The following is a 288358-nucleotide window of genomic DNA, read 5'->3' as shown; positions in this document are numbered from 1 at the left end:
ACCAGGAAAGTATAGTAAAAGTACACACACAGTCACAGGTTTCCTTTTCTGTTTTATTTTGGTATGGGTTAGGTTTTTGTTTTTGTTTTTTGTTTTTGTTTTATCCTTTACTAGCTAAAGATCACTCAGAACAATGAACTGTAGTAAAGTATACACTTTACAAGTGAGTCAAAGTAGCAGAACCGATAATCTGCCAAAACCAGAGGTTGTTTTCATAGAATATTTTATTCTTTTTGGCTTCTTTGTTTTATTATTCCATGACTGAAGTTTAATGCTACCTGGAAAACTTCAACAATGAAAGGCCCAGCAACTGAAGTTTTCCTCTCCCTCTCACATACATGGAAATAAATGTAAGGCAATTGCAGCTCTTGTCAATTTGGGGGGAAGTAAGGATAAATCAATAGCCTTGGCCCACCTAGTTCTTCGAGATCCTTCTCTTTGTATAGGTAGAGGAGGCACCCGGCAATTAACTCAGTGTCAGCTATAATAAAGCTACTAAGGGAGACAAGCTGGATGGCAGTGAGGTGCCCAGGCTGCCAGCTAAATAGCTGTGTCACTTCATTGCCTTTCGTATAGTTTCCATCTTAAGCTACGAAGAGCTGGGACATATTTGTCTGTCTCTATGAAATGCATGCTTTCAGATCTTCAACTAAGCTGGTTCTGATTGACACCTGTACTCACTGCAGGCTCCTTAGAAATGAACCTTGCTAAAGTTGGTCAAACCTCAACATTCATAATCACACAGAATTCCCAAACATTTGTTTTGAGATTCCATCACAAACTAAGGACTAAGTGCATGCTTGTCACTATGGTTCAGGCACGTAGCCCTAACATCTATCGTGTCTGATGCTCAGTTTTGAGTAGTAGGAATTCATAAGAAAACTTGAGCTTGAACTTAGAGGACCAGCCACGTGAGATGAGGCAGTTATAGAATTCTCTAGATTTCAAGAGGAAAACCATTAATCACCGTAAAGAAGCTTCCAAAAGACAAGGAGTCTCTGCTGGTCACTGGCAATGAGCATCTGCTAGTTGCTTTGAAGACTCTTTTTTTTTTCCAATCATCTAGTCCCTCTGTAGCCTTCCCTAAGAAAAGATAGATATAATATAAACCAGATTGGATGAATCTCCTTTTGTTATATTTTCTAGACCTTTGCTGAGACAACTTTTCTCCCTCTAGTATATCTTATACCCTCACCAATGCCAAGATCCAATTTTACAGTTTCTTTACGCATGGAATCTTTCCTGGCCCCGTCAGTTGGAAATGATTTCTCTTATATGTGAGTTTCTAGAATTCTATGGAGTCTCCTTCTCTCCTCAAGATGTGTGTATTAATTACTTTCCTCACTGCTTTGACCAAATATCTGACAAGAATATTTTAGGCAGAAAAGCTGTATTTTGGATAACAAATCAAGAGGTATAGTTCACTGTGGCCGGTGAGGACATGTTGGCAGGACCAGGCGGCGTCTTGTCATCCTACATTCACAGGTAGGGAACAGAGAATAAGCAGAAAGTGAGAGTGGCCTATAAAACCACAAAGCCTGTCTCCTGCCGTGACCTGCTTGCTAAAGGTTCCACAACCCTTTCAAACAGTTTCACCAGATCAGGACCAAATCTTCAAACACATACGCCCAACAGGAGAGTTCCACATTTAAGTTGCAAGAGATTGGCTTTTTCACTAGACCCTACTATGCGTAAGGACAGAAATAAGACCTCCTTCCATCACTCCATTGCGAGAAGATAATAGAGCAGTGGTTCTCAACCTTCCTGATGTGGCATCCCTTTAATACAGTTCCTCCTGTTGTGGTGACTCGCCCCTCAACCATAACGTTAGTTTTGTTGTTACTTCACAAATGTAATGTTGCTACTGTTACGAGTTTTAATCTTAATGTCTGATACACAGGGCATCTGATATGTGTTCCAAAGGATTTGAAACCCACAGGATTGTAACCACTGTGATGGATCCACTGGACAGCTCATTCTCCACAGTTGTGTGGGGGAGCAAGGGACTTCCTCTGACATGAACTCTGGTGCCCGCAATTTGATCACTTTCCCTTGGTGGGAAGCAAGGGGATGCAGGATATCTGGATGAGACCTGATAGGCTGTGGTCAGTCAGTGTGGGAGGAGGCTCCTCCCATCACAGGTTTATGGGAGGAGCATAGGGCAGAAGAGGGAGGGAGGGAGGGAGGGAGGGAGGGAGGGAAGGTGGGAACAAGAAGATGCAAGCAAGGGGATAACAATCGGCATGTAATCTGGATAAATTATTGTTTAAAAAGAAGTCAAAAGAATGTATTAATGGATGTTCATTGTATGCAAACATAAAGTGACAAGGAGGATGTACGCATAGCCTGTGTGTCCCACAGCAGAAGAGAACAGAGAAAGAATGTTCAAAGAGGAAAGATTTGTGGAGCCTACATTGTTCCTACTTACTGTCTAATTAATGCTAAAATTGCCCTTCCCAGAAGGGCAAGTGTCTCATTGTTTTCATTCACTGTACTGCCAGCCCAGTTAACAGACGGTGTTTGCTGAGTGAACAATATCGCTTCGATCATCAAAAGCTTTTTTCCCCCCCCTACAAACCACTGGGATAAAGAGAAAATTGTTTGAGCCATCAGAAGGAAAAGATATGGACTATATGTAAGTAAGGCCAAACTTAAAGCGCCGTAAAGTAAACCACTTACAACGGTTTTCTTTGCAGGTAGTCCCTTTCGTTGTCTGAGCCTCTGAGATTTCAGCTGTCCTTTTGTCCAGTGTCAAGCCACTGAGGCAGTCACAAGAAATAATCTAGGTAAACTGATAAGAGTTTCTCATTAGCTCCAAGCAGATTGGACAAACTGATATTAGCCCTTGAGAGAGTTCTTCGCTGGGCATGCTCTCATTTCCAAAGTCCTTCCCGGCCTTGATAAGATTCAAATATTTAGAGAAGAAGCCAACATCAGACACAAAGCTGAATTCTAATCACATTAAAGCAAGATAACATGTTATGTGAGAGAAAATTTATCCCCACTTCTAAGCTGTGTTTATTTGTGCAATCTGACACACAGGGATTCCCTTAACTACTTGTTGGGTCGTTTTCATTCTTTAGGCTTTATTGCCTTGACATCTAATTGCCTTTTATTTATGATAATTCAAATGGTTGTTGATTAAGAAAGCTAAAACTTTTATTATTATTTCATGCTTTACTTCATGCATAAAAGAAGTAATTCAATAACACCCCCCTCAAAAAAGAGCGTGTTAGTGTCACATTTCCAACTAGAATTTAAGCTTTATAACATTAGGGACTCAAAACTGATGACACAACAAATTAATTTAGTTCTGTAATCACAGTTTAATGTTTGCCAGATGAAATATACAGAATTGCACAATGACCTGCCATTCACAAAGGAATGGAGAAAAACTGATGTGCATTTTAATTAACTTAATAAAACAAGTAATCTCTTGTTTAACATTTCTCACATTTCCAGACAGTTCTTATGACTTTATGACATCATATCCTATTTTAAAATACACAGAAACTTCATTTATAAAAGTAGCTATTCATTCCACTTTACAAAGAATTTTAAATGTGGTGTTTATTAATATGATTTCATTAAAAGAAGAATATGAAGCTTATCTTCATCTCAGATGTTTTATCTAGCTGGTTAAAGGAGATGAATATTAAGACAAAATTATAAAGAAATAAATGTAAGCTATTTTAATATTTCAAGACATTTTAACAATTTAATGAGCATTATTCATATATTGATTACATGGCCAAGAAATATTTCTCAGTTGGTCAGATGAATGAGGTGAACCCAACCAGAATACCTATAAAGATTATATTCAAATTATTTTTAATAAATTACTGGTGATTTTTTTGACTTTTATATAGAAAGCATTTATTTTTATTTTTTTCAAATTAAAATACAATTGCATTATTTCCCCATATCTCTTTCCTGTTTACAACACCTTCCATGTATATTTCCTTGTTACCTCTCAAATTCTTTAATTATTATTGTATCTTATTTTCTAATTCAGAACTCTATAACAGTGACTGTAAATATTTTTTACTTTTATTGAATATCTATGATTTACACACCATGCACCAAGATCCCTCTCCTCCCTACAGTAAAATAAAACAAACAGAAGACATACAAAAAGTCTTGTCACAGAAGCTGTAGTGTATCACGCAGTATAGCCTTTTGTCCATATATGTTTACTTTGAAATGTTCTATGTTATGGGTCATGGGTCTGGTTTGAGGCCTACACTGTCGTTACTGGATCCTCACTGGGACTGCTGTCGGATATCCCGTTGTTGCTGTGTGTCAAAAAGATTCGTAATTTTTGAATCTGCAGGTCTGGCCCCTTCGTGTGTTCCAGCAGGTCATATATGGGATAGAAGTTGGGGTGAGGTCCACTCAGAGCCCTGGGTCAGGGCCCACTTCCTTGTCCAAAGGGCAGGACCTGCTCTCCTGCTCCCGTGTCCTCAGGGCAGGGCCAGCTCTCAGTCTTCCATGTCCCCAGGGCTAGTTCACCTGCTCCCGTGTCCTCAGGGCCAGATCTCCTGTTAGTGTGGCCTCAGAGCCAGCTCTCCTGCTCCCATTCAATTTTCCAGATTGTTGCTGGCCATCAAGGCCTGGATGGCCTCCTACTCCTGTGGGTACTGGATCTTGTGGGCCATCAAGCAGGTGCCAAGTGGAGGCCTCTCAAAGTCTTTTCTTTGAGTAGCTTGCAGAAACCATTGATGTTGGCCCAGCTCAGCTTCTTGTCCCTGGGAACTTGTGGCTCTGTTGATTTGCACCTCCCGAGTCTCTGGTTCCATTGGGTGCTCCATCTGCCATGGGCCCCCACCTCAGTGCTGCTCCTACTATCCGCTTCTGCACGATCCAGCTCTCAGCACTGAGCATGGCCTCGGCCCATGAGAGGAAGTCCATGAGGCCTGTGGTGTGGGCGGTGCAGTCCTCACTCAGGCTGGACTCCCTCCTCCTTGAACACCATCTTCTTGGTCTGCATTACACCAGGCAACAACCCAAAAAGCAGCAGCTGCTACAGCTGCACCTGCGGCTGCCTGGGGTCCCTGGGATCTCACTGTAGCCTTGTTCCATGGTCCTACCACAGCATAGACGATCCACATGAGAGGATTTCCTTTCTTTCTGGAAAACACCAGCACTGTGTTTTGGAGCTCTCAGTATGGTCCTTTGGTGTCTGTGTAGTCACTACTGTTCTACAGATCAGATACTGTATGAGAGCAACGCCATCTTGGATGATCTCGGCTTGGGTACTTCTAATACCTTGAGCTAAGTGTTTCCTCCCAGTCAGGCCACTCTTGGGGGCGAACATTTTTGTGTATCTCTGGAACACAATCATACTCCTTGGAATGCATTAAGGACCTCATCTTTTGAACCCCTGGGCCTGTGCCCGCCATGCGCTATTGTATCATTTTTATGCTTAAACACATAAATACAATTGATCAATTTGTTTATTGTTCCATGTAATGTGATTTCAGAGGGTATCAGATAAACAATTAGGAGGCTGATCTCTAGGGAATAATATTTTTCCCATTCCATTTTTAGTTGCATATAGCTTCTTTTCTTTTCCCTATCTTTCGTTCTTTTTCTTTCTTTTTTTATGTGATGGGACCCATGTGACATTTTCTTTCTCTTACAGTTTCTCATATCTGTTGTTAAGCTCTTTTTAGGGAGCCATATTGCTGAGGTATCAAGATTAATAGGAGACACAATCTCACAGTAGCTTTCCTTCTCCTACAGACCTATGCAGTCTTTACACACCCTTTTCCATGAAGTTCCATGAATCTTAGGTGTAGGAGTTGTATTATCGATGTACTAGCTGGGGCTAGATGCCCCGTAATAGTTGTTCTCTGCATTATGAGTAACTGTGGTTTTCTGTAAAGTCTCCACCTGTGATGAGACGTGGGCACTGCACTTACCCTGAGTATAAGGATAAGTAGCTGGAATGTAATTAGGAATTATGATGCTTTAGAAAAGTGTGAGCATCCCCTGGATGGGGAGGCCTGGTGGCACTCAGAGGAAGGATAGCAGGCTACCAAGGAGAGACTTGATACCCTATGAGCATATGCAAGGGGAGGAGGTCCCTCTCAGTCACAGTCATAGGGGAGGGGAGTAAGGGGAAAATGGGAGGGAGGGAGGAATGGGAGGATACAAGGGATGGGATAACCAATGAAATGTAATATGAATAAAATAATAAAATAAAAAAAGTAAAAAATAAAAACTGAAAGAAAAAAAAAGAAAGAAAAGTGTGAGTAGTAAGCTCTCCTCTATGATCCATGACCTCACTGGCCCTGGGTAGATGGTTAGGTTTCAAGGACCAGACATAATTTCCTACTGTTACAGAGCCTAGGTTTAATTAAAGAACTGTTGAGTATTGTCAGGATACATGTGCCACTACTGTACTCTTAGGAATGTTGGTCATAGCTGTGGTTCATAAATCTTACAGCTGGCAGGAGTATTGGTTTTTTCCCTCCCTTAGAAGCTTTGTAGTACACTTCCACATTGTAAGAGCTGGTCCTCAGGGAGAAGGCTAAAGAAAGCATCTCTAAAATGCCTCTTTATTTATCTGTCTTGCTACTGTTAACAATAGTGATTATAATAGCAGCCAATTTTCTATAAATTGTTTAAAAGCATAATGATATCACATTTTCCCCTTAAATGACAATATTATAACATCAAAGACCAAGACAGTTAAGCTGCTTATTTACTGAAAAAATATTAAGTAATATAGTATTTTATGTGCAGTATGAATTTTAGCTAATGACTCATGATCAATTTTAATCTCTGAGCTAAAATTAGAGGCATAATTTCATTTTTGAGTTTGACTAGTATAGTTAAACAGCTTCAGACTTTTGGAAAAAAGAAAAAAGACTTTGCTCTATGTTTTTCGTTCTGAAATTTTCATTTGAACACTAAAACGTGTAGGAAGAAAAACTTCCAATCTCTTTTTATAAGGCCAGTATTATACTGATTTCAAATCCAGCCCCCCCAAAAAAAATAAAAGAGAGAAAATAATAAATCAACTTCCTGGATGAACACAGATGAAGCTATTCTAAATCAGATACTTGCAAACTGAATTCAAGAATATATTAGAAGATAACTCACCATTATGAAGTTGGATTTATGGTACTCATAAAATGATGTACATGCATAAATCAAAAGACAAAATTTCTCATATAAATGGCAGAAATTGAATAACCATCTTGATAGTTACAGAGAATACCTTTAAAAAATCCAATATCCCTCAAGATATAATTTCTGGAAAGACTAAGGATGGAAGAAACATATTTTAACTTAATAAGGTCTATATGTGACAAACTTAAAGCCAGCATAATGCTAAATGAAGAAAAAGCACAAAGTATTACCATTAAGGTGAGAAACAAGATGAGGGGGCTCAAAGCCACCATCCCATATAATATAGTACTTGATACCCTGGCCATAACAATAAAAAAAAGATAAATAATCATGCTCACAGTTATCTCAAAAGTTATGTTGGACTAAATCTAACTAAGAAAATTAAAGACCTCTGCAATAAAAAACCTGCAAACACTGAAGAAGACACCAGAAGGATGAAAAGGATTCCTATTCTCATCATTTGGTAAGATCAACTTAGAAAAGAAAAATGGCCATTCTACAAAAATAAATCTCTAACCTCAATGCAATTCCAATAAAAAGATGTCAAATCATTTCTTCAGAGAACTAGAAAACAATCACCTTAAAGATCATGTAAGTACTGACTGGACGCTTCATCCCTGCTGGACAGCTTTCATAGTCTTAGAAAGTACTATTTACCTCACTAGAAGAGAGGAGTTATCAGTCTGACCCAGCTGTGAACCCTGTGTTCTACAGTAACAACCTGCCTGGTATAACAGTGGTATAATGTTAATGGAGCAACCAACCCTCTCTTGGTAGATTTAAAGCCAGCTCCGAGAAAAAGGTGGAATCTATATCTGTCACTGTTAATGCTATATATACCCCTCTACTAGTATAAGTCAACCTTTATCAGAGAAGTTGATTCTTGGAAGTAGATGTCAATTAACAAAGAGACCCAAACTACTCAATGCAGAGAGAGTAAGAGACTTCTGAGCGTCCATTCCTAAACGGGACCCCAATATTATACTCTTTTTCCCAAGGCTCAAGGATCATCCTAGAAAAAGTGATGGAAAAATTGGAAGAACCGGAGATGGTGAATGACTTCAAGGAAACAATGCTCTCAGTGCATAACAGGGTGGTTGCACATATAAACATATAATGATTGTGTGAGCAAGTGCAAAGAATTGTGCAAACTCAAGCCAGGCAAAAATCTCAGCATGGAGATGTGGAGGTGGACATGGAATCTCTCTCATTCTTAGTTGAAGAGCTATTGGTATTTGGTAGCAGATTGAAGAGAGACAGTCCATTTTCATTAATAAAACCTCACTCCGGGGCATGCCTCATACTAAGAGAGGTTGATCATCACAAACTGCATGGGATGGATTTGAAAAGGAAAGAGACAAAGAGAAGCAGAGAGGCACAGAGAGAAAAAAACAGATGGGTGAGTTGGGGGTTGGTGGTAGATCTGGAAGCTGTTGGTGGTGGGTGTGAATAGTATTCAAATACATTGTGTAAAATTCTAAAAAAAATAAATAAAAATATTTTTAATTGCATAGAAACCCAAAACACCTAAGATAACAAAGTGACGGTGAACATTACAAACACTGCTGGAAGTATCAAAATATTTGTTTTCAAGTAACAATACAGAGTTACTTGTCTGAGAACAGCATGATACTGGCACAAAAGTAAATACATACATCAACTGAATAGACTAAAAGAACCAGATATAAGTTCACACACTTTCAGCCACTTTTGGCTTTTTGTTTGTTTGTTTTCTACAAAGAATAAAAAATGCACATTGGAGAAACACAATGCTGAGAAAATGGAATATCTCCATGTAAAAAAAAAATACTAAATCTTTATCTTTCACTCTGTAAAAAACTCAACTCCAACTGAAACTACTAGTGGTTAATTATAAGAATCATAGGGGACTTTCATGGCTGAAAGTCTTCACTTATCAGGAAAGTGGGACAGAGAGGAGGACATCTTATTGGGACTTCAGGTGAGAGAAGCATGGGAGAATGGGGAAATAGAAGGATCCAAAGCGTCCTAGAAACCTACAAGAAGAACATTATGACAAGTGGTTCTGGGCCCAGAGGTCTGTTCAAACTGTGGCACCAGCCAAGGACTATACATGCAGTAAACATTGAACCCTGACCCAGATCTAGCCAACAGACAGGACATTCTCCACAGTTGAGTGGAGAGTGGGGACTTACTTTCACACAAACTCTGGTGTCCTATATTTGACTACATCCCCTTGAGGGGGACCTGGTGGCACTCAAAGGAAGGATAGCAGGCTACCAAGAAGAGACTTGATACTCTATGAGCATATACATGGGGAGGATGACCCCCTCAGTCACAGTCATAGGGGAGGGGAGTAGAGGGAAAGCAGGAGGGAGGGAAGAATGGGAGTATACAAGGGATGGGTTAACACTGAGATGTAATGTGAATGAATTAATAAAAAAATAAAATACACTCAGGAGGAAAAAAAAAAGAATCATAGCGGGGAAAAAAAGAATCAGTGGAAGAGGAGATATGTAGCAGATAGATATGTGTCTTCTGGGCATGACACAACCATCACACTCACGAGCTCCCTGTAGTTGTGGTTATATGTGCAAGATTGTCACAAGAGTGGGCCCATTGCTATTTCCTTGTGAATGAGGTAAGGGTCTCTGAGTCTCAGTTCTTCTCTGACTGACAATTGATAATGAATAGTTGTTGGGGTGTGTCATTTCCTCAGTGATGTAGCCATTGACGAGTTGCCCTTACTCAAGTAAATAGTGCTCCACCAACATTAGGGTATGGAAATAATTAAAGTTTATGGGTTCATTACAGAAAGACATAAAAGTAGACAGGACTTGTTGAGAAGACAGGTTCTAGTGGGAGGAAAAAAACATGAGTGGAAAATGGGGCACTTTAAAATGACTAAAAATCATTATACAAATGTAGAAAATTATGAAATATTTTTTAAAGTTTAAAAAGAAGTCCACAGTAACACTGGCAAACTCGGTTAATCTCAGCAGGTGACAAAGCAAAAGGATCAGTCATAAATGTGAGAGGTTTGTGTCAGTAGGGCTGATGTGTGGGGCCTTAATGAGGTAGTGGGTGAGATTGCACACATGTTAGTTAACTTGTCTTAAATTATAACTAATAAATTTTTAAGTAAGAAGTGTTTCAGTGATAGGTTTGTTTATAATCAAATTTTCAAATGAGCCATATTAGTCAGTAAATGACACACACACACACACACACACACACACACACACACACACACACACACGTTTCAGCCAGGCATGGTAGTGCACGCTTGTAATCCTCGCACTCAAGGAGGCATTGGCAGGTGGATCTCTGTGAGTTCAAGGCTAGCTTGGTCTATAAAGCAAATTCAGGACAACCAAGGCTACACAGAGAAACCATGTCTCAACAAAAAAACATTGAAACAAAAAAACAACAAACAAGCCAATAACAGAATTTCTTCTTTACCCTCATTCATAGAAACGCTATGACCAGGAAAATACTATGCTACATCTCTTATTTTGGACAATCAAAAGAAAACAATGGGCTAAACAGATATTCTTTCTCCACTTAACAGGTGAGAAGTGTGACTAACACAGAGTCTGAATAAGTTCCTTAGCATTGCTGGTAGTAAACAAAGACCAAAAACCTAGGCTGTAGGGGAGGAGAGTAACTGTCAGCCAAACTTAAGAAAATGTTGGTCAAGTAGAGTCACTTAGTAGAGCTTCTCTTCTTATAGGAGCCCACTTTGCACATATTTTCATTTTATTCCAGTGATCTTTCTGTTTTCCATTGTCCTTGGGTACAAGTTTTGTTATCTGTCCTTTATTGTCAATAAAGTGTCTCACGATTTTTTTTCTTAGTCAGTACAACCTAACAGAAAGCAGCCAATCAGAAATAATACCTATCTAAATATAAACAAAAAAATTCCTGAAAAAAATTTGCTTTGCACATATTCCTTCAACAAACAGTTCCCATGTGTCTCATGGTGACTCAGAAAGTCACTATCTATCAGGAAAAATATGCAGTAAATGAACTGATACCCATGTACAATATCTGTGTATATATACCTGTGAACAATAGCATTTGATGAAAGTGACAAAGGAAGTGACATGGGCAGGGGTGGGTAGTTAGTAGACAAGGTTTCTAGTAAAAGGGATGATTTAGAGCCATCAAATGATGAAAACAAACTGCAAATACTCAAGGCAAAGAAGAACAGTAGGGGTGAATAAGAGAGCTCCCAGGTAGGTGTGGCCCTTTTGAGGTTCTGGCTTATATGAAATGATGGTAAATCCAAATTACTTGCCACAATAAAAACCTGAACTTGACTTTGAGGTAATTGAGAGCCATTAAAGGGTTTTAGGTAGAGGTACAGTTAGGTTTGCCTTTTCAAAAGAGTTTTCTATAGGCAGAAAATAGTGTCAAGGAAGACTATAGCATATATGAAAACCATTACATGACCTCATTGTGAAAACATGGTGCCTTCTCCTTATGTGGTTACAGTGGCAAAGACGATGAGTCAGACACAATGTATATTTGATCTTTGGCCTGACTGTGAGTGAAGCCTACAAGATTAGCAGATGGGGAGAAGTGTCTAGAGGGAAGGAGGGAATGCAGGAGGAATGGAGGAAAGTAGGGAAAGAGAGAGAGAGAGAGAGAGAGAGAGAGAGAGAGAGAGAGAGAGAGAGAGAGAGAGAGGCAGAAAGAGACAGGGAGAGACTGAAACAGAGACAGACAGACACGGAGACATGCAGAGAGAGAGGCAGACACACACACACACACAGGCAGAGAGAGAGAGAGAGAGAGAGAGAGAGAGAGAGAGAGAGAGAGAGAGAGAGAGAGAGAAGCAGAGAAAGAGAGAATGGGAAGCCAACTTAAAAGACTAGATGTTGAGTATGTAATATCTACCACAATTTCCACTACATGATCAAGTTAGTTAAACTAAGATTGTTTCTCCAAGTCACTTTTGTGTCTACATCTTGTTGTTGCTATTGTTGTTTTTGACACTCCAGTTGGAACCCAAAGCCTCCTCCTTCACGGTAAGCAAACAGTAACCCCCGAGCTGTTCCCTTAGCTGAAACTTTTTTTTTTAAGGAAAAGGTAAGTTTTCAGAAGCCTCAAAAGTAGAAAACACTTGACATACAAGGGGCTATGGGATGCTCTGAGTCTGTGCTGCCACTCTCTGTGCCCTTTATCTCTAGACTATTAGTAGACACCACAGAAAGACTCTAGTACTATCCACCAGATTAGGATCCCAATTTTGTAAGCAAAGAGCCCACCCCCAGGCTTTTAATTGCCTGTTTATCTAAGCACCCAAGTTAAAGCCTCTTTGCTCTCTTCTCTTATTATAAATAAAATGAGTCATCAGACCACCAAGTAAAGGACCCCAGGTCAGTCATTCGGCAGCCAAGGAGAGGGGAAAAGGATGAAGAAGGGCTCCTGTGTTCTCATATTTCAAAGGTTTTGTTCATGCTTGCTTAATGGGAAGCAATTTTCGAATGTTTTGGATTTATTGAGATATCATGAGGTTCACACACTTGATATTCAGTATACTCTGAAAATAAAATTGGCTCTCCTTTCTAAAGAAAACAAGACAAGTGACAGCCCTTAGAAACCAACAGTTCGTCTCCTGAACACAAAGACTTCTTTGCTAGGTCTAAGTCATGTGCCAACAAGAGGGGTGTTTATTGTTTTACCATGTGCCATGTGACTCAACCGCATCATCTATAATAGTTTTCTGGAGTGAACCAGGCACTCAGAACCCTCTGTCCCACACAAATTCTGAGGAGAGGTCAAATGGCAGTGGCTGTGTGTTGCAATTTGAACGTCTCATCCCATGGGGAGCGAAGGGAGGTGACATAACCCAGAAGAGGCTGAGAAGTGAGAGTGTTTGTAGGGGTGGCTGACCTGTGTGACCTTTCAGGGGTTGCCCTCCAATGCAGAGTCCCTGGGGTCAATGACTGTGCTTCAAACACACCAGGGCCTCAGGAAAAGCTTCTTGGGAGGTTTCTTTGAAATGGGAAAAAAATATGCTGTTCTTCAAGTAGGTGGGTATAATGACCAGGTTTTCTTTCTATCGTGTTCCACAGAAAAGTATTTTTGATAGTTAAAGTTTGGCTAACCATTAGTTTCTATCATAAGAAAAGAATACATTTGTCTTGAAAGAGAATGGTTGAGCCGGAGCTACAGGCAAGTATCAGACTGAGCCTAGTGTAGGGCTTGAACTCAACTGATCTTAAGTACAGTTTGAAATTAGCTTCATGCACTTCCTTCTTACCATTGCTAAAAGAAGAAAGGAGAAGAAAGAGAGGAGGAAGGAAAGAGACAAGGAGATCACTATAAGGGTTCTGAAATACTACATAGGAAAAGTAGATTTAATTTTCATCCTAACATGTCAAGCAGCAAATTTTTACCTTGAGTCAGTTCTTTTTATGTAGAGAGCTCAGTTAACATTAGACTGCCTACTATATTTCAATTCTAAGTGTGGTTTTCATAATACTCCAGGAAGCAAAGCACTGTATAAAATTTCCAAGGCATAACTTAACATTGTCTAAATATTCAAGGTAGGTTTTTTTTAGTTTATTATTAACATTCTTCAAGAAAACTTATCCACACAAGCATTTGTTTGGACCAAGATTTTTTATATATTTGTACTTCAATAATCATTTAACAGTAGTGTATATAATAATAAATACTTTGTAAATAGTTGGTTTTTTAAATCAATAAGGTTAAGTTAACTATTAAAGCCAATATTTATGAAAAGATTCTGACAGGATTAAGAAAGTATTTAGACTATCTTTGTCAAAGCACTTAAGGGCATTGTATATGTAGGCTTAGATGTTATGGTAAAGAGCCTTGTACTGTAACTTAGACCTTACTGTGAACTCTAAATTTATGTTCCAAGTGAAATATAGGTTCAATTTCAACTCTAAAGGAAATAGAAGTTACTAGCTCTTATCCATTTGTTATATATTGGACCAATACATCAGCCACTGTGAGAGCTGCCTTGAAGTTTAATGAACCAGAGATTTTTCCCCCACGGAATATCTCCATGTCTACATGGCAATTCTCATCCATTCATGTCAAGAGGCTCTGTTCATAGTCTGTGATGTGCCACACAGCTTCTGGTGATTTCAGACCACAGATGGACAGTGCATGGGGAAGTCCTAGTCATTTTCCTAGTCCACAGCCATAAACTGAAGGTCTGGTTCTTCCTTTCTCCTGCCTCCTGTGATCACTGCATTTAAAACTTCTTCTCAAGCACAAGGCAACAGCTGAGTACAATCATTTTTTGAGATTAAGCTTGGAACTCTCCTCATGTCTTAGTCTAGTGCTCATTTCCAAACTAGCACTGAGCTCCTTACTTCTTGTGTGTTGAGCTCAGAAATGGAACCTTTCTCTGAAGTTCTTTCTGACGGTTTGTCTTTGCACGAGGAGAGAAACAAGACATGAACCCATTGCCTCCATCCATGTCATCTTGAAGAGTTTCTGGGTCTTAACGGCCGAGATAATTCAACCACAGCAATCCTCTTTTTGCTTCTGCTGGTCCCTGGTCTGCCTTTGTTGTTGAGTCCTGGATCCTGATATATTTTTATTCTCTCGTTCTCAGTTTAGCCACTTGCTTCTCATGCTAGGTTTAAATAGAATTTAAAGAAAGATGGCTTGTAGTTTAATGTTTAACTTAAGGAAGTCCAGACATTTGAATATCTTATCTTCCTTGTCTTATTCTTATATTCAGCTAATCCACTAACTTGTGAGAGACTGCAGACATGCAACCTAACTTTTCATAGTGCGTGATAGAAATGATATTCATATATTTTATATGTATTGGAATCTTTATTATTGAAAAATACTTCTGCATACAATTTTGTATCTGATTCTAGCAGATGTTGAGACACATTTCACTCTAGTATAAAGGATGGCTTTCTATAAATTGGCCTATTTAAAAGAAACAGTAACTTAAAGAAGTGAATCTAGGCTCTGGAAATGCTTAAGGGGACTGAAGTTGGAGTCTCTGAAATTTTTGTCAGAAGATTCATGATATTAATAAAACTTTATAATAATGGCGCTGTGGTAAGTGGGCTGGTCATACTAATTCAAATATATTATCTAAAAAAATGAATAATTGAGAGCTCAGGCTTCATGTTATAACTTTTGTTTAGTAAGCCTATGGTGTTGAACTCCCATATGCAAGCTTACCATAGGACTTTAAGCATGTAATTGAGCAGTTTATATTCTTTTTTAGATTTTTTTCCCCAAAGATTCAACAAAAGTCTAAAGAGGTATTGGCCTAAATCATGGACTATGGACCATACTAAAGGGTTAGAGTTTATACTTCCTCAGACCAAGCCAGACAAAAAGTGAGTGAGAATATTTGAAAGGTTAAGTTCAAGACATGAAGGCTGAAGGCTGCCCTAAGCATAGAAATAACAGCAGGAACGTAGAGAGAAGAGGGCTGCAGAAAATGCTGGGGTAGCCAGCGGAGAGAAAGATGCTGCCCAGTGAACAGGGGCCGAGATCCAATGAGGTCACTGCCTACTGAGTTAGAAGCAGAAGAATGAAACCGTACACCACAACTGTTTTGCATTAGTGTGTCCACACTCGGAAAGAATGCCTCTTTCACTCTTCTGAGCTCCACTGTGGAGGAACTTCTGAGCCAAATCCTTGCTTGGCTTTAGTCTAGTTTTGTCTTAAGCAATATTAACCACTTTCTTTTACAAAAGTCTTTATTAATGACTTTGTGACACTGAGGCAGGAGAGGAGCCTCAGAAAGGACTTGCGTACTTTTATACTTAACTAACAGAAAAACAAGGTTAAGAGAAGACTTAGTTTTGCTAATGGGTACATTTTTTTTATTTGCCTGGGTGGCTGGTGACAAAAAATAACAAGGCACCATTGCTAGAAATTTCAGATACTCTCCTTTCCTTAAATCACATGTAAGTCTGTCATGGGGAAGATGTTTGAGATAGTATATATTGCCCAGTCTCCCAGGGAATTTATAAGGAGTCATAAATGAATAAATAGTGGCCAAACTGTGGTTTTACATAACACACACACACACACACTTCATCAATAAATGAAATAAAAAAGAACCTAGCATTTTCGATTCTCAGTTCAGGTCAGGAATCATAAAAAAATGAACCTGTAACATCTTGCAATTCCAAAAAATAAAGGATTTCTCAAGAATAAATCAAAAAGTGTCTGAAGAGCTTCAGTGACAAAGACATGGCAAAGAGAAAACAAGCAAACTTCAAGTTCAATGGCCAATAGGGAATTATAATCTAAAGCATAAAATAAATAGGAATGAGCCTAAACATACACAAATAATATTGCTTGATAAAAAGTAATGGACCCTACTGCTGAATACAATACCTATATAGGTCATTGAACACTGAGAAATCATGCTGGTACTTATTTGGAGCCTTCACCCTTAATGACTAGTGTTCATGGTACTAAAATGTACTCACTACACTACCAGAGGAGAAAAGTAAGCACCAATCCTTCTGAAATTCTTCCATCTACAGTGGTGACCCACCTGCTTAATATGCTGGCCAATAATGGCCTACTTCATGAAATGAAACCCACACCTGACACTGTTCAAGTGGCCAAAAACTTGAGTCTATATAGGCCTTGGACCTAGAAAAAAGCAAATACTATTGTTCTGATAAAGAAACATACCAATAAAATGACACTTAACAACATTCCTTCATACCCATGGATCAGTGTCTCACTCAGCTAGCATGTAGGAGATGAGAAATGATACAGACATTCACAACTGAATAGTGTGCTAAGATTGAAAGACTTTGGAAAACTCAATCCTGCATTAGATGTTTTCATCAAAATCCTCCTCTTGGCGCTCAAGGAGTTATACAGAAGGAGGCAGAAAGATTGTAAGAGCCGGAGGGAATGGAGGATACCAAGAACATAGTGTTCTCCAGAGGGTACAGAACAGATGGTACATATGAACTCATAGAGACTGTGGCAATATGTGCAGGACCCACGACAGGTTGGGACTCCCACACTGAGAGGGAAAGCAGACATAAGCCTCTATCCCTAACCCAGAAGCTATCTCCAAGTACCAACCACTCACAAAGGGAAACTTAGTTTTCTCCAGTGGAATCCCCTGGGTATGCAAATCGCATTTAAGGGCAGGCCCCATGTCCAGGAATAGACGAGGAACACAAAACAACCCCAATGACATTTTTGACAATTTTTTTTGTCTCATAATGTTTTGTTTGGCTTTTTTTTTTAACCTTACATGTCTTTTGCTTATAGATTGTGAGTTCTGATTTTGTGTTTTTATGTGCATGTATATTTGTTGCTTACGTCTTTTTTTCTTTATTTTTATCTTGTTCTGCTTTGTTTACTTTCTTTATTTGCCTGTTTGCTTTCTTAGAAAAGAAAGAAAGAATGAAAGAAAAAGAAAATATGGAGTCAGAAGTGTAGGATGGTGGGGAGTACCTAGGGTTGATGAGGGAGGAGAAACCTTAATCAGAATATATTTTATAAATTTTTTTCAATTAAAAAATCAATGGAGAATAAAATAAACAATAAACTTCTTTTTCATAAGTAAGTTATTTATGTAGGCTATCTGCCGTCAAAGAACTTGTTCCATGTATAGAAACTTCCTTCCAAAGTGTAAAGCAAAGAAAGGAATGATTTTAGAATTTGGAAACCTGACAAATATTAGCACACCTAGGCTAAAAGGATTAACTCAAAGAATATTCACTATCAATATTATGATGTGGCACAAATGGGAGAACATATGTTCCCATGGTCTACCTTCTCAAACCCGGACCCTTACAAATAATCATAAAACATAATTAAACAAACTAGAATTGAAATACTACAAAGAATTTAAACTGCTAAGGTTATTAGAACCAGAAAAATCCAAGAAACTGCAATATGCAACAAGAGAGTAAAGGACCTATGAGTAGACATGATGTGTCTTGGATGGGATCCTGAAACAGAAAAAGGGCATTAAAATTGAATCAAGATCAGATAAACAAACTAAATAGTCCTATATATCCTACAGAAATAGAAGCAGTCATTAATAGTCTCCCCCTTCCCCCCAAAAAAGCCCAAGGCCAGATGATTTCAGTGCAGAATTCTACCAGACTTTCAAAGAGGAGCTAATACTGATACTCTTCAAGATACTCCAAAAGATAGAAATGGATGGAACATTACCAAATTCTTTCTATGAGGCCACAGATACTTTGATACCTAAACCTTACAAAGACCGAACAAAGAAAGAGAATTTCAGACCAATTTCTCTGGTGAACATTGATGCAAAAATACTCAATAAAATACTCACAAACCAAACACAGGAACATATCAAATATATCATTCACCATGGCCATGTAGACTTCATTCTAGGCATGCAGAGATAGTTTAATATATGGAAATCCATCAATGTAATACACCACATAAACAAACTGAAAGAAAAAAAACACATGATCATCTCCTTCGATGCATGTTAAAAGTTTTGGTGAGTTCAGGGATACGTTTGGGATACGAGGCACATACCTAAACATAATAAAGGCTATATACAACAAGCCAATAGCCAATATCAAATTAAATGGAGAGATACTCAGGGAAATCCCTCTAAAATTGGGGACCAGGCAAGGCTGCCCACTTTCTCCATATCTCTTCAACATAGTTCTTGAAGTTCTAGCCAGAGCAATAAGACAACAAAAAAAGAGATCAAGGGGATCCAAATGGGAAAGGAGAAAGTCAAATTATCCTTATTTGCAGATGATATGATAGTATATATAAGTGACCTCCAAAATTCCACCAGGAAACTCCTACAGCTGACAAACACTTTCAGAAAAATGGCTGGATACAAAATAAACTAAAAAAAGTCAGAGGCCTTCCTATATACAAATGACAATCGTGCAGAGGAAGAAATTAGTGGAATCACACCCTTCACGATAGCCACAAGCAATATAAAATATTTAGGAGTGACTCTAACCAAGCAAATGAAAGACTTATTTAAAAAAAAATTTTAATCTCTGAAGAAAGAAATTGAAGATGACATCAGAAGATGGAAAGATCTTCCTTGTTCAGGGATCAGGAGAATTAACAGTAAAAATGGCCATCTTACCAAAAGCAGATTCAGATTCAGTGCAATCCCTATCAAAATACCTACACAATTTTTTAAAGACATCGAAAGATCAATTCTCAACTTCATATTAAAAAAATACCAGAATATCTAAACAATGATCTACAATAAAAGATCCTCCAGAGGAATCTCCATATCTGATCTCAAGCTGTACTATAGCACAACAGTAATTAAAACAGCATGGTACTGGCACAGCAATAGGATGGTTGATCAATGGAATTGAATCAAAGATCCAGAAATAAAGCCATATACATATGGACACTTGATTTTTGACAAAGAAGCCAAATCTATTCAATGGAAAAAAGATAACATCTTGATTTTTGACAAAGAAGCCAAATCTATTCAACGGAAAAAAGATAACATCTTCAACAAATGGTGCTGGTCTAACTGGATGTCTACATGTAGACAAATGCAAGTAGCCCCATATTTATCACCATGCACCAAACTCAAGTCCAAGTGAAATAAAGACCTCAAAATAAAACCAGGGACACTAAATCAGTTAGAAGAAAAAGCAGGGAAGGGCCTTGAACTCCTTGACACAGGAGACAACTTCCTGAACAGAACTCCAGCAGCCCACACCTTAAGGTAAAGAATCAATAAATGAGACCTCATGAGGCTGAGAAGCTTCTGTCAGGCAGAAGACACTGTCAACAGAATGAAGCGACAGCCTACAGACTGGGAAAAGATCTTCACCAACTCTACATCTGACAAAGGGCTAATATCCAAAATGTACAAAGAGCTCAAGAAATTAAACACTGCCTAACCAAATAGCCCCATTAAGAAATGGGCTTCTTGTAGGTTTCTAGGATCCTCTGGGTCCTTCTATTTCCCCATTCGTCCAATGCTTCTCTCCCCTAGAGTCCCAATAGGATGTCCTCCCCTCTGTCCCACTTTCCTGATAAGTGAAGACATTCATGAGACATGCCCCTTGGGCTAGTGTCCACATATAAGTGAGTATATACCATTTGACTCTTTCTGCTTCTGGGTTAACTCACTTATTATTTATTATTAATTTCTAGTTCAATCCATTTGTCCACAAATTTCATAAATTCCTTGTTTCTAATAGCTAGGTAGTATTCCATACTGTAAATGTACCACAGTTTCTTTATTCATTCTTCTATTGAGGGAAACTTAGGCTGTTTCCAGGTTCTAGAACATTATGACAGGTGGATCAGGGCCCAGGGGTCCTGCTCAAAGTATGGCACCAGCCAAGGACAATACATGCAGTAAACTCTGAACCCCTACCCACATCTACCCAATGGACAGGCCATTTTTCACAGTTGAGTGGAGAGTGGGGTCTGACTTTCACACAAACTCTGGTGCCCCATATTTTACCACATTCCTTGGATGGGGAGACCTGGTGGCAATCAGAGGAAGGATAGCAGGCTACCAAGAAGAGACTTGATACCCTATCAGCACATACAGTGGAAAAGGTCCCCCTCAGTCACAGTGATAGGGGAAGGGAGTAAGGGGAAAATGGGAGGGAGGGAGAAATGAGAGGATACAAGGGATGGGATAACAACTGAGATGTAATATGAATAAATTAATAATATATGTATACAGAAATGGGGCTCAGAATTAAACAATTCTCAACAGAGGAATATTGAATGGCTGAGAAACACTTAAAGAAATGCTCAACATCCTCAGTCATAAGAGAAATGCAAATCAAAATGACTCTGAGATTCCATCTTACACTTATCAGAATGGCTAAGATCAAACACTCAAGTGACAGCACATGCTGGCGAGGATGTAGAGAAGGGGAACACTCCTTCATAGCTGATAGGAATGCAAACTTGTATAACCACTTTGGAAATCAATCTGGTGCTTTCTCAGAAAACTGGGAATAGGGCTTCCTCAAGACCCAGCTATTCCACTCCTTGGAATATAGACAGAAGATGCCCCACCACACAACAGAGACACATGCTTAACCATGTTCATAATAGCCTTATGCATAATAGCCAGAACCCAGAAACAACCTAAACGTCTCTCAGTCAAAGAATGGATAAAGAAACTGTGATACATTTACACTATGGAATACTACTCAGCTATTAAAAGAAAAGGAAATGCCGAAAATTTCAGGCAAATGAATGTAACTAGAAATGATCATACTGAGTCAGTTAGCTGGACACTAGCCCAAAAGGGATGTCTCATGAAAATCTTCACTTACCAGGAGATTGGAATAGATACAGGGATCTTCTATTGGGACTCTAGATGAGAGAATTATGGGAGAATGGGGAAATAGAAGGATCCAGAGGGTCCTAGAAACCCACAAGAAGAACATCATAATGGGCAGATCTAGACCCAGGGGCGTCTGCTCAAACTACTGCACCAACCAAGGACAATACATACAGTAAACATTGAACCCCACTCAGGTCTAGCCAATGGACACGACATTATCCACAGTTGTGTGGAGAGCGGGGACTGACTCTGACATGAACTCTGATGCCCCATATTTGACCACTTCCTCTTGGTGGGGAGGCCTGGTGGCACTCAGAGAAAGAAAAAACAGGCTACCAAGATGAGACTTGATAAGCTGTGACCATATAGTGGGGGAGGAGGTCCCTTATGTCACAGACCTAGGGGAGGGGAATAGGGTGAAAGGATGAGGGAGTGAGGAATGGAGGGATACAAGTGAGGGGATGACAACTGAGATGTAATCTGAATAAATTAATTAAATAAAAAATATAAAATAAAACACACACTCAAGAGAAAAAGTGCATTAGGGGAAACATAATGTAAATAAAACATAGAGTTTACTCAATAAAAATATATCAGTGGTGGTTCATTAAGTGTAGCTAATACATCATATTAACATATTAACTAGGCACAAAATGTATGGAATTGTGTATTGTCTGGATTTTCCTATAAATGTGCATCTATTTTAAAATAAACTTTATTAGAATAAAGCCAAATATAATGGAATGAATCAACACATGACACTATGTATCTAAGAAATCACTAATAATGCCTTTAAGCAAAAAGTGGAAATATGGTGGTGGAGAAGTGATACACTGCTCATATGTTGAGATGCTTTGGATGTCAGGAGTTAAACTTTACATTTTTCATTTAATTTTCTTCACTTTATTTATCATGTGGCTAATAACAGCTACTTGCATTGTAGATAACTTACGTAGCTCCCATTACATTGTTTGTCTCATCAGTGGTGAACTAAACGTCTCTCAGGAGTTTGGAAGAGTTGATGGGTCTTCCCAAAACAACCAGATTCTCTTGCAGCAATTTTAGGCCTTCCTACATGATGCTGAAGGTGTGTTACCTTAAGGTGCTTTCTCTGAGAGAAACTTTATTATCAGGAAAGAACACAGGCATTCTCGATTTTCCCTTTATTCTTTTACAGATAACACTTTTAAAATATTGAATGTTAAAGAGTTCCTCCTAAAGCATCTATGAGAGGGAAAACTAAAACACACCATATAACATGTGTCATAATACAGAGCCCTTCTAACAGTGTGCATGTGTAGGAGAGGAAATGCATTTTTCTTGAAGATGATGCTTCTTTCAAATTCCATCTGGGTCCACCACTTCCTCCCCTCCCCTCCCCTCCTCTTCCCTCCTCTCCTCTCCCTTCTCTCTTCTCCTCCTCATCCTCTTCTTCCCCTTTTTCCTTTTTTTTTCTAATGAAAGGATATCTATATATCTCAAGCTTCTTTGAGACTTTCTATTCCAGCAAGACTGTCTTCAAACTTCTGACTGTCCTGCCTCTGCTTCCCATGTGCTATTACTGTGTATATACCGTGTATATACAGTGTGTATACCACCATAGCTGGCTATGGAATCATACTTTCTTTTTTTAAGAAAAAAGTGAAAATTACGCGAAATTAGTATTCGTATAACAACAGAGCACCTGGCAGAGAAATGAAATGTTAATGAATTTTTTTTTGTTTGGACTACAAAGGGTTTCATCAGGCAGCCCTCAAGAATAATGAATGAGAGTCTTCCTTCATGAGCAATAACCATCTTGCTGGAAAAGGGAGTAAAGAGGAATGGGGTCCATCTGGGACATTTTTTTTTAATTTTTAGCAAGCACTTGTTTTTTGAACTGTACCTTTGTAAGAAGAAGAGAAAAGCACATAGAATGCATTATGTTTACACAGCAAGACACACTGACCTAAATTCTTACGTTTTCTACAGCTTACCCAGGAAAAGCAAAGCCCCTCAATTGACAGTACTTTTTCCCACCATCTACTCACATGTCTTTGAGAAAGATATCCCTAAACCAGAATTAAGTCATATTTTTTTTTGTTTTTATAATCTAAGAACAGCATTGGGGGGAAAAGGCTCAGAGTAGAATTTGCTTCTCTCTAGTAAATAGGATTGAGTGTGAAACGTGTGAGCACGGGGCTGCATAAATCTATTATACTATGATTCATATGTTTTATGCATATAATGATGAAGTAGTAGGATGCTTATCCTACTATTGGAAGATACAGCCAGGGTCAGCAGTCCATATATTTACACTGCGATGTGAATTAGATAAGAGAAACAGAAAAGCCACATTGTCTGTAGCCGTGCAGTCAGTCACTGAGGATGGAGGGGAGCCTTGATATTGTAGGCTTTTTCTGTGAGCCGTCTCAAAATTCCTGTGCTTAGCAGACACACACCCCAAGTGTACAGTGCTGAATTGTTACAGAACATCCAATGCCAGGTTGGTGAATCGCAGATGGACTGGCCTTGATTGCTTCTCTTAGGAGAAGGCAGAAAAGTCACTTCCATCCTTTTCTGTACAGTCTCCCACTGAGCCCATCCATTACTGCTCAGACTCACAGAGGCTCTGCTGTGGCTCGACTGAATGGTGCTACTTTTCCTCAAAGGCTCTATTTGCTTAACTCATACACCTGTGCAAAAACTATTATGCTTCAAAAGCTGCCACATTGTGCTTACAATAAGGATCTCTACATATGCCTTCATGCACATGAACAGCAGGAAGTGTATCGAGTGCATTTCAGCATCAATGTCTGTCCTGGGAAAAAGTCACTTCACTCTGTCCCCTTTATTATAGCTCTGGCATTCAAGTGCAGTGTTAAGGACTAGAAAGGCTCGTGCTGTGCTAGGCCAGCCCTGTCTAGCACAGCTGAAGAAACACATCAGAAATAATTAATTTAGCATTCAACAGCTGCAGGAGGGGAGGCTGCTGCCAAGTGCCACTGTTTGATTCTCCTCCTCTATCAGGCAGTAGCTAGTGAATTCATTCCCTGGGCACCCGGCCACATCACTGAGAAAACAGGAGTGGCAATGGCTCTGGCAATACAGACACACAGCCCTCTTAGAAAGATGCTACTAGGAACTGTTCTGTACTATTAACACTGCTTAAGAATGGAGCCACTGGCATCCAGGCAGAGACAGGGAATGATTTAGCTAGTGATGGGTATTGTAAAATGATTATATCATGATAGGCGGAACATGATTAAGAATATTTGTTTCTAGGGTGGCTTCTGAGTGAAACACAATTCTCAGTATATTGATTCTAGAACTCAATGTGTTTTCTAACAAAAATAAATAAACAACTCTTGTTGGAGTTGCCCAAGAGATTCCTTCATATGTTGGAGGCTATTGCTCGTACTCTTGGTTCCCCCCAGAAGTGAAAGTTAATTCCCTATTCCTGATAACACCACATAGTTCAGGCACAGGGCCAGAGGCTCCTGAACTGGAACTACCTAAATACTTTCTCCCTAAGGATTAGTCTTTATGGCACCAGAAAGTGCCATGCAAGATTCCAAAGGAGGGAAGTGACCAACAGTCCAACCCAGCTATGATGCCTGTGAACCAGGACAACGCAAGATAACCCTAAGGGTGCAACAGTGACACACATACCTTGAGGGTAACCAACAGTTCTCTAATTGTCCTTAAAACCTATTCCTCAACTGGAAACCTAGCCAACTACCCAGGGCTAGTGAAGTCATCTTGGGAGAAGAACCTACATACACCACTTTGTGAAGCCAGCATAATTCCTAAAGACATTGTAAATATTTATCTTTTATTCTTACAGATAAGTGTGGTCTTCGGCCATCATCAAAGACACTCATCTTTGCAGTGGAAATAGATCCTTAACAGAAAAACAAAATCAATCAAAATGCAGAGTTGTGTACTTCAAAATCAGTGGGCACGTCTACAAAACAGCCCACTCACTTAAGACTCAAGAAGCATTGTGGGAAAGGGGGCGGAAATGTTGTAAGAGCCAGAGGAATGGGGTGGTTGATATGAGACTGTTCCTGGTAATGCAAAAAGCTATACTCATAAGGTTTTACCAACATGAGCTAAACAAAACCAAAAGACCTCCTAAAGTGGAGAAAGGAAAGCTGAGGAGGCCTCAGCCCTACACAAAGAACCTTGGACAACTAAGGAATGCTGGGAACTGGAGTAGGCTTTCCCAGGGAAGAGTACACCAATTGCTTATGCAGTGCCAAATGGTCAACCCTGAAAACATAAACACAAACAACATTGTATAGATTGAGCAGGTTGTATTTATGTATTTAGAAATATATACATACACATCCTACACATACACTTAAGTATAAAGTATCTAACAACAATTAATGAAAGATAATTTGAAAGGGAACAAAGAGGGGAATGTGGGAAGACTTGAAGGGAGGAATTGTGAAATTACAATATCAATAAATAAATGAAATAAAAAGTAAATGAGTGAGCAGGTCACCATTTCCTGTGAGATTTCAATGTGGTTCCCAGAAGTTATGCCTGCTCCACGCACAATAACACCGCAGTCTCTCCTAGATTATGTGCCGTGCTTTCAACATCAAATGTCACTCGTTATGGCATCATTGCTGTGCTTTTGTTTTCTGTTGGAAACGAGTCGCAGTTTCCTTTCCAACAGCCTGGTTGGCTTGTGTTTATGGCAATCTGGGTTTGTGTTTCTTGTCAGCCTAAAGGGGTTAAAATTCATTTTAAATAACAGCATGATCAATACAGTCCTTTCTTTCACAGCATGGGGAACAGTTTGCCAATTTAAAGTTAAAGTCACAAAATCTATTTTGGCTGTAGTGAAAATTTTCTCATAATTAGACCCATTTTTTTTTAAGACAGGAAAGTCTCAAATAGTTATTTAATGGGCATTTACTTCTACGGCACATTAAATAAAAATGTTTTAGAAATTACTTGGGAGGGAGGGAGTGGGGTGGGGTTGATGAAAACACATTATATGCATGTACAAAATACTCAAACAATAAAATAAAAATGTTTGGAGGTTTAAGAAATCTACATACCTATTCACCAAATAAAATGTAAAAATCATCCTGTGGTTTTAATCACTTAGAAGCCCTAAGAAATGCTTTAGCCTATGAAAAAGGTCCCATTCTACCTTGAAAGACATCTGTGCCAGTGTCAGTGGGGACCAAGGCTAATCACATTTTAAGGATAATTCCTTTGTTCCTTGTGTAAACATGGTTGCTCGCAGACATCTATATATGCCCGTACGGATTCTTTATTTTTCTGGAAGCCATTCGAACTCAAACAAGCCAATGCGACCTTTAAATAATGCTCTTTTCTGTCGCATGGGAAACGATGTAAAGGGATTTGCTGGGTAAGTGCAATTCCCCTCCCTTCTCCCATAGCCTTCAAAAGATTTCCTTTCATCTTCATTTTCTTTCTCTCGGGCTACAAAATGTGCTCATTACGGGCCTATCTGCCAGCTACAAAAGGAAAGGAAGTTCCTATTTCTGCATGTATGGATCCCGATCGTGGCTTTAATCTCAAGAGAGGTCAATTCTGCTCTACTTAATAAAACCCAATACTCCAATTCTCAGTCATTAGGGCAAAGCAGAACTGGGAAAAGACAAGCCTTGACATATTTGGGGGCCAGATGTAGTTTTACTATTTATTTTCCCAAGTGTTTATACTTTCCCTCTATCATTTCTTCCCCTCCCCCTGAATACTTCCAAATGAGCATAAAGACCAAAGAGGAATGAAATTTAAAAAAAAAAAATTCCTTCAGAAGTTAAGAGAATCGGGACTAAACAATTAGTAAAAAGAAGTGTTCAGATGCCATTCTCTCTAGGTAAACCATACATGCACAGTAGTACGTGCAAAATCCTCAGAATAAGCAGTGTTGTGGTTTTAAGGTAGTAGATTTCAGTGGCTCTCCAACAAAGCCACTTAGTCCTTCAGAATTCAATGGAATTTATGGGACAGGCTGTTTTTCTGATATTAATTGACAACTATTTCTCATTGTACAGGGATAAAGATAGAGCAAAGACTGAGAGAATATCCAACCGTTGGCCCAGCCCAAGACGCAGCTCATGGAAGAGAGCCAAGCCCTGACACTATTAACTACTATACTCTGTTATGTTTGAAGACAGGAGAGGTGCCACCCAGCAGCAATTCCAAAACAGATGATAAGACTCACAGTCAAACATTGAGAGGAGTGTAGGGAATCTTGTGGAAAAGGAGAGGGGATAGGACGTGAAAAGGACCTGGAGGTGACAGGGGCTCCACAAGAAGACCGACAGAGCCAACTCTCCAAGGGGCTTTTGGGGTCGGAATGAAGCATCAACCAAGGACCAGGAGTGGACTGGAGCTTGGCCCGTCACACAGATGTGGCCAATGGGCAGCTCAGCTTCATGTGGGTTCCCCAGTAAGGGAAGCAGGTACTGTCTCTGATATGGAGTCTGTTGGCTACTTTTTGATCACTTCCCCCTGGTGGGACTGTCTTGCCAGGTCACAGGGGAAGAAGACTAGCTCCATCCTTATGTGACTTGATAAGCTGGGGTGGCTAGGTGATGGGGTCAGGGGTTTTTCATTTTCTGAGGAATAGGGGAAGGCAGAGCAGGAAGAGGGAGAGAGGGTGGGGCTGGGAGGAGAGGAGGGAGGAGGTTATGACTGGGATGTAAAGTGAATAAATAAATAAATTAATAAAAATGGAATCATATCTTAGGGTTTTTGAATCAGAAGAAACACTGAAAACTCCACATATCGTCTGGATGTTTTTCGATATAGCTCTTGATCTATGAATATGTGATTATGTAACCATTTGGTTCAACTGTGTGAAAAGGAAGAAGGGTCTTAGTCTCTACAACATAACAACATTTCTCAGCCTTCCTAATGTTCCGACCCTTTAATACAGTTCCTCATGTGTGGTGACCCCAACCATAAAATTTGTTTTGTTGCTACTTCATAACTTTAATGTTTCTACTGTTATGAATCTTACTTTAAAAAAAAAAGATTTATTTATTTATTTTATGTTTATGAGTGGTTTTCCTGTATGTGCATCTGCAGGCCAGAAGAGGGCATGAGATCACATTATGGACGGTTATGAGCCACCATGTGGTTCCTGGGAGTTGAACTCAGGAACTGTGGAGGAGCAGACAGTGCTCTTAACTGTCTTTTGGGGTGTCATGACCCACAGGTTGAGAAACGCTACTGTAGGAGATTTGTGACTGAATAATATGTAAAATTCTTAATTGAGTATAATATATTTCTCTTTAAGATTTTTTATATAATAGTACATAACTTATGATCATGTAACACTGCAGCTAATCTAACATTTTTCTAAGGGTAGTAGATTAATCTGTCAATTGATGCTCTTCCTATGTACAGTCAGCTGGTCCTTGTAACAATTTACATAGTTTTTCAGCTCACTGGATTTAATTACTAAAATCAGAAACTTGGTAACACTGAGCAGAATTTCATCTAACTTACCCCTGATTTCCCAGGTCAATTTCTTCATTATAATGGAAGAGTTAACTGAAAATCTTTTTTGTTGCTTTTCATTTTTTTATCTTGCTATTAATTGAAGGAAAAAAAAACTGTATACAATCCTATGTGTTCCACAAGTTTAAATGGCTTTCCAGTCCAAAGCACTTCAAATATCAAGGTATATGGTAAATATGCAAATAAGGCATCATACCTCCTATGCATATTATATTATTTGAAATCATAAAATAGGTTCCATAAAGTACACCTGGCGAGTGAGTCACAACGTACCTATGTGTGACTTATTAACATTATACAGGACAGCTCAATGGTAACATGCCACTTATTTCAATAAAGTGATCTAAAAATACCTCTGAAAATCTTTCTTCTTTAGAAATCAATGATAATTCTTAATGAAGTTCTCTTGTATATGTAAAATACATTAAAAATCATTTGCTGTTTTTAGTCTCATTCCCGTACAATATTAAGGTGTGCAGGGAAATAATTTCTAGTGTTCATGTATTGAAGTTGGAAGTCTGCATTTAATTGTGCAGTGTGATCTGGCAATCCGGGAAGCCTATGGTGACATATGCACCATATGGAAAACATTGTTTAAGATTCAAATTGTACCTTTCAAGTGTCTCACACATCTCAACATGGTTTTGTTTTTCTAATACAAGCAGGTCAGATCACTGGTGTTTGGTGTCCTTTGCTTCACTTGATGCCCTGCCGTACCAAGGGTGTTTTTGTTGTCTTTCATGCTTTTACATGTTCCAGCATTGTATTAGCTTACTCCTTCTGTCTCTACCACAGCCCAAACCACAAGTGTTCTTTGTACCCCCTTTCTGCTCAGGAATCCAGAGCGGAACAAGGAAATAAAAGCTTGCTCTGTGGTGGGAAATGTAAGCTACCCTTGAAATGGACGTGTAGAAAACATCACATTTCTGCTTGTATTAGTAGTTACACATAAGGTGAGTATCCCTCATCCAAAAAGCTTGTAATCAGAAGTGTTTCAGAATTCTGGTCTTCTCATCTTAGTATTGTTGCCTACACATGCTTCCAAGTCTACATGCGGAATGCACGTCTCTCTCGCATATACCCTCCGCACAAAGCTGGAAGCTAATTTTATGCAGTGGCTTAATGGGCCTGCCTCTCACTGTGATCTGTCACGCGAGGACAAGCAAAAACTTCTGTTTGTAGCGTCACAGTGGCAGTTGATGTTTCTCATATTTTGGAATGTTTTAATTCTTGGATGTTCAGATTGATGATGTTCAAATGAGAGAAACAAGGGACTCCAAATTTTTCACGTAGTTTAAGAATAGAAGAAGAATCAAACATTTTAAATTTATGGAAACTATCCAAAATAATAAAATGGATACTGAGCTGCTGACCATGATGGATGATGGTCCCCTCCCTCCCTTTTTGCAGGTCTTCTCATGGAAAAACCCATTAAAAAAAAACAATGGGAATTAAATAACAATTTACCTTATGAACGTAGATGCAAAACTTCTCAATAAAATACTCACACCTAATCTAGCAACACATCCCAAAGATTGTCCACCATGAACAACTAGGTGTCATCCTAGAGTGTAGGGTGCAGATGTAAATTGATAAATGAAAGAAAATAAAAACCACCCACATGATCATCTCATTAGATGCCGAAAAGGCCTTTGACAAAATCCAACACCCCTTCATGATTAAAGCAATGGCATGAGAGAGATACAAGGGGCATCCCTCTGTGTTATAAAAGTAACCTCATGCTAAGCACGCCCATAGACAGCATCAGCTTAAGTGGAGGAACTCAAAGCAATTCCACTGATATTAGGAACACGGCAAGGTCCTTCACTTTTTCCAGTTCTGCTCAATATAGTAAATGAAGTCTTAGCTAGAAACAAGACAACTAAAGGCGATATGGGGATGCAAATTGGAAATAAAGAAGGCCAGAATATCATCATTTGTAGATGATATTATAGCATACATAAACAACTGCCAAAAATTCTACCAGGAAACACCTATCACTGATAAACACCTTCAGCTAAGTGGCCGGATACAAGATTAATTTTAAAAACTCAGTAGCCCTCTTATATACAAATGACAAAGGGGCTAAGAAAGAAATCAGGGAAACAACCCCCTTCACAATAGACACAACTAATAAAAAGTATCTTGATGTAACTCTAACCCAAGCAAGTGAAAAATCGGTATAATTAAAAAACTTTATGTTTTTGAAGTAAGAAATTGAAGAGGATATCAGAAGATGGAAAGATCTCTCATGCTCATAAACAGATAGGGTTAACATAGTAAAAATGGCCACCTTAAAAAAAAACCTACACATTCAACACAATCCTCATCAAAATTCCAACACAATTCCTTACAGACATTGAAAGGCTAATACTCAACTTAATATAGAAAAACAAACAAACAAAAACTAGGGTATCTAAAAACAATCCTGCACAATAAAAGAACTTCTGAAGGTATCATCATTTCTGATTTCAAACTGTACTACAGAGTTACAATAACAAAAACAACATGGTGCTGGCATAAAAACAGACAGGTTGGTCAATGTGACTGAATCGAAGACCCAGCAGTAAACCCACACACCTATGGATGTTTGTCTTTTGGGAAAGAAGCCAAAACTGTACAATAGGAAAAAGAAAGCAGCTTCAACAAATGGTGCTGGACTAACTTCAACACAAAACCAGATACACTAAACCTGATAGAAGAGAAAGTAGGGAATAGCCTTGGACTTTTTGTTACAGAAAAACTCTTTCTGAACACTGTTAACACAGGTATCAAGAAAAAATTAATAAGTGGCATCCCATGAAACAAAAAAGTGTCTGTGTGATCAAGGGCGCAGTATTTCAGACAAAATGGCAGCCTGCAGATTGGGAAAAGATTTGTACCAACTACACATCCAATAGAGGGCTAATAACCAAAATTTATGAATATCTTTTAAAAAACCGGGATATCACGAAAACAAATAACCCATTTATAAATGGGGAATAGCCCTAAACAGAATTCCCCAAAAAGAAACAAATTATTGAGAAACAATTAAAGATCATCATCTTTAGTCATCAAGAGGAATATGCTAGTCAAAACTACTTTGAGATTTTTATCTTACACCCCTCACCTCAGGATGGCTAGAATCAATTAAAACAATAAAGTGATAAGTCATGCTTGTGAGGATGGGGAGGAAGGGGAAACCTCATCCATTGTTCTTGGTTCTGCAAACTTGTACGGTCACAGAAAACCAGTGTGGTGGTCCCTCAGGTCAACAGGAACCAATCTACCTCATGATCCAGCTATACCAGATTTGGGGATATACCCAAGGGATGCTTCATCCTACTATAGAGACACTTGTTCAAGAATGTTCATCAGTGCTCTATTTATAATAGCCAGAAGTTGGACACAACCTTGATTTCTGTTAACAGATGAATGAATAAAGAAATGTGGCACATTTACATAATGGAATATCACTGAGCCATTTAAAAAAGCAAAGTCATGATATTCCTTGATAAATGGATGGAGCTGGAAAAAAGTCATCCTGAGTGAGGCAACCAAGACCCCCCCCCCAAAACAAATATGGTATATATTTGCTTATATGTGAATACTAGCTGTTAAGAAAAATCTATAGAAGTAGAGAGGTTGCATATAGAGTAAGGTACTAGGTGGGGTGGATAAATCTTCTTAAGAAAGAGAAATAGGATAGTTACGAATGGACATGTGGTGTGTGTGTGTGTGTGTGTGTGTGTATGTGTGTGTGTGTGAGAGAGAGAGAGGGGGCGGGAGATTGGCTGGAATGAGAGTATCACATAAGGAGGGGATTGAAAAGAGTATAAAGAGGGAATATGGGTTCATATCTAAAATTAAGGTTCACTTAAGGGAGACTATGGTCACTTAATATAGTAGAGGTTTCCTAAAATATGTACATGTATGAAGACAATGTAAATGAAATTGCTAAGTAACAGGGGGTGGGAGGGAGACAGAGCCCCCCACTGGACATCTCTTGTCATCGAATGAAGCCTCCAGTACAGAGAACATTTAAGTGGGTTGTTGGCCAAAGGGCTTACATGGGAACTCCCAAACAATCCAGGCTGTTGCCAAGGCTTTAGCTTACTCTCCACTAGCTGATGGCAACGCAACAAGGAAAAGTCAAGCTGGTGCCCACTTAGAGCACCAACAAGTGTTCTTGGTAGTGGAAAGTATTCTGCATGATACCAAAGGAGAAACATAAACCCCACCCAGCTACAAACCCTTTGACCTACTATGGTGTCCTGCTGCAAAATATGCTAGTACAATTTTGGCGTGAAGCTTTTGGTAGTAGCCACACCATCTGATTTGACTTCGGGCACACTCCACAAGATGAAACCCATACTGGATGCTGCTCAGCTGACCAAGAATCTGAGACCAGATCAGCTATAGACCTAAGTTAAAACCAAATATTTCCATTCTACTAAAGGAACGTAGCAATAAAATGACTCCTCATGATATTCTGCTAATACTCATAGATCAGTGCTTTGCTCAGCCATTATCAGAAAAGCTTCCTCTTGCAGCAGATGAGAACAAATATAGAGACACACCACCAGACAATATGCAGAGATTGTAAGACCATGGAACACTCCACCCTAAATGAGGCTCAGGGAACCCTGTAGAAGAGGAGGCAGAAACACATATACAAGCTTAGAGACTGATATAGCATGCAAGGGCCTGAATGGTATGCACCAGATAGGGTCCTAGAGCTGAAAATAGAAGTGGGCATAGGCTTAACTTAGATGCTATCTTCAATTGATAACCACTTGTAAATGGAAATTTAGTTTTCTCCAAGGGAGTCTCACTGGGGAAACAAACTATTCTCTCTTAAGGGTAGCTGCAAGCCCAGACAGTGATCCAAGAGAAAATGAACTCAGTGACATGTTTGGAGGTTCCTTGCTCTGTCTGTGTGTCTGTCTGTGTGTCTTTGTGTCTGTCTGTGTGTCTGTCTCTCTCTCTCTCTCTCTCTCTCTCTCTCTCTCTCTCTCTCTCTCTCTCCTTGTACAAGTACTTTGTGTATATATTAGGGCTTCCAGTTTTGTGTTTTTATGGGATTTTGAGTGTGCCAAGGAGTACATTTCTACATTAATATATTTCTTATACCATTTCTTGAGATCTTTTCCTTCTGTTTGTTTTGTTCTATTACAATGTGTTTTGTTTTATATTTTTATATTATATTTACTATATTAGTGTCCCTTAGAAGCCTGTTTGTTTTGTAATGAGAGACAGAAAGGAGTTGAATTTGCATAGTACAGGAGGTAGGGATGACTTGAGAGGAGAAGAGGGACCAGAAACCATACTCAGGATGTGTCATATGAAAAAAAAACCACATATTTTAAATGAAAATCTAACAAACCCAAGAAAAACCATTTAATCTCAGGTATTACACTGCAGCATCACCAGAATGTTACCACTGGGGTACAGCACAGAATTCTAAAATTTCTACTTCATGAAGATCCCCATGTGTTATCATCCTCTCTCCTTGGTGACCTCAGGGAATTTTTATTTTTACCTTATTTGAAAAATAGCCAGACATGGCAATCTGGAGATTGAAATTCAAACCAACAACACAGTATCGGGCTGAACACACATAGTTGCAGCCTGTGGTCTGCTGCACTCGGTTTCTGATAACAGGCAACTCCAGCAACTTGCTAAGCTTATTGAGTGACCCTCTAGTCTCATATAAACAGAAGAACAACTACATGCATCTTATTTGCTGATTTTCAGGAGGAGGAGATAACAAGTGGGATTTTTTTTTTAACCAAGAAAAAATTTTATTTATTTATTTATATAATTTTTATTAATTTTTTCATATTACACCTCAATTGTTATGCCATTCCTTGTATCCTCCCTCCATCCTGATTTTCTCTTACTCCCCTCCCCTATGACTGTAACTGAGGAGGACCTCTTCCTCCTGTATATGCTCATAGGGTAGCAAGTCTCTTCTTGGTAGCCTCCTATCCTTCCTGTGAGTGCCATCAGGCCTCCCCATCCAGGGGATGTGGTCAAATATGGGGCACCAGAGTTCGTGTGAAAGTCAGTCTGCACTCTCCACTCAACTGTGGAGAATGTCTTGTCCATTGACAAGTGGGAAATCTTGAGCACAGTTTCCAGCACTATGAGTACTCAAGTGTTTACTGTAATTATATTTCTTTCCAAAATTCTTTGAATTGAACAGTCAGTAAAAACTACATAAAGCTTTCCCTCTCATCTTTTCTCCTGTGAGATCCACTAATTAAGTATGACACCCAGAAATCATGGATAAAAGGAAGCTATCTCAACCATTTCTGTGATCTTAATCACCACTAATTTAAAGAAACCCATGTTATGGCAGAACAAAATGGTTTCTGCCAGTCTGTTTTATCATAAGACTGTCTGGGAGGAGTCAGAGTCTCAAAGAAAGCTGGCAGGAATTATAAGTATCCTTTGATATTTTTTTTTCTTCATATGTTGTTTCTTATTACGGGAAGATGACCTCTGATTTATCTAGAAACATCTGGATACTTTGAGGGATCATCTAGTAATCGTCTTCCTAGGAACTTGATGATATACAAAAGTGCCGGACAAATAAACAACATTATTATAACTTTTCAAATCCACTTAGATTTTAACAGTAGACAAATATTGTGGAGTTTTCTTGTATTTGGAAGCATTGCTAAGCTGTGGCTCAACTTCAGCTCCTTCTCCTGTCCTAGCAAGAAGACAGGATACACTCAGCTAGGTTGTTTAGGAGGGTATTAGTAGAGAGTGCTTGACTATGAGCCTTTCTTAGATTCTAAGGTTAATATAAATATTTATCATGTAGGTGTTTCTGCGAAGTTTACACATCTCCAACCTATGTTTCCCTCAAAGGAAGCATGTTTAGCACTTACAGTTTCAAACAAAATAGATTTCAGCTTCTTCAAAGAAAAAGGAAGAGAATTAAAAGATAAAAATGAGTGAGAAATGTAAGGGGAAAAGTTGTTGATGGTTTTCATAATCTCTTATGAGAGTGTTTCATTGCTGCATCTTATGTCTACTCATCCTAACTCTCACTGTATCTCCAAACTGGATTTTAAAAGAAAGATCTTTTAAAAGAAAGATCTTATTAGTTGGTCAACTGCCATCCATTCCTTTAAACTCAAACCCATGTTTTTTCTCTGTTTGTTTGTTTTATGTTTTTTTCATTTTAAAAGAAACAAAAATGCTAATGAGGGTTGGTATTCTAAAAGGGTTTAACACAGAAAACTTATTCCACTCAAGGTAAAGTCACTCAAACACATATGATGTCCATGAAAGTGCCAGAGTTGAGTACAGAAGTAAAATTCCATTTCTTTTGTTGTTGAATTTAATTAAACCAAAGTGTTCTTAGTTGCCTAAGCAGGATTCAGTACATCTGCATTTTGATGGGCAGGCGCAACCAGATGTTTCCTTGCTCTAAGATCAGTACCTCATGCATGGACTTGACAGGAAGATAGAAGTTGTTTAAGATGCTCCTTAGGGACTGCATAAAATTAATAATAAATGCTTGGTATCTTTCAACAGTCATCATAGAGATTATTTTCTGGAGAAATCAGCATAACATATGGTCACCAATAGCAATAGCAACTGCAACATATTTATGAAGTTCAGATCTCTGATGAGTGAGTCTCTTTTCTAGAGTGGCATTATAGAAAATGGTCAATCTTTAAACCTAGTAAGCGAGTTTCAAAGAATGGCACAGAAATTCACTCCTGCAACAAGGTATGTGCGCCTTGTGGGTTTGTGGCAGTGCACGGGACTCAGTTTCCCACAGGAACTTGGATCCTCATCTCCAGGTACTGCCAAGTTGGTGTATCCTGTGACTACTGTAAGCTAATAACTCATCCATTTTAGCAGCCGAATTTAAAGCATCTATTCCCATTAGGTTGGAAGGTCTCACACTTGACCTCTATGAAGAAACAAGCAACTGAGCAATGATCCTCTGCTTCACCACAGCTGTGCCCTAGTCCAATAATGGTCCTCTTAAGGATGTGCAGTAATTGATTGCTTCCTAACCAAGCCAGATTTTTTTGCCTCTTTATTCTCTTCTCCAATAATTCATACTGCTCATGTTAATTTTGAACACGGACATGTCTGCAGTCCCATTAGAAAAACTATACATGTCAAGAGGGTAGAGGTAGAATGAAGCAATGTTTGCTGGACACTTCAGATTTGTTCTTACAGAAGAGGAATCAATATGATTGCCAAAATTCTTATAAGGAGAAAAATATAAGTTGGCAGGAAATTGCCACTTGTTTGGGGGGAGTTTTCTTGCTGCTTCCTGCATAGCTTCATAATAAGAATGTTCCTTCTTATTCAGGTCACATATTTTTTCAAATTTCACTTATATTTTAAAGCACGCAACATCTTTACTTTCCACCAAAACTCATGAAAGGGAACTAGAAAGCATAATGACTCAGGCCCCCCCCTTTTTTTTTTTGGAGTCAGGGTTTCTCTGTGGAGCTCTGGCTTCCTGGACTCACTGTGTAGACCAGACTGGCATCAAACTCACAGACATCCATCTGCCTCTGCCTCCTGAGAGCTGATATACATGCATGCCCTTTTTAAACAATCCTGAGGGTTGCTGTTCAGTATTTGGCTTTTTTTTTTTTTTTAGAAGACAGGGCTGTTTATGTCCTATCAATTGGACCACCCTTCTCACTGTTAAGAAGGCAAGGCACAGCTTGACACCATGGCGCATGACTGTAGTACCAGCACTCTGGGAGACAGAGGCAAGCAAGTCTCTGTGAGTCCAAGGCCAGGACAAAGTGTGTCCAGGACAGTTAAGTCAACACAAAGAAACATTGTCTTGAAAACAAAAACAAAAACAAAATAAACAAACAAAAGCAGGGCACTATCATTAGATCTGAACTTCACTATTGCCATTGGAATAAATTAAAGTAATAGTCCCATATTTTCACCTCACCCCATGTTTAGGATGTTAGCTATATGTTTACATACAACTCTGTGTTGCCCTATGACTTGCTTTTTGCCAATGGAATGTTAAAAGATGTGATATTATAGAGGTTCAAAATGCATTCCACACAGGTTGGCTTGTTATCTTGATCTACTCACTGATTTCAATAAAATGAGAGACTGAATCCACCCTGAGTTTCGAAGTAAGCACACACATGCACAGATCAGAATAACTAATCCACACTTGGGCAACTATGGGGCTGAATAAATTATTATTATTATTATTATTATTATTATTATTATTATTATTATTATTATTATTATAATTCACCCACATTGGAGTTATTTTGGCATGTAACATGATAATAGTGATGACAATCGGCAGGTACTCTTGACTCTGGGACTTTTATTCTACAGTGCCTGATGCAGAAGAACAGAGGTAGAATCAAGTTTATTCCATCCATAGAGATTCAGAATCAAGTAGGAGAATGATAGTAACAAAGGCCAGAGTCAGTCCAGTGGATCAGTATAATTGCTTGGATGAGGGTCTACCATTCCCGTCTTATATTTTCTTATATTTTCCAACTGACATTGTTTCAAATGAATTTATTTTCCCCTTCACTGGGCTTGAGTCAGTGTTTGTTATTTTCAAATAAGAGTCGTTCCAATCACCTTTTTTGTTTCATTGGAATTACTCGACCGGGAAAAGCTAAGAATGAAACTGGTTGAAAGTAGGTAAGGCAGGGATATTAATTAATCCATGGGTCCAAAGTTCCATGGCAGGTGTCAAGGGCAGTTTCTCTATACTGCAGGTAGGGTTTCCATTTCACGGAACTGTTTGAGAACTGTCAACTCTTCATAGTATCACAGAGACCATCTGAGCAAAAGAGTAGGAGAGAAGAATATAGTTCTAGAGGAATAGATGAAAAAAAATATTTTAAACTAGAAATTGTGTTTATCACAATCTGGGAATGAATGTGTCATGCCACATTGGCATTTCAGTTCTTTTTTCTAACTGTGCATTCTTCGGCATTATTCTGATAGCCACACACTCTCTGTAACACAATTTTACAACATGATGTCTAGTAAGATTTTCTGTAACGAACAGCGTTATAGAAAGAAAAGTGATGCTCAAAACCAAGCTTAATTACTACAAATCCACTCAGGCAGTCTTTTTTTTTTTTTTTTTTTTTTTTTTTTTTGCCCCTTTCCGCTCTTTCTTCCTCTCTTTTCTTCTTTTTTTTTCTATTATTTCATCTTTTTGTCTGATTCTTGGAAATGCTCCAGTTGAGTGTATATAATTGAATGGCATAATAAATACCAGATTTGCCAGCATTTTATAAGGTATGTAAAATGCATGGAGAGATCTTTGTCATTATTTCCATAAGCCAGAAAAAAAAAACCAGAGAAATTTATAAGGTTGCAAGTTTTGTGCCATGTAATCTCAAATGGATGACTTTCATTTTATTCAAGATATAATTGAGTTTCACCATTGAAAAAATAATGTCATTTGTTTGGTATTAATTTTGTATTTAGTACAAGACATTTAGTTCTAGAAAGTGGATCACACACTGTTATATGTGTAAAACCTTCCTTGACTAGTATATACATTTTAAGTTTATTATCTTTTGTCTTTATACAAAGTCCTTGGCAGACTACTCTTAATGCGTATATTTTAGAGACATCTGAGTCTGTTTCTTGTCAGTTCTAAATGTAAATGATTTTCTTTTCCTGATGGTTGAAAATGCTTGAAGTTAAGGCATTATAGGATAAATTCAGTCCATTTGTGTTTTTCCAAAGAATTAAGAATTTACATGACACATAGAAGTTTACTAAATAGTGTTCATTCTGGATTTCCAAAAGCAAATACGGGTTGGCCACCCTCAAGACTTTCAATTCAGATGAAACATTGAGTTGCAGGAGTAAGCGTGGGAGAATGGAGGGGTGGGGGGAAGGAGACAGGACAGATGTAGAGAGAAGATAACAAGACTAGCAAGACCTTCATATCTTCATGCAAATAAAACAAAGGAAAAAGGGGCTGGAGAGATGGCTCAGTGGTTAACAGTGCCTTTGCTGGTGAAGAGTGCTGGCTGCTCTTCCAAGGGTAGGAATTCAGTTCCTGGCAGCCATTTCTTCAGGCAGCTCACAACTGCTTGTGACAGTAGCCCCAAGGGCTCCAATGCCCCGTTCTGGCTTCTGTAAAGATCCATACATGTGATATTCACTTACACAGACACACAAAGACACACACACACACACACACACACACACACATCAAATAATAAAAATAAGAACAAAAATCAACAAGGCAAATAAGAAACCGATGGTCAGAAAATATCAAGCATATATAGAGTAGAGCATAAAATTCAAATGTATTTACTTGCCATTAATCTTACGATGTTTTTCTTGCAAAAGCATATATCACAAAAGTTTAAAAAATAAATTCCCTGCTACTCTCCCCTCCCTCACCTGGCTAAAATCACTAACATGCTGGCATATGTTTGTTTTTTTGTTTTCAGTTAATTTGACTGTCAGTGTGTGGCAGGCTGCGCAGTCTCCAACATAGGAAGTTTTACTGTGAGGGTCACAGTCTATAATCAACCAATATTATCTTATGTCAAAACTTTATTTTATAATTAATGGTCATATCAATAAGGTATTCTATTAAATTTTTTTCCAGAATATTCTCCCCAGTATAATTTAAATGGAGATGTAGCCCTACTGCACTACGAATGTGTAACAAACTAGAAGAAAAGGCTGTAAAGATACGAGTGTCTACTGGCATCTAGGCTTTTGCTCAGAATGAATATTTCATGACACTCCACCTCTGCCCATTCATGAAGTTCTGGTGTCTGTTATTCTATCATTCTCCAGATTTCTAGTATTTTCTGTTCATCTAGGGGCCTATCCATTTTCTACTAAGAGCTCCACAACCTGAATAAACCTCCACGCTGTCCAATGGCCTGCAATGTTAGTAGAAGTGACGTCTACGTTGTCCAATGGCCTTGCAATGTTAGTAGAAGTGACGTCTTCGTTGTCCAATGGCCTTGCACTGTTAGTAGAAGTGACGTCTACGTTGTCCAATAGCCTTGCAATGTTAGTAGAAGTGACGTCTATGTTGTCCAATGGCCTGCAATGTTAGTAGAAGTGAGTTCAAATATTGAGTCCCTCTCCTAACACATGGAGTACATTACATAGAGACTCATGGTTAGGAGATGGAACTTAAACTGTACTGTCTCCGATTCTATTAAAAGGCTATGAAATGTAAATGATAAGCCGTGTGGCTACAAGTTCCACGCAGGGTGAAGTGTCATTTTCCAGCTAACTGCAAAACATCCGAGGAACTTAGCCAACATTTTTCTGACATTTGCAGCTCACCCTGGGTCCTACCCAGGCAAATCAATGTGGAAATGAGGTACCATTTTTTTTTTTAATTCAAGTACTTGTGTAAAATAAATTAATCTTGAAGACATGCTCTCTTTTAAGTATGCTGTCTCCAGAGTGGAAGCAATTTATGTTTAATAAGAAACTGTTGCTTAAGTAAATTGCAACCTATAGTGGAGTGCTCTGTAATTATTTTTATATGTCATAATAGCAAATTTATATAAGTTGTATATAAGTGTTTATGATATTGTTAAAGGGAAGGAGGCTAAAGATAAAGACAGTATGCTCTATTTCATATGATGAAAATACCTTAAAATAATTACAGATGTCTTTGCATAATCAATAGCACATTGTACTGTTACTAGAAATTCTTTTTCTTTTGTGTACAATTTTGCAGTTTTCTGTAATTCAAAGGTTTTAGTTTTTTAATGAGAAAAAGATCATGTTGGAAAAATCGTACCATACAATTCTAAAGGAGGCCTGTTGAAGCCTTTCTTGAGCACAGGGTTTGAGATTTTGAGGAAAGCAGGAATCATCTTTTTCCTTAGTGATTCATGTTATCCTAAGGTGATCAGAGGGGAAGCAATGTGTCTTCCCAAAGCTCACAGTGCAGAAGGCAGAGAAAGTAATATAGAAAACATTAAGCAATTAAAGTCCTAACAGTATTTTTTCTGTTGTCCCCTGTATTCTTCTTTGTTTGTTGTAGTTATTGTCTTTGCACCATGTAGCTAACAAGTAAGCTCACTCTTACTGATACTCTTGTGAAGTCCATGCCAATCCACTTTCCCCTACAGATGTAGCTACTGCTGCAATCAAGTCTCCTGTGGCTTTTGTTTATTTTTTTTGTTTGTGTTTTGGAGACAGGGTTTCTCTGTGGTGGCTTTTGTTTGTTTGTTTGTGTTTTGGAGAGTGGGTTTCTCTGTGTAGTCCTGGCTGTCCTAGACTTGTCTTTGTAGACCAGGCTGGCCTTGAACTCAGAGATCCACCTACCTCTGCCTCCCTGAGTGCTGGGATCAAAGTTATGCAGCACCAATGCCTAGTGGTCTCCTGGGACTTCTACAAGATCAAAGTGGGCCCTCATGCAATGTTGGGGTTATTTTGCAAATATAAATTCCAGCTACAGTGAGATTTTCAAGAATTTGTCTTTGAGAAACAAACAAACTCCCAAACTCTTCTTTCTCCAAGAGCTCCTTGTCCATAAATAAGAAACTGCTGGGCAACAGAAGTGGACACCAGTGAATGGCAACACTTACTATAAATCCAGGCCTCTTATCAGAGCTCAAGGCTGGAAAGGTTTTTGTGCCCTTCTCACCCCAACCTGAAGTGAGATTGGTTCCCAAATTCTAGCTTCCACTTGAACTGCGGTTCCCTGCTACCACTGTGCCTGCACAATCACAGAAGAGCACCATTTACCTTTCAGGCTGATTGGTGAATCCTCACTCTCACGGCCCCTTTGGGCGTTTGTGTTCTGCGACTGCAGGGGCTTTACTAAAAGGACAACGCAGGAGGTGGAGAAAATGTGCCATCCGCTTTGGCTATGGGTTGCAGATGAGAGTATAAAATAGAATGCACACAAGGTATTTGCTCCCTTTAAAATTATACGTGAATTAAGCTTGATTTTTTTTTTAAGGGTGACATTTATTTTCTGAGAGCCACCCTTTTTCTTGATTTCCATGACTAAAAGATGACCAATGTGGATGGATCAGAAAAGGTCCTCATGGGATAGAGGGACTGTTAGTACACTTAGAGTGTTACTGAGGTGGTGACACATGACCTAGGTAACTGAGGTTCCGCAGCTGCTGATGGCACATGCCAGCACCAGTTCACCAATATCTTCCAGTGACCACTTACTTCCTTGAAACTCCACTGGGTGTGATGAGCATCATACCCAAGCCCATGTATCACTCTTGTTAGACTTTTTCATAGCCCCTCAGCTTCCTGGCTGGGTTATTTATGTAACATTATTCCACATGGGAAAGGCCAGCTGTTAAGGTTTTAGAATCAGGAAAAAGAACACATTTTTTATTAGCGCTTTCATCTTGTCTACAGTGTTTTTCTTGGTTTAAATAATGATAGCAGCAAGCTAGCTCCTCCGCTGTAACTCTGTGTGCTTTTGCAGGCAGGGGAGAATGTTCTTTTCCTAGTTCCGGAGGCACAGAAGGCGGCTTATATTGCAGTAGATGAGGATTCGGCATGCGGGACTGCCTAACCACTCGTGAGGGGGAATTCACACGCCTGGGTGTGAGATGTAGCACCAAACCAACAGATATAGTTTCAGACTGATGGTAGCAGAAGGAAGATGAGTTTATTATGAAAAGATTTGAGATAAAAGTGGGACTCTCAGGACTGTACAGTCTGTCAGCTTGGTTAAGCAGTGTGTTTCTATAACTGCCTTCCTTCTATAGAGGGAGGCATGGGCCATAGTGTGAAAGGTACTTATGAAGCATATGTACATAGTATCTGCAGTTAACCTAGTCTGTGTGAGGAAACACTTGCACCTACAATAATTTTACCTCCCCCTTGGTCCTGTTAGCCTGACTCATGGGCCAGATGGGGTCAAGCCTAAGATAAAGGGTACTGGCTTCTTTCTTAAGGATATCTGTGGTATGAAGGTCAGAATAAGTTAAGGGAACAGGTTTCAGGTCATCCTTACATATTTATAGCTCCAATATTAGACACAGATTGTACGCTATAAGCCCTACAATTATGAAAGGTCAAATCCTTTGCATGACAGAATCAAGTTCTTCTATAGCTCAAAGCCCTCTAAGATTGAGTCCATTTTTTTCTTAAATTCTCAATTCACACCATTCTTTGTATCACTCATTATGTTTCTTTTTAGTAGTTTCTCCATTACTTCAATTCTTAAGGTCTTTCCAAGCATCTGAATACACTGTTCCTTTGGTCATGATCTTTATCTGCAGGAGATCTGAGCCTACCCATTAATTTATTAGATTAGATTTCTGTGAATAATCCATGTAAATTACCTTTCAGGTTCCCTTTGGTCTTCATTAGAGACTATATGATTTTTTGTACCTCTCCCCTCCACCTCCGCATCTTGATCTCAACTAAAACCTAGGTTCCTTGAGCAGTATGTTTTATTCTGACCTTAGTACCTGGCATATCCAAGTTATCAAATGCAGAAGTCACCTGATGAATGGATAGGGGATACAGAAGACCCTAGTTTGTGGGTTGGTAATGATGCACCAATTTTCATTCTTTGCCAGACCTGACAATTATCCTGAACTCTAGTTGTTATTCCTGCTTTCTGCACAGGTCAACATAACTGCTTAGGGACTTGAGGGATCCTCTCAGTTTTGTTACATTTTTTTTTTTCCTGTTACCTGCCGATATATTAAAGTGGACTTCTGAGAAGACACTCGTGATTGAGATACTGAAATATATTTCTCCTATCATATTTGTTTGGAAGCACCACCACACTTTGGGTGTTGATTCCTGTAGAGGCGGCCCACTAAAAGACTGGAATGTGTTCTCATAAAACCAGGTTTTCAGAAACCTCACCTTGTGTACATTGTGTTATGTACAACTTTAATGTCCTATTGTGAACTTGTTTTACAAGTCATCACTGTTTTATCTTCCAAGATTGACTGTGGGTCTTGTAACATTTAGTTAAAAACAAATAAACATGAGTTCTATCAAGCAATCAAAAGGAAAATACTCTCAGAGTATCCTTTAAAAGTGCTGATGGACTCTCAGTATTTCTCTGACTTTATAATGTCCAAGTTCCAATCTTCCCAGGTCAGTTTTAAGATTTGAATACTACACAATACTATAGTGGCAGCCTTCTCAGACTCCTTTATGCTGTAAACATGCTATTTCTTTTAAGCAGTTTAATCTTTGCAGAGCACCTTCCCACTGTTTAGCCTAGGGCAAGTAGTTTACTGTGTTGGAAGGGACTGACAAAGTCCAGGTTTGAGCACTTAGCAATAAACCCTCAATCACAACACTTGCTTCAGGCCACTTTGCTTGTCAAATAAAACTGTAACGGGGAGTATCTGGCTAGTACCTGCCCTTGTGTCTTCTCCTGCCCCATCGTATGTGTAGATAACTTATTCTAATTTCCAATACGTATATCTGTACTTTTTCTTATCCTTACCCCCAGGTTTGTTTCAGTGAGCCATGTAAACCCTCTGAATTGACAAAGATTTTCCTTTCCTCTGTATGTTAAGTTTAATGTTCTTTTCCAGTGCCATTCTGAGAGAAATAAGAAATTTAGTAATGGTTTTAAAATCAACCGGAAGCCACAATGGCAGAGTAAGAAAGGCACACAACATACCAACTGACTGCTACCCTACTCACTGTATGTTCTGTTTAAAGCCTAGTTAAAACCGCAATCGTTACTACTCACTGGTTAGCAAAAAGATCTTTCCAGGAACAGGTGTAAAAAAACTTTACATGTGTAGATTTCAGCTTGGGAAGACTATATATAGTACAAAGGCCATGCTTTCTAAAGCTAAGAACACGCATTCTCTCTCTCTCTCTCTCTCTCTCTCTCTCTCTCTAAATAAAGTGCTGATTAAATTAGATAAATAGGATTTCTACTTTTGGGTAGAAACTGATAGCTACTTCCCAGGGTGTTATCAATAGGCCCTCAGATGATTAAGTTTGAAATGGTTAGTAACCAACAACTGCTATCTATGTAAATGGTTAATCAAGATTCAACTAGCTGTGGCAATTCAAGATAGCAGACCCAAAGAAAACCAGCCAGGTCATTGTTTTGTCTTTGTCGGGGATGTAGAGATTCTGGAGGTGGGGCCTGCTCAGGAAGCCTCCAGGGGAGGGCTTTTCAAAGTTAAGAGCTTGGCCTAGTCTGGAGCTTCTAGCTGCTTCCTCAGCTCCCGAATCCATCACGATTGTATGAGCCCTTGACACTTGTCTGTGAGGAAACTCCACTACGCCAGGAGAGGAAACAATATGCCACAAACACCCTCTCTTTGTTCCCCTCTAGCATCATGGTCACAGCAACACAGAACTCGTCACTCTGGGCACTTGTCTTGGCAAGTCACACATTAATGTGGACAAGCTACTCTGGCCATAATGGCCACCCTCTAAGCTCTACACACTGCTTTCCTTTGGTGTGATAAGACAAAACTAGAAGGCTTTTGACAATTCATTTTTTTTTTTATTACATAGCAGACATATGAACTAACCAGAGACTAGGATGATTACCTCCACTTTTAAACATGAATTATAGTTTTTTTCCCCCCAAAGGTACTGGAATGGCATTTCAGAATACCTAGGAATTAGTTTAGGGCAAAATGGAAGTGATAGGAAGCCATTTCTCAGAAGCTAGTCATGAAGCCCCAGTGAAGGTAAAAAGGGTGACTGGCAGCACCACATTGAGAACATTATTACCAGGTGATACCAAAGGAAGGGAAGAGTGGGAACCCTAAGAACTTTCCATTCACGTTCTCAGACTGCAAGGATGGAGTTAAGTTCTCAAAGGCTTTTGTGAAGCTTAAGTTCTTGATTAACTGGAAATATTTTCTGTATATCCAGGAAATGTAAACAGTGCTCTTTTGGGGGTGGGTGTTTGCTTTAACAGCTGGGACTTCTTTGAGCGGATGGAGCATGGGATTTTACAAGTTTCTGAAACACTGCCTCGACTGGTCACCTCTCCAAAGTTTACAGAGGTCTCAGGAGAATCTACTATTGTATTCCTCTGTCAACCTTGCTTGCTTGCTTATAAACCAAAGAAGATTTTATTATCCTCCTGGGGGATTTGTGAGGCAGGAGGGGAAAAAAAATCTTAATTTCAGTTTTGAGGTAGGTAAAATATATGACTCTCTAGGATATAACATCTATCCACTTTTATGGCTCATGCCACACTTCACAAGTGCCACAACAAACTAAGGGACACTCAGTCCCTACCGTACAACTATGATCTTAGAAAATACTGTCAACTTCATGCTCCTGGAGAAGGTTCTACACTCAGAGAATCATTGCTCTTCATTGTTCCTTGACTCTTGGGATTATCAACAAGCGTTAGCACATTATACTTCATATACATTAATTTAATCTTTCAAGTACATTATGAATACAGAGAAACTACTCATCTTACTGTTTTTAATAGTCACATGCCATATGAATTGTGTAAATGTTTCTGAAGGAAATATGTATTATTTATAAATGTTAAAAATACTTTTCACAAATGGAGGCAACTATTTGTATGATTTTTGTAAACTTGCAAGAGTTAATTCATGAAAACCTTTGTCATCTTATGGTAGGAGACTAATTTTATTATGAAGGGGAAGGAATTTATTATAAATGTACACATATTCTTACTAACCTCAGCAGGAACACACCTTGAATGGAAGCATATAAGGTAGTTTCTGGCATAGGTATAAAAGCTCTCAGTAAGAAACTGGGCTGGAGTTTAAACTTTTTAAAACTATGATGGCCAATTTGACATGTGGCCTTTTGACCATCTTGCAAGACTACCTGGAAACAAGACATATGCCTGCCCTGTCAACGACACAGATGAAGTGAATCAGGAACCAAAGACCAATACAAAACAAATCCCAAGACATGCATTCAAGATTCTAGAGCAAGCATGGTAGCTAGGGAGAACATCTGGACCTTGCCAGCTCTGGGTCCTAGTGTCCCTTCTCCCCTAAGCTGTGTTTCAGTCCCAAGCAGATGCTAGCTGCTTGGAGTGCTTTACTGCTCCTCCACATTCCCACCCACACACAGAGCGCTGAATATTCTGTGGGCTTCACACCTCCTACAGGACCCTGTGGCTTAGAAAACAGGAGTCAGTTTTTGCACATTAAAAATGCTAATTGCTTTTGTTTATAAGATCTGAACCTTTGTATCTTTCCTACATTTCCAAAGAACCTGCACTTTAAAAGATCAGGACGGTGGGGTATGACTTGCCCTCATGTCTGACAGTGGGGCTTAGATATCACTGCCCGGCTGCTCAGCAACTACACATGTTTAAGATTTTATATATTACCGTGGATGTTTCACTTCCTGTAATTTCCACCTACATTGTCTGAAATGTCAACTAAAAAGAACACATTTGACTACATTCTTTATTCTCTCCCCCTTTTTTTATGTGAGATGTGTGCTAACTTAGGAAAAAAAAGCCGACAACACTTTCGGAAAATTCATTTGGTGGCAGAGATGGACCACAGATGGCCACCTGGAAATCAGATCCTGAAAGGTGACTTAGTGTGCACAGATATGCTGACGAGGGACATCCTGAAACTCCCTGACCTAATCGAAAGCCCAAGGTGAAGTAGAGTCGCATAATTATCATAACCTGATTTCCCGTCTGAAGTAAAACAGAGCAGTAGAGTAGTTACGTACACTGCAAAGATCTTTTTGAAAACAAACAACCCCAAGCAAACACAAAGTGAGCTTTCCTAGACTTTACCTTAAGACTGTAAACCAAAGAGCTTAGAGGAGTGTTTAAGAGCTGGTGGTCTAGCTGGCTCTGACGGCCATTTGGACTACCGAGAAGTGTACTGCTCTAACAAAAGGCTTCCAGTTCAATGCTTGGCTTTCATAGAAATTTCATGTCTAAGAAAAAAGCTTCTTTTTTATTTTTAAAGGAGCAGTCAAAACCAACATTTAATTAATAAATGCTATGTATAGAAGTATTTTCAGCTAGGACTAATTCTTCTTAGCGTTAAATAGTAAAGGATTTCAAGCTGAACCTGAAGAACTTTCTAGGTGCCTTTTGATCTGCATGCTTCATTCCCAGCCTATTCACATCCACATGGAAAACTGCTCCAATGGCAAAGCTGAAGGATACTTAGAGCACAGAATGCAGACTAAGCAGATATGAAATGTGCTTTTCACCCAAAGTCACAAAACAGATTCCAGTTTAAACTGACAGAACATAAAGTCGATTTAAAGTGCTACATTAAAAATATAACAACAAACACCTCTGGGGTAACTAAGATGAATGTTCTATTTGGAAGACTTAACATTAAAGAGAATGAGACAATGTAAGATCACTGCTCTATTGCTGTCCTATTTGCTTTCTTCATCTTAAGATCCTCTTTTTCATAGGATGGCAGCAGCTATCTCTTCCACCACACTTGACTAAAAGCCCCACTTTTTAAAGAAATACAGTTTTGTTTAAAATAGTTTAAACACCTGTAATAAACTACAGAATTCGCCAAGAATAGAGGTACTCTGGTTAGCAATCAAAATGGTTTAAATATGAATGCAATCCATTAGAACAGTAACAACAACAAAAATAGAACAATTTTTTTCTCAATAAAAAATAGGCCAGTCACTAGGAGGTCTCATTCTGTGAAGACATTACTTTCAGGCTCTAGTGAAAGGAGCCTGTGGAACTTGCCACTGTGTTTTTTACTTCGTGCCTCATGAACTTTATATGAAAAGCAGTCCCGACACAACAGGATGACATTTGCAGTGTAATACTGGAGTGACAGAACTGAGGTTGATCGCGACATTCACATTCCTGTGTATTAAACCGTTACATCTTAATTATTTATATAGCTCATTGGTCCAAAGGCATAAAATGGAGAACAGCATCTTGAAATTTATCTCATTTCATGTTCAGAGATAAATGGCTCAACTATTCTTCCCATTATTTTCTGGAGGCAAGTCCTTGTTTGCAGAGTCTAGTGGCAGTCACATGCTGGTGGTTTCCAAAGCTACTGTATGAAGAGGATGCTGAAGGCCATCACTAGACAGCATATGGCGACATAAGGACTCTTGCGTTCACCTATTGAAAAATGAAGATAGATATTCATCTTGGTTAAATGAATGTTAATATAGGTAAGATAGGGCTGAAACTATGAGAAACGGAAATTTTGGATATTGAACTCAGGCTATCAGGCAAGCACTTTTTCTTGCAGTGACATCTTGTTGGCCCACCATGAGATTTTATTTACTTACTGTTGTTTTAATACTTTGGAGTTTACAAATGTGAACTACGTAGATATCAATGTCATGTCTAAATTTAAAAAGGATGGACATAACTGGCTGCTAAATTCAAGTTATTTCTAAGACTGGTACCCGAAAGTACCAATATTGTGCCCCTGCAGAATGTAGATGAGAGCCATAGAAATGCTCTCTGGCAGCTCAGAACCAAAGGATAGTATTTTTTTGTTCTTGAAAAAAGGGAATTTCTACCTAGACACAAGAATCTAACACATAGCATTTAGCAATATCTTCTTTACATCATGGTAGCAGTTCATGACACTTGTAGAGTTTAGAAAGTGCAAGATAGACAACATAGCCAATATTATACTCCATTAAAAAATAGGCACTAGCTCTCTCTCTTTTCTTCCCCCAACAACTACTTTTGATACAGATATGGAACAGAGTCTGTTACCATAAAACATTCCTATCCAAATGTTTAGGATGAGAAGCATTTCCATTTGGGAGATTATAGAATATTTGACTATGTTTCATCGATTCAGCATCTCTATAGAACTAGACATTCTCTGAAGTCTCGAATATTTTAAGCATCACTGCCACACTCAGAATTGCTGAAATTGCAGTGTTTCAATCAATTAAAAAGATCAAAGTAGAAATGAGGCACAAAGACTTCTATAATGAGTCAAGTCCAGACTAGTTTAAGAGTGCCTGTATTTGGAAGCTTTCCTTTGCCTGATCTAGGTAAGATGTGGCTGGCTTGTGAAAATGTCTTGACAGTATACAGACTCTGTAAGGGAATTCAACTCATTTTAGTTGCTGTTGTTTCTTTAGTAACTGTAAGCTGTACTAATTCAGAAGGTACCAGGTGTCAGGAAGGAAGGAAGGAAGGAAGGAAGGAAGGAAGGAAGGAAGGAAGGAAGGAAGGAAGGGGAAGCAGTTACACAGAAACAGCTGCGTACATGTGAGAAGGCTTTGACTAGGCTCCCTAGGCTGTCTAAATTGCATTTCCTTATAACTAAGCCCTTTAGTTCACCTTAGGCATTCAGTTACAACCTTGACTTCTCTCATTAACTAAAATTCTCATTGTCAGCGTTGTTAGGAGCATCTTCATCGAGCCCACACTGAATACTGTATTTATATATTTGTGTCTGTCCAATGCCAAAAATCATAGAAAATATCACATATTCAAGAAGCAGATACTTAGCAGGCATGCGATTTTGTCTACAATCCCATTCTCCAGGAAGATCACCCCATCAATGTGGTCCCCAATATTGAGACCTGTTCTCAAATCTAAACCAAACCAAACCAACAAAAATCCCAAGTTAAGCTATACTAAAACAAAACAAAATAAAAGTACAGATGTGGTGTTCTGAAAAGTTTTATTTTTATTTATTGCCCTCCTCTCCTTTCAGCAAACATTTAACAAAATGCTGGCTATTACAGGAGGATCTATAATGAAAAACCTTTAGAATAACACCAGTTCAACCGAAAAGAAAGATAATTTAAAAACAATATACACTGGCACACCTGCTAATTCATTAGGAATAAAGTCCCATGAAGCACTTCACTGATCCATAAACTTTATATAGATGTTATAAAAAGCCAGTTATTCTTTCCAGGGCTGGTATGGTCACTGCTTAGCATAGTCACAGTAAACACCCAAAGGGAGCAATTATCCCCGTATTGAGTTTTCCATCTGCTCAATATTAATTCTTGAGGAAGTTCCTTTCTTCCCCATCTTATGACTTAGAATGCTATAATTTACAGATGGGTTTCATTTTCATGTTTTTCATTTTCTTAAAAGAGATTGCCATGTGTTAGAGCTAAATGTCTTTAGCTGAACCTGGGTAAGAATGTTACTTCTTGTCTGGTCGTAGCTTGTGCAAGTGACTGTGAAACTGTGGCTGTCACGTGACTAGCCATCTTGACTAGCTCCATCTCCTTAAAACCACAGCCTTCTCTCCATGGAACTGTGGAGAATGTCCTGTTCATTGGGTAGATCAGAGTAGGGGTTCGATGTTTACTATTGTATTGTCCTTGGTTAGTGCAATAGTTTGAGCAGAACCCCTCTGGTGCTCCATACTTGACCACCTCCCTTTGGTGGGGAGCCTGGTGGCACTCAAAGAAAGAATAAGCAGGCTACCAAGATGAGACTTGATAGCCTATGACCATATAGTAGAGGAGGAAGTCCCCTCCGTCATAGACCTAGAGGAGGGGAATAGGGTGAAAGTGGGAGGGAGGAAGGATTAGGAGGATACAAGTGATGGGATAACAATGGAGTTGTAATCTGAATATATTAATAAAATTAAAATAAAAAGTAAAAAAAAATAGGATATACACCTTAAAAAACAAACAAACAAACAAACAAACAAACAAACAACAACAATAAACCACAGCCAAGGAGAGGAGCAATTACCTGAGAAAAAAATATTGGCACCAGTGTTTTCAAAGCCACTTTTTAAAAATAAATAAAGTGCTTGCAGATACTTGTAAGAGGGAACACTTTAAGTGAGCCATTAGGAACCAAGGGGGGAGGGTATATAAATAAATGAGCAAGCAAGAAGAAAAGGCACTTACAGTTAGAAAAACAGACCATATTTGAGGAAGCCATTAAGACAGGTACACATATACATGTCTAAAACTTTAACTGATACCAATAAAGGGGCACTTGGTTTGGCTACTACACAGAATTGTTCACATGTCTAATTCTTACATAAAATGGACCTAAAATACCTCAGTGTTTTCTTAAATGAATTAGCAACTTTATATGACAGAGACGGAAACTTAGCTCCTCAGTGCCAGATCTTCTCTGCCATCTCGTCCTTAACCATCTTGTTAACAGTACTCTTGAATGAATATATATATATATCCCCCCACCCCACCAAGATGACTTGCCTTTAGGCAGCTTAGCTTACACTTAGCTACAAGCATCAGGCAATGAGGGTGGTTACCTTTCTGCTTCTTTTCTTGGCTCTTTTTGAAGTGTTCAAGATTTCTTCTGTTACTTTAGGGTTTGCAGCCCCTATTCATGACTGTCAAACACGTATCTAACAAATTTCTGCAAATCTAGACCAGGCCTTTCCAACTCCAGCATTACTGATATCTTGACTGGTATAAGAATGGCCATCCTATATATCATGTTGTTTAGGGAGATGAACAACCTATACTCAGTATATGTCACTGACCCTAGTTTTGATGAAATGATCTTTGTTCCAGGCATGTCTAACTTTATGACATTGAGATATGACACTGCCACCTACAAAATTCATGCCTCAAAATGACTGAAATAAACAAACAAACATCTCAGAGAGTTGTAAGTGCTAGGTCCTGGGTTGTGGGTTGAACACATGCCAGTGTCCCAAATGCCCGCCAATAATAAACATTCATCTAGGCTATACATATACTTTTGCTAATTCAAAGCCAATCCTATTTCCTATGATAGATTCTCATGCTTATTGCCACAGGAGGGAATTAAACATGAGGAATACAGAAGGAAAACTTCATGTTAAAGGCACACTTAACTGTCAGGGGGATAATATTCATTTTTTGTAACTACTTCAGAATGACAGCTTTGAAGAGCGTATTTTTCTGTGAGATCCTCTGTACTTATCAATTATCCAGAAGACTTAGAAACTTCTGGGTAATATAGTGCCAGGCTGCTCTAGGAACTTGTCTATCATATAAAAGTTCAATGTTAGGAAAACTTTTCTAAAAGTAGGTCAATGGCTAAGAGATAAAGAAGTGCTGGAAAACAATTTCCCCCTCACCTATGCTTACGTACATTCCCATGTATTTAGAAAATGTCTAAGTGTTGTTGAACTTAATTTGTATTTTGAAACTTTCAACAACTTTGTTTCCTGTTACACACCATCTTCTAAGCTTTCTATGTCTCTGACAAGCTCAAAACAGAAACAAAACAGGAGAATCTAGGAACTAGGAACAGTTTCCCTCAGGCATGTGACTAAATCCTTGATCCTAATTAAGGGTTAAGTTCGGGCACGTGGGCCGTTATAAACTAGCAGACATTTTTTACATTTTGCAAGTTTTATCTGTGCTTTAACAGAGGAAACTAGTTACAGATAAATTCAAGGATAATAAAAAAATGAAGAGATGCTATATATGGATACATATATATGTCATGTAAATAATTCCAAAGAGGACAACAAATTTCATTTTCAGTGTAAGTACAAATGCCAATACATATTCTTTTAATTAGACATGTTAAAAATGACATAACCTATTAATTTCTATTAGATGCAAAACAATCCTTAGTTATTGAAACAGAACACATGAGGGCTGCTGAGATGACTCAATGGGCAAAGGAAGGAACCTGCTGTCTGCTCCTCAGCAGTACCCACACACTGGAAGAAAAGTAACCATTACAAGCTGTGTTCTTAATTTCACATGTACACTGTGGCAAAATAAAAATTTACAAAATGCAACAGAAGCTTTGAGTTCTTAACTTATAAATTAACAAAACAGAACACATGACCCAGAAGGGCATGGTCTAAACATGTACTATAGATCCTGTTTGAGTTTGTTTTGTTTTTTGAGAAAAGGTAGCTTTGGCTGTCCTGGCTTTGTAGGCCAGGCTGGCCTTGAACTCACAGTGATCTACCTGTCTCTGCTGGGATTAAAGGCGTGTACCATCACGCCCAGTCTCCTGTTTGAATTGTCCAGAAATGCGTGGGATCTGATACCTGATTTCAGTAGGCCGTCCTTCTACTTCTCCCATCTCTCTGCTGATCTATTATTGAGAAGTTTCCCATTACATTTAGTTTTAAGTAGCAGTAACAGTAATTCTACAACTGGTAGAATTCTGTAAACTCTTAAAAATGTACAGAATCTTATACTTGGAAAACAGACATTTTGTTGGTGTGACTATAATATAAGGAAAGCGGCCAATAATTTTTAGTTGAAGAAATGGATGGAAATAAGACACTTACCAATTCGGGCACACTTCCAAAATATTCCCAATAGTCTGCATAGCAGGAAAAAAAAAGAATAAAAACAATTACTGATTTCTAAGAAAGCCAATCACTCCCATCGACATCACAGAGAACTTTAACTCAACACTGGAGTTTAGCCTGTGATCTCTGTTGTTGCACATCTGAAAACTGCCTGTCTGAAAACACGTCAGGGCACTCTCTGAACCATTACTAAACAGAAGCTACCAGTAGCTGGAATATGTGAACACAGGCCAGAATTAGGGTAAGTTAATGTTAGAGCGGCTAGAGTTTACATAGGACGCAATGAAGGAATTCATTTTAACTCCTAGGTTCCTCAACACTCTCAAAAGCAAAAATATTACATGTCAAGTAAGTATAAATCTTGAGAAAGTGATAAATGATAGTTTTTAGATGAGTTCTTATAATATACTAAAGATTAGTTTATTACATAATATTGCTATTCTTTAATCTATAATTGTGTCCTCTAGTTGCAGACCTTATCTGTGACAGTCAATAAGAAAATGTACATATAAATGTGTGGCTACACTTTTAACACAATGAAAACTATTAGTTCAGGTGAAACTAAGAATTATGAATTTATCACTAAATATGACTAAGTACGCATTCCAGAAATGACAATTAAAACAAAGATATTCTTTTTAATTCCATGAATAAAAAATTATGAATTAAATACACACACATATAAATGGACATCATTTATTTGGAATGCAAAAAAAATTTTTTTGGCAAAATCAAATGAGCCATAAACAGACAAATTAAAACAAAACACAGCACAGACACTATTTTGCTCGTTTCAAATGATATTATGCTATCAGTAACTATGCTCATATATTTTTATAATTAAATTTACACATAGAGTACTAATTAAGACAAATTAACCTTACTGATTGCTTATATTAGGACTGGCTCACTAAAATTATAGAACTTAAATTTCAGGGATACTTATATATTTTTTCCTTCAAAGAAATAGATGGTCAGTGAGTCATTACATATAAAAAGGAAGCTAACAGGCAAACACAATTCTGAAAACAATCTAAGTTACCCAGCCCTACCTATTGTTGTGACTGCGAGGTGCTCTTTATCTCCCTAGTAACAGCATCTGTGTCAGAGGACTTTACGAGGAAGAAAGGAATGATGTGATTATCTATAGAACAGTACCACTGTGCTATGCCCAGTATTGTGAGGACGTGTGACAGTAGTGCCAGGCATTACTCAGAATTCGCTTATTCTTCATTAGAGTCAAAAGCCGAGATCACCCATGCAGAACTATGCATGCTCGAGTCTAGGCACCTAGGTGTGACAATAAACACTAATGGCTTAAAGCTACTCAGGTTGAGCTCACTGAAGGACACAGAGCAGGAACCTGAGGCTCTGTCATGGGAAACTCAGGACTGAAGAGTCTGAGATCCTAAGACCACAAAAGGCAGGTCTTCCCAGATGACCTTTTCATGAATCAGGACTATTAAGCATCAGCGAGTTGTTTTAATGAGCTTCCCAAGACACACATCTGTAACACCTAGCATGCTGATTATTTTTTAAAAAGGAACTTTGTTAGTTGCTAAAACCTGCTACTATTTGGTTCTTAATTTCTATTGCTTGAATGTATATGTACCTGCTGAAAGTAATATTAGGCTTAGAAAACTAGGAAAAAGGCAAGAAGCATTTTTTTTTTAGTACTGCCCTGTTCTAGATTATCAGTTTTAGCAGAAAGTTGAAGTTAAATTTAAATAGTGAAGTCATCAAAAATGCATTGGACCAGATATTTAGGTATCTCCACCTAAGCACGGTTATATACATGATAAATTTATTATGAGTCTCAGAGAAAACATGTAAAGGAAAAAAAAATCTAAACATTTCCTTCTTATTTATAATCAAATACAATTGTTTCAAACCACACAGATGGCTGTGTTAGCTTATATTTTGAAACGTAAAAACTGGAACGCCTTTTGGGCGCTTTGAATGTAGGAGAAATATACTACTACTCAACCTCTACTGTAAGGCTGGTAGCCCTGAGAACTCCTTGGTCAATGTAGCATGTTACGGATACATTCCTACTCCCAAAGAAAGGAGGGGAAGACATGTCCACATGCAACTTCCCTCTAAGGGGAAAGCTTCTGATAGCTTCTGAGTTTAATAGTGATTATTCTTTAATGATAAACTCCTAGATCTTATGTACTGTATTATGAATACAAATAACTGATCAATGATAATAAAATGCAAATAATCATGTACAATAAATAGGTGCTCAGACACGAGGGTGAAACAGGGAAAACTATGTCTCCAAGGTTAATGGTATATTGTTGTAACAACTGATGGATAGTTAACACGTTTCATCTTTTATCAGATAAATCCTTCATCTGCTTTTCTTCAGTAGGTGAAATTTCAGGTCACATTAGACCATTTTTTGAGACTTACTCATCAATTTAGTCAGATACTGAAAATATATTTTAGAGCTATAAGACATAAAAAACATGTAAAACTAAGATAGAATAGAATTAAACCGTCTAGTAACTTTCATAGTAATTTGCATTAAATGTTAGTGGGTTCCGACTTTATGATTATCATGGTAACATACCCAGTTTTATTTCTGTCCAGGAGGCTGGGTGCCAAGGATCGAATATAAGCACACGTACAAATAAGCAGCAAGATTACAGTCAACAGACTCTGAAAATTGAAAATGGCAGACTGTAGAGAGAGAGAGAGAGAAAAACAGTAAGAAATTAATATCACAATAGAAACTTTCTATTAAAAAAAAAAGCCAAATGATTCCATGTAACAGGCAAACAGGATGTTGTACTACATGTAAACCAGCATGATGAAGTCTCAAAGGTACATTTTCTTTCCATTCTTTAGGGGAAGGAATGCAGGAGATACAGTAGAAAATATAAATTCATGAACTTGACTGTCATGATTCAAAGCATCTAAGCAAAGTAGACTTGGTAGACAATTAGCACAGATGTTCAAGGCTTGCAGAGTACTAGGCAGAACACTGTGCTCAGCCACACACTGCCGGTGGCTGGCCCTATGACCCCAGTGGAATTACTGGCCTCTTAGTATTTATAAATTTAGGCAGAGCCAAGGAGAAAGATTAAATACTGACTAAAGTTTCTTTCAAGTGAACTTTTTGCTTGGGTAGAGCATGTTTTGAAATTATGCAATGTCCCAAGCCCTGACAACTACTAGGCTTATTAGATCGTGGTGAAAGAAAAGCACCTGCGCTTCCTTTTCACTGTTACTTGTTATGCAATGGTTCCTTCTTCTATTCTAAATGTTACAATAGAAATCCCAAGAATTATATATTTAAATAGGCAAACAGTTTAAAGAAACTGTAGTTGGAGCATTCTGCTCAATAGTCAGGCTCTCTTTAGAGCAACAGTACTGGGAACTGCTGACCCTCTTCTGAGCCCCTGCTCAGCTCTGTCAGGGTCTCCTGGAACCCATCTGTCCTTCCTCTGTATTTCAGACCATTTTTTAATTTTTAAGTAATTTATTGAGATTACAACCCAATTAATATCCCCTCACTTGTATCTTCCCATTCCCAGCTCCCTCCTTCTTTCACCCTATTCCACCCTCCCAGGCCTGTGACAGAAGGGGACCTCCTCCCCCACCATATGGTCACAGCCCATCAGTCTCATCTGGATAGCCTGCTTCCCTGTCCTCCCTGAGTGCCACCAGGCCTCCCCACCAAGGGAAGTGGTCAAGTAAGGGGGCACCAGAGTTCATGTAAGAGGTGGTCCCTGCTTTCCCTCTAACGATGGAGAATGAGTGTCCATTGGCTAGATCTGACTAGGCATCTAGGCTTACTGCATGCATTGTCCTTGGTTGGTCATATCACTCCTCTCTCTCTCTCTCTCTCTCTCTCTCTCTCTCTCTCTCTCTCTCTCTCTCTCTGTGTGTGTGTGTGTGTGTGTTTTAATGGCCTAAGTCTAGGCCTGAACTAGACTTCCTTCTGCATTTACTGCTCAAGTGCTGAGATGTACGCGCACACCCATGCTTTCCTTCAGCAATCTCTTTTCTATGCCTCCCACAGCAACTGGCACTTTCATTAAAAAACCAGGAAGAATATGTCATAATTATTTTTCAAAAGTAAAATTGCTACTTGTAAATGAGGTTTACTTGAAAACGTCAGAAGAAGCTAGTGAAAAATGCCTTAAACTTCAAGAGGCTTCAGAGATAGTAGTAGTACATAACCAACACACACACACACACACACACACACACACACACACACACACACACACACCATAGATTGCCAAAGTTCTCATTAAAATTCTTGCATGCATATGTGGAGGCCTGAAATTTGAATTTGGCCCCATCTGTCACTCTCCTACCTTTATTTTTAAGGCAGATCCCTCATCAAACTTGGACCTTGCTGATTCAGCTAAACTGGCTGTACATCAAGTACCTGAGACTCTATTTCTTTTCTTTCCTTTTTTTTAAAAATTATTTTTAGTTTGTTCACTTTACTTCCTGATTGTAGCCCCCCCCCACACAGTCCCACTCTCCCTCCCCTAGTTCTCAAAAACAGGAGCTGTCCTCCCCTAACAGGTGACCTCAGCTTATCAAGTCCCATCTGGGTTGACAGGCCCACTTTTAAAATGTAGGCACAGGGGATTAAATTCCGGGTCTTGTGCTTGCCTGGTAAGAAGTCTACTGACTGAGGCATTGTCCTAGCTCTACTTACAATATGATCAGTGAGTGACAAAACAAACAAACAAACAAAAACCAAAACAACCCACCCCCCCCCCCCAAAAAAAAAAAAACGCTTACATACAAATTATAGTTCAGTGTTGGGCAAACAGAATGTAGATCCCAAAGTTAGCATCATTTTACTTCTGTAAACACTGATGCAAAAGTGGTGGAATAAATGACTGTGGATGGATTTTATTAGTATTTAATATGAATTGGCTTTTGGTTAAATTTGGTTTTTACGTTTGAATCTATCTGTGAGGGCAAATGATTAACTGATGTATCCTAAATAGAAAACGATGCCAGAGTGACTAGAAGACAATCATGGTTATCCTTATGGGTAGAGATGCTGGCTACTTCCCCAGTCATAAATAAGTACTTATGCAGATTCTGATTTTAATGAGATGCTGCCACTCACACACACACACACACACACACACACACACACACACACACACACACACAAAACCTTAAGAATGAACATCTTCCATAGATGTTTTCAGTTTTGGGTAATACCACATTTACTGATCTATTCCCTCTTCTAAATGCTGCACAATGGCTACAGGAAACTATTCTTACACTGGTGCAGGCAACTCTTCAATGGACTGGAGGGGAGAAGATGGGGAATATCAGAAATTCTGGGGAAAAAAAAAAACAACCTATGCACCATATTCCGGTAAGTTCTCCTCATCTGCATGCTACAAAGGTTGAACACATTTGTATTTTCTAAGATTTACTTGACAAAATGTAGACACTTACATCTCTTAGATGAGTGGTGGAAGATGATGAATATAAAGCTGATGTAAAATACAATAATAAACCCCAAAAACCCCTTGTGCCCCCGATGAAGTAATCAGCTATTTACTAAAAGTAGTACAAATTTGGGTGCTCAAGCCAATACAAAGTTATTACTACCTCGTGTTTCTAGAAGTGCTCTACACTACCCTTACATTTTTTACAGGGTGGGTAACCATTTCTGTGGCTGTGACCCTACTGTTAAATGTTTTTGTGATTATATTGTCCCCTCTCCCTGCCAGGATTATTTTCCAAATGAAAATTTGGATGCAAAGTCTTTTGTCACCTATGATTAGAAACATATTTGTGTGTGTGTGTGTGTTTATGCATTGTTTTTTTTTTTCTGCATTTCCAGAGTTCCTTTCTCCCTAATGGGAAGTCCTGCCTTCTACTTCCTGTCCTTCTGACCAGCTGATGGGCCGAACAGCTCTTTATTGACAACTGCTACATCCACACAAAACATTCCTCCACAATAACTAACCAGAACTTGGTGACAAATTACAGCTTCCAATAGTTTTGGAACAACCCTGTTAGTTGCCTGAGTTAATGTAGCCAGGTGAGAAGTTCCTCGGTAATCTTCTGAAGTAATACACATTGAAGTAGTGAAATAATGAGGAGTCAACAGCCATTCTTATTTCTGGTCACTCCTCATTGCTAAAGCTATAGCTGCCAAGCTTACCTATGGGAGCTTGTTCTAGAATTATTAATAAAAGAAGCTTGGACATTTGTTAGTCAAATTTTAAAATTAGAAATCTTAAGAAACCACCCCGAACATTAGAAATATGGAGGAAGGGGGCTGGGTTCAAACAATACTTTGTTTTTGCTTTTCCGAGACAGGGTTTTTCTGTGTAGCTGTGGCTGTCCTGGACTCGGTTTTCTTTTCTTTTTCTTTTTTTAAATAGACAGGCTGGCCTTGAGCTCACAGAGATCCACCTGCCTCTGCCTCCTGAGTGCTGAGATGAAAGGCATGTGCTACCAGGCCCAGCTAAACAATACTTACATACAAACAAACAACAACAAAAAAAACCCCCCAACAAACTCAAAAAACAAAACAAATACCCAAACCCAACCAAACAAAACCAACAACCACCAAAGGGACATACATTAATATTCTATGCACTCTTTACCTACAATGATTGGTTACTGACAAGACTTACTTGATAGAAAGGACATGTTTTAATATTTTCTAGCATTGGATCCCTGTGGCTCCATGCAGATTCATTTTTAGTATCAGCAAAACAAATAAAAGTTTACCTTGCTCGCTGAGTAAGAGGTTCTTTGTAAATAAGATTGTCTTAAGAGCTTCAAATGTTCATTGCTTACATTCAAAATAAATTTTTACTGACATTAATTTCTCCAGCTCAACTCAAGTACACTTTAAAATTAAGAATTAAACACTGAGGACAAAACTTCAAAACACTAGTGTATGACAAAAACTTTACTTACAACGTAATATATATTTTACTTACAAACTAATGCTTGTTTGTTTCACATAAAACAAATGTGGTTTATTCTTTTCTAAGGGTAGAGAAGAACACAGAATTAACATCCCTAACCTAATTATGATAAAATCTATACCACAGGGAAAATGGGTCATTTTATCATTTTGCAAATCTAGGTCAGGTCAGCAGTTTTTCAAGTAGATTTAACTTAGAAATTCATATGTACTATTGTCTTTTAAAAATGGGAAACAAATATTAGCTTGGGAATACAAACACACTTCATCTACCCAAGTGACCCAAATTGACTGAATACATAATCTACCTTTAAGGACCTATTATTCAGGAGTCTATTGCACATTTGGATAACTTAACACATACATTTATTAGTTTAAAAAAAAAAAAACCACTTGTCAGTTGCCTTTGATACAACTGGCCCTGTTTGAGAAGTGGATAAGGTCTTTATCTACTTACTTTCCACTAGAGAACTTTGGTTATGAGTCAAGCTACAGTTCAGAGTCCATACGTTTCTGGCAGTGTCAGTTGCTATCTAGTCCAAAGGTGGAACTAATATTTGATTAGCACTTTTTCAAAAAATGAATTCTTCATATGCTAACTTGATAAAATGATCCAGAAGACATTCTGAAGGGCAAAAAGCAAATCCTCCCATGAAAAAAATGTACTTTGCAATCAAGGGAAAAAAAATTAAGGTTTGGATAAAACCAATTACTAGCTGCTATACATGTAATCCCTGGCTACTCAATAAGATCATTTAAAGCTTTAAAAAACAACAATGCCACAAATTTAGACTTAAACTTCAACCTCTGGAAACTCAAAGTGTTTATTTGCAGCTAAGCACTCTGAGAGATCACTGCACATACGTTACATTCCTATTAACCTTGAGCAATGGCTTTCAAAATGAATTTCATGGAACACTTTCAACAGGCCAAATTATATTTTAAAATACTAAAGACATATACTTTTCTACTGCCATTTTTATTCCTAATACAATAATTACGGTAAAAAAATTGTCACCTTAATTTTTCTCACAAATCTTTACCTCTTGGATTTCCTGTGTAATTAATGGCACTTTTGACCAGTAGAAAGGACCAGAACATAGTGACAAAAGGAGCTGCTAAGTTTAATCCGTGCCTTCTGTTATTTATAATTAGTATGATCTTGGACAATATACTTAATATTTGTCATGTGTAAATCATGGCTAATAATATCTCTAATAAAACACTACATACAACTATTTTTTCTTATAACACTTAAAAAAGTAAAACCTATAGATTTAAAAAAAAAAAGAAAAAGAAAAAGAAAGAAAAGCCCTATAGTTCAGCCATGCTATCGCTTGCACATCCTTCCAAAGCCAGTCTACACATACAACTCGCCCTCCACGGCTGGTTACACATCCACAGGTTCAACAAAGCATGGGTTAAAAAAACTGGAGAAGAAAGTTGCATATCTGCACTTAACAGACATTTCTCTTGTTACCGAGACATGAGATAAATTTGAGGCCTAATTCAACTTTACTAGGTATGTGAGCCTAGGCAGCTCAGTCTCCCTACAGTTTCTCTTCCTCCACCTGTGAATATCTCAGGAGTTAGGGGTTTAAAGGAAGACAATGCTTAGAAGCTCCTTCCTTAAAGTAGAATTTGATACTTATTAAGTACTAATAAATGAAAGCTTGTTCTTTTTGCAAAAAGTTAAAATATTACCCATCTTAAACTTTCTTTCTTTCTTTTTTTTTTTTTTTAACCTACCGCAAAGATGTACCTTTGACTTTTTCTATGAGCAAAGTAACTCTTCAGTTTCTAGGTAAACAGGCAAGACAGCAATTTTCTGAGTTTACTAGCAGCTTACTAACAAAATCCTTACGACTAAGTGTGCATTTCCTCTGCAGTAGGTAGAAAAAAAGCTGCAATGGACAATGAAATCCCGAGCCGGATGACAAAAACGCGCCAATAAATGTTACCTCCTTTACAAGGTGCCGCTCATGTGTAGAAAGGGATCTCTAACTTATGCCTAAACCTAAGGAGTTACCAAGAAATCAAAGGACTAGATGGGCTTTGGACCACATCTCTAAAGGCTGTACACTGTAGAAGATGCCTGAGCAACTTCTGGGAACTCAAACCGTGTCTTTTCACTATAGAACGCGGGGGTAGGGTGGGGTGGGGGAGTCACTGCTGCTTTTGAGATGACACAAACGTGCTTTCCATTGAGATATGCTTATTAATGGCTGTTTATATTCACTTACGTGGTAGTGCAGGGGGATTTGGCCTTTCCTTTAACACTGATAGTATGCCTTCATACAATTTTAAAGATCTATCACTAACTTCTACTTCATCTATACCCTTAACCACAGGGGCTTTCTTTTGCTCGCTCTAAACTTCTGGTTTTGTTGCTATTTTGTGATTTTACCGTTCAAAATTTCCTGAGGTCTAAACTATTAAACAACCCATAACAACACAAACATGAACTCCCAATCAGGGTGGTGGCCAGCGAGGAAGGCCCAGGCCAGACATTACTGTGGGGAAGCACATAATCTCCTACAAGTCAGATCTACCTTTGCAGGTAACTCAAGCCATTAAAAACATTCGTTTGCAAAGGCGTATTATTAGAATTCAAAGAATGGTGGTAGGGTATCTCGTCATTGATTCAACAGGTAAATCGGAAGTCGTAATCCAGTGCTAGGAAGGGCGGCAATCCATTTATATTACTACTGTAAATTGCTGCTGGAGTGACACACGGAGCACTTAAAAGAACGGGAAAAAGAAATGGTGGAAATCGAGATTCTAGCGTTTGAGAGTGGATGTCCACAGATATATGTAACGGACCGGTCGAACATGCCATCGCAATCCTACTAAATAACGCAGCAAAGTGCCGAGCCCGCCACCCCAGCTCTTTTCAGGGCTGTCTGGCCTGATGCTCCAGAATGAGCATGAGCATCAGGGGCCGCGTGACGGCCTCGGCCTGTGAACCCCTCGGGTCCCGGGAGAAGCACGCTAGCATCGGGGCGCCCGCATCATCCCTGCCATCCCCGCGCGAGCCCGCAGCCCCTCCGAGAAGCTCAACAGCGGCCCTGCAGCCCAGGTTCTTACCATAGTGAGGCCGGTGCTTGGTCCAGCCACATCACCCTTCCGGGCCGGGGCGGAAGAGGATGTACGCCCGCCGCGCTTCCCGCTCTCTCCCGCGGCCCGGTTGGGCCTATCGCCGCGCCTCCGCCCAGGCCGGGCCATTCAGACTCCGTGATAGGCTTCTGCTTCCGGAAGAGGCGGGACTTGAGCGAAGACTCGCAAACCAAGGAATTAGAGGACTGTCTCATTGCGGTGCCCACTTTTTTTTTTTTTTCTTTTTAAACAGACCGGAAGTGGAATCACTGCGAGGTAGGGCCCGGAAGTGGCTGCGGCTTCTTTCCATAAGCAATGCTATTTTCTTGCGCGTTCCTCTTTCTTTCTTCTTATTTCAACCTCCTATAGTTCCCGGTTACTTCTAAAGCTGCTCTGTTCGCGGCTTTTACCCTGTTTGCGACCCCTGGGCCGTTCGTTTGTGGATACTAGAGGATGTCAGGGTTTTCTAAGGTGTTCAACTTTTGGGCTCCCTCTTCGTGTGTCACATGGATTTTATAATTGTGAGAGGTTCATTGTGAATGTGTTGTATTGCTGTGTGATGGACACTTTTATTCAAAAGCCTGTGTTCTGTACGATGACCCACCACCCCCTCCCACCCGCCAATACTGGCCTTTCCAGACCCACCTCTCTCTCTCTCTCTCTCTCTCTCTCTCTCTCTCTCTCTCTCTCTCTCTCTCTCTCTCCCTCCCTCCCTCCCTCCCTCCCTCCCTCCCTCCCTCCCTCCCTCTCTCTCTCTCTCTCTCTCTCTCTCTCTCTCTCTCTCTCTCTCTTACAATCAGCATTCAGAACTTGGACCTTCTAGGCCCTGAGTAGAGGGAGAGAACTCTGTGTTAGCTACTAGAAAGGAATGGCCCATTAGCAAGAGAAGTCATTGGCTAGTATGAGACCATTGGATGAGACACTATTTTACCTCTAGTTTTCTTTATGAGTTTTGTAGATAAGGAGAAGATGTAATTTGATGTGTTCAATTTTATATAACTTCATGGAATGATTCTGAAGTCAGGCATTTTTCCCCCCTACTCTTCCAAGTGTATCAAAATTATGGAAACCCTGTGTATCTAAGTGCTGGCTTTCCCTCTTCAGGCAATATGGTCTTCTTTTTTATTCAGAAAGATATCGATTCTTTAATTTATTGGTCTAGAAGACGTACGGAACGCATGAGTGAAGGAAAATGACGTGATATGTTGATTTATGAGCTCTATTTAGCTGAATCATAAAGAATCCAGTACTTAGGGCAACACAATATTTTTTACTTAGTGCTGTATGTGACTGTGTTTACTATTGCTTGGCATCAAAGATTTTGTTTAAAATTATAACTACATTTAAAAAATGTTATACTCAATTGCTATTTCTGTCGGTCAAACATTCAGATTAAGGATCTGCAACCTAATGGTATCAAGAGACTGCAGCACCAGAAGGGATATTTCTTTGAGTATTTTAAAGAGGGACTAGGGAAGAGAGCAATAGGAAATGATTCAGTGTATCTTCTACATGTTAAATATATCATTAAAAAAATCTCAAAATTGCTTTGTTATACCCTACTCTTCAAGTCGAATGAACCTGACGGTTCCAAGTGTAGTTGTAGAAAATACGTTCTGCAGTTCTGCAAGTTTGGCTTTTATAGTAGTGAAAGTGTTGGTAGATGTTATAACTGACTTTCTTCATGTAAAGATTGCTAAGAGCTACTATTTTGACTCTTCAGGTTGATCTTTCCATATGAGGTTATATTTCAGGCTCTAGTAAAAGAGATGAGAAGTGAAGGTCGTTAAAGATGTCAGTTGGTGTGTGATATTTATGGACAACTTAGGCCATAGTTTCTTATTTACCTCACCTTCATGGTGGTACCAAATAACATTTGTCAATTGTTGAGTTATCCATAGACATACATAGTGTCAGGAGATACTATGTATGTATAGTTTCTATTGTTCATTACATGTATATTATATGAGCGTGAACATGTGTAGATAGTATTTATTGTATTCATGTAGAATAGCAAAATTTATTAACAGTAAAGCCTGTAGGGAAGCTGAATCATGATTAGGCACACACACACACACACACACACACACACACACACACACACACAGCCCCTCATATTCAGTTTTGTTGCAAATAAATGATAATAGCCACTATTTAAAATTTTTTTCTCCCTTCTGGTAGCTCTGCTGCGATTTCCCATTTCTAGTCATTTTGGGTCATTTTCCTCCTAACAGTAAAATTTGACTGTGTTATTTCATTATACAGACATTATTGTCTTTTATGCATCTGGAAGAGTATTTTTAATTTTCATGTCATGATATCCACAGTGTTGTGTATAAATTGATATATTTATAGTTGTCTGTAAGAGTTTATTTAGTTTGCCTCACTGTTGTGAGGATGAAATGAGGAAGAAAATGTACATAATTAAAACCTGTCCAATACCCAGTAAGTGCTACTGTGTGCATTGCATTCTCCTTGGGTGGAGGGCTAATGATGGAAAAAGCTTCCGTTTTTATATGTTTTTCACACAATAAAGGGGTTAAATATTACATTGGCTTCTTATACCACCAGACCACCTTCTCTACATTTTTCTTGATTTCTGATATTGATAGTGTTTGTGGTTTCTTTTTATTTTAGTTACCTTACTTACTTATTTGTGCTCAAACATATATATTGTTGGGTTTTATTTCTGTTTATAATCTATGTGTCTATCTATCAATCCTCTACCTATAGCTATTTATTTCTGTGCTTTCTCTGATTCTAAACCAAATTCCTAAGCTGAAGCTAGGTTGTTTTGGTTTTGATGCCTACCTTTTCTCTTTCCCAGTGACTTCTAGATTATGACATGCACATTTTGTATGAATGATATGTTGTATCTTTTACCTTAAATGTTTCTTTTAATCTTTTCCCATTTCAACCTAATTTCCTTACTTTCCCCAGCAATAACATTTCTATGCAGTTTTCCTTCCCCCCCCCCCCCCCCCGTTTTTATTGTTTGATTGTTTTATATGTTTTCTCTGAAATAACTCCTGTACTCATACTGCTCCAAGATTCTCTTCTTAATGTCACCCCAGTGACCTGGGGATGTTGATTATCCCAGGTTATGGGTCTGGCTTACATATTCAAAGGTTTAGTCAGTTGTTGCCATGGACAGAAGCCAGGCTGCTGCCGGTAGATATGGTGGTAGAGAAGGAGCCATGTGTTCTATGACTAGATGGGCAGGCAGCAGGAAGAGGGAGACACTGGGCCTGGCTTCAGCATTTGAAACCTCAAGACCCACCCCCAGTGACACACTTCATTCAAAAAGGTCACCCCTCCTAATACTGCCACTCCTTGGTGACCAAGCATTCAAATCTTTAGCCCTTGGGGCCAATTTCTATTTAATACAATCCACAAATGAGCACCTTTCCTCTAAAACTTGTGTTACATATTTTTATCTTGGTTGATGGCAACAGTGTGCACCCAATTTCTGTAAGTTACATTTTGGGAATTATTCTTCACTCTCACCTTTCTTTTATATTCAGCTAAGTCCATCACCAGATCTGCATCACTTTGTCAATAAAACTTATGCGGAGACTCCCAGTCTCTATTGCCTTACCTGTACTGATTGTCTTTTGCTTGAATTTCTCTTATATTATTAATCAATTTGTTTTTGTTTTTGTTTTTGTTTTTGCATTGACTACAGGATTGCAGAATTAGTGTTTTTCTTTGTTTCTGGTTTTTTATTCAGTCTTTGGTCAGACTATTGCTTTGTAAAATGTGTTAAGAATTATGTTAGGTTTTAGGCTTCTAAGTGTACCACTTTATGCTGAAGATTACATCTTAAACAAGAATTAGGACATTAATGAAAAAAGTGTGAATTACAAGTAGAATCTGAGGTTTATTTTAATATATCAGTGTTGGTACCATGGGGTTTATTAAGTTAAAGCTGTGTATACCTCTCTTCTATTTTAATTTTAACAGGATGCTCTCACATAAGATGCCATCAGTTCATCTCATACACAGTTTTTCTAGTTGAAAAATATAAAGCTTAGAACTAAAATGGAATCAGAATCATTTTTGTGGAAAAGGGATAAGACTTGCAGTGGCTACCCCAAACCTACCACTCATCAGTATACCTATTTATCTTCCTATTTACTAATGGGAAACAAAAAAATGAGTGACATTGGGAAACAAGAGAAATAGGAATCAATACTGGGGAGAAAATCTCATATAGTATCCTAAGTTGTTATGTCCTACAATTACACACAAAAACATAAGCAAAAAACAAAACAAAACAAAACAAAAACAAAAAAACAAAACAAAGAATCATAGACTACCAATATTTAACAGTTTAGTCAACCAACAGCAACTTTATGGAGTTTAAATAATCATAAACTGTTCTAACATGACATTAGTACTTACATTTCTAATTAGATGAGTAATAACTTTCTTCTAGGTACAATATTCCTGAATACATTTTGGACACACTAGGAAGAAGTCTTAACACCCAAGATTTTATTTTGTGTTCTTTTGGCGATCCATTTTCAAGTTGAATGGAACCGTTGTACCTACTTCTGAATAAAGCCTATTCTCTTTTGCAAAAGTATAAGCTCTAGGATCTTCTGAGCTATGCAGATCAAAAGCCAACCAACCAGCCAGCCAACTACCCAACCAGCCAGCCAACCAAACAAACCAACAACCCATCCTCCCCACCTTCACACAGAAGTAAATATAGAGGTTGGGAAGATGGCTCGTCATTAAGAGCATTTGGACTGCAAGCATGAAAATCTTAGTTCAGGGCATAGCTGAGTGTCCCAGTAACCCCAGCATTGTGAGGTAGAAGAAAGCAGGTAGTAAGTGTTCTTTGGCAGCAAGTCTATCATATAAAATCACTTTCTGCTTTAGTGAGAGACCTTATGTCAGGCAGTAAGGCAGAGAGCAATAGAGAAGAAACCTCAAGATCTGCTCTGGCTTCTGCATGGGTGTACACGGGCACACTCATGTTCACGTACCACACATACCACACACAAAAGTAAATACAGTGTTGTGGTTGTGATATAAATTTGCCTTTTTGTCTAAAAATTCTCCTTGTTTTTGAAGTTATAAAAATGTGAGAAGGCTTTAAAATCTATCATCACACTTTTGCTTTGAAAATACATTTTCTTTTCCTTTGGTTTAAAAGTAAAGTCTAACAAAGTAGTATCTACTATTAAGAGCTGGTTCTATATGATAATTTTTATTCTGAATTCCCTTTAGGTATCAGCCTACTTTCCTTGACTAGAGGAATTACTTAAGTAATTGCTTCATTAAGAACATGCATTTCTCCCCTTCTAATCTGTAAGCACAACTACTTGGCAAAGCTGCAGAATTTGAACACCTGCAGTCAAAGCAGCTTGAAGAGAAGCCATAACTGACTATTAAGAGAAGGAAAAGAAGCTCAAGTTCAAAATGGTGTTATCAATGATACAGTGTTGTAACTAACTTGAGCTGACCTAAGCGCTGGCTTCTGCACTGCTCCTTATCAGCATCCAAAAGGGCATACAAAATGCTTTGTAAACTAATTAAAAAGTGTCTTGTTTATTCAGAAGCAACTGTGAATGGTATTTGTTCAGACCAAGATCACATCAATTGCATACTAGCCAACAACGTATTAGTCTTCTAAGAGAGAGAGGCCATGTATCAAAGACACAAAGTACTAAAGATAAGCTTCTGAATTCTCAACTGTTCTGAGCTCTCAATAAAGCTACTGATGTACAAATTGGGGTGGGACCCAAGTGGTTCCACCTGCAGGCTCCTCTTAGATTCCTGGCTTTGGCCGAGGTGCTGATACTAATGTGTCCTTAGTACTGGGAGGAAACAAAACATGGGCTCTCTTACAGCCCTAATCAGTCAGCATCTCTGAAGAGGATTCCACTTATTTTCTCCAAGTAGCCCCTGGGCAAAACACTGGCTGTCTCTGTGTCCAAGGCTGGGAGGAGCAAAAATAAGGCTGGTTTGCTCTAACTGAATCTTAAAAGAAGTTTTGATTCTCTCATCTGTTTCTGTGGTTGAATCTTGGATATTTTGCATTTGATATTTAATGAGAGGGTAGTAAAGGGATGACTTCTTTAAGGAACTAGTTCAAATGTATATTATGAAGACCTAACTCATGGGGCTCCTGAGGCACACAGTATTCTAGGATATAGAGTTGTCACTTTTGAGTGAGCTTATTATGTGTATTACTGAAATGTGGTTTACATGTTCTTGCTTCAGCAGCAGGTGTCCTAAAGTTGGAATTGCATGTTTCGCATATTCCACTACAATTTTAAACCTATGTTTGAAAACAACACTTCTTTAAAATAAAGTTATCTTAATTTTATGACATCTCAAATTAATGAGAAAACTGAAAAATAACTGACCTGTTAACAATTCAAATATATGTTTAGACCCAATCTGCTTCTTGGCTGTCTTTTGAGAGTTGTTGCACTTAAAACCCTTTCTGCTACTGTGAAATAATGACTGATTGACAAGCAGGTGGGATATTGAATTGTAAATGAATTTGTTTCTATATTTAGGAATTTGTTAGTGATTTTAAAAAGCAACGATACAGTCTATTTAATGAGATATAAACTGCTGGGTTTTGCTTTCACAATAGCCATGGCTCTGCAAGCACCTATGGGAAGAAATTGTGCTTGTGAATCTGTGCCCCTGTGTAATGTGTCTCTGAAAGTCTATATAAGCAGAATATGGCATTCTAAAAGTGGTTTTACTTACCTCTTACCTCCAATTAGGCTTCTTTTTCTTTTTGTTTGCTTCTTGTTTTGCGTATGTGTGTGCACCTATCTGAAGGCTTAAGGTTAGCCTTGGGTGTTCCTCCTCCAGTGGTATTCTGCTGGGTACATCTTTACTTTTGAGACAAGGTCTTTCAGCAGAAACAGAGGTTTGCCCATTTAACAAGGCTGGTGATAAGCTCCAGAAACCCAGCTGTTTCTGCCATGCTAGTGTGGCTAGCACTCTGCCAATTAAGCTCTCTCCCCATGCCCCAAATTAGGGTTTGAATCTATATAAAGTCTGTGCTCCTGAATTAGAGATGCAGCTCATTCAGTGGAGTGCTTGCCAAGTACTCAGGTACCGTTCGGCTCCTCTAGAACTCCAAAGTACTGGCCGTGGTGTCTTATGCTTGTGATCTTAGAACTTGGGTGGCAGAGGCAGGGGGATCAGATCACTTTAAGGTCGTTCTCAGGCACATAGCAAATTCAACTTTGAGGCCAGCTAGAACTCCATGACACCAGGTCTCAAAAGAAGTATTCTTATGAAAACTGTAAACACTGAAAAAAGGTACTGAAGGAAACACTAGAAGATGGGACGACCTCCATTCATAAAGAAGCAGAAAAGTAACCCACAGATTCAAAACAGTCTCCCCCCAATTACAATAACATTTTTTCATAGAAACAGAAAATGCATTACATTTATATGCCAATTCAATTAATAAAGAATTCAGAAATATACCAACACAGCCACAGTCACCTGGTTTCCCACACATGTGCAAGAAGCACACACTGGAGGAAAGACAGGATCGTTAACAAATGGTAATGGGAAAACTGGATGTCTAAGTGTAGAAGAAGGAAGCCAGGTCTGCGTCTGCCACCCTCCCCCAAACTCAATTCCAAATGGATCAAAGATTTTCATGTAAGGCCTGGAATTCTGAAACGGTTAGGGGAAAAAAATAGGAAAAATACTTCACAAAGTAGCTGGAGGTAGGGATTTCTGAAAGTGACTCCAGTAATTCAGGAAATAATCCCAAGAACTGACAAGTGATGTTGCAGTAAATTAATATGCTTCTGTAGAGCAGAAGAGACTATACAGTGAAGAGACAGCCTCAGGTTAGAGGAGTATCTTTGAGAGCTGTATATTTGATAGAACATTAATATATAGACTATATAAAGAACCCAACTAAACGCCAAAATGCAAAACAACCCAATCACTAAGTGTGTTAATGAGATGAAGGGATAGCAAAGGATGATTTACAAGTGACCAGTTAGCATATGGGGAAATGTTCACCATATTTAGCTATCAGGGAAAAGGAAATTGAACTGATTTTTTTTAACCTTTCTTTTCAGTGACACTGAATTATCATAAAGAAAAAATGGTCATGAGTGTGCCAGAAAAAAAATTAAACCTTTATATACTACTCATGGGATTGTAAATTAGTGAAGACACTGTGGAAATTCTTGGATTATTCAAAAACCTAAAAATATAATTACCTTAGGAGTCAGCTATACCGGTCTTGTTATATACATCATGGAGGCTAAATCACTATTGCACAGAGATACCTGAACATCTGTGCTTTTTGCAGTGCTGTTTACAATGGTCAAATTATATAATATGCCTAGGAACATATTATATGAACAAGATAAGGAAATGTGACAATCAGTCATAAAGAAAAAATTATGGTCACTTGCAGGAAAGAGTCTTCACTGGAGATCAGCATATTAACTGAAATACATCAGGCTCAGAGAAATATTACAATGTCATACTTTGGAAATCTTAGATTTGTATATAGATAGGTACACACACACACACAAACACCACACACACACACACACACACACACACACACACACACACAGAGATTCTGACTCTCCTGGGGAAATGACAGGGACTGACAGAAAGGGGAGAGAGTTAATAAAGTTAATACAACAACCAACCTAGCTTAAGGTAAACTATAGTTTCCCTCTGCTTACTTGTACTCGTTACGTGCAGTGTAAGGGTATAGTGAAACTTTCATGGGTTTCACACACTGATGAGGAAGGTAGGGTTTTGTACTAGAACTTCCTAATGAGTTCTGCACTCACAATTGTAAGCTTCACGTCTCAAATACAACCAAACAGACTGATAAGTAAGAACTTTCATTAGACAGGAATAAATTAAATTGCACTCAGAAACTGTCATTTATGTACACCCATACTGCTACCATTTAACAGATTAATATTATCTGTTAAAAAAGAGAACAAAAAGCTAATTATGTGAGTCTCTAAGAATGTATGATTTTTGATGATTTGTTTCAAATACTAGTAACCCACATTTTCTACAATTTCCTAATTCCACTCTTTTAGAGTAAGTACTTTAGTGTAAAGTGTGTTGGCTAGTTGATGTAAAGGCAAACCTTCACAATTTCATAAGGCTTTTGGAATTAATTGCTTCTGTCAAAAAGCACTATAGGAAATAGTTTGAACAACTGAAGTATGTGTTATATTTAGTGATTATAATGTCAAGGGTTCAAGCTTTAATGTTTTAATTTTTTACATATTTAAGGTGCATAGAGTTATTTCATTTGATATCTTTACGAAGAATATTACTTTTTCTTCTAGATGTCAGGTAGAAATTACTTTGGTAATTTATCATTTTGAAGGAGTTGTATACTTAATTTTAGACATTTTTCTTTTTAATTTTGGATGTTCTCTGGGCTCTACACCTTTTCCTATAGACACACATGCTCTCAAATACAGAGGCTTATAAAATAACTGTTTGTTTGTGAAGTATTGTTCTTTGCATTTTTAAATTAATGGAAGATTTATCACATTATGAAACTCAATATGGTATATTAGTATCAGCTTGAAATTCATGGATTTACAAATTTGCAGTTGGCAAAGTTTTTACTCAAGTATCAAATATCAATTTATTTTTTGAATTTTATAAAATATTGGCATGAAATCTTGAAGCAATTTTATATCCCCTTAAACAAGAGAAATGAGAGTATTCTTTTAGACTTTCAAATTGGGGGGTGGTATTTTATTTACAAATCCTAGTGTTTTGCCCATGTCTATGTATGTAGAGCATGGGCTTGGAGCACCAGAAGAGGTCCAGGAAGGCACGAGTTCCCTAAGACTAGTGATACAGACAGTTGTTAGCCACCATGTAGATGCTGGGAATTTAACCTGGGTCATGAGCTAAAGCAGCCAGTGCACATAACTACCTAGCCATCTCTTTAACCTCGTCTCTTAGATTTTAAAGGGTTATCTGGCAGAGATTCATGGTTTGTAATTATAGAGGAGTTTTTTTGTAATAGTTTTTTATTGTTTATAATTGTACTTTATTTTTAGTTTTTACTTTTTCTGCTATTTTGTTGCATTATTTAAATTTTAATTTGATTTTTTGTAGCATCTTTTAGTATTAAGCATGCTTTACTTTTACCTGTGTGCTATGCATTTGAGGGTGGGTAATGTGTGTGGCTGTGCTTGTGCAGTGGTATGTGTGAAATTCAGAGAACAATTTTCAGGGGCATTGCTTCTCTCCCTGTGTCACATGGATACCCAGGATCCAACCCAGATCATCAGGATTGGTGGCAGGCACTATTATCTACGGCTGAGACGTCTTATTGGCCTATTAAGCTTATTTTAATGGAGAACATTCAGCCTAGAAGTAGGAGGGCTATAGCTAAAACATAATTACTTCATCCAAACTAAATAATTTGTATCTTAACCTCATCCAGTAAGATTCAAGAATATCCAGCCCAAGTGATTTACCAGAACAATCACTATGAATTCATTGCAAAAGAATCTCTAAGCCTAAATATTGATACTAAGATCACTACGTCTGTTTCACTTTCAATCCCCTTCCACACAACCCCACATGCCCACATATCCACGTGCACTTTTATCCACATTTGTGCATAGCCACATGCACACATATCTCTGTAGGAAGAGTTAGGTGGGTGTGGCCAAGAGCACTCCTGGTTGATTCTAGTGACTCTCGGATGGAGATAGGAATGGGATAATGGAGTAGTATTGATGATTGATGTCTTGTTGGGCCTTTTATCCAATGGCGGGCTTCAAAGGTGTGGTCCTGAGCTTGTGCTGATCAACATTTAACGTAAGTCATTGGAACCCTTAAATGGCAGCTTTTCAAAACTTTTAGTGACAAAGTCACAACGAATTTATAAATATATTAGATCAAAAAAACCAAACCATGTAGTCAATGTAATTTCAACAAGTGAAATATGAAATTTTCCTCCTGCAAAAATACCAAGACTCAATAACAAAAACTGTATACATCTATACATAGGCTGTAGTAAGGTGTGATTCAGTAAATAAAATTTGTTGAGAAATTTAGGCTGATAACAAATTCAGATTGTCATATGGATTAAAGATCTACATTTAAGAGGATGTTTTGTTATAATACATGATAACATCTAGTGATCCACACTTTATACTGCAAAACTCACAATAGTGACCAAAATATTCACATTTTGATGAGTTATTTTGGTGAAATGTATTTCATTAAAATTATAGTATTTTCAACATTATGAGAAAATAAAACTTACAGTATAGGAAAAAGGATACTTACTTAAAATAGACAAGAAGAAACCATGAAGAAATAGAAATGAAAACAAATCAGTAAGAAAAAAGAAACTAAATGAAAATATTGCCAAGGTGGAGGATGGGAGTATATTCATATTTAATAAGTATTTGTAAAGAGTGCAACACTTGTTACTTATCATGGGATGTGAATTAAAATCACAGTGTGATGCTAGAATTTGTCCACCAATGTGCCTAACATGAACCAAAAAGGAAATAATTGTTTGGGACTCTCATACGTCAATCAGTTTGGAACAACTTTTTAAAGGAACTTGACTGTCTAGTACCCAAACTGAACATGTGATATCTTTGGTTTCTGTAGTTCTATTTCTAGGAATCAGCTTCCCCCGCCCCACCCCTACAAAAAACATTGTAGCAGTGTTTGTATGGCAGCAGTGTTTGTAGTCAGTCAAGACTTGGAAAGTTCCAAATGCCTGTCACTAGGAAAACAGAAGAATAAATTATATCTATGTGATTAATTAATGTTCTGAATGATTTATAACTGTAGAATATAGTATGGATGAATCTCTGAAATATGGTTATTCAAAGAAATCATTTCTTTTGCTAGAGGGAGGAAGGGAGGGAAGGAGGGAGAGAGAGAGGGAGGGAGGGAGGGAGGGAGAGAGAGAGAGAGAGAGAGAGAGAGAGAGAGAGAGAGAGGGGGGGGGGGAGAGAGAGAGGGAGGGAGGTGGGGGTGGGAGCAGGAAGACAGAGACACAAGAAAATATACAATTTACTCCTGTTGCTATAGTGATTTTATTTAGCCCATCAGTTCAGCCAATTATTTGTCCTTTATGGGCTTCTGCTTTGCTCATCTATAAACTCTGTGAGTCATTATTGAGCAAAACTATGATTTACTGAGTTCAGTGGTTGGCTCCTATACAGCCCTTTACTTTTATTTCTTTGGAGTCTATGCAGCTGAAAGACAAGTATAAAAGTTATCATCATTTGGTAATCGTAGTCTCCTTTTAAATAGTGATTTTGTTCTTTCATTACAGGGAGCCAGAAATGGAAAGGAAAGTAAGCAGAATCTGTCTTGCCTCCGAACCTGATGTAACTTATTTTCTGCAAGTGTCCTGGGAGAGAGCAGTAGGATCTGGCTTTGTGATTACACTCACTGATGGCCATTCAGCCTGGACTGCACCAGGTAATCTTGACAGCAGATGCGTTTGAAGTAAAAATTAAATAATGTCCTACTCCTTAGTCCTCAGGGACTCTTCAAGTTAAAATGTTTCCTCATAGGTGCAGGTAACATCAACACTCAATTTTCCGTGTTACGCATTTCCAATTCGCATGTAGGTCTGTTATACTCGGTGCTTTTTTCTGGAGTGGGCACTGTGTATAGTAGCTAATTCTGCTTGCTATATCTGCTTTACTGGTTGGCCCTAGCCATAGTTTTATAAAAATCTCTTTATAGACAACATAAACAGCACTTTAGAAAATATTTACCTCCTCTTGGAGCCTGAGAAAAGACTGGGAGGGAGAGGGAGTAGACTGGTGGAGCCAGGAGATTCTGTTGGATTGTAGGCGTGGAGCCTCCAGCTTTGCTTTGACCTTATCTACTTGTATGGCTTGCATTTCTTTTGAATGGGCAAGTACAGCGCCTTTAAAGAAACAACACAGAGGCTCAGCCTAACACTGTAATGCAAGGGCTACAGTTTTATGTGGGAATTGAGCTGTTTTATCATAAAGACATCTTTTTGTAAGAAGTTTCGACTGATCTTCTGAGCAGTGAAGGGCTTTCAAGTTAAATATAAAGGATAAGGCAGGGGCACGTCACTATGTACTAGGTAGTGTGTCAGTCCCAGATTGTGGCAGGTATCAAGTTAAAAATTACAATTACCTTGTTTTCACATACCAAAGCTTTACTTTTAAAAAGTATTTTAACAAAGTAACCTCATTTTGTAGTTACATAACACAATTATTTCAACAGTTGTAAATGGTTGCTAGATGAAAATTGAGTTCATGTATATACTATTTATATATTCTAACAGTTTCCCTCAGATTTATCACTATAACTACTTCCTCTGGGATTAAAATCCATCATGAAATTTTGTTTCACTCTTGTTTGGTACAAACCCAGCACAATCAAAATGAACTCAAAGTTACAGTTCTCTTTATTTGTTTTTTCATGGCATCCAATGAGGAACGTTTACATTTGTATTCTAGGAAAACAAAGGGATTTCAAGGACAGTGTGTGCAGTACTCCTTATGTTAACCATTTAAGATGTAAATTTCGCTGTGAGAAGTATGAGGTGCCAACTGCTTCCTGCAGGGCAGCAGTGAAGGGAGGTTTGTGTGCTAGCGCTATGGAGTGAGTATGCCCGTATGCCAGCTCTCGCTGAAAAGTAGAGGCGGTGTGTGGCTAAAACCATGGTGATGGCTCAGTACAGACCTTTGTTGAGGGAGTGGACTGAGAAAACTTTATTTAAACATACATACATATACACACATATACATATATGAACAATAATTAGAGAAGAGAGATTTTAGTATATAAAACTAGTTAGAAAAAAAAGAATGGATCGCTACATAGCATATTTATAGATGAGAACTCCAGTTTTCTATTTACTTACATTACACATTCATCATGAATTCAATGCAGTCTTCATTTTGTTCTGTAACTAATATAATTTAGTAAAACAAAAATGTGACACAAGATTTCTTTCTGTACTCCCTGGTGGCTTGTTAACATTTTTGAGTTCTTGTAGTGACTGTATTTCAAGGATGGAATTTTATAGTGCGGTCTGTAGTGACTTTATTTTCAAAATTATCCAATGGAGTTTTAGATGTTGCATTTATTTTACGTTATGCCTTGCACTATCTATTTATTTTTCTTGTTTAAATATTATGGCAAATGTGTAATCAAATATTAAAATGCATCTTTTATTTAAGGCTTATGACATACATGTTGTATGGTAGCTTACAGACATTACACAATTAAGAATATTGAAACAATTAAATAAATGAAACATGAAAATAGATTTCCTTCCTCTACCTCTTCCTGTGCTTTAGTTCTTGTTGTTCAACTTTTTTGATTGCTATAACCTTCAATTATGGATAATTTTTACTCTTTTCATTTAAATGGAGAGGATGTGAGGTTTGTTTTAATCTCCCACACACTAAGCTTGTTGATTTCTTTCCCATTAGCAATGCTTTATCTAATGAATGTTTGGGGACCTAATTATCATGTGGCCTGTCATCAATCACTTCTGTATTACAGAGTGTTATGTCACAGGGCTAATTCACAAAGTGGGTTAATGATTGATGATCACTAGGTGCCTTGTGAAATAATAGCTTTTGGCAGCAGGAAACATATCACCTATCTGTGGGTGTCTTTAAGTATATTGGAGAGTAATTCAAGCCTTACTAATGTTTTACTATCAAAATTTAGATTTCTGTATAATTTTGCAAACCATATGGAAGTAACATTATAGAACTCACAGGAAAGGCCTCTGTGTAAGTAGGTCTCTCGTGTGATGCTACTCGTATTCCTAATGGCATAAGGTATCTTCCGTTCTCTGCCACAGGTTAGGAGGAACCTGTGCAGATTTTACTTAAACTTAGGAATCTTCTTTCAGGGTATCTTAACCAAGCTACAAATAATATCAAAATGAAGTTTTCTGAGTTTCTGCTAGTCTGTGAGTAGTTCCTCATTTTTATGTTCTTGTTTGTTCTCACCTTTTTAAAAATTTATTTTTAAATATTTTTACATATATATTTATATCATTACACATACATAAAATAAAATGCATATAGCAAAAAGAACAACAGAATACTCACAAATTACTTTCCTGTTACACTCCTAGTGTATTGGCTGTTTGTATTTTGTCTTCTCACCTTTTAATAAAATGGTTCAGCTTTATTGTGGATGAATTTTATTGCTACCACATTTTCCTTTCAGCCATTTTAAGTTCAGAGCAATGAATGCATACATCTGTGCAGTTGTTCTTAGCATGAAAATAAGCCGATAAACACCTTTTTTTTCCCCCCAAAGTTGAGGTTTGGAGTAGACAAGGAAAATTTCATGTTCTCTTTAAATAGGAAATGTTTCCTCAGGCTTTTAAAAACTGATTCCTTTTTCACATAGTTTTTTTGTTATGTTGAATTTTAAAAAATTTAATTCACATTTTTAATACTTTTTTACATGAGTCTATGTTTATATCATTTCCATACATCCCTCTTCTAACTCCAACTCCTTCTGTGCCTTTCTCACTCTCTCTCTCAAGTTCATGTCCTTTTCTTTATGTTTTCATATGTATATATTATTTTGTGTCTATATAAATACAGTCTGCTGAGTCCATTTGGTATAGTTCATATGTATGTGGTTTTAGAACTGACCACTTCTGGCTGGAAACCTATCAGTGACTGGGGAAATGATTCTTCTTTTGCCAGCAGCCCTAAATTGTGTGTAGTTCTTCATCTAGGAGTAGAGACTTCTGGGGTTCCCTCCATCCAGGTTGGATGTCAGCTGTTATTGCTATTACACGGGTTGTCTTTAAGCAGCTGTATTGAGGTTTCATAGGTGTTGCTTCCTTGTGATATATAGAAGACACTCTCTCCAGCAAACATCCAGATTTTCTGGTTCTTAAAATTTCTGTTCCTTCTTCCCTGATGTTCCCTGAGCCTTAGTTGCAGGGAGTGTTGTAGTTGTGTCATTGGCATTGATCCCACTACAGTCACTTGTTTTCTGTATTCTGACCAATTGTAGATTTCTGTATCACTCTCTGTCTTTTACAAAATGAGACCTCTTTAATGAAAGGTATTTATAAGGCAAATACAGGCATAGTGTCAATGAGATAGTCCCAGTGTTGGCAAGGATATGAGGAAAGGAGAACCCCCATTCAATTGGGTGGAAATACAACTTGGTGCCATCATAATGGAGCATGCTCAAAAATGTAAAAGTAGGTCTACCACATGACCCAACTATACCACTCCTTAACATATGTACAAAGGACTTCATGTCCTACTCCACAGATACTTGCTAAGCCATGGTCATTGCTGCTCAATTAAAAAGAATTAGAAAATGGATACAAAATAAATTTACTTCAGCTGATTAATGATAAGTGAAAATGTGCATGTGTACAACATAATTATATTCAGTTGTAAAAAAAAAACCCAGTGAAATATGTAGGTAAATATATGGAGTTTAAAAAAATATTATATGGACTGAGATAACTAGATCTAGAAGTACAAATGCTATGTGTTCACACTTACTTATGGGTTCTAGTTCTGTATCCTCAGATGTGAGTATGTATCCTGGAGTAAGAACAGATGTGTAATAAAGGACCATGGGGTTAGAAAGACAAGGGACATAGTAGGACACGGTGCTGTGAAGAATGAAATGGATAAAAACATGGGAAGGGGAGTTATCTGGGGAGACTGTGTGTGTGTGTGTGTGTGTGTGTGTGTGTGTGTGTGTGTATGTGTATGTGTGTGCCTGTGTGTGTGTGTGCGTATGTGTGTGTGTGCGTGTGTGTGTGTGTGTGTGTGTGTGTGTGTATCACCCCAAATTATGTCAGTTCATTTAATATATATAATATATTAATAACCATATATAACAATACAATATTTAATCTATTAAAAATATTTATCAATATATAATATATATTAAATGAACTGATATTACTTAGGGTGATATTGTCCCCCACCAAGAGCTATGGACAATTTAACACAACGTCCAATGCCAGGCATGAGAAATTTCCCTTCAAACGGTTGGTCAGGGAGTTGACTAGACTCCCTAAATAATGTAGGGTACTGAAGGTCCTGTGTAAGCCCCACCCCCAACCGCCTTCAGAAGAGAGCATGCCTTCCAGGATATCCATTGAGCACAGCATAACAAGATAAGACTGGGCACACACCTTCATATCAAGGCTTGCTGGGGCAACCCAGTAGGAGGAAAAGGGTCCCAGGAGCAGATGAAAGAGAGACACCATGGCTCCCACTGTTAGGAGTCCCACAAAATCCCCAAGCCAAAAACCACAACTTGTATGCAGAGGACCTAGTGCAGAGCTGTGCATGTGTCATACTTGCTGCTTCAGTCTCTGTGAGCCCCTATGAACCCTGCTTAGTTTATTCTGTGGGCCATAGTCTCCTGGTGTCTTTGGCCACCCTGGCTCCTAGAATTCTTCCTCTCACTCTTTCACTGAGTTCTTTGAGCCCCAAGGGCGTGGACCCAATGGAGAGCCCCACTTTGGCCTCTCTCTCCACTTAATGTTTGGCTGTAGGTCTCTGCATATGCTCCCATCAGCCTCTCTGATGTCAACTGAGCTAGGCAGCAATCTTTGCATATATAAGAATATTATTAGGAATAATTTCATTTTTTTCTAACATAAGTCTCTGGGCTAGTTGAGAGACCCCCATGTAGCCTCATCATTAAAGAAAACTGACTTTTCCCTCAGCTGTCATAAGCCAATACATTTTCCACTAAGGGTAGGGCTACATGCTCACCCTGACCCCAGTGTTTACATAATTTTTGAAGAAGAAATGTAAATGGAAGGATGCTGTCTCATCATTTTTGTCTCAGCAATTAAGTTTTTCATAGTATGTACAGAATTCCGAGCAAGTGAAACTTGGGAAATTATTTGCGTAGATTAGATTGAGAGCCTTTTCTCAGATGTGAACACTGGAAGGTGAACGCCATATGCCCAACCTTTTTATGTTTAATCTTTGTGTTCATGTACAGAATAATCTACCACATAGTTTTTATTCCTTTAGCAATTTTTAATAGGTGAATTGGATTGATAAGATATGTTAAATATTTTAAGATAGATATAATTTCTTTTTAATGAAATTTAGCATGCTTAAATATTTTCTTTTTTTTTTTTTTTTACTGTCACATTACTTGGATAAGAGTCTTTTATCATGGCATTTTCATACATGTCTACAATGAACTTTGATCATACGTACCTTCATTCTATTTTTCTTTCCTCTGTCTGATGTTTCTGTTTATCTCCTCCCTCCATAACTTTTTTTTAATCTAGATTTTACCTATGAGAGAAGAACATGCAGTTTTCTCTGCTTTTCCGAGATTAGCTTATTTCTCTTAATTGTTTGCTCTTGTGTTTTATTCATTTTACTCTATTGTGTATATTTGTCATACTTCTTTCACCTACTTATTCACGGACAGGCAGTCAGGCTGATTGTTTTGTCTATTGTGCTAGGAACTGCTGGAGATGAAGGTATTCCTATTTTATACTGACTGATGTATTTGGGTATTTACCTAAAAGTGCTTTAGGATGATATATTCTATTTGGAGTTTTGGGGTACATGCTTTGCTGAATTTCATTGAGGGGGGATCTGATTTACATTCCTATTAGCAATATTTAAAAGGTCCTTCTATATTTTCATCTATTAAAAATTATACATTAAAAATGTGTTTTGGTCATCTTTTCCCCAATGACCTCTGTACAAATATCCGTGATATTCTCTAATCCAGTGCCCTCCCCTCTTATGGCAATAATTTCCTGAGTCCAGTTGGTTCTCAGTATATGCATACTAGGTACTGCTCAGACTACCATGGGCACCTTCTATTTTGCTGCATCTTTACCAACTTTTATTGTTTATTGTTTTCTTAAGGAGAGCCATTCCGACTATGGATGGAACTTAACTGTAGTTTTGATTTTAATTATCTCTATGAATAAGGATATTGACTATTTTCTTTCATTAGTGTACTTGTGTACTGTCTAGTTCATTTGCACATTGATTAGGTTATTATTTCAGTGTTGATTTTTCTTACTTCTTTATATATTATGGATACTAATTCCCTATATCATGAATTTCTTGTAAAGGTGTTTTCTCATTCCCCAATTTTTCTTTTCTATGAGGAAGCTCTCTAATTTTGTTACTGCCCTCACAATGCAGTTGTGTCTTAAACTATTGGAGTCCTGTTCAGAAATTCCTGTCTAATCCTGTATTTCGAAGTGGTTTCTCTATGTATTCCTCTAGCAGTTTCACTTTTTTGTTACACTTTGAATATATTTTTGTTATTTCTGTGGGTATGAGAGAGGAATCTAGTTCATACTTGTACATGTGAATATCTGGTTTCCTAAGCACGGTTTGTTGAGGATCCAATGGTTAGAATATTTTTAACTTACTATGGTTTTGCTGCATGGTTTTAGTCTTCCTCTCTAAGTGTTCATGCAATTATATTAAACATAAGAAGTTTTACTAGGTCCTGGTCTTAGATAAAGAACCACAGGCAATTACGGGATGCTGAGAGCCAGAGAAGCAATACTCTCAGGATGATTACCACATTTGGTTATCTAATACTAAGTAGCTATCTGTAAAATCACTTACATGCAAAGAACATTATACACACTGAGAAGGTTGTATTTATGTATTTAGGAATGTGTGTGTGTGTGTGTGTGTGTGTGTGTGTGTGTGTGTGTGTGTGTAGCAGCAATTAAAGAAAAAGAGCTATTAGTCTGAATGAGAGAAAGCAGGTATATTCAAGGTGCTGGAGGGAGGAAATGGAAGGGGGCTCATTATGTCATTACATTATAACTTCAAGCATATATTAACTACAGCAAAGATAACAAACTGACGGCTGGCTATATTGACACACATGTATTTCTTTTATTCACAAGGCTGAGGCAGGTATCAAATGGATACTTGGAAACTGTAGCTTACACACACACACACACACACACACACACACACACACACACACAAATCCTAAAACAGAATATCAGAGCGAGTCATATTTGTGACTGTAATTATGCTGCCTGAGTCAGTCGGGAGAAGGTGAGTTTCCAGGTTCCTGAAGTGTTTAGAGCTATACTTGTACGATGAGGAAACAACTGGCGATGCTTCCCTGTTAATGACACCACCCTGAAAACACTTCCCAGCCGTGGAAGCTGCCCCAGCAGCTAAAGTGCTTGTTGATTACACATGAGGACCTGTGGCCTGGCTTCTAGCACCCATGTGGAAAGCTGTAGCATCACACAGCAGGAACCTGGTACTTAGGCATAGACAGGAGGATTTTCACAGAGCCAGGCCTGAATGGCAGATCCTGTCTCAGAAACTAGCTGCTGTGATGAGCAGGAGAGCACACGAGCCTGCACAGTAAGAATGAATGAGTGGCTGCCTTTTACATCTCTAACCCTGTTTTGCTTATGAATGATAGCTGAAAACAGCTCTTAATTATATATATATATATATATATATATATATATATATATATATATATATATATATATATATATAAAAGTAAAGATTTAACCTACAAAGGCTCCAAGAAATGCAATCATCAGTCTTTGCTCAAGACGCACACCAGACAGAACTAGTGTGGTTATTGTTTAAGTTTTGCTTCGGTTGCCATACTGTTGAGATTTTGTGAGTGCAGCATTTTGTCTGCAAGACTGTCTCACATAAGCTGTCCTAGTACCCCTTTCTCTCACTCTACCTTCCGTTCATGGTGTTTTTCTGAGCCTTGGGGGGGGCGTTATATTGTAGATGTATTAGCTGGGGCTGAGGACCCTAAAGGCACTCATTTTCTGCAGTTTTACTAGTTGTGAATTGTTGTCTGAGCCTCCGTTTACTACAAAATGAAGCTTCATTGGTGAGGGCTGAGAACTACACTTATCTTTGAGAATAAGGAAAGGCACTTAACATACTGTTAGAAGCTATATTGGTTTAGGGAAATGGAGTAGTTGGTCCTACTGTAGGGTCTTGTGTCCTCTCCAGCCACTGAGGGCTGGGTTAACAGTACCGAGCTTCAGTTCCTTCCCATTGAGTACACTTGAAGTCCAATTAGACGGCCATTGGTTCTTCCCAAGGTAAAAATAGCACTATTGCGCCTATAAGGCTATCTTGGAAAGCCAATCACTGCTTTGCGTTGCAGGCTTTATCGTTGTGCAGATCTATTGACTACACTCGTCTTTTGTCAGGTTGCATAGCACTTGCTGATATTATGAGCATTAGCCTTCAGAGGGAAAGCCTCCCCGGAAGGACTGGTTCCGTCCCTCCAGGCCTGTTTTGGAAGTTTATGTTATCCTCAGCAATAGCATCTTACTCTGAGGTTGTAGCGGTGTAGCCAAGGACAATAGGAATGTCCTGTTTGGTGGATTTCCAGGCCTGTTGACAAAGTTCTCCTTGCCTTCACTGGGGTGTTTAAGTAATACATGATTCCTGTAGGGAGCATTATCACACATATGGCATAAAATCCATTCAGTGCACACACATGCCCACACACTCACACACGCACACACTTCCTAGCTCTGAACACTTAGATTTGACTACGTAGGCTGGCATGACGGCAGAGGCTGGGAAAGTTGAGGGGACAGTGGCTGGAGAGGAAGAGAAGGAACCGAATAGATGGGGTTGTAGGACACAGCGACTTCAGAGGAGCAAAGGGGAAAAGTACGGGTGCTTAAGTAGAGGATGGGAGGGAGTACAGTAGAGTGGGCGGGGGGTGGGGGGGGAGAGAGATAAACAGCACTGACAGCATTTGAAAAAGCCACAGGGAAACACTGCGATTTTATTATTTTTTTTAAATTTATGTTACATTTGATAAACTAGTAGTAACAGCTGAATACATACTTTCTAGTAGAAACATTTTATTTCATCACTTTTATTCATCTTTGCCACAGTTTCTGAATCGGATATTTCCCAGGAAGCTGATGACATGGCTATGGAAAAAGAAAAGTATGTTGAGGAGCTGAGAAGAGCACTGGTGTCAGGATCAGAAGCAGCTGACACGTACAAGTTCGTCTTTTCTAAAGAGGCTTGCCATTTCTCCATCGAGAAAGAACTGAAAGATGTTTCAGTAAGTAAGCTTTCCACCAGCTTGTTTGTCTCCATGGATTTCTTTCACATTTAAGTAGCGGTCCTGTCGTTTTTGGAACCCCTCTGACATACCAAGACATTCTTTGGTATCCTCATTAGTATGCTTCAATTTTTATAAAAGAGTATAAATTTTTTTTATAAAAGAAAGCATATATATTTAAGAGGTGTTTCTGTGTGCATGTACTTATTTGTGAGTATGTGTCTCTGTGTGTGCGTGAGAGGGAGGGAGGGAAGGAGTAAGGGATACACACACACACACACACACACACACACACACACACATACGTATACACACACACAGATTATATATATATATATATATATATATATATATATATATAGAGAGAGAGAGAGAGAGAGAGAGAGAGAGAGAGAGAGAGAGCGAGAGAGAGAGAGCGCTGTGTCCCATGCATCATGATCAGAGGCCTCTGTTTGCCCTTCAGCCCTGTTCACATGTCCTTTTTTTTTTTTTGCATGTACTTTTATCTACTGAGCCATCTCCCCAGCTCACAGTGCTTCAGATTTAAAGTTCATGACACATTTCTTTTACTACAGTGTGGAAAGTAAATAATAGAAAATTTATTTACTCTTAAATATTTAAAACATTTTAAGGATTATAGTTAATTTACATGAATGAGCAGTTTTGAAAGATTGAGGTCAAGACTTTTAGACATATTCAACCTGGTTTTCCCAACATAAGAATGGGAAAACAGTTTTAGAAAGAAAACAATAAATTTACTTTTGCCTATTAATAACTAATTTTCTTTCTCAGAGTAAATTTGAAAATTTTCTTATTATATTATTTTACATTAGCTGTAATGCATTTTTATTATATTCAAGTTATTAAACTAATCATTTGAAAATAGGTGAAAATTTAAACTGACAACTGCAATTTAGTATCATGTTCTTTCTGTGATCCAAGCTCAGTGACATGATATTACACACAGTACAACTGCTGCTTTTCCTATTCAGCAGGCATGTGTTTAGTCAGCTAGTGTTATTTGCACTAACACATGCCTGGTTAGTGTGGAGCTCCTGGTGCCTGTGCCGTGGTGCGATGCTGGGGCTCCACAGGTGCAATGCTGGAGCACTTGCCCTGCCTTTAATTGATGGGCGTCATCGAGCTCTGCTGATTCTGTGAAGAAAAACTTCTAATTCCTCATGACACCCATTATTTACAGTTGGCTTGCTATATTTCTGAATTGTAGACTGGCAGTAATCTAGACAATTTCTTGCTTTCTACCCTGACATTGATCACTCTTTATCAAAACCAAGGCCTTGAATACTGTCCTTTCAACTGATTTTTACTACTGATTAAACAACATAAAAGTACCCTGGAATGCACAGGAGTAGTGAGGCCTTAGACAAATTGCCTTCAGCTGTCACATTTCAAATGAAGTGGTTGGCCCCGTGTTTATTTGTTGTTTCTGTGTTGATAAGCTTATTCATGCCTGATTTTTGGTTAGTTCATTGAGGTAAAACTCTTTGTGGTAAGGTCAGCCTGTGGATGCAGCTGAAACCCTGACAAGCATATTCAGCCAAACCTCCTTGGGAATCTTCCATAATGCCATGTGTTTCTGCTAATTGATTTCAGAGTGATGCTATCTTATACATCCATCTGCTGGCAAAAATGTGCTGACAGTTGCACACATGGCAAAATACTCTAAGGTTCATTGCACTTGGATGACCCAGACATTGTAAAGGAGTTTGTAATGCTTTCCTTAATGACACAGAGAACGGACAGTTGCCAAAAAATGACCTCTGAAACTTAGAAGAATGGGAAAGAATGTACAGATTCAATGCAGAAAGCTGTACTGACTTGTGTTGTGTTTCCACATAGTACTGTTCCCATGGCAAAGAGACTTGTGTGAGTCCCAAGTGCAGTGGCATCTAGTCTGCCCCACTGGCATTCACAGTTTGAGGTGTTTCTTGCCATCATTCAAAAGCTTCATGTGCCAAATGGTGTTTTCAGGATCACTGCACAACTTGAACTTTTAGAATAATATACAAGTCATGTTAGGGTTGTGGGAAATTTAAATTTTACTATCCATTAAAAACACTATTAATAGTTTTGTTCTAAGACCCGTTTTTTTTAAATGAAAAATTAACTCATATTTTTCTTGAATATTACAATTTCCAGTGTAAGAAGATGCTTAGGTACATATTTGTTGATGTTAAGGTTTTAGGAAAGAATGCGTTCACAGGTTTTATGAAATCAGCTTTGAATTTATAACTAATTTCATAAATGTGTGTATATTCTGAGTAGAATTTTTTAAAAAGATACTTTTACTTAATCTTTTTATTTATTTATTTATTTATTTATTTATTAATTAATTATTTTCACTTAATCTTAATATGTTCTAGAATAAATATTATATGATCAGCTAGAGTCTAATACCATTTATATGTGAATCTGGCCACTAAGAACTCTGTAGATGACAGCAAGCTGATGTGTACTTTGGCGTCAGCATTGGAGTTGATCGTGCCTTTATCGTAATAAAACCAGTCTTTGCCAGATTATTCCTTCAACTTTTCACAATTCATGCTGACTTTGTGGTAGGCACTTGGTCACTTGACACTATTCTCATAATATCCTTTTCTTAGTTTGCTTTGAGTATAGATTTTTTTTGTAATAAATAAATACTAGTTGGGCATGGTGGCACATGCCTGTAATCCCAGCACACAGGGAGGCAGAGGCAGGCAGATATATATGATTTCAAGGCCAGCATGGTCCACAGAGTGAGTGTGGGACAGCTAAGGCTACACAGAGAAACCCTGTCTTGAAAAACGAAACCAAAAACAAAAAACAAAAGAACAGGAAAAAGACAAAATGCATTACAAGAATAGTCTTGTCTCATACAATACATCCTGAATGCAGTTTCCCTTTCCTCGACCGCCCCCCTCAGCTTTGCTCCTCCCACCTCCCCATTCCTCCCAGATTCATTCCTCTTTCTGTTTTCCTTCAGAATAGAGCTAGCCACTCAGTGATATCAACTGAACATGGCGCAACAGGTGACAATAAGACTAGGCATAAACTCTCATATCAAGGATGGACATGGCAACCCAGTAGGAGGACAAAGGTGCCAACTGCAGGCAAATGAAAGTCAGAGACACCCTTACTCCCACTGTAAGGACGTCCTCAAGAACACCAGGTTACAGTAACATGTATGCAAAGGACCTAGCAGAGACCCATGTAGTCTCTGTGATGAGCTCCTGTGAACACTGCTTAGTTCATTGTGTGGGTTGTGTTCTTCTGCTCTCCTAGACCCCTCTGCCAACTTAATCCTTCCGCCCTTTCTTATGTGGGGTTTCTCATTCTCCACTTAATGTTCGGCTATGGGTCTCTGATGACAACTGCACAAGGCACTGGTCTCTGAGTATAGCAGAATTTCATTAAGTGGTCTGACCATCCTCTGGTTCCTGGCCATCAACTGGTTGGCCACTCTCACTATTTCTGCACTACCATTACTTCAACACATTTTGTAGATAGAGCAAACTGTAGGTATAAAGTATTCTGGCTGGGTTGGTGTCCCAGACCCAGCACTGGAAGCCTTGCTCGGTTCCAGAGGAGAGCTGATTCAGACACGGTATCCTTTACTACTAGGAGTCCTTGCTAGGGTTATCCTCAGATTCCAGGGAGTTTCCACTGCAGTAGATTTCTGTATTGCTGTACCCTAATTCCAGTCATCTCTCCTGTACTCTCTTCCTCCCTCCCCACCCCCTTGCCAAATTCTTCCTGTTCCCATCCACACATGCCCCTAGTCTGCTCACAGAATTTATTTGATTTCCACTTTCCAGGGAGATCCATATGTCTCGCCGCCTTGGGCCTTCCTTGTTACTTAGCATTTGCGAGTCTGGATTATAGAATGATTATCCTTTACTTAACACCTAATGCCTACTTAAAAGTGAGTGCATACCATGCTCATCTTTCTGGGTGTGGTTTACCTCAGGATGATATTTTCTAGTTTCACCCATTTGCCTGCAAATTCCATGATGCCATTTATAATAGCTGAGTAATAGTCCATTGTATACCACAGTTTCTTTATCCATTCTTCAGTTGAGAGACATCTAGGTTGTTTCCAGTTTCTAGCTATTAAGAACAAACCTCTATGAACATAATTGAGTAAGTGTCCTTGTGGTAGGATGGGACATCCTACGAGCATATGCCCAAGAGTGGTATAAGTGGGTCTTGCTTGCAAATTCAGGTGGATCCATTCCCATTTTTTTTTTTTGAGGAACCACCGTATTGATTTTAATAATAGCTCTCTGAGCTTGTACTCGCAACCAGCAATGGAGGAGTGTTCCTCTTACAGCACATCCTCTCGAGCATGGGCTGCCACTGTGTTTTTGATCTTAGTCATGCTGACTTGTAAGATGGAATCTCAAAGTAGTTTTGGCTTACGTTTCCCTGGTGTCTAAGGGTGTTGAACATTTCTCTAAATGTTTCGAGGCCAGTTGAGATTCCTTTCTTGAGAATCTCTGTTTAGATCTGTACCTGGTTATTTAATTGGATTACTGGTTTTTTGATGTCTACTTTCTTTAGTTCATTATGCCCTCTGTCAAATACAGAGTTATGAAAATCATTTTCCATTCTGTAGGCTGACATTTTAAACTATTGACAGTGTCCTTTGCCTTACAGAAGCTTTTCAGTTTCATGAGGATCCCTTATTAATTGTCTATCTTAGTAACTTTGCTATTGATGTTCTATTCAGGAAGTTATCTCCTGTAAGAATAAGTTCGGTACTCACTTTCTCTCATATGTTCAGTGTATACGGTTTTATCTTGAGGTCTTGTGTTCATGGTGATAGATATGCATCTACTTGCATTTTCTACATGCTGACATCCACTTATACCAGTACCATTTGTTAAAAATGATTTCTTTTTTCCACTGTGTGTTTCTGGTTTCATTATCAAAAATCAGATGTCCATAGTTGTATCGGTTTATATCTGGAATTTTGATTTGATTCCATTGATCCGTATGTCTGTGTTTAATGTCAATACTATGTTATTTTTATCTTATCAACTTTTTTTTTTTATAACTATAGCTCTGTAGTACAGCTTGAAAACAGGATGGTAATACATCTGGAAGTTCTATTTTTTTTTTCCCATGTGAAGTTCATAATTTTACTATGTTAATCCTACCAGTCCATGAACATGCAAGATTTTTTCACCTTCTGAGATCTACGTCAATTTGTTTCTTCAAAGACTTCAAGTTTTTGTCATGCATATCATTCACTTGGCTTGGTAAATTTACCCTATAATATTTTATATTACTTGTGGCTATGGTGAAGGGTGTTGTCTCCCTGATTTCTTTCTCAGCCCATTTGTCATTTGTATATAGTAGGATTACTGCTTTTTATTTATTTATTTATTTATTTATTTATTTATTTATTAAAGTATCTAGCCACTTCTCTGAAGGTGTTTATCAGTTGTAGGAGTTCCCTGGTGGAACTTTTCATGTCACTTTTGTATATATCTTATCATCTGCAAATAATGATACTTTGACTTCTTCCTTTACAATTTGTATCTAACTTGATGTCCTTCAGCTGTGGGGTGGTGCACACCTTTAATCCCATCACATGGGAAGCAGAGGCAGGCAGTTCGAGGCTAACCTGGTCTACAAAGTGAGTCTAGGACAGTCAAGGCTACACAGAGAAACCCTGTCTTGAAAAGAAAGAAAGAAAGAAAGAAAGAAAGAAAGAAAGAAAGAAAGAAAGAAAGAAAGAAAGAAAAAGACCAAATCCAGTTGTCTTATTGCTTTAGCTAGAACTTCAAGTACTATAATGAAACTATGGAGAGAGTGAGCAGCCTTGTCTTGTTCCTGATTTCACTGGAATTGCTTTGAGTTTCTCTCCGTTTAATTTGGTGTTGGCTCTAGACTTGCTACAAATTGCCTTTATTATGTTTAGGTATGTCATTGGTCCTTGTATCCTTGGTCTCTCCAAGATTATTATCATAAAGGGGTTTAGATTTTGTCATAGGCCTTTTCAGCATTTAGTAAGATCATCATGTCGATTTTTCATTTAGTTTGTATATATGTTGTATTATATTTTATTTCATATATTGAGCCATTCATGTACCATGGTGCATTCTTTGGTTTGGTTTGCAAGTATTTTATTGACGATTTTCGCATCTATGTTCATGAAGGAATAGTAATTCTCTTGTTGAATCTTTGTGTGTTTTGGTTATAAAAGTGACTCTGGCCTCATAAAAAGAATTAAGCAACATTACTTCTGTTTTTATTTTGTGTAATAATTTGAGGAGTATTGGATTTAGCTCATCTTAGAAAGTCTGGCAGAATTCTTCACTAAAGCTGTCTAGTTGTGGGCTTGTTTTTGGTTGGGAGACATTTAATGACTACTTCCGTTTCCTTAGGGGATTGTAGGTTCACTTAAGTTACCTGATATTGATTTAACTTTGGTAAGTGGTATCTGTAGAGAAAATGATCCAGTTCATTTAGATTTTCCAATTTTGTGAAATACAAGTTTTTAAAGTATGACCGAATGATTCTTTGGATTTCCTCCATGTCTGTTATGTCCCCCTTTTCATTTCTGATATTGTTAAGTTGCACATTGTCTCTCTACCTTATAGTTAGTTTGGACAAGGGTTTCTCTATCTTTTTAATTTTTCTCAAAGAACCAACTCTTTATTTCATTGATTCATTCTATTGTCCTCTATGTTTCTATTTTACTTTATTTCTTTCACCCCTCACTTTATTTCCTGCTGTCCACTCTTCTTGGGTATGCTTACCTGTTTTTGTTCTAGAGCTTTCAGGTGCATTGTTAATTTCCTTGTGTGAGATCTCTCTGATATTTTTATGAAGGTGTTCAGTGCTATGAACTTTTCTCTTAGCCCTTCTTTTATTGTGTCCCATATGTTTGTGTATATTGTGCATTCATTTTCATTGAATTCAGAAAGTCATTAATTTCTGTCTTTATGGCAGTCTTGATTCAGTAAAGATTTGTTCAATTTATCTGAGTTGGTAGGCTTTCCCTCATTTATGTTGTTATTGAAATCCAGCCTTATCTATGGTAGTCTGATAATATGCAGCGGCTATTTCAATTTTCTTGTATCTGTTGAGACTTGCTCTGCGACTGAGTATGTGATAAATTTTGGAGAAAGTTCCATGAGGTACTGAGAGGCAAGTATGTTCTTTTGTGCATTGGTGAAATGTTCTGTAGATATCTGTTAGGTCTATTTGGTTTTTAATGTCTGCTAGCTCCAGTGTTTATGCTTAGTTTTTGTTTGGATGACTTGTCTGATGGTGAGGTGGGGTATTGAAGTTTCTCACTGTCAATCTGTGGAAATCATTGTGTCTTTTAAGATTTAGTAATGTTTCTTTTATAAACATGGGTACCCTTGCATTTGGAATATATTGATAATTGAAATGTTGTTTTGGTTAGTTTTACCTTTGATGAGTATGATGTTTCCTTCCCTGTCTCTTTTGATTAATTTTTTTTTATCTTGTTAGGTATTAAAGTGGCTTCACCAGCTTGCTTCTTAGTTCTACTTGCTTAGAAAATCTTTTTCCAACACATTTTGCTGAGGTAATGTTGATCTTTGATACTGAGGTGTGTTTCTCGTATGTAGCAGAAGTATGTATCCTGTTCTCTCTTTCCTTCTCTTAGCCTATGTCTTTTTATTGCGGAATTGAATACATTGATATTGAGACACATGACAAGTGGTTGTTAATTCTTATTTTGTTGTTGTTGGTGGTATTGGTGGTTTTGGTTTTTATGGGTGTTGATATTGGTGGTGTTTGTGGTGTGCGTATGTATGTGTGTGTGTGTTTGTGTATGCATGTGTGTGTATATTCCTTCTTTGGGGTTTGCTAATGAGATTTTGAAGTTATTTATTGCCTGTGTTTTGTGGGTGGGGTTAATCTCCTTGGTTTGGAGTGTTTTCTTATAGCACCTTTTATAGGGATGTATTTGTAGATAGATATTGTTTAAATTTCACTCCGTCATGGAATATCTTGTTTTTTCCATCTATGGAGATATTAAGTTTTCCTTGGTATAGTAATTTGGGCAAGCATCTGCAGAACATCTGTCTAGGCCTTTCTGGCTTTTAGAGTCTCTGTTGAGAAGTAGAGGGCAATTGTATAGGTCTTCCTTTATATAGTTCTTTTCCCTTACAGCCGCTAATATTCTTTCATTGCTGTGTATGATTAGTGTTTTAGTTATTATGTGGAGAGGGGGACTACCTATTTTGGTCCAATGTATTTGGTCTTCTGTATGCTTCTTGTAACTTTATAGGCATCTTCTTTAAGTTAGGAAAATTTTGTTGTATGATTTTGGTGAAATTAATTTCTAGGCCTTTGAGCTGTGATTTTTGTCCTTTTTAAATTTCTTTTGTTCTTAGATTTGGTCTTTTCTTATAGTCCCAAATTTCCTGGATGTTTTGTATCAGTAAGTTTTCAAATTTAACATTTACTTTTATCCATGTATCAATGTATTTTTATCATATCTTCAACACTGGAGATTCTCTCTTCCATCTTTTGTATTTTGTTGATGAAGTACTATGGTTCCTGTTCACTTACCTAGATTTTTTATTTATAGAATTTTCTCACTTTGTGGTTTTTAAAAATTGCTTCTATTTCCATTTTCAGGTCTTGAACAATTTCATTCTTTCCTCTAACTTTTTTTCTCATCTTTTTTTTTGTTTGTTTTGTTTTTTGTTTTTGTCTTTTTTTAAGGGATTAAGTCAATTCCTCTTTAAGGATTTCTATAATCTTCATAAAGTTGGTTAAGATCCTTTTTGTTTGCCTCAGCTATTTTGCAATATTCAGGGCTTGCTTTATTTGGGTGGCTGGACTCTTGTCGTGACATACATCCCTGGCTATTGTTGATTGTCCTCTTACTGGAGTCTAGGCATTTGGATTAGGGGTGATTAAGGTCTAGGTGCTGATTTCTGAGTGTGTCTCTGTTGGATGGGTATCCTGTTCCACTCCCACCCCAGGTTCTGTTTCCTCTCTTGTCTTCTGTTCTGTATAGCCTGTGGTTTAGCAGGTTTGACTTGGAGGTGGACTTTTGGCAGCAGGGCGTCTAGTAGGGGGTCTCCCTCTGAGCTGGTGCCTGGGAGAAGGTGATAAGGAGGGGAGGGGCATTGGAGGTGGTATTGAAGGCAAGAGGAGAATGGAGGAGGTCCAGATAGGCCCCTGGTCCAGCAGCAAATTTCAGCCTGGGTTTGTCTATCTGTCCTATATTTGATCAAACCTTGAGTTGGGGCTTGGGGAGTGTAGACTGTGGAGGAGGCATGGGAGAAAATTGGGTCTCTGGGAACCAAGAGAGTGGGAGAGTTTCCTAGGTGGGCAGCTTTCCTGCTGTTAAGGCTGCTGTGGCCTAAGTTTGGTGCAACATGATTCAGTAGCCAATGTTGGTTCAAACTTTGGGAGTCTGACCCAGAGTTCTTTGTCTTAATGCAAATTTAAACACACTACAATTGGTGAAAGCTATTCTTGTGAATGAGTAACTCATTCCTGTGTGCACAACAAAGCTTACCTAAATCACTTTGAGGAACAAAGTACACTACAAGTCATATGTGACTACATGAAACTCTCTGTAAAGTACCAGTGACACCTTCCATAGGGATAGCTTCTGTAGATTGTTTGAGAAAAACAGTTTTACAAGGAGGGTCTGGAGGAGGGTCAGGGACTGGAAAATCTTTAGCTACACAGATCGTAAAAAGTCACCAGGCTAGAAAACACATCTGTTGCTGCCCTGTGGGTGGAGAACTGTTTTTTTTTTTCCCCTTGAAGGAACAACACAGTGTGCTTAATATTTCATGTCCTCCTAGTATATGTCTGTGAGCACAGCGACCCTCATGCTCCCTACATCTCTCTTCCTCGTTTTTTTTTAAGAGAAAATTTGGCTGTAATATAGGCCAAGGTTGAATTCATTGCCGGCATGGCTAGCCCAACTGCATGGCAAACATATCAGAATTGTAAGTGAATATCTAGGAGAGGACCAAGGAAAAAGGGAAGCCATTTTAAGCATGAGGCCACTCAAGGTCACTTGAGAAATTTTTTTTATCTCTTTATGCAGGTCGTCAAATTGACTATTGATAGCATGAGAGAAATATGATACATGAAAACATTACATGCCAGGAAACTATGACAACCATGATAATGCTTAGCTAGGAATAATTTATAGTATATCAAAATTTAAAATATAATTTCTGTTATTGGAGCTTTCTAAAGCATACTGAATTATGCTAAGATCTGTACTATACTGTTAATATTGATTAGTTAGATTCATCCAAATCATGTTCCATTCGTGTATCTAAATATTATTGTACCATCTGTTCTTCACAAAACTGGTCCTAATGGATAAAAACTATCCTTGGCATGGCAAAACGACATCATACTGTTTCATATTACAGGCGTGGCTTTTATTCCCCCTGCCCTCTCCCCCCAAAATATGGAATCTGCATTGAAAGTATGAGAACTAACATGTAATACAGTCAGTGAATATAACAGTATCATTTTGGGGCCAGTAGTATGATGTCCTTGTGGTCACCAAGATCTTGCAATGTCCCCAAGTCATCAGCTCGTTTTTCCTCTTGGGAAACATCCTCTTGGTGGGCTTGTCATCTCTCAGGTCATCTGCAGGATGTTGTCCTGGTCTGGCGCATTGGAGCAGGAGCCATCTGGGACCGCTTTGATTTTCTGGACCAAAGCCTTGCCCTAATGTTAGAGGAACGTTTGTCCTTTCTCACTGATTAGTTTCTAGATCTTTTCATTGAACACATATCTTGTGTGGCGTCTTCTTTAGGCAAAATACTTTTGGGCAACAGAAGAGCCATTATTCTTTAAAGTGAAAAAAAAATGAAAGTAAGCATGGCTAAATGTAGTATAGTGTGCTGGAACTTAGGTAGGGTTTAGCCTCTTTTTATTTTTACAATTTGCTGTTTAAGTATTTGATGGTGTCATTCCATAATATCTTGTTCTTAGGGATTATAAGGGATTCCAATAATATGATTAATAGTCCTTAAGTTGCAGATTTTCTTAAGGCTGTTGTTAGTATAAGCAGGGCCATTATGACTTCTTTGTTCTAGTCAGGTCCTAGAAAGGAGAAGGTATATAATAAATGATTAATGACATTTAAAGTGGTTTCACCCTTGTGGGTAGAAACAGCAACTATATTGGAAAAAGTATCCACCATTACACGGACATATTTGAAGCACCCAAATTCTGAGAGATGAGTAATATCTGTTTGCCAAATGTCATTAGATTTTAACCCTTGCAGATTAATTTTACCAGCAGAGGGCAGTGGGGTGAAAGAAGAACAAGAAGAATAGGGTCAAATGGTTTGTCACAAGGTCGAGAGAATTGTAACAATTTTGCATTTTGATGAAGAGGTTCTGAGATTTTTTTTTTTTTTTTTTTTGAGCATCCTGCGAAGAAAGTGATAGGTGCTGGGAGGAGGCCAGTGCGTTAGTGGCTGTGAACTGACCTGGCAAGTTAGAATGTGAGTTATGGAAAAGGGTTGAATTCATTGTCATATAGACATCTGAAGGGAGAGAAATAATCGTGAAGTAACATTAGCAGTGCTGTTGGGTTTCAGTCTTACAGCTTCTAAGAGAGTAACAGTTTGATCCCAATTTGCAAAATAACCTAAAGTTAAAGTATTCATTGCTGAGAAACATCCAATACAAACAGATTGATTACAGTGAGCTCAGACTGTTGAGCTGTACAAGGGCTCAATCTTTTTTTGTTGTTGTTTTTGAGGTTTTGGATTTATGTATAAGACATAAGTTTCTTGCACTTTTGAAGAGCCATCTATAAAATCATTAAAGGTGACCACTATAGGAATGTTAGATGTAATTTTAGGTAATACCCACGAGGTATCTAAAAAAAAAAAATCTTGAAAGGAGATCTTTAGAATAATGATGAGTAGGAGAAGAGACCAAAGCCAAAGTATGATAATGAAATGTCATTGAGGAATCATATTAGGAACAGGGACCCCTGGCTGGAGGACCCTATTCTTTTCATAGTAGCATTTATGCCCCTGAGATCGTGTAACAGTTGGAATTCATTCTTTGTGTTCTATGAATTACAAACATAAGAAAATTCCAAGGACTGACTTAAGGTTCTATGTCCTAGTTGCAATTGTTTCTGAATTAGAAGCTGAGCCTGTTTTGATTTTTCCTTACTAAGGGGCCACTGATCAATCCATACTGGGTCATCAAATTCCCATTGTAATTTAAAAAAAAATTATTTTAAAAATAATTTATTTAGATTACATCCCAATTGTTATCCCCTCACTTGTCTCTGCCAGTTCCACCCTCCTTTCCTCTTTCACCATATTCCCCTCCCCTAGACCTGTGACAGAAGGGGACCTCCTCTTCTACCATATCACAGCCTATCAGATCTCATCCGGATAGCCTGCTTCCCCTTCCGCTGAGTGCCACCAGGCCTCCCCACCAAGGGGAAGTGGTCAAGTAGTGGGCACCAGAGTTCATGTCAGAGGTAGTCCCTGCTCTCTCTCCTACCATGGAGAATGAGCTGTCCATTGGCTAGATCTGAATAGGGGTTTAGGTTTACTGCATGCATTGTCGTTGGTTGGTACAGCAGTTTAAATGCCACCCCTCCACCAACCAGGTCCAGATAGCCCATTGTAATTTTAAAGGCTGTTTTGATGGCCTTTAATCAATGACCCCAATTAGGGGGCTGGTTATGCTTTCTTGTATTATAACTATCAGATGATTTGTTAGTAGCAGTGGCAGAATACTACTCACATGTGTTGTAATTTATCTCTTCCCCATAGATTATATGAAAGTCTTGAGACAATATAAGGCTGCACAGTACCAGAAGAAGAATATTTGTCAGCCCATTTAAGATGTTAGTACATTTTAAAGAATTCTGTTAGCCTACTACCCCTTGTAAAGTGGGGATACTCTAGGCATTGGCCAGTGTGAGAGCCAGTGTTCTTGACTAATAACAGACTGATCTCCTTCAAGGTTCTAAAATACCTTGAAAGGAGTATGTTTCAGTGTTAAGGTCACACTGGGTAGAACACAGATTTTGCATTCCTTCCCTTGAAGGAACGACCTTGTGTGCTTAACATTCCAGATTCCTTTCTAGCTCATGTCCGTGAATACAAAGGCCTCTGTGTCTCTTATACTAAGTGCTTGATGAAATGGTAGACATCATGAAATTTCTCTTAGAGAAATTGTTGACTTGAATATTTTAGCAAATCCCGTATTAGTGTAAATATTTCTGTGAGTTTGTTTGCCAAGTTGGACCTTTTATGCCCAATGTCACTTAAATATAGACGTAGACACTTAGCAGTCGCAGAATACTTTTTAAAATTGTGTGTGATTTCTTTACTTTGATCTAGAGCATTCAAGCGTGCTCTTAAGTTAGTAATATGATCTCTCTCTCTCTCTCTCTCTCTCTCTCTCTCTCTTATTTTTTTTTTATTTTTTATGTAGGGACTTACAGCTGTGAACTTGCCTTTAAGAACTGCCTTCGTTGTATCCCATAACTTTGGGTATCTCATGTATTCATTTTCATTCAATTCCAGAGAATCTTTCATTTCTTCCTTAATTTCTATTTTGTCTCATTTGTTATTCAGTAGAGAGTTGTTCAATTTCCATGATTTTGTAAGCTTTATTATGTTGTTTCTGTTGTTGTTTATATCCAGTTTGAGTCTATGGTGTTGAGTTGCGATGCAGGGTATTATTTTAATTTTTTTGTATCTGTTGAGGCTTGTTTAGTGGCTGAGTATGTGATCAGTTTTGAAATGTTCTCTGAGCTGCTGCTGAGAAGCCCTGAGTGTTTGGGTGAAATGACTGGTAATACATGTTATGAATTTTTCTTTCATGTAAGTATGTAGTGTCCTTCTTATCTCTTCTGATTAGTTTTGGTTGGAAGTCTATTTTGTCACACATTAAAATGGCTACATCAGTTTGCTTCTTGAGCACATTTATTTGAAATATCTTTCCATCATTTTATGCTGAGGAGATTATTCCTCTCCTTAATGTTAAGGTATGTTTCTTAGAGAAGAGGATGGAATCTATTTTCCAATGCTGTCTATTGGTCTGTGTTTTGTTGTTTTGTTTGTTTAATTGGGGTATTGATACCATTGAAGTTGAGACCTATCAGTGAGTAGTGTGTGTTTGGTCTCATTATTTTGTTGTCTCCGAGTAAGTTTTTTCCTCTCTGTTTTGATTTGCTGATCTGGGATTATTTATTCCTTGTGGAATTTTTTTTTTTGGTTGGGGGTTGTGCTTAACCTCTTCAGGTTAAAGTTTTCCTTCTAGAGCCTTCAGTTGTGCTAGATTTGTAGATAGATACTGCTTAAGTTTAATTTGTATGATGGAATTTATTTTCCCAACTATTATAATTAATAATTCTGTTGGGTGTCATAGTCTATGATGACATTTGTGGTCTCTTAAGAGTTTGTAGAACGTACATGGTTTATGCCTTTCTAGCTTTTAGAATTTCCATTGAAAATTCAGGTGTTATTCTAAGAGGTCTGCCTTTATAAGTTATTTGATCTTTTTTCTCAACGGCTTTTAATATTCCTACCTTGATTCGTACCTTTAGTGTTTTTATGTACCATGAGTAATTTTTTTTTCAGTCCAATCTATTTGGTGTTCTGTATGCTTCCCTGGCTGGTGGCTAGAAGGTTGGGTTCCTAGGGAGTGCCTTATTATCATTTCTTAACAGTTTCTACAGCTATCAATATGTTTAGGTCAATGCATTTTGAGAGAGCTTGAAATAAGATATTTCCTCTTTATGTAATATTTTGCTTATAGATAATGACCAAGTATAATGAAGTGTGCCATTTTAATTTCTGGTATAAAATAGTTTGGGTTTGGGGAGTGGGAAATTTAGGAAATTCATGTTATATTTTTATTATATTCTATGCTTTAATACTGGTATAACAATTATAATTAACATTAAAGTGAATACATAATTCATTCAACCCAACAAAGATCCAAGTAATACTAATATGTTAAATTATAGTTATTGGTCTTCTTTCCATCTTTTGAAGCAATGATTAAAGTAGATTTTATGTTTTGAAACATTTATTTCCAATTCAAAATAATATTCATATGAAGGGATACTGTTGTTAGAATTGATTTGTAAGTGTACTGTTCCCTGACACTCCACACTGCTCTCTAACAAGACTACCTTGTAGGTATTCTCTATGACACCTTTCTTTTTGGGTTTGAGATTGTGAGAACAGAACACATTGTTTCTCTTTACTATTTAAGTAACAATTTGTTTGGAATGGTGTGCTTTAAGACAGCTGTGACATCAGAATGGACCACCCACAGAGAGGAGTGAGGGATTAGTGAGCTTTGGCTAAACTGCTGCCACCTAAACAAATATTGCCCATTCTGTGATTTAGTGCCTGGCCTAAGTGGCTACTTAGAAGTGAATCTTTTTAAGTGCTTAAGCTACTGAGATAGAATAAGTAAGAATACTGAACTAATTTGGTGAAAATTTGAAGTCTGATAATTAAATTTTTGAATTGTGGGCACATTATAACATTTGCTTTACTTTTGCATCCTATGTTCTTACAATTATTTTATGCAATATTTGAATCTATTTTCATGCAATTTACTCCTTCACAATTCATTTCATTTTCATTTTTTCCTCTCTATCTTTGGCCTTAGTGGAATTTGAGAATATAAAAAAGCAATTATTCTCTTGGATACTATTAAATTGTAAATATTCATAACATCCAAAGTAAAGTAAGTTAACTCATTATTTTCCAAAGAAATTTCTTGGTGTTTAAAGCTTCCAGAACATGAGTTGTAAGGGCGGGATTTGAATACTAATGTATTTATTTGGGTGGTCAAGTGGTATGTTGTTATAATAGCAGAGGTCACTTGGAGTGCAGTGTTTCCCAGGTGATATAATGAAATGTTCAATTAAGAAAAAACTGCCTGCTTACAGATGAAATGATGATTTAATTGTTCATATGCATACATATGTATATACATGTACATTTACTTGCATATCATATAAGTGAATACAAACATGTCTACATGCATGCATGCATAAATATGTACATACACACATTCTTTCATCAGTGGAATATAATTATTGTTACAGCTACCCACTTCAAAATATATTTTAATAAAAAAATATATCCTAAAGTTTTAGGAATTTTTTTCTTTCTCACAATTGTGAGTGCAAAAGATTTCTTTAGCTCCCGAATTCTAGAATTGTTACTCCATAATAAAGATAATTAATTATTCAGAAGAGTCATGTTTGTGTGATGTATAATCTTTTGGACAAGAGGAATTTGTAGTGTTATGCTACTTATAAGATAACAAATTTCAGAACAAGATTTATTTAAAATGTTCATTAAGTTTTGATTAACATTCTTCTGGAAACATAAGTATACTGCATGTTTCAAGTAGTCTCCTTGTGTGTGGCCCTCAAATTAGTGAGTTTAGTGTTACAATTTTATTAGGCTTACTGTCATAGTCTTCCAGTACTTTGTTTGTTTTTACTTAACTCCAGAATGAAGATTCATTGTTGACTGGCTTATACTAGAGCGATTTAAAATCTAAATCAGGAAGCAATTTTTCAAACATTCTTAATTTTTTCCTAACATATCAAAATATGCATCCACAATACTGTAAAAACTATAAGATTAATATGACTAAAATGTAATTACCAGTAATTTCAACATATAGAATATTTTAAAACATTTGTCCAGTTTTTATATGATATTCATTTCCATAACAGAAATTATATTGTTTTAAAATAGTAATTTCCTTTAAAATTACTTTTTTGAGGATACTTTATCTAAGCCTGCTGTTTTTTTCTTAAGTTTTTGTGGCTTTACACATGTAATAAGAAGCAAATCTTAGTGACTTAAAAATATAGGTGAGTCAAATATAATATATAAGATACTTGTAAAACGAATATATATTCATATGTATGTATGTATGTGTGTGTATGTATGTATGTATCTATCTATCTATCTATCTATCTATCTATCTATCTATCTGGAAAAAGGACTTAGCTGTTACATTTTGAAATTAGTAGGTCATCCCCAAAGTAAATATAGCAGTTGTTTTGAAAGGAGGTAGCCACAAATCATCTGTTTACTGATATATATTCATAGATTCTTCAGGGTGTGTACCATACATTTTTTACCTCTTGAATAACAAACATCGTTGAGAATATCTGACATTAATCAAAGCAGTTCTCCTACCAACACAAGTCTGATCCCTGTGGGATTTCCCTCAGTGCTTTGTCTGGACCAGTTCTCAAGTTAAGTGATGGGGCTTAAGTTGCATTCCTAGGGACCCTGCTTCATCCCTTGATAGGCACCGCTTTAAAGTATTTTTTTTTTTTGTTCAGACGTATGCCTTAATCGTTGCTGTGCTCTTTCCTGTTTCGCCTTCGTCATTCTCTTCTCTGCTTCTACAGTTGTAGGTGTCCTACTGTAAAAGTGATCATTTAGTTGCGTGTGAAGAAAAATATTCCATCAGAATTGTTGACATAGTGTGTGTGTCCATCTAAGGAGTTTTATGCTTTGAGAAGACCTGAGGCTACTAAGAACAAATACAGCCTCATGTTATTTTTAAGTTATTGATCCTCGTGTTGTTTATAAGTTACTCGTCTTTTTTATCATAAAATCAGGATTATTTTTGAATTATTTGAAAAGAATGCTCAAAAAAAAAGAATGTTTATTATTTTTCTGCCTTGAGGCCTGGAATATAAGCATGCAGAAGAATGAGCTTACTGGAGAATAAATGCTTCCCTGTAAAAGTTATGTACAGTGCTACTTAATTTTATATATACTGTGAAACAATATTATTACTATATTTAATATAAATTTGCAGTTATGCATTTCTGCAGTTGCTCTCTAAAGTAACAGATACATATTTTGCTACTAACAAATAAAAACAACTCATATAATTGAGTGAATAATTATATAAAAGCCATGTAAGCCTAGTTGCTATATATTTTGGATAGAATTATGTTAATATCTTTCCAATGTCATTAACTTAAGTTGATAATATAAATTTATAAATATAAATATTGACATATACTAAATAATGTTTTGTTGTTGTTGTTGTTGTTTTGAGGCAGGGTTTCTCTACATTAGCCTTGGCTGTCCTGGACTCGCTTTGTAGACCAGGCTGACCTCGAACTCACAGTGATCCGCCTGCCTCTTCCTCCAGAGTACTGGGATTAAAGGCATGTGCCACCACACCCGGCTTTAAATAATTTTTCTAGATATAAATTGAAATTTTATATTCGACAAAGGATCCTCTGCAGGATTTTTACTTACCAACTAAATGATTAAAATAGAAAATTTTATATTGTTAAGACATCTTTTTTCTCTTGTACTTTTAAATGTTTGTTTTGCTTTCACTATTTTTATGAAATAATAATGATATAGTTATGTATGAATAGCCAAGATGCAGTCAACGTAGAGTAGTCCTCCTCTACTGCTGGTGAGGGAAAGAACATCTTACTGGCATAGGTTGGTTGCGTCCTTGTTGTACTAATGTCTTCTTCCTCCAAGGAAAATATGGAAGTTATTTTTAGTTGTGAAGACAGGGAGTGGGGTATGATTTGTATTGAGTAGAACCTCATTAACATTGATAAATGAGCCTGCTGGCACAAGGTTGTAATCACAGGTCCCGGGAGGTAGAGAGAAGAGGATTATAAGGTCAAGGCCCATGTGGACTACAGAGTGTGATTAAGGCGGTGTGTGAGCAACTTAGGGAGAGTCTATCTCAAAATGCAAAGTAAAAAGAAGGCTGAGGTATATAGTTCAGAATTAAAGGACTTGTCTACTGTGGAGGAGGTTCTATGTTCAGATAAGAACTTACGGCTAAAATATATGATGATAACCCCAATCTTATGGTATGGTGACTTCATCTCTTACAAAGTTCTGTTTACAGTCGTAGGAGATTCTCTGATAGGCTGAAAGGATGTATTTTCTTCCTACTACTTATAAAGTTTGAGTCTTACTACTAGATTGTATCTCCAACATGAACTCTGAATGGATTCAAATCTATAATTTTAATATTAATAAAAATCCATAGAATTTTATTAGAAAGTTAAAGTACTTACCAATTTTATTATCACTTAAATATTTATTCATTTAAAAATATATCATGTGCTAAAAAATTAAAAATATAAAGACTATGAATATTGCCCTGGATTTTCCTTAAGTATTTAAAACTGTTCTAAATTGGAAATTAAATTTATCAAAATGCTTTTCTGAGAGACTTATATATTCATAACATTTAATAATGAAGTATATCATTAAATTGTGTCAAACAAATTCAGTTATTTGAAGCACAAAACAAAAATGTCAAGAAGCCTGTGTTGTACAACTCTAAATAATTAGCTTTCAAATTCAGAATCACACAGTGGTCATATTGAGCAATGCTTTATGTATTCATAATTAAATACAATTAAATATATATACAAATATATATATATATTCCAAATAACATTTTCTGCATGTTTATGCCAATGATGCTTTTGTGCAGTATGCCATGATCAACTCTTTATGCTATAATGTAAAATTCTTTATTCGTATCTAACAAAGAATCTTTTCAGAAATTGCACCAGGTGGCATATTCACGTAGGAAGTCAGTTCTAATTGTCTTTGACTAAAGTTCCTTAGTTTCTTCTAAATACTCTTTCTGCCTTAGCTTCTGCTAGCCTGAACTGAGCATGGCAGTGCTACAGGAGGTAGTGCGGACCTGACCTCTGTTTTTAAGGAGAGAGTGGCTGTGGAGTGATGGTGATCCTGCAGGGGTTCTTGCTTACTTCTCTCTCTCTTTTAAAAATATTTTATTAATTTATTCATGTTACATCTCAATTGTTATCCCATCCATTGTGTCCTCCCATTCCTCCCTCCCTCCCATTTTCCCCTTACTCCCTTCCCCTATGACTGTGACTGAGGGGGACCTCCTCCCCCTGTATATGCTCATACGGCATCAAGTCTCTTCTTGGTACCCTGCTATCCTTCCTCTGAGTGCCACCAGGTCTCCCCATCAAGGGGATGTGGTCAAACTACTTCTCTCTCTTAAGAAAGAGGCTAAAGCCGACCTTAGAAGCAGCACTTTCTGTCCTCTGCAAGTGTGTTGTGGTTGTTTAGCTGTTTTGTTGTTGTTGTTATTGTCATTGGAGTGACTCCTAACAATGGAAGTAGATTGTCTTTGATTCTTCTGCATGCTCCTGTGACTCTTTTCATCCTCCTGGCTTGCCTAGTCCAGCTTTGATATGAGCTTTGTGCCCAGTTTTATTGCATCATGTTATGCTGTGTTCAGTTGGTATCACTGGGAAGCATGCTCTTTTCTGAAGGGACACCGAGGAGCAGTAGATTCGGGGAAGAGAGGAAGAGGGTTGGAGGAAGGCGAGGATGTTTGGGTTGTATTGTGTGAGAGAAGAATAAATAAAAAGAAAATAGGAAAAAAGAAAGTCTAAAAAGTTTAGTTACTTCAAAATCATCATTTTAAAATACTTTATCATGATACTATAAATTTGCCATTTTCAAGCACTTAAAAGTGGCACTTAAATAGCCTGTTCTAAATGCTTTGCAATAGAAGCTTATTAATGTGTCAATCATATTAAATAGATCCTCTTATCATCCCCACCTTAAAGACAGGAAATAAATGCAGAAGAAAGTATATAGCCAGTCAGGGGCCACTGTACACTTAGCTTGGTTTTATTAATGCTGATAAGTTGATGTGTGTTTACATGTGCTTTTTCTTTAAAGAGAGACCCCTTTGATTACAAATATTACATTCCTTAATGACTTCTAACACAGACAATATCTATGTTTTAAAGTTCAGATCAATTGTATATAGCTGTTCTAGAAACTCAGTAAACAATGCAAACAGAGCACTTGGTTGCTGCAGTTCCTCATGCAATTTTATTCTTTCATTTATTTTTACTTATGTCTTGTTTTTTTAGAAGTATAATTATCTTCAATAAATAAACCACATTTCATACCTTGTCTTTGAATCTGCATATATTTGGTGCAGTGAACTGCTGGTTTGCTGATTGCAGCAATTTGAATGCACTGTTATCTTAAATTGTGGTTTGGCATTTTCCTTTAAAATAATCTTTTTATGTAGCTGTTGAATTCAAATGCTTATATAAAATTTAAGTTCACTGATTTTTCATAACACATTTGCAGTTGGGCTGAAGTGACCACTATCCTTTGTCACCTTTTTACTGACCACATTGATTTTGTTGAATGCTACTGAGCTAATCCTTAGTGGATCATGGGGGAGAAAATAAGTTAAGGAAATTGTTTTTTTTGTTTTGTTTTGTTTTTTTAGATTCCTGTTTTAGTAATTGTCAAAAATAGTAACCTGTGAGTTTTACCAGTTTCAGTTAACCCCAACCATTTTCAGTTGTTGTTTATTGTTGAAGAAATACATGTATTTAGAAGACATTTTTTTAATGCTTCTTGTGTATCTACTAAAACATGCTATAGCCCAGAATTAGTACCCCATTGTCTCCATTTGTGTTTAACATACTTTTTCTCTATACATTTTGAAAGTTATTTTGTTTCTAGAAACATAAATAAAGAACAGATGGCTGTTCACACCTCAGTAGGAATACCAAGGAACAGAGGACTTTCATCATGTCCCTGTGGTCCCGTGCTGGCTCTCATGTGGTGGACATCTGTGTCTGTTTGGAATAGTTCCTGCTGCTGTTTGGAGCCTCCTGGGGCTGGGGTCAGTCTTCCTTCTCTTATTTTAAGGCATCTAGGTTTTCTCAGCCATTTATTACTCTGAAGACAAGTCCAAAACATATCAGACAAGAGTCTTAAACACACCAGGTATGGTATTCTTGTTTAAAATGTTCTGTATATCTATATAAAGTTTCCTCATCCACAGTTAATATATTTTTGGCATCTTTTTATACTTCTAAGCCTCCTGAAAAGGCACTGCAAAACAGAATAAAGCAACGTGAATTAGGTAAGTTCAGGGAAATAACCAAATGTCCCCAACCACTGGTGTCATGGGATATGTGAACAGAGTTCTAGCATTTGTTGTTTTAATATCCAAATAATGGGAAGACTCATAAGAGTCGATACTATGGAATGGTCCCAATTTTATTGTGAATTTCAATTTCACACCACAGATTCCTAGGTAGGAATGTTGCCTGTTTTTGTTGTCACGTATGAGTCTTGCTTCTCATCTTGTCATTGTATTAATATTTCAACTGTTCAAACCATGTGTCTTGTTGGAGAAATGATCAAGTAGAGAAAGTTCAATTTAGAGAGTATCAAACAGTTCTGTTATATATATGATACACACACACACACACACACACACACACACACACACACACACAAGCAAACAATCAATATCAGGATAGGAGCATTGTAGCTTTGAAAAATGCTGTAGGCTGGTAAAAAGTTTTTTTTGTTTTTTTTTTTTTAATGTTGAGAATTACTAAGGTCTTGAAGATTCAACCAATATATAAAAGGAGTAGTAGGAAATGTTATGGCCAAGGGCATTCTTCTTCTTCATTAAAACAACTCAAACTTGTTAACTTGAACAATAATAATTTTGAGAAAGTAATTTGATTCACTCTAAGGTATCCCTGGTAACCTACTAAGAAATTACTGAATAAGGCGCTGGAGAGAGGCCAGCATTTAAGGTCACTGTTGCTCTTGCAAAGGGTCCAGGTTCAATTCCCAGCTCCACATAGTAGCTAACAACTTTCTGTAACTCTAGTTCCAAGGGGTCTGGTGCCTCTTGATGTCTGCAGGCTCCTGTGTGCACGTCGCACAGTTGCTTACACTCAGACACATATACCTATAAACATTAAATTAAGACCTGGGGCTAAAGAGATGGATCAGTTGTTAAAAATGCTTACTGCATTTATAAAGGGCTCGGGTTTTATTCCCATGTGAATGGCTCACATTTGCTTGTAGCTCCAGCCAGGAATTTCACATCCTTCTCTGGCCTCCCCAGGTACTTACTACTCTTTGGATGTATATTATGTCAAGAATAAGATACTTTTTAGAGTTTACTATTTTAAGACATGTTATATAACATGTAGCATATTGTATTGAAATCATCCACTGTTGTCTGTCTTATGAAGAAAAGCAAAGCCAGCAGCAGCAAAGCTCCTTTCAGTTCAGAGATCTCATAGCATTGTGACCCTTGATAGTAGCTTCATTTTATATACTTGAAATCCACTATGAGGGTGAGCCTTATGTACTCTCCCTCTCCCAATATGGTAGCTATGTGAGATGATAAATATATTATTAGTGCCAATGTAGTGGTCTTTTCACAATGAGAATGTGTACCACAAACCTGTGTTACACCTGAAATGGTTATAATGTTGGTTGCCAGTTATAACTCAATAAAATGGAAAAAAAAGAAAGTTCTCTCTTATGTTTATTAGATTATTTCACTCTGTAAGGGAGCTTAAGAAATTAAGCATAAATTATAACTAACAATTATAGCTGAGAATATATAAACTATTAGAAATACTCATTAACTTTATGAATGCCACAGCAGTTCTGAAAGTTTTATAATTACTCTGCTTATTTTATTTAATTTTAAATTAAAATTACTTCCTTAATGGTTATGAAGAAACCATCATTGTATTAGGTAAGTGATTAGGATAATTTCATTATAAAATAGCATAGAATGGGCAGAAGTGATGGCTCAGCAGTTGGCAGTATTGGATATTCTTCCAGAGAACACAGGTTCAATTCCCAGCACCCACATAGCTGCTCACAGCTGTCTGTAACTGTAGTCCTTGAGGAACTGATGCCCTCTTCTGGCTTCCACGAGCAATGCACACCCATGGTGCACAGACATACATGCAGACAAAACACCTATACATATAGGAAAATTAATAAACCTTTTTAAAAAAACTAAATAAAACCAGTATCTGGGACTTTCATTATTTTTCTCAAGCATGTTGATTTAGTAATCCTTTTTTGTTGTTGTTGTTTTGTTTTTATTTTTGGAGACAGGGTTTCTCCATGTAGCCTTTAGCTGTCTTGGACTTGCTTTGTTGACCAAGCTGGCCTTGAACTCACAGAAATCCGTCTGCCTCTGCCTTCCTATTGCTGAGATGAAAGGCATGCGCCACCACTGCCCAGCTTAGTAAACATTTTTAGTTGGAAAGGAAAATCATATGAGTATTCTGGCTCAGGGCATTAGGAGACAACCCTTTCATTTAGACCTTCCCCATCTCTCATAATAAAAATTAGGTTGTTTCTGTAGATGCTACTTTTTTAATGAAAAATTTTTTACCCATTCTATTAGTGCTACGCATGTCTATGATTAATAGACTTAAGTGATTTCTATTACATTAAATTGTAATGTTATGAGCAAGCCCATTTAAAATTAGAGGATTCTGTGTCTTGAGTGGGAAACTGGGCCAGTGGCAGTGTTACATTTAGAGATTCCTGGGGAAAGGCAGAATGATTCTCAGGCCCTCTTTATCTGCAAGTTAACAGAGGTCATGAATTTCCTGCCATTCACATTATCATGTAGTGCAGCACTTACAGATTAGCAAATGATGTTCATTTAAGTTATTGGAGTGATCGGAAACGTGTTGTATAGACTTCTGGACAAGCAGGATCTGCCGTGTTTTGTACTCCTCCACTCCACAGGAGGCTCAGGGCAAGTCTAGAGCAACCTAATAGTAGTGAGTCTCTCTGGCCATCAGAGCTAAGTCAAACTTCGAGGTAGGACATGAGCTATGCCGCTTTGGCCACAGGGCTCATGTGGCCTGTCGGTAAAATCTGTGGCTTCCCCTGGATAGGGGATTAGGTAATGGCATGTGCTGGAAGGAGTCGCTTCCCTGCTTGTTTGGATGGAGTCGGAGTTCATGCCACATATGTAGCACACGGTTCTCAAGGTAAGGGTTCTCTGCCATTTGCAGTTTGCAGAAGAAAATGCCAAGCTCTGTAGAAGGCAAGGGCAAGCCCATTCACTTACAGCTCTTATGAGGGTTTCTGAAGATAAGTTCCTAATACAATTATACTATACCTATGTGAATTACCTAAAGATTGAATATAATACTCCATAATGAGAATATAACTACTAGCAACCATAGAAAGGAGGATATTACCAGAAGACATGAGTACATGATAAATTTTTTTTGTGTGAACTTTCTTTACATATAATATTTTTATTGTAGTTTTTTTACATATATATTTATATTATTACACATAAATAAAGTAAACTACATTCAGCAGGAAGAACCACAAAACAATCAGGAATTATATAAATGTTAACATTTGTAGTGATTGGCTATTTGTAGTTGGCAAACTTGAAGAAAACATCTTTCCTAGAGTCTAAAATTCTGAGTGAAAATCAATATCTATCATACCTCATCTCTGTTAACTTAAAACATATATCTAGACCTAAAACCATCTTAACCCCTAAACAACTAAGCTTAATTGTAAGACTTAACTATCTGGTCTTCAATACCCATCAGAAACATGAGAAGGAATAAACTTGATTACCTGAGTGAGCTGGAAGTGTAGGTTAGCAGCTTCTAAAATGAAAAACTGACAGAGACAGTTTGCTGCCTGAATAGTCAACCAAAACTCTTTGTAACGTTGGAGCATCATCTTCAGCCTTCTGGCCCAATATATCTGACAGACATATTTGTGAGGCAGGAACTATTGAGGACTTGCTTACCCTGTCTTGGCAGAGATTGGCTGTTGACTCTGCCTCCTTCCAAGCTTGCCCATTTTCAGACAGAATTCTGTCTGTGGCAGAAATGAGGACACTTTGCCCAGTGGCTGGTTTATCACATTTGAAGCAATCTGCATATGGAGTTTTTTTTTTTTTTTGATGCTCATCATCTTCTTTGAGTTAAGCTGGGTATTGCCAGGAGTTAACCTATCTTGTTTTCAAAGAATCTTTGAAATAATAAAAACATTGTTAAATGCCATAGTCTGTAGGTTTCTGAGGCTTTTGTATACCTTATCTAACTATTTCACCTTATATATCTATAGAATAATATCTATCTGTTAAACCTAAAATATATATTCTTGTGATAAAAATAGAACAGTAATTGACATCATCATTATTTGATCAACTAACAATTAGCTTGTATTACTTAATTATCCTAAATAACCTGTAACCCCACTTTCAAGGTATTGGAAATAAACCTTATGTTATAATTGAGTTTACAGTATGGATCACTTCTCTTTTCACCGTACAGTTAATAATGTGTTTTTGTTCAATTAAAGTGTATGCTGATTGTACAGCTCTGAACTGTACATTCTATTGCATCAAGGAATGATAGTGTGTGTGTGTGTGTGTGTGTGTGTGTGTGTGTGTGTGTTTGTGTGTGTGTAACTTGATTTAAGATGGATTCCCATCCTTACTCTGGAGAGAGGATTGTTATTTTTTCAATTTTTTACAGTATTCTTTGAGGGGAATAATGTTGGTGCTGAAAAGAGAACTGGAGCACAGAGGAAGTGCACTTAGTGCTGCTAAGAGAAACAATGACCAAATGTGTGTGAGGACCCTGGTTGCCGCTCTCCCAAGGAAAGGGCTTGAGCAATCGTGGCTTCCTTATGTGAAGCTGGACCAGTTGGGTGTTGACACCCTTCCTTTTTGAAGTCGGAGACTGGATAAGGTTCATATTGGAACTTGCTTGTCTTAAACATTTGGTCCCCTGAGTTTTGTTTTGTTTCTTTTTCTTTCTTTCTTTCTTTCTTTCTTTCTTTCTTTCTCTTTTCTTTCTTTCTTTCTTTCTTTCTTTCTTTTTTTTTTTTGTTCTTTGGTTTTAGCGTAGAAAATTGGTTTAGATTGTAGTATGAGTTTTAGAAACGAAGAGAGAAAAAAGAAGCCCAAACCTTATCATTTCAGAGTACAGTGTTTAAAACACACAAGCCGTGTGTTCACTACCGTGAAAACCAGATAGTAAGCATGACTGTATGCAGAAAGATTTCAGCAGGCGGGGTGATCAAATGTCAACAGACTTTTAGCTCTTCTATAATTATTGAAGTGCCTTATGAAATAATTTTATAATATATTTATCTTTGGCCATGCATCTGTCATTTTTATTTTATCCTTTTAGTAGAAACTTAGTCATTTTTCCTCTATTGAGAAAGCGGAAGATACATTTCAGTACAGTAGTTTGTTGCTACAGACTTGTAAGGCTGTGAAATCTGCTGTGGTGCTCTTTGATGCCGCTCAGGTAGCTGTTAGATACTGCTGAAATGCTCAGTGCCCTGGCTTGGGGCCCAGAAGCATCTTTTCCTTCTGTAGTCTTTGCATATATGTAGCCCTCTAACCCAGTGCTTCTCCAACAGTGGGTCACAACTCCTTTGCGCATTGACTGTCCCTGTCACAGGAATCACATATCAGATATCCTGCATGTCAGATATTCAAATTACAGTTCATAACAGTAGCAAAATTATAGTTATGAAGTAGTAAAAAAGATAATTTTATGGGTGTGAGTCACTACAACATGAAGAACTGTACTAAAGGGTCACAGCATTACAAAGGCTGAAAACCTCTATTCTAACCCCTTTGGCTTTCTATACTACAAATAGTTATTTCTTTTAATAGTGAATTATTTTGTATTCACTATAAGATTTGATTAAAACTGATACTTGTGAAGTTTACAGAAAATAAGTTGAACTTGACAGTTGAATTTGACAGCATAATTTTCTTGTTCTTTATAGCTTAGTAAAATTCCATTGTGTATCTACACATTTTCTTAGTTTATTTACCTCATGATGAGCATCTAGTCTTTTTGCACACCCTGAAAATTATGAATAGTGCTGTAATAAGTACAAGTCTCTCTGTGGCTCCCCTGGGGGATTCTCTAAGCAACGGTATAACTGGATCATATGTCAGGTATTTTTCCTGCTTTTAGAGAAACTTCCATATTGATTTCCATGGTGGCTAGATTAATTTATATTCACATTAGCAATGGATAAAGGTTACTGTTACCCTAGCAACCGCTCACATTTTTAAAGTGATGGCCATTCTGAAATACGAAATAGCACTGATTTGTATTTCCCTGATGGCTTAATATGCTTATTGGCTGTTTGAGTTTTATCCTTTGAAAAAAAAAACCCATCCATATATTGAGTCCGTTTTCTAAAGGTCAGAAGTCTAGGCAGAGCAATGCTGGTTATTTGTTTGTTTGTTTGTTTACTCTATGTCTCATAGGGTTATAGTCAGAGTACCATGTAGGCTACCTTTTCTGTGGCATTCAGCTTCAGACGGATTCTTGTAATTGAAGTCCGTTGTCAGCTCCTTCCTGACTGTCAGCTCAGAGCAGCGCTCAGGGTTCTAGGCAGTATCTGTTGACTCTCTTTGTCCGTCAGGCCAGCCTCAGACATAATTGCTCAACTCTTATTTCGATTTTCTCTGAGGAGCTACTGCATTTGCTCTGTCCTCACTTCGTTATCTTCCTTTCTATAAGTCAGTATGGCCCTAACCTAACCTAATCATGAAAGTAAACAGCCCATCAAATTAATAAACTCTTACATATAAAGAAATGGAGAAATTATATAGGCATGCATATCAGAGAATCAGAATTCAGAGAGCTATCTTAGAGTACTTTCCACCACTAAGCTAACAGAAGTCAGTAGGTATGTGGTTTTTCACTTTCCTTCTGTCATCTTCTAATGTATCTATATCCGTCACACTTCAAGATTCAAAGAAAACAGACAACCAAACAAACAGACTTTAGTCTACTTTACCTCTAAAGCCTCTGGCCCTTCCTACCCCTTCCCACTTTGTTGTAACTACAGATGCTCCTACCCTCGGGCTCAACTTCTTATGGGATCTTCAGTTTTCATTCTCCTACTTTTCTTCCCCTCAGGTTGCTAAGTCCTCACTTCTTTTCATGTAGGTGAGTCTGACTGCACTTTTATATTGCTCAGCTTTAAATACACAGTTGTCTTTCTTTTTTGCTAACACTTTTGCTGTTTCTAGTGGTTCCTACCTCACCCATCACCAGAGCGAATTTAAAAAATAAAAATATAGTCCTACAGTTTTCTTATTTGAAACATTGGAAAATTTATTATGTTTTTAACGAAGAGACAATATGGCTCTTTGTACGCATGATATATGTGGCCCTTATGTGTAGAAGAAAATTAAACAAGTCCTTAAATTAGAAGCTTATATTTAAAACCATCTAGACTGTTGAAAAAATCAGACATTTGTGCATACAACACCACAGCTCTACCAGTTAACACTGCTCCAGCATTACCTATGGCTGCCTCTGTGACAGGGCAATGTTCTCTCTCTCTCTCTCTCTCTCTCTCTCTCTCTCTCTCTCTCTCTCTCTCTCTCTCTCTCTCTCATTTGCCATTCCATCAACTTTACTCATTCCTGTTATTGACCTGGCTCACAGATATTTGACATTGTAATCCCTGGCTCAGTGCCAGTCACTCTTTCAAATCTCATTGCCCTGCTGCATTCCAGGTTCTTCTGCCAGACTGATTGCTGTAATGTCAGAAAGTAAGCTTTCTCCATGCCTCATTTCTGGGTTTCTAGAAATACGAAAATGGTTTGAATGTTCTTTATTGTACTCTTGCATTGGCATATGTGAGTTTCTGGACAGTGGTCCTTAGATACATACAAGTTTTTCATTTTCAGGTTCAACTCATTGCAGATTAGGTATGTCTTTTTAAAGTTGTATCTGTTCTGAATACATGCCAATCTGTTTTCCTTATCATTGTTCCATAAATAACTACAGTATTGTATACAATAAAGCAAATAGCACTTTTGTTATAGTAAGTATTATTAGTAATTGAAAGATAGCTTAAAGTTAGGATACATATTCTACACCATTTGTTCCAAGACATTTAGCATCGATCTTTTGGGATCTTATATGAGATATTGCACCAATCTCCTTTTGATGCTAAGAGTTGATTGTGACATGACAAAAGCCAACAGAGAACTGAGTATATATTTACTCTCAAGAACTAGTAAAAATCTTGAAAAAAAACTTTATTTTCTATCAAAAATGTTGTAGCCCAGTCAATTTTGATTTGCAAAGAATAATCTTTTTTTTTTTTTGCAAAGGATAATCTTTAGTAGTTCTATGATGAATGGTGGTGAAAACTTTTTAACATTATAGTTATTAGTGCCTCAGTCCTTTTATGGGAGTGTAGAAATTATGACTTCTTCGCAGCGTTGTATGTTTTGTCTTTCTGAGCACACTGAGATAAAATGAAACTTGCAGTGGTGGTAGATCCTCTGGAAAATACTGATAGGCATTTTATGTGTTCTTTTCTAAATAGGCCACTGACAATTGCTAGTCACAAAAAAGCATTCTAACCTGATTATTTAAGGAATTTGTGAGTGATAGGTTTGGTTATTGGTGAATTAAATACACATGATTAATAGCATTTAGTCTTTAGTCATTATTATTTAATTAACAGGAAATGTGAATACAATTATTAAACTATAAATCTATAAGGAAACATACATTGCACTTATTTATATTTTCCTATTATTGTTTGAGTGTGACATTTTCTCTGTAGACTTTAGTTTTGTTTTTTCAAAGTGTTACATTGAATTGTTTATGATATACCTTCTAAACAGTTATCCTAGGAAAACTTTTTGGATGAAAAAAGAGGAGCTGCTGATGTTCAAAGAGTCATAGAATGCTGTTGGCATAGAGAAGAAAAGGAGATTTAATTCAAGGCTGGGTGGTTCCTCTAGTCATTCACTGATGAAATAACAAAGGAAAAATTTACATCATCGCTCTTCTTCTCTATTAAATTATAAACAAGTTCATTTAGTTTTTATTTGTTTTATGATATGTATCATAGGATCTGATGTTTCTGGACTGGTCCTTGTGTCAGTGGTAGTTCATCGCTGTGACACAGCTCTCTATGAGAACATGTTTTCTGCTTTTCATCCACAGCTCACCTGTTCTGATACTCTCTGGGCCCACTGTTAGATGTTTCTCATGGATTTATGCATTATGCTATTATGAGTGTTCAGTCCACATTCACTGAAAACTAACAATAAATATGCATCCAAGTAGCTTTACTTCTTTCTGTTAAAAAGGACCAAGAAAGGAAGTAACTTTACTATATATCTATAAACTCCATAAGGCTGAAATCTGCTCTTAATATTGAGACTCTTCTGATTATTGCCTATATATTGACACATGTTTTTATGCTATTACTATCACCAAAATGTGTTCATCTCTTTTGAGATTAGTTTATTGAATATTTGACATTTCATCAGTTAGTACTCCCTTATATGATATACTTTTCATGAACGTTTACTTATCATTTTGCATGCTAAGCTGAGTATTACCACATAGGAGCAGGGCCATTTCTTTTTGTATTTGCTTTTGATGTAGCTATTGCAGATACTGAGTCTCAAAGTATTTTTTCAAAGCTTTTTGTTTTGTTTTGTTTTTGTTTGTTTGTTTATTTGTTTTGAGACAGGCTTTCTCTGTGTAGCCTTGGCTGTCCTAGACTCACTTTGTAGACCAGGCTGGCTTTGAACTCACGTCAATCCACCTGCCTCTGCCTTCCAAGTTCTGGGATTAAAGGCGTGAGCCACCATGCCGGCTCTCAACTTTTTAATTAAGTAACTTTTTTTTTTTTTTGAGATAAAGTCTTATGTGGCCAACACAGGCTTCAAACTAGCTATTGCGACAACACTGTCTTTGAACTGTTCTTCTTATGTGCTAGGTCATAGGCATACATGTCTGTACTTGGTCACAATGTTTTCCTACAGTGTAGTGTCACATTGACCAGTTTTGTTTGTAGAATTTAGAAGATAATCTGTAGAATAACCTTGAAAGATTAAAATGTGTTAGAAATAGCTGCAAGTGGGAATATGTTGTCTAAGGGGAAATTAAAGACATAATGGAATATAGACTGTTTGGGCCCTAGTCAGGACTGGCTTGTGGCTTCTAGTAGGACAGTATATGATGAAGAAGAATATATGTTCTGTCCAGTGGATGATGACAACCTAATCTCATAAGAACTGCCCTGTATTTGCTGAAATCAGTACTTCTTCGTAATTCAAAGTGATCATGAAATGTGAACAACATTTACTTAGCTTATAGAGTTTCTGTGAAAGAGGTGTATCAAATCACCTAGGAGCAGTTAGCCATCCCAGCAGTCAATCCTTTTTCTGACTTTTTTTGGCTTATGCTTTCATCCAATTATCAGTACCTGAGTGTCCAGTTTGAATTTATTCAAAGCATGTTCCTGTAAAAATCTACCTTGAAATGGATTTTTAAAATGTGCAAACTATGCCTTTTCTAAATTGGGACACATATGTGACATGCATACCATGCACTATGATGCTAATTTATGTATATACTCATGATACTGTTTTCAGAGCTCATAGTCATTTTTAAAAAAAAATTCCTACAGTAAGGGATAAGCTTTTCTCCTGATTGTGTGTGAGATGTGACACAGTTACCAAAGCACTTCCAGTAGTGGCCTAGTAACTCTAAACCTTTGATTCTCCATTTGAGTGATTCAAAACAGTAGAACTTACCAGACATTTATTTTGTGTATGGCATTGTTTCTTTTCCCACTGATCTGACTTTATGTATAAACACGAATAGTCTTAGTATAAATTGTGTTTTCCAAGTGCCATCCTGTCTTTAGTCGACTCCTTCATTTAGGTTTTGGAGTTCATCTACAGCACTTTATTGAATGAATTGTGATCACAAACTTGCCAAAATACAATGGCTGCTCTTCTATTTGAACAGATTTTTGGCAACAAGTGAGTGTTCTCATTTGAAATTGCTTCATAAAAAAACAGTCCACAGAAGTGTAGTGATACTATGCCAAAACAGTTGATTTCTTTTGGATGTCACTGAAACTGCGTTTCTGGTTTTAATATTTGCTAACAGTGAGAAGCTGTTCTATGTAAAATGACTTATTTACATAGTTACCACACAACACTTGGTATTTTTTTACAGTAGGGGCATTATTTCATTATAAACACTGATCTTAATGCTGTAATGTTTTAATATTTTTCTCTGGCTACATTTATATTTGAGTTTTTGAAATGTGAAAAGTCATGGTGGCAATATTATAGTCATGGTTTGTAATAGGTTCCTGAAATGAATTTACTAATATTGTGGGCCAAATGAAATATTGCTGTTCTTTATCCACTTATAGGACACAGATATTCTGTCTGATCTATCAGTTTACTGTTGGTTGTCATGTTCAGATACACAGTGAGAGCTAAAGTGTATGGAATTAAATTTTGAGTTTCCATGCAGGATTCCACAGAAAGTGGCTGACTATATAGCATGTGTTTTCTGTACCACTTTAGTGTTAGAACAAAAACTCCAAATTTGAATTTGTTACTGTAACCTCTGTTGGATTTCTCTCTGTACAGACACATCTTAGTAAGTGCTCCATGAATAGTGATGGCAGTACACTTTTCAGATTTTTTTCCTACTTTCTTTCTTCTTCGGCTTCTTAGATTCATACTTAATGAAACTGAAATGATAGATTTTACTCTCCTTCCTCAATAAAACTATTTGAAAAGTATATCTATATGTACATTTTAAATGAAATATTAATGGATTCCACAAATATATAAATATTATTCTTAAATGTTGCTAATTGAAATTGAATTAGTGGTATCACCATACTACTTTATTAGTTGTTTAGTTTTATTTATCATCTGTGTTAGTCATCTTAAATGTCTGACCAATGACCTAAGTCTAATTCATTAGCTTTTATTCAATCAATAAATACATTCATGTGTTAAAAGTACATTGATAAAGAATTTAGGCATATTTCATGGGGTTTTCTAATTGTAAAACAAAACAAACAAACAACAAAACAAGCCTCACAACACTTTCCCATGGTGCGTTCTGGCAGCTGCCAAGGAGAAGAAAAGAAGGAAGAATAAGTTATTGACTTTGGACCTCAAGTGGCTGAAGGAGAGAATGTACTAGATCCCTGCCTCATCTTCGCATCCTTCAGCAATACCTTATGCATGCCGTTGAGTTTCTGGCAAGGAGTAACTGGTGGAATGAAGGTCAAGGCTGACAAAGATGAGTTCTCTCCATACACAGCCATGTTGGCTGTCCAGGATGTGGTCTAGATGTGTAAGCTGCTGGGTAATCACTACTCTACCTCGCCAATTTTGGGCACAGGATCAAAGAGGACCAAGTTCCCTAGACCTAGAACACAGTTGGCCTTCAGAGCTCCTGCTGGATCAGGAATGGTCAGGTGACTGAGCTTGTTATCCCCATCTTCTGTGACAGCACACGCAAGAAGGGGGTTGCTGTGTTTGCTGTCTATGAACAGGAGTTCTCAGATTATCTTCTGTTAATAAATTATTTCATATAATAAGAGGAAGGAGGAAGAGGTGGAGGAGGAGGAGGAGAAAGGCAAGATGATTTATTTAAAATACAGCATGGAGGCTGTGGAAGTTTTCCTGAAGTTTCACAAGACAGAAGATACGGTTGTTTGGAGCCCATTGTCAATGGATACTTTAGTACTTTAGGTATATATGGAGTCTTACTTGGTCTAGTTTATAAACATGCACCTTTTTATAGATGATTTTTAAAGAGAAAAGTAGGCACATAAAATATTCCGAAGTGATCCTTGATATCAAGATTAAATGGCAATAAAATCTAGTTCAAAGCTAACCTTGTTCAAACTCTGATCAATAGTATTTATTTTGATCGTGGTATAACAAATATGATAAGCACTTAATAATATCAGCTGCACTTCTGGGAGGTATTCCAGACCTTATTTCTAATACAGTTTACAAAACAAAACAAAACAAACAAACAAAACCCAAGCACCAGCAGTTGGGATTTGACTATTAGGTCTGCAAGTTTTTCTGCTTTATATGTGAGTTGATTTTTTTTTTTTTACTCATGCCATAGTTGTGTGTTTAGTTATTTCAGTTTGCTTCTTTTTTAAAATATGTTTTAATAATTTATTCATATTACATCTCAATTGTTATCTCATCACTTGTAGCCTCCCATTCTTCCCTCCTGTCCATTTCCCCCTATTCCCCTCCCCTATGACTGTGACTGAGGGGGACTTCCTCCTCCTATATATGCTCATAGGGTATCGAGTCTCTTCTTAGTACCCTGCTATTCTTCCTTTGAGTGCCACCAGGCCTCCCCATCCAGGGGACGTGGTCAAATATGGGGCACCAGAGTTAGTGTGAAAGTCAGTCCCCACTCTCCACTCAATGGTGGAGAATGTCCTGTCCATTGGCTAGATCTGAGTAGGGGTTTGAAGTTTGTTGCACGTATTGTCCTTGGCTGGTGCCATAGTTTGAGCAGGACCCCTGGGCCCAGATTTGCCTGTCATAATGTTCTTCTTGTAGGATTCTAGGACCCTCTGGGTCCTTCTATTTCCCCATTCTCCCTTGCTTCTCTCACCTAGAATCCCAATAGGAAGTCTTCCCCTCTGTCCCACTTTCCTCGTAAGCGAAGACTTTCTTAGGACATGCCCCTTGGGCTAGTGTCCAGATATAAGTGAGTATATACCATTTGACTCTTTCTGTTTCTGGATTAACTCACTCATTATGATCACTTCTAGTTCAATCCATTTGTCCACAAATTTCGGGAATTCCTTGTTTTTAATAGCTGAGTAGTATTCCATAGTGTAAATGTACCACATTTTCTTTATCCGTTCTTCTACTGAGGGACACTTGTTTTGCTTCCATGTTATGGCTATTATGAATAAGGCTGCTGTGAACATGGTTGAGCAAATGTTCTTATTGTCCTCCAAGTGTGAAAGTACCTTTGGAGAGGGTTTAGCTATTGCACAGCATGTGTGCCAACACAGTGACACACAAACATGGTGTCTGTGATATAAGTAGAGTTCAGAAATAAAGAAGAGAAACAGTGCTGCCTACAACAGAAGTGTTTGTAAAGGCATGATTCTTAGTTTTTATGTATTTACTACTCTGAGGAAGGAGACTTTATTACACTGCTCTCAATTCTATTGCAAAGCAATACATTATCAGGATTTTGTTACATGCCTTTCTTTGTTGATTTTTGGCTCATAGACGATATTAATCATGTCTCACAGTATGAAGGGCATCAACAACGTAATGAACACAGGTTATACAGTCCTGTGAAAAGCAGTTGCTTTTCTATATTGAGAGTCATTAAAACCCCAGAACGGAAATAACTGTGGAAGGATTAGAATGTCCTCATGTGATTAAATGTTCAATAGCAGATCCATCCTGTGCAGATGGTGAGAAAAATTATGACTATGTGGTGGTGCTGAGGCCCGCAGATAGTTTGGAAAAGTGGACTGTGTGCTTGGCAGGTGGGTTATAGTAAGAGATCAAGCATGATTGATAAGCAGGCAACTGCCATCAAAGCCTTGCCTTTTAGGCAGGAAAGAGGCTTTAGATTCTTACATTGGGATTAACAATCTGATTTGAAGTGTAAGAGACAACTTTGTACAAGTGCAGATGAAAACAAAGCACTGACAGTGTCAGGAAGTGCAGCTGGAAGGCTGTCACAGTCCTGCAAATGTCATGTACTAGAACTAGCCCTAAGAGAGGCCATTGAGATAGGGGGAAACAGACCGACTTGAAGTATTTAGGATATAGAATTGGTAAGCATTTGTAATTGAAAAGACGGGGTAAAAGAGAACAGAAGCAATTATCAGGCTATAGACTAACTTGGGGTACTAGCTGGGAAGAGATTTTGGTTGCTAGAGGTGAGCCAGGCTTGTGAAGGAATGGTCAGTATAGATTTAGCTATCCATTTGTGGACGTTCTGGGGCTTACACATGGAGACACTTAGTAGAATGCTTCCTATGTGGGCCTAAAGCTGAGGAAATTGATGTTACCTCATGATCTAAACTTTCCAGTTCTCACCATACTGCCAGCAGGCAAAACCTCGAGAGTGTTTAAGATCACTGAGAGAGAATAGCGAGAACCAAGATGAGCCGAGAACAAGAATACAAGCAGCCATTAAACAACTGATCCAAAAATAGGAGGCTGCAAAGCACACTGATAAGAAGCACTATAGGAGAAAAACCAGGCCAGCGGTGTCACTGACGCCAAGTTGGCTCACATACAATAAAAACTGTGGCCTTTCTTCTGACTTGGAGCATTAACGGTTCCTGATGTGCTTTGCTGAGACTATTTCAGGGAGAATATAGAGGGGATAGGGAAGAGGAGTAGAAACTTCCCTTACAAATGTTAGGGGTAGAGAATATTGGCACAGAATATATTGGAGGAACAAGGAACAAAGAACCCAGTGAGGTTAAGGAGTGATGGGACTTAAATTGGTTACGTGCTTACTATATCCTGTTTTTAAGCATAAATTCAACTTATTGTCTGTTTGCAGCCAGACTAGGTCTGCCTCATGTTCTTTTGGTAAAATAATAATAATAAAAATAAATAGAGTAAAAGGTGGTTTTTGTTTGTTTGTTTGTTTGTTTGTTTTTTTGTGGCTCCAACTCTGTAGCAACTCACTACAACTCTAGATTGTCTTTCTATATACATTATTTGTAGAGAACATGAGACTCAAATCACCATTAATTGGCTCAGTAAGAACTAGGCTGGTCTAACACTATCCACTTAGCTCTGGCATAGGGGATTTATGAGATGTAAATAGAGGAGCTTAGATTGTGTGGTGGCGTTTCATTTAAGAATAAAAGTTGGAAAGGGAAGTCATAATGTTAGTCTTTAATTAATAGAGTGGAGATAGGAGTATGTGTGTCATAAATCTGAGATGTTTGCATGATCTGCAAATGAGGAGGCGAGGTCATTTTGCTAATGTAGAAGAGGGGCAAGGAGAGTGGTGAAGGCTCGGAATGTCTGAAGCAAAGAAGAGGCTTATCAGCAACAGCGACATTTATCCCAAGAGAGGCTGATGATGGTCGCAGCACATTTTTACCATTTCCCCAGCACCCCATTTCCTCATTTAGAGAAGTCTGAAGCCTGGTGCTTAGATTGATTAAAACTGGAAGGAGTCATTGTTGAGCTTTTGGCTAAGGGTGTGGTTGGAATTTGCCATCAAATTGCCAGAACCGAAGCTAAGTGACATTGATTTCAGCAAAATGCAGATTGCGAAAGCCAGTCCCATACCAGTGCGTAGAATGCAGAACATCAATTACGAATGAGCACTAAGCAACACAGTCCACGGTGACGTAACACACACTGTCCTCCTATACACAGTGAACTCCATAGGAAACAGGAGATACAACTTATTTCTCTTAATGAATATGGAACAAGAACCAACTGAAATGATCCCATATTGACTTTTTTTTTTCCGAGACAGGGTTTCTCTGTGTAGTCTTGGCTGTCATGGACCCGCTTTGTAGACCAGGCTGGTCTCGAACTCAAAGCGATCCACCTGCCTCTGCCTCCCGAGTGCTGGGATTAAAGGCGTGCGCCACCACGCCCGGCTCCCATATTGACTTCTACAAGGAAAAGCACAGTGTTCAATTCTTCATATATTTTTATTTTATGGTTTTAAAAATAATACACAAAAAGATCAAACTATCTGACACCTAAATAACTTGTAAGCCTAGGCATAAATTGTTAACTGGTACTATCACTAAAAGTTATTGTCATAAAACAGTACAAGAAACTGAAGGTGCTTGATAAAGAAATTCAGTTGAGGAGAGGAAGCAGGAGGCTAAAAAAGCAGTTAGTGATGAGACCTTAGGGCGTTGGGAGTAAGTAAGAAACGGATTCCTTAGGAGGCAGTGAGGCAGTTCTTCTTTTTCGACTTCTTAGAATTCTGAGCAGTACATTTCTCTTGCTTATAAACTAGCTGGTTTGAAGGATTTTTTTTTTTGATACTGTAGCCTGAATAGACTAAAACAAGTATGTTAGCTTGCTTTGCAGGATTCAACATATTGTCAAATAGCTACTTGTCAGAATATGTCTTGTTCAGTTTGGAAAAAATTAATTCTCTGTTTTCTGTTTTCCATCCCTGCAGCAGAAATACCATGTCATCATATTCTGATCCTTCATCCATAACCTGTTTTATTTCTTTGGGCATTTTTAGAATCCTCCTTTTGTTCCAAGTGTTTTAAAATTTAGTGATTATATTCATATGTGTCCCCTTTCTAATACAAATTCACTGTGCCTTAGGATTACACATTTAAAATTAAAATTTGAAGCAATCAGCTCATTCATTTTCACATAACTGTATATAAAATTCGACGTCCTCTGTTTTGTTTCCCTTGGCTATCTGCATTGTGTGAATTTTCAATCCTCTGTGGGAACTGTCAGTTGTATTGGGATTCCTCAAATTTCCCATACACTCATCCATGCAGACATAGCGACTTAAGCCTACCACCTTCCTACGGCTCTGCCTAAGGAAATTTTGCTCTGTTTCCATCTCTTTCTATTCCTTCCTGTTTCTGTGGCAATGACTGTCACTATGTGTACGTACATTCCAATCAGGAAGAGTTATTTCAACTTGAGGTGTCTAGCATTCTCTCTGTGGCCTGGACTAGTCCCTGTGGCGAAAGCCACATAAACCTGGATGTCACCCTCTTTAAATGTCTTTTAGTTTCTATTTCTTTTTCTTTGCTGAGCACTTGGAATGGGTTTGGCTGTTTGTTTGTTTGTTTGCTTGTTATTTTTACTTACTCTCAAAGATTATAATTACAGAAGGAGAACTATTCAGGCCAGTTTAGCTTAAGATGAACTGGGACACCTAAGGGCTAACCTTTAACAAGATATTTTTGGCAAGGAAATTCAGTTAAATACAAGGTCACCATCCATTACGCCCCCCCCCCCATTTTTTCCTTAACCTTGTCAAAAGGAAAGTGTTTGTTGAAATGTCTGTGTCTTGCAAGCTAGTCATTTGTTTTCATTTGTCTCTAGGTGAAGTAGGACATGTCAGAATAAACACTGCTAGTATTTAGACTGGCCTGAGGCCCTGGTCTCATCAGTGATTAATGACTGCCTATGTTTATGATATGGTGGCATCATTGCTCAATGGCAGAAAGTAGGAGACATTTGTTTGCTAGAGAACTCAGATCAAATTGTAATGAACAGAGCTCTTCCTTAGCATTGTTAGAAATGTCTTAATGTAAATTATTTGTGATCTTATAATCAGTAGTTTGGAAATGTTTGTCTACATAAGGAACCATCAGAATTTATTTTATTTTATTTTTATTTTTTTGTAGTTACTGTACTTGATTTTTATTTTGTATTTCCCTAACATAATAATACAAAATGCTTGTGAGATAGTCTCATTAAAACTCAGTAGCAAAACAACAATAAAAATTGTGTGTTTTGTTTCTTGTTTTTAAATTATTTGAATTTTTCATATGGCATATTTTGGTTGTATTCTTTCTCTTACCCTAACTTTCCCCAGATTTTCCCCATCTCTCTGCCCATGCTACTTCGTATTTTTTTTCAATCTAAAGAAAAGAAATCACAACAAAAAGCACACAAAAAAACTTGGAATCTGTTTTGGTGCGCCAGCTCCTCCTGGGCATGGATTTTGCCTTGGCATGGGGTTGGTGTTGCCAGTTTCACTGCATTGGAAAAAGTGATGTCCCCTTTCTTAGCAGTCATCAATTATAAATGGCTTCTTGGCTAGGGATAGGTGTTGTTGTACAGGTATGCACTTTAGTGCCTAGCAAAAGTTTTACTTTTTTTTTTTTTTTTACTTAGGAATTTCATACTTGTAAGCATCCTATTTTGTTGTTGCTGTGTTTTGTTTTCCTGGGGTTAGGTCTCACTATGTGTCCCTAGCTGCTCTGGAACTCTCTATGTAGCCTAGTCCAGCTTTCTGCTTATGGTTCCTCAGTGCTGGGATCAAAGGCGTGCCCAAAGCCTGGCCCTTGACCATGTGATTTGATCTTCCATCCTGCTCACTCCCTACTTCCGTTTTCTGCTATGCCCTCCTCACAACAATCTGTCGCCTCATCTGAGAGTTAGTGCTCCTGTGTGGCAGCACATTCCTATATGATATACCCGAAGAGGCGGCATCAGGCAGGAGGAGCACAAGTTTTTGGCCACCTTGGGCTATAGCAGCTAAAGTTTTAAATTAGTGCAACACTACAAGCCTACCTTGAGAGTAGCTCTCTTTTTAAATGGCATTCAGTCCTCAGTTTTCCTGTGCTGGGGTGGGGGGTGGGAGGGACTATGAGGTTAGCTTCATGTAGAGCACGGGGATATTTTCATCTCAATCTCCAGAGGAGGCTCTAATGAGATCCGATGCTGGTGCTGCATCATGTAGAGGCGTGCCCAGCAGCAAAGGTGGTGAAGAGGAGCTCCTCCTGCCCTGAGCTGAGCCCCGTGCACAGGTGAAACACAGACCTTCCCAATATGGAGTCCACAGTGATCACATGGGCGCGTCAAGGAAATCCTGCCCTTGCATTTCCTGTGCAGATACTTGTCTTCTGTGTGTTTAGTTGTCAGGGTAACATGCTCATACCTTTCTAAACTAGTGAAGGCGGTCCAGAGCGAGAACCTGTGTACTCTGAGGGAGAAATGATACCTTAAGTTTATTATCAACATTATAATAAATCAAAGACATAGTTAAGATGTTGTTTCATTTTTAAAAGAGAAAATGAAGTCATGATGGGTGTTAGGGAGATCTCAGGAATGAGGGACGAGTTTGAGCAAACTACACTATTATTTTAACGTATTTCTAGTATTTGAGTGCTGTTTTGACAGAAGTTGAGAATCAGTTCTTTTCTTCCTTTTCTTCTAAGATGGAATGTATAGAGTGGGACTTTGTTTCATCTCTGCATTAGCATTTTATAAATTGCTTTATTCAAGATTAAATTATGGGCACATTTTCTATACACTTGGTATCTTGAAAGTTTCACATGGGGAAAAGTTTTCTTCTTTAAAACTGCATCTTTCTCGGAACATTGGCAACTGTAATATGAAGGCAATGCCAGGTACCTTTCTGAGTATGTGCTTGGTTGAGAGTGTCATCTGTTGTTTAAAATTGAAATAAGCTTAGTTTTTCTCTTGATTATATCACCTCAAAAGGTAGTATTGTAGAGATGACTGTAAACTGTGTGTTTTTACTCAGAGAAGCTTCAAAGTGTACATGTTCAAATTTACTTCCAGTTTAAATATTCTTCATGTCTTTAATTTTTCTTATTTAAATAATTATCTTTGTTACTGGACTCATCTTTCATAACATGAAAATTTTCAAATGCTCCTGACCATATGATTAAGAGTTCAAAATAAATAATTAAATTAGGCACAACATCAAATAATTTGGACCAACTGAATTTCTCCTCTTTCCAGCTACATTTTTCTTAAATGTCTCTTAAATGTTTTATCCAAGCAAATGAGTTCATTTCAAATGAGCATACCATGGAAATAAAAGAAATTCTTTTGTTTATCTGATAATTTTTAGTTTTTTTTTTTAGAGCTAGTAAAAGATGAGAGAAAACAAAGAATTAAGTTAATATTATGAATACTTTAAGTTTAAAAATATTAATATATATGTATATATTTTGTGGTTAGAAAAGTAATACTTAATCCCCTAAAATGTCTTTGCAATCTCAGAAACTATAAATATTGGTTTTACTTTCATTTTCTATTGCCATGATGAAGGGACTTGTAGGAAAATGGGTTTATTTCGCTTCGTAGCCCCGGGTTACAGTCTATTGCAGTGAAAAGCCACAGCGACAGGCCCTGAGGGACTGGATGGCCACTACCCACAGTCAGCACAGAAACCAAGGTGTACATACTCGCTGCACTGGCCTCTCTATTCTGTCTTTTGCCACCCGTGAGTCCCTGCTCGAAACCACCTCAGTGGGTGACCGTCTCACCTCAGTAACTTAGTCACGGTTTCCCTTGGACACACCTTCTGTCCAGTCTTATCTAGACAGTCCTTGAGAACCTTTTCCCCAGGTCCCTCTGGATAGTGTCATGTTGGCGGTAAAAGCCACCAACCATCACAACATTGATGTTTCTTTATATTTGAAATGATCACAAGTGGATGTTCTCAACACACACAAGTCATGTTTTACGGTCTTGCTCATAGTCTTCAGATGCTGAACTATCTTCTACCCCTATGTCCCATCTGGGCACAGTTACCCACAGAGGTCACCTTTCCTGTTAACAGCTCCAGGTGCTATTACACTACAGGGAGCGACAGGGGTTACTAGTAAGTTGCCACATACGGTTTAGACTTTGGATTTTACTGCTAATGACTTCTATGTGGGTCTTGATTTTTTTTTATTATTATTATAAGTTACATCGTATGTTTTTATCTCAGAATTCTCAACTTGAGAAGGGATACATTTTGGAAATATTTTTATTAAATACATATACTAGAAAGTACTGATCTAGAAGCATGGATTCAAAATAAACCATAACAAATGGCTTTGCGGTAGAGATAACGTAAGTTATTTGAATACATAGATAACTAGCATTGTGTTCATCTGAGTTCCACAGCTAACACATGCGATGTAGCACTTCATTCTGAAGTTTCCTCTTAAAGTTATTTCACAATTCTTACCTTTTGTAAAAGAATTCAAGTTGTCATTTAGTATTACTGTTAGGAAATCATAGTCTTTACATAAAAACTACTTTGTAGTTTTCCGAGATTATCAGTTTCTCAAAACTCTAGTTCTCTTTTAACTATTACCAATTGGATATTTAACTATTTCACGTTTAACTATTACCAATACTAGCTATTTCTTCACTAGTAGCTTATATGTGCACTATTCCAATAATTGTAGTCCAGATATATCCATTTATTTTAATAGTACATTAGTTAAATGTCCTCATGTGTAATGTTTCTTACTCTGAGCAGAGTGACTTATACTTTTGTAAACACGTGGTGTGCCATACCTAAGAGCAGGCGTATTGCTTTCTTTTCTGATAGGAGACAAGAGACAATATTTTTAGGCTATTTATTGATTCCTTTGATAAATGCAATAGAAAACTAGGCTGTGACCAAGCTGTGTTAGTATGTGGTAAGTACAGTTTCAGTTACATACATTTTTCCCCTCAGAAAAAAGTGTGTTGAAAACTGGACCGTTAAAACTACTCCCAGTCTGACCATGTTCCCCCTCTGTCTCCCCCCCCCCTCTTTTAGTTCAGACTTGGTTCCTTCAACCTACACAAAGTTACAAAGCCAACCGAAGTCATTAGAGAACTCATTTGTTACTGCCTGGACAGCATTGCAGAAAAAGAGGCCAAAAACGAGCATCTGCAGAGAGAAAATGAAAGACTCCTGAGAGACTGGACGGATGTTCAAGGCCGGTACGTACACCGTGTGCTTGCATAAGAAAGGCCCTGAGCTCTCTCATTCCTGGAGACATAAGCTAATGGGTGATATATAGAGTTACAACATATGCAGAACAGGCATCTTGTAAAATTCCTCCCTACTACTTCTTTACTCACTTTTACTCCACAGCCTCAGTGGTGTCTGCTTTGCATCCTAGGAGAGCATTAACCCTTTCAGCTCTCTTGTTTGGTTGAGTCAACCAGCAGGAGAGTAAGAAGGGGCTGGGGACTGAGTGTCACAGCCCATCATTATGTTTTTAATAAGATATAAAGTTTGACTGTGTTGCCTGGTGAGAGAATGTGTGTTTAGCATACTCATTGTCCAGCGTAGTCCCCAGCACTTGCAAAGACTAGTGATGTCTATACAGAAATGATGACTTTAGCTTAATTCATAGGACTAATAATTAACAAAAGGAGATGTGAAAAGTAAATAAGCGTGGTCGACTTTGCGTTTGGAATCAGTGAATAATAACTAGTTCAAATGATGCGTGTTTTGGCTTCAACAGAGCCATTTTTCCTGACTGAAAATTCACGCTACAGTCATTTTTAAAAGATGAAGTAATGGTGGCTACTGAATAAGACATTGAAAAGTCTTTCATTTTCCTGGATTTGCCTCTTGTTTTTTTAATGGTGAATAGGTATGACATATTTCTTTTTAACTATTACTTTCTTATGGAATCATAATATGCTCTCATCTACTATATACTTTGCACTATTCTGTTACACAAAAGTTGTTTGAACTGTAGCATGAGCACTTATATGCCCATAGAGCCAAGTGTGATTGTGTGTGTGTGTGTGTGTGTGTGTGTGTGTGTGTGTGTTTAACAGTGCTTGGAGTAATTACATGTTGTATACATAATGATGTTACAAATTGTTATATATAGTAATTTTTAAAATTTCTCTTTTAAAGTAAAAGAATAAGAACATGCTTCTCATTTAAAGGTACATGTGACTTTTTAGAGCAAACTATTATTTCATTGTTTGGGATGATATCTATAGTCTGATTCTATTTTTCAATTTTATATAGGAAATAAATAAAATTAAAGGAGATAAACCATAGGTGTGATAAGCCACTGTATTTTTATATTTAAATTTTAAAATAGCCTCGGTCTGATAGGAGGAAACTTGCTAAAAGTTTCCCACAAAAATGCAGAGTGGATCCTTTGTACTTGAACCAATTGCTTTAATACGTCTGCCAGTGACGGAGAGAAGTATTGTCTCGTCAGCATTTAGCTCCACTCCCTTGCCATGCAGACAGCAGCCTGTGTGATGAGCCATGCATACTCTGCGGCATACAGGTGCTTCATTCGCTGTCTGAACTATCCAGAAAGGGATTTGCCTGCCAGCGTCTGGGCGTTTCCTGTCACCTGTCTTTTATGATTGCTCCAGCTACCTCTCCTGATGTCACTACTGCAGCAGATGTCTTCTGTGTTGACTCACAGTGTGTTGCCATTGGCGTGACCCTGCAAAGCAGGAGGAAGGAATCCTTTTTGGAGAAATCGAGGCTCTTGTTTGTATACCTGATATGAGATTGGTGAATTTATCTATTTTGCAGATTTGCTTTCCTTCCTTTTGAGGAGTCAAAATTACCAATTTGAGGACCCTTCAGCACACTGTGGTCTTGGCACAGCAGGAGCTCCTCAGTGCTCTCTTCTTACCAGCTCAGAAAGCAAGCAGAGCCTTCAGCACACTGGCTTCCCTTTGGCAGGAGTATTGACTCTGACTTGCTTTCGAATAGAACTCTTGTACTGAGTTCAGGAGCTGGGGGCTGCGAAAGGAGAGTCTGCAGAAACTGAGCTCTGTTGGGAGTTCCTGTCACAGTCCATTTATTCACATAGCCTATGATTGTGATGGTGTACACTTACTACCAAATAATGTCTTCACATACCACTGGGTCCAAACACTGCAGATAAAAGGGAAATGCAGTTAAAAAGAGGAGTCCACACAAAGCAATAGAAAATTCTTCAGAAACTACAGTAGGTAATTGTATACTTATTAATGGCTAAAATGTTTAGGCTCTGTTTCAGGAGATAAGTTTACTACCAACACATTACTACCCATTGTTTACAAAATATATTTACATTTAAAATAGAAATCAAACAGTAATACATTATATCTTCAGTTGTGTATATATATTTGAACTGAAATATATGTCAGTGTGTGATCAGAACGGAATATAAATCTTTCCCTTTAGGATGATAGAAATAAATAAGGCTTGAAAGAGGAGTAAGGGATTGTGGGATTAAAAGGAATTGTGAATTTTAGTGCTTAGCATCTTCTTGCTATTGCTGTTTAATTATTGCTCAATAATTGTGTTCTTTGCTCCCTTTGAGCAAGTTTCATTATAGTATTGGTTTTTTTTATACTTTGAACAAACAAAAGGAAAACATTAGAAACTCGTATATGAATCCTGAGGTTATTAGATGTATTTATTTATTGGATTTCCTACTTAATTTCAAACAATAAGTCTCAAGTTCTGTGCTACTGAATAGGTCTTTTGTTTGCAGCCAGACCTCAGTTTAGAAATTCTCTGGCTTCATTCTGAGCTATAGTTATTAAACCCACAAGAGGAAGCAGACTTCAGCAAGCTGAGTTGGCTGGGGTAGCAGGCCGTGAGAGCCCTTCTCTTTGTTTTTGTGCCTTCCAGGTAGAATCCCATTATCTCCAGATGAATTCAGTCTGATTTTTTTAAAGACCTCAGGGGATATCTATATGTCTCCATGGTAGCCCGTTAGATTGTTCAGGAACAGTTACAGAAAGACTTGCCTTCAGAGCGCGTAAGGGGCAGCTGTGGCCTTCCTCTTTCTGGCCTGGGGCCTTTTCAGTCTCTGCTATCAGCCCCTTCTCCAGTTCTTCTCAGCCTCCCTCAGCCATTCGATGCCATTAGGATTTTCTTGTGTTATTCAACCTTGACCTGGTATAGTTTGGACCAGAATTCACTGTTCATATAATGATCACTATATTGCTTCTGTACCATATGCTTATATGCATGTGCCTTTATTCTGGTTGGTCAATCTGTTATTTTATTTGGAATATTATTTTTGTGTGAAATTTCCTTGTTTTTTGGCATTCTAGTTTTAGATTGTTTGCTATGTAGAAATACTTTAAAGCATTGGTCCTCTTTTACATCTATTTATTTATCTATTTGTCACTATAAAAATTACTGTGTACTGTAGTCTAACTTCCTAAGTCCCTAATTCATGATGAATTTTAGCATTATTGATTTATATCCCTGTCAATTTTGAGAGGACAAAGATCATTAAGCCTTTCCTCCTTGATACTATGTATGGTATCATCTAGTTTGAGCCTGGCCTCGGAGAAGATTTTTGGACTATTTGCAGTCCCCTTCAGTGGTCTATGGGATTGTTTTATTGTCACTAGATTAGCAGTGATTTTTATGTGTCTCCTTGATCAATGGTCTTACCTATTAAATCTCACCAAGTTTTTAAGAGAGAAGTTTCTCAGGAGACAAGTAATATGTGAGGCATAGCAAGATTGTAATGCTATAGAAAATTGGCTTTAAAGATAATGTAGGTCACATGCTATGCTAGTATTTATCTAAATACTAGATAAATGGGTAATATCCTCTGAGTCTGTTGAAAAAGTAATAACTGAGAGTAAACTTTTATTCTAAGACTAGTTATATTAATACTCTGTGCCACAGAGCTCAGTTTTTCTGGGAAGTGTTATCCTGTGTGATGAGCAGTTTATTGCAATAAAGGCATAAAGGCACAGAAGGTTATACCACATGGTGGATAACTCTTCCTTGTAATGAATGATGTCATCTTTCACAGTTTAAGTGTGGTATGGTTATTCAGGCTACTCCTAATTTTATTAACTTATATGAAATTTCAGTTTTATGTATTTTTAAGATTTGATGTGTTATACAAATGGTAGTTTTCATTAACATTGTAGGAATGAACTTGATGCTTTTTGATAGTTAATATATATGCATAATCTTTCACTCAAGGACTTCAGGGATGTTTTATATGAGAATTAAGTATGGAATTAAATGTAGTAGATTTTTAAATTGTGTGTTTTTCTGTGAGAAATTGTGATATCCTGGAAATTTATTGTTATACATATTTGTATGTATTTAAAGTGTTTTATTATAATATACTGAGGTAGTTTAAGTATATATATATATATGTGTATATATATATATATATATATATATATCCTACACATATTTAAATTTTTATGGTATTACATTAGAAAATATTACATGAGCCGGGCGTGGTGGCGCACGCCTTTAATCCCAGCACTCGGGAGGCAGAGGCAGGCGGATCGCTGTGAGTTCGAGGCCAGCCTGGTCTACAAAGTGAGTCCAGGACAACCAAGGCTACACAGAGAAACCCTGTCTCAAAAAACCAAAAAAAAAAAAAAAAAAAAAAAAAAAGAAAATATTACATGAAAATAAGAGAATGTTCATCTGACAGTTTGAATCTAGATTTATAGATACAATAATTTATACCCACATAAAAGAAATCAGGGATATTGGTAGTATCTTGAAATTGGAAAGACTGAAAGGAAGCAGAAAATCCTAAGAGGTACCACAGACCATTGGGGGGGATCTTGTATTCCCTTGGGCAAAATAAGCCCAGCAAGCCCCTTGGGCAGTGTAAAGTGGCTGAAGGGATACAGTTGCCACCTCATGCTCCTTAGAAAGCCCTCAGCCCTAGCAGGGACACAGTGTTGCTGAAGAGCTTGGATTAGTCTCCTAGCTTTAGGAGCAGTCATATACGCTTGGAAGGGCTATGAGGAGAAAGGGCATCTCGAAGGAGGAGGACTTCACAGGGTGTGCCACATTGAATCAGTCTAGTGCCTGCCTGCCTGGCACCTTGGAAGAGAGGCTCAGATGAGCTGTGGAATGGAGTGGTGAAAAGGATGGTACTCTCTGAGATGTGTAATATATCAGCAGTGGAGAACACTGGGCCTGTGAACTGACTTTAGGCATTGATGGCATGAATGCATAGTGAACATCTCTGCTAGGCACTGAGCATAAAGTAGTTGGTAGAACACACATGTTCTGTGGTCTCATGGAGTGACAGCCTCTCTGCTGAAAGAATGTGCACTAATTGGTTCCAGAATTGCATTGTTAGATGTTCCTTTTTAATCCTAGAATAAATTCTCTGTATTTTTAGATAGGTGGATTATGGGACATATTAAGCATTCAACTCTCTCTTTAAAATGCTTAAGTCTTTGAAAATATGACCTTAGTTATTTTTACCTCCAGACTTTTTTTCTCGAAGTCATAAGAATGAGATTGAATAATATAAAATATATAAAACTGGCATGCCTTACAATTTGTTTACTCGTTTAACTTTTTAGATTTGAGAAATGTGTGACTGCCAAAGAGGCCTTGGAGGCCGATCTGTATCAGAGATTTATCTTGGTGCTAAACGAGAAGAAAACAAAGATCCGAAGCTTGCATAAGTTGCTAAGTGAAGTCCAGCAGCTGGAAGAAGGTGGCGAAGCTGAAAGGTAGCATCCGTCCTGCTCTTAGAATACAGAGGGGCACATCCAAGCAGACTGTCCTTACAGACTGTTGCAGTGTTAGCTGTCAACTTTCAGTATATGGATTTTGTTTTTGTTTTTGTTTTTTGTTTTTGTTTTTTATTGCACCAGTACAGTTCCCACACAGTTTCTTCATCTCGTCTCATGGTCTCATTTAAAGTACAGCATTCAGTCATAACGTATAAAACTGGCATGGGCTTTAGCTAATATATTTAATTCTTAGACATTATAAACTAAGAAATTTATCATTTTACCAAACCTTTTGCCTCCTTCAAGGCTGCAAGCTACTTGCACATCTGTAAAGTTAACACCTAAGTAATGTTAACTTTAGGTCCAGCCAGTGAATGTTAAATTCCATGGAGGCATTTATGTTCACTGACAAAAGTACATTATTTTATCTTGTCATTGTCAAGTTCTTTTCCTTTCTGGAACTGCATATATATATATGTGATTCCTAAGGGGGGAAGTCATAGATTACAATGTACTAGGATAGGTTTGGATAAATGCAAGTGTTTTTAGTCATTATTAACTCATAGAGGTTAGACTCTGTTGTCTTGAATATGAAATGAAGCATAGGTTTTCAATAACATAGTATAAAGAAGGTAACATTTCATTTTAGCCTTTCCTAAGCCTTTCCTGGTCTGGCACTGAGAGCTACTTATATATGGAACTGAACATTGATATAAGCTCTGTATGCCACATTTTGGGGACAATTTAGTGAAATGCAGAACTGCTTTCTAACCTTCATAATGCTGAGCACTGGCCCTCAGATATGCAGTGTTTTGATAGAAGAATAAAATGTAATAAACAAATTCAATAATTAATAATAGTGAACATTAAACACCATTCAATTTACTAACTAAAATAAAACCTCTTTCTTTTAAGGGACTTAGTTTTTCAGTGATTCGCTCTGTGTCTGTCTTATCAGAGCTTTTTTTTTTTTTTTTTTTTTTTTTTCAGGATGTTTTTCTGTATTTGTTTACTGACAAGTTAGTTAGCCAAGGTGAACTGGTGATTTTCAGTTCTGCCTTTCTCCTTTTCCAGGAAAACTATATGTTCTGAAAAAACAACTGCCCAAGATGCAATTTATGATGGGAGTACCGATGAAGAAAGTGGAGCCTCTGAGATGGCTGCCGGTGAGAGGCTCATACTTACTCATCCCTTTTAATGTGTCACTTGCGCTTACTATTTTAATAAGAAACCAAAGTGAAAACTTGGATAAAAAAAGTTTTTTTAATAAAATTGACCAAAACATTTTAGCTTAAGCCTTTCAAAATATTACATTAAACTTAATATTTACCATAGGCTGTGGCAGTTTGCAACAGCAAGGGAAGCAAACAAGTATAATGTGTTTGCTAGGGATATATGTTCATTGTTGAATGAGAATGCATGAGCAAGAAGGCAGATACATCTTCCTGGTAAATTTCACCAGCTCAGAACTGGTTGTCTTCCGTCTCTGAGGTCTCATGAGCTGGGGCTCTGGGTAGAGCAGAGTGAGGTTGACATCTTCTTTTATTCTTCAGGAAAAAAGCTTGCTGTGGAGTAAGAAGGGACAGAGATAAAAGCTGTCTGGTTGGGAATTTTCCAGGCCTTTTTTTTTTTTATCTTATTGGTCTTTTGCTTGTATGAAACTATGGTTTCAGATTTTGTGGTTTTATGGTTTTCATTTGTTTTTGTATGTGTTTGTGTGTGTGTGTGTGTGTGTGTGTGTGTGTGTGTGTATGTGTGTGTTTCTTGTGCTTTTTTGTTGTTTTCTTGTGTGATGTGTGTATTCCATATGTGACCGAGTAATTGAAGGACACGTTATTCTCCACCCTTGACTAGTTATGGGAACCTCAATATAACATTTCAATGAAATGGGTTCGCTAAGGGAGAACAGGAATTAAGGGAATCAGAGACAAGATCACTGCCATAGAGAAGCTTACATTTCAAAAGAAAAGGAGACAGAATAACAGCAGGAGGTAGAAATGGAAGGAAAGAAGAACGTTGTGGGTTCTATTTTAGTATTTTAGTTAGAAATAAAAATACGTTTCAGTAGTGATGGGAGCGAAGGGACAAATGCGGGCTGGTTTATCAGGACACTGGAAGTTCTCCAATGAAAGCAAGTAGGGAGAACGAATGAGCAAACCCCTACAGCAGTAGCGAAGGGTAGTGGTGAGACTGAGGGAGGTGTATGAAGCTGGTCACGTGATAAACAGCAGTCTCTTTAGGTCACACAATCATACAAATGCACTTTTCAACACGAATTTTTTTTTTAACTTAGAGGACGTTCTTGCATCACGGTTTCCCTATTTTAACAATTTTTATATTTTTTTCATTAAAATGCAGTTATTTCACATTTCCCCTTCCCTTTCCCCTCTCTCCCCCTTGCCAAGTCTGTCCCTCTAACCTGTCCCACGCTACTCCTCACTCTCAGACAGTAGGCGTTTCCCCCAGTTACTGCCGCGTCGATCTGCCCACTATATGGGTTCATATGTAGGCACAGATATATAAATACAACCTGCTACATTTGTCCCTAAAAGTATTTTAATAGTCGTTAAAATGCAAAGAAAGAAAAAAAATCTGCATTCTTTCCATTTTAAACTTTTCAGAATTTGTAATGACCGCTGCCCACTTTGACTTTGTTGCAAAATCTAAATAGCATATCTCACCAGCTCATATAGAAGATGAACATTATTGATGAGAGTACGTCACTACGTGTGTGTAATGGAGATTGAGACCTTTGTGTGTTAAACCTATTTTTAGTGAAGCTTGATTTTTATAATTGTACTGTTTTAAATTTGGCAAAATTTCTCTCCTCTCTTAGTTTATTTCCGATTTTTCCCTTGGTTTATATGCCATTAATGTAAGTCTCACTCAACTCTTATTTGACATATGAACTTATGGTTCTTTTTATTTTTAATTATTTGGTCTTAATAAAAAGGAACCCCAGATCGAAAACTCTGATTTTGATTCCACAGACTTGATTCCACAGCCCTGAGAGGAAGCATTGCATGTTAGATAAGAGGATGTTCCTTGGTAGGTCACTGCCCTCTGCAAGGAGGTGTTTTACAGTCTGTAATACAGCTAAGTCCACAGGGCCTGCTGCTGTCATCTCTACACAGGTCTATGCTGTGTGTACTGTGACTGTGATCTTGAGTCTGAACCGGCATCTCAATTCCCTGATATATATATATATATATATATATATATATATAAACAAACTTGTGGCTTTGTTGTAATATTACTGTTTCAGGAATGCCTACCTTCCACATAACAAACCAAAGGGGTAAGGGGTAAGTGGGGATCCCAAGATTGCTCTGTCTTTCAAAACCATTTCTGAAGGTGTTTGATTGTGTAATTTGGTCATAATTTTTTTTGGGTGACTGTTGTTACTAGCTATTAAAATTCCCATAGTCCTCACGAGTTGTTCATACCGTTCCCCTGGTTCTTTGTACTGACCGAGGTTAACTGAGGTGAGGATTGTTCACTGGCTCAGCCATATTTATTCTGAGAAAGATCTATTTAATAGTTTTTTGTTGTTGTTTCTTTATCAGTGAGACGTAGTATCTCTTTGTAGGTCTAGCTATCTTCCTACACTCTATGTAGACCAGGCTGACCTCAAACTCACAGAAATCCTCCTGCCTCTGTCTCTGTAGTGCTGGAATTAAAGCTCTGTGCCACAACACCTGTAAGGTCTGTTTACTTTTATACATTTATCCAAAAGTAGAATCTGGATATTGTAGTGTGAAACATATGCATGTATGTAATAGTTTTATGAATAAAAAATTAATTTACTTGCTTTTATTATAGAAAGTTTAAATTTTTTTCCTGTCATTAGGGCTATTTTGAACTAACTCCTGCTGAGTAGACCTGTCTCACAGGCTGTATTCTCCTTATACAGCGTGAAGAGCTTGAGGACCTGAAGAGAGAACTCAGTGGTAGAGCATCTAGTGTGTCTAAGGCCTGGAGTTGAGTTCCCAGCATTGCATAAAAGAAACAGATTCTAAAGCTCTTGGGAACAATTTATTGGCTAAAGAGATTGTATCTCAAATGGGATACAATTTATATTTTTTTCTGTAGCAAGGTTCATTTTCCCAATAGCTTGATGTCAAGAATTTTGAGATAGCTTAAAATAACAATAATGACTTCATTTCTAAAATTATGACTGCATGCTGTTTCCCCATGGTTGGTAGAATTTTTGTTTTGTTTCAGATTAAGATTCCAAGAGCTAAAATCGCTAAATTTACTATAGCAAAGGCTTGGATTACAAAGAGAACTGGGCCACCTTCATTCCCGTCTAACTGATTTTTTAAATTTATTTTTATTTTATGTTCATTGGATATTTTGCCTGCAGGGATGTCTGTGTGATGGTGTCAAATCACAGACAGCTGTGAGCTGCCATATGGGTGCTGGGAACTGAAAGAGGTCCTCTGAAAGAGTAGCCAGTGCTCCCAACTGCTGAGTCCTCTCCTGAGCCCCTAACTGATTTTAATGTCTCAAAGACTTCAAGAATTTTCTAGGTATTCTTCATTACACCTGATTTAAAGTGGTTGTTATTGTTTGTTTATGTTTCACCTTGAACTTGGAGTTATTATAAAAACTATGAAATGCTCTTCTTTACAGGAAACTGTTTTCGTATCCAAATTGGGGAAATACTTTAGTTCAGTTTCATGAATTACAGAACCTCACAAAGCAATAGAAAGTTACAAGTACCCAAGTATCAGATACAATGCAACAATCAGTTTTTCATATGAACTCTTTAAGTATTATTTCATAACTCTTTTAGCACTGTAACAATAAAGCTATATATGCAAATGTGTTAAACTTTTTGTGAATATAAGAATTTTAACTCATTCAAAGCATTTTATGTCTTAGTATGGTTTAAAACACAAGCAAGTATTTAGTAGAAGGCTAGATTTATTTGACGGAGATTTCTTTTTTCTTATGAAACATTTTAGTCATATGTTTAAATACTCCTAATTTGCCATGATGTAAGGAATTACATGTAAGAATAGTTAGCTTTAATAAATAATTAATGCGTTTGAATAATCACCATTTTGTTAGTAGAAATTGCCATTACTTGTTACCATTGCAGAATATTCAAATTAGCCTTCTAAAAGATTAAATACAAAAATACTTCTCTACTATGCCTTGCCTTTCTTTCAGTGAAGATTAAAACAGCACAGATAAAAAGACAAATAAAGAATCTTTCTGTCCATTTCTCTGCATCATTATTTGCTCAAGATTTAGCACATTAGTTTAATTAATCCTGCTTCTTAACCAACAAGAAGGTCCCTGTGTAATTACTGTCAGTCATTTGGTTTCTACTTAGTTGCTAGGCTTCCTGGAAGGAAGTGTGGTTATAAAATAGCCTTTTTGAAAATAAATGAATGGCCATGCCAAACAGTTGATGAATGCTGATACAGTTGCTTTAAAAAATAGAACAGAACCTACAATTTCTAAGTATCAAAGGGCTTGTTGCTTTGAACAGTGAATTTGTACTCACACGGGGAGAGCAACATGTACTGCCAAAGAGATTACTCAGAACCTTAACGTTAGAGCCACACGTATGCTCTTAGTGTTATCCAGCATCCTCAGCAAAGATGTATTTATTTATGAATTCTAAATGAGAAGCTTAATTTATCAAAGCCTATTGCCATGCTGAAAACACAGTTTGGGTTATTTCTTCGCAATACTAGGGTTTTACATGTAAGTATTATTGCGTGGAACAACATTATATTCATCAGAAACCCAGACTTCCTTTAATTATAGATCCTCTAGTTTATGTCAATTATTTTTCCAGAGAAAATGAAGTCCTAGGAAGAATCAAGATGTTACCCTTGGACACATAAAAGAATCTTTAAAGTGTTTCTCCAAAACAATAAGTTAGCTACTTTTGTAGCAGATAGTTGAAATATAGAACACTTGGAATTTCCTAATAATGAAAAGTTAGCCATTGACAGGAGAATATTGAGAATATTTAGTTCACAGGGAGATCCTGTGTATAGTTGTTTGCTCTCAAGACTGTCTTCATCATGAGACAGAAGAAATAAGATTTTATGATATGTTAACTTGTGGAGAGAATTTAGATGTACATGTTTCTGTTGACATTCCTGCGCTGCTTGGTAATTTCTTTAGGTTATTTTAAAATTTTTCTTTTAATTTCATGTAAGTCCCCTGTATTTACATCATTTCTACATACTCCTCAGCCAAATTTATGCATTCTTTTTTTTTTAAAAAAATTACTGTTGTTATACAGGTAGGTATGTTGGTTCATAGTATGATATTATACATATAGGTGACTATATAAATATAATCTGGTGAGGTTATTTATTGTTGCCTATATTTTTTTCTAGGGATGAACATTTGTTATTGTCTATTAAGGGCTTACCTCCTGTTGGGGAGGAGACTAGTTCTCCCGCTGTTAGCCTTCATTGTCTCCAGCTCTTCTTCTAGAGGCTAGAGAATCATTCTCCCCACCCCCTGGAAGATCTCCCTGTCATCATTGCATGGGAACTGGTGTTACTATTTAGGCAGCCACATTGTTTTGATCTCGTGGCTGCAGCTTCCATGTCATGGTTGGCAATACATTCTCCTAGCAGATGTGCTCGTCCTTTGGCTCTCACAGGGTTTCTGCCTCTCCTTCCATGCTGTTTCCTGAGCCTTAGCTATAACCTTGTGTTATAGGTATATGACTTCCTAGATAACCATTTTTAGTTTTGTGTGTGTGTTCCTGAAGAAACAAAGAAATTGTGTTTTAAGTGTCTCTGAGTACAGGTAGTAAAAACGTCTGGCATCTCTTTTCCTTTCAGAGCAACAATGAATCCTAAAACTGATGAGACAAATGAACAAACACACACAGATTTCAGAGCCTGATGGGCAAGCAGGAACACAAGTGCCTCTTATAGTTGCAAAGCTAATGAAATGTGGCTAGGACCAGCCATCTGTAACATGTTCATCCAGGACTGCCATTCTTCCTGCGTGCCCCCTTTGTGAACTTAGTGTGGAGATTCTCATGGGACCTGGCAGACCACAAGGATTGGCAACTAATTTGCATGCGACCAGAAAAGGCTCAATTGATCTTCCAAGAGGTTGAGATTCACATCTGGTGGCATTGCTTGCTACAAGTAACGGTCTTGGCAGTGGTGAATAAGTGAGTTTTCAACAAAACCAGACATGTAAGGAGACAGGAAACCATGATCCATATCGAGTTGGGGAGAATGAGGAAAGAGTCAGTAGAAATGTTCAGATTTCCCCAGATGTTGAATACAGTAGAAAAAAACCTTCAAAGCAGAATTGAAATATTTTAAGAAAACATGCTTAAAGAATTATGAATGAGCATGATAGTACATTGACAGGAAAAGATTCTAAACAAGGAGATAGAGGTATTATTTAACAAGTACAAAATAGGAATTCTGGAGGTGCAGCATACAATAGTTAAAATGGCAGGTCCATGAGAGATGCTTAACAGGTGACTCAAGATGGTAGAATAGAGCATCAGTGGACTTGAAGGCTGATTAATAGAGTGTGTAATCAATGAAAACAAAACCAAAACATACCAAAGAAAAGGAAGCAAATCTAGGAGGCCTTTAGGATAAGCTCAAAGTGCTAATAAAAGTGCATATAAAGTTATGAAGAGAAAAACATGAGAGCTATACAAATGCTGTCATGAAGACATAATAGCCAAGATATTTAAAGTTTTTTTTTCAAAAATAGTAGTATCCACAAACCTAAACCCTAAGTGGAGTAATGCCCAGACATGCAAACTGAGACACACAGTCAGCCTGAAAGCCTTGGGCAGAGAGAAGGAGATTGCCACCGATTGCCATGGCCCACCCTAACACTGCTACCTAGACAGGACCTCCAGCGCTGTGAGCTTTGAAGCACTGTACAGAAGAAAAAGGAAGGACTTCACATCTTCTGAAAGTGAGAAAAAATGTAAACCTGTAGTGCCTTTCTAAATAAAGAAAAAATAAAACTGCTTTTACTTTCAGTTTCTCAAGCTAAACCCACACTTACAATCACTTATGTACATATGTACTTATGTACATACATATGTACAGCACACTCTGGGATCCACATGTGAGAGCAAACACATGGTCTTCACCGCTCTGAATCAAGCATCTTTTTATTGCTGAGGGAAATTCCAGTGTGTGTATGTAACCTAATACTAAAGAAGAGCACAAGAGAGGGAAGCAGGGGTGGGGTGGGACAGCACAGAAGAAACAGGACAGAACAGCAGAAAGGAAGCCAAAGAGCATGCAAGAGTAGGCAGGGAGGGGTGAGGGGAGGAGGAGGATCCACTACAGCACAGCCTTTGAAATTGCTATTACTATATTTGACACTAGTGTATACTAGTTTAAATTTTAATAATATTTATAGAAGAGGACAGTCATTGGCAGCCTGCCTTATCAGAAACACTAAGAGAAGTCCTTCAGGCTGAAGTGAAATAATCACAAATCATAAAAGGAATTATAAGATAAAATTATATCATGAAAGCATGAAATATATGGATCAATGTAAACACTATGTATATAAACTCTCCTTGTCGCCATGGCATCTTTGACTGAAGACTACATAATAATTTTAACAGAGATACAACAAACAGCAATGACAGGAGAAAATTGCCATAGAATGGAGAGCAAATATTCCATATTTTACCAGCATGATAACAGTCTAAAGTACATCAGTCGTTAAAGGATGCAGTTAGCAACTTGAAATATTTTTACAAAGACATTTGGGTCTGATGGGATCCTAGCATTTTTTCAAAATTTACTTGCTTAAAGAAGCTTTTGCTTTTATAACAATCTGAAAATTTGTTTCAGGAAAAAGAGAGTTAATATTTCCACATCAGTCTTTGATGCTGATATTAGCATAATGTGAAACTTAAAAATAATAGAAGAAATTGTAGAGTAATAATCTACATATTTTGTATCTGCCCTCTATACAAAATCTAATCAAAATAGTAGCAAAGTGAAACTAAAAACAGAGAATATACATCATGAACAACTAATGACAAAATAGTTTGCATCTTAAAATTCATCAGTTTGCCTTACATTGTTAATACACGAATGGACAAACATAATGAGATTTCAATGTATATCCCAAAAAGCACTTGGAATTTCCCTCACATGTTAATGAAAAATATACTCAACAAAATGGCAGTATAATGGTTCTGTTCAACTGATCCTTAGCAAAATTACCAAGACAACTTAACAGAGAAAGGGTAATCTGATGTCCATTTTATTCGGACATTTACTATCTATTTGAAAAACAAATTAACTTAAATATTTGTTCAACATGAAATACCAATACTCATTGAAGTAGATTATAGGCTGAATGAAGAAAATCTTAGTCTTTATCCATAATATCAAAAGCAAACTACACAGCAGACAAAAAAGGATTGCATTTTATCATCAAACCTGTGTACCTCAAAAGGACATGCTAATGTGAATGCAAGTCAAGTATCTGACAATGAACTTGTGTCCTGAATAAAGAGCCCCGTAGATAAATAAGTTAAAATGAGCAGCCTAATCTAATTAGACAAAAGACTTGAATTGCCTAGATGTAGGACTCACTAGCAGCTAATAACTAAATGAAAGCTGTCAAGCCTCCTTAGTCATTAGGGAAATGTAAATTTCCTAAACTAAAATCCAATCCTCCTTTACAGAAATACAGGTTAAATCAAGTACTGGGGAAGCAGTAAAGAAAATCGACCTGTTAAACATTGCTGATGAGAAGGAAACATGTTCCGCACACTTTAGGAAAATGTCACCTAGAACTGTAACTAAGGATGGTTGTCAGCTGGAGTGTGGGTGCTGGCAAGCTGACCATGGTTCTCTGCCTTTGCAGCAAAGTGTTGATATTCATTGAGCCATCTCTCTAGCCCCATGTTTACTAGGTGTTATTCTTTTGTTTTGGTTTATCTTTATTTTTATCGTGGAAATTAATTGCCATGAATCAGAAACATATGTGCTGATCACATCTTAATTTAAGTCACAAAGCAAAAGTCATGGAGTTAACTGAGCTGTGCTTGTTTTGGAGCATAGAGTCTTCAGTGGCCGTTGGCAGAGTCCCATCTATGACTGCAGGGCTGCAACGCCACACTTTTTTTTTCTTCAGCCAAGGACAGTTCTTGGGCGATGGAAACCTTGACATTAGGCACAACCATGGGACCTTTCAATCTCTGTAAGCTCAGGAGTAATCCAGTCTCTTTAAAAGCTTAGACGAAGCCCACCTAGATTTGTTTTTATTTTTGTATTTATTTTATTCAAGGTTTGTTCTAGTAAATAGAGAATCACCACTACTTACTTTTATTTGGAGGGTATTTTTCTTCTTTTTTTTTATAAGATTAACTTTGTTATCTGATAGTCTCATCCATATAAGCAATCTGTTCTTATTAATCTTTCCCCATATCCTCTTCCCTTCCTTGCATCCCTGTCAGTATCCCGCCCCATCCGTACAAGTTCCAGAACTACAGCCTTGGCGTTTATTTTGGTTTTGTAACTCATCTGATTTAATCTGGGCCATCTGTTTAACTATCAGATTGAACTGTCCATTGGGTCTTGGTGTGGTCCTCAGGGGATGGAGGGCTGAAGCAATGATTCCCACTCCTGGAGTCTCTGTATGTCCTCAGATGAGGGGATGATAGGAGAACTGTACCCAAGCTTTATGAAAGCATGGCTGATACTGAACCCAGAGCATTTCTGTATATCTCTACCTTGCCCTAGGCCTTGAATGGTGTAGCCTCCATACAATCTGATCTTCTGCAAGCCTCCATACAGTGTAGGTCTAGAAACTTTTGAGACCCCGAGACTTACTGCGGAATAAGCTCACCCTCTCTAGTTCATTCTGAAATCATGCTGGCTGGTTCAACTCAGCTGTTCTGGCTCAAAACTCCTCTCCAAGCTAACTGATTCAAACTAGCTTCTCACTGAGTTTCTCTACTTGGAAAAACTGCCTCTAAATGTCATGAACTGAACTGTACTATACTCTGGAACTCTCCATGAACTCACTGCTTTCCTTCCCTCCCTCCCTCCCTCCCTCCTTCCCTCCCTCCCTCCTTCCCTCTCTCTGTCTCTTCTCTCTTCTCTCTTCTCTCTTCTCTCTTTTCTCTCTCTCTCTCTCTCTCTCTCTCTCTCTCTCTCTCTCTCTCTCTCTCTCTCTCTCTCTCTCTCTCTCTCTCGCCCACCCCACCCCTCGCTTAAGTAGCTTCACTTTCCTATCTGTTCTCACAGGAATTGGGTGTATCCTATCTCTGAGTCATTCTGTCATATCTTTCTCTGATTCATCACTTTGTCTGCCCCTCAATTAGATGCCATTGTTCAGGGTTAAAGGTGTGTGCTAAAGGCATGTCTGTATTCAAGCCAGAGGGATTAAAGTTGGGTAATAAAGGTGTGCCTGATTCCAGCTGGATCACACAGACCTAGGACTTTGGATGTGATCCCTTGCCAGAATAGCCGTGTTGCTGGATTAAAATTTCTCTACAGGGGGATTCCAAGATGGCGCCGACCAATAAGCCGCGTATCTGATCTACTCCGAGAAGACCAGGGACATAAATAGAGAAACAGATTGCTGGACTTTGAGAACTGTAGGTGAGTGGGGCCCCAAAGACTGCAGTCCAAACAGGGGGCCCACCCCCCTCCCCGGGGACAAACATCCCGGAGGTGCAAAACGCACTCCCCAAACTCTAGAACGGAATCCACATGCAAACTACAGCTGCATAGAAAGCACCGACTCGCTGTTTGGGGAGGGATTTTCCGGAGACTCTAGCCAGGAGTCTCAATGAAGAGGGGAAATCTGCCCTAGGATTCCTCCTTCCACACCACCCCAAACTGCAGAGATCACCCGCCTGGGGCGAGTGGAAACGCAGGCGGAGGGTCCCAACAGGTGGAGGGACTGCAGCTCGCTGGCTATCCAGGGCCCAACCTAACACCAATCATAGTGGATTGAGCCTGCAAACAGCGGCAGTGAGAAGTCAGCTTGGAACTGCTTCCACAGACATATCAGGAGACGTGGGTCTTGCCTAGAGCGATAGCTGAGCGTCAGAGCCCGGCGGGAAGACCTGGTTCCAACCCGCGGGTTTCCTCCAGACCTCTGCACCGCGATTGTGCCTACCCAGCCAGTAACAAGGCACTGGCCCTGCACTCCCTGAACTAGAGAGCCGATCCGGGGCCCTTGGCCCGACCAAGGCAGGCACTCTCACATTATCGGGAGTCGAGACTTGGGTGGGTCGTGTTTGCAGTGTCTAATTGCTGACCCAGAGCATTAGTGGAGCATCAGAGCCCGGCGGGAAGACCTGGTTCCGACCCGCGGGTTTCCTCCAGAGCTCTGCACCGCGATTGTGCCTACCCAGCCAGTAACAAGGCACTGGCCCTGCACTCCCTGAACTAGAGAGCCGATCCGGGGCCCTTGGCCCGACCAAGGCAGGCACTCTCACATTATCGGGAGTCGAGACTTGGGTGGGTCGTGTTTGCAGTGTCTAATTGCTGACCCAGAGCATTAGTGGAGCATCAGAGCCCGGCGGGAAGACCTGGTTCCGACCCGCGGGTTTCCTCCAGAGCTCTGCACCGCGATTGTGCCTACCCAGCCAGTAACAAGGCACTGGCCCTGCACTCCCTGAACTAGAGAGCCGATCCGGGGCCCTTGGCCCGACCAAGGCAGGCACTCTCACATTATCGGGAGTCGAGACTTGGGTGGGTCGTGTTTGCAGTGTCTAATTGCTGACCCAGAGCATTAGTGGAGCATCAGAGCTCGGCGGGAAGACCTGGTTCCAACCCGCGGGTTTCCTCCAGACCTCTGCACCGCGATTGTGCCTACCCAGCCAGTAACAAGGCACTGGCCCTGCACTCCCTGAACTAGAGAGCCGATCCGGGGCCCTTGGCCCGACCAAGGCAGGCACTCTCACATTATCGGGAGTCGAGACTTGGGTGGGTCGTGTTTGCAGTGTCTAATTGCTGACCCAGAGCATTAGTGGAGCATCAGAGCTCGGCGGGAAGATCTGGTTCCAACCCGCGGGCTTTCTCCAGAGCTCTGCACAGCTTTCCTGCTATTGTGCCTACCCACCCAGTCACAAGGCACTGGTCCTCCACTCCCTGGAATAGAGAGCTTATCAGGGGCTCTTGGCCCAAACAAGGCAGGCAATCTCACAATATCAAGAGAAAAAACGTGGGTCTTGCTTGCAGTATCTAATTGCGGACCAGGAGCGACCTTGGTCCCTCCAGGCATAGAGTTCTGGGAGAAGGTGAACACCTCTACAGGGTATAGAGACAGACCTAAAAGACAGCTACACCTCCAGAAGATCTGATTTACCTGGGATCTTGACTACAAAGCCACAGGAAGGACAGGCAGCAGAGATCAACCTACACAACCAGAACGTCTGTGTGTGGACCTTAATCTAGGTCCCAAAACTGCTGATCTGAATCACAGCAGTAAAATCCAAAGAGAAATCTACTTTGGATGACTCAGCCGGGAGCCCACGGTGCAGAGGAAAATCACCAGAAGGGAAACCAGATCAACTACCTGTTCCACGGAAATACTCCTTGATCCCCACAGGCAAGAGCACCTGACCTATAATCAGTCATCAATTAACCACTCTCAACCAGCGAAGGTCACTACAAAATATCTTCCAACATCAGAGACATCAAAATGACAAGAGGACAACGAAAGAATGCTAACAAAAACCAAAACAGTTTGGCATCTCCAGATCCCAGCATTCCCAATGAAAACAACCTGGAGAACCTAACAGCAATGGATAGTCAAGAAAAGGACCTCAAAGCCCTAGTAAAGACAATGATAAAGGAAGAATCAATTAAAATCTGTAAACAATTGCAGGAGGAGGCAAACAAGAGGGCTGAAGAGTTAAAAGAATCATATAAAGAGGCATTTGAAGAATTTCAGAAAAATATAAATAACCAGATGAAGGAAATCATTAAAACAGTCCAAGACATGAAGATAAAAATGGAAGCTATGATACAGGAACACACAGAAGAAAAACGTGATCAAGAGGCATCAAAGAAGAAAACAAAGATCTCAGAGGTGGCATTATCTAACAGATTGCAAGAGATGGAAGAACGAATATCGGGACTTGAAGATACAATCGCAGAACTGGAATCAACCATCCAGGAAAATGCTAAATCTGAAAAGCTCCTGACACAAAGCATTCATGAAATAAAAGATAACATGAAAAGACGAAACTTGAGAATAATAGGGATAGAGGAAAGAGAAGGCAACCGACTCCACAGTCCAGAAAATATCTTTAATCGAATAATAGAAGAAAATTTCCCCAATTTGAAGAAGGAGATGCATACGAGCATACAAGAGGCCTACAGAACACCAAACAGAATAGACTTGAAAAGAAAATCTTCCCGTCACATAATAATAACAACGCAAAATATACAGAACAAGGAAAAAATATTAAAAGCGGCAAGAGAAAAAGGCCGAGTAACGTATGAAGGCAAACCTATCAGAATTACTCCTGACTTCTCAGCAGAGACCATGAAAGCCAGAAGGGCCTGGACAGGGGTTCTGCAAACCCTAAGAGAACACAGATACCAGGCAAGACTACTATATCCAGCAAAATTATCAATAACCATTGATGGTGAAAACAAGATATTCCATGACAAAAACAAATTCAAACAGTACCTAGCCACAAATCCGACTTTACAGAAGTTACTAGAAGGAAAACTCTACCCCAACTGGTCTACAACCAAAACTACATAGGAAATGGGTAACTATACCATTGCAAAATCACAACCTCACAAAATCTTGACTCTTACAAATACCAAAAATGAAGGGACTTACCAATCACTGGTCATTAATATCTCTCAATGTCAATGGTCTCAATTCTCCAATAAAAAGACACAGACTAATGGAGTGGTTGCATAAACACGACCCAACATTCTTCTGCATTCAAGAAACACATCTCAACCACAAGGACAGACATTGCCTCAGAGTAAAGGGTTGGGGGAAAATATTCCAAGCAAATGGTCACAAGAAACAAGCTGGGGTAGCCATTCTAATATCTAATAAAATAGACTTTCAACCAAAATTAATCAAAAGGGATGAGGATGGACACTTCGTACTCATCAAAGGTAAAGTCAACCAAGAAGACATCACGATTTTGAACATCTATGCTCCAAATACAAGGGCTCCCACATTTGTAAAAGAGTTATTAACAAAGCTTGCCCCACTTATTGATACCCACACATTAATAGTGGGCGACTTCAATACCCCACTTTCACTCAAGGATAGGTCTTTGATTCAAAAACTAAGCCAGGAAATAACCTCATTAACCAATGTCATGAATCAAATGGATCTAACAGATATCTACAGAACTTTCCACCCAAACGCAAAGGAGTATACCTTTTTCTCAGCACCCCATGGAACATTCTCTAAAATTGATCACATAGTTGGTCACGAAGCAAACCTCAACAGATACAAGAAGATTGAAATAATACCTTGTATCTTATCAGATCACCATGGTCTAAGGCTGGACTTCAACAACAACAGAAATAACAAAAAGCATACTAACACGTGGAAACTAAACAACTTTCTACTTAATGACACATGGGTCATGGAAGAAATAAGGGAAGAAATTAAAGACTTCCTGAAACTCAATGAAAATGATGGAACAACATATTCAAATTTGTGGGACACACTGAAAGCAGTGCTAAGAGGAAAATTCATAGCACTAAGTGCCTTTAAAAAGAAAATGGAATCATCCCACATAAACAACTTAACAACACATCTGGAAGCTCTCGAAAAAAAAGAAGCAGAAACACCCAAGAGGAGTAGACGCCTAGAAATAATCAAACTCAGGGCTGAAATCAATAAATTAGAAACAAAGAGAACAATCCAAAGAATCAACAAAACCAAGAGCTGGTTCTTTGAGAAAATTAACAAGATAGACAAACCGTTAGCCAACCTAACGAAAAGACAGAGAAACACTATCCAAATTAACAAAATCAGAAATGAAAAGGGAGACATAACAACAGATACTGAAGAAATACAAAGAATCGTAAGAACCTACTTTAAAGGCATTTATGCCACAAAATTCGAAAATTTAAGGGAAATGGACAAATTTCTCGACCGATTCCATTTGCCAAAATTGAACCAAGACCAGATAAACAAATTAAATAGCCCTATTTCGCCTATAGAAATAGAAGCAACCATTGATAGTCTTCCAACCAAAAAAAGCCCAGGGCCAGATGGCTTCAGCGCAGAATTCTACCAGTCCTTCAAAGAGGAGTTAATACCGATACTAGTCAAGCTATTCCGAAAGATAGAAACGGACGGAACATTACCAAATTCCTTCTATGAGGCCACAATTACATTGATACCTAAACCTCACAAAGACCCAACAAAAAAAGAGAATTTCAGACCAATTTCTCTTATGAACATTGATGCAAAAATACTCAACAAAATACTCGCAAAGCGATTACAACAGCATATCAAAGACATTATCCACCATGACCAGGTAGGATTCATTCCAGGCATGCAGGGATGGTTTAACATACGGAAATCCATCAATGTAATCCATCATATAAACAAACTGAAAGAGAAAAACCACATGATCATCTCTCTTGATGCAGAAAAAGCATTTGACAAAATCCAACACCCATTTATGTTTAAAGTTCTGGAGAGATCGGGAATACAAGGCACTTATCTAAACATAATAAAGGCTATTTACAGCAAACCAACAGCCAACATTAAATTAAATGGAGAGATACTCAAGGAAATCCCTCTAAAATCGGGAACCAGACAAGGCTGCCCTCTGTCCCCATATCTCTTCAATATAGTTCTTGAAGTTCTAGCCAGAGCAATAAGACATCAAAAGGAGATCATGGGGATCCAAATGGGAAAGGAAGAAGTCAAATTATCCCTATTTGCAGATGATATGATAGTGTACATAAGCGATCCCCAAAATTCCACCAGAGAACTCCTGCAGCTGATAAACACCTTCAGCAAATTGGCAGGATACAAAATAAACTCGAAAAAGTCAGTAGCCTTTCTGTATACAAATGACAAACAGGCAGAGGAAGAAATTAGGAAAACTACTCCCTTCACGATAGCCACAAACAATATAAAATATCTAGGAATAACTTTAACCAAGCAAGTGAAGGACTTATTTGAAAAAAACTTCAAACCTTTGAAGAAAGAGATTGAAAATGACATCAGAAGATGGAGGGATTTACCTTGTTCATGGATCGGGAGAATTAACATAGTAAAAATGGCCATCTTACCAAAAGCAATTTACAAATTCAATGCAATCCCTATCAAAATACCTACAAAATATTTTGAAGATATTGAAAGATTAATTCTCAAATTCATATGGAGAAATAAAAAACCCAGAATAGCAAAAACAATCCTATACAATAAAAGATCCTCCGGAGGAATCTCCATACCTGATCTCAAGCTGTACTACAGAGCAACAGTAATTAAAACAGCATGGTACTGGCAAAGTAATAGGCTGGTGGATCAATGGAATCGAATTGAAGACCCGGAGATGAACCCACACACATTTGCTCACTTGATTTTTGACAAAGAAGCCAAATCTATTCAATGGAAAAATGATAGCATCTTCAACAAATGGTGCTGGTCTAACTGGATGTCTACATGTAGAAAAATGCAATTAGACCCTTATTTGTCACCATGCACAAAACTCAAGTCCAAGTGGATTAAAGACCTCAACTTAAAACCAGAGACATTAACTCAGTTAGAGGAAAAAGTGGGGAAGAGCCTGGGACACATAGGCGCAGGAAACAACTTCCTGAACAGTACACCCACAGCCCAGGCCTTAATGTCAACAATTAATAAATGGGACCTTATGAGGCTGAGAAGCTTCTGTAAGGCAGCAGACACTGTCAAGAGAACAAAGCGACAGCCTACTGACTGGGAAAAGATCTTCACCAACCCTTCATCTGACAAAGGTTTAATATCCAAAATATATAAAGAACTCAAGAAATTAAACACCACAAAACCAAACAACCCAATTGCAAAATGGGGCTTAGAACTAAACAGAGAATTCTCAACAGAGGAATATCAAATGGCTGAGAAACACTTAAAGAAATGCTCATCCTCGTTAGGCATCAGAGAAATGCAAATCAAAACGACACTGAGATTCCATCTTACACCCATCAGAATGGCTAAGATCAAAAACTCAAATGACACCACATGTTGGCGAGGATGTGGAGAGAGAGGAACACTCCTTCACTGCTGGTGGGAATGCAAACTAGTACAACCACTTTGGAAAGCTATCTGGCGTTTTCTCAGAAAAATGGGAATAGGGCTTCCTCAAGACCCAGCTATCCCACTCCTTGGAATATACCCAGAAAATGCTCGAACACACAACAGGGACATATGCTCAACCATGTTCATAGCTGCTTTATACACAATAGCCAGAACATGGAAACAGCCTAAGTGTCCCTCAGTAGAAGAATGGACTAAGAAACTATGGTACATTTACACTATGGAGTATTACTCAGCTATTAAAAACGAGGAATTCCCGAAATTTGTGGACAAATGGATTGACCTAGAAATTATCATAATGAGTGAGTTCACCCAGAAGCAAAAAGAGACAAACGGTATATACTCACTTATATCAAAACACTAGTCCAAGGGATACGTCCCATGAAAAACCTTACTTACCAAGAAAGTGGGTCAGAGGAGAGGACATCCTATTGAGACTTTAGGCGAGAGTAGCATGGAAGAATGGGGAAATAACAGGACCCACAGGGTCCTGGAAACCTACAAGAAGAACTTTATGACAGGCAGATCTGGGTCCTGGGGTCCTCCTCAAACTAAGGCACCAGCCAAGGTGAAATAGGCAGTAAACTTCGAACCCCTACCAAGACCTAGCCGACGAACACGATATTCTCCACTGTTGAGTGGAGAGTGAGATCTGATTCTCACGTGAACTCTGGTGCCCCTTTTCTGACCATGTCCCCTGGATGGGGAGGCCTGGTGGCACTCAGAAGAAGGATAGCAAGTTACCAAGAAGAGACTCAATAATCTTAGAGCATACATAGGGGGAAGAAGTCTCCCTCAATCACAGACATAGGGGAGGGGAGAAGGGGGGAAGTGGGAGGGAGGAAGGAATGGGAGGAAACAGGGGAAGGGCTAACAATCAAGATGTAATATGAATAAATTAATTTAAAAAAAAAAAAAAAAAAAAAAAAAAAAAAAAAAAAATTTCTCTACAGTAGTGAGTAGCGAGGCCACATGAGCCCCCCCCTTATGCATGCTGACTGTTGAGTAGGCTCATTTTCATCCAGAGGATGGCAGGTAGCCACAAGTGCTGAGTGTTCCTGACTGCAATGCCTGTGTCTTAATCAGAAGATGACCTTTTCCTACCCTTCCTTCTGTTTTCTAGCTTATATACTATAATACTTTCTAACTCAAAATATCTGTGGACAATTTTCAATGAATATTAGTGCTAAGGGAAACCTATGTGAGGAAATGCTGTTACTGAAGGTTTCAACTTCCTGAGTCCTAGAATGAGAGGAAGGACATCTCTAAATAAGATGAATGTTTTCCATGGGCAGAGTTACTGTGTTCCTATGCTAAGAATTATTTTAGTGAATATGAGAGGAAGAGCTTCAAACTATAAAGTTTTCAAACTAGAACATGGACCCATGAGAATATCCAGCTTCAGAACACAAAGAGATCTTACAGAGTTTGGAGGGCAGTTGAATGTGTTATTTTGCCACTATAATAAGAGGAATGCTCCGGAATTGACTTAAGACAAATGTTAATTGATATGCCTTATAGGCATGCATTGTAGAAACACTATACAAATGCTCTTTTATTAATATGTCACATTGAATTATTAATTTGTAGTTCTGAAAGTGTTTACATGATGAATCTCTATTCGGGGTCATGTGTATAATAATACACGTAGCTGCAACTGCTGACAAAGTAAGAGCTGGTGTTGAAGCAATATAAATATATTTTCTCATGGTTCTAAGGACTATAAATGTAACATCGTTGTATTTGCAGAGTGGTCTTTCCCAAGGATCTGCCCCAGGCCCCTCCTGATAGCCTGTAGGCTACTGTCTTTTCGCTGTGTCATCGTGTCATCTTCTTACCCATGCGACACTGTCAAAGCCACTTAAAAATAGAGACACCAATTGTATTTGATTAGGACCCAAAATATTATCTGTACAAATACCTTAACTTATGTCTGGTTACATTCTTATGTATAGACTTTAGAACTGCTAAATACCCATACTTTATATTATATTTATTTGTCTATTTGTGTGTGTGTGTGTGTGTGTGTGTGTGTGTGTGTGTGTATATATATATATATATATATATATATATATATATATATATATATATATATATATATATCCACTTCCTGTCTCTCTTACATGGAAATCAGAGGAGGACAAGTTATGGAAGTCACATCTCTCTTTGCACAGTGTGGGATCCTGTGATGGAGCTCAGTTATACAGCCTAAGAGGCAAGTGCTGTTACTCTCTGAGCCATCTTTCTGAATCATAAATAGCTTTTTCTTTTCTTAGTAGAAGGAAGATAAGAGCTACAGTTTAACCTATAGCAATAAAAAAAAATGACCATTTTGGCGAGAAAGGTCCAAAATTTTGATAAATTTTCAAAGGAAGATTCAGAACTAAATTAATGTACAAGAAATAGTACTTAAACTAGCAAGACTGGATTAAGACATCCCATGGAAACTGCAGCCTGGTGTGGGCGTAATGTTGAGATAAGAAGTGAAGTAGAGCAATCAAGCGGAAAGCTGAATTTCTAGAGATCTGTCTAGAATTTTATTATTCAACAAAGCAACAGCTAGACACATGGGAATATTGGGGATGAAATTGTATTTAGTACAAAATTGTAATATGCTGTAAGTATAATACTTGTTGTTTCAAAATCTTTTAGTATAACTTATAAAAAAAAGATAGAATATCCTTCCTTAATGTAATTTTCTGTTATATGTTAGAGATCTAGGTATATCAACTACTGTGTTTTTGCAATGCAGGTCCTTTTAAACTCAGTAAGTGCTTTATCATTAAACTACAAGTTCAGTTCTCTTCTTTATTTTAAAGGTGTGGCTAATACACAGTTCATACTCCATACTTTGTGTTGGCCACAGTTTTAAAATCAAAGACTTACAGTATGCTTCTTTTCAACACACCCATCAAAATATCTGTGCTAATAAGTTGTATTCCATACTTATTCAGTAGTTATAGAAGAAATTTGTATTATTGTGATAAAGAAAGCAAATTGATGCCCGGCGATGGTGGCACATGCCTTTAATCCCAGCACTTGGGAGGCTGAGGCAGGTGGATCACTGTGAGTTCAAGGTCAGCCTGGTCTACAAAGTTAGTCCAGGACAGCCAAGGCTACACAGAGAAACCTTGTCTCGAAAAACCAAACCAAACCAAACCAAACAAACAAACAAACAAACAAACCCAAATTGAACTACCAATTCTTTGTGGAATTTTTAATGTAAGGTAATATTTAGTCCCTTATATCTAAGGACTCATGTTTAACCCTAATTGTAGATGCCACTGCATATTAAATGCATAACACAAGTCATTGTAGTAAAAACAACTTAAGGATCCCTAAATCCAGAGCTATAGTTCAGTGCAGACTGCTGCCTTCCATGCATGAGGCCCTGGGTTCAGGCCCTAATACTAAGGGAAGAAAACAAAGGATGGATCACTTATGAGCTTGTCCTAGGAAATAGAAGCTTAACATCTTCATTGACCCTATAAATCTCAGACCATAACTGAGCTGAAACAAAGGCTGGTGTGAGCGTACTAGCCATCTTTAAATCAGCCGAAGTGCAATAATGCCATATATAGAATTCTCACCCCTCTGTTATTGTGACAGGGTTCTGAACCACCAACAGCCCATCTGGTCCTTTAAGCCAATTCATCATTGTCACTTAGAAGCCATATTTAAGATCAAAAGGCTAGAGGAGGTTACCCATGATGAAGTTTTGGAGTGCTGCCAGGCCACCAGCCGTGATGCAGTGCTAGCTGCAGCTTACCCCTGAGAGCCTGGGACGTGTGAAGGACGGATATCAGCAGGCCCTCTGGACAGACCCGAATGTGCGGTGTGTGGATGAGAAGGGTCACAAGTAGGGTGGCCAGATGAAAGGCTCAATGTGAACTCCCAAGTGCCAAATTCAAGCCTGGGGTAAAACCAAGGCATGGCAGAAGACAGCAAGGCTAATGAGAATTGGGATTTTATAAAGAGATGGATACAGGGTGTTTTGTAGAGTGTTGAAACGAAAAAGAACTTGGGGTACTGCTCATCATATTATTGTTCTAGCTTTTGTGACAACCAGTTGTGTAATTTAAATGAACAACCTGGGTGAAATTAAAAGTTATAAATGGATATTTTTTTTATAAAGTAAACTGTGTATTCTGGTGTCCCTTTGGTGTTAAGTTTTTTTTAAAGGAATGCGTATGAGTTCATTTATAGAAGGCATTGTCTCTGGACCTCAGCATTTCCTTTCATCTTATTCATGGCTCAGTTTCCCCATTTATGTTACTGGTGTTGTTTCTTAAAGTGCATGTCTGTGACTCTTTGAAGAAGATGGTGTCTGATGATGGTTGATTCTCTGTCCCTTTGTGTCTACAGGGGTTTATGTCTAGGGCCTCTTGCAGAGGTCAAACTCTGTAATGCTTCAGTCTCTTATGTAACATGTATTTATACACACACCACCTGCTCATAGCCTCCTCTATGCTCAGGTGCTGCTTGTTTGCCAAGTTCCTCACCTATGCCCTCAAGCAACTGCAGAACAAAAGTTTTTTAAGCATTGTCTAGCAAAAATAACTGTTTATACGAGATTTATAATGCACTAGGTATTTTAGATAGTCCAGAAGTGATTTAAATTATAAAGCAGAATTTTTAATTACATGAAAACGTTACCCTGTCTTGTATCTGTGCGACTTTGATATGCACAGGCGTCTTGAAAAAAAAAACTTGCAGATTTTGGACAATAATTCTTTAAATCATCTCACATAAAAGTTTTGATAGGTAGAAATAAATTTCTTATCCTTGTAAACATTTGAAATGAGAATGAATAGTTTTTAAAGACTTGTTTATTTATTATGTATACAACATCCTGCCTGCATGTGGGCCTGCCCACCAGAAGAGGGTACCAGATCTCAGTGTGGCTACAAGCCACCATGTGGTTGCTGGGAATTGAACTCAGGACCTCCGAAAGAGCAGCCGGTGCTCTTAACCTCTGAGCCCTCTCTCCTGCCCGAGAATGAATAATTTTTAAGCATTATAATAATACGTTTGGTACTTCTGAGTTACTGAAAAATCTGAGTCTCTGTTTTTATTTTAAAAGTTGGACAGCACTGTACATGGGGTTGCAGAAGTAAGTGTATCTCTGATTGTGAGTCTAGCTTGGTCTACAAAGCGAGTTCTGGACCAGCCAGAGCTGCCTAGTGAGACCCTGTCTTAAGGTGGATAGTAAGTAGCTGAGCACTATTACACCCTGCGATGGGGTCCACTTTTTCCATCATTGCTTTGAAAGTTGGGCTTGTTTTGCATTTGTGACACACTAGTCTTGGTGGTAAACTTCATTGTAAATTGCTGTCAGAACTGAGGGGGTCTTGGATGGTGATTTTGAGTATAAAATCCCCACCCCCAGTTTTTCCTACTTTTTCTTTCATAGTCACCTTTTGTTAAATCTGGGTATGCCATTTTATCTTAAACATTGTTCACTCTCCACTTTTAAAATGAGGCTGTGGTTACAGGGACTAGAGAATCAACTCAGCAGAAAAGAGCACAGTTATTCTTGCAGAGGACCTGAGTTCAGCATGTCTTCCTGGGTCTGTGCTGCCTTACTCAGGATGATCTTTTCTAGTTCCATCCATTTGTCTGAAAATGTCATGATTTCCTTGTTTTTAATAGCTGAGTAGTATTCTATAGTGTAAATGTACCACAGTTTCTTTATCCATTCTTAGGTTGAGGGACATCTAGGCTGTTTCCAGTCTGGCTATTATGAATAAAGCTGCTATAAATAAGGTTGAGCAAATGTCCTTGTATGGTGGAGCATCTTTTAGATATATACCCAGGAGTGGAATAGCAGCATCTTGAGGTAGAGCTGTTCCCAATTTTCTGAGGAAGTGTTAGATTGATTTCTAAAGTGGTTGTACAAGTTTGCACTCCCATCAGCAATGGAGGAGTGTTCCCCTTTCTCCACATCCTCGCCAGCATGTGCTGTCACTTGAGTTTTTCATATTAGCCGTTGTGTTGGATGTAAGATGGAATCTCAGAGTTGTTTTGATTTTCATTGTCCTGATGACTAAGGACACTGAGCATTTCTTTAAGCGTTTCTTGGCCAATTGAGATTTCTCTGTTGAGAATAACTCAAGATTTTTTTTAAAATGACTTAATAAAAATTAAAGTTTTCTTTACTTATAAATCACTGTCTTTAATGTGGTTATTACTGTCTTTAATATATTTTTTAGAGTTTCATTAAATTAGGAATACAGATGACATGCATCATATTCTTTATTTTAATATTTGTACTGTTAAAAGTTAATTACTTTTCAGGCGATTGTAATAATGAAAATTTAAGGAAGAGAGTAGCTACTTATTATTCTTTATTTTTAAATTTGTTCTTTTATAGTAGAATTGCTTTTTATTGAATTTACATCTATAATGACGATTGTCTGAAACAATACAGGCTTTCTTTCTTTTCTCTGTTAATTTATCTTTTTTTGAGTTCATATCCTAACTGGCTTTATTATGATACTTCTAGCATTTATGATTGGTAATTTTAAAGTTTGAAATTGGTCTTATACTTTTTGAGTTACTTCTAACATTATTTGGTTGAGGGACATAAAAATTATATTTTAAGACATAAATTTAACAGTATCAACTTTGAAAAAGTTACAAACATTACTTTTACTTTTTCATGAGAAACTGTTGTCATTTATTTAGAAAAAAATATAAGGATTATTAATGTGACTTTCCTTTTTTAAAATTCTTTCTTGCACATTTTTAAAAGCCTATTTTCTTATGGTTTTTTTTTTTTTCAATACATTATGACCAGAGTTTTCCTTCCCTCCATTCATCCTAGAACTCACCTTGCTATATCGCCTCTCCCCCAGGCCCACTCTGCCATTTCCCTTCAGAAAAGAGCAGGCCTTCAGGGCTGTTAGTCAATCACAGCATAATAAATACAATAAGACTAGGCACAAACTCTCATACCAAGGGTGGACAAGGAAACCCAGTAAGAAGGCAAGGGTCCCACGAGTCGGAGACACTCAATTCCCACTGTCAGGAGTCCCACAAAACACCGCGCTGACAACCATGGCATATAGGCAGAGACCCTTATGCAGACACATGCAGGCTCTGGGACTACTGCTTCCGTCTCTGAGAGCTGCTATGAGCCATGCTTAGTTGATTCTTAGGGATTTTTTTTTTTGTCAAGAATTTTTCAAAGGAATAGCAAGCTTTTTCTCTGATATTCTTTTCTTTATACTTATAAGCAATAAATTAGCTGCCTCCTATACTCATACCCCAGGCAGAGATTCTAGACACTATGCATATTTAAAAGTATTTGCAGCTTATAGAACACAGACTACAGTTATTTATTGAGTTTTACCTTATAAGTAAAACTTTATCAGCTTCATAAAACTTTAGATACAGTTTTCTTTTTTCTTCTACTCTATAGACTTCTTTGCTATTTCCAAAAAAATGCATAGGTTAATCTGTATCACCCATTCTTTATCTTACCAGCAGTAGCGTTATTAACATTTCATAGGTTGTGATCAAATTCTTTGTAGCATAATTGAATATATTTGAGACAAACATAATAAATTAAGGTTAATCCATTAAAAAAAATCTACCATCTGAGTTGTTTTATTGCCAGTTGTAAATTGTTGACAGATTTGGGCTCTTATTGTTATCTGGCACATCATGAAGTCAGACTAAAAGTTTATTTGAACACAATTACATTGCCAAACAAAACCCAGCAGTCAGTACTTTAATTTGGCACAATTAAATCCTCCTAAGCATTTCAGGAGGATAAAGTATGGGGTATTTTTTACCACTTGTTTTTCTCCAAGACTTATAACATTTATTTAAACATTGTGTTATATTCAAATTAGCCTAAGCGACTCCATTCTTCCTCTGTTCCTTGGCTGGTGTGGCACTTATTCACAGATGCACTGTGATGGATTATGAACCGCTTGGGAGAACCACTTCCCTGGATTTGTCATTTATTATGGTTCAAGTGAGTCACAGTTCCCTTGGCTATTGGGCTTTGCAACATTCAGTAAGGTGCTTTTAATGACTTACCCCATGGTGCGCTTCTTTTATTGGCAGTTCATCTTGGTTTGATCTAGCTGTTGGATACTACCCCAAATAAGAGTGTTACCCCTTATTATCCCTTTCTTTCTATAAAACTATCCTGGGATATTTTTAAAGGCCTGTGTGCAGACTGTGTCTCCATAAAATATTTCCATAACAGATAGCCACAATGTTTTCTCAGCCATATATCAGTCACCTTTTACAACTGATTTTCTGAATTCATGATGTGTAGCAGTGGTTTGTTTGTTTGTTTGTTTGTTTAGTTCATTATATACTTGCCTGTTTTTGAACTCTACGAAAATAGCAAACCGTGGTTTACCATCCCAGACTTGGCGCGGTTTATGTTTACCAAGTACTGGACATATTATAACAAATTGAAGCATCCAAAAACTGCCATAGGATGTCTGTATGAAAATTTTGCTAAGATGGTTCCAGAAAGATTTAAATGATTGTGCTGCCTAAAGCTAAAATGTCTAAGGTAGTAACTGTACTCTCGCACCATTCCCAGGCATGTATGTGACATTACTCATTAGAACACTGGGATTTCTCTTTAAAACTGCTTAATAATTCAGTGAGGTTTGTTCAAACCTGTCTGGGTAACCTCCTACCTCCCTTCTTAATTAAGGAGAATCTCAATTAGGCTAAGTAAGATTACTTCAACCGTTTCTTTTTCAGAAGCAAAGTCATTTGGTCTTGGAAACTGTTGTTCAAAAAGAATGATGAGCAATTGAGGCAAGACTGATTTTGTGTTCTCTGTAGACGATTGTTCAGCTAGTTGCTTCATATGATTTATCTTATTTCATCTTGACCACAATCAATACCAGGCCTTATAGCTGTCATTCGGGGAAGGTTAAGTAATCTATCCAAGGACATACAGTAATTAAGAGGAAAAGGCAGATTTTAACCATACAGGTGTCTGCCTGGCTCTACCTTCTGTGTGCCGGAATAGAGGCATATGCCACCATGCCCAGCTGAAATCATAGTTGAGGGACAGATGCCCAGAATCCTTCATGGCTCACTGTTTTAGGGGTTTTCCCCTATGGTTAGTAGCTATATATAATTGTTAAATAAATGCTGAGTATTTTATATGAACTGACACAATTTAATGTAATGTAAGTTGAAATCTGTGGGCCAAATTTGTTTGTTTATTTTTTTTAAAGTAAGGATGGCCTGTGCCATAAATTAAAAATCAGTTGAATATAAAGACATGATCATCTGTAAAGAACTTAAAAAATTTTAAATTATGTAATATCAAGATAAATCCTACTTATTTCCTCAGCCTTGAATTATATCTGCTAGAGTTCAGAGAATGGTACATCTTAGATGAAAATGCGGAACTTTCACATCCATGGGCATTTTAAAATGTAGACAAATCTGCTGTCCGCAGTAATTCTGCAAGGGAATTATCACATCAGTACATGCTGTTTACTTCTCAGAATGCTCTGTTCTGAGTAAAGGCTCTAAAACTGTGACCAAATTTGAGAAAAAAAATGAACAAATCTGATACAAAAATAAACAGTAAAAAGTGATATTGGCATAAATACAATACATACTAATAAATAATAATCTGTATAAACTGTTTGCCTTTGTGTACATATGAGAAAAAAGAAAAAGAATTGTTTTCACATGGGGATGGATGTTGTTGATATCAAAGTAAGTTTGATCCCTGTTCATGAGTACAAGAAAATATAAAGGTGATTGAGATAGAGAAGTTTTGAAGTATAAAGAAATCAGAAAAATTTCTTTATTAAAAAGTTAAAACTAAAATTTAAATATTACTTTTAAGAAATAGTTGCTAGGAAATTTTAAACCAGTGCTAATCATTTCAGAGTTTTAGATAATTCCAATTGATTTCTCTTTCTTCTATCTTTCTCTCTATAAATTGTTGAATTGATGCTATATATCATATATATATATATTACTCTATATCCCCTTTGCTACATCTCTTAAAATATAATCTTATTTTCTCACAGTATTCTATATATATTAATAATTTACATACTTATAGGATATATATTCATACATACACACACAGATTTTGTACATATGATAAGCATGAGATATTTGGTTTTCTGGGTGGGGATTATTTTGCTTAATATAATGATTAAAGCTGCATCTCTTTTCAACAAGTATTAATGTTTAATTAATTTGTTTATTTTTATTTAATGTTCATTGATGCCTGCATGTATGTCTTTGTGAGGGTATCAGATCCCCTGCCCCTGGAGTTACAGACAGCCATGAACTGCCATGTGGGTGCTGGGTATTGAACCCAAGTCCTCAAAAAGAGCAACCAGTGCTCTTAACAGCCGAGCCATTTCTCCAGCCCCAAGATTTCTTAATGACCAAATAAAATCCCATCATGTTTATATATGTTCATTTTATGATAGGTATAAAAAGTTGATTCAGTTTATTAGCTGATGTAGGTGTGGATCAATGAATGGTATGTATAAATAAATTTGTGACATACTGTCTTAGAGTCCTCTGTGTGTATATTCAGGACTGGTATAGGTGGGTCAGATGATACTTCTATTTTTAGTTTTATGAGAAGTCTCCGCTCTGATTTCCATAGTGGCTATATCTTTTCACATTTTGGTTAGAAATGATGTTTATTCCTGCTCACATTAGACTATGTCATTAGCAATTAATGCCTAATGAGTCTTTAGTCACAAATTGTAATTCTTTGTTAGACATGGCAGAAATAATTGGAGGAGGGAAGAAATGTGTGTTAGCATTAAATTAATTCATTTACTCCAATATTTGTTTATTGGCTATTAAGTATTGGTCCTGAAGTCTGACTTAGAGATGCCATGTTAAATAAGACATTTTCTCTCCTTTCAGCTTCATCGTCTAGGAGAAGTGGAAAACAGATAAACTAATGCAATAGAAAATAGCAAATATAAGCAGAATGCTTTGGTAACAGACAGTGCCCTGCATATATTAAATAAATCAATGATAGCTTAAGGCATACGTGCTTGAAATACTATATATCATGTTCTTGGAAGAAAAATGAATGTCCTGAAGTGTAGCCTACAAAGAACAAAATATTCACATTGTATATAAAGCAGAGTAAGTAGGAGAACTGAAAAAGCATGAGGAGGCTGAGCGGGAAGTCCAGAACACTCAGAGAAAATAACTTAATACACAAAGCCACGAAGGTGTCGAGTGAGCCCCTAGGAGATGTCAAGGAAGGGAGACAAGCTGGGGGTTGCAGGCCTAGGGTTTGTCTGGCATAGTGTTGAGAAAAGAAGAAAAAAAGGCTGGGTAGAATGTGTGATGGTAAAGGGGTGCAACATTTAGAAAGATGGCTTTCTAGAAAGAAAGGCTTTCTAGAAAGAAAGATGGCTTTTTAGAAAGAAAGGTTGCAGGGTAGGGGTGAAATTGGATAAGAAGACAGAGCTGAATTGACATAGAATTGAAATGAAGGAAATAATAACTCAAACTAAAACATTGTTTTCACGACTAGAGAGCAGAAAGGCTTAGAGATGGTGTAAAATCCACTCACAGCACTTAATGATTTATGTGATCACATAACTTCTAGGTACTGAGTTTGTGTTTTGACCAACACAGATTTTGTTTTAAATAATTTTTCAAAAATGATATATTTATTTATTATGTATGCTCTGCCTTGAATGTACACCTGCAGGCCAGAATAGGGCATCAGATCACATTAGAGATGGCTGTGAGCCACCAGGTGGTTGCTGGGAATTGAACTCAGGACATCTGGAGGAGCAGTCAGTGCTCTTACTTTCTGAGCCATCTCTCCAGCCCTTAAATAAATGTTTAAGAAACAGACACAACCCTATATTTAGAGCTCTGTGAACACATAAGGGTGGGTACTCTGTCCTTGTGACGGATGAAGGAGCAAATGTGGATAAAGTCCTTTATCAGCTAAAGCCAGCAAGATATACTGGAATCCTAAGACTTATATTGCATGATTGCTGTCCAGAAAACAAAGATCATTTGAGGCATTTTAAAAGTAACTGAGGTAAGTAATATGGGTACATGAAAACAACTGGTTATTGTAAAAGTAACTTTTACTCACCAGATGTAATTGTCTGTTAGTGGAGGCTTACTGCTGAATATTCTTATGGGAATAACCTAACTACTAAAGAATGCTTAAATAAGGAGAAGTTAGATTTTAAAAATACTACTTGAAATAATTACCTAATGTTTTGGTAAAAATCAGATATGCTAAATATGCCGCTTGATTTTGAGTTTTATAAAAAGGTCCACTTCATTTTTATATTTAAAAGAAAGGATTAGTCACCAAAACCACATAGCTATTATGGTAAATAGTGCATGAAATACAATAGAAAACATTTTTATTGATAAAACATGAAACAAAGCCCATATCTGTTCCCAAAAGTTTCCATAGATGCTTGTCATTTGCTCCCAGTCCTTCCTGCACTCTGGCTTTCCTTTTCCTTTTTTTTTATATTTTATTAATTTATTCATATTACATCTCAATGGTTATCCCATCCCTTGTATCCTCCCATTCCTCCCTCCCTCCCATTTCCCCCAATCCCCTCCCCTATGACTGTGACTGAGGGGGACCTCTTCCCCCTGTCTATGCTCATAGGGTATCAAGTCTCTTCTTGGTAGCCTGCTATCCTTCCTCTGAGTGCCACCAGGTTTCCCCATCCAGGGGACGTGGTCAAATATGGGGCACCAGAGTACGTGTGAAAGTCAGACCCCACTCTCCACTCAACTGTGGAGAATGTCCTGTCCATTGGCTACATCTGGGTAGGGGTTCAATGTTTACTGCACGTATTGTCCTTGGCTTATGCCATAGTTTGAGCAGGACCCTGGGCCCAGATCCACCCGTCATAATGTTTTTCTTGTAGGTTTCTAGGACTTTCCTTTTCAATCTTCTCCTTGCTTCTCTCTTCAACTGTCATGACCTCTACATGATTATTGACTACAGATGTCCATTCTTGAAGGCCACTTTTTCTTTCCCTCTTCTTGTCCTGAGGTTCCCTATCTGTGTCTATCTTAACAGTAACAAGAGCCAAAGCTCCTCTTCCAGCTGTGTAAAAGTATGTCCATCGTCTGTATTTTCATTACATTGGTTTGCATACATACCACACCAGGTTGTGTAGATGGCATTATGTATACTGTTCTTATATAATGAGAAATTTCCTGGATAATTTGGTTGTTACTTTGTTTGTTTGCACTGTGTGTGCTGGTGTATCTGCTACTCAGTAGGGAAACTGAATGTTTCTCATCAGTTTTCTCAGTCATCTTATCTCTTTCTCACTGACCTTTTACCCCTTCCTTTGTATTGCAGTGATAAATGCAGTGCTGCCAGAGGCATAGGGGTCAGTCACTAAGTCAACACAGCTGGAATTAGGAAAGCCTTCAGGCAGAGGTGATATCCTTAAGGATATGTCAAGGGTGGGTGACAGCCAAGTGGAACTGTCTTTTCCTGTAAAAGATGCCATAAGCAAAGAACAGCAAACAAAATTTAGCATATCTATAGATAGAAGTTGAATCACAAATATACATGGTAAATATGGTAAATATACATTAGAGAAATATATCTTTGTCATCATGAGAATTTAAAAAGAGGAATGATCAAATTTACATCTTCAGAATTACCTTGCTTTGACTCTACTTAACCTGTAACACTTCTGTACACTTAAGTGTAATAAAAAGCTTTTCCAGCCAAAGTTGGGAGACACACAGATCTATGGATAGAAAAATAAACCTTTAACAGGTAGTTGAGCAACATGACAATTTTTACAAACTTGACTAGGTTCCCCTCTAGGGCCCATGACTCCACTAGCCATGGTTGTAACCATGCTTACAACACCACATGGGGCAGTGAGGTGGTTCAGTGAGCTAAGCTACTTGTTGCCAAACATGATGACCTTAGTCATGTTGTTTGAAAGTTCCTTCTGAGATGTTTAGCATTACAAAATAGTAATGTAATTGTTAAATATCCATGCTTTTAAGGAATGTCTCTGAAATTGGCAATACTGGTTGTCTCTTCAAAGAACCATTAGCAACTGTATACCACCAAGGCATCAACCTCAATGAAGAAAAAGTCACAGTGTTCAATGAGTCCTTTCCTTAATGTATGTATCAAAAATTCCTTCAAATTCTCTCAGATGAAGAATAAATTGGCAACAGGAAGTGAGTGTTGTTTTCAGGCAGCCTTAGTCACATCCACCTTCCCGTTGCTGCTGCTCAGCAGAGTTTGTAGCCCTTGAGATGAAGTCCCATCCACCTTTTAGGAGGTGCATCCCTCACCTTGGCTGCTGTCTCCAGGATGTGGTTTTGAGCTGCTAGTTGGGCTAGTGATTGTTTTCTAGTTCTAGCCTTTTAATGCTCAGTTACTTCAGAGTATATACTGGTGAGGTACTTAAGAAAGGGCGAAAACAATTCTATATCTCATTAACATGTTTTTCATTTTCGTTAACTTTATCTATTTGGTTTTCATTTCACTGAAATACTCCACAAGGTTTATAAAGAGTTACTTTTTATTAAAATTTCATCAAGAGGAAAGAAACCTGAAAATCTCAGAACTCCATGTGAACACACACGAGTGAATGTTTTGGGTTGACGGATGTACACACAAGAACAATGAACTCTGTGTTGGCTCCAGCATTGCACAACACGGGAAACTGCTGGAAGCTGAGGAATTAGAGTTTAGTTTTGGGAAAACATATTAACTATTAAAAAGTACTTTCCAAGGTTTGTTATTTTAACAGTAAAATTACATAAACTGGAGGCTTAATGGTGTTCTTTCAGAAACTACTTTTCCTAGGTACTTTTTAAAAAATACTAACTATATTGGTGGCAGCAAACATAATCACCAGTGTAATATTTAATAACATAAACACAAACTAATTGGGGAATTACTTTAACTCAATTAGCATTTAAAATTTATAGCAGTTAATCAGTGAGTGCATATCGAAGAACTGTTCTGTTTTATACATTGTGCTAATATAGTAGGACATAGGACAGTTCCAGCTTAGCTTTATGTTGCTTGAAAGTATCAAATTCTTATATTAAGTGTGATGAAATCCACTGACAATGCTGGGGATCTATCCAAATGACTCTAGAAGACAAGTAGGGCAGTTTGATTCACATTTTGTTATTGAAGTTCACTCTATAATGTCCTCTAGAGTTTGGGGTGTAACTCAGTGGCGGGGTACTTGCTCACCATGCAATTAGGCCTAGATCTGACAAGCAGCGCAGCACTATACAAAAAAACAACTCCACTGAACTTAATTGCAAATCTTTCTTAAAGCATATTTCTCAGAAATAAGAAAGACTTTTAGCTTCCTCTTGCTAAATCTCTTTTTAATACCATCTGAAAATATCGACTACATTTTCAAAAGAAGTGTCTATAAGGAAAAGAGTATAAAATCGATGTTAATAGGTCTTTGGCAAAAAGAAAATAAAACATGAAATGCTACAGATTAATTACAAAAGTACAAGTTTTACAAAAGCTGTAAATTCTTTTTCAGACTTTGTTATAATAGAACCAATATGGCTTCTTGTAAAGAGCTGCATTCTCCTGTCCTACTTGGCTGTAAGCCTTCTGAATATCTTCTAGGTAGTTTGTGGCAGAAGACTGCTACACTTATTGGAGTTGAAGAATCGTGTAACCCTCTTGTTTGAAGACTAGAGTTCATTACTGGGATTTATCAAACAAAAATACTGGCTTATGTTGTTGATGAAGAGTGCTACTTAATATAATCAATCAACCCATATTTTTTTTATTCTATCAGTACTTCTGGAGTCTGTAGTATTAGTGGTGTCCTCTGCCTCTGATATTTAGAGTACAGGGGATTCCTAAAAATGACTTCTTATGTTACCCAAATTTAGTAAATATTTTGAATTTGTATTCCAGCTTGATAGCCAGAGAAAAGCCTTACTTTTGTCAATGCACATGAACAGGCACACAGGTGCTGTCGCTGTTTGGTATTGTAGTAGCAGTTTCTTAAATGATTGCTGATGAATAGGTGACACTGTTGACCTCTCGTGTGAGAAGGCCATCAGTGACTCAGTAGATCATGAAAACAGGATGACAAGAGCTTACAGCTTTAAAGGGGGCCTGTTTGATTAATGATGAGGAAAAATGATGTTTACTTGTTTTATCATATTACAAATTTACTACCTCCGATAGATCACTTAAGATACTGCTTTTTGAAGTGCGGTATGACCTACTTTATCTCCACTTCTTTTCCTGATTATCTGGGATCTTGTCACTAAGACACACCACAGAAGCACAGTGCAGCGTCAGGCTGTAGGGTGTTTGCTTTCTCTGAGGAAAAAAAGAATATGTTTTCTAAGGTTTCATATTAAGGCTCCCTCTTTATGTTTTATATCTTGGGAAATAAAAGACCACTCCTTATTGATTGTAATGACTTAATAAATTCTTGCAAAAAAAAATGAGTGAATTAAGTAGTCCAACAGTCCAAAGCTTCACATAGCTGCCTTCATAGTAAATAGAGATTTTTAACAATTGGGTTATTTTTTTATTCAAAATCTACCAGTTTCCATTTTGCCTTTTTAATTTATGAAAATAACTAGAAGTTGTTCTAAAAATTCATTTTTCAAATTCATTCTATATGAATCTCAATTACTCTATAAGGTCAAAAGTATTCTTAATACTACAATTTTGTCATGTATATCTGAAATGTTTTGACTTACAAAACAATTTGTACATGTATAAAGTGCTTCTTTTTAAAATTTTTTTATTTATTAATTCATTCATATTACATCTTGTTATCCCATCCTTTCTATCCTCCCATTCCTCCCTCCCTCTCATTTTCACCCTATTCCCCTCCCCTATGACTATGACTGAGGGGGACCTCCTCCTCCTGTATCTGACCATAGGGTATAAAATCTCTTCTTGGTATCCCGCTATCCTTCCGCTGAGTGCCACCGTGCCTCCCCATCAAGGAGATGTGGTCAAATATGGGGCACCAGAATTCATGTGAAAGTCAGTCCCCACTCTTCACTCATCTGTGAAGAATGTCCTGTCCGTTGGCTAGATCTGAGTATGGGTTCGAAGTTTACTAATAAAGTGCTTCTAATTGGTTTAAATTTGATTGGTTTTTTATTAGATTAGAATTCAGGATGAGCATGCGTCTTTTCAACTGTGAGATTCCGGGATTTGCCCCTGATAAATGGCAAAACCAGAGATCCATACCTGTGTGCTCTTCCTCCATTTTCCCATACTCTCACCTTAGATTTATAAGTAAGTGTGACCTTGAACATAAGAGCCTACATGTTCAGATTTCTTCTACATAAAACTACTGAATAGTAAGACAGCGATATTTCTGTCTGTAAGCTGTAAGTCATTACGAATGTTCTTACTCTGTTTGGAGAGAGGTTGCATGGAAAGAGAATAGCAGCAATAGAGGATAGGAGGTATAAAATGAGTTCCTGAAACTGCAAAACCTATGGAAAAGAGGAAGATTTCTATGAGTTGGAGCTGAAGAGGTGATGAAAATGCGTCAGCATGAACGGTGGCATATAAGTTGGCTTCCAAAACAGAAAGCAAGGAATAAATGTGAATCTTAGTGATGCCAGAAACCTCAACATAGCTAACATAACAGACCTTAGCGTAATGGGCAGGATGTTTTCTGGAGGTATGGTCACAAAAGTAAGGTGGGGTCACTTTAAATTCTAGGATCTTAATACTTTGGTATAAGCCTGGGAAGCAAGTGATTTCTTATTGTTGTTGTTGTTGTTCATGACCTTTGTAAATAACATTCTTATTATATTCCTGGTCAGATATTAAAGATCAGCCCCTCCTTTGTTCTACAATTTAATATGAGAGCTTCATTTCCATTAACACGAATAACAAATAGTGCACCTCAGGTCACTTGTATGGAGAAGAGCATGTGAAGGGATAGTAGGAAATCTGAGTGTACTGGAAAATAGATTCTCCTTCCCGGAGTGCAAGCCTCCGAGAGATAACAGCCAAACTAAACATAAGATGTAAAAACACAAGGTGAAAGCCCTCATACCGAGGCTGGACAAGGCAACCCAATAGGAAAAGATTCCCAAGAGCAGGCAAAGAGGTCAGTGTCACACCCACTCCCACTGTCAGGAGTTCCACAAGAACACCAGTCTAACAGCCAGAACAGATATGCCGAGGCCCAGGGTCAGACTCAGCTAGGCCCCATGCTTCCTATTTTTGTCTCTGTAAGCCCATGTGAGTCCTGCTTACTCAGTGGGCCATATTCTCCCGGTGCTCCCTCTGGCTCCTATAATTTGTCCTCCCCCTCTTCCAGGGGTCCTCCTAGAGAAGGGACCTGATGGAGACCTCAAATTTGGCCTCTTTGTCTCCATTTAATGTCTAGCTATGGATCTTTGCACCTGTTCCCATCTGTTGCCAGAGGAAGGCTCTCTGATGATGCTTGGACAAACACTATTCTATGAGTATAGCAGGGTATCATTAGGAATCATTTCATTGATTTTTTAAAAAATTTTTGCCTGTCATACTTGAAAAAAAATCTAAGAATACTAAGATTTAAGCATCTGTTGGTCAGAAACTGGTTTTTTTTTTTTATGAATTGTTTTGTTTTTGTTGATTTTATTTATTTATTTTTGGGTTTTTGTTAGTTTTGTTGTTGTTGTTTTCCCATGCTCATGGGATTCATCCCAGTTTCTGGCAGTTTAGGCAGGGGTCATTTCATTTGTCATTGAGAATACCCAGGGAAGCCAACACTTCTCGTTTTTTTTTCCTCTTTGCTGCCAAGATCCTGCAGTCCTGCTGGCAGAAGAGAAGTGTGGGGTTTTGTGAGGCACCTTTTCTAACAGCAGGCCCTGGGTAAAGATCCTCATTTCCAGAGCACACAACCTGTCGAGGACTTGCTTTACAACTGAAAAGTCTAGAATAGTTATAGAAAATTCACTTTTCAGACAGTGGAAATTCTTACTGTCCCATCTGCGTTTGAGGTAGTAAATTTATTATCTGTCTGTCTCCATTATCCTCATGTTTCTATGTAGTCAACACTTAGCTATTTTTTCTCTCTATTTTTCTTTTATTGAAAATAGATTTTTTTTCAGACAATATATTCTGATTAAGGGCCCCTCCCTCAAACTCCTCCCAGATTCTTCCCGTATCCTTTCCCATCTGAATTGATATTCTCTCTTTCCTGCCTTAGAATATAAAGAGTCGTCTAAGGAAATAATACAATAAAGTAAAACAAAGACAAACAGGAACAGGACAAAACTAACAAACAAATAGAGAAAAACAAAAGGAGAACAAAAGAAAAAGATGCAGAGACATACTCATTCACACACAGAAGGATTCCATAAAAACACAAAATAGGAAACTAAATGTATATGTATATATAAAGGACTTGTAAGGTTAAAAAAATCCCTGAAAAAAACATTATGAGACAAAGAACCTCCCATGATGCCACTGTGTTGATTTTGTCTTGGCCTACTACTATTGGGCATGGGACCTGCTCTTAAGAGTGGTTTCTATCCCAGTGAGATCCCTTTGGAAAGAAAGTTTCATTTACAAATGGTTATCAATTAGAGATAGTTTCTACATTATGGATGGTTGATTTAGGTCTGCTTTGTCTCTCAGCACTATGAGCTCATCTGCCCCAGACCTGTCAGGCCCTGTGTAACTCCTAGTCACTTTGAGTTCATATGTTCATTGGTCCTGCTGTGTTTAGAAGACCTTGTTTCCTTGGTGTCCTCCCTCACATCTTGAGCTTACACTCTTTTGCCTTCTCTTCCACAGAGCTCTCTGAGTATTTATCCCATCTACGATTGAGTGTTCCAAAATCATTTTCTCTCTACACATTGTCCACCTATACGTCTCTATATTTGTACCAGTCTGTTTCAGGAGGAAGCTTTACAGATGATGACTGAGCAAAGCACTGATCTATGAGAATATCTTTAGGAGTCATTTTAGAGTTATATTTCTTTAGCAGAACGATAGAATTTGGTCTCCTATGTCCCTTGCATATCTGTTGCATATCTTGAGCAGTGAGCAGTCTATGGGATAGGTTCAGTCTCATCAAGTGGGCCTTAAGTCCAATCAGATATTGTTGCTACTCGTACATGCTTTGTGTCACTACTGCACCAGCATATCATGCAGGTATATCATCACTGTAGACGATGGTGTTTACCTTTCTCCTTGGGTACCATACAGTGTAACTTCTGGCGCCATCAACACTAGTCAGTTGTGAACAAAGGTTCTAGGTAGTAGGTACCAGCTCAAGTTCTCCATGTTCAGTGAGTTGTATAGGTGTTATCTTCAGCAATATGTCCTTACTATCAGTTTGTGGAGTCCAACCGCAAGCCTTTGCAGTACTCATTTCTTATCTTTTTCATTATTATGAGCATGATTCCGTTCAGGCCATGCACTTTCTCATTGGTCTTTAATAGTAGTCTTCCTTTTCCTAATTCTGTTCAAGTTTCTCTTGTGTCTAAATTAAGTATCAAAGATGAAGAGATGGCACTTGTTTCTTTGGAAGATGCCCCAATTTTCTTTTCCTAGCACCACTCCATTTCTGATATCATCCTTTTACTTCATCAGACACCAGGCATGGACATGGTACATATACAAATATGTAGGCAAAACATTCACCTACATAAAATAAATAGAACAATTCAATAAAATGTGTAATTACAACATACTGTACTTAATATTTTCTTTAAAGTGAGATGCATGAATTAAAATGAAGATGTTAGGTGTTCCACTTTAAAAGATCTATGCAGAAGAGACAGAAGACGGTTAGATCCAGAGGTGGTGGATGACTTTAAGAAAATAACACAAAAGGGCTGGTGCACATATGAATTCATAGAGACTGTGACAGTATGTACAGGTCCTGCACAAGACAAACAAAATCTCAGCAAGGAAAAAGGCATATGAACACAGCGCTCTCTTAGCCAAGGATCTGTTTGCAATTGGCTGCTGCTGGGAGATGGGGAAACACATTTCTTCAATGAAGTATCACTGCTTGTATAAACCAGACTTCCAGGGCAGGCCTTCTGCTCAGGAGCAGAGGGCCAACATAAATCAGACTCTATGTTGTTGATCTGTTTTGGCGGGGGATGGTGGAGGTGGTTTGCTTTGGTTTGATTTAGTTTCTTATTGTTTTTTTTTTTTAAGAGAGAGAAAGAAGATGAAGTGGAATGGGTAGGGAGAAGGAAGGATCTGGGAGGAGAATAGTTTGGGGAAAGAAAGAATATGATCAAAATATGTTATATGGCGATTTTAAAATAAAATTATTTAAGAAGATAAACTGGGAATCAAGAAAGCAAAACAGAGCAAATAAAAAATGCATAGTTATATTCAAATGTTTATGGGAGCTACTAAAATCCCTAGGTATTTAAGTCACTTTCATAAAGTGGCTGGCTTTGCAGTTAGGGTACATGTTCACCCTATATGTATTTATTATATCTGATAACGTTTATCCACTACTTAGTAGTTATTATGCTTTATTTTTCAGGAAGGATTAAGAAGGAATAAATGTGTACAGGCTCAATACAAAGACAATTATTGAAAATACATTTGCTCTTGGGTTAGCTGAATCCCTAGATTTGGAATCACCACAATATAGTAGTACTTAGTAGTATTTAAAGTTTCAGGGTGCTATAGGTGTTTTGGAAATCTCTATTTGTTTTACTTCTTATCAATATGATTCAGTTCCATGTTTTACTTGCAACAGCTTAGAAACATTGTAAGCATCAAAATCTGAAGGACCAAGAAAACCAAACAACTCGATGGCAGTAGGCTGTATTAATTTGAAAAATCTGGATATAAATAATGTAAGATTTAAGAGCAGTGTGTCTTCTTTGTCTTCTGCAATTACATGGTGAGGAGAGAAAAAAGTAACACAGTATCTTGTGATTTATTAAAAGGGTGGTAGATGTTAAAGCCTCATTTTAAGCAATGCCTGAAGAGGACACATTACTATACAGTTGCCGTACACATGCCTGAAACACTGCAGAGAAGCAGAACAGACTGTTTCTCTGGTTGTGCGTACAGACAGAATATCTATATGTACGTAGATGGATTCATTTATATGGTAGTTAGGCTCTACAGCTACTGTTTGCTTCACATCAGTTTTATAGGAAGGCTCCATTGTAGTCATCAGCAGAAATGAATCGTAATGTTGTAGTGAACTGGCCAGAAGTACTGGTGGATGACGGTCACCAAGATCTTGGAAATAGGAGATTACAAACACCACAACTTTGCTTCAAGGCAATAATACATTTTTAGATTAAATTTGCCACACATGTATTGTTAATTAAACATTTAGTAATAGCACCGAAATAGCATGGACTATTCCTATAAGCTTAATGAAATTTCAAGTTTCCTGTTTCTTGAGAACTGATCTCCCATGGAAAACTATAAAGACTTCTGAAGTTGGAATTCCAACTCTGCTCTTATGGTCTTCAAGAATTACCTTGTGTAGAGTTCATAGCTGGACACTGAGTCACTCAAAGTTCTAGCAAAAAACCATCTCCAAGGCTAAATAAACCTTTGGGGATTCAGATATCTCACGTATAACATGGTTAGGAGCATCTCAGCTGTTTCAGTGTCTGTAGATCTCTGATACCTTTAATGTCATGCATAGGAGTCCATATGCAATTTCCATCAGTACAGATTATATGTCTCCTTATGAATTGATGCACATTTTTCTAATTTTTATTTTTGAGATTATAATATAATTACAGTATTTCTTCCTTACTATTCCTCCCTCCAAACTCTTCCATATACCTATCCTTGTGTTGTTAGAAATCCATGGCCCTTTTCATTAATTCTTATTACAAGCATAGATACATATATGAATATAATACATAAAATGGTATATAATTATATTCCTAAGTATACACTGCTAAGTCTACATATTTTTACTTGTATGTATAAGCATTCATGTACTCAACAAGAATGAAATTTTATACCTGGCATTAGAAACCTAGCTAACTAACTCTTCAGTGCCAGGGAGTCATGGATATTTGAGAACTTACCACCTCTATTTTACTAAACTCCTAGCAATCATCCAAACATTTAATGCACATTTTATATTTAATAAGATAACTAGTACATCATCATTTATGGCTATAATATAATGAAGTTCCTATTGTATTTCCCTAAGAAATATGGATTTCTTCATCTTATCACACTTAACTGTGCATTGCTGACCAGTTGCAGAACATCTGGATTAAAGCATGTCTACATAATTGTTCACATTGCATTTTATTATACTTAATTACGTTCTACAATAGTATTTTTGGTGAAAACTTTTAAAGTCTATTCTTCTTTTTGGAGTACCTTTACATCACTTCGATCTGTTTTGGTACTAATGGATCACTCTCCCGCGACCTCCACCCCCATGTACTCTTGCTGGCCCAGGTAATCACCAACTGGCTCCCACCTCCCTTTGGATCTGCTTTAGATTGCAAGTGATCATGTCATATTCTATTTTAAGGAGAATTGTGGACACTGACAAACCTGTAATCATTTAATGACTAAAGTATCCTTTGAGCCTGCTAATTCTTTTTTCTTTTTTTTAATTATTATTTTTCTTTTTTACATATACATTTATATTATTTCACATAAATACAATAAACTACATACAGCAAGGAGAACCATGAAACAACTGAGAATTATAAATGTTACATTATATATGTTACATTCATAATATTTTGGCTATTTGAATTTGGCAGCCTTGAAGAAAGCATCTTTCCTATCTTGGTGAGTCTAAAATTCTGATTGTAAAACAATATCTATCATATCTCATTTTTATCAATGTAAAACATCTATATAGATGTAAGAACATATTACTCCCTAAACGGCTAAGCTTAATTGTAAAACTAAACTATCTGGTCTTCAACCCCATCAGACTAGTGAAGCAATAAAAATTAATTACCTGAATAAACCAGAAATGCAGAGCCTGCTAAGTCTTAAATCATCCCTTACAGTTCTAAAATGGATATTAGAAATTTATAAATTTAAAAATGTGTGCCTTCCATTTTAACTAAAACTTAATTTTCTCTGTCCATGATGTTGAATATAATTTTTATCAAATTTTCACATCTATCTATAGTTTAAATTTCTTCTACTTCTAACATTTAGATTATCTTTGTTCATATTTATTGTGTTCATGACTTCATTAGTCAACTTTGCTTTAATAAAACATAGGAAGTTATTCAGCTTTAATGTGGTCAAGGAAAAAGCATGTTTCTTTTTATTTACCCTTCTCTACCATGATATTCTTGGAATGAGTAAAGTTAACTACAAGTCTGGTAGAATGTGATTCTTAAAACCTGCAACAACTTTGTAAAGTAAAATATTTGCATGGACATTCAGCTAGTATAGGGTCAAACAATACTAACTATTTTCTTTTCCTTTTACTTCTTTTTTATTTTTATTTTTTCATTTAAGTAATTTATTAAGATTACATATCAATTGATATCCCCTCACTTGTATCTTCCCGTTCACCCCTCCCTCCCCTCCCTCTTTCACCTTATTCCCCTCCCCTAGGCCTGTGACAAAAGGGAACCTCCTCCTCCACCATATGATCACAACCTATCAGGTTTCATCCTGGTAGCCTGCTTACCCTTCCTCTGAGTGCCACCAGGCCTCCCCACCAGGGGGTGGATGGAAGATGGCACCAGAGTTCATGTCCAAGTCAGTCCTCGCTCTCCATACAACTGGAGAATGTGCTGTCCATTAGCTAGATATGAATAGGGGTTCTATGTTTACTGCATGCATTATCTTTGGTTGATACAGTAGTTGAGCAGACTCCTCTGGGTCCAGATCCACTAGTCTTGATGGTCTTCTTATAGAGTTTGTGGACCCTTTGGGTCCTTCTATTTCTCTATTCTTCCATACTTCTCTCACCTAAAGTCCCCATGGGAAGTCCCAACCTCTATGCCAATACCCTGCTAAATGAAAACTCTCAGAGGACATAGCTGTTGGCCTAGTGTCCAATTATAAGTGAGTATATACCATGTGTATCTTTCTGGAGATAGGATAACTCATCAGGATGATCATTTCTAGTTCCATCCATTTGCCTGCAAATTTCAGTATTTCTTTTTTGTAATTTTGTCATTTGTATACAGTAGAGCTACTGACTTTTTTGAGCTAATTTTGTATCCAGCCATTTTGTTGAAGGTGTTTATCAGCTGTAGGAGTTCTCTGGTTGATTTTAGGGGGTCACTTATGTACACCATCATATCATCTGCGACCAGGAATAATTTGACTTCCTCCATTCTCATTTGTATCGCCTTGATCTCCTTTTGTTGTCTTATTATTCAATCTAGAACTTCAAGAACTATATTGAAGAGATATTGAGAGAGTGGGTAGCCTTGTCTAGTCCCTGATTTCATTGGAATTTCCTTGAGTTTCTCTCCATTTAATTTGATGTTGGCTATTGGCTTGCTGTATATAGGCTTTATTATGGTTAGGTATGTGCCTTTGTATCTCTGATCTCTCCAAAACTTTAAGCATGCATGGATGTTGGATTTTGTCAAATGCTTTTTTAGCATCTAAGGAGATTGAGATTATCATGTGATTTTTTTCTTTCAGTTTGTTTATATGGTGAACTACTTTGATGGATTTCCATATATTGAACCATCCCTGCATGCCTGGAATGAAGCCTACTTGATCATGGTGAATGATATCTTTGATGTGCTCTTGGATTTAGCTTGAGTGCATTTTATTGAGTATGTTTGCATCAATGTTCATAAGAGAAATTGGTCTGAAATTATCTTTCTTTGTTCTGTCTTTGTGAGGTTTAGGTACCAAAGTGACTGTGGCCTCATAGAATGAGTTTTGTAATGTTCCATCCATTTCTATTTTGTGGAGTAGCTTGAAGAGTTTTTGTATTAGCTCTTCTTTCATGGCTTGATAGAATTCTGCACTGAAACTTTCTGGCCTTCGGCTTTTTTTGGTGGAGAGACTTTTAATGACTGCTTCTATTTCTGTAGGAGAAAAAGGACTATTTAATTAATTTATCTGAACTTTATTCAACTTTGGCAAGAAAATCATCCATTTCCCTTAGATTTTCAAATTTTGTGTCATATAAGCCTTTGAAGTAGGACCTAATGATTCTTTGTGTTTCTTCAGCATTTGTTGTTATGTCTCCCTTTTCATTTCTGATTTTGTTGATTTAGATAGTTTCTCTACTTTTTAGTTAGTTTGGCTAACAATTTATCTATTTTGTTGATTTTCTTAAAGAACAACTTCTTGGTTTTGTTGATTATTTAAATTGTTCTCTTTGTTTCTAATTTATTAATTTCAGCCCTGAGTTTGTTTATTTCCAGCTGTCTACTCTACTTGGATGTTTCTGCTTCTCCCACCCCGCCTCTGCCCCAGGGCTTCCAGATATATCTTAAAGTAGCCTATATGAGATGTTTTTAATTTCTTTATGAAGGCATGTAGTGCTATGAATTTTTCTTTTAGCACTGCTTTCAATGTGTCCCATAAATTTGGGTATGTTGTACCTTCTTTTTCATTGAATTTTTGATAGTCCTTAATTTCTTTCTTTATTTTTTCATTGACCCAGTAGTCATTGAGTAGAGAGTTTCTCAGTTTCAATGTGTTTATAGGATTTTTGTTATTTCTGTTGTTGTTGACATCAGCTTTATTCCATGGTGATTCTGATAGGATACACAATATTATTTCAATCTTCTTATATCTGTTGAAGCTTGCTTTGTGACCTACTATATGATCAATTTTGGAGAAGGTTCCATGAGGTGCTAAGAAGAAGGTATAATCTTTTGTGTTTGGGTGAAAAGTTTTGTAGATATCTGTTAGGTCCATTTGATTCATAAAATCAGTTAGTGTCATTATTTCTTGGTTTTGTTCTGTTTCGTTGACCTATCCTTTGGTGAAAATGGAGTGTTGAAGGCTCCTACTATTAATGTGTGGGGATCAATGTGTGGTTTAAGCTCTGTTAATATTTCTTTTATAAATGTGGTTGTCCTTGTATTGGGGGCACACATTTTCTGAATTATGATGTCATCTTGGTTGAATTTTCCTTTGATGAGAATAAAGTGTCGTTCCTCATCTCTTTTGATTAATTTTGGTGAACATCTATTAAAATGGTCATACCAGTGTGCTTCTTGTATCTGTTTGCTTGGAATACCTTTTTCTAGGCTTTTACCCTGAAGTAATGTCCATCATTGTGGCTGAGATGTGTTTTGTAAATGCAGAACAATGTTGGGTCTTGTTTATGTATCCATTCAGGTAGTCTATGTCTTTTTTACAGGAATATTGAGATTATTGATGTTGAGAGATATTAATGAATAGTGACTGTTAAGTCTCTTTATTTTGATGTTGGTTGCAGTAGAGTGTTTGTGTGGTTATATTTAGCAACAATGCAGTTATCTATTTCCTGTATTATCTTCATTGTAGTTTGCCATTTTGGCTTGGAGCTTTCCTTCTAGTAACTTCTGTAGGGCCAGAGTTGTGGATAGGCACTGTTTGAATTTGTTTTTCTCATGGAATATCTTGTTTTCTCCATGAATGGTTATTGAAAGTTTTTCTGGCTATAGTAGTCTGGACTGGCATCTGTGGTCTCTTAGGGTTTACAGGACTTCTGTCCAGGATATTCTGGCTTTTATGGTCTCTGCTGAGAAGTCAGGTGTAATTCTGATAGGTTTGCCTTTATATGTTACTTGGCCTTTTTCCCTTGCCACTTTTAATAGTTTTTCTTTGTTCTGTACATTTTGTGTTTTGCTTATTATGTTGTGGGAGAATTTTCTTTGTTTGGTCTATTCTATTCGGTGTTCTGTAGGCCTCTAGTATGTTTATATGCATCTCTTTCTTTAAATTGGGGAAGTTTTCTTCTATGATTTTGTTGAAAATATTTTCTGGGCCTTGGTGCTGGGTGTCTTCTCTTTCCTCAATTCCTATCATCCTTAGGTTTTGTCTTTTCAAGATGTCCTTGATTTCTTGGATGTTTTGTGTCAGGAATTTGTGAGACTTAAACTTTTCTTTGATGATTGGATCAAGTTTTTCTATTGTGTTTTCTACCCCCGAGAATCTTTTCTCTATGTTTTGAATTCTGTTAGCAAAGATTACCTCTTCATTTCCTGTTTTCTTCTCTAACTTCTCTCGTTCCCAGCTTTCTTTTTTCTCTGCTTTTATCATTGTTTCCATTTTCATCTTCAGATCTTGAACTGTTTCATTGATTTACTTCATCTGATTGTATTTTCCTGAATTTCCTCTAGTGTTTTCTTCATTACCTCTCTATAGGTTTCTGTCATGGCCTCTCTTATGTCCTCAATCTGTTTGGCTGCATCTTCCTGTATTTTAAATGGATTTTATTCATTTCCTCCATTATCATCTTCATTACTAAAGATTTGAGGTCATTTTCTTGTGCTTCAGTTGTGTTTGAGTTCCCAGGGTTGAATTCTTTGGGATGACAAGCTTCTGGAGATGCCATATTGTTTTGTTTTTTGTTGTTACTGTTTTATGTTGGCCTTTAGTCATCTTGCTGTCTCTGGCATTGGGAGGTAGTTTATGGTGTACTTCACTGGTCGTTGAGAGCAGTTCATTGGTGAGTGTCTATAGGTTGAGAACCCTCACCTGTGGTGATCATGGAAACCTTCCGTGGGTCAGGCAGGTGAAATGGTTTCAGTTCCAGGGAACTTTGCTCCACACCTTGAGCTCCCCACTGGGACAGCAGGGGATGGTGCCTATGCCCTGCAGCCCAAGGTTCAGTTCAAGGTCATGTAGGTACAGCCAGATATCTAACCTTTGGCTGGGCTTTGGAAACCCTATCCTCAGACGCTCAGGCTTTGGGACCTAGGTTCACTCCTCCCCAGAGTGCGAGATCCACTGTTGGCTTATGGAGGTTGGCTAGGCTTCTGCCTGATCTGTCCAGGCCTTGGGGCCTAGTTTCATCCCCGCTACAGAGATCAGGTACTGCCCTCATGCTTGTGGCCATTGGCTAGACTTCTAACCTATCCATTCAGGCCAGTGTAGTCCCGCTGAAAAGAGTGCAGTAATAGCCCGATGGGTTGGGGCGGCTGGCTAGGCTTCAGCCCGATCCATTCAGGCCATGCTGCCCTTTCATCAGTCAGCCTGAGAGTGTGGTTATGGAGCTGTAGCTGGAGAATTTGTCCGTAGCCACGTGTCCACACATGGTCCCTGGTTCCCTTTGTGGACTGGTTGGATTATCTGAGTTTAGATCTATCCTAAGTCCATACTCTGGGCTCCCCCTGGCCAGCAGACACTGGTGCTGTTTCTCTATAGCCACAGATCAGTAAGAGAGAGAGAGAGAGAGTACAGGTAGGGCAGGATAGGCTGAACTAGGCTTTGGATACAGTGTCCACGTGGTCTTCCCCCACCCCCTGCAGCCCCTGGCAAAGTGGGCTGAGGTCAGATCCACCTGTGTCCCTGGGTTCTCCCCAGGCCAGCAGGTCCACACTCTGATGCTTCATTGAACACAGTTCAGTCCCATATACTGAGTCCATGATATAGAACAGGGCTGCAGCTTACAGGTAGGTATGAATCCAGACTCAGGGGACTGGGCACCAGTCCTCCTCTGTGGGCTAGTTGGATGGACCAAGGCCAGACCCACCTGTGCTCTGCACTATTCAGACCCTCTCACCTAGGGCTCTCTGGGTCTTGCTGTCTGTAGCTCCCAGCCTGGTCCCTAGTCTGTGCCCTGCAGATCAGATACCAAGTGTGTTCAGCACTGCCATATTGGATCTCATGGGTTTTTGTTTGGTTGATTTGGTTTGGTTTGGTTTTTCTGTGTAGCCTTGGGTGTCTTGAATTCACTTTGTAAACCAGGCTGGCCTCGAACTTCAGAGATCTATCTGCCTCTGCTTCCCTGAATGCAATCCTTGGTTTCTTAATGAGTTCAGTGAGTGTGGTAATAGCTACTGACAAAGGTATTCTATGAATGACAGGAAAATACACAGTAAATCCAAATAAAAGCACCTAACACATGATTTTTCGAGAATAGTCATTATTTAAGAGAAAAAGTAATTAAGAGTTTCAAGAAGATACCCAGCAGTGTGTGAGCTATCTCATTGATGTTAAATAGAACAGGAACAGCCGAGTCACATGGTAATTCAGCATACAGGCCTCTCTACCAGCATGGGATGGACACACACACACACACACACACACACACACACACACACACAACTTCCACACTCACATTTTCACTGTTCCAAGTTAACTTGCTCCATGCATTGTTATATTTTATTTCTTCATTTCCACTTACTTATTTAATCACTTTACAGCTTTATTGCAACCCCCTCCCTCCTCTTCTCCTAGCCTCAGTCTTATGCCTACCCTGCTTCTTGCCCCCTCTCATTCTCTATAGGTCTTCTAGGGATGTCCTTGACCCCTCTGGCTCCTCACTTCTTCCACAAAACTCCCTGAGCTTAGACTGTTGTTTGGCTGTGGGTCTCTGCATCTGTATCCATCAGCTGCTGAAAGAAGCCTCTCAGAAAGCAGTTATGCAAGACTTCTGTCAGCAAGCATAGTGTTTGAGAGCATGCTTGCCTCAAATAGACAACAATTATCTGATATATCAGATAGTATAAATATACAGATGTATATCTCAGAACCATTCATTCTTTAAAAAAAAAAAAGCCACACTAAAATTAATGGTGTTTACTTGCAAAACCAATTAAAATCTGGACAAAACATTCAGAAACTGTACAGTTCTGTCATTGTTTTTGTTAGGGCTCTATTTACAACCCTAATAAAAGTCTTGGCTCCATTAAGTCTCCAGAAACAAGCGAGCCCATTGTCAAAATCAGCTGACTCTGCATCATAACTCCTCAGATATGGACGTTATAGGCTTTGAATGCATTCGTTTCCAATACTGTTTTTAAATCAACTGTCCAAAAGGGTATAGTGATGTATAGCTTTGACTCCAGGACTAGGAAAGCAGAGGCAGGTAGATCTCTGTGAATTTGAGACCAAAGTGGTTCTACATGGTAACCCTTGTCTCAAAAATAAATATGTAAAAATCAAATTAAGGGCTCAGGGATATGTTTTCCAACTTCCTTAGATGCAGTGCTTATTGCAGGGGAGAGATAACTTCTGAAAACTGTCATTATTGATTCATTGTCATCACTAAATCACCTGCTGTTTGTAATAAATACTTTCAGAGTATTTTTGGCTTTTGACCTCTTAAGTTTCTGTATGTTGTTCATGCTCTCTCTTTAATTGTGAAATAGCCCTTTTTCCTACAACCTTTAAGTGACACATGAGAATACCCATATAAACTGAGAGGTCGTATCGGAAGCTCAGATCATTTTGATTGCAACACTGTATTACCCCATTCAGCCCCTTAAAAAAAAATGACTATGGTAGAATATGTATTTGTTAACCAGTGGTTATTGCTCTTAATCTTTTAGGAGCTAAATTAATGGAAAACTTAGGATATGAGCCATGTGTGTTTCTATTGTCACCTCTGCTTCACAAGTACAGACACGCTGAGGCCTTCATGCATTAGCCACAGAAAATTCTCCTTTCACCAATTTATGTTTTCATTTTAAGATCCTTTGATTTTTAAGTCTGTGACCTTCTGTAACTAGCAAATTTCCACACTCACATTATCGCTGTTCTAAGTTAACTTGCTCCATGCGTCCTTTAGTTCATTTCTTGTGCTATTTGCGGATGTGCTTGCCCAAGGTAGACAATAACTGCTTTAACCCATTATTCAGTGGTCACTGTTCACAATTCTCACACTGGTATTAAAGTACTGCACACCACTTACCTACATCACATCACCAAGTGTGATAAAGGTTTGCGAGAGCCTTTCTGATATATCTTCTTTGTGCTGCTAATGTCGTTGCTGAGGAGACAACTTAATGTTTAATATAAATTACATACATAATCTTATTGTATTGGATTTTCATTTTATTTCAGCCGCTCATTGTAAAGATGATTCCTTATTTTCAAGTCCTGATGTCACTGACATTGCGCCAAGTAGGAAGAGGAGACATCAAATGCATAAGAATCTTGGGACAGAACCTAAAATGGCGCCGCAGGAGCAGCAGCTACAGGAGAAGGAAAGGTGAGTGCATCCTCATAGGAGACTATCTAAAATACTGGAGTCTGAGTTGATAACTTATTTTTAATAATAAAACTTATGATGCAGGATGTTATAAATTGTTTCAGATAATATATTTTCTCTGGTTTTTGGTTAATTCCTATTAATATTTAAGGCAGAAATGCCAAAAATATAAGTTGTTTTCTTTTTGTTTTTCACAGTTTAATTAGAAATGGCGTGTAGGATACTAAAAATATTAGAATTCATCTTGTATTCAGTAAAGCATTTTAATCTAATTTACTGCTTAAAGGACACGCAGATCACGTAAAAATTAGCCACTCTATCTGGTAAAGCTTGGATTTTCCTTCGTCTGGTAAATCCTTCTTTCTAGTCATCTGTTTACTTTTATCAAACTTTGCCATTACGTGCTTTATTTTGCTCTATTCTAATTTAAAGTAAAAATAACATTTCATTTTAACAAAACGATGGATATTTATAAGTAGTATTATCAGTTGAATTCCAAAAGAATGTATGGATTGATATATATCAGTTTATGTGTGTATATATATAGAGAGAGATATAGATACAGAGAGAGAGAGAGAGAGAGAGAGAGAGAGAGAGAGAGAGAGAGAGGACAGAATGCAAGCACTGGGATGGGGAGGTGCATGCAGGTTCTGCTCTCTAAGAAGCTGCTCGCAGTTGATCCAATCCCCTCCTCCAGGACAATCAGGGAGGGTGCCACACCCTGGAGAACTTTCACAACACAAAATGGACTCCTTCTTTAGTTCTCTGTTCCTTGTCTTGTTTGGGCATTGTTTTTTGTTTAGCTTGTTTGTGTTGATTTTGATTTTTTTTCTTCATTGTTTTTTGTTATTAAAGAGAAAAAGGTATGGGGGTGCGGGGGGAGGAGGAAGAGCGCATGAAATTGGGAAGATCTGAGAGGAGTTAAGGGAGGAGAAAGAATGAGATCAAAGTGTATAAAAAACATTTAATAAAAATATTCAAAAACATATCAAACTATTCTGATATTTGGGTTACATCTTTGGGATATAATGAGTTAAATGTTTCTAAAGTTGCTGTACTTATTTCTGTTTTGTTTCAAACTTTTCTTATCATAATGATTCAGCTTTTATTATTTGAAACATAAGAAAATAAAAAAAATTGTGAATATACTGAAGGTTACTAGATGCCCACAGGAATAGAAGCATAATTTAGCATGCATTAAAAGTCTAGAGGTGCAGATTACACTGTCATTTTGCTTCTTTCTGGTGAATATAAATGCTTTTTCTCAGGAATATTTTTAGACTGTTCATGATTTACTGCTTCTGGTACTATCCTGAAATCCTTAAATCTGGTGTATATCGATAAATATTTATTCAAAAATTCGTGTGACTAATGCAGACAGCGTGGGTATGTTTCCTGAGCATCATCCTCCCCTGTCAGTCAGCCTCAGCTGCTCCTAAACAGGGTAACCATGTGCTGTGCATCTCCTGCTCCTTGTCACATTGCACCACACAGAACTTCTTACTCCTTTCTGCTTGTCAAAATGCACCACTGGCAAAGTCCACAGAGGTTGTGCGAATACTGTTGAATTTATATGCTTCAGTGATGTCACCAGGTGCAATACTGAACAGAAGTATTATAAAATCACTTTCTATGAAATTGCAATGGAATAAGTAAAAATAACAGGGTAGCCTAGGTTTCCTTGGCATCCACCTTTCTTGTTTTTATTTGTTTACTTGTAGTTTGTTTAATTCATTTAGTTTGTGAGTGTTTTGCCTACATTCATGCATGTATGTTTACCATGTGTGTGCCTGGTGCCTATGAAAGTCAAACGAGGGTATGATTTCTCCAAGAACTGGGGTTTCAGATGGTTGTGAGCCACCACGGGTTGTTATGGGAACAGAAACCAGGTCCTGTGTGAGAGCAGCATCATGTTCTCCTAAACGCTGAGCCTTTGCTACAGTTGTTCGTCTTACAGTCTTAATGAAGCCTTACTTTACGATATAGGTGGATATCTAAAAGAAGTTTTTCCACATAAATTTTTTTTAAATTAGAAACCTTTTTTATTATTTCTCCCAAAATCCTATAAAAGCTATTACAAATATATGCAATGCCGTCCATAGGCATAAATACAAGTGCATTCGCCGCAATCTGTTGGTATGTCCTGAAGGAAATTCTGATTAGTCCTACTTAGATTTTCTTTTTAAGAAACTGATGATGATAGTTATTATTTTGCTAAACTGAGGTGATTTCCCTATTTTATTAGGACTCCTAGGAAAAGAATGAAACCAGAAAACAAATACTGTTTCTCCCATGTAGAAATCCTCCTTTAAGTGTCCTGCTTCTCACCATGCAGCCCTATCTAAAAAGATTAGGATCACATATTAACAACAGCTTGGAAACTTATTCATAAACCCTTAAGGATGCAAATTTTCCTCCTCAGAATAGGGCTTCTGAGAAAACTGTTGAGGAGGCCAAGAAGGTAGCTATATCAAGTTATCACCAAACCAGTATTACTCGGACAACCAAAATGGGAATGAAAACATGGAAATATGTACATTCCATAACCACTTATCAAAAATGTAATGAAGACCCTCCTGTGGAGAAGCCAAATACATGTGAAGGAAGTGTTTCCATGTGAGACATAACACCAAAGAGTTGCAAGCATTTCCTGCAATTTGGTGATGACTTCAGTATATCCCTTATGACACCATCCACTTTATAGGCATGTGTGAAAGGTGATACCCCAGCAAGGGTCTACCTCCAAGTGATGTTGGAAATTGATTCTCCCATCTTCATAACTTACACATTTATGCAGAATTTTCTGAGAAGCCCCACAGTAAATAATTTGTTTGTGAGTTTCCGAATATTCTTAAACATAACATTATCAATTTGCTTCTATTACGCTCTTCAAAATGGAGACATACAGGGCATCTTAACAACCTGAGGAACAGTGTTTGCTCTTCATAGTACTGATTTGGGATGCATACTCTATTTTTTAATCATCAGTGATTATATAATATGAAGAGATTTTGAACATAATTATAATGCTAGCCATTAAAATGAATTGTAAGAAAACCTTATGATCCCTGTACAGTCCTGTTTAGGAAGTAGTTTGCTCACCACACTGATGGCCGTTGCCAGCCATCAAGTAACGAGGTCATTTCTTGAGTGATAGGACACATGTGAAAACATTCAGCACCACCTCATTTGCAGATGCAGGACAAATCCGTTAAAGCCCTGAGCCAAAGTATAAACATTCTTGCATAGTCTTTAGCAACTTCTATAGACCGTCTTTGGTTCTACAGGCTAAAAAAAAAAAAAGTGTAGGTTCTTGTATTTCAAGTAGAATTTTATGGAAATAATTTAGTTTTCTGTTGGTAGAAGACTTCTAAAAAGAGTTCAAATGTGTTTTCCAAAATAATAAAGTAATATTATTAAAGCTTCACAGATGGTGCTCCTCAAACAGTACCAAAGAGTTTTGAGCTGTGTGTTCTGAGTTATCCTGGTTTAAGTATGCCATTAAAAGGTTATGTAACCTGCTGTATTTCAGGTGACTAGTGACTGGGCAAAGGCTACACTCTGAAGTAAGTCTGTGACTGGGTGCTGCTACAGACCTTAATGTCACGTGGTGTCATTTCCCACTTGAGCCAGACTAGCCGAGCTGTACACCTTTGGGCATTCTGCTGTCTCTGTGTTCCCCATCTCTGTAGGCTCCCTTGGATTACAGACACATGCTTCCACATCTGGATGTGCTTCCACATCTGGATGTGCATGTGTTCTGGGGATCTCAGCTCTCCTCAGCAGTCTTGTTTAGCAAGCTCTTCACCCACTGATCCACCTCGCAGCCCTGTAATTCTTCATCGTTTATATAATCAGTGTTAGGCCTCATTTTAAAAAAACTAAAGGACTGGTTGATAAAAAAATATAATAGAGAAAGTTACTTTTAATCCATTTGTGTTTAGTGAAATGAGCTTCGTTTTAGATTTTCTAATTATAGAAAGGGTAAATGGTCAGCCTGAAATAATGAGAAAGTACGGGGAGCAAGGATGGCCGCTGAGTGGCCATTGTCCCCTCCACAGGGAGCGGAGGAGCACTCGCACTGTGGCAGCTCCGTGTCTTCTCTGCTCTCTTCCTCATCTATATTGAGTTTATAAAACTAGTCATATAGCATTTACGATATGACCTGTTATTAAACATGCAAAATTTTCACATTAATAGATTATTTCAACATAATTTGACAATCCATTCTTTAAACGTTTTCCTATTTCTTTAACCAATCCTCCATTGGAATGTATATATTTTTGCATTATTGGAAAAAATCTTTTCTTTTAATATAATGTGTACCACAATTTTTGTAAATTAGTTATGTCTCTTGGTAGAATCCCAAAAATAGATTTATTAGAACATCAGGAAAATAATCTTGTTACTCTTGCATCATATTTTGTCAGAATTCCTTCAGACTCTAACTATTTTAATTTCAAGAATAGTGTTTATTTGGTGCTTCTTTCATAATCTGCTTCATTTTGGTTATAGCCAAATCATTTTAATAATAAACAACTGTTATTCCATTATTTAGCCTTTTGTGTTTAACTATTAAAGAACTCATTTCTTTGTATTTGGATATGTTTATGCATAGATGTATATGAGTATGTGTGTGTGTGTGTGTGTGTGTGTGTGTGTGTGTGTGTGTGAGTGTGTGTGTGTGTGTAGTGTGAAAATGTTTCCATGTGTTACTTAGGTTGGCATTGATCTTCCTGAGTCACTTTCCTCATATTCCAGTTATGTCACTCCGTTTTGCTTTCTCAGATAATTATTGGTTATAATTTCTCATTATCTATTTATAACTTTAGCTAAGTTTCAGTAGAAATACTTGTTTCCTGTTGTTTAGAGCTCCTAATATGTTAAATATTAATCTTTATTTTCCAGTATACCATCTACATTTTATTTTTTGTACATGACATGAAAGTTATACATTTTTCATTTTTAGTGTTTTTATGTTGTAAGCATTATAATAAACCATAGATGATAGATAGATATATGATAGATGTGTCATGTTATTTACCTTTATATATTTCATAGATCTAGATAAGTTAGATTATTTGCTCGAAAGTAGGCGATTTACAGGTTCTTTGTTTTAGAATAGGTTTATCATATTCCAAGAGCTTTCTTTTTAGCTACTATTATACTGCTGTGTTAATTTTGGTTTGATTCCTGTGTGACAAGTACTATGCTAAATACCTTAATTGGACATCTTTAATGTATTTAATTTTCACTGCAACTCTGTTAATTAGGGCTACATTTTCATACGTATTCATTAAATAACTGAATAAAGTTGAATTCCAATGAGGTTCAATTGCTTGCATTAACACAATAGAGACATAATTGCAAACTGCGAGTGCAGAGGTCAGGCTAATAACATCCCTGTATCTTCAAGATGGGTGATGGTAGAAAGCATCCGCATGGTTAAGGTTATTATGCACTGATACTTTTTTAAGAAGCACTATCTTACCAGGTCTTTCAACTAAAGCTTGTATATCTTTTCCTGGAAAGGCAACTGTAATGAAACTTTTAGACCTAGAGTAATTCCTTTTCTTATATTTCCTATAGAAATAAGAATTGTCTATGCCTCTTTGGTGTTTTCCCAGCCAATATTTTTCCTTCCATTTACTAATAAATGAAATATAATGTTAAATGAAAGTAACAATTTTTGAAGGCTGTCTTTTTTAAAAAACTGGTACAGTTGTTGTAAGTGCCCACATATGCATATATATGTCAACAGAGAGAGAGAGGAAATTGCATGTGACAATTTCAAATGTCCTGTCTATTCTCTAATTATACTTGATTCCTAAAGTTGCTAATAATGTATGGGTTTTTTTTTAAAAGAGAAACTCAAATGATTTGAAATATTTACATATATATTTATCTACATGGAGAATGTCAGATAAAAATATCTAATTTTTGCAACTGGGGGTATTTGGTTTTTTTAACTACTTTAGTGTCAAAATAGGAACCTGCAATTGATTTGCTATATATTTTCTTTGGTCATCCAAACAAACTTCTTTTATTATACTTCTTTAATTTTATCATAATGTTTATGTTACTTACAAATGTAAACACTCTGGTGGTTTTAAAACAAGATAGTTTTCATTAGCTTCCCATGTGTTTACCTAGCTGTGGAGGCTGTGCCTCTCACTTTCCCTGTTGCAGGTTTTGATTACTTGCCCACTGGACTCGTTCCAGAGTACACTGATTATGGTCAGGTCACTTCAGTGATGATTTATTAATTGTGCTCACAGCTCCAGTAAGTAATAGTGGTCATATGCATTATTATAAGTTGCCAATAACACCAGGATTTACATTTTAAAATAAAGTTGGCCTGGGGGATTTTTTTTTTTAACATTTTAAGTGTTCAGGAAGGACAAAACATTCATATATTCTAAATCGTGTGCCATATTAACCACAGCCTTGTGGCCTCTTAAAACATGGCTAGGAAATTAGTCTCATTAAGTACATGTGCTGCAATGTCTAATTTAATAAAAACTAAAGATCATATACATAAATGGAACATCAAAGTTATTTTTTTAAAATGTTAATGTTTATAACTGGCTCTGGGAACAACCCTTACTTACTGTTGCGTCCTCCATCCTCAGCCTCGTGCTAATATATGAACTCAAATTGAAAATCGCTTACAGATCTGGGTGTTTTTTTTTAAATAAGTAGGGATCTGTGCATATCTTTCTGAGTTCCAAGTAAAAGGTCTTGTCATATATGATATATTTCTGTCATCTGAACAACTTTTATCCCTAAAATTTCTATAACTGTGGCTTGATAATAACCATTACTTCAGCCATTACCAAACTAGGGTGATTTGTAAGCCGTTATGACCCCTGCTTAGTAGAAATATTTATCAAGAGAAATGCCTCCTGCTTCTGCTCTGTTGTTCAGTATTGAAAACAGGTATGTTTGTTTTCATTATTTGATATGCAATATTGAAATGTGTGGGACTTGTTTCTTTGCTGTTTTGATATGTTTTTGACTTAAGTTTTTATTATATAGTCCTGGCTTCCTAGAACTCAAATTTTAGACCAGGCTGCCTTCAGACTCATAGAGATCTACCTGCCTCTGTTTGACAAATTCTAGATTTAAGTGTGTACAACACCATGCCTGAAATTTTTTTTGCTTTTAATTTTAAATAGTAATCCAATGCTGCAATTTAACAATGTACTGTATTATTTGTGAATGCTTAAAATACTATGAAATAGAACAGTTTGCCCCTAGAACTAAAATACAGCATATGTTCCCTGAAATACGAGCTAATTATGCTCATCAGAAGATTTGATGGCAAAGTAATGGACACCTTCAGATGGGATACGTGAGGGCTGTGAGGACACAAGAAGCCTGACAAACTTAAGATATACAACAACGCACTGGGATTGGTCAAAGATGCTTCTTGCTTTGGGTAAATCAGTACTAAAGGAGAAGCTGCTGTCAGTTGGCGGCTGTAGTAGTAGAACGAGAGTCAGCTTTTTTCAGGAATATGTTCCCAGACAAGCTACTCAGACTGTCGCTGATGATCCCTAACCCATGGTCATACAGGAAGTACTGAGTAGATTCTGTGTGTCTGAAAAAAAAAAAAAGAACATACGAATTTGGGAGGGACAGGGTACAGGGAGATAGGAAAGGAATTGGAAAGAGTGGTTTGGTCAACACATAGCTCTCCAGTGCACAGTGATTAGTCCTGAAAACATACACATAAGTAACATACAGATGGAACATGTTGTAATTAGAAATATGTAATTACATACATGTATAATGTAGCAGCAATTAATGGGGGGGGGGGAAAGGCCATGCATTCGAAATAGAGCAAGGTTGGGTATGTGGGAAGGACTGGGGTTGGAGCTGGAAAGGGAAAGTGATGGAGTTTTATTATACTCTCTATAATAAATGAAATGATTAGAATAAGAATCTGAAAAAATGAAGAGAGAAGCTACTGCAAGCTATAGAGGGACCAATCACAGCAGAATGAAATGAGAATCAGAATATCCAGAGTATTATGAATCTTTCGAGAAGTTTTATTCTAAAATTCAGGAGGGAAATGGAAAGGCTTGTAAGTGTATGGCGGTGGGGGGCGTTCTCCCTACACGTCAGCATGCCTCTAGGAAGATATCAGCATGCTTTTAATAATGACGAAGTCAGGTGAAATGCGTGCCCTTGACCTTGCAAATTGTTTGTTTTGTTTTTTACTCTTGTATAAAATGAGGGACTTACTAAGTTAAAATTATCTGATGAATCTCTTTGGTCCAGAAAGAGCAACTATTGCTCTTCTGTTCAGGAACAGCTCATTCTCCATGGCTGTGGGGAGAGCGAGGACTGTCTCTGACATGGACTCTGGTGCCCCTGATTTCATCACTTCCTCTTGGTGGAGAGGCTACCTTTTCTACATTGTATGGTTTTGGGCTTCATAGTCAAAAATCAGATGTCCATAGGTGTGTGGGTTTATTTCTGATGACACTCAGAAGAAGGGGAGGCCGGCTATCTGGATGCGACCTGATAGGCTGTGATCATATGGTAGCGGAGAAAGTCCCCTTCTGTCCGAGATCTCGGGGAGGGAAATAGGGTGAAAGAAGAGCCGGGGGGGGGGGGGGGGGGATGGGAAGATACAAACAAGAGGGTAGCAATCAAGATATAATCTGAATAAATTATAACAAATTAAATATTTAAAAAAATGAAAGTAAGAGCAGCTAGACCTAGTGACATAGAGTATAGATTTCAAAACCCAGTTTGCTACATCTTTGTGTCAGCCTTATTTCACCTGATTTTTTTCCCATGTGTAGTGCAGTGTGTGGGGAGGTGTGCTGTATGTGGAAAGGTCATACGAAGAAGGCACTGGATGTTCTAGTCTAAAGCTCTTGGCCTTTTTCTGTATTCCCCAGAGACAGGATCTCTCACTGAGCATGGACATAGTCTAGCTGCTAGTATGTTATATTTTCTCCACTACAGCTTTGGGGTTACAACTGCAGGCGGCCACACCTAGCTCTTCACAGTGTCTTGGGGATTAGAACTCAGGTCCTCATGATTCAACCACAAGCTCTCTTACCAACAGAATCAGTACTCTAGCCCCTACTTAAAACCTGTTTCTGAAAATAGGAGAAAAACTCTCTGCTTGATTTGGGTGAACTATGAAATAATACAGGCAATACCTTTGCACACTTCCTGGAGGCATAATTAGCACTCAGTCTTATTATTTTCATCGTTATTGTGGTTTTCTTTTTGAGACTGTATTTTAATTACAGCATTTTTTTTCTTTCCCATTCTTTGCTCCAAACTCTTTCTGATATCCCATCCCTCCTCTCCTTCAAAAACATAACCTCTTTTTTCATCAATTCTTATCTTAATTTGTATGTAAATATCTTTTCCTAATTTTAAGGAAAAGAATATAGCAAGGAAAAATAGAGTCAAAGCAAGAAATGCAGTAAAGCAGGCACCAAGTGTTAAAGATCTGTGTCCTTCATCTATGGCTCATGTTGGCTTCATCTGTGTTTTATAGTGCTTTGCCTAGCCATTGCTCTAGCTCACCTGTGACCTCTCTTGGGCCAAATCCGCTCTATGCCTGCAGCTTTCCTAAGTAGGCATCTTGTATCCCATTGTCCTATTATCTCCAAAATCCTGGGGTCTCTATTAGAACTTACAGTTAAGCATCACAGAGTTATACCAAGGCCTTTCAGAGTCTATGTGAACAAAATCTGACCCAGCAAAATGCTACCTATCCTCAGCAGTTTTCTTCCACCTTGGTGAAAGCCTTTAGGACTTCATCTTGCATTTTTAATGTCTGCAAAATAAGCACCATACTGACAACCCAGCCATGTTGTTTTTCCAATTTTAGATGTCTGTCTCCCCCCCACACCCCATCCCCCACCACCACCTCCGCCACCATCACACACCACAGCTGCTGCGGTAACTGAACCTTGAAAGCAAAACAAAACAATGTACCAATTTACCTTGATGGTTTTTTTCCAACAGGGAATCCCTTCGAGGACATTCTTGGCTCAGTTACTCTTTTTTTTTTCTGGTGAAATTTCATTTTTAAAAACTGTGCCTTTTTTCATTAGTGGGGTCTTACCTTTGAGGTACTTTTCTTATTATCTCAGGACATGTCTCCAGGTTTCACTTTAATAGCATTAATCCCTTAATGGTGCTTTGAAAGAAAAATGGCCCCCATAGGCTCATAGAGAGTACCACTATTAGGAGGTGTGGCATTGTTGAAGAAGGTGAGGCCTTGATGGAAGAATGTGTCAGAGTGAGTGGGCTTTGAGGTTTCAGAGCCTGAAGTGTCTCTCCCTCCCCCTCCCCCTCTCTTCCCCCTCCCCCTTTCTCTCCCCCTCCCCCCTCCCTCCCCCTCCTCCTCCCCCTCTCCCTCCCCCTCTATCTCTCCCTCTCCCTTTCTCCCTGTTGCCTCTGGATCAGGATATAGAACTCTTAGCTCCCTCTCCAGCACCATGCGTGCCTGTATGCCTGCGTGCTTCCCACCATGACAATAATGGACTAAACCTTCTGAACTGATTAAATGCTTTCCTTGTAAGACTTGCTGTGGCCATGGCATCTATTCACAGAAATAAAACCCTAAGACACTTTAACAATTACATCTGCTTTTTTTTTTTTTATGTTCAACTGGCCTGCAACCTTAAACCCACACTCCTTTCTGCATGTAAGTGCAGATTTCATTTCTCTCACTGTATGTAATAGTTAAACTTGATTTTTTTCAACTAGATGTGCAATCACCATGGAAACACAGTTCTGGTTGCATGTGCAAATGCATTTCCAGAAAGGCTTAAGTTAAAGTGAGAACCCTCACCAGAGTGTCAGTGGCAGCCTGCCTTGGGCTGTGTTGCTGAGCTAGATACAAAAGGAGAAGATGGGCTGAATACCAGTGCTCATCTGTCTCTGCCTCCTGACTGTAGATGTGATCTGACCAGCCACCTCAGGCTCCCATTTCCACATATTCCCCACTACACCCTCAAACTGTAATAAAAAATAAGCCTTTTATTTTTAAGTTGCCTTTGTCAGGTATGATCTTGCAGCAACAAGTAAAGTAAGAGTCGCCGAGACTCTAAATCCAAGAGCAACCTGGATCTTATCATTTCTTGATATTTCTTCTGCCAAGCACTTATTCCTTGGCTTTTAAATGAAGCTTCACTCAAATTATCAATAGATATAAATATATAGGTATATATTCTTTGGAATTTGAGAATGAAAATAGCAGTAATCCATATAATAGTCTAGTAAAAGTTGTAGGTAACCTCTGTTGTTTGGAGAAGATTTTGAGTAGTTCCTAGATCCTGGAACTGTTTCAGCCCTGAGTTGCCAGGTCTTGCCTGCTCCCAGGTGACAATGGAGAAGAAGGGGAAACAGGGTATTCCTATCTGGCTGAATGATACACTTACATACATAGAGGTACGGGACTGTGGTATTGGTCAAGAAGCAGAACTAATAGAAAGGATAACTATATATTACAGGGCTTTACTGAAGTAGCTCGCAGGTGGTGGTCTGGCTGCTAGTTCTATGGCTCTTATCCCATAAAAAGGCCAAGAACCCAGTGGAGTACACCAGGCTGGTTGTCTCAGCAGTCCTAGTCTGGAGCTGGAGTCCTGGAGGATTGATGGAGAGATGCTAATCTTCACTCTCCATTGGAACCCCAAAGAAGTGGGATATAACACCAGCAAAGGAATGAATGACTCAGCAACAGGACAGATGAACTTGCCTGTGAGAGTGAGGTCAAGCAAGCAAAAAGCAAAAGTCTCCTTTCATTTCCTTTTCTGTGGGCTACCACTGGGAGCCTAGATTTAGGGTGGGTCTTCAAAGGATCCTCTCAGAAATCCTTCCTATATGTCCAGCCCCTTGTGTTTTAGTTATTTCCTGAGGTAGTTAGGATGACAACCAAGATTAGCCATCACAACTGTCAGAGAGCAAAAATTGGATTCTCTTTTGATTGGGTTAAATTAACAAAAAATACTTATCAATCATCAAAACAGATGTATGCGAGCCTAGATTTTCTAGGAGAAAAGAGATCTGGGGCTAAAGAGTTGGGAGCCTTGGGCATTCGACGTTCATAGTCTTGAAGTGAGTGAGACTACACAGCACAGCTGAGCGCTCCCCTTTCCAATAGTACATGAGTGAACTCAGAGTTAAACTTCAAGAACTAAATACAAAAAAGGCAGAGAGAATAGCTGTGCAGCCAAACCTCTGTGCTTCATTGTTTATAATCAAGTTAGCCAAAGCTTGGATATTGATTCTGTGACATATACTGGATTTAGTATCTGTATGGTTCCTTTCTGAGTCCTCAATGTGTTTGAGCTATTTTATTATCTGTCTCTAACAACTTTCTATCATCTCCTAACTAGATTTAGATATACAGTAACACATAGGTAAAGTTTGGGGAGAAAAGCCCTAAGCAGCTTTTATTTATTTGCTTGTTTATATGGCCTAGGCTGACATCACACTTTCAGCAGTCCTCTTGCCTCATGCTCCCAAGTACTGGTGTCAGCAGCAAGTCACTATAATACTTATCTGACTTTACTAAACTCAGACCTTCAGCTCTTAATTTACATTGAGTCGATTTAAAAAATTTGCTGCCAGACACTTTAGCCATAGACTCTGACTCCACAGGGTAGTCAAATAGAGAAAACAAAGATGCACAAAATAAAATAGGTCAAGTGATAGTCATTAATTCTAATCACCAAAATATATCCAGACCTTTGCATTCTATATACATGGTTCAGTTGCACTTCAGAGCTGTGGTTGAATGATTATACTAGACTGTTTGTTTGTTTGTTTGTTGTTTGTTTGTTTTTCAAGACTGGGTTTCTCTGTGTAGCTCTCGCTGTCCTGGGCTCACTTTGTAGACCACCTGGCTTTGAACTCACAGCAGTATGCCTGCTTTTGCCTCCCCGAGGGCTGGGACTATAGGCCTGTGCCATCATGCCACCCTTAGACTGAATTCTTGACAGCAAGTTTTGATTAAAAGTGGTATCTGTAATGTACCAATCAGAAACACCCTCCTGTCTTCTGCTGTAGTGACTGTCAGTGTTGGTATCTGCCCGTTAGACTAAGAAATGAGGGCAGCAGAGACTGGAGTCCCCCTACCTCCCTGAGCCCACATCTGATGAGTGGAGCCTAACTGAGAAGTTATATGTTTGTTATGTCAGGTCACTCTGGTGGCAGATGTTGCTTCACGTAATGGACTGATAGGATGTGGGGACTTATCTAGTTATAATGTATTTTACCACTTTCAGTTCTCATGTCCCTTTAAAAGTAAAACACCTTAGATAACTTAGGCTAAAGCCTGTTACCACTGTGCTTGCATGACTATTGATTTTAAGCAAAGTAAGCAGAGAATTGCAATAAAGGATTCCTTAGCTGTGCTACTATAAAAGTACAAACATGAAACTTACCTCCACATGTGATTGATAATTTAGCAGTTTCCTTTACTCATGTAAATATAATTGCACAGTGTAGAAACTTACAACAAATAAAATATCATCAGTGATCTTAAAAAATAGCACTTACTTAAAATGAAAAATGGAGTATTTTTTATCAAGCAGGTAGTGGAAATTGATTTTATTATCCACAGAGCTGTGGATAAATGCCCTTTTATAATCTTGCCTTGTGCCAGCTGGGCAAATGGAATATGTTCCTACCCAAAAGGTTAAGAGAAAAAACATTCCGAGGTTTGACATCACCTCGCCCCACCTAATGGCTTCACTTTCCGTTTGATTTACTGTTGTGTGGCCATGACTCATTGAACTAAAAGAAAATGTAATCAAAGTAAGCCTGCCCTCTCTACTTCTTCTAAATATGCAGTTTAACCAACTATGCAGATGACCCAGAAAACTTGCAAAGTGACTGATTGTTAGTCATAGCACTTGGGAGGTGTAACTCCAGTCAGATCGTACTTTGTGTTCCTTTACTATCCTTGTGATGATATCTGGCTTAGTCCATCCATAGTTCTATACCAAAATCTAATGTAGTGGGTAATTTATATATTTGTTTATTTCTCATAGTCCATGATCAAGCTACAATCTTAGAGTCAGTGTCCAGTGAGGGCCTTCCTACTACATAATTACCTATTATCCTGGCTAAGTTATATGTCCGCTTGACCCATGCTAGAGTCATAAATAAGAAGGGAACCTCAATTGAGAAAATATCTCCATAAAATCGTACCATAGGCAAGCCCATAGAGCATTTTCTTAGTTAGTGATTGGTGTGAGAGGGTCCAGCCCATTGCGGGTATTTCCATCCCTGGACTATTAACCCTGTATTCTACAAGAAAGCTGGCTAAGTAAGCCACGAGTAGCAAACCAGTAAGCAGCACTTCTCCATGGCTGTGCATCAGCTCCTGCCCCCAGGTTCCTGCTCTGACTACCTTTGATGATGATATGGAAAGTGTGAGCCACTCTCCTCCCCACGTTGCTTTGGTCATGGTCATTCCATCACAACAATGGTAACCCTATGACTCTTGAGAAAGGAGATCAGTGCTGTAGCCTGACATGGTTGAAGGCAGGAAAAGGGAAGAATCTCAGAGAATTCCTTCCAGCTGTTTCAGAAGGCACCAATGTATTCACCATGTAGACCTCTAATGATCCAATCACTTTCTCTCAAGGCTCCACTTTTTACTATCCTCAAATGGAGATTTCCAATATATATTCTGAAAGGCAACATCATTGAAGTCATTTTAATATGTCTATCTTTTCATTAGTTATAAATTAGTTAGAACATTACCCTAATGAAGCATGGATTGATGAGTCTGGGACAAAGTAAGTTAATAAAAGCATAAGGCAGAAGACATCAGAATACTGGGGTGTGTATAAAATATCAAGAAATGTAAGAGCCTGGCTTCAAGTTTACATTGTGTCATATACCAACCTTATGCCTTGTTTAACTTCTTCCAAATCTGTGTCTTTCCATGCCAATCTCAGCCTTGTGGAAGTCGTCTCAGATTTCCATTACTGCAGACACAGCTAATAGTCTGCTGTGTTAGTTTCAAATCTCTTAATGAATCCTATGGTTTTCAAGATAAAATGCAAATCCCTTAGCCCAATACATAGAGCCTTTTATAAGGTTTGCTTTCTTAACTCTTAATTCCGAAGTTGCAAAGTGTCAGGACATCAGCAGAATTCAGTGCACATCTGTTTTTCGGCCTCCTTTCCTTGTGTTTTCTTTAAAAGTTGGCATTGACATCTTAACTTAAAAAAGAGAGATTTCTCTTTTTAAAAAATTTTTATTAATTTATTCTTGTTACATCTCAATGGTTATCCCATCCCTTGTATCCTCCCATTCTTCCCTCCCTCCCATTTTCCCCTTATTCCCCTCCTCTACGACTGTTCCTGAGGGGGATTTCCTCCCCTTGTATATGCTCATAGGGTATCGAGTCTAAAAGAGAGATTTCTTACTTCTCTTGAAATCATAAGATTGTCCCAGATATGGTGGCCTTTAGTTGTACTCTTTACAGTTGTATAAATTCCATCTGTTTTTCTTTGGAGAAGATAGTCACTCTTCCGTTCTCTCTTTTACTTAATATCATTAATTGTATGTGTGCGGGTGTGTGGATGGATGTGCGTGGGCACGTACCACACTTGCATGAGCTGGATGGAGGCCAGATTCAGAGGCTCAGTTTTCTCCTCTCCCTTGTGGATCCCGGGGATCAATCTCAGGTTATCAGGTCTGATGACCACAAACACTATTATTCAATAAGCCATATTACTCCTCACATTCTTCAGTTTTCTCTAATTTCACTCACAAATTTCCTCCATTTGTGTAACTTTGGGCATTTGAGTTTACAGATCTTTCTAGTCTCTTTACCAACTACTTCTTAAATGTGTATCATCCATAACACTGGATGACACCAAATTTCTCCAGAAGTTGGTGATTATTCCTGCCTGGGACTTCCTTCTGCCTTTCTAATCTGTGTCACACTGACCACGTGCTTCCCGGAAACAATGTGGTAAGCAGCACATTCCTCAGAAACTTCCTCCAACCTGCCTTCCTCTACAGGCCTCCGAATGAACTACCTGTGTTACACGCGTTCTATAGCACTTCCAGGTTTGTTTGTTTGTTTGTTTTTCTTCTTTTCCTTGTAGTTGATAAAATTATTTCAAGAGAAACACTATACACCATCCCCTTGTAACACAACAGTAACTGATTTAACTTTCCAGCTTATTGTTTGTCACATCTAAATCATAGGATTATAACCTGCTAAAGTTAGGAAATTTTCCCAATTGAATGTTTCAAACTGTAGAGAACATTGAAAATGTAGTTCATTTCCGTCACTAATAACCAGGCAGTCTTTTACCTGAAAATAGACCTAGGATCTTGGATTTCCTGTGCTGTTTCTGCTGTTCTTCCAATTTGTATAATTAATTCTCATAACTCTCACTTCTTCCATTTATGTACTTCCCTATTTGAAGCATCCTATATTATATAGGACTACATAATATCCTAATTTTTCTTTTAAGATGTTAATGATATTAATAATATTAATATTTATATGTTAATATTAAGATATTAATGATTTTTTTGAGTGCCAGCCTCCAGAATGTCTTTATTTAGAAAAATCAGCATAAATTAGGGCATGAAAATGTATCTAAAAACTGCTGTATGACTCAGTTTGCTGATTTGTTTGATTGCTGTTTATTTCACTAATTCATTAAACAAGTAAATCTACACAGGTTTGTAATTTGAATGTGAACTAAATTGACTCACTTGCCTGACTTTGGCATCAGAGAGGAAGACATGAGGTACAAGTTCCATGGGCCCGCCCTCCTTCACAGACATGAATGAATTAGTGAAGAGCTCTGGCCTGTACTTCAGGATCTTAAATCATCTCTCTCTTATTTTCCCTAGTATAAGTCAGATCTTTCCCAAGATTCTTTTTTACTGTAAAATTGAGATATGAAAATTGGTGTCCAATTGGATTTTGAGAAGCAGAAAAAATATTGAGGTGATGTGTTTCGAATAGGAAAATAGGAAATCTAAGAACCATCACTCGTTCCCCCAAAGCCCTCTGCTGGACTCCACCCCTCCAAAGAGTATGTGCTGCGTAATACAGGGCAAGTAGAGCAAACACATGGAGGGCTTAAGACAGAGCGGTACAGTGAACCCTGCGTTGTTCTGTTCATGAAAAACTTTTGAAAAGAGGAACTTTGTAGCTCATTTTATTCATTTCATATTTAATTATTTCGTTAAAAAGGGAAAGCAGTAGCGCCTGGTTCAGATGTGCAACCAACGTTTTCATAATACATCATAATAACTCAGAGACTAAAGTATGTTTCCATTCTCTACTGAGAATCTTAATGACATAGTGTCCTTATGTCTTAATGACATAAGAAAATTTTTTCTTATCTATATGTGTCTTGATCAGATTCACCCTGGGGCCTTCCCCTCTAGCTCCACCCATATCTCTTTCACTACTTTTCTAGCTTGACATGCTATTTTCTTTAGATCCACTAAGTGTAATGATGCCTTTAGGTACATGGCCTTAGGCCCATCTATGCAGCATAAGTGGCCTTTCAGTGCCTGCAGCCCTGACCAATACTGCCTTTCCCTTGCCGGGCAGCTATCAAACGGAAGTGGCTCCTTAGATAAGAGTGCAACTTAATGACTCCATGCAGGGATTTCAACTGGCTTGGCCTTGTACAGGTCTTACACACATAGTCTCTGCTGCTATGAGCTCATGTGTGCAACAGCCTGGTCTTGTTCCTGCCAGGGCTGTTGCTCATTAGCACTTGAAATCAAACAGTCGTTCATATACAAAAGTGGTATTAGAATTAGAAATGGTACATTTTAATGCCAAATATATTTTCTTGTGAATGACAATTCAGAAATGTACGGAAAGGCACAACTATGTCAGAAAGGAGTAAGTAAGTAGATGAGGAAGACATGGCTTTTGTAAAAATAAATATGGATCATTAAACTCTTTTTGGAGTCTCTCTGTCATATTTTTTTATGGCTTGCTTTGACTTGCTATGTTGTATAAACAAAGGAATCGAAAGTAAGCCTCCTTCCAGAACAATTCTGATTTGTTCGTTGTCTTGGAAAATCCCCCAGCCAGAAAAATAAAATGGCTTTGGGTCAGTATTGTGCAACAAATTAATATCAACCAAGGGGGGGGGGGAGTTGTTGGTTTTTATTACAATAGCCTTGATAAATTAAAAGTAATAAATTCAATGGAGAACCATGAGTCTGTTCTTACAATTCTGAGTAGTATTTTTTTTTTCTGTTTTCACTGCTGTTTCCTCTGGGGTTTATTCACAGGGGTGGAGGCATGGTCTGTGAGTCCTTCCACTGTCACTCCACCCTCCTGCACTGTGGCAACCAACTTTCAGAGGCTGAAAACATGACGTTTCACGGGGAGCTTGTTCCTCGTTTTCCAAAGTTTACTTGACATTAGTCTGAGCTATCCGCATCCCTTGGCGTGTGTTCATCAGGAAAGCTAGATCGTCTAACGCTTAATTCCTCATTAGTAAGACAATACTGCAGCTCGGAGAGATTTGGTAGGTGGAATAACTTGGTGAATCTCTGGCCGAAATCTAAGTGACTCTCTTGGGAGCAGTGGACTAGGAGTTGGTCTGTCTGCATGAATTTCAGTTTCCCTTCTCAAGTCATCCACTTTATGTCTGGAAATTTCTGAACAAAGCTCCCTGCTAGGCTTGCCTTCTGACTTTTCAGGCTTACAGACTTGATTTTCTGACTACAGCTTGTCACCTTATTTCCATAACCAAAGCCAGTAGCAGAGGCCTCTCTTTGCTTTGTGGTTTGCTGGTATGATTGTCCGTGATACACATTTCATTTTATTTTTTTTTAATTTGATCTCTGTTTTGTTTGTTTTGATTTTCAAGACAATATTTCTTTGTGTATACCTGGGTGTCCTGGAATTTGTTCTGTAGACCAGACTGGTTGTGAATACCAATTAGATGCCTGCTGTGCCTCCCAAGTGCTAGGATTAAAGGTGTGCAGCACAGCACCCAACCAAGATGTACATTTTATAAAATAGAGAACACTGTATATTTGTCATAACATAGTGATAACCATCAGTACAGTCTCTATTTAGTCCCCACTGTGTTCCCATCATGATCATACAAAAACTCTCCTCAGTCCTTAGAGTAAGGTTGTAATTTAATCTTATTATCTACACCAAACAGATAAAGAAACTGACATACTGGGGAGATGAGTCAGTTCCTCAAGAGCACATGGCTGTGAAAGAAGTATTTCCTCCCGTTTGGATAATAATCTGGATGAAAAAGTTGCCCGATTGTAATCTTACTCCACAGTGAAAACAAATGAGCAGAGCCAGTGCTGATCACATGTTGTGGCCATCAAAACATGTGCTCTGCACAGCATCGTTTTCTTCTCAGTGTAGGCTCAATTTTCTTAACCAATATATTTTATTAACAACTCAGTGACCGAGCATACGTCACTTATAACCTGACTAACCAAAACAATAGGAAATGAGGATTAATGGACACAATAACAAAACTGTAAGGATATCAGTTCTGAGGAACGATTCTCCTGGCACAATCAGCAGGATTTCTTCTGCTGCAACCTAGAGTAACCAGAACCCAGAACGTCAGCAGGAGCCGCAGCCCGGAAGCCTTCCCTCAAGCGGTTCTCTCTAGGAGCATCTCAAAGTGCATCGATGAACAGCCAAAACTAGCTAGTCTCCAAAAAGCCCCGCCTCCAGTTTTGGGCTCATTTATATATCTCCTCCCAGAGTCTGTTCACGGGATCTTTTCAGCTGGCAACAATCAAGCTCCCGCACAAGGTGGTCGGTCTTCTAGTGGATTAACCTTACCTGTTTTTTCACAAGACCTTTCTAATCCCGCACTTGAGATCCTAAAAAACAGGTTTATCTCTCCTTCATCTCAGTTTTATTGCCTGCAATAAACTAAGTGGGTATTGATTAAGTAACTTAAAGAGAGTTGGTAACAGTTTTCCTGCTTTACAAGTCTAAATTAGATTTTCAGGTATTGACATTGTTATTGCATTTTTAGTCATATTACTGTTTTATCTGAGACATGGTTCTGAAAAGTTGTGAACTGCTAACATTTATTCTTCAATAGCAAGCATGGGAACACTTTGTCACTAATAAACAAAAATGAAATAAGGTTCTATTAAATGAAAGTCATGGTTCTATTAACATACAGATATGAATATGGCTTTAGAACAATAAAATAAACCCCAAAAACCTCATCACCTACTATCTCTTTTGACTCTTAGCAATTTAATTCATACCTTTAAATTTCATGTTCCTCTATTAAAGGAAATGAGATAAGTTCACTGAGAATTGGTTTTTGGTTGGTTGGTTGGTTTGCACTGAATGAAAAAAAATGATGTAAAACATAGTATAGTTGTTGAATCAAAATGAACTTTTCTCTGGACAGTGAAGTGACTCAGTGAGGAATGGTGCTTGCCATCAAGCCTGCCATCTGAATTTTCATCACCAGGAAAGAGAGAGCGATTCCCAACTACTTGTTCTCTGGCCTCTATAAGCATGTATGCCCCCCCCCCCCACTCTGCTACACACGACACAAAATATATAAATGTAGGGTTTTTAAATCAACATTTCCTGGTGTTAATGCTATTTTTTTAATTGCATACTGTTCGATATTAAATGTTAAAAATATTGCAGTTTGGATATTCACTCTTAGGTTGCATTGTAATGCATTTCAATATGCTTTGTGTATCCTAAAACTCTAAAGGTTCTTTAAAACTTATTTTAGTTGGCTGAGAAAATAGAGTTAGTATCAGAATTGATTCTTTGGGATTTTTTATGTGTTTTTTCACTAACTTTCGATCAGGTGTGAAAATATTAACAGTTATCATTATGATAGCACCCACCATCTAAAGCCTCAAGCAGAAAAGAAGTAGGAAACTGTGCTCTACCTAGGTTCTCTGAGTAGCCAGATTCATCCAAGTGGGTATACACATGTGCACATACACAGGAATTACTTTAAAGAACTGGTCCACGTGGTGAACCGGGAAGTCTGATATTTGTGTAGCCAGCAGGCTGCTCCAAAGCTGGCTGTTAATGTTGCAGAATTTTCTTCTCTGGGAACTTTTTGTGTTTTTTAGAGTTCTCAGATGATTTCTCAACCTATGTACTCAAGGAAAGTTAGGTGAAAGATGAGAGATTGCAGGTGACAACCATTAGTTGAAAAGCTTCACAATATGACCTAGAATTTTGTACATCTAGGTGACTATTTGCTTCCCTAGATAGTCTCCCATAAAAATTACCACACCTGTGAACAAGAAGCATATGACAAGATTGAAATAAGACAAAATATTGAGAAAAGTGTAGTGACAAAACATGACAATCAGTATTAAGGCAAAAACCACAGAAGATGGATGAATCAGTTGAAAGCTCAAAGTACCTGGTGACCGATGGTAAAGAGATGTAACCATCAGTAAAGGAGTGCTCCAACACATGTGCTGACCATCAGTGTTCTGGATTAGCCCATGCTAGACCGTGGCATTCCGGGCATTCATCAGGCATCCTGCCATGGAATAATGGGACAGATGATTCATGACACTTTTACTCTTTCTACTGTCCTTGCTTAGTCTGTGTTTTCTCTCAGATCTAGTCAGTATACTCTTAGTTAGATAGAGACTAGAAAAAGATGAAGGTTGACTGGAAAAATCTTAGAGTGTGATTGGCATTTTGACCCACTCATAAATTTTTAGGGGTAGTGTGAAAGAAAAGGAAACAATTTGTTCACAGTATTATCACCTAATGCTTACCCATGTACATATACATGTATATGTAAATATATTTGTACACACTCATATTTTTTTCTTGACTTAGAATCTCATGTATCCTAGGTTAGCCTCAAACTCACTGTTCAACCAAGGATAAAAAGAACTTTTAATCTTCCTGCTTATGCCTCCTAAATGCTGGGGTTACAAGTGTGTACCGTCATGCCCCGATGGCATTGTACTGGGGCTAAAACTCTGGACTTTGTACATACTGTATGTACACTCTACCAGTGTGCTACATTGGCAGCCACAGATTGTCTCAATCTTTTGTAAACAACGAACAATCCCAAATGCAAAGACACAAATGAAAGGGCAGCACAGCTCTCTATACCATACTCTACAAATTCCAACTGAAAGAAGAACAATCAGGACAAGTTATATTAATATTGATGTTTGGTATTTTGAACTTGGCAATTTATATAATATTTTGTAATTCAGGATAAGGTCCTTTCCTTATGTTATAAATTATACAGACAAGAAATATACACAGACATCTATGAATGTAACCATACCCCTTGACATTTTTTCATCCATACAATAGCTCTACTAGTTCAGTTACTTTATTTGTCCAGTAAAGGTTGGTTTTCAATTTAGCTTTCTTTTCCAAGGATAATCTGTGGGCTTCTTTACATCTCAATAGAAAACTGTACTGAACTGTACATCTTGCTCATGTATTAAGTGTATAACTGAACATTTAAATTCTGTACCTATAGCCATTGAGATGTAATATGAATAAATCAATAAAATTTAAAAAATATATTAAAAAAGAAAAATAAATAAATAAATTCTGTACCTATTAATTCGATAGCTAACATTTTAATTATATTTTTAACTGAAAACATAAAACTTGGTTTCATGTATATAATATAGAATTATATGCCAAGTAGGTGTTTAATTATATATTTATTTTATGTCCTAGCCACAGTTTCCCCTCCCTCCTCTCATCCTAGTTCCTCCCCCTCCCCCCATCACCTCCTCCTCTCCGTGGGTCTTCCATGCCAGCCCTGGCATATCAAGCTGAAATAAGACTAGGCACCTCCTCTCCTATTAAGGCTAGATGAAGCAACCTAGTAGGAGGAAAGGGTCCCAAAGACAAGCAACAGAGTCAGAGACAGCTCCTGCTCCCACTGTTTGGGGTCCCAGGCTACACAAGAAGACTAACCTATACAAACATATGCAGAGGTCTAGGTCAGTTCCTTGCAGGCTCCCTGGTTGGCAGTTCATTCTCTGTGAGCCCCTAGGGGCCCAGGTTAGTTGATTCTGTGGGTGTTCTTGTGGTTGTCATGACCCCTCTGGCTCCTACAATTCTTCCTCCCCTTCTTCTATAGGATTCCCCAAGCCCTGCCTCAGGTTTACTGTGGGTCTGTGCATCAGTTTCCGTCAGTTGCTGAATAAAGCTTCTCTGATGACAAGTGGGCACAATCTATGAGTTTAGGAGAATATCATTAGGCATCATTTCACTGAATTTTCCCATTTGTATTTGGTTCTATCTTAGGTCTCTGGGCTATGCAGCCTCTGGTTCCTGACCCTCCAGCCAGTGTCAGGGATGGGCTCCCTCTCATAGCATGGGACCCAAGCTGGAACAATTATTGATTGGCCACTTCCATAATTTCTACACCACCTTTACCCCAGCTTATCTTGTAGGCAGGACAAACTATTAAGTAGAAGGTTTTTTGTGGCTGGGTTGGTGTACCTGTCCCTCCATTGGAAGTCTTGCCTGGTTACAGAGATTGCTGCTTCAGGCTCCGTATCTTCCACTGGTACGATTACCATCAGATTCCTGAGAGTTTTCATTGTCCTAGGTTTGTAGCTCATCCCAGGGATGTATTCTCCACCCCTCCCTCCTCCTTCCCTCCCTCTCTCTCTCCATCCTCCCCACACCTGATCCCTCTTGTTTCCATCCCCACTTCTGTTCAGCCCCCTCCCCTCCCTACCCTCTATGGCTATTCTATTTCCACTTCTCGGTGAGATTCATGCTGTGCCCCCCCCCCCGCCCCCTTGAGCCCTTCTTGTTACTTAGCTTCTTAGGGTCTGTGGATTCTGTTGGCTATCCTGTACTATATGACTTATATCCACTTATAAGTGAGTAAATACCATGTTTTTCCTTCTGCGTCTGAGTTATCTCACTCAAGATGATCTTTTCTAGTTCCATCCATTTGCCGGCCAATTTCATGATGTCCTTTTTTTTTTTTTTTATAATGTCTGAGTAGTACACCATTGTGTAAATGTAATCGCATTTTCTCTATCCATTCTTTAGTTAAGGGGTATCAAGGTTGTTTGTATTTTCGGGCTGCTACAAATAAATCTATGAACATAGTTGAGTAAGTGTCCTTACAGTATGTTGGAACATCTTTTGGGTGTATGCCCAGGAATAGTACAGCTATGTCTTGAGGTAGAACTATTCCCAATTTTCTGAAAAACTACCAGATTGATTTCCAAAGTTGTTGTACAAATTTGCACTCCCAGAAGCAATGGAAACATGTTCCCCTTGATCCACATCCTCGACAGCATAAACTGTCACTTATGTTTTTGATCTCATCCTTTCTGACAGGTGTAAGATGCAATCTCAAAGTTGTTTTAATTTGCATTTCCCTGGTGGCTAAGGATGTTGAACATTTCTTTAATTGCTTCCTGGCCATTTGAGATTCCTGTGTTGAGAATTCTTTGTTTAGATCTGTACCTTATCTTTTAATTGGTTTGTTGATGTGAGATGGCTTAGCCAGTAAAGGATAGACTCAGAGTCAAAAATTAAATTTTTAAAGAATTTTAAATATGTACTTTACTTATATTTTGTGTTTTATGAATGCTGTATCATAATTACTCTGCTTATATTCCATATTATGTACTTTTGTAAACCTTATCTGCAAAAAAATCATTGTATATTACTTTGATACTTTATAAACCATTTTATTAAGGCTCCACCCAGGAGTTTCTTGTATGAAAAATAAGCAAACGAGTTGGGTTCACTTTAAGACTTTCATAAATGGAATTATTTTCATTGGGACTTCTTATGATCTATGACAGGCTCTCTAAATTAGTACAAAAAGTCTTAAGTTCTCCACAGTTTCTTTAATCTAAATGAATTGATTATTCTTTTGTAAATATTTATGAGAATTTATAAACTGCTACCTAATTACCACTCCTAGTGAATATTAGCAGATAAAATACATTCTTTCTTCCACAATGTCATATGGAAGATATGAATGGGAAATGTATATTCATAAAATTATCCTGAGGAATCATGGGATTGATCTGCTCTAGCTGCCTCAAGAGGCATGCGTCAGAGGTTTTTCAGGTTAGAGCCCATGGCTCCTGGATACAACATACCTTCCATTCCTGAGAGACTGATGCAGTCTCTCAGACAGTGAAGTGTTCAGGCCACTTTGTGTTTCTCTGTATATTCCCTTCTTAACCAACGAAGAAAACATTCACAGGACAATTGGTTTTAGATATTCATCTGTGTACTCTGTATGGATTGTAAACACATGTGTATCCTGGCACCCACAACTGTATTGATCCTGGCAATTGCCATTAAATTCTGTTTCTGGTAAAGGTATAAAAGGTTTGATTGCTCTCAATAAAATTGTCACAGCCTAAGTCGTGTTACGGATGACCATGGTCTAATAAGTAAGCACTGGCACTTACAGATCCATGGATAAAATGTAACACACTTAGAAAATGAGATAAACTCTGATGATAGCTTTAAAATTCTTTAAATATCTAAATAAGTAAAATTAATTAGGTAAACTAAATAGGTAAGAACTAATAAATACACCAATCTGTGTTTCGGGGATGGGGGTTGGGGTGGGGTTGATATTCTCAAAAGCAAAACAAGCATATGAGAGACCAACTGGTGAGGTAAAGGCTTAAGAGACAGGATTTGAAAACTTAGGTTGTGTGCCTTAGTTATACGACATGTTCACAAGATTTTGAATCTGCTTATTACCCATCCCTCTTTTAAACTGTCATTCATAAATGAGAATATTAAGTGTTGCATAGGTGGTTCATTGGTAAGATCACTTACAGCTATTCCAGAGGAGCCAAGTCCAGCCTCCCGCCCATGGCACATGGCTCTCAACCACCAGTGACCTCAGTCCCAGGGGATCTGAAACCCTATTCTGGCTTCTTATGGTACACATATGGTAGACACTCAATACAGACATACATGCACAAACATTAAAAAGATATAATTGTTGATAGAAGTAATCATTAAATAAGGCAGTGATTAATGTGTTCACACATATGCATGTGCTGAGACACATATGCAGAGGTCAGAGGTTAACTTTGAAGAACTGATTCTCTCCTTTTACCATGTGGGTTCCAGAGATGGGGCTCAACACATCATCCTTCCTTGCCAATACCTTTACGAATGAAGCAGTCATACCAGCCTATTTCTAGACTTTTTAGTGGCTCCATTTTTTTATTAAACCTTGGCTCTTTCATATTTTTCTAAATTTGGAATTGGGAAGGCTATAACAACAAAGAAATATAAATATTTCCCTAGGAAATCAACAATGCTTTTCCTAAATTTATTACTGAGTGGTACACTTGAATAGACACAGGGTTGGGTACAGCAGTCGTAGATTATCAGGGTAAAATAGACAAGCTGTTTCCTTGTGACAATGAGATAATAATTTTCTAGGCTTAGGCAAGCAAACCTATTCTTTAAAATTTTTATCTGTACGGGGACATTGAGATGACTCAGTGGGTTAAGGCACTGGTTACCAACCTGGCAATCTGTGATCAAACCTCAGAATCCACACAATATGTTAGTAACAATGAACTCATTTCGCCCATATTCCTCTGCCTTCCACACATGTGCCATGGTACATGTCACACAGTGCACACAAACAGATCCTGATAAATGAATCAGTATCATTTTAAAATCCACTCATGTCTAATCACTTACCTATCATGACACTATGATTTGTTTTAGGTGCTTTTTTTTTCTTTGTGACTGCTAACTTGAAGGCACCAAGTGTTTTAAGCCTTTTGAAAAAGATAATGGATAGGAACAACTAGTTCTTGAATCAGCATCAGGAACAAATGTTTATCTCTAAATATATGTTATAAGGTAGGTAGGTACATAGTTAGCTAGATAAATATAGGTGTGCACAATTTTTCATGCATATATTTAAGGAAAAAAACTTGGGAGCATTCTGTGAGTGAGATATTATAAAAGATTAAGAAAAGCAGCACTTTTTTTTTCTGTTGTTGTTTTTGTTTTTGTATATATATAAAGAGAACTGCAGTTTCCATCATTTCTCATAGAATAGAATCTCCTATGGAGTTCATTTCCTGAACTGATAGCGAAGGATCTGGCAAGTACCATGTCCCTCCTTCCATTCCATACTTTTGGGAAACTCTGAAGGGAAGAGAACTGGCCAGGGACTTAGAACGCACACCAGCATGTTAGCTTTGTTGAATCACTACTTCCTAAATGTGTTTGAATTTAAAATCTTTTTAAATGGAGCGTTCTGTGGGATTTTAGAAAACACTGGCCCAGGGCATTTTCTCATTAGAATTATTACAGCTTGTACTAAATGTCCTCAGAAAAATTAGGATTGACTAAATGTTTCTCTGCTGCAGAATTTAGAGTGTTTTATGGTATCCTTTCCCTGCAAATGAAATATAATTTAAAGCAAATATTTGAATATGCTTTCGACATTCTCATTGTTTGCCTTATGGTAATGAAATGTAAACATTTTATGTAAATGACATCTTGAATGCTATTGTATTCCCCAAATTAATTCAGTGTTGTAATTCCTTCCTGAAGATGATGTTAGCTTACACTTCTGAAAGTTAACAAAGAATACTTCTCCTGAGGGGGATTACCTCCCCCTGTATGTGGTCATAGGGTATCAAGTCTCTTCTCGGTAACCTGCTGTCCTTCCTCTGAGTGCTACCAGGTCTCCCCCTCCAGGGGACATGGTCAAATGTGAGGCACCAGAGTACGTGAGAAAGTCATACCCCACTCTCCACTCAATTGTGGAGACTGTTCTAACCATTGGCTAGATCTGGGTAGGGGTTTAAAGTTTACTGCCTGTATTGTCCTTGGCTGGTGCCTTAGTTTGAGCAGGACCCCTGAGCCCAAATCTGCCTATCATAAATAGGGGAGGGGAATAAGGGGGAAATGGGAGGGAGGGAAGAATAGGAGGGTACAAGGGATGGCATAACCATTGAGATGTAACAAGAATAAATTAATAAAAATAAATAAATAAATAAATAAATAAAATGTACATGAAAAAATATAATTTTAACTTGTTTTTCTGGCTTATCAGGATTTGACATTTAATAAACCAGTTATAGAAAAAAAAAAGAATACTTCTCACTCACTCTAGGCTAGTTGGCACCCCCACTACACACATGGGACATTTCTTTCCTCTCCTTCCCCTCTGCGTTCCCCTCTCTTCTTCGTTCTCTTTTACTTGGTCATGGGTTTTAGCATATTAAACATTTTTTATGAACTCACAATTAAATCAAATGTGTGTTCTCTTCTGTTACTTACTTTCTGGACTAGATGATAAAAAAATAGTTTTGATTTCTGCACACAAGGAAAGAGAATTTTCAGTATCTTACCATAGATGTAACTACAGGAAAGCGAGATCTTTTTAAGTCAGTATATGGTAATTGGCAGGATTAGTCACAATTGTCATAAACAATAAAGAATAACAATGACATTTATTATAAGCCTGTTTCTTGCCCAATGTAATTGTATTTAACAATTATGAGTTAAAATGTAAGCGAGGATGTGGAACTTTGTCTTGGCCTGCTGACTCAGCTCTTCTTTCCAGGGATTCATTCCCAGGCCACCACACTGGAGACTCTGTGTCTCTAGTAATTGAAGCTCTCTTTCTTATTTCTAACCAGTTTGTTTCTTCCTTCCCAAAGGAAATTACAGTCCTTTCAGTGACAATAATCTCAACAACTCTAACTTTTAAAATTGAAAATAGATTTTTTGATAAAGTATATTTTGATTATGATTACCCCCCCAACTACTCCAAAATTCTCCTTACTTCTCCACCTACCCAAAATAACATCCTCCCCCTTCTTTCTCTCCCTCTCTCTCTCTCTTTCTCTCTCTCTCTTCCTTTCATTAGAATACAAGCAGAAAATTCAATGATAATATTAATTATTATTTTGATGATGATAAAATAGTAATAATAAAATTAGATAAAATAAAAAAACAAAGAAGCCAGAATAAGACAAACAAACAGAAAATGAAAAAGCTCAAGAAACACATATAGTCATAAAACATACACAGGTCCCATGAAACCCACAAAACTGGAAACCATTACATACACACACACACACACACACAATATATATATATATATATATATCCTATCAAGGGGAAAAGCATTATAAAACAAAGAACCTTCAAAAATGTCAGTGAGTTAGTAGTTTTGTGTTGCTTCTGGCCATCCACTGCTAGGCATACTATCTACTCTTCAGAGTAGTTTATACCCTGTGACATTCTGTTGCAGACAACTAATTTTCATTTGCGAGTACTTTTTAATTGTTGCGAGCTTCTGAGTTAGAGATGTGGGCTTGTGTCCATGTCCTCTCTCAACACTGGTATCTCACTAGGTCTAGTCCTATGTGAGCCCTGTGTGGGCCCTGTGCTTGCTGCCATAGTCCCTGTGAATTCATCTGTGTATCCATACTGGTGTGTTTAGAAGGCCTTGTTTATTCATGGCATCTGTCCCTTTTGTCTCTTACAGTCTTCCTGCCTTCTCTCCCACAGGATTCCCAGAGTCCTAACGACAGGGATTTGATGGAGGAATACCACTTGGGGCAAAGAGCTTCAAGGTCTCATTCTCTGCACAGGGTCTTGCATTTGTTCTGTGTCTGTATTTGTTTGTGAGCAAGCTTCACTGATGAAGGCTTAACAAGACACTGATCTATTAGTATAGCTGAATGTCATTAGGAGTCATTTTATTGCCATTCTCCTTTAGTGGAAGAGTAGATTTTGGTTTTCCCTTAGGTCCCTGGCCCATGTGCTCTCAGGCTCCTGTCTACTTGTGCTGTGTCTGGGATGGGTTCCATCTCAAAGAGGAGGCCCAAGTTCGGCTAGGTTTTTGTAGGCTAGTCCTACAAGTTGTGCCACTGTTGCATCTTTCCAGCAGCATATCTAGCAGGTATGTCACCATTGTAGATCAAAGAGTTTCTAGCTGGATTGTTGGTGTTTATTTTTCTCCTTGGTAGCTTGCAGACAGCACTATTCAGCAGAGAATGAAGGCTCTAGGTTGGCACCAGATCGACTTCTCCATGTCAGTGAATTCTGTATGGGTTGTCTTAAGCAATAGGACCTTCCCATCAATTTGTGGATAGCAACCAATAGTCTTGTCTGGGTTCTTTGGGATTTCCCATGAGTTCCCTTTGACCAGCATGTCAATTAGATGTAATCCACTTTCAGAATGGGAGGCTTCATTTGGTGACAAGGGATGTTCAGCTGGGGCTCTGGCTCTCCTATTATTTGGTAATTCCATTTAGATCAGCTTCATATATGTATATATTATAGGAAACTTCTACTGTATTAGGTTTCCATAGGACCCCTCATATGGCCTTTAGTTTAACTATCACTTCCCATATCCCTTTACCCCCTTCTGTGATCCTAACTTTAATCCTCACATTCCTTTTTTTTTTTTTCCCTGCAACAGGGTTTCTCCATGTAGCCAAGGCTGTCCTGGACTCCCTTTGTAGACAAGGCTGGCCTCAAACTCACAAAGATCCGCTTGCCTCTGCCTCCTGAGCACTGGGATTAAAGGCATGTGCCACCACGCCCAGCCCTCTTTTCTATTTTTTAATCTTTCTCAATGGAATGGTATTTCATTTTGTATTATTCCTTTTTTCCATTTATTATGTTTCTTTTTTTAACATATACATTTATGCTGTTACACATAAATAAAATAAGCTACATATAGCAGAAAGAACCATGAGACATTCAGGAATTATATAAATGTTACATTCATAGTGATTTGGCTATTTGTATTTGGCAAACTTGAAGTAAACATCTTTCCTATCTTGTTGAGTCTAAAATTCTGAATGAAAATCAATATCTATCTCCACATCCTCGTCAGAATGTGGTGTCTGTTGAATTTTTGATCTTATCCATTCTGATGGGTGTAAGATGGAGTCTCAGAGTTGTTTTGATTTGCATTTCCCTGATGACTAAGGAGGTTGAGCATTTCTTTAAGTGTTTCTCAGCCATTTGATATTCCTCTGTTGAGAATTCTCTGTTTAGTTCTGAGCCCCATTTCTCAATTGGGTTATTTGGTTTGCCGGTGTTTAATTTCTTGAGTTCTTTATATACTTTGAATATTAGACCTTTGTCAGATGTAGGGTTGGTGAAGATCTTTTCCCAGACTGTAGGCTGTCGCTTTGTTCTGTTGACAGTGTTTCCTGCCTTACAGAAGCTTCTCAGCCTCATGAGGTCCCATTTATTAATTGTTGACCTTAAGGCCTAGGCTGTTGGTGTTCTGTTCAGGAAGTTGTCTTTTGTGCCAATGTATTCCAGGCCTTTCCCTGCTTTTTCTTCTAACCAATTTAGTGTTTCTGGTTTTATTTTGAGGTCTTTGATCCACTTGGACTTGAGTTTTGTGTGGGGTGACAAATATGGGTCTAATTGCGTTTCTTTACACGTAGACATCAAGTTAGACCAGCACCATTTGTTGAAGATGCTGTCCTTTTTCCATTGAATGGATTTGGCTTCTTTGTCCAAAATGAAGTGGCCATATGTGTGTGGATTCATTTCTGGGTCTTCGATCGATTCCACTGATCAACCAGCCTATTGCTGTGCCAGCACCATGTTGTTTTAATTACTGTTGCTTTATAGTACAGCTTGAGATCAGGTATGGAGATTCCTCCGGAGGATCTTTTATTGTACAAGATGGTTTTAGCTAGTCTGGGTTTTTTGTTTTTCCATATGAAGTTGAGAATTGAACTTTCAGTGTCCTTAAAAAATTCTGTAGGTATTTTGATAGGAGTTGCACTGAATCTGTAAATTTCTTTTTGTAAGATCGTCATTTTTACTATGTTAATTCTCCTGATCCATGAATAGGGGAGCTCACTCCATCTTCTCATGTCATCTTCAATCTCTTTCTTCAGAGATTTGAATTTTTTTTCAAAGAAGTTCTTCACTTGCTTGGTTAGAGTAACTCCTAAGTATTTTATATTGCTTGTGGCTAACATGAAGGGTGTAGTTTTCCTAATTTTTTCCTCTGCATGATTGTCATTTGTATATAGGAAGGCTACTGACTTTTTTGAGTTAATTTTATATCCAGCCAATTTGCTGAAAGTGTTTATCAGCTGTAGGAGTTCTCTGGTGGAATTTTGGGAGTCACTTATGTACACTATCATATCATCTGCAAATAGGGATAATTTGACTTCCTCCTTTCCCATTTGGATCCCTTTGATCTCCTTTTGTTGTCTTATTGCTATGGCTAGAACTTCATTGCCGGTGGGAATGCAAACTAGTACAGCCACTTTGGAAACCTATCTGGCGCTATCTCTGAAACCTGGAAATAAGGTATGTAGTATGAATAAATTAATAAAATATTAAAAATCAATATCTATCATATCTAATTTTATTAACTTGAAACATCTACAAATATTTTAAGCCGTAGCCAACTAAGCTTAATTGTAAGACTAAACTATCTGGTCTTCAACCCCATCAAAGACCTGAGAAGGAATAAAACATAACTAGTCTAATTTTATCACAAGACTATACATCATAGGTCTAACAGATAGATATAATTCTATAGATAGATATATAAGGTAAAATAGTTAAATAAGGTCTTCAAAAGTCACAGAGACATACAGAATATGGCATTTAGAGATGTTTTTATTATTCTAAAGATTCTTTGACAACAAGACAAGTTAACTCCTGGCAGCACCCAGCCTACATCAAAGAAAATGATGAGCATCAAAGAACCTCTTTACGGAGATGGCTTCAAATGTGGCAAACAAACCACTGGGCAAAATGTCCTCATTTCTGCCACCGACAGAATTCTGCTTAAAAATGGGCAAGCTTAGATGCAGGCAGAGTCGTCAGCCAAACACTGCCAAGACAAGGTAAACAAGTCCTCAATAGTTCCTGCCTCGCAATATGTCTGTTACAATTATACTGGACCAGAAGGCTGAAGATGATGCTCCAATGTTTTAGAGAGTTTTGGGTGACTCTTCAGGCAGTAAACTGTCTCTGTTATGTTTTCATTTTCAAAGTAGCTAACTTACACTTCCAGTTCACTCAGGTAATTAAGTTTTATTCCTTCTCAAGTCTCTAAACCTAACATTCTAACCATCACCATCCATCAATAACTATCTGTTCTATTTCCCCTCTCAACTTTCCCATCTATTCACTTATTCTGTACCTATTATTTTAGAATATCTAAGAAAAAGTTAGAAAAAGAAAAAGTCATAAATACAGAATAATTTGTAGTTTTAAACAAAGAAGATTTTAGAAGTGCCCTACTCTTGCTTACTCTTCTATTATTGGGAGGAAATACCATGACCAAGTCCACTTGTAAAAGAAAGTGGTTAGTTACTTGGTTGCTTACAGTTTCAGAAATTAGGTCTATGACCATCACGGTGGGAACATGGCAGTGGGAAGGCAGGTGTGGTGTTGGAACAGTATTTGAGCTCACATCCTGCTCTGCAAGTGGAGGCAGACAGACAAGCCTGCCATGGGCCTTTTGAAAACTCACAGCCCACTCCCAGTGAAATGCCTCCATCGACAAGGTCAAACCTGCTCATCTTTCCCTATACTGCCCACTGACTAGGGACCAGGTATTCAACTGTGAGTCAGGGTAGGCCATTGTCATTCAAACTACTGTAGTCCTTTAAGTTAACACTACAAAACTAAATTGTTTTTTTACAAAATATGCATAGAGTAATGACATCAATATCTAGTTATTCTCAAGTATTTTCAAATTTCTTTCAGAACTGACCAAAAATAAATAGGTAAGCACCAACTTTTGTGGGCTTAAGAACAAATACAAAGTTATCAGATGAAACAACTATTAGTGACTTTTAATATCATTTGAAAGCATCCACACACTTGAACTCAAAACAGTGACATCGAGATACTGAAACTCCTACATTCACAGAAGGAACATTAGAAAGCTGTTTTGTACTAGATACATATAATTAAAAGATAGTACATAGATCAAAAAGAAAGACTGATTTTTTGTTTTGCATTTACAGAAGTAGTATTTTGATGCTTTGAAGTAGTCTCAGCATAGAACTTTAAGGGCAGATGTCTATCTTCATTATATTGTGGAGTTAGAAGCCTCTAGTGCATCCATGGCTCTGAGCATAACTGTGAAATCAGCTTTGCAAAATATTTTAGGAGCAATGGATATCAAACAGATAATATGGCTTGTCAAAAACATGAGCAAACTTGCCATACAGGATGTTCTACTTGGGCAGCTTTGTAAAAATAAGACTCCTGGTCATCCTATTAGTTCACGAACAATTAATAATGAAACTTATACAATATTCCATTTGCCTAGAGAGGCTTTGCAAAGTTTTAAGCAGTTGATTGTTATTTGATTTGTATTTTTAGAAAAGCAGGGTTTTTTTTTTCTATTTGTGATTAAAAATCACAAGAATAGAATTCTCACAATGAGTTAGGAGTCACTTTGATTTGGTAGTGGCCACCCATGCAATTACAAACTGCACTTACTTAAATCTTAATGCTTACAAAGATTGATTTCTTAAAATTTCTAAGGTGTGTGTGTGTGTGTACATTCTCATGTAATAGATAAGAAATTTAAATACTTAGTCATTTCTATTCACAAAGTATTCCTTTTGCTTTTGAGAATTGGTTGTATAGAAACTGATGTGTTTTATATGTGGACAGCGCTAAATAGTGAGACTGTACAGTACTTTAAAATTAAAATGTCTCATTTGTGTGTCTGCATAAATGTAGGTAAAGCTATATGTATAGTGAAATGGTATGTTAAAATCATATTAAGATACTGTTCCTTTTACTTAAGTTATAAAGCTGTTTACCTTAAAGGCAGGTATCTAAGTGGCTTATTTTTAAGGAATTAGTAATTACATTCTCTAGCATTCTTGTTCGCCAAAGGATTTTAAGCCAAAATCCATGTATTTAGTGATTAGTTCTCTTTGTGGCTGAGATGTTACATTTCTTCTGAACATGACTATCTGTGAAAGTGTGGCCATCAAATCTGGGCAAGCCTTTGTGTATTTCCCATCCTGTTTATGATCATTTATTTCTGATACATCTGCCCGGTTTTAGATCTCCATTTTCTATGCTAGTCTTTGCTTTCTGCCAAAGCTATCATTCGAAAGCATGCCATTTCATCTTTGAGTTCATGCAGGCCCAATGCAAGCGTTTCCTCTTAATGCAATGCACTTTGCTGCGTTGTGTCCCTTTGTTTCTCCCATAGTGCGAGCATTTTGTTGCTTGATTGCCCTTTGCAGCTTCAGAGAGTGAACTCAGAAAGACGAACGACTTCAGAGTAACAGGGAGATCCAAATATGACAGACAATTTGGTTGACATTGTATGAATTTGAACTTTGAACTTTTCTGAATACTGTGAGATGCACTATAAATGCTCTAACTGTGCTAGGGAAATATGTCTGCCATGTCTGCCGGGTCACATTTATATGTCTTGTTATATATCTCTTCTAAATAAAGTTCATTATCTTCTGTTCAGTAAAAAGAGAGGTGTTAAATTCCCTCCTGTGGCAACAAATGTGCGCATAGCTTTACAGTGCTCAGACTGAAACTATGTTGTTAGATAAAAGTAGTTTTCCTGGAGAGCAGAGTTTCTGTTTCTTATAAAACAGCTCTGGTTATTTCTAACATCACCTTTATCTCCAAGGCTGTTTTATTGGCCTTGGAGGTAATGTAGGCATTCAGCTATCCTTTGTTAGTATGTGTGTGGTGTATGTGTATTCCAACCTGACCTCTTTTTACTCCCTTTATGTGTGTTCGCATTTTAGTCTCTTTAGGTGTACAGCCTTTAGATTACTCTTCTTCTGACCGATTTCATCTTTTGCTGATTTGGGGGTGAATGTACTTCCCTTCACCAGCTCCACACTGTTTCCACTCTCCCTGACATAAAGCCAACGGGATGCCTTCCATTCCTTCAGACTCACTACATCACTCCCTGGGGAAAGGTTCTCTGGAGTGTCGATTATAAACAATGGTGTACTGTTACTTTCAGAAACCCAGTAGGTTTTCAGCGAATGTTTTCACCACAATATTAGACTATACATCCATGTATGAAAACGTTATCTGGGTAACTTCTAAATATCCTGTTATATTTTGATGTACAAATTTATTTCTGTACCGTGGTTAGTTGCCGTATCTGAGCACCATTGTTGTCCTTATATTCTCATGTGCTTGTTACCTGTGGCTAAAGCAACCACTAGGTATGTGATACTTATTTTTCTTAGGAACTCTTGGAATTCTATTATCAAGTTATTTTCTCTACTTTGTTTCTGCCACCTGGGAAAACTGTTTATATTGGGATATTTTAAACTAATGAGGTCTAGGTTTATTTTTAACTACAGATATTGTGAAATGTATCTTCAAATTTAACTAAGGGCAGGCTTTTTACAGTGTAATTACTAAACTGTCCACATCCTTTGCAGGATTTGATGGGACTTTAGGCTTTTTCCTTCTTTATCATGCTTCAGAATTCTGTGAAAATTGAAATGGAAGGTCACTTACTTTTAGTAAACAACCTCAGAGACAGAGAGAAGGGGATAGGGCAGAGTAAAAAGGAGAAAGAGCCTGGAAAGGGAAAGGTTCCGTTTCTAAGGTCTTAACTTTGTACAGATTTTTAGCCAAATAATTTCCTTGCTAATTAAGTTTCTCTGTGTTATAAAGGAAAATGTAGTGTGTGCATCATGTATGCGTAATCCAAATTGGTTTTGTTTGTTTGTTTTTAGCATTTTAACAGAAGTTTTTTTGTTTTTGTTTTGTTTTTGTTTTTATTCATTTTACAAAAATATCAAAATAAAACAAACAAACAAAACAACAGTTGGAGCTTGCTCAGTCTCTCCATTTTACTCTTGGTAAGGTATTTTTCTGATTTTTTAAATTATGTCTTCTTTTTAATATTATAGTATAATTACATCATACCTCCCTTCTCTTTCCTCCCCCCCAAACTCTCCCAAATACCCCTCTTGCTCTTTTTCTGTTTGAAACAAACTCCCAAATCATAAACTTTTGAAGTTAAAATGTTGCTAATAGTATAAAGAACAGTGTTACAAGTAATCAGATGGGAAAAGAGATTTGTATGCAACCATTTCATCTCAAACATAAACAACTTCATTAAAGGAGAAATAAACCTCTTCCACAGTTGCTTGGGATAATGAAACATGATTCCTGCTCCTGCTGACTGTGAAGGTGAGGAAGCTTCTGCAGTGAGATTGATGACTATAGACTACAATAGAGAAAGAAAGACATGGAAGGCTTCTGTGACAACCCCGCCCCACCCCCAAAAAAGTAACAACCTAGACAGGAAGCCTTCGAAGAGAACACTTAAAAATTGTGATAAGGATGCTGAAGGGTAGCTGCCTGCAATTGATGGCTCCTGGCGGGGTTGGGAGTGGGGAAGGACTCACTTTTCTTTAGGGGACTGGCCATCTGGAATTTGTCCATGCTCCAGTGACTCTAAGGACAACAAAACTTGGACTTTTGTCAGGGGCACAAGGGTTGGAGGGCAGAACTGTGGTGACTGGGAAGGAAGAGTGATTGTGGTGCATTATGTGAAATTTTCAAATGGTCAATAAAAATGTTATGGTAGAAAATAATCCCAAGCAAAACAGTAATAGCTACTACTGAAACAGTGTCAAAATGACAACATTCCAAATATATTTATCACATGCGTCTTCTCAGTTAAATCTTTCAGAGATGCCAGGGAGTAGTTAGTAGTCTTAGCTGCATTTTGTGGATGAATTGAAGCATGGAAAATCGTGAATGGCAAATGGTAGACAGGGAAGTCAGACTTGAAGTCAGAAGCTTAAGTACAACCTCCATACTGTATTGCTGCCGTCACAGTGCGTGTTTGCACAGAAAAAGTTTCAGATACATTTCATTTGAGGATAAAATTAAAGCAAACCATTTTATCTAATAACTATTTCATAGTAGAGGACACATCACATATATTCTGTGTGGTTAATACATGGTTTATTATGAGAAAGCTTGAATTGCAATTGTGAAATTCCAAAAGTAACGTTATTTGAATACATTATAATGAAAATAGGTAGCTGAAATCATTTATAACACTTCAAAATTATTATAAAATCATGGTAGATCTTTTTTACTATGAGCCAATTAAAACATCTTTAATTTTATAGTACTGCAATTTTGTAAAATTGGATCTACACTAGTAGTGATACGAGAACAAATCCTGTTAAAGAGACAAAAGGCAGCACTAAGCTTACATGTTATTAGTGATTTATGAAGCAAACTAAGAGTGAAATAAGATAATGATTCAATTGCGGTCAATTTCTCGGTTTAAATATTGCAAATATATTAAGAGGAAACTTTGATTGTATTGTAAATGAGGTGTGGAAAGAATTTAAGCATTAGTAAAATTCATTTCTTTGAAGTTGGCCATAGTCAGCCAGATTGTATGGCAAGAGTTAGATTTGGCATAGATTGAAAGGAAATCATAGATTATCCAGAATACTGGCTTACACGGGTCTAAAACTAATAAAAATGAGAGCTAATTAATTCATTTTTGACCAGAATTCAGTGCTTAGATATTATCCCAAAGTGGAAAAGTTGTAAGTGTATGCATGTTTCATACCAGATCTCATAAATCATTTTCCAAGCACTCTGGGCTTAGTAAAGATCCCTGACTTGTAAGGCTCATGCTGGACAGGAATGCGCTCTTCTTCCTGTACACCTCTTCCCTGTACCCTTGCTGACTATGGCCTAACAAGGCAAGCATAGCAGAATGTCATTAGGAGCCAGTTTATTGCTGTGTTCCTTCAGTAGAACAGGAGTGTTCTGTTTTACTTTATGTCTCTGGTATATCTAGTCTTTGGATCTTGATCACCCCAGCAGTGCCCTGTATGTGTTAAAGTCTTGTGGAGTGGGAGTTAAATCAAATCAGATATTGGTTAACTCTTTCCACAACCTTTGTGCCACTATTGTCCTAACATATCTTACAGACTGGACACCATTGTAGATCAAAGGGTTTATGGGTGGCTTGGTGTTTACATATCCCTTTTGGTAACATGCAGAGTATAAACATTGTAAAAAGTTGTTTTTATTTCCTTAAAAGATAGGATAGATAAGAGTCATATACAAACTTTACTAATTCATGGCTTGGGCCGAGCCCAGAGCATTTCTTTCTATTTATCCCTAGGACTAGGCCTGGAAGCTTCTAGCCTACACACAACCTAAGCTTTTTCAAGCCCAGGCCTTATAGGCTTCAACTTCCAGCCTCCATTACCTAACCTAAGCCTATAATGTTTTCAGCCTCCAAGACTTATTAAGGAATAAACTTACCTTCTCTAGTTCTTTCTAAACTCTGGTTGTCTGATTCAACTCAGCTGTCCTGGCTCAAACTTCTCTTCAAGCTGACTGATTCAGACTGGCTTCTCTCAGCTTCTGGCTGAACTGCTCCACTTGGAAAAACTGCATCTGACCTCCAAGAACTCAACTGCACAAACTCAGCTGCACTCAATTGAACTCTACATTACTGTACTGAACTCTACTGTATGATCTTCATGAACTGTCTACTCTTTCCTGCCTGTCTTTGTGAGAGTTGGGCATAGCCTATCTCTGACTTATTGTGTCAAATCTTTGATTCTTCACTTTGTCTCATCTGCAATTGGACATCACTGTTTGATATTAAAGATGTGTACTAAATTCCCCCCAGAGGGATTAAAGTTGTGTACTATGGGCATGTCTGCATTGCAGCCAGATCACATAGACCTAGGTCTTTGGGTGTGATCCTTGCCAGAGTAGCCATGTTTTTAGATTAAAATTGCTCTTGAAAAACCTATTTAGAGAGAATTGTTTTTAGAACTGTTCAATATCCTTAGCCAACAGGGAAGTACAAATTAAAGCTACTTCGACATTACTCTTACCCTAGCCAAAATGGGCAAGATCAAAAAATAAATAACAGCAAACAGTGTATAGGTAAGTACAAAAAGAAATATTTATTTACTGTTGGTAGGAGTGAAAACTTGGCTTGGCGCTGTAGCAATCAGTGTGGAGGTTCCTAAAAAGCGAGAAATACACTTACTATATGAAACAGCTATCCACTCTTGAGTATATTCTCAAAGTACTCCATATATTATTACAAAGATACTTGCTCACTGGTGGTCATAGAACATGGAGAAATCAAGCTGAAATCAATCTGGAAGCACCGTTCCTAATGTAGCTTTCATAGGGCTATAAGAGGAGAGACGTAATCAACAGACTTACCTACGGCTAACTATGCAAACTACAGAATTGACTGGCTGGTGAGATTTGCCTACTAGTACAATACTGGCATGAATTTTTTTTTTAGAAATACAACCACTTTTTGGTTGGATTTAATGCCCACTCCACAAGACAGAACTTATACCTTGCACCATTAACTGTTCCAAGAAACCGTGGCTGTCTAAACCAGAGGAGAAAACCAAGTGCTACTGTTTCCTAGATGAACATAGAAATAAAGTTCTTACCCTTATACCCATAGGATAAGACATCTTTAAATGCTCATCAGCAAAGCTTTTTGTAGTGGATGGCACTTAGTACAGAGACTCACAACCGGTCACTATGCACAAGAGACTGCAGAGTGTTCAACTCTAAAGGAACATCAGTGTCACACCCCTCACCCCAAGGCTCTGAATACATTGAGGAAGAGGATGGCTAAAAAGTTCTAGGGATCAGAAGTAGAACTCACCGAGGCTTTGACTGCATGGTCAAGTCTTACCCAAGAACAAATCAGCCAATATCCCAGCATGGAGGGCAGAAACACTCACAGATTTGCACCATTAGCTGTTGGAAAATGACGGCTGCTGGTGCTGTGAGTCAGTTTTCTTCAGAAATGTGTTCCCAGATATGATATGTATACTGCATATCATATCCCCAAACCCATGTCCATACAGGTACTAATTCCACCAAGTGGGAAAAACAAAGCACATGGAATTGCAATGGACAGGAGGCAGGGAGATAGGAGAAGGAATTAGGAAGGAATTATATAGTGATGGATTTGAGCAAAACAATTGGCTGTAGAGTTCCAAATGGTCAGTTCTTAAAACATACAAGCAACATTATACAGACTAAACAGATACTAATTATGTATTTATGCCTATGACTGTGTACATATGTAATATATGTATATATATACATATAAACTTATGCATACACTTAAATGCATATTAACAACAATTAATGAAACAAGATGCCATGAATTTGAAAAAGATCAAGGGGGGGTTTATGGAAGAATTTGGAGGAAAAGGAGAAAGAGGGAATGTGATTACATTATTATATTAAAAATTAAAAGAAATATTTTTATTTGAATATTGCAAAAAGACAAAATATACACATATGAAACACAAGAATTTTTTAAAATCCACAGGTAAATGTAATCTTTCCAATCAAGGAAATTTCTCTTTGCTACAAAAGAAGATCCATACCATCATCTCAGTTCAAATATGGAAAGAAAATTACTTTAGTTCGTGAGATCAAGGCTATTATTAATTTCCCATATTGGGCAATCTAGTCACATTTCAACACAGGGCTAAACTTAATAAAAACATCAAGTGATTGGCAAATCTCTTTCAGTTGTGTATTCTTCTCTTTATAACGACTTTGAAAATACCAAATTATTATCAGTTTCGAGTTAGTATGAATAATTTCTTAATCAAAGGGAAATACTGGTAACAAAGAAATGGTTTAATACAGTGTGCACCCCTTGTAGCATGACAGTTTGCAGGATTTATAACTTCTCAAATTGAGTTGGCAGCACATGGCAGTGATGGAAAGTGGGTGACGTGAGCAAAGCCACAGAGCTCTCCCACCCTGCCTCCAGCGAGGGCGATTAGGCAACAGGATCCTACCCTGGTGAAGTGCTGCAGCTTAGCGAACTTGTGCAGTAGAGACACTGGAAAGTCTGAGTCATCCTTTGTGGTTTCTTTTCTTCCATGAAGCCCATGATAAGCGAGATCGTAGAACAGAATAGGAAAGGGAAATGAGGAAGCAGAGAAAGGGAAATGTCACAATGTAAGATGGATCAGCATTCAACTCTTTGCTCACCCCTTTGTCTATGGGAGGAAGGATCTAGGGATAATTGCCCTTGGCCTCCAGCGTGTTTGCCATGAAACAGGGAAATATAACTTTACTCCCTCTCTCCTGTTGCATAGTACAGGGTCATTCTAGCCAAACGATGCAAATAAATTTAGCTTTTTTCTAGAGTAGTTTAGTCTGATATACTCATTAATGGAAGAATATGAGAAGTGAATGTTCCAAGAATTCTAATAGGATTTTTAATTCCATTTTTTCAAGCCAGTAATTTTAAGCATTTGTTTTGGTGTTTAGATAGTGGCTAAACATTGGTCCTTAACTCTGAGGGTTCCGTGGTTTTCTAACACACCTTTCTGTATAATTTAGCTAAGGGAAAATCAATAATTTAAAAAGCCATTTTAAAGACAAAGTAGGGCTAATGTTTTAAGAAAACATTAGAGCATATTTGATTGTTCTAAGAATGTCATAAGCTGAGTGTCATAGGCTGGGGGCATGGTAGCAACTTGGTTGTCAGAAAGTTTACGCAAATGGTGCAGTTCTCATTTTGGAAATGTTATGAGTGAGGTTAAAAAAAAAACTCTCATGAAAGATTCAGAAATGTGGAAATAGAAATATGTGCAAGTAACAGAAAGCACATTAACATAATTAACATATAGCTGCGAAGGTAGGTTTAGTAGTAAGAGTGAGAGAGAACTATAAAATACCACAAAATCTGCGAGTCATTTATATGTGTATGTGTATGTTAGATGCATATGTTGTACAAGATGAGCCGGATAGAGCCATAGAAGGTCTGGAAATTCTGTATAATCACATGACTTCGAATGAACACCATATAAAATCCTTGCTTCTAGAAGAAAGCCTTTTTAAAATTACATGATATGTTCTGTGTCTTACTATCTATATTATACATTTCTCTGTCTGTGACTATATTCGTGAATCATGACTAAATTCGTGAATATCTTGAAGGGCCAAGAAAGTTAGTAATGGGTCAAAGGTTGCGGCTGATGCCCTCTTCCTCATTCTCAGCCCCGTTCAACTCTTCACTACTTTGCTCATTAAAAAACTGCCTGCAAAACTTCACTTGAAAAACAAAACTCTAACCAATAAGAACGTTTGAATCTAGAGAGAAATTCTTGTGTGTGCTCCTCTGAGGAACTCTTCGCTCAGTCCAATCATCCCACCATCTCTCCACAGTTGCTTCTTAACGTACAGAACTTAGCTATCATTATGGCAATGACAACATGCTAATAGCACAAAAACTTACACACCAATGGAATGGAATGGATGAGGCACAAAAATAAAACATTTTCTTAAAGTCTAATAAATATAGAGGACTATAAAAAGTCAACACTAAGGAAAACTATCTTCAAACCTCCCAGTCCAATATATATATATATATTATTGAGCTGGAGAGACAATACCCCAAACAAGGAACACAGATGGCTAGTAACTATTTGAAAATGGATTCAGCGTCCTTAGTCATCAGGGAAATGCAAGTTAAAAGCATTCTGAGAGTCCATACCATCCCAGGCAGAAGGGCCAGCATCAAGAAGACAAACAATACTAGCAAGTTTGTGGGAAAGATCACTTATAGGCTGATGCTGTGAGCATAAACTGTGACACCACCATGGAAATGAGTATGATGACCTCCCTAAAAACTACACCCAGGGACTGGAGAAATGCCTCAGCAACTTGGAGCCTGGCAGCTCCTTCAGAGCACCTGGGTTCCATTCCCAGCACCCAAATGATAGAACAGCACACAACTGCATACAGCTCCAAACCCAGGGAACTGGACACCATCATCTTGCCCCCATGAGCCCCACACGCATATGGTACACAATCATGCATGCAGGCAAAACACAAAATAATAATGAAATAAAAGCTAAAAATCAAAATTAAAAACTAAAAGCAACCAGATGTGGTGGTGCACACCTTTAATCTCTGTGACATCGAGGCCAGCCTGGTTTACAAAATAAGTCCAGGACAGCCAAGGCTACACATAGAAAGGCAACACAGCGAAACCCTGTCTCAGGGGAGGAAAAAACATAGAACTACCTCCTGACCCAGCTACAGTGCTTCTGTATGTATACCAAAAGGACTCCACGTCCATCTACAAACATCATTTCACAGCCATGTTTACTGCTGCACTAAAAATAATAAGTGAAACCCACATAGTTGCCTCCAAGGATACCAGGCTAGTATCGTAAACATGGGTAATATTCTTGGATTTTTAAAGTACAAGTAATAGCAGTGGCTTTCGAACCTCCGTGGTACAGGAAGTATTAAATGAGAAGTAAAACTTGATCTTTACTCCACCTTACCTCTGGGTCTTTGTCTATTTTTTTTTTTTTACAATTGAAGATCATATGTTAATGTTCACTAGTGGGATCATGGGACACTCATGGTGCTGACCCTGTCGCCTGAGATATTCTAATACACAGAACATATACATTTCATGAAAACAAAATAGCTTGTGTATATTTCCATGATACAGAATATTTGTTTTTTTTTTTCTTAACGATTCCCATGTGCTCTCCACATAACTCAGAACTTTCCTCAGTCTTTTCTCCCCCTTGCTTGCACTGTTTTACCTCCACTATGGGCAGCATGATCTTTACCAGGATCCCTTGGACAGAGTGTCCCTTTGCCTACAGTGCTCTCTGACAATACCAATTTCTAAGTATTATACTCTAATTCACAAAATGTACCTTTCCATACTATATTTTACCTAAAGACAATAGTCTGTATGTACAATTTATTGCTAATAGCTTTCCTAGTACAGAATTTCTAGACACTTTATGTCCAGCCAATAACATAATCTTAAATGGATCATTCTCCAATACTGTTATTTAATCATTACTTGATCATTTTTCCCTATAGATCCCTTTTGATTCCCAAATATCCTAGACATTTTCTTTACCAAACATCAGCTTAATATATGCTCCTTTAAATATCATTATCGTAGTGTGTGGCATGAACTACTTTAAAATTATGCTACCCAAGCAAACCAGAACCCTAACTCTAAAAATGGGTAAAGATAATATAATGTGTTCTGATGTAGCTTTGAGTTAATCACAGCCTTGTCAAAGAAGGTCACTCATTCCATAAGAAAATATTGTAATTGTATACGGAATTGATGTATGCTATAGACTCTATTGCCTCTATTCAGAGAAAAGGAAGCAGTGATGACTACTTAAATGTAAATGCAAATGATATGGACGATAACAGAATTTAATAGTCACTATTAATGATTGCAGTACACTGATAGTAGTTTCACTTCATTATTTAGAATTGCAAAATTTACCACTGGTTTCATCAGAAATTTTGTAATGACACAAAAAGTACGTCAAAAAGTTCCCTGCTCAAGCTGAGTGTGCGTCTCAGATGTAGCATTGCCAAACCTTGGGTATAATTCCCAGTGCTGCAAAAGAAAAAAGAAAGAAAGAAAAGAAAAAGACAAAGGAATAAAAGTGATCAATAAAGAGTACTGAGCCCACCAAGATAGGTCTGTGGGTGAAGGCACTTGCTGCAGAACCCCAACAACTAATTTCAAACCCCAAAACCCCCTCAAACGTCAAAAAAGAAAACTGACTCAAAGACAAAGTTGTCTGATGGCCTCACATACGTACCATGATATGCTTGTACCCAGTACACATCACACACCATTTAAACATACAAATCACACATCACGCAGACACACGATAAGAGCCTCTAGTAAGTGTTTCTCGCTTGCTGCTCTCTAATGGACACTGTAAACCCATAATTTTCCATGAGGTTTGCCTCTATAAACTTCAGGGTTTTTTAAAAGATGCCTCAGGGAAATTTTGAATACATTTATTTGATAATTATATGGCACCTTTCCTATGCTAGATCTCAGGACTGAAGGCTCAGCATGAAAAAGAAAGCTCTCCTTCACTTTGAACAGGTGGATTTTGCTACATATGACAGAGACTTTGACTCTGTCGTCAAATTATAGATGTTGAGATTTTCCTGGGATTATATTGGAATCTCAGTGTGAGCCAAATGTTGTGGCATGTGTCCTGAGGGAGGGAAGGGGAGAGACAGCACAGAGGCAGGGAAGGAAATAACAGTGTGGTCAATGAACAGAGCATGTGAAGTGAGGCTCCACACCAGGGACTGTCACAATCCCAGAAACCCAAAACTTGAAGGACCAGGTTGTCTCCTCATCGGCAGAGAGAGAACACAGCCTTTTCTTTTGACAACTTTATTTTGTTCAAGAATAGTAACTTTAGATTTTTGAAAGACAGAACTGTGAGAGAGTAAACATGTGTTGTTTTAAACCGCCAAATGTGTGCTGTTCTACAATATCCATAAAGAAACAAATATCACATCATGACCTTAATAACAGACGTGGATCCAAATCTTAAAGTTTTCGTGAACTGAGAATGTGATGGATACGGGAAAGGAAGACAGAATACAGGATCAATAACGTTGATAGTCTGAGTTATGTGAAGCTACTTAGAAAGCCTAAACTGGTCTCATAGCGGAAGTGAGAGTTTTCCTAGCAATCAATAATGCAAAATTGCAGACTAAAAATGAATATGGTAAGTTTTATGAAACTAAACTACGATTTCCATATATATTTTAAGTAATGAAACCTTTAAGTTCTAAAACAATATTCATTGTTTTTAAAGTTTTAATTAGTCATACTCATCAATAATATAAGTTGTTTGTATTAATAGTAATATCACATATGGTGAAAGAACACACACTTCCAGTGTTACCAAAAAATAAAAATAAAAGGATGATCATTTCATGTTATTGACAGTTTCCCAGGACATTGGAGAAGCTGAGCCTCTGAGCTGTCAGTCAAGCTTTTTCAAAGTTACAATCTTCTCATCGGTTGAAGGAATCAAGAAACTTGGTCTGAACAATAACACCACCAAGAACCTGAAATCCTAAGAAAAAATAAATTAAATAAAATTTCTAGTTTCTCTTTTTATTTATAGAAAGCATATGTCTGCTAATTTTTTGCCAAGTGAGACATATGAAGAAGTTGCTTCCCTGTGATCATGTACCAAAGTAATAGCAAAGATAACTGGAAATCTGATGTATTATAGTTTGGCACACCACACAGTACTCAAGTGGGCTGCGAAATGTGTCTTGAATGTGAATTTGAGCAAGTTGGAGGATGGGTGAGGAAAAAAAAACACTATGAAAAAAGTGAAGATAGACTCTAATGCGAAGGCTTTAGCAATTTGTCTGTGAAAACTGGAAAAGACAAATTATATACTGGACAGTTAGATCTCATCCAGTGATAACAAAAGAGCAAAAAGGCAGCTGTTGATTCTTCACTCTGTACCACAAGCCAAGAAGCAGAGTTAGCCAATCAATAAATTCTGCAAAGCTCATTCCCACATCATAGCATTAGACATTTTCCAGCTTTTCAGTTTTGTAGGGAAAGAAGCCAAATACTTCCTAGCATTTCCCAAACTACTAGAAAGTAAGCATTGAAGGTGATGTTTTAGCCATATATACCCAGGTGCCCTGTTGAAGCCTTGTTCAAAGTGCCCAGCTAACCTTAGTGCCCTGGAGCACGCAAGTCCATCCCAGACCTCCCTGCCTAACAGCCCAAACGTTAGTAAAGTAAGCTGTGTCTACATCCCAGTTACGCACAGGTTTGCAAACTCAGCCCATCAGGGAGGCCTGCCTTCATGTTTTATTCTGGCAGAGGGCTGGCAGGGATAATTGCTTCCATCACAGGCTAAATAAGTTGGCTATTAATGCAAATGAGCACAGAACTGCAAAGGCAAGTATAATTCATGTAGACAGATGGCAATTTCCTGTTTGCCTACTTGCTTGCTTTTATGAACTGTCTAAGAGAACTCCCTTATTGATAAAACTCTTAAAATGTTTTATTTATTATATGCATAGCAATTCTGCTAATGCCCGAGTGAGAAATTCCCTCTCTTATTTCCCTTTGACACTCCCCTTTCTTTCCTAGTCTATGGCACTTGCTATTTCTATAAATTAATTAATTAATTAATTAGTTTCTCACTTACTCTCCTGCAGGAAAAACATGGATGTTAATATCTGCTTGTAGAAAAATGGACTGAATATTTTATAGTCACTGCTACTCGTGAGAATCCTATGACTTCCTAGTATACTCACCTGTAGGAACAATACGTATGCTAATAGAAATATGTACTTAAATAGTTTTACACTCTTTACTTCTCACTTTATTGTAAAAGAAGATTCTGGAAACTATCCCAAGATACATTTTAACCTTTAGATCTATAATTATATGTCCAGGTATTTTATATATTACTTTTTATGTAAACAGATAAATAGATTTCCATTAGTTTTCCAAGTTCTTTCATACAGTGTGCCATAGGCTATTTTAATGGGTTAAATTGTCTCTATCTTAATTCATTCCATACCACCAAAAGCCCAGAAACTTGTATCATTCTAAAACTGTTTACTCTGCAATATCCACTAAGCTACATCATAAATAATATCCTTAAATATATCAGCTTAATCGGTTAATATACCAGTGTCAAATTTACGGAAGTAACATTTTAACTCAGGCAACTGTTAAATTTATGTAGTGTTTGTTTCTTTGGAGATGCCGGAGGTTTTGGTCAGAGGAAGCGTACCCTGCCCGGCAAGTGCAAAGCCCTGGGTTTGCACTCCTGCTCTTAAATAAATCTCGCAGTATCTTTCATGGGTGCGTGAGATTGACTACTGCAGTTATAAACGCTAATGCCTGGGAAATGGAAAACACAGATTTTTTTCTAATTTAGAGGGGCAAATAGGACTTGAGTTGCCTATGCTGATTGAGGCCAGTGGACTGTTCCTGTGGGTGCCGTTCTTTCTTCTTAGGATGTGTTTGGGGATTAAGCCGAAGACCTGAGGTCGTGGCCTCTTTGATTTGGGGGTAGTCATCTTAGTGGTGTAGGGTATGTTGATTTTTGAAGACGAAGTCTGCTCTGTAACCTGGGCTTAATGGAATTTACTATGTAACTTATGCCTACCGCAGACTCACTGCAATCCTCCTGCCTCAGGCTCTTAAGTGCTGTGACTCCAGGGATGAACCATCATGTCCTGGTGAGCATAAGGATTTTGATTGAGTAGGTATATTTATTCTTACTATCTGAAACTTTTTTAAAGTTTCTTCCATAAAAGTAGCATAATAATAATTCACTGAAGGCTTGTAAGATTGATTGTCACTGAGGCTGATCTGGTGGGATCCGTGATCCCCCACTAACCTGCTTTCCTATGTCAAGTGGTTCCTTCCTTAGCTTGCTGATGTCCTCTTTCTGTTCCATCCCACACTCAGCATCCCCCTCATTCAAGGAGTCTGGTGGAAATGTGGTTTTAGGAGCTATAGCCTTGCCTAAAGTCAGCTTGATTGTTTTATTCCTTCTAAGCTGTTCTCTTCAGCTTCTATTTTATATCTTCTTTACATTAGATTGACTTCCTTTCTAGGATTTTTCTAACAAGGCATTTCACATGGAACATTCTCCATAGAGGAGGTCACAAGGATCTGTTATTGTATTGTCATCACAGTTTCCACTCTTTCATTTGGAAAGACGATATGGTGTGTTTCTTTTTTTTCTCCTTTATTAATTTATTCTTGTTACATCTCAATGGTTATCCCATCCCTTGTATCCTCCCATTCTTCCCTCCCTCCCATTTTCCCCTTACTCCCCTCCCCTATGACTGTTCCTGAGAGGGACCTCCTCCCCCTGTATATGTTCATAGGGTATCAAGTCTCTTCTTGGTAACCTGCTGTCCTTCCTCTGAGTGCCACCTTTCTTGGTGTTCTGCTTTGATGGGTGTAGAAGATGACATTTTGCTTTGTGACCATGTAACATGGCCTTTTATTTCTGTGGGGTTACCTTTCTTTAGATGTCTGTGCAACTAGAAGGCAGCTTCTTATCTGTTCCTTAAACAGTATAAAAAGTAATTTAAAAACATAAAGAAGCATATTGAGTGTCCCTGATAATTTAGACAGTAATTCCAGCTCCTCCACTTTTAAATTGCATCTCTCCCCTTTCCAGAGAGTTGATAAGGAACCCCTACTGCTGTTTCATGGGCATATACTTCATAGTAAACCATATACTTCACAATAAACCATACACTGTTTTAAGCCAGCAGAATCTTAAAACCATTGGTGGCATAAATCTACATGTCACTCAGGAAGAAGCTCATTACAGATATCAAACTGTTTGAAAATGCTCTTGTCTGCTTTGTTTAGCTAAGATATAATAAAAATATGAAGTAAATCCTGTGCTAGTTAGCTGGGCAGTTTTACTAGCTGTGGAACATTAACAGTCAGACAGGGCAGTGTCCATCACAACAGACCTTTTCCGTACGCCTATTTGTCGTCAGTTAGTCCTGCCCTGATCACCCGCCCTGGCAACCACTGGCCTGGTTTCTGCCACCATGCTTCTGCCTTTTCCAAAACGTTACATAAAGTCATAAATATATACTCCTCCTCAGTCTGACTTTTTCACATAGTATAGTCCCTTTGAAATCGTTCCATAGGAAATTATATCAGCATTTTATTGCTCTTTGTAACAAGAACTTCATGAGAACATGCCATAGTTCACTTATGCATTAATATTATGCATTTACTAGTCATAATTATTACAGTGTCCTTGCTGTGTGCCAGGTACTATTGTAAATGTTTTAAATTATTTAGATGAACTAATGCTATAAATTGTAGCCTGACATTATTTGACAGTAATATTCCACTTCTAAGATCGAATGCTATCCCCTCTGCTTGCTAATTTATGAACTTGAGGAAGTGCCACCATCTTCTACAATGTAGCAGTATGATAACACTGCTAATAATGCTACTTTGTAGTGTGACTGAAAGGGTTAAAGTCATTAATAGCTGTGAGCATGCAGAGCAGGATCTGGGCCATGTGCTTTGCAGGTGTCAGCTGTGTTTCACCTTCAGCTTTGGAGACACTTTATAAAGTGTGATGTCAGTATCCTCAATTCAGATATGACACAGATGGATAAAAGTTCTGCTTTGTTTTTCTGATCATCTTATCAGTAAATGAGAGATCCAGGATGTTAGCACAACCTTGTGTTCATTCTTTTCTTTCTACAGCTCTTACTAAGTTAAAAGTGCTGACTCCAAGGTTGGAGACATGGCTCAGAAGTTAGTAGTGCTTTCTCTTTGTGCAGAGGGTAGAGTTCAGGTCCCAGCACCCAAAAAGCTCTGTGTTCCAGTGTGAGAATGCCCAATACTCTCTTCAGCCTCCATAGTAACCTGCACATATGCTCATATACTCAAACACAAACATACACATAAACATAAATTAAAATTAAATACTTTTAAAATGTTTCTGCCAAAATTTGATAAGATGGGGTAGATATTAGTGTTGTAACCACAAAAAAAAAAAAAAGTAACTGTGATGCCAGAGGTATGTTGATTGGTGTACTTGTGGTATTTATTTCACAATATATACATATATCAAAATTTAAATTTATGTACCTTAAATATATATAATTTTCATTGTTGCCTAAATCTCAGTAAAACTGAAAAACATATGTCAAAGTTGGTTTATTTCAAACAAGAAAAAGAGTTATTATACACCACATTTATGGCAAGAGAAAGTTACATAAAAAATAAACTAATGATTGAAAGTTTAATGTCACTCATCAGTTGTACATAAGAGTTTTGTTCGTTTGTTTGTTTGTTTGAAGAGAGGGCTTCTCTATATAGCTTTGACTGTCCTGGACTCACTTTGTAGCTGAGGCTGGCCTCGAACTCAGAGTGATCCATCTGTCTCTGCCTCCCTGAGTGCTGCGGTTAAAGGAATGTGCCACCACACCCAGCTCATAAAATTTCTTTATGAGATCAGATTGCTAAGAACTTTCTTGTATGTCCTAGAAAGAAGCAAATGAAATAGAAATGTTTATATATAGTGACACCTTCAGTTATTCCTTCAGCATTGTATTAGAGATCCTAGCTAGTACATATAGAACACAAAAAGAAATCAAACATGGAAGTCTGATTGGGAGAAAAATTTTACTAGTCATGGTTGATACCATGCCTTCATAGGAAACCCAAAAGAATCTATAGATAATGACATTGAATTAATAAAAACATTTTCACAGATTCTCTTACCACCAAGTGTTAGTAAAGAGTCGGACAACTGGAACCTTTATCCAACTCTAATGGTGCTAAAAACCAATTAATTCTAATGACTTGACATCATTTTACAAAAATAACAAAAATTTCAATATTAGCATGTACTGTGTGACCCAATGATTTATGATATAAAAGGGAAATCCTGATGTAATACATTTCAAAAAAATTATACCTAAAATTCTCATAGTCAGATTGTTATAACAAATGTAATTAAAGTAACATATAAATTCATGCTACAACATGAGGAAACGTTGCACTTAAGTGAAATGAGAGGTTTATATTTACTAATAAAGAGTTAAATAAACAAATTACAGAATGCTAGCCATAGTATCATTCTGTGTAAAAAGTATCTTTTATTCACCAGCCGTGACTGTCATCTCAGAGGCTTACTGCCTTTGTCTGCTAACCTAGGCTGAGTCCTGGAAGCTTCTAGCCTCTGTACAGTCTAATCTAGAACTAGAAAGTTTCAGCCTCTGAGTTACTACTGAATAAGCTCACTCTTTCTAGCTCTTTTCTGAACACTGACTGGCTAGTTCAACTATGCTATTCTGACTCAAACACCTCTCCAAGCTGACTGATTCAAATTGGCTACTCACAGCTTCTAACTGAATTGCTTTGCTTGGCCTCAAACTAACTCTACCAATATGTTCTAATCTTCTGGCTCCTTCTCATTCTCTGGCTCATTGTGTCTCCATCTGTGTCTTAACTTGTTTTCTCTTCAACCTGTCTCTGTAAAACTCTCCCAGTAAAATCATATCATTTCACTTTCTCTCTGCCCTGTTCTCTCTTAAGTCACTGCTTTCAGTCACGTTCTCTTGTGAGTTGGGAGTAATCTATTGTGCCAAATCTATCTGATTCATCACTTTGTCTGTTCCTCAGTTAGCCATAACTTTCAAATATGGGTGCTTCCTTCTACAAACGAACTTTACCTTCATTGTTTGGAATTAAAGGTGTATACTAAGGGTGTGTCTGTATTCCAGCCAGATTACACAGACCTAGAAGGTCTTTGGATGTGATGAGAGCAGGCATGTTGCTGGATTAAAATTTCTCTATAATTCTGTTTTTATGATACTCAAAAAGGAAAGAAGCATTTACAGAAGAGATTTAGGAATAGATATGAAAAATTTTCATTTTAATGTACAGGAATGCTTAACACACACACACACATGCACACAGAAAAATGGATAGGCTCACACCTCTATGTATTTGCAAGAAATATATGGGATGTCGCTCCAGTGCTAACCTGAGTTTTCAATTTAAATGGAAACATTTTAGTAGTTTGATTTATTATTCCACTGCATGTCATATGTATCCTGTTTCAAGTATTGCACAAAACAATTTTAAATAATAGAAAATATTGAAGAATGATTAGGGTTTTCTCTTTTTTAATTAAAAATTAATTTAATTTCACTTTAAGTTTGTTCTTAATTTACCCAAATGAATCCTTTGTGTTTTAAAGTTTTATGGTTGTATCCCTTGTCAATGACATTGTGTTGCATAAGGACATTTTCATGTGATTATATACTGTACATTGAGCAGATTCACTGTCATCTTCTCTGCTCTCCCATTAGAATTCTCTCTCTTCCCTTCTTCTCTCTCTCTCTCTCTCCCTCTCCCTCCATCTCTACCCCCACTTTGGGTCTGTCTGTCTGTCTCTGTCTCACTGACTTTCCATTTGTTGATAATGTTGTACTGTATGTTCTAATCATATTCAGTCCTCCACCTCTTCCCAGAACACCCTCTTTCCATATCCTACTATAGCCACCTACTTTTCATTTTTTTTATTTAATCCTTCAACAATAAATTGTGGCGTGCAAAATAATTTTGGATTTGTGGACACTCATTAGAGCATACTTGGCCCACCATCCTTCCTTTCACAGAACCTAACAATCATTAATTGCTCCACAGCTAAAGATGGAATTATATATCCAACTCCCCTCTCCAAGATGTGTGAGATTTGATACAGGAGTTCTGATGTGTGTGTATCCATTGATTGAGGCTGGGCTTCTAACAACCCATTGCTGTCTTTGTTCAATACAGAGTGGTCAACCTTGAAATGTTATACTCACAAACAATAAAAACAGACACAGCAAGGTGTGTGTGTGTGTGTGTGTGTGTGTGTGTGTGTGTGTGTGTGTGTGTAACAAATATAATAAAAAAGGGGGTGTCAGGGGAGAGGCTGGAGGGAAGAAAGGGAGTAATAAGTAGCGGAATTCTATTTTAATTAAAAACATTAAAAATAGATTTTGGTGTGCTGCTTTTAGTCACTTTGAAACAGAATTGAACTCTTTAAAAACTTCCATTAAGTAAACAAACAAATATTTTCATTTGTCACATGGTGCTCTAACACATATAGGAAGCAAATCATTTATGTAAAAAGGCAAAGGAGTTTATGAAACACAGTATGGCCCCTAATGCTATGAGGGCTGATAATATAAAGTGTGGGCATTTTATGACAAAGTTTATATGCATTTGTGTGTCTGCAATATACATATGTACATATATGGATTTATATATATATACATATATATATATATTTAACATTTAAACCATATGCAGAAGTAAAATATTTGTAATAATTGATACTAAACTTATCTTCCAAGTTATTAATGAATTTGTCCTTAACTGGCAGTAATTATATAGCTGAGCAATTTGTGGCCACTAAATGTTTTCATTTTGCTCAAGACAAGGTAATGTAATGTAAATTTTGTTGCTTTAACCTTTACTAATAGGAGACAGCAACACATGCCTATCTCAAAGACATTTTATTGGAAACACAGTCATCACTTACCTTGTCACAAATATAATAAAGCAAACCAGCACAAGCAGAGTTGCTCCCTGAACATCTCTAAGTAGCCACTTGTAAATTTTCTGTGACTTCTGGGTGGACTGGACCATATGGCTTTGTCATAAGTCGACCTGTTACTAATAAAGTAGGACTGATGTATAATTACATTTTCAGTGATTCATCTGGGAAACACTCTGGATTATTTTACATGGACACATCTGGTCCACATGTGTACAGTGGTTATTCTATGCTGATTGACAACTGTATTCTTATAAAGTCTTAGATGCACAGATGTGAATTCTTGGTTTCTTAGAGAGACAAAACATTGCATTTATACAATTTGTACCTTAGCAATTTTTTAATGTAAAATTTACTCTTATATATGCACTACCACACAACACAAAACTTGCACTGTTACTGAAATATAATGTAAACATTTCATGCAACGTTTTTCTGTCACTGAACAGATGCAGTGAAGGCACCTTGATCTTTTGGTATTCATTCATAGCATGACATCTGTTTTAGATTGTAAGCTCAAAGAAGGCAGAGACCACGTCAATTTTATATTATGCAGACAACGTCCAGTAACGCATAATTCTCTCTTGGATGTTTGCTAAGTATTTGTCAGTCAAGATGGAGATGCTAACGACTTTTAAAAATAGCATTTATAATCTGGCTGTAAGCACCTATATAAATAGTCCTAGATTGAATTTCATATTTCATAACCGTGTTGCTCTTAGTAAAATGAGTTTACTATATGCTAAAATATTTTGTGGGGGGGGTCAAGGAACCACAAGGAAACTCAATAATCAACTAACCTGGACTCATAAGGACTCGCAGAGACTGAGCCAACAATCAGGGGCATGCATGTGTCTAACCTAGGCCCTCTGTATATATGTTCTAGCTGGGTAGCATAGTGGTTTTGTAGGACTGGCAGGGAGTGGGCACTATTTTGATGCTTTTCACTGCCTTGAGGACCCTTGTCCTCCCTACTGGGTCACTTTATCTAGTCTTAATATACAGGGAAGAGCCCGCCCTTATTGTAACTTGATATTCCTCATTTGGTTGATATCCATGGAAATCCTTCCTTTTCTGAAGGGGAATGGAGTATTGGGGGTGGGGGGAGGGAAGAAAGGAGGAAGGGGAAACTATAGTCTGGGTATGAGAGAAAACTAAACTTAAAAAAATTTTAAGTGTTCCCTTAGTGATATTGGTTATGAGGACATGTTCAGTGTATTCAGGTACATTCTACATTGTACATGCGCTAAGGGACGTGAAGGATAGAGAGTTTTTAGCTGACATTTCTTAGGTAGAACTTAAACCCGTAGTAACAGGAAAGAAACTTGAAGAATAGAGGAAAGCAGGGAAATGAAACATGGTTGAGAGGGGAGGGGAACGGGAAGGCCTTCGGTCAACTGCTCCCTTGGCCGCTCTTTAGGTCGTGAGGTCGTCGTTACTTACTATTGTGTCTATGGTTTTATTTTCATCTGGATTAAATTTTTTTATTAATTTATTCTTGTTACATCTCAATGGTTATCCCATCCCTTGTATCCTCCCATTCTTCCCTCCCTCCCATTATCCCCTTATTCCCCTCCCCTATGACTGTTCCTGAGGGGGATTACCTCCCCCTGTATATGCTCATAGGGTATCAAGTCTCTTCTTGGTGACCTGCTGTCCTTCCTCTGAGTGCCACCAGGTCTGTAAGACCATAGCATTATTGTTCATGTAAGGAGCTTGGCATAAAAAATAGTAAATACTTTACATTGAGCTTCCGTATTATTTAAGTATTGCATGAAATAAGACAACCAAATCAATCAACCAAAGGGGGGAAAAGTGTGGAAAGAAGTTTCAGGATGTACACAGGCATCTAAAATGTCTTGTCACTTACCTGGAGAGAAAGGTTAAAAACTATTTCCTTTGTATTTATTATTTCAATTATACATATTGTCTAAGCCATGTGAAATGATCATTGTACATAGCTGAGCTTATATATCACCATGATAAATACAGAGAATAAGTTACATTTATTTTTAGCTCACATGTTCATCTCTATATTAAGCTAAGAACCTTTGTAGACTTTAAGCTATTAAAAACTCTATTTCAAAACAAATAATAGCCATTTATTTCATTGTAAGAAAGACAGTTTACCTTCATATAATAGATAAGAAACACTGTTTATCACTAGTAACATGAACTATTCTGATTTTTCTAAGAAAAAATGAGTGAAAAGTATCTGGGGTTATGGCTAAGTAGGTAACTTAGTAGCGTGCCCTAAGCCCTGCGCTTGATTGCTAGCACCACAAAACCAAGTATGGTGGTACACAGGTGTAATGCCAGCATTGAAGAAGTGCAGGCAGGAAGGTCAGAAGTTCAAAGTCATCCTCAGATACATAGTGAGTTCAAGGCTTCTAAAAGGCCAGTAGAAGCCTAATCAGGCAAAATGCTGTTCTAACTACAACTTAAAAGACAGGGTGGGCCTTCACAATAGTCACAAAAATATATATAATATCTTGATGTAACTATAAACAAGAAAGTGAAATACTTGTACAGCAAGAACTTCAAGGCTTTGAAGAATGTAAAGAAGATACTAAGAGAAGCAAAAATCTCCCATGCTCATGGACCGGTATGACTAACATAGTAAAAGTGGCCCTCTTACCAAGAGCAATTTACAGGTTCAGTGCAATTCCCATCAAAATTCCAACACAGTTTTTTACAGACCTGGAAAGAGCAATTTTCAATTTCATATGGAAAAATAAAAGACCTACGATTGCTAAATAGTCCTATACAATAAAAGAACTTCTGGAACCACCATCCTTGATTTCGAGCTGTACTACAGAACAATAGTACTAAAAAAAAAAAAAACCCACATGGTATAGGCATAAAAACAGATAGGTTGATCAATGGAATCTAACCAAAGACTCAGAAATAAACTCACACACTATGGACAGTTCATTTTTTACAAAGAAGCCAAAACCAAACAATGTCAAAAATGGTGCTGGTCTAACTGGATTTATGCGTGTAGAAAAATTCGAATAGATCCATATTCCTCACTCTGTCCAAAACTCAAGCCCAAGTGGATCAAACATCTCAACATAAAAGTGAATACACTAAATCTGTTAGAAGAGAAAGTTTGAGAAATGCTTGAACTCATTGGCAAGGATACAACTTCCTGAACAAAACACCGATAGCTTAGGCACTAAGATAAACTATTAATAAATGAGACCTCATGAAACTGAAAAGTCTCTACAAGGCAAAGAACACTGTCAATTGGACAAAATGGGAGTCTACCAATTAGAAAAACATCATCACCAACCCTGACAGAGGGCTAATATCCAAAATATATAAAGAATTCGAGAAATTAAACACTACCAAACCAAATGACTCAGTTTAAAAATGGGGTACTAAGCTAAACAGAGAATTTTCAACAGAAGAATCTCTAATGGCCTAGAGACACCTAAAGAAATGCTCAATATCCTTAGTCATTAGGGAAATGCAAATCAAAACTCTGAGATTCCATCTTATACCTACACCAGAATGGCTAAGCTTAAAAACTCAACTGACAGCACATGCTGGCAATCATGTGGAGAAAGTGGAACACTCCTCCATTGCTGGTGGGAACGCAAATTTGTACAACCACTTTGGAAATCAATCTGGAGGTTTCTCAGAAAACCAGCTATGTTACTCCTGGGCACACACCCAAAAGACGCTCCACCGTATCACAAGGAAACTTGTTAAACTGTGTTCACAGCAGCTTTATTCATAATACCCAGAAACTGAAAACAACCCAGTATCTCTCAACTGAAAAATAGATAGAGAAACTGTGCTACATTTGCACAATGGAATACTATTCAGCTATTAAAAACAAAGACATCATGCAATTTGCAGGCAAATGGATGGAACTAGAAAAGATCCTCCTGAGTGAAGTAACCCAGACCCAGAAAGATACACATGGTATGTACTTCCTTATAAGTGGACATTAGCCCTAATGTACAGGATAACTATGCTACAGTCCACAGACTCAAAAGGCAAAGGAGGGCCCAATGGAGGACATCTGAAGTAAATGGAGGGAGAAAACTGAGTGGGAGGGATTGGGAGGGTAACAAGGGTGGGAGTCAGGTGTGGGAAGGGGGATGTGGAGGTAGGAGGGGGAGGACTGGGAAAGAAAACAGAAATCAGTGGGAGAGCATCTCTCAGACAGGAGAGGCGCCCAGGTCTCTATGGGGGGTTACTCTACCTGATACTCCTGGCAGTGGGGGTTCAGGATCCTAAAGTCACTACCTCCTATAGCCAGCTGGGATTTCCAGTGGGGGAAGGGCAACACCAGCCCACCCATAAAACCTTTGACCCGAAATTCTTCTTGCCTACAGAAAGTGTAGGGATAAATATCAGTTAGAGATTGAGGAAATGGCAAACCAGTGACTGGCCCAACTTGAGACCCACCCCACGGGAGTGCCAAACCCTGACACTACTAGTGATACTTGGCTTACATGAGGACAGGAGCCTACTATAATTGTATTCTGAGAGGCTTCATCCAGCAGCTGGTGGAAACAGATACAGAGACCCACAGACAATCAATAGGATGAGCTTGGGGAGTTTTGAGGAAGAGTGGGAGGAAGGATAGAGGGAGATAGATGAGTCAAAGACACCACAAGAAGACCTACAGTATCAAATAACTAGACCCATGGGAGCTCACAGAGACTGAACCACCAACCAAAGAGCTTACATGGGCCAGAGCTAGACCCCCTACACATGTGTAGCAGATAAACAGCATGGGCGTTATGAGGCTCCCCTTATAACAGGAGTCGGGACTGTTGCCTGCTTTGGATCCCTTTCCAATAGCTAGGTTGTCTTGTCTGTCCTCAGTCAGAGAGGATATGCTTAGTCCAGCTATGACTCAGGGTGCTAGGGTAGGTTGTTAGGGACCTCCCCTTTTCTGAGAAAGAGAGGATGGATAGGGAGAGAGGCATGTAAGGGAGGGACAGGGAGGAGAGAAGGGAAGGGGCTGGGATTGGCTGTAAAGTGATTAAATTAAAAGGGAGAGGGTGAGGAAAGAGCAAGAGTCTTCAAAGAGAAGCTGAAAGAATTTTTAATCATCTTCTATATTAGTAGTGTGCAGTATTTTACTAAGTTCTATCTCCAGTCCCCCAAATAAATCCTTATTTCCAGGCTTACATGGTTAGTTTAGTAGTTGTCCCCATTAACTAACTAAAGCTTTGTGCAACTCACATCTTACTATGGTAATAATTATACCATATCAAAATATAACTGCATTAAAATAATTTAATTTCCAGGTTGCAAAAAATCATACATGCTATCCTCATAGCCTGTACTTCCCTGTAGCATTCCTAGAACTTTAGAAATACAAAGTTGCATCCAACCTTTCTCCTTAGAAATATATTTTGCCATAGAAAAAATATGCCTAAAATGTATATTCAAGAGTGTTCATTGAAATGGTTGCTTTTATATTAATTTATATTAGTATTTAAATTATTTGTATTCTTTTACTGTTGAACAGAAATACATAACTTTGTGGCCATCAGATGAATCATTTGTGTTAAGAGCTTCTTGTACAAGCATGATGACCCACATTCAATTTTTACAACCCATGGTAAAAGGAGAGAGCAGTCCCCTAAGAGATGTCATATTACCCACACATGGGTTGTGGCACATGCATCTGCACTTACATACACACACACATACACACACACACTTTACATACATACTAATAGTAAAAATTAATTTAAAAAATCAATTTTACTTTTAGGATAGTTCATGTTGAGGAATAACTATGACATTATTAAAAATGACTATGTAGATCTGCCAAATTTTAAAAGTAGTCAATAAATTATTAAGAGAAAGTATTATACAGAATTTCGTTATATAGATACATCTATAATTTTTAAGGGATATGCCATTAAAATGACAATAGGTAAAGGCACAGAATATGATCAATTCCTTCTTTGAATTTCCAAGTCTTTGTAAAAGAAGTACTAAATACCAAATAGAAAAACAAATGTGGCTCTGATTGTATCTGGAATTTCTATGTTTGAACTTATTGTCTTCTTAAAATGGTAGGAAATACAGTATTTATTTATGCCAACTATTGAATTACTATTTAATCATAAGATGTATTTATGACTGAACAGAAAATAAAGAAGGCCAGACATGATACGAGAAGGTCAGCCCTGTGGCTTTAGATGGGACTCAAGAGCCACTGTGTTCTCATCTGTCCTAAGAACACAGCAATAGCATTCTGTGCTCAGAAGAGACATTCAGGGGTAGAAATGGCTGATTAACCCTCACTCCAGTGTTAGATATTTGCTTTGAGTTTGTCTGGAAAGAAGAGTCTACCAATATGTTACTATAATAAAATAGATTTAAAATGCACATAGAAATCCCCCATAAATATTCAGTGGACTGATATATTGGTTAACTCTATTTTGTTTTAACGTTGCTTAAAGTGACAAAAGAAATTTATTGCTGTTATGAATAACAATTGACTTGAATGAATAACAGCAAAGTATTTCTTCTGAGGTCATTGATAGCTATCCTATAGATCACTCACATAGCATTTTGTGGTATTTATTTATCTTCAAATATAGAGGGGCCTTCCCTAGGAAAAAAAATATATTTCCCTAGCAGTATATTACAGGCTTAAATGAGCTTTAAACTCCACAAATCAATTATTCATATTTATGTAACCATCAGCATGTATTAGTTTGTAAATATCCTATTGCTCAGTTCAATGGTAAGATTTTTCAAAGGTGTAAGTCTTTGCCTTAATCTTTTCTATCAAGGGCTAGCATGATGCCTGAGACTTTAAAATGTAGAAGGAAGAAATAAATGAAAACTGCATTCTGACATTTGCCTTGACTATTGTTAAGTTCTTATGAGTACTACCTTCTAATAATTCATCTACATCATAGGTCAAGAAGTCATTGCATGGGTTATATCACTTTTTAAAAATATATCTTGTGTGTAAGACAAACTGTGGAGAAAAAAAAAAGCATGTCTTGAATTTTACATCTTATACATATAGACAATTGCTCATAGAAGCCGTAGTTCCTGCTGTAGAGAAATAGCTGTTATAAATGGTTCTTTAAGGCATTTTTTGTAGTTGCAAATTGCCCACCTTTAGAGAAGTGTTCAGTGGCAGGATGGGAAAAATCAAACATTCTTTTTCTTTTATAATGATCCTTCTGTTATGGAAACAAAAACAAAAAATGAACTTTGGAAGGTCACTTAATGGAATTAAGCATTTTTTTTCCTATAGAATAACAGTTTGGGAGAAATTTGAAGTTATATACATATTTCAAGGAAACTATGATCAGACTAGAGAACCCAGATGAATATTTTCCGTGGGTGTTTATGGCCTCTTCAGTTTTTATGGGGGTAAATGTGCATGTAAAATTCCTAATTCCAAAGAAGTGTTATATTTCTTGCTTTAATATTTTAATTTTTTCTGATTGCTTCTGTTTCTTAATTGATTATGGACAGACTGAGCTGGTAATCCCCTCTTGACATGGGAGAGAATGTGGTGAAGATTGTGTTTCATCGTTGACTTATTTTTCAGTGGCCAACTAGAAGACATAACACTAACACTCCAAAAGATTTAATGATAATAAAGAATAATAACATAATGAATTATATTAGGAGAAAATTCAATATTCTAGGGTCTTGGAATGGTTGGCTTCTGAGAATGTGTGTGCCTAGAAATTTACCAGCATTTCCCATTGAAACCACAGCCACAAAGATTGAACAACCATTCATTTCACCACAACTTGTCCCTTGCAAACATGCTAGTAAAATGGACTGAAAACACTAATGTGAACTTTAAACATATAAATGTAAAAGCCCCAAAACTACTTAGAAAAATAGTTATGTAAGCTCATAGTATAAAACAAGAAAACCTCTGGCCAGCCTGGGTCAATAATTCTGGTTTCATTAATTTCTAGAAACTACCCCAAGTGTATTTTTTTATGATCTTTTGGGTCATCTCGCTTGAATCTAGCAAATGGTTTTCAACCATCTAGAGTTGGCTCCATTCTTTAGCTCTGGGCTTTCCATAACCTGCTCTTGCTTCTCCTCCTCTAGTCAGCTTGACTGTCAGGTCCCGGCCTGCTGGAAAAATCGAATCAGGGTTCACCCGAAAGAGGGAGTGGGGATTGAAACTAGGGTACAGAGACTCAAGAAATAACAAATCAAGTCAGGAAATTTCTGATCAAGATTCACTTTAATGCCCTACTAGTAAGAATATATATAGAGCAAGTCAATAGGATCTATTCTACTCTCACTCACCCTAGCCCCCAGGCAAGAATACAGTAGCCTGAATAGAACTTCCTAGTTCTCTGAGTAGTTCCCTCTAAGAGCTTCCTTGATCCTCTGGGTGGTTCCAAGTTGGGACTTCCCTACTTCTTTCAAACGTAAATAGTACAAGGATAGCCTAGAACACAAGACCTCGTGAGGCAAAGGTCATCAACTCGAAGGTCACACACAGCATGCACCTAAGCACAGGATTTCTGACATGGCAGAATTTGGCATGGCTTCCCACACTTGACCACATGGAGCAAACACTCAGTTTACAGGTGAATTGAGGGTGCAAATAAGGTGACTTTATAATAGCGCAAATGTAATACTGGGTTACCCAGGTGGGTCCAGTGTCATCACTACGTGGTAGAATCGGGAGCAAAAGTGAAAGAAAACGAAAACAGCAGCAGTGGTGTTGTAATGATGCACACTGTGGCCCACCTTGAAAGTGGGAGAGATTTCACCACGATGGAAATGTATAAAACAGTTTCTTCTCCACCCGAACCTCCAAAGAAGAGCACAACCAGGCAGCACCATTATTTTTCTTCTAGACACAGGAACACATATGTATGTGAACTTACACACACATACATTTGTGTATATACACATGTGTATAATCTAGTTTTCTATATACATTAGTCTGTACTTTGCTCTCATTTTACTTAAAAATTTAATGGCAGAAGGATTTTTATGCTTCTGTTATGTACGATTCCCATGAAATAACTAGAGGAGCTAGTGAAGGAAAATATATTCCAAACCTTTACACCACAGGTCTCATTCCTTTTTAAAGACTATCTCATAGGATGACTTTTGAGACAAACCATATCCATATTCATGCTGCCCTCCTGGGAACAGGAGCATCCCCTGGAGGAAATGCAGAAATTACTAGTCCCCATTAGCTGGTGCAGTACAAGCACTGTTGCTTAGACTGAAGAAAGCATAGCCTAACACCCTGGCCTTGCTGCCTGACTGCTTACTGCCACATCCCCTGCTGTGTGCTGGGTGGACTGTCTGACTTCAGCAAGCCATCTCCTTGACACTGTCCACCTGATTCATGTAGTCATTTGTCATTGTTAATACATGCCGTCACTGGAACATTTGTGTGCAAGATATAGTGCCAGGTACAATGAAGCAGAGCCTTCCCAAGAAGATTTCGTGTATAGTGCACTGGGCAGCAACAGCAAACATCTCCTGTGTCAGTACAAACCAGTAACTACACCAACGAAGGTATTCGAGGCTGGTTTGTAAAGCATGTGTGAGCTAGTCTGCTGATTACCTGACTGGTCACCCTGAACAATATTTCTTACCCAAATAAGTTTATCAGGTGAAAACAATTTCAATTTCCTTTTACAAAATTTCTGTTTCAATGCTTCCATCCATGCGGGTTATGGGTGTGTCTATCCAATGGTTTGGTTTTAAAAATGAATTATACTCAAAGAACGACTTTGTGGAGTTGGTTCTCTCCAGTTACCTATACAGTGGATTCCAGGGATCCAACTCAGGTCCTCAGCCTCTTGTGGCAACCGCTTTTACCTGCTGAGCAGTTCATTGGTCCCCAGTAGTCTTATTTTCAAATCCACTGTAGATAGTTTTACAGGACATTTTTAGAGTTCAGCTTTAGAACGTTTATAAGTCATTGAGGGTACTATAGGGTTAAGCATAGCTACTTTTGTTGTCCTTTTCTTGTTTTGTTCAACATCATATGTTTCCAGGGCCATTTCTGTGTACTTCTTGCTCATCTTTCAACAGCAGGGCCATGCGTATTAGAAGATATTTATGAGTTTAATTGAAAACAACTAACGAGTCTTCTTTGCTTGCCATGGTGGTTGCTAAGAGAGTCTGCCTCTCCACTTTCACTTTCTCAGGCCAATGAAATGATGTCTAGACCCGTGAATTCCAGACAGTGTGAGCCTCTGCTTTTACTGTGGTGGCTTCGGTCTGTTAATTTGTTTAGGAGAAGCCTTGGTTTTTATAAGGTCAGCTAGAAATTGGTCACCTTCTTTTCCCATCCTAAAATCTGATGTATTCCAAAGTGCTAATTTCTAGTTTGAAAATAAAGTGGTAACTAGGTGATATCAAATTTCTATGTTCATTATTTAAATATTTTGTTTAAATGACAGTGATATAGTTGAGTTTGATAATTCATAAACTGTCTTTAAAAATATATGGATGGATCTCTGCTGAAGTTGGTTTAATGATCTCTGGTTGCTTAATCTCAGTGGGTACCTTATATTTTGGTTCAATTTTGTTGTTGTTTTGTGGAGGGTTTCCTTTGTTTTCTGTGGGACTTTTGTTTAGTCTTTCTCATGAAAAATTGAGTTGATGCATCCTAAAATTACACCATTAGATATTTGGCTTCTATTTTGTTTTGCTTTTAAGACTCGATATATACCTACAAGATAGCCCAAGCTCACCTCAAACATTTAACCCTACTCCCTCTGTCTCCTCCGTTCTAAGATTACTGACCTGCCCCAGCAATTCTTTCACAATATGTGGCTTTTTAAGTGTTCACTTTATGTATCTGTGTGAGCTGTGCATGCACTTGCAGGCAGATGCTCATGTACCACTGGACTCAAATCCCAGGGGGGAGAAAGAGAGTAAAACAGAGCTTAACTGTATGGGCTTTCTTTTTGTAAACATAAGCAGAACAGTTCCTTCCAGCTGCCCTGCTGAGATGACGGGGTGATGGCTCAGCAGTTTAGTGTGTGAGAACCGCAACCTGGGAGTTTGATACTGCTTCCTGCCTGGGGAAAACATTGCCTGCTTTCTGTAGGATAAATGATCTTATCTATGATAAATCATAAGCAAGGAAGTATCCTTGCAGATTATTCTTCTCAGCACCAAATAATTAATAATGGGTGAAATAATTGACCTAAAGTGTCAGCTTTAGCAGTCAACATTTCAGTGAGAGCCAGAATTTGGCTCAAGTAGCAATAGCCCCAACTGCTGTCTTGAGTCACCCCTCTGTCTCCTTTGGTTCATCTCTCTGTCTCTGCAGGTTAAACCTCAGTTGTCCCTATCAATACATTGTTTTATTTGATAGGCTCTTTGCTGGGTATTTCTCCACCTTCTGCCTTTGCTCTAGGCACCAATTGGAAGGCACTGACAACCACATCTGCCGTCTACCGAAGATGCCTTCCCTGATCTCTGTTCGAAGAACACTACCCCACCACCCCCTGCCAGCAAGTACATGTCCTGCTGGTGCCTCAGCTCTCCTCATCTGAACTAAGTTCTCTGTGCCTTGCACTACTGCTCCTGGTCTTGTCTATGAACATCGTCACAATAGCCAAAGCTATAAGGTCTAGAAATCTGAGAAGACTCTCTCAGAGGAGCCAAAATAGAATAAGAATGCACAGTTTATACAGATGATAGATAGATAGATAGATGGATAGATACATAGATAGATAGATAGACAGACAGATGGATAAAGTATGCACACGTGTGTACACCACATATTCACACACACACACACACACACACACACACACACACACACACACACCACATTCAAAGCTAAGTATTGCTTAGTTTTGATTTGGACCGTTAGATGGAGCCATGGAATAGTATGCATTTTTTTTGTGGCGTGTTCTGTTATTCTTCCTTACCACAATGAGCTGCTCATAGTGCATACACATTAAATATTGATTGAATGAATACAAACACATATTAGAATGTAGGCTGAAAATGTCAGGTCTCTAAATGAAGAAATATAAATCAATCTGAATATGGAAAAATCTTTTTAGGAAGTTTAGGACTGGACTGGAGCCATCATTAATGGATATAACTTAATTACATAGAAAAGAACTCTCAATTTTTAAATTATCTATTGATATCATTTTCTATTGAGACATTAGAAGCAGGTTCACTGGGTTCTTTGTTTTCAGATTTCACCTCTAAGCATAATTTTTTTTGAGCAGCATGTCCATTAAAAATGTGATAAAGGCCGGGCGTGGTGGCGCACGCCTTTAATCCCAGCACTCGGGAGGCAGAGGCAGGTGAATCACTGAGTTCGAGGCCAGCCTGGTCTACAAAGCGAGTCCAGGACAGCCAAGGCTAACACAGAGAGACCCTGTCTCAAAAAAAAAAAAAAATGTGATAAAGATGCTAACATATGCGTAAGGAGATTAATATAGCTGTTGCTTATGATAGCTATTGAAAATGTCAGTTTGGTTTTTAGGGAGTTTTGACTAAATGGAATGGTTTTGGTTTTTTTATTGTTTTGTTTTATAAGACAGGGTCTGCATCTGTGTAGCCCTGGAATACTTGGAAGTTGCTAGGTAGATCTTGCTGGCCTCAAACTCATAGCGATTTGCTTATCTCTGCCTCCTAAATTGTGGAATTGAGGGTGTGTGCCACAATGCCAGGCCTAAGGGCAAAGAAAAATGTAATGAACTCGGCTACATACCAGTGGGCTAATGGTTAGCCCATCCAAATTAAATAAATGAAGGGTTTACATCTAAACTTTCTACCATATAAAGATACCTCAAAGATATTGTACAAGGAAGATATTATGTTGCAAAATTACAAATGAAGAAAATATCATCTTTTTAAAAATTAAAAATGTAAAACAGGAAAAATTTATTTTAGTTCTTTCTGCCTTAAACAGTTTACAAAAAGTTGTTGAAATAGTTGTCACTTGTGAATGATGTTAACTTTTCTTTGGTGTGGACAGGTCTGAACTTTCTCTATTGACTCACTGTGGCTACAAAACCTGAGGATAGTGCATTATTCCTGTCATGGTGTTGGCCTCACAGCACCATGGCTCAGTTCCCTAACAAGTATCAAATCTGTTTCTTAAGCACCAAGCTTTCATCAGACAGGAGTAGTAAGTTTAACACCAGGAGTGTGTTGCTTTCTGTCTTGTCTTCTGATGAATTTTTAAAACAGAATGATAGACCTCTATTTTCTGAGGGTTCAATGTCTTAAACAGTGAACTGTATTGCAGTGGCTTTTCCAAGTCTGATTTCATGGTTGACATAACTCAATCCTCTATTTGGTCAAGAAAATTAAAAGCAACTAAGACATCTTAGACCAGAGGGGAAAAGTGTTTGTGTGTGTGTGTGTGTGTGTGTGTGTGTGTGTGTGTGTGTGTGTGTGTGTGTGTGTAATGATAAGCTGCTATTTATACAGTGTTATTTTTTTCTCTTCTGAAGTACATTATAGATATTTGGTTACATGCTATGATAGTTAAATCTGCATTTACTATTAATTCCCCGAGGGTTTTTCTTGTCATCTTGACAACATATTAACACCTAGCACCTTGGCATAGTCAGGTTGTCTGCCCTTGGCTTACTTGGAATAAGATTGACATACTCCACATTAGAGGCAGCTGGTCATGGTTAATTGTGCATAGTCAAGAGGCCAAGGAGGACTGGGTGGTGAATTCATTTTTAACAATCTGTACAACTAACTGTAAGTGCATGGATTTTAACATAATCATACATAGCTGATATTTCTGGATTTTCTTTGGCTATTTCTTTATTCTGCTACTACTGAGGAGGGGGGTTCTTAATATTTTATCCAATATTTAACAACCGATAATAACAGTATATTCATGTCTTATGGGAATTTGCCAGCACTTTCATTTGCATCACCAAGTTTAATCTTCTTCATGTCACTATTGAGGCGCGTGTCACCTCAGTTTTATAAGTAAGAGAACCAAAGCCCCCATTGGATTGCCTAAAGCCACATCATTAATTTACATACATGTGTCCTAACTTCAGCCTTGTGCTCTTTCAGCTATAGTGTGCTTGCCATGGCTTTGAAGCTGGAGCTATGGAGATACATCTATTAGTAGATTGATTTGCTATAATAATATCTGCCCCTGAATCTCTTCGGTTGTTAACACTGAGTAATGCTTTCATGGGCTCAAGGGTAAACCACTGGCAGTGTTTATTCAAGGACATAAATTGATGTTTGGAAGCTTCACTTTTGGCTGAGTTCTGTAATCTATGAGCTTAATGCTCTCATCATGCCAGAGAGCAAGGCTGTTGTCCTGGGTATCAAAACTGTACCTGCATATACATGTCAAACCCAGGGAAACAGTAGCTGCACTGGTATATATGAATAGACTTTAGCTTATTGTGTGATTATATGTAGATGCAATAAATTATATGGACCAGTATATTTCACCAGCATCTGCCATGGATATGGAGTCATTATTAACTATACACAGGTAATCAACTGATCAGCTGGCTTCTAGGGGAATCTTATAGGGTCAGAGGGTACAGTAACAGAGAAAGAACATGTCTATTAATGGGTAAAACAAATGGAGAGACCTAGCAAAAAAATATGCAAAAAGTGAGATAACTCAGATCCTTCAACCTTAAACAAGAACTTTCCATCAAATGCCTCTCCTCCGAGTTCAACCCTGCAAAAGAGGAATTGGCAAGAATGTAAGAGCCAGAGGATATGTAAGACACTAAGGAAACAAGGTCATCTAACTCAACATTATGTGTGCTCATGTGAACTCATAGAGACTGAGGTAGCATGCACAGGACCTACATGGGTCTGCGACTGATGGGGTCCTGTAGCTGACGGGAATAGTGGACACATGCCTTGTCCCTAAGCCAGAAGGTATTTCTAATTGAAAACTACTTGTAATGAAAATTTAGTTCCTCCATAGAGTCTCATTGGAGAAACAAATGACTTTTATGGGTATGGGTATGGCCAGTAACTGGCCAACAGAAAACAAAATCTACATCTTTGGAGGTTCAGATTGTTTGCTGTTGTTATTTAATTTTATTCGTTCATTCATTTTTCTTGCCTTTTACCCTACAGATCCTGTGTTTGTGTGTGTGTGTGCGTGTGCGTGTGCGTGTGCGCGTGCGCGTGCGCGTGCGTGCAAATGGCTTCCAGCTTAGGGTTCTTATAGGAGTCCTGAGCATGTGAATGAGTGGTCTGTTTCTTGTGTCTTCTCTTGGGCACTATTTCTTCTGTTTGTTTTGTCCTATTCTCATGTGTTACTTTTGGTTTTATCTTCTATTATTTTATTATTATCCCTTAGAAGTGTGTTTGTTTTCTAATGAGATGCAGTAAGAGGATGGATTTTGATGGAAGAGGAAGAGGGAAAGAACTCGAAGAACAGAGGGAGGGGAAACAATAGTCAGGATATATTATGTTTTAAAAAAAAGTTTTTAATGAAAGGAAAAAATAAAAATTAGAAATTAAAAAAAAAAAACCTGAAAGGTAACTATTCTGATTTTTTTCTTACTCTAGGCCTACCTCTTCACTGCCTCCAGCCATGACAGATGAGAACACCTCTGCTGAAAACATGTCTCTCGAAACCCTGAGAAACAGCAGCCCAGAAGGGCTCTTTGATTAGGAATCACCTTTGGTATTCATCAAGCTATGTTCTATATCCAGTTAATTCTAATGAAAAGACAGGCTTTCAAGTTAGCAGCGATGGTTACTATGTCTTGCAGCTATATGAACCCAGTGGATTACACAAGTATGTGACAACGTGATTGGATGACAGAATGACACTTTTCTCAACCATATATGTTGTCGGTTAAATCTGAGTCTCGTTTTAAAGGGCACATTTGTCATATTTGTTTCTTTGTTATTATAACTTTCTAATGACTCTTGGAAGTGTTTAGAAATAGGAAAAAAAAAACATCTTTTTTAAATGTGTCCAATTCTTTTTAAATTGCACTTTAAACAGCATGTTTGAACATTTTAATTTAGGAGATGACTCATATACAACACATTTTTTTATCTTGTGTGTAAGCAATCTGAAAATATGATAGTTAATAAAATGTGTGTTCTTAAAGGAACTTTATGAAACAACGTTTTCTTTATTCTAATAACTTGTCTCTGTAAAGTGCTTGCTGGTATTCATCCCATGTCCCGGTGATGGCCTCATACTCGTGCACGCCCTAGGAGCACTAATAATTGGAGCTATATAAAAAAAATAGACATAAACATGGAAAGAGAATATAGTGAAAAGTACGTTGAAGGAATTGGAGGGAAAAACAGGAAGCATACTGATCATATGTGGTTGCACACATGTATGAAACCCCCAGGAAGAAAGAAAGAAAGATGAGTTCTTATAAATATAAATGTAATCGTTTTGGGTTCCAAAAATAAAAAAAAAATAATTTAAAAGTAACATTTTTAGACCCTTGGAAGCAAAGATCACCCCATATTTATCACCTATAAAACCTAGGACATTTCTTTTTAATATTCATCATTCTGGTTCATAACTTCTCATTCCGTCATCATTTTTTTTCCCAACTGAGATCCATTCCTTCCAATCAAAATTATGGTGTACACCATGGTGTCAAATCCAACATTTGGTTCATTCTCTGTCATCAGCATGTTTGATAAAGCCCATCTCGTCTATTTTCTCCTCTCGATTTTTGGAACAGCGTATGTTCTGTGTGGTCCTCCTTTACTCTGGCCACCTACTAGCTAGGCTTCTTGGCTGATTCTTCTCTGTTTATTAGTTAATTACTAGGTTCAGTCCTCGATAGTCTCCTCTTCATTAGACAAGTGTTCTCCTTAGAGAACATTTCCAAGCATTTTAGCCATGTTTGGCTTATGCCTATACTCCCATGACTCGGGAGACCAAATCTGGAGTATTTGCCATGGATTCAAGGCCAGATTGGATTACTTAGTGAGTTGTTCCAGGCTAGCCTGGGCTACAGAAAAAATATTTAAGATGCATGTCCCTTAGATCTTTCCAAGGGACTTTTAAATATGAGATGGAATACAACTAATTAAAAGTACATAACCAGTATGTACAGAGTAAATGAGAAGAAGCAGTGATAAGTATAAAATATTAAGAATACTATTCATAGAGTTTATCATAGTTTGAAAGTTTAACATTTTTATTATATCTTTGTAGGACAGTGGATATTTTCATCCATGACTGTATCACAGTGACTCAGTTGATTACAGAAGAGTGCATATAACCTGTGACCACAGGCTGTTCATATCTTGTGGAGACAGGAAAGGCATAGCATTCTGTTTCGTGCACAGTGTGGACAGCAGTGTATAGAGAGCACTATACAGGGTGGTCAGATCCTGCCGTTCCAAGCCACGTTTGTACCCATGGTTTTCACTGTCTATACACTAAAATACAATATTCTGAAGACCACTGACTGACTGCACAGCACAGAAACTGAGTTTGAATGCACCGTGACTCTTTATAATGTAAGTATCCTCACTTCTAAGACAAATGGATTTCATTTCAGAGGAATTTTTTTTTTCAGCTTAAAATTTGTAATTTGGGGCTGGCATCAGATATAGTCCAGAGTTCATTAGGGAAGAAAAAAACGGTTCCGGCACAAGTAGAGGTGTCTTTACTGTATGATTTTAAAAGGTCAGAGATGTACTTTAGAAAAGGTCTGCTTCATGGCTTATAATCAAATTTATAAAATACGGGACTCTGTTTTTGAGCCAAGCAACTTTTTATTGGCTGTTGAATTCAACAAATGTTTACCAAGGAAAATTTAGACCCAAAACACAGAACTGGGCCATCTGGAGAAACAAAGATAGATCTCTTCACTTCACAAACACTTGCTGAACATTTGCTTTAGCTTGTTCTTGGCATTGGATGTGTTAGTGAGCAATACAGGTATGCACGCTTTTGCCTTAGAGCTCACATTGTAGTAATTGCAGCCTAGGGCCCCTCAAAACAAAACAAAAACCAAAAACCCTGTTGGTCAGGGATTACTACACATGCCAAGAAAAATCAACCCTTGTCCTCTCATGTCTCCCTCATCCCTATACTCAAGCGTTATTTATAGGATCCATCACAAACATCTGACATCTCCATTCAAAGAAAGCCTCTTCAACTTACCTGTGATTTAATATTATTATCCTCTCATTTCCTTGAGAAAGTTCGAGAAGAGGAGGTCGGAGACCAAGGATGTAAGAAGGAGATAAGTGAAGTTCTTGAAGTCCCCTTCAAGAACCCTTGAGGTTTATCTGGAGAGAACTTTGTGCTGTATGAAGCACAGGAATGTTTGGAACATGATCAGAACTCTGTTGTAGGAAGGAACCGTGGGCTGAGGAGGCAGGACAGCCTATCAGCTAAGAAGCCTGACCTTGTTACTAAGAGGTAAGAGATTAATGTGAATGGACAGTTCTAGAAGAGTCTCAACACAAGTGAAGAGCTGACTTAGTTGGATGTCTGCTCTGAGTGAAAATTGTGAAATTAATGTGAGGGCAGGCACAACCATGTGCGCTCCAGGGGTTCAGACTCATCTGTAGGCTGTGCACTCCTCACGCTATTTCCAGCTTGTGTGGGACATCATCACACGCACTTCATACCCAGGAACATTCACAGAGTAACCTCTTCCAACACCTTTTGAAATGCTCTAGCATCAACTCATACGAAGAAACAGTCAGATAAAATTTTCTTAATAATATGGAAGCTGAAAACCAGCTGAGATACTCTTCGTCCGGCTCTATTGAGAGGATCTCCATTGGAGCTTGGGTTACATCTTTGGGGATGATGTCAGGAGTATCATTGGCTCTCAGAAAATTAGTTTTCTTTTTTGACCAGCCTCAGTCCTTCCAAATGCTCCTTGTGTGCCGCTTTGAAATGATGCCTGTTGTTGGTGTCTTTAATTCACTTCTCTCTGAGCCTCTTCCCAGAGGCTCCTGGTGGAACCGTGTTGTTGAAACAATAACCAGTTCATTCTTAAGGCAGTTACGGCAAAGGTACCAACTCAGTATCTAGTCTTTGTAAAGGACAAAAAAGGGAGTCAGCTCCACACACTGGTGCCATTCAAGGGCTGTTAAATTATAGAAGATCAGGAAAGCAGGCCTTGAACCCTGAAAGGAAACAGTATAAACACTTGTTCCCTGGGATTTTGATCCCACATCAGTTAGAAAGTACAGAGTATCCTTCCCCAAGCAAATAGTGGTATAAATAGCGCTCCTTTAAAAAAAAAAAAGTCAAATGATATCTTGCTTCCAATTTCTTTTTTTTATTTTATTAATTTATTCAGATTACAACTCAACTGTTATCTCATCACTTGTATCCTCCCATTCCTCCCTCCCTCCCACTTTCACCCTATTCCCCTCCCCTAGGTCTATGACCAAGGGGGACCTTCTCCCCGACTATATGGTCATAGGTAGGCTATCAAGTCTCATCTTGGTAGCCTGCTTATTCTTTCTTGGAGTGCCATCAGGCCTAGTAAACATCAAACCCCTACTCTGATCTAGCCAGTGGTCCAGACATTCTCCACAGTTATGTGGAGAGCGGGGACTGACTCTGACATGAACTCTGATGCCCCATATTTGACCACTTCCTCTTGCTTCCAACTTCAACACAGAGCTTGAGACAATTTTTGTCATCATCCCCCTGTATCTCAAGTCCATAGTGGGCAAGTGTGTGAGGAGTCACTTTTTTTTTCTTTTCTTTTCTTTTCTTTTTTTTATTTCTTGAATGATTTTTGCAGTAACTGATTTTCTTTTATTTTTGAGACTATAACATAATTATACCATTTCTCCCCTACCTTTCCTTTCTCCGAACCCTCCTATACGCCTCTTTTGTTCTCTTCCAAATTCTTGGCCTCTGTTTTAATTAATTGGTATTACATACATGTAACCAGCTCAGTCTGTAGAATCCTACTTGCATGTATGTTTTCAGGGCTGACCGTTTTGTATTGCGTAACCAATTGATGTGCTCTTCACTGGTGAATCAATCTCTCTCTCTCTCTCTCTCTCTCTCTCTCTCTCTCTCATTTCCCACACTCTTTTGTTGCTTGGTCTTAGTGTAGGGTGAGGCCTCACTATCTTTCCCCTCTCCACTTTGGCTTGTCTCTTGTAGTTGTCCTTCAAGTCCTGTTTAGTCGGTCATACTGGTGAGACCTTGTGAAGTTCGCTTCTCACATACGGTGACTCAAAAATCTTTCATGAGTAGGTCATCCAGTGTCTTTGAAATCGGTTATGCCTTTTTATCATTATCTTTCAAGTGATTATCAGAGAAGCAATTGCAGCCAGGTTTTCTATAATGTTGCTTAAATGCATAATAGAGCCATTGATAATGTCTCAGTAAAACAACTATCAGCATCCCAGTAGCCTAGGCACAGGTGCCAAGCCTTGCCTCTCAGAGTCATCCATCAGTCCTGCTAATAGAACAACTCCAACAGACTGGCCTCATAAAGAAACATGAGGTTAGTTCTTATTTTATTCTACTCAATTAAAGAATCACTGAGAACCCTGTTCTGTACTTGGAACACATGTTTCCAATTAGTGCTGCAGAGCAGGCCCCTGACTTGATAAAAGCGTTGCCGTGTACCTTCAGTGCCTGTACAATGTATGCTTTCATTTTACAAGGTGGCCAAAGGGCAGTTTTAAATATCTTTTTTAAATGTTAACAAAAACCCAGAGGTATAAGCTTAAAGCAAGGTGAAGAGAGGGGAAGGCAATGTTGTTTGGATTGCCTGCGCTAAATTTCTAGAACGGTGTGTGCATAGAGGAGCTTATTTGCCAAAGTCTGAACTGGGCACTTGCAAGCTTGTGTGCAGAAAGCATCATGGCTCCTGGGAATTGCCACTCTATAGCCATTAGATGGAAACTTGGTTACCACAGGAAATGCAACTTACTGTACAGTAAATTTGTTTCATAAGACTGTTCTGCTTGAAATCCAGCAGAACTCTCTATTAAGTAAATTGTTTGAGAACCTGCTGTAAACTGATGGGATGTTTGCCCTCCGTGAGGCTCTTCCAAGCAACTGCTGGGGGGTGAGAGTGGTTTTAAGTAGCAAAATTAAGTGAGAGTCTCTGAATGTGAAAATTCGATGTAGGCATACTTAATTTAGGCCATCAGACCGTACGTTCTGTGAAAACAAAGCAAATCTGCAAGAAGAAAAAGTAGGCTAGATAAAATGTTTTATGGTTCTGTTGCATGCTGTGTACTCTCCACAGCTCCAGGGACGCTTGGATGATTTCCACTCAGGGTCGTGGGAAAGCTTAATGTCTTCAGTCTCAAAAGGGTGAGACACGAACCTTTTCTGTGATTAGTTCCTTCATAAAGCATCTAACAAATCTCTGTGTCTGGCTTTTATGTTTCCAGATTCTGCTCAGCTTTGCTCCATAGTACTCAAAATAGAGAAGTGTGCCCATCCAGAGCAAAAGCCTCGGCCCTCCAGACACAATGACAATTGCACCATTCTGAGAAAAACCAAAATTCTGAGCAGGTAAAACCAAGTAAATGGATGTTTCTTTTCAAATTTTAACTTGAAAAGAGTCCAACTGAGATGATCTTTCCAGGGGTTTCAGTGTCAGACGCTGTAACAACAGTTGCTGGTGTCCTGTTGTAGGTCTCACAACTTTATAGTTGTTCTCCACTTTCATAGTGAGGGCACAACAAAGGAATGGACAAAGATCCAGCAGACCTATCTCGTCTTCCTCCACTTGCCCTTTCTTCAGGCCATCTGGTTTACCCTCAAAAAATACCTTGAGAGAAGTATGCCATTTTTTATGGTTCTCTTCTCTGCTCCACAGACTCTTTCTGAGTGGACTTCTTCACTGAGGTGATTGGCTCCTCCGTCACTAATGGATAAGTCAGCATTTACCATGTTGCTAAATGTCCAGATCAGCAACTCAAACAAAATCATGCTAGAGGCTTACTTCACATGATCTGTTGAAATCCATGGCACTCGGGCAGTCATTTCTGCCACCACCGAAGAGTTCTTCATGTCAACAAGTTATTCACATTGCTAAATCCAGTGGCCATCCCTAAGTCTTATCTTAGTCATGCTGCACGCCGACCATTGAAACACTCGTGTTCGCTAACTTCTCTTTTTGCGCTCCTCTTACTACCTTCCCAATACCACAATTGAAATCTCTTTACTTCCTTCTAAGTTTGCTAACACCCGTGAAAGGCTCCCTAGTTGGACACAGCCTCTTCTTTTGTACCTTGTCCCTTGTAGTGGACTAAGTTGACATTCCACCTAACATTTGTGTGTTGACGTCTCTACCCACACTGTGACTGTATAATCTTCAGTGGGATCATGGCTGAAGATACATAGAGTTCCAGCAATGAATTTCTCACCCTCATAAGAAGAAAGTAAAATATAGATGTGGTGGCACAGCCCTGTAACTTCAGCATTTGGAAGGCAAAGTTAAGCTGCAAGTCTGAGGTTAGTCAGAGCTAATCAACCATTTCTATCACAGGGGGAGAAACTCCTTTCAAACATTGTTATGAAACAGTCTTTCTTATTGTGTAAATGACATTTCCATTTCTCCTACCCTCTTTGATTTGTTGATCTTTCCCCCCCTACAATCTACACCTATTTTACAGCAGGATACACCCAGAATCTTCACTTTTTCCTAACTTCACAGCTATGTAATGTCAGCATCCCATTCACTCGGATGATCGCAGGAACCTCCAAGTCAGCCTCTTTGGAATTCCACGCACAGAACCAGGTAACTGAAATGTCATAATGCACCCTTTGTTTCCTCAGGACTCCACATGGCTCCTCTAGTGTTCAAATTCAAGTCACAATTCCTCCCATGGCTTACAGAGACCTGGCAACAACCAGCCTGTCCTGTCTCACTGACCTCATCTCCAGGTTTTTTATGTGCCTGGACCTCTCTGCTCATTTTTTACTCCATGTGCACGCATGCACTTTCTGTGCCTGCTGCCTTTGGGTGTGCTCTGCCTCTGAGTAGGAATATAGAAAGGGTCCTTCCCTTACAGGACTACTTACTTCTTTATTTATTTATTTATTTATTTTGGTGGGTTTTTTTGTTTTGTTTTGTTTTGTTCTTTTTTTTTTTTTTTTTTTTTTTGAGACAAGGTTTCCTCTGTGTAGGCTTGGCTGCTCACTTTGTAGACCAGGCTGGCCTCAAACTCACAGCCAACAGCCTGCCTCTGCCTCCTGAATTCTGGGATTAAATGCATGCACTACCATGCCAGGCCTCCTAGTTTTCTATTTTTGTATGTTTCTGTTCAATTTAAAATTTCATGTCACCTGAGGCATTCCCTAACCACCCTGTGTAGAATGTCCCCTACGCTCTGCCTGTCATATTACTACATTATTAGTCATTTTTTTCATGCCTAAAAATCAGAATTTGGCATTCTAAATAGTGTGTGTACTTGTTTTTAACCATCTTTTCCCACTATGGTATAAACATAGAACAGGTATTTAGTGTGATCCATTTTCTCCTATAACCTCTGAATAAAGCAACAGACAATAGATGATCGATGCATATCTTATTTATTTAAATATGTATAATTACAACTAATCAACACCATTAGTATATAAAAAGACATATAGTATGTTTTATAGAAAATTTTAGAGACTAAACCATTTACTCTATACAAAATAAAACTTGAAAGATTGAGCAAAAGGACAGAATCAGAGTTGTAACACTGATTGTGTTTTAGTTATACATTTCTGTGTGCACATCTAATGTATAACCCCAGCAGGGTAAGGCTAAGGCTGAAATCACTGAATTGAAGATTTCAAAATAAAGACCTCACCCTTCAGCCTGTAAGAGTGGTGGGTTCGTCCCTTTATAAGATCATCCTGGTCATTGCTTACCATTTCAACTGACCCATCTGGCTAGGGTCTTAGGTTTTTGTCCCTCTGTGGGCTCACTTTTTATGTCATCTTACAATATGTGACCTGAAGTTGTTGCACCCAATCAAAACTTTCATGCCCCAAATGGACCTCAGACTTCTCCTGCCCATGCTGTGAACAAAGCCCAGTTGAAACGAAGATGCCCTTAACTTATCATCTGTTCTCCAATAATCTCTATATTGCTAAGTCCACTGGACATCCCATGGTCTTCATCGTATTTATACTGTAATGACGAGTGTGTGAAAACCCAAAAGGTTAGCAATAATGTAAAAAGAGTACCACAACCTAAGGAAGTGACCATAGCCAGACTTCAATAAAATGACTGGAAATGGGTGGTTTGTGATTAGAGCCACACATGTGTCTATGGCAGCACATGGACATGATGCCCAGCAATGGAGTATCCTCTAACAGGCTGGCCCTCCCACATCAGGTCTCCTCGGACTGCAGGGGTGAGGAAATAGTTCCTCTTCACTACATACCTCTGCTGCCCAAGTTTCTTATTCTGGGATATCCTTGAATAAAAAGGCAAGTAATAAATAGGTTATTTTAAGGTGCTTTAGAGTTCATTGCTATTAAGCTGTACTATCTTCTTATGTGAACACTTTGGCAGGCTTGAGGTGATCTAACCCAGAGTTACTGACATAATAATACAGCAGGGATATTGTTAGAGCTGACCATTTGGAGAACCTAGAGTGAACAACACAGACATTTCTACATTTGTGTCCACATGTTGTACTGAACCACAGAGGGGTTTCTTGATTCAGGAGTTTCACAGAGTTTTAGAAAGTGACTGTTGGCCCCTGCTAGTAAGTGCCTCATGGAACGTCAATATACAGGGCAGCAGCCGAGAAGTCGCTGTGGCTGGGGCAGGAGGCTTCAGTTCTTCCTTTGGAAATCAAGTTTGGAAGTCATTGGTGTGGTGATTATGAGAGCGGACTCAAGAGCCAAACTCAGTTCAACCCAATTGTGGTTGACCCTTGGAAAATGCCTTTTACTTTCAAACTCCAGCTCTGTCATCTCCTAAATGCAGCCAATAAATCCAGGTGGTTCTGAGGACCGAGTGAGATAACATTGACGGTGATTTCCCTCGCGCCTGTGCTCAAGGATCTCTGGGGAAATGGCGGGGGAGGGAGAGATTGATCTGTTGGCACTTTCATCTGAGTATAAAAGTGTGCTGTGCGTTGGGGGCGGGGGGGAGGTGGACTCAGTGTAAACCTGCGGGCAGTAAAGCCTGGTGTTAGTGACTTACCCCATCCCTGAGGATACTAGAACAGTCACTTTTTTGTGAGCAGGGTTAAGTCCCTCCCTGGCGTGACTCACCCTGACTAACATAGAGAAGAGAGTTGGCCACTGCTGGGAAGCTGACCATTCTGTGCTTACAGACATTTCACCATAGATGAATCCTGGTAGATGCTATAGTGTTTCATAAGCTGGTTAGATATCTACTCATTTTTCCAGAAACAAAGGTCCACCCATAAGATACACTAAATGCAGGTTTCTAGAAATTATTTGTAAATTCCTAAACTCAAAATCATGCTCTTACTGGTCTGGAGGCAGCCTTTGGATAAGGCAGGTTGTATCCCTGCAGTATGACGTGTTGGCATGGACAAGAGATGTGGGACTTGGTAGATGATGAGGAGTGAGACAGAATGTGAACTGAAAGCTCATGTAAATCACACAACAGAGTCCATATTATTCTGGAACTGTCTTTCTAAAAGCACTGTGAAGTTTTTCCATGAGGAGTATCAGAAATGTCACTGAAAGCGGGCGTGTGTATAGCAATGTGCAGGACTTCTTGAAAGTGGCTTAAACATAGTTCTTGGTTTCTTAGAAAACCACCACCTTTTGTAATATATTGCTTCATATAGTCCTCAAAGCAATGATCTTGTGCTGCAAACGTGACTTGTGCTGTAAGTGGTGTGTGCCATACGATGCAAAAAGGAGCACAAACTGATGAAGACCAAAAAACTATTGGTTTTCTTTCCTTATATTTCATATGTCACTCTTTACTACTTCATAATGTTTTCTGACTTACAGACCCTAAACTTAGTCATGTGCACAGCCCGTGGCAGGATCCTGAGAAAGTACAGGCCCCTCACTTTTGCATGAAATTATTCTAAGGCTTCTTTTGCTTTGCCAAGCTTTTGGTAGCCCGTCTGATGACTGGTATCACTCTAAGCATGATGATGAGAACACATCAAAGTCATGTGGCTTCAGGTACTATGTGTATGATTCTTTTTAAAAGTTTACTTATTTAATGTGTTTGTGCTTTATATTTGTCTATTCTTTTGTAGGACCAAGGTTCAAATCTAGGACCATATGCATGTAGGCAAGTTCTCTGCCATTGAAGACATACCTGTAGCCCCAGGGATGTGATTTTCATCACAGTATTTTTGATATCTTGATATAAAGAGCCCCGAATCCAGAGCTGTGGTTTCTATCTACTGAGAAAAAGGAGGTTTCCACAGAAGCACAATGTCTCATATGGCACTCAGACACTCTCTAATAGAGTTCCTGGGACCACACAAATCCTTATTATTTCTCTCTTCTGCTACCTGTCTACAGAAAGCTAACACCTTTCTGAGTACCTCCTGCCTTTCTGAGTGTATGTGCTTTTGAAAACTACCATTACTACTAAGACCAAAACCACATTCCCCTTTCTACTGTTAGCCACACCGCATTCCTACTTGAGTACTTTCCAATGGGACAATTGGCATCACCATAATGGTGACTGTACTAGTTATCAACTGCTGTGACTAGGCACTATATCTACTTCTGGATTCCAGTCAGTCTGGAAAGTCTTTTATTTCTTCTCATGTGGCAGTTAGTTTAATTCTCTCTCTCTCTCTCTCTCTCTCTCTCTCTCTCTCTCTCTCCCTTCCTCCCCTCCTTCATTCTTTTCTTTTTTTCTCCCTCCCTCCTTTTCTTAACACTGCTGCCATGATTTTCACATCACCATCATCACCAGCACTAACAACCCATAACAGTGCTGTCGGACAGAGAGAACTGCCTGTGGCGCAGGGGGAAACACCATTACCTTCCGACAGGAGCCAGTGTATCCATGACACAATATAGGAGTGCAGTGGTGCCTTCTGCAACCCTTCATCTACCTTTGCTACATTTCCAACCCTTCTCCAAACTCAGAAATTCCAACATCTTTATCATATCTCCAATCCCGCCCACCACTGCCATTAAACAGCAATCTTGAGTTATCACACAGGGCCTGTCATGATGTGATGCTGCCTCTGGGTAGTGATACTTCTTCTACTCGCCCCTTAGTCACACTCCTGTCAAACTCTGCAACTTTGTGTGCATGACAGAAAACCATCCTCGCCCCTCCCCCACCCTCTCTCTCACGTGGAGTCCTTTTGAATCAACTCTTCTGTCTTTGTGGCCTTTTCTGCTACACTGGCCTGCTCTCTGGATGACACACATTCATCTGACAAGTGTCTCTAATGAAGTGCCACCTTCCCCAGGAAAGTTCCCTTGACTTTTCCAATCTTAAGTAGGTACTCCTCTTAAGTCCTGTCTCAAAACTCTATTTTGTCAACCATCACACTTACTCTATTGCTGCCACGTGTTTACCTTTCTAATTATCTCAGACTTTCAGTTCATGAAATCAGGCAGCCTCAGCCTTCTTTTGTCTGTGTTGTATCCTGCTCATGAGCACATCTTCCTGAATAAATAAATGAACATCTCACAAATCTTCATTATTCAGGCCAAAGGGAGAATTTAAGGAGTATGCACACACTACTGTAAGAGTCACTGAAGGAGAAGCAACCGGCTAACTTCAGATACAGAGACTACATGACTTGTGTTTGTGGCAAGCACATTCTCAGTGACATTTGCAGTGGGGCTGGGAACCAGAGCAGATTTGATTGAAACTGGTTGTAAGATAAGTATGTGTAGGAAACAAAGGAGGACAAACCTACTGGAAAGTTGTTACATGACAAAATAAAAAAAATAGTTGGTTCAAAATAATGGAAAGATGGGTATGCAGATACCTATGTGAAAGAGTTTTTAAAATCACTTCTGGGGGGGAAAATCAAAGCTTTAGTAAGGACTAATGCAAAAATGAGACTTAAAATTGGGTGAAGTAGGAAACACAATTGGATAAATGTATACACCTCACCCTTTGAATCACAAGCTTTAACAAAATCTGCTGAGAGAAATAATGAAATTCCAGAAGGCACTAGAAGGTGCGTTTATGGTGCTACTTGGCTGTGCGTGGTGTAGCATTGCTGTCTTTGTTGGGAGGCTTTGTTGCTGAAATGCAACCACAATGTAGGGGGAAACGGAAGGGAGATGTGGGGAATCTTTTGCCTTAATTTATTAACAAGTATTTTATCAGAAAAGCACAGTAAACCATGCAATAAGCAAGCATATATTCACCTCCCACTTAAAGCAGTATTATGTATATTTAAAGACCTGATAGATCCTGAATCAAAAACCATTTTTCTTCATCCAAGCTGCCCTTCATTTTTATTTTTTTTTATTTTTTTGGTATGAAAAAATGTTTCTGCTGTAGAAAGTCATAACTAACTTGTTGAAGTTTACACAGAAAACATTTCCAGTAAACACAGCAGAGTGAGACATTTCAAGGAGGCTGTGTGAGGGCTGGGAGGATGAAAGCCACGGAAGACTAGCAGATGTGCCCCGGGCCCTTCTTATTGTCATCAATCATAAGCCTGTCCTGATCCGTGGTTTTCAAGCAGTTGGTTCTTGGACCCCTGAGGGTAGCAGAATTTATTGTGAGGGGTCTGTAAACTCACATTCCCATTCAGTCTGGGGAGACTAAATAAATAATATGTCATGCACATGCATTACTATTTTTAAAATGTCTATAGATGAGGTGATGGAGAAAGCACCGTTTTACTCACTTGGCTGAAGTAATAGCAGCGCTTGGCTCTTAGGCCTTCCCAATCTACAAATATTGAAACTGCCATTTCTAGCATGACACATCCTCACAGCCAAAAACAATTGAATGAGAATTGCCACTTATAAAGAGCCTTATAAAACTGCCAGTAGACAATTGAAGTGCCAAACAAAAGATTGTGTTGATTTATGTTTATTTTATTGTATTTTATTTATTTGGGGTGTGTGTGTGTGTGTGTGTGTGTGTGTGTGTGTGTGTGTGTGTGTGTGCGCGCGCGTGCATGCGCCGTCATACACATATGGAAACTGTAGAACAACTTGTGGCGGTCTGTTCTTCCACTGTGTTCTAGGGATCTAATTCAGATCTCCAGCCTTCATCCCAAGAGCTATCGTGGTGAGTCATCTCACAAGCCTTAGATGTGTGTTGAGGTGTGGGGTGGGATTTTTGTGTTGCTCAGGCTGGCCTAAAATTCATTTGCAGCTGAAGATGACCTCGTACCTTCGGTTCCTCTAGACTCTACCTCCCCAGTGCTTTACACTACTATGTCTGGTACTGGGGGTTGAAGAGAAGAACAGAAGCATGCTGGGCAAGTATTCTGTCAACTGAATGGCATCACAAACCTGTTGCATTGAGTTTCTAAAGCTCTGCATGCATTACTACAATTCTGTAAAACAGTGCAACATCCTCAAGGAGCAACCTTGTTCTATTCAATGGTTATTCCTGTAAAATGCTTTTGTGCTAAAGCTAGTTTTAGTCCTCGCTTAAAACATCAGCATGGCTTCAAAATGGAACCTAGTGTCTAAGGGCAGATCTGGATTATGACGGGTTTCTCCTTCCTCTTTTAAACACCGATAGTACTCACCTAGGCAGAAAAGGGGGACAGGGTGAAAACTCGGCCTTATTTCTGCTTGCTTTCTGCCTGGAGGGAGCAGACTTTATGTTTTATGTAATTGTTTTCCTCTGTGTTGTGGTGTCTCGGGAACTCTCATCTAAGAGGGTAAAGATTACATTTTGGAGTGCCAGCACAATCATCTCCAGTGCCTTACTCAATTCAGGTCAGACGTCACTGCTATCGTTTTTAAAAAAGCAGCGGGTGTAAAACTGGCGTTTCCTCTCTATTTGTGAGATAGTGCTGGCTCCTGCTTTCTCTCCATGATGCTATTGCCAAGAAGAATGAATCCCACACCTACCTCACTCACTCATAATGACCTCAGAAACAAGCGTTTCTTCCCACTAACTGGGAACATTTCCCTCTAAAGACTGCAAATAGCACAAATGCCTACTCCAACGATGGATAATCTTTTGCAATACTTTTTTCCTTCAAGACAGTATATTAGAGAGAGCATCCCAAAGAGCAGGAAGTGACCAGGAGTCACTAACTGATGTTTCAACCCTAGATCTCCCTGCTTAACTCTAAGTATTCAAACTAGCCCCCTTGACCTCTTCTTTGAAACCGTCCTCCTTGGAAACAAAACTTGATTGTGCAAATTTTCCATCTAAGTAACAGACAAGGGCTGGCACTGCACAGAGGAGGTTGTCATGTATAAAAATAAGCTCTTCCCAGAAGACATTTTCCTACGCATTCTTAAGTCAGTTGTGCTCACGTATGACCAAAGTCAAGAGCTTGCCAGACACGAGGCCCCTCCTGAACTCAAGACCACCCAATTTCCTTGTGAATAATCACTTACGGTGTACTTCAATATGTTTATAAAAGTGGCTGGTACTACTTTTCTTTATAGATTTGCTTTATTAATTATTATATAAATTGTTAACCTTTTCCTATTTATTTCTTTGAGACTGAATACGTGTGTGTGTGTGTGTGTGTGTGTGTGTGTGATTTTTAAATCTTGAAAAATACTTTATGTCCCAGATAGGTGATTTTTAGTAAAATAAGGGTGCTACATGTTATACACAAAATATGCTCTGCTTTTTAACATTGCTTAGAATGTAGAGACATCACTCGAGTATCTGTTTGGGTGGAGACTTCACCATAAAACTTTAATCTGTAACCACATAAAAATGGTGTTGCTGTCATTTCACTCTGCCATTGGGAAGGGAATGAATTGAGTTAAAATAAGAGTTGTATGAGTCAAAAAGGGGCGTTAAAGAAAGCAGTCTATACTAAGAAATGGCATGACAGAGACTTTCTTGTCACAAACAAAATGTAAAATAAACACTTGTCATAGAAATGTATTGTAGTGTTCTGACACTTATGAAAAACGTGAAAAAAAATATATATATACTTGTCGCTGTGTTCAGTTTGGCACTTGAAATACTATTAACTCTTCACCTTTTGCTCATTATCTTCCTTCCTAAGTGCAATCCTAAACTCATACAAGAGGTATGCTACCCCTGTTCAGTTCCGAGCACCTCACAATAGCTTCTGTTGCAGCTGAGAAAGATTGATTTTCAAATAAAACCACTTTATACTAAAAATAGTGGCAAGGTAGAAGTGGTCTCTGGGATGAAGGATTGGAGCTATGGCTCATAGTTAAGAGCAATGGCTGCTCGTCTAGATGAAACGACCTCAGTTCCAACACCCACCTGGTGGCTAGTAGCCGGTCCAGCTTCAAGGGGTCCAGTGTCCTCTTTGGGGCTCCACAGGAATAGCGTGATGAGCGTGTGCTAGCGTGTGGTGTGTAGACATCCATGAGGGCAAAGCACTCCTATAAATAAAGCGAAAGGGCCTTTAGAACTGTTCCCTTGTATGGATTCATCTGGCTGCGTGTTTGAACGAAATAGAAAGCGAAGATTCCCAGAACATGGTATTACACATGGCTTGTTCCTGCTGAGCAGCCCATACATGATACTCTAGGCACTGTGAGGGTAGTTGGCTAAAGACAATTAAAACCACGGCATGTGGGGAAAGTTTTAGTCATACTAAATGCTTTCAAGTCTCATCTTTACTAAGGGACCGAGAAGATTAAGCTTAAATTCCTTCAGATATAAATTGAAGCATGTAGTTGAAAGTGGATTTCGTAGTAGTTCTTGTGACTATGGCAAATGGGTTTTTTTTGTTGTTGTTGTTGTTTTGTTTGTTTGTTTTTTGTTTTTTGGTTTTTGGTTTTTGGTTTTCAAGACAGGGTTTCTCTGTGTAGCCTTGGCTGTCTTGGACTAACAGAGATCTGCCTCCCTGAGTGCTGAGATTGAAGGCGTGTGCCACCACGCCTTGCTAATGGTACTATTTTCTAAAATGCTTTGTGAATTCTTCCTTGATTCTGAGGATTTAAGGTAATAACTAATAAGACAAGAAATTATATGTGTGGAAATGTGGCAAATAAAATCAGGGAACCTCTAGGGGCATTGTTTGTACTTCAATTGGCCTAATCTATTCATTGCTTTGGCTTTTAATTTGTATTGGAAATGGTATTCAAGATATATTACTTAGACAAATTGCAAATAGTGTCAATGCATTGTCCCTCTTTCTTTCCTTGAAGCTGTGTGACCCACTGCTGGTGATTATTCTAAAAGGAGTTGTTAGTATGCTGAAGTGCCTTCCTTTGCCTGTGACTGTGATTTGTGGCTGAGTATCCACCAACAGGAAGTATCACTTGTGCTGGGGCCAACTTGGCACAATTATTGGGCTCCACCCCAACAAGTCAGGAAAACATTTGAGTCTAGCCAGAACACTATTTTTCACCCCATAAAACGAAAAGAGCCTCTCCATTCCACAGTAACCTGTTTGGAGGCCATGGGGAATGTGAGATCTGTGGATAAATTCTGTGACGATAACGCCAAGATCTGAGACTCCTCCACTTTTTCAAGTCTCCTTGAATAATGGGAGAAAGGAAGAAAAAAAAAAGGTTACGACAAAGGAGATGGGGAAGAGACAGGAGGGACGTTTTAACATTTAATTCTTTAAAATCATGCTGTGATCACATAAATAAAATAAAGTAAAATAAAATAAAATAACATTATTGTAAGAAAAGATCATGTAGCCCAGTTGGAGCCTTTTGTGACTAAAAGGCTTAGCCACAGTGATCTCCTGAAGATGCTAACTCTCCCAGTCACAGGCTTTACTCAGCACTGGATAAATACTTCTGGGACCACTTAGCGTCATTTTAGAGAGAAAAAAAGCTGATGTTGAATAATTTATGGAATGCCCCGCGATGGGGTGGTGAAAATCATCTCTGCAGGTGGAAGAGCCGAGAGCTGTAGAGAACATCCCGAGTGCCGGCATGAGAACTGTTAATTAGGGAAATGCTACAAAGGGAAAGAACAATTGCAAAACCACCCTAAAATGTCATAAGCCATTGATAAGTCTATATGATTTCCCTAAGGGATGCAGTTAGGACTTTGTTCCCTGCAGTGGAGAGAAAACAACATGTTGCTTTTAGAAAGTCCTGATGCCCTGCACTTACTCTGTTTCCAGTTTTAAATATGGACACCTATGTACGAGACACCCTTTTCTGATTGGGTATTAATCGTGAAATCAGACATAAGTAATTGTGACTCAGTCTCCTGTGAGACATAGTATTTTCTGAGTAATGCTTCGAAAATTTGGATCTCAGTAATAACTTTCTTTTCTGGGAAGAATTGGTCTTTTTCAGAGAGCCAGAAAAATCACTCCTCTTTAGGCATCAGACCAGCTACCAGGAAAGCTGGGTTTTGTATCTATTGTAGTGTTGGGATTCTGAACTTTTGAGTTACTGACTAGCCATTTTGAACCTAAACTTAGGCAAATGCTATTGCTTCTCCATCTTTAGAGATCACTTCTAGCCATTAAAAACAAAAATAGAAGTTTTGAGGAAGGAGAACTTATTTTTTTTTTAATTCCCATATGAAAATTAGATGCACTGATAAGAGCAGCATCATACCCTGTGTTACAAAGATGTCAGGATGTGGACACCATCTACTGTTAATGGAAATGAAATATGATACAAAGGTTCTGCAATATATGCCAAATCCCTCAAAACATATACTTTTTTTCAATCATGATAACAGACTGGCTATATACATTGACCTCCTATTTCTTCCAAGAACTCATTAAACTAGATGTATAAATATATAGAATATCCCTTATATCCATGTACTTCAGAATACAGTAAGAAAAACCAAGGTAAATAGTTGTGCAGAAAAAATACAATGTATGTCATCACTTACCAAAGTAGCAGGTTATATAAAAAGTCCTACAAGTAATCAACATGTGATACTATCTATTAACACCATTGTGGCTGTAGCGGTCCAGGGACAAGACATCATTGGCAGATTCCACAAGTAAGTAATACTAGGCAAGAATTGGAATCAAGCATTAAGGGCTATGTAGGTTCAGAAGGTATTACATTAGATAAAATAAGGGCTGGTGACTTTAGAGATACTGCCCAAAGCAGAAGCAGGTGGATAGATGCTTACCTCCTCTTTCAGCTCTTCCCAGCATCTCTCTGGTGCTTCTTAAAGATTGAAAGCTGGCCGACAGTTGGTAGCAAATTATCACTGGATGACCCAGTCCCCTGTTACACAGAGCAACAGGGGTGGTAGACAGAGGGTAATGACTAAGAGCGCAAAAGAAATGGCCCAGCACAACAGAAGAGACAAGGCCTGTGCATTCCTGAAGGTTACATTTCTAATTAATTCCTGGAATGTAAGTAGGAAAGATCATTTGAGGAATCAACAGACAATAGAGGTCTGTGCAGAAGGCAGCGGACCTGACTTTGGAATCACAGAGATCTCTGGGGGCAGAATAAATTGGAAAAAGTTAGGAGGAAGGTAAAATATGACTCTGAAAACAGAGTATTTGAAGGTGAATACGACATAGTTCAAGCCAGTACGTCTTCTCCAACACGTACACATGGCACAGAAAGGAAGTGTTTTGTCCCAGGGAAGACATGTGAAAAATATCCTTTCTAAAGAAACCAAACAAATCCAAAAAACTCAAACTTCTAAATGCGTTGGTACGTAAGAGGAACACCATCATCTCTGGAGTGTTTGCAAGCTCATTAGCCTAGCAGGCATCTCCCATCATCCATCCTAAAGACCTTACTAGTCAACACTGTCCGACTTATTCCAGGAAGATATTCCAGTGGGTACAGGAGAAACTTTGTAGGAAAACTGTCCTATTAACACAGCAAAGCAGAAATATATGTTCATCTCTTCAAGACTTCTTTTTAAAAGACAGGAGTCATTAGCATTTGAGGAACACTGACAAAATTAAAAGGAAATGCTAAAACTTCTAAATGGAAAAGTCACCTTAGAGGAAGCCCAACTAATTAAGGAAACAAACAAACAAACAAACAAACAAAAACCCATTTAAGACATTCTTTAAAAGCATCCTGAAAATAAGATTTAAGAAAAATCACACCTAGCAAAAGACACAGAACAATGAGAAACTGAAATTTAATTATGGCTGCCAAAATTAAAAACATAGTACAGAGGCCAGAAAATAATATGAAAAAAAAACTATCAAAAGATAAAACTAAAACCGAAAAAGATGATAAGATAAGGAACGAGCAGGCCAACATCACTAATAAAAAAAACTTAAAAGAGGAAAGAGACAAAAACATGTTAACATTATGCAAACAAGCAATAAAAGTGATAAGGACCAGAGCTGAAGAAAAATGAGAAGCTTTGTCTCAAATCTTCCCACCCAAAGCCAAATCTATTGTCTAACCACACTGTGACATTTTAGAAGAGACGGGACATGTTGTACTTGTGTATTTAGGATATATATATATATATATATATACATTCCGTGTGTGTGTGTGTGTGTGTGTGTGTGTGTGTGTTTGAGACAAAAATTAATGAAAGGAGGCACCACATTTGAAAGAGAGCAAGGATGGATATATGGGAAAATTTGAAGGCAAGAAACAGAAGGGTGAAATGATGTAATTATAAAATTATAATCTCAAAAAAATAAAACAAATAATGTTTAAAAATTTACAAGAAGATACCAAGCTAAAAAGGAAATAAATTTCAGGCTGATGTATTTTAGTGTCCCAGGTAAAATTATTCTGTGTCTTGGAAGCTGAAAGCATAGTATCAGTTAATTCGGCTCTGAATTCTTGAACCACCTCTGGTGAAACAACTTGAGTGTACTCTAGTCATGGGATCTACAAGCGAGTGTGTAAGACACCTGGAAGAGCACATTCTAGAATGATTAGAACAATAAGACCCAAGAGGAATAAATCTGAGTTCCCCAGCACACACGTGAAAGTTGGTTATGGTGGCATATGTGTGTGTGTCATCTTGGTGCTTGGAGGTGGAGACAAGTAGATCTCTGGAACTCTGGCCATCGAGTTGAGACAAATAGATGGACTCCAGGTTCATAAAAAGAGACTTCCTTGAATAAACATAAGGTTGAGAGCAACTAAGGAATTCACTCAGCATAGACCTCTGGTTTCCATGTATATTTCCACGCTTTCACAATCTCATGAACACACAGAAACTTATCCACACACATGCACATACATAGATCAAATGGCTTAGGGTGTGAAAAAATAGGGGCAAATATCTGATGGCAGGCATGGAGATGGGAATTAATAAAAATTTCAAGGAAAACAGTAATAGTAGAAAGGAAAAGCAACATTCCAGGAGCCCAAGACCAAGTTCTCAGCCCAGTGGTCAAGAAGTGGAAACAACCAGACCAGCCACCAGCAGGTGAATAAACTAAACAAGCCAGTACGTTTGAACAATGAATATTATTTGGTTCAAAAATGAGGAAAATGCCTGTCACCTGCTAGAGCAAATATAAACCTTGACATGCTAATAGAATAAGCCACTCACAAAATGGCAAAGGAAGTGAAATTTAAAAGGAAAAGCCACCTAAAGGAGTCAGTGCTTTAGGAAATGGAATGGCAGCTAGTGGGCAGTGGACATGGAAGCTGTAGACCTTCACTTCTGCAGGAGGAGATGCTCTGGAGATCCAGCTCGGAGTGATATAAATAGATGGACCATGACATAGCTGTACAGTTAAAATGCAGGTGGTGGGGCTGCTAATGTAGCTTCACGGTACAGCATTTTGCTTAGCGTGTGAGTAAACCTGGGTCCATATGCAGCAGGTTCCTTAAATTGAAAAGGCATATTTTTTTGTACCACAATGCTACATAGAATATGTACTTTGGTTAACAGTACATATTCTGGGTATGTCAAATACACATCAAAGTTGTAGAAGAGCAGAGAGCAAAGCACTCGGTGAACATCCAAGTTGTAATTACAGTCACAGTCATAGGGGAGAGGAGTAAGGGGGAAAAGGGAGGGAGGGAGGAACGGTAGGGTGGGATAACCATTGAGATGTAATAAGAATAAATTAATAAAATAAAATTTAAAAAACAACAACAGCAAAACAAACAAACAAAACCTCAGGTGAGTTTCTAGGCTTATTGATCTCTGACAACCTGGCACAAAGTGTTTTATAACCATGAAAATTTCAAAAGTAAAAATACCATGAAGAAAAGAGAAACCAAGGACTGGAGTTTACTTTGAGTGAATGGCCCAGACTATGGAAACCTCAATGTGGTAAAGAAATAACTTCATTCTCCTGAGAACTTCAAGGCTTCAGGCTCCTTCAAGGACCCTTGTGTGGTGTTTAGATCTTTGTGGACTTGCAGCTGCTTCTTTCTAGTCTTGGGAAAAAGCTAAAAGCTAGGTAGTCCTTTAGCATATGAGTTGGAATTTCTACTTGAGAGTGTCTTTGTTGGATTTAAAAAAAAATAACTATTTTTTGTTAGAAAGTCTTACCTGAACACTGTATTTATATCATTTCCACTCATCTCTCTTCCCCTTATACTTCTGTGTTCCCTTCATTTCCTGGTAAATTCATGACTTCTTTAATTAGTTTTATTTCTCTCTCTCTCTCTCTCTCTCTCTCTCTCTCTCTCTCTCTCTCTCTCTCTCTCTCTCTCTCTCTTATGGGTTCACTTAGCATTGGTCATATGTGTATTTGTTTAGGGCTGACCACTTGGGACTGGGTGACCTACTGGGGGCTTGTTCTTAGAGAAGACTGATTTCCCCCTCTTTTATTGGCTATTACCTGCCTGTAGCTCTTCATCTAGTGAGTCAAACTTCATGAGACTTCCCCTACCTGTGTTGCCATGTCAACTCATGTTGTCATTTTGCAGGTCTTGCTTCCTTGTAGTTGGGACTTTATGGTTGCATTTACCTGCCAAAGAAGACACTTTCTTGCAGTAGAAGTCTGATCCTCTGGCTCCTATAATTTTTTCTACTGTCTTTCCTAATGTTTCCTGAGCCTTGGGTGCAGGCGTTGTGCTGTAGACATATCATCTGAGGCTGAACAACCCATAGTCAGTTGTTCTCAGAATTCTGAGCGCTTGTGGGTTTCTGTGGTAGAATTCTGTACGCAGCAAAAAAGGAGCTTCTTTGATGAGGTACGAGAGCTGTACTTACCTGTGGGCATAAGGAAACATGTTTACTCTGCAGTTAGAAATTATACTGGCCATAGTAGTAGATTCTTCTCTAGATTCTGTGCCCTCGCCAGCCACGGGTAGTTGGATAGGTTTACCATACCAGGCATGAATTCTCTCCTATGAAGTGGGTCTTCAATCTAATTATACAGTTGTTGGTTACTCAAAATGTTAAGTGTCACCATTGTATTTTAGGGAATATATCGACAGACTGGCCATTGTTTTTCTTCACAACTGTATAGCAATAATAAAGGTATATTAATGTTCTATTGGTAGGATGCACAGCTTCTTTGTATACTATGGGAACTAAGTGATCAGAGAGGAATCTTCAGAGTCAGTTCCAGCTAGATTTCTGAAGTGTGTTGTATTTTCTGCAATAGGTCTGGACTTCATTGTATAAGAAATAAAAAATTTCTCAGACCCTCAGAATAAAACTAAAATGTGTAAATAGTCCAAAACTGTCTCATTAAATGTAAAAAAAAATTCCTCTCAATAATAGAAATGAACAATACTGATTTTAAAATAAAATTTCCAAGAAGAAAAAAATCACAAAGAGAAAATAAACACACTTTCTTACATTATGCAGAATAATTTGGGTCACAAGCCACACAAAAATTGTTTTTTAAGGAACGTGTGCTGAGTTAGAAAACAGTTGCAATATCTGTATCTTAAAACTGATGCTGGGTCACTTTAAAATGATTTTATGTCCTTAGTAGATCAAGAATAAGAGCTGTCTTAGAATGTTTGTTGGCTTTTCTTCAGCTTACATATAGCCAGATGGTTTCTGACTTCTTTGTGTAAATATTCAGCTTTTTACATAATTAGATTCCTCACTACCTTGTTATGTTATCATTCTTGGCAGGCTTTGATCCTTCACTAACTTTTGCAAGACACACACGTAAACTTAATATGTTTAAGATCTCTACTTATCCAGTAAATACCATTCCTTATATTATATACGTGTACAATGTATATATGTGTGTGTACACTTGCACATATATACTTATTATTCAAATCTGTATTCACCACAGCGACACTAGAGCCTCAGAGGAGTTAGTACATGCTTACAGATACATGCTAGGTGCTTCTGTGTTACAGAAGTTTTACACATGTTTTGCATATCTCTGGTGAAACACACATATAACACAAGCTCTCTTTTTGTGCAGTTGCACCAGCTGGTATTTTTTTTTTAGTTCATATTTTTTAATGTGGTGGAATTGAAACAGAATTTAGAGATTTTGTTGTGTATTTTTCCACGTGGATGGAAAAAATAGAGCTTACACTATATTTTTGAAAGTTCAGGGGCCAGAACACAGGGATCTTAATGTCCTAGAGCAATAGAGGCTTATTTGGTGCCTGATTAAGACAAATGACATGGGCAGCTGTAAAAAGAATTCCCACCAGTTACCGACCCACCAGCGGAGGCATCACTTTTCATTTTTAGAAAAGTATCAAGACAAACTTAAAATAACACCAAGTGTTGGGGATTATAATGAAATATCCTATACTCTACTTCAAGGAGTATAGTTTTTTTTTTTACTGTTTAATAACATTAAACGTTCAACTTTCTACAGGTTTTAATGATTGATAAACATGTATAATTTTTCCCTACAGACTTGCTATTTCATAAATGCCTAGAACAGTACATGGCACATTGTCTGTAGATATTGTTACATAGTATGATAATAATATATAATTCATGTGAAGACATAAATACAAAGTGGCATCACATACACAAACATTACACAAAACAAGCAGGGTCTGAGCAATTTTTAATTTCTTGTACATTGAAGTTAATACTCTATTGCTAAAGATATATAGTTGTAAAAGATGTTTATTCACTAGTTTTGTGCCTGTGCCTGTGTATCTGTATGTATGGATGCATGGTTTTCTATGTGTATACACATATATATGTGTGTATGTATGTGTGTGTATGCATGCATGGTTGCCTATATGTATGTGTATATATATATATTATATATATATGACTTGTGAATGTGTGTGTGTGTTGTGTATGTATGCATGGTTGCCTATGTGTATATACATGCATGTGTGTATGAGTGTTTATAAGCTTATGTTTGCACTGTGTGTACCTGTGAATATGTGTGTGTTGTGTATGCATGCATGTTTGCCTATGTGTATATACATGAATGTGTGTATGAGTGCTTATAAGTTTGTGTTTACACTGTGTGTACTTCTGAATGTGTGTGTGTTGTGTATGTATGCATGGTTGTCTATGTGTATATACATGCATGTGTGTATGAGTGTTTAAAAGCTTGTGTTTGCACTGTGTGTGTGTGTGTGTATGTGAATGCACACATACAAGTCAGCACCAGAGATCCATCTCTGGTGTTGTTCTTCATATTTTTATTTGAGACAGTCTCATTGAAACCTGGGATTCATGGCGTAGATAGCAAGCTCCGGGATCTGCCTGTCTCTATTCTTCGAGCGCTACAGTTGGAATTATAACTCAGTGCCACCGTGTCTCTATCATGGGATAGAATAGAAGTGTATCACCATGCTTGCAATTGTGCAAGGGATGGTTACAGAACGTTAGTTGGACTTATGATCTGGTCAGTGTTTTCATTTGGAAATTAAGGATGACGTAAGAAAATATGAGTGTGTGTCAAGTTGACAAGGGGTAGACTTGTGATGGCTACCCTTGGTTGTCAACTTGACTACAACAGTATTAACTAAAACCCAAATGGTTGGGGACAACTGTGCAGGACTTTTCTCAAATGACTTGAAATAGGAAGTGCCACTTCTAATTTGGATCCTTTGCTGTAGAAAAATACACCTTTAATCCAGATCTCTTGAGGTGGAAAGAGCTACCTTTGATCTGGGCCACACTTTCTTCTTCCAGCCCGTGTAAAGGACATGGAAGAAGAAAGCTCTTGCTCTCTTTGCCTGTTAGCTCTCACCATCATGGTCAACTCCATCCCTTCACTGGCATTACAGCTTACTTCAGGATTCTGGGGTATACTGAAGACCAGCTGAGTTATCCAGCCTTATGGGTTGGTCTACTACTGAATTCTTGAAACTTCCGTTGATAGACAACCGTTCTTGAACTAGCTGGACCACAACCTCTAAGCACGTGTATGCGTGTGTATATGTATATATACATAAGTATGCATATATGTATATATACACACATTTATACATATATGTGCACACACGTATATATAGAATGTATCCTGCAGAATACATATGTATAGGTTATAGAAAATATGTGTATTTATTTTATAGAATATATATTCTATCAGTTATGTTCCTTTAGAGATCCTGACTAATACACTAAGGAAAAATACTGCATCATTGCCACCTCATTTACATAAACACAATTTTTATTTTGCCATTGAAGACATATTTTGACACAAATCTTCACGTAAATTTGAAGTATCCAATACTCATTAATGGTAATTAAATGCATCAGTGATTCAGCTTGTAAATGAAAACAAACAAATGTTGATTTGTGCTCAAGTTTTCCGTAGCAGGCACACATAATTTGCTTTTCTTCTGTGAGAGCAACGAGCACAGTACAGAGTGAGAAAATCAGTTTCTGTGGTCATCCCAGTCCTGGAGACTTCTTTGCGGTTGTCGTGCTACCTTTAGGCTCATGCCTCATTTCTTCCTTTTAAGAACACATAGAATGCTAACTGGGGTTTGAGACGGATCGAAAGAGAGTTGATAAATTCTGGCCAATAATTACATTCCTACTTTCCTGAGAGAGGCTGGCTGACACCATGATGGAGTGTCCAGTGAAACGGAAAGGTCAAAACCAGCCGTTGAGCATTCGTTTATCAACAATTCTCAAGAGATTTAAGAAGGAAAACATCAAGAATATGTTTGTATAGAAACTCTTTGCAAATGCCCCTCATTAGCTTCTTTTAAGTCACTCAATCCTTAACCATGCTAAACCGCCTCCTCATCGCCTGGCTGTTTTAATCCAACCTCATCTGAAAGATGTGCTAGTGTTAGGGTCCAGGGGTAGCCACATACTGACCACTGAAACACCAGACTCAGCTTGATGGAAGTTTATTTGGACTCTGAGCAAGAACTGAATGGTCAGGGCCACGGCCTGTAAATTCAGACTGTGACATTTGTAACAAGAACTGACCAGTCAGGGCAGCCGTCTGAATTTGGTTATTAGACCATGACATTGTTCCTCTTCTAAGGCAGGCTTTTTAATAAGAAAAACCATAGCCAAGGAACAACCAGGTAACCAGGTGGGAAGCAAGGGGGAGGGCAGGGTTACATCATTTGGATTAGCTAAACATAAGAAGAATTGATTTCACTCTGCGTACAATGTAACCAGGTGGCTAGACAAAGCATTTAAAGCTGATTGGCCAGGATTTAGGGTAGAGGAACTCTTGGGGGGCTTTCCAGCTCTCTGGGCGTAAGAAACACGGCAGTATGCTGCAGCTTTGACTCTAATAGAACATCATTTATCATCTATTGTTTTATTCTAAGCAGCACATATTGAACCTTCCTGGTTTCAGGCACGTAGAATCTGAGAACTTGAACTTAGTTTCACCTTATAATCAAAATGGAGATTTGAGGTCAAAATGGTTTCGGTTACGCTAAGAGATGGTGTTATGAGAGGATCAATAGTCGTGTTAGGACCCGAAGTAGGTGTCAGTGGAGGGGCTATAGAGTGTAAGCAGGCAAAGCAGGTTACAACACAAGACTGAGTAGCATTCTGCGCTAGGAAAGGGAGACTCAGACTTGAGTGTTGGAAAACGCCACTCAGCAGCTGGGTAGGTAGCGCACAGCTGCATCCATGATGCTCCTCAACAACTCCTGAGAGAGAGAGAGAGAGTTAGGGACCTCTCTCTTTGCATGTCTGAAAGAAGAGCAAAAGCAGGTTCTCTTGAAAACAAAGAGAATAGCAACTTGAAAATTTGAATTGTTAAAAAAGCAAAGCCCTGTTGTTGACTGAGAGGAAAAGGGAGCCAGGGTCTCCAGCTAGAAGAGAGGGAAGTTCTAGCTTGGGAGAATTGAGATGCTCAGTGTAACAGTGTTAAGGACTGACACATTGCCCAGACGCTGTTCTAAGTTTCCTAAGATGTTAATCCTCAAAACAAGTCTACATGATGTGCTATTTCATGATATAAGTGATCTAAATAACATGCACCAAAATATTAGTCAAGCCCAAAGCCCAGCTAACAAGAGTAAAAGCCAATCTATAAGTTTATGTAGTGCACCCAGAGCCCATCCCCTAAATCGGATGGGGCTCTGTGTCTGTGAGATGGCTGAGGGGGGCACGGGAGGTGCCTCTCACAAGCGCCAGCATGGCTGATGGTGAGAACCAGCCTGCTTGTGTCTTCTGCTTTGCAGAGTAATTGCTAGGAGAAGTCGCTGTTCTTAACAGGATCAGCGCGGCTTTTGCAGCCAAGATTGTGTGTGCAAACAATGCACTATTTGTTCAGCTTGTTTTTATTGCATAGCTACTCTGGGCTGATACCGTAGCCATGCCACATACTTTCGGTGTCCGAAGCACCTTTCTTTACGTCTCTGTGCTTGATGTTCTAGTGTTAGAAATGAAAATAGTAGTGCGGACCTCCATCACTGGTTTGAAGAGTGTGTTAAAGCATTTTGTTGTTGTTGTTGTTGTAAAGCATTGCTACTATGTCTGTTGTACACACACAGTAATTTTTCTTATAAAGCTTAATATGAAAGTTTTTTTTCCCTGAGATGGTTATTCTGTATGCTTTTTCAATATGGATACCCGGTAGGTATTGCTGTAGATGGTGAACTAAATTTTAGGTTTAAAATAGAATCAAGAATTTGAAAATATTTTAATGTAAATGATCCAATACAGTGGTATGAAGAAAGAGATTAGAAAAGAACAAAACAGAAACACTGCATTGTAGGTATCGCAGTATTTGGTTTCAGATATAAACAACTACATGTCTGTGGGTACTGGTTGGGTATAAGATCTGCTTCTTACTAAGGGCTTGTTGAGGTTAATTTAGCAGTATGGCTTAATAATGTTTATTATCAGGCCTACATTATTATTGAGGCGGTATTTTCGAACCCACTAGCAATCAATCAAGACACAGACTTCTGTTATATTTTAAAATGCCTTAGTTAACCTGGTGCAGGGCCCCAGGTGTAGGTTTAAGTTAATCCCTTAAACTACACCCCACCTTGAGGCAGGTATGGGATACCTGCCCCAGTCTCATGCCATCTACTTCTAATAATTTCTATCAAGCTACCTCCCATCCATAATTCCCAAATACTTGCTGATTATCATCATCTGAGCCAAATCTCCATCCATGCCAGCCATGTGCTTCTCCTCCACCTAACCCATGGCACAGCCTTCTTCTTCCTACTCTTCTCCTGCATTCTGTGTCCTTCCCAAGATCCTCTCTGCCTCCCTAAGCCTGTGAACCTTAGCCATGCCTATCCCATTTGTCCTGCTCAGGTGTGATGGTTTTTTTATTTGGTCAAACAAGAGTAAGCTCTTAGGCAAGGGTGCAAACAATCTTCCCCAAAGTATATAAGGCCAACCTCCAACAAAGGCTTGAGTGTCAAAGTTATAAAAATGTTAATAGACTATAAACAGTGCTTTGTGGATACTGGTTTTTTTTTTTTTCAAAATCAGAATATTGTTTGTGCTTGTCATGGAGCTTCTTAAGATGAATGGTTCTCCTATATGTTTCAGAAAGATTTTTAAATCAATCAACACAAAGCTTTGGTGAAGAAAGCAAATCTATTGAATAAAAATGAGATATTATGGACAGATTACGGCTTTTCCGTGCTCCTTCTGTTTGCTGCCATCCATCTGTAAAATCAAGTTATTTGCAGTAATTCTCAGTCATATAGATATAGTATACATTTGAAACACTCTGCATTGAATCTGTTTCCTCTAACATAAGGCAAAACCCAGGCCTCCATAGCATTTACTGAATATAGTGGCACAGAGTGAAGAAAAGAGAGCTGTCAGCATCGGCCTGAGAAACCCATGAATAATTGTTATCTTCTCAGGAGAGTCCTTTGCCCTAAAAGCCTTCAGCTCCCGATCATCTGTCTTTGGAGTTGTGTGGGCAAACCGGTCTCCTGTCTCTTTCTTCAAATTAAGGGCACTCAGCAGAGCTGCCACACTGGGCACTAATGAATTCTCTGAGACTAATCTACACGGTAATGAGACTAGGAATCTGTCACTCATTCTCCCGGGAGGTAACAGTTCACACACCGTTACATCACCCCATTAAAATAACTTATTAGCTGCCTTGCTTGTCTGCTTCTATTCATTAAGAAGGTGTGACCAAAGAGACATGCATTTGAACAAATTGTGCAATTTGATTTGCATTGTCCTTCACTCTATTTTTATGGATGAATGCACACAGGTTTTAAATAAATTCCAGCATTTTATAGTGGCTGTAATTTCCTTAGAGAAATCTCAATAAGATCATGACTAGATGAAAAAAAAAAAAAAACTTAGGTGATGCCCACATCCTATCCGGTTTCTGATGAAGTTAGAGGCTGATGTTCCATTGTATGAATTTCTGACTCAAGGAAATATTTGTTTCCATAAAGGACTTTCAACAAACACGCGATATATCTGTCCCGTGTCATTGTTGAATTATTTTGAGAACTAAATTGGAGAGGGGATTTAGGTAGCGTAAGATTTGGGAATACTTTTCTTTTTCAAGTCCTATGAGTTCTGTAAATATTTATTCTCTGTTTATTTTTGTCAGTATAGTAACATAGTACGACCTTGGGTTTTGACCAGTGGAGACTACTTCAATCTTGGCTTTTTTTTTTTTTAATAGCTGCGCAATGTGTGTGTGGGGGGGGAGGGGGACTATTTAGTGCATTTTATACTTATTTACTTCATTTGCAGAATGAGAGTAAAAGAATGCTTTCACATACTGTGGTTATTGTAAGCACAAAAGGTGTTTAAACAGTGTTTGTCACGGGTAAAATCTGAGAAAGTATTGTTGTCATGATCCTATTATCATTCACTTTTCCTCAAAGAAAATAGCAGAAGTTATGTATATTTTTTAATGAAAAATGGTTCTTGTTTGCTTTTCATGGGACTGTTTGAAAACTGGAAGAAAAAAAAATAGGTCTAGCCTTACAAATACTGAAAATCAATTAGCAGGCTTTATTAAGCTCAGTTATTCAGCTGCCATGCTGTCCAGGTCTCAGTCAGCCTTCGCTGAGG

At 38.1% G+C, this 288358-nt stretch overlaps 2 protein-coding genes across 4 annotated transcripts; one reads left to right on the top strand and one right to left on the bottom strand.

Annotated features, from left to right (window-relative positions):
* Nucleotides 1–47439: 47439 nt before the first annotated feature.
* TMEM167A (transmembrane protein 167A) lies at nt 47440–65253 on the bottom strand. Its single transcript, XM_084801154.1, has 4 exons — nt 65099–65253; nt 57647–57756; nt 55048–55082; nt 47440–49943 (listed from the first exon to the last, which is right to left on the bottom strand). The coding sequence occupies exons 1-4, from the start codon at nt 65234–65236 to the stop codon at nt 49873–49875; spliced, it is 354 nt and encodes a 117-aa protein (XP_084657280.1). The 5' UTR covers nt 65237–65253; the 3' UTR covers nt 47440–49872.
* Nucleotides 65254–65276: 23 nt separating this feature from the next.
* On the top strand, nt 65277–258181 carry XRCC4 (X-ray repair cross complementing 4). 3 transcript variants are annotated; one of them, XM_084801151.1, is made up of 9 exons: nt 65278–65383; nt 77424–77572; nt 87018–87193; nt 131165–131331; nt 136687–136839; nt 137917–138008; nt 187010–187157; nt 219393–219474; nt 224288–224341. In XM_084801151.1, exons 2-9 carry the CDS (start codon nt 77434–77436, stop codon nt 224324–224326), a joined length of 996 nt encoding a protein of 331 aa, XP_084657277.1. In that variant the 5' UTR covers nt 65278–65383; nt 77424–77433; the 3' UTR covers nt 224327–224341. The 3 variants fall into 3 exon arrangements, with proteins under 3 accessions (XP_084657278.1, XP_084657277.1, XP_084657279.1); XM_084801152.1 differs by lacking the exons at nt 219393–219474; nt 224288–224341 and adding an exon at nt 257625–258181 and having other exon boundaries at nt 65277–65383; XM_084801153.1 differs by lacking the exons at nt 219393–219474; nt 224288–224341 and adding an exon at nt 206333–206506 and having other exon boundaries at nt 65281–65383.
* Nucleotides 258182–288358: the final 30177 nt, after the last annotated feature.

The sequence above is a fragment of the Acomys minous genome (assembly GCF_964271855.1).
Source record: "Acomys minous genome assembly, chromosome: 11".
In the NCBI taxonomy this organism is placed as follows: Eukaryota; Metazoa; Chordata; class Mammalia; order Rodentia; family Muridae; genus Acomys; species Acomys minous.
This window is presented reverse-complemented; position numbering and strand designations above follow the sequence as displayed.

What these genes read in the sequence shown, in the direction of transcription:
- XRCC4 (XM_084801151.1), top strand. Translation starts at nt 77,434, where the DNA reads ATGGAAAGGAAAGTAAGCAGAATCTGTCTTGCCTCCGAACCTGATGTA. An exon ending in GAAGGTGGCGAAGCTGAAAG is followed by an intron (nt 136,840 to 137,916) that starts GTAGCATCCGTC and finishes CTCCTTTTCCAG; the next exon opens with GAAAACTATATGTTCTGAAA. An exon ending in CTCTGAAACCTGGAAATAAG is followed by an intron (nt 219,475 to 224,287) that starts GTATGTAGTATG and finishes CCTCTTCCACAG; the next exon opens with TTGCTTGGGATAATGAAACA.
- TMEM167A (XM_084801154.1), bottom strand. Translation starts at nt 65,236, where the DNA reads ATGGCCCGGCCTGGGCGGAGGCGCGGCGATAGGCCCAACCGGGCCGCG. An exon ending in CTGGACAGAAATAAAACTGG is followed by an intron (nt 55,083 to 57,646) that starts GTATGTTACCAT and finishes CCTGCTATGCAG; the next exon opens with ACTATTGGGAATATTTTGGA. An exon ending in TTGGAAGTGTGCCCGAATTG is followed by an intron (nt 49,944 to 55,047) that starts GTAAGTGTCTTA and finishes ATTTTTCAATAG; the next exon opens with GTGAACGCAAGAGTCCTTAT.